At 41.6% G+C, this 288,358-nt stretch overlaps 1 protein-coding gene across 1 annotated transcript; it reads left to right on the forward strand.

Annotated features, from left to right (window-relative positions):
- Positions 1 to 117,115: 117,115 nt before the first annotated feature.
- LOC126273419 (odorant receptor 83a-like) lies at positions 117,116 to 220,184 on the forward strand. The gene is made up of 6 exons (XM_049976971.1): positions 117,116 to 117,526; positions 147,851 to 148,323; positions 162,618 to 162,717; positions 172,521 to 172,625; positions 182,841 to 182,996; positions 220,116 to 220,184. The coding sequence occupies exons 1-6, from the start codon at positions 117,116 to 117,118 to the stop codon at positions 220,182 to 220,184; spliced, it is 1,314 nt and encodes a 437-aa protein (XP_049832928.1).
- Positions 220,185 to 288,358: the final 68,174 nt, after the last annotated feature.

A 288,358-nucleotide genomic window follows, 5' to 3' on the forward strand; every position in this document is an offset into this window, starting at 1 on the left:
TGTAGTATATCGAGCGGTTGTAACAATGGAAAATTGTACTGAAATGCAGGAGGATCTGAAACGAATTGACGCATGGTGCAGAGAACGGCAATTTAATCTCAATGTAGAAAAGTGTAATGTACTGCGAACACATAGAAAGAAAGATCTTTTATCATTTAGCTACAATATAGCAGGTCATCAACTGGATCCAGTTAATTCCATAAAATACCTGGGAGTACGCATTAGGAGTGATTTAAAATGTAATGAACATATAAAATTTATCGTCGGTAAAGCAGAAGCCAGACTGAGATTCATTGGAAGAATCATAAGGAAACGCAGTCCGAAAACAAAAGTAGTAGGTTACAGTACACGTGTACTGTACTGCTTGAATACTGCTCACCGGCGTAGGATCCGTACCAGATAGGGTTGATAGAAGATAGGAGAGATAGAAGAGAAGGTCCAACGGAGAGCAGAGCGCTCCGTTGCATGATCATTTAGTGATCGCGAAAGCGTTACGGAGATGATAGATAAACTCCAGTAGAAGACTCGGCAAGAGAGACACTCAGTAGCTCGGTACGGCCTCTTTTTGAAGTTTCGAAAACATACCTTCACGGAGGAATCAAGCAGTATATTGTTCCCTCCTATGTATATCTCGCGAAAAGACCATGAGGATAAAATCAGAGAGATTAGAGCCCACACAGAAGCATATCGACAATCTTTCTTTCCTCGAACAATACGAGACTGGAATAGGAGGGAAAGCCGTAACAGGTACTCACTGTACTCTCCGCCACACACCGTCAGGTGGCCTGTGTAGTATGGATAGACATGTAGATGTAGAACGCACGATATACTCTATCAACCCTTGATTGAGGAAGGTACTTGGTCTTGCTCAGGTAGATGAAGAGCGCCCAAACACCATTTTGATAGGAATAAAAGCCACAAGAAACTGAAGACCCATCACTAAAGAAGAGAGTCATATGGCGCGCTTCTTAAGTGGTGGTCCAGAACCAGCAACTAGAAAGGGTACTGCCAAGGAGATCCTACTAAGACAAAAGATCAGAAATGACACTTGGCGTAGCTGGAAAAATGAACACCTCCTATTGCTAAGAAGCTAATTTGAAGTGAGGGGATACTCCTCAAAAAGAAGATCAAGAGTTGAGAAGTCACTGTACTTCAAGGGAAGATGTGACCACAGCAGTTGTGGAAGAAAGTAGTGGTGGAAGAGGTGTGGCCCAGGTGAGGTGACAAAATGAGGCATCGTTCTCCACCAGCCGATTGCCATGAAGATCTGGCAACTGGTGTATCTGATCATCCCCCTTGAGATAAACAAAGTTGGGAATGATGTTCGGGAATAAGAGACTTTTATGCCGTCTGTTGGTGTTGTATTCAAACCTGTGCTACCCTTTTCTGTGTTGTATATAATAGTGGCTGAAACTGTAATGGATGCTGTGAATTTTGTGCTAACTAAAGTTACTGTGGTGAATTCCTTTAAATATCAGTCAATTGCCGAAATGCCCATATCCCTGCTGGCAGTCGTTGCTGCCAAAAAGTGTAACACAGTTGTAGACCATGAAAACTGAACACAGTCCGTCCTACTTCCAGTTTTAAACATGGTTATTTCTCAGCAACCATACATTATTTTCAACATAATATTATACAGCCAACCATTCGCAAATACCTCTTTGGCACACTGTCCGTTTCGACATCACTACGGATGTTCCCATCAGAATGAAAGTTTGAGAAACCATAAAACTGCATTGCGAGAAAACAAGGGTCAGAATTAAGAGCATATCTGCATATAAAATATCTTTTCTGCGACCTTGGGTTATGAAGTTTTTTGTCACTTACCATACATTTCATTTCACCAACAGACTAAAAATGTGAGGAATAACTGCAAAGAAACTTTTGGTGACAAAGAAATTACTTCACCTGACAGAAAATGAAGGAAATACAAAAATGTTCAGAAGCAGACAGAAATACAGCAATATAAATCGCTTAGGAGTGAAACAAATCGGAAATGCAGGAAAGCCAAGGCTAAAGGAGTTGCAGGAAAAATGTCAAGAAGTCGATAATGGAATGACGTTTATAGCGAGGATGGCAACTTTAAGACTGCAGTGAGAATTTCACTCTTCAACACAGAGGAGAGAGTAGATAGGAGAAATAAATACAACAGAGTCCTCTATGAGGGGAAGGAATTATGTCAGGACGTGATATAGGAAGAAGTCGGAGTTGATAAGGAAAAGATACGGGATCCAAGATACTTGTCAGAATTTAAGAGACACTAAGAAGACGTCAGATCAAACAAGATCGGAAAAAGGTGACATGCTATCGGAATTGCTAAAATCATTGGGGGAAGTGGCAACAAAATGACTCTTCGCAGTCATGCGTAGAACGTATACGACTGGCGATATACCGTCATATTTTGGGGAAAACGTAACACACGCAATTTAAAACATAGCAAGAGCCGAGAATGCGGCAATTACCGCACAATCAGCTTAACAGTCAGCTGGGAAGAAGCTTAACAGTTCAATCATCAATGTTGCTGACGAGAACAATGTACAGAAGAACGGAAAAGAAAACTGAGTACCTGTTAGACGAGGAGTAGCTTTGGTTTAGGAAAACTACAGGCACTAGATAGACATTTCTCAAGTTGCTGTTGAAAACGGAAGTAAGACTGAAGATAAATTAAGATACGTTCATTATACTTGTAGAGCTATAAAATGCATTCGACTACGTAAAATGCGGCAAGATGTTAGCAGTTCTGAGCAACGTAGGGGTGACGTGTACGGAAAGACGAGTAGTACACATTAACAACACGTACAATAACCAAGAGAGAATAGTAAGCCTGAAAGACAGAAAACAAAGTGATGAGTTTAAAAAGGTTGAAAGGCAGAGGTGTTGGCTTTCACACCTACAGTTCAGTCTATAAATAGAAGGAATGACGGAAATAATAGGAAGTTTCATGGGTAGGCCTAAAATCCAGGGAGAAAGGATATCAAAAGTAAGATTTTCTGTTGACATTGCTCTCCTCAGTGAGGATAAAGGGGACAAAAATTAGGAAAAGTATCGAAAATGGGAATAGTGAGTAACTTAACGTCCTAGTAAGCGATCACGAAATAGACAAAGCTGAGGGACTGTTAAACTTTGGAAGCAAAATAACCAATGACGGCAAAGGAACGAGGGCAGTTCTAGTCTAAGAATGTCTAATTGTATATCCAACATAGGCCTTATTTTGAGCAAGAAATTTCTGAGAACGTTGGTACGTTTGGAGCACAGCATTGAATGGTAATGAATCATGGACCTTGGTAAAATCAGAGAAGGAGAGAACTGAATCATTTACGATGTGGTGCTGCAGAATAATGTTGAAGTTAGCTGAACTGTAAGGTAATATAGTAAGACGTTCTCTGTACAATTCCCAAAGTAGAGATGTGTGGAAAGACTGCGAAGGAGAAGGTATCAGGTAATGGGACATAGGCTGAGAAAACAGGGAATAACATAAATGCCACTAACAGCACTTTTAGAGGGTAAAAAGTGTTGGTGAAGACAGGTATTGGAAGGCATCCAACAAATAACTGATGGCATGAATGCCAGAGCTACTCTGAAACGAAGAGTTTTTCAGAGGAGAGTAATGTTGATGACTCAAAATAGAAAAAAAGATTTCCAATGCTACGACGGTTTCCTCATAATCCTTGAAACTATTTCTCAGGTGACTTTACCCCTCCTGAGAGTAAATTGATGCTTTCTAAGTACGACTTTAATTTTTCCTTCACTTCTTTTTTTAGCGGGTTACTGCCATGAAGTAGGAGACTAATCGGATAGTTATCGTCCCAAGTAATTTGATGATAAATCTTTTATAGAAATCTGTTCGTAAGTCTCATATTTAATAGGTGTATGCACCATCTCAACGTAATAATTTCTACATCTCCCGTAGGTTGAAGTAATAACAAAAGAATGTAGTCTAGGATAGTTACGTTATTAAAGATAAGACATAAATGCTCTGTCAAAGTCTGGTTGATATTCTGAATCACCTGCTCCTTTTACGTCTACTTCTGTCTCTTCTTCTATGATAGAACAGGACATTTCGTCTTCATGTCTGAGCTCTTTCTTCTACTTTTGATAGAAGTTACACATTATAGCTCCTAAGCTACGTCTAATGCACATGTAGACCGTATATATATATAGCATGGAATCATTGCGTACACAATATATTTACACGTTCCTTTCATCTGTTCTCATATTGCCTGTTTACAATTGGTGTTAGTTTCATTCCTAAGCGAGCTCTAACCCTACTTTCCTACTTCATTCGTAACACTGTTCTTTCATTTCGAGTATTTTCTATAAACTACAGTTTCTTTGCTACTAATTTCGCTATACTTATCCTGCATTTATTGTTTTCTTCTTTATTGTATTCTACTCCTCTTCTAGTTACCTACCCTTGAACCTTCTACTTAGGCCATTGATCATTGTCTAAGGGAAGCGTACCACTGTGTATTAAATGTTCTGTGTTCCATTTTGTCGTATTTCATTTTCCTTCATCATTCCTCAGAGTAGATCTTCAACCCACTGATCATCTCCACAAAACTGTGTTACATTGTCCTTCCGTAGCCATGTATGGTTTGTAACCCAGATTTCATTTCTAAGTATTTGTCTCGTTAATTCGGCTTAGTACACTTACCTCTGTGTCTGTTTCAAGAATACTTCTTTCTCCTGCAATACTGGGAAGGAATATTGCCTATAATCAGTTGAAATTTATGCCTCAACTCTAGAGGCCGTTCACCCTATCCATTATTTCCCTGCATGACGTGGGTTCAGTTACTCTATCTTTCACCCCCTTCCCTCCAATTTCATCGCAATCACCTACGACTATTTATTTTTCATATCTGTTCATGTATTTCACCAATTCCTTTAATTCCTATTGTTATTTCTATATTTTTCTCCCAGAATTCTGTGATGTGGGCATGCAAACCAATAGGTTGTGGTCGGTGTTAATTTAGCTTGAGTCCTGAGGAGAAGACTCAGTCAAAACTTTATCTGTGGTAGCTTACAATATCACCTCCATTTCCATTTATAGAAATGCCAGCACCTAATATACCGCACTTGATTATGACGCTATGACCTTATAACCATCTGATCGTAGATCTATGCCCTTTATTCCATTTCCACGAATCAGAGCAATGAATGTTACAGGCCAGAGTTGTATGCAAGGAGGAGAATGTGTAAAGGGAGACAAACTGTTCGTAGAAGTAACAGTTAGGGAGTAGTGGGATTCAGTTGGCGGGAAGAGCCAATTTATATGTATTTCCAAGGATTTTTAGTAAATGAAGTTAGTTTCCCATTCGTGGACCGATATTCCTATTCGACTTCTGTTTGATAACCGTCTTCTGGGCGTTAACCATGCAGAGGTCCGAAGGGGGCACTAATTTCCCACCCTAACGTCTAGTGAAGGAAAATGTCATCATGAGATTAATTTCTCAGGAGGCTGTATTTCCTGTGGATAAACTTTGCTTGTCCTGAAATCAGCCTCTGATAAATGCTGTTTCTATGGATACTCTGTAAAAGCTCACACACTTAAGGTCCAGAGTCTATCCTTAATTTCGATCCGTTTCTCTTCCTATTTGACAATCGAAGGTGGCAACTTAGAGCAGAAAAATTCTCCCCAGTAGCTGACGATTTTTATCCGAATTTGTCACTTTGTTGGACTGATAGTCAGACACTATCTTTAGACCACTATCAGAGAATGAATCCGAAAATAAAAGAAATTTAATGTATTTCATGTCGCCTCTAACGAAATCTTCACATTAAGTCAGCCCTTATACTTAGTCCAGACAAGTGTCCAAATGTTCACGCATCTTTGTGTCGCATAGTGACGATTTCCTAAGCTTGTAGATAAGCCCTCCAACTACACTCCCGGATATTGAAATAAGAACACCCTGAATTCATTGTCCCAAGGAAGGGGAAACTTTATTGACACATTCCTGGGGTCAGATACATCACATGATCACACTGACAGAACCACAGGCACATAGACACAGGCAACAGAGCATGCACAATGTCGGCACTAGTACAGTGTATATCCACCTTTCGCAGCAATGCAGGCTGCTATTCTCCCATGGAGACGATCGTAGAGATGCTGGATGTAGTCCTGTGGAACGGCTTGCCATGCCATTTCCACCTGGCGCCTCAGTTGGACCAGCGTTCGTGCTGGACCTGTAGACCGCGTGAGACGAAGCTTCATCCAGTCCCAAACATGCTCAATGGAGGACAGATCCGGAGATCTTGCTGGCCAGGGTAGTTGATTTACACCTTCTAGAGCACGTTGGGTGGCACGGGATACATGCGGATGTGCATTGACCTGTTGGAACATCAAGTTCCCTTGCCGGTCTAGGAATGGTAGAACGATGGGTTCGATGACTGTTTGGATGTACCGTGCACTATTCAGTGTCCCCTCGACGATCACCAGAGGGGTACGGCCAGTGTAGGAGATCGCTCGCCACACCATGATGCCGGGTGTTGGCCCTGTGTGCCTCGGTCGTATGCAGTCCTGATTGTGGCGCTCACCTGCACGGCGCCAAACACGCATACGACCATCATTGGCACCAAGGCAGAAGCGACTCTCATCGCTGAACACGACACGTCTCCATTCGTCCCTCCATTCACGCCTGTCGCGACACCACTAGAGGCGGGCTGCACGATGTTGGGGGGTGAGCGGAAGACGGCCTAATGGTGTGCGGGACCGTAGCCCAGCTTCATGGAGACGGTTGCGAATGGTCCTCGGCGATACCCCAGGAGCAACAGGGTCTCTAATTTGCTGGGAAGTGGCGGTGCGGTCCCCTACGGCACTGCGTAGGGTCCTACAGTCTTGGCGTGCACCCGTACGTCGCTGCGGTCAGGTCCCAGGTCGACGGGCACGTGCACCTTCCGCCGACCACTGGCGACAACATCGATGTACTGTGGAGACGTCACGCCCCACGTGTTGAGCAATTCGGCGGTACGTCCACCCGGCCTCCCGCATGCCCACTATACGCCCTCGCTCAAAGTCCGTCAACTGCACATACGGTTCACGTCCACGCTGTCGCGGCATGCTACCAGTGTTAAAGACTGCGATGGGGCTCCGTATGCCACGGCAAACTGGCTGACACTGACGGCGGCGGTTCACAAATGCTGCGCAGCTAGCGCCATTCGACGGCCAACACCGCGGTTCCTGGTGTGTCCGCTGTGCCGTGCGTGTGATCATTGCTTCTACAGCCCTCTCGCAGTGTCCGGAGCAAGTATGGTGGGTCTGACACCGGTGTCAATGTGTTATTGTTTCCATTTCCAGGAGTGTACTTTGCTTTCAATAGCTCTTCACCGTTTTGGAGGTCTTGTGTGTAACCTATCATATTTTAATGAAAAATATGTTATGATACAGGCACATGATCGTTACGCTGATTTCCAAATTCATTCCTGATGCCGGTATTTCCATATTTGTGTCCAGTCTCTGTATGGAATCCTCGGCCACTTTACAAGTCAATATATCTCAGACCGTCAAATCATGGTTGAGGCTTAATAAATTGAAATTCGTGCTTATTTTAAACTTCATTCGTCGTAAATTAGCAAATATAAACAATAATGAACTTACTCGTTGCTAAACATTCAGATCGGGTCCTTGAGGTACAGACGGCATTTTTCACAGAAATCGTCAAAAGGCCGTCCGTGCTACGCTGTGTGTGTATTTTCGTGTGTGTGTGTGTGTGTGTGTGTGTGTGTGTGTGTGTGTGGCGGGGCCGCCCGGCATCGGTATTCAGGAGAGCATAGTGGACAAGGGGCAAGAGCGGCGCACGTCGGCCCAGAAATATTGCCCTGCTCGCCAATGAATTCAGAACGTCCCAGCGGCAGGACAACAGCGGCGCAACGCGGCTGGCGAAACTCAGAGCCGCTACAAAGAGAAAGAGCAAGACGCGGCTGACGGCAGAGCAGACTGTCTGCCGTGGAGGAACTGTAGCACGAGTAGCGAGGGTTGGGCAGTGACTCTAGATAACTGTGAAGCAATCATTTGGAACGGTCACAGAACAGATACAAACCGAGCACTGCTCTATATATTGTACGAGGCCTTTGGGACTGAACAGTTGTGGTAAATCCCACAGATCCTTCTACCAACTAGTCCAACAGGATTCTGTGCTTGCTCACTCTGGAGTCATTAATGGATGTTAACCTCGTAAGTGTTTCAACAGCCGTAATATCTGTTGTAATTTTGTTGTACGTCGCAGCAGCAGTTATTACCCAAGGTTTATAAACAAACGCACTGCCACTGTTCCCAACAAAACCGCAAGACAAAAATTTGACCTGATGAACATCCGACACACTTTCATGTTTTTGGTTCAAATGGTTCAAATGGCTCTGAGCACTATGGGACTTATCATCTGAGGTCATCAGTCCCCTAGAACTTAGAATTACTTAAACCTAACCAACCTAAGGGCATCACACACATTCATGCCCGAGGCATGATTCGAACCAGCGACCCTAGCTGTCACCCGGTTCCAGATTGAAGCACCTAGAACCGCTCGGCCACAACGGCCAGCCATGTTTTTATTATATGTATTATTTGGTTACTCCTGGAGATGAATCTATGAGCTTCTACTCCCGTTGTGGAATAACTTACGAAAATTATTAGCAACTGAAGCGGATTTTTGTTATATAAATCTATAATTAACTAAGAGCTAAACAAAAATTGCATTGCCTTCTTAATGTTACATACCATGATGGTGACAGAAATATTGGTACATAATTTTAGAACATGACGAGAGGCAGAAGTATTCTCTTCAAATGCATCTGTGTTTGTGAAAATTATTACAGTTGATGTTCTTCATACGTTCTAGTTCATTAACAGGCACCTATGTAAGGAATGTGAATAAGAATAAAAATAACTGAAACACCAAAAGAGTTTCTTTTCCGCAGATCTGCCAGGTATCGATACAGAGAGCACGCAAAACATGTCAGCGAGTGGCATACAAATAAACTAACCCACACCCATAATCAATGCTGATGAAATAAATACCCCATTCAAATAGATTAAAAATGATAGTAGAATAATTTATAAATTTAAAAAAGAATGAAAATGGGATTGCCTAGTTAAGAATTCCACTACTGGCCATTAAAATTACTGCACCAAGAAGAAATGCAGATGATAAACGGATATTCATTGGAAAAGTATATTATACTAGAAATGACATGTGATTACATTTTCACGCAATTTGGGTGCATATATCCTGAGAAATCAGTACTGGCGTGTACAGCTACAGCTGCCTATGTAGCTTCAACACGATACCACAGTTCATTAAGAGTAGTGACTGGCGTATTGTGACGAGCCAGTTGCTCGGCCACCATTGACCACACGTTTTCAATTGGTGAGAGATCTGGAGAATGTGCTGGGCAGGGCAGCAGTCGATCATTTTATGTCTAAGGTGTCAGGCAAATCCAACACCTTCCATGAAAACCCTGACATGATAAGCAAATCCAGAAATATGTCACATAGCTCCGAGTAAATCGTGAAATTTAATTAACCATAGTAATACGAGTAACGAGTGAGCAAATGGAATACCACACACTAACACAAGAATGCCTAAATGCATGTCGTACCTTCCCACCGTGAGACCGACGCAGTTCCGAGGGGAGAAACGAGAACAGAAGCCGAGAGCAGAACCATGTTAAGCTAGAAGGCCCTACGATAAGGAACGGACTGGACACCCACGTCGCCAGCTGACCACTAGGGCCACACAACCCGCACGTTTTACCATGAGACTGTTTCGCGTCTCTGTTACGTCAAGGACCAACCCCATGTTAAAACCTAGAGCCCTCCAGAAAAACAATATAGATCTTACGATAACACAAAAAGGGCCACTACCACCCACAAGTTTTAGCGTGAGACTTTTTCACGTGTCTGTTACATTAGGACCATCCCCAAGCCCATGTTACAAGATAGAGCCCTACAGAAAAACAGTATAGATCTTACGATAACGCTAAAAGGACCACACCAGCTGTTCTTGATGAACAAAAGTCATCACAAACACATGTGGAAACACAAATGTATGTTTCAAGATAGTTTGGATCGTCCAATGAAGCAGCAAGGTTAGCTAGACAAGATACCCAACCAATAGGTAACAATGGAAAGCCAGGTCGCGAAGAGTACAGTGCAATGCATTCAGCTACACGTTCACAACCGATGGAAGAAAATTATTGTGTACCACTCCAACGATACTACGCAAGGGTAGGCGAAAGTTACAGTGGACAATATCCAATGGATCTACCACAACCGGAAAGAACGACGGGAGAAATGATCAGAAACAAAAGTGGCGAAGAAATGCGAATTTCATATGGAACTATGACGAAGTACGACAACGATCATTTCCTCACAGTCAGAAAATTTCAACACTTTCGGGAAGGAAACTCATTACATCCACGAACTTTTATTGATCAATTCCGAGTAGGATTACCAGAACACTGGGCGCTAGCACAAAAATTAGACTTTATAAGTGCACACATGTCAGGAACAGTCGCAGAAACCATGCAGAACGTTGCAGCGACATGCTGGTCGTACGAAGATTTCAGAGACAAGTTTCTCTCACGATATTTGTTCAGCGAAGCACAGAACAGAGTGAAGTACGAATTATTACAGTACCCATATTTTGAAAATTCAGGAGAGAAGAGTCCCATGAAACTTTTCGAAATAATGGCAAACAAAATCAATGCTTAAATGTACCATACAGTGACGGACAGTTGATTAAATTATGCGCTATGGAACTACCATCGAATTACCAGCAATCATTAGTAGGCCGCGGAGGCAATGACGTCGAAGCATTGAAAGGTATTCTAAGGGAACTAGAGTTCATATTTTCGGAAGAAAAAGACGAAGCGCACGTGAAAACGAAAGCAAAAAGCAGTGGAATCCACAAGACACAGTACGAAGAAACAATAATTACGAACCACGTGACAACTTCGCACCAAAAACGACAATAGATTTCCACAAAGAACTGGTTATGGATTTAGAAAAGAATATGGCAATAACTATAATTCACTCAGGAACGGCAACAACTATTACAGAGGGAATAACGACAACTGGAACGGGTACTGGAGAACCAATAGACCGACAAATTATCAACAAAGAAACCACTATCAACAAGCTGAACAGGAAAAGTGAATACAGATAGAAGAGGTGGAGAAAAGACCACCAAACCCCGAGAAACGTTAGAACTGACAGCTAACCGCCCATGCCAAAGATAATGACACACCGACCCAGGACAATTGTAGCACCTTGAACAGAGAAGTAAAAATCTTATCATGAAAAGAGAAGAAGTAAGAAACAAATCCGCAGGGACCAGATGAAAACGAAGACAAGAAAATAACAATATTGTGTTGGGACGAAATTAATTGGGAGAATACTGACGAGGAAGATGAATTACCAGAGGCATGCAAAACGAATGTAGGAGGAAAGGACGAAGTAATGAGTATGGCAGAGCTATTTGAGATGGAAACCAGGGAAAGCGAATTCAATGAGGATAATGCGCAGCTGACAGAAGTTGAAAATCAGTTACGAGTGGGCACACAACCAAATGTATATAATGAAGGAAGTTATGAAGCGATAATTAGTGCATTCGCATGCGATTATGTGGAAGTAGCGACGAAGAAGGAGAAGGTAGACGATGATGAGGAAAAAGTAGAGGATGTAGAAGAAAGCGTAAATGAAGGAAGAAATAGAGAAGAGGAAATAAAAGAGAGAGAAGTAGCAGTCGAAGCTTATCCTACAGAAAGTTCGAATTCATAAGGGAAATTCCTAAAAAGATTCATGTCAGATTCAGTGGAGGGTTCGTTAATGCAAGAGGAAGAAGAACAGAACCAACCCTTTCAAATTCAACCAATTGTGAAGGCCATGGTAAAGCATATACCAGTCAATATTTTAATTAATAGCGGAAGTGAACTGAATGCGATGTCAGAAAATATATCCATGAAGTGTAATGCCAATGAGGAATTGCCAGTTCTGAAAACACGTAAGATTGAAGTAAGATGTCCTATTAGAAACAATGCTGCGGAAGTTACGAGACAAACAAGGTTAACTCTTTCAGCCAAGGTCAAAAGAACGAAGGCAACTTCGTGATTATACCTAAACTAACTGTAGATTTGATTATAGGTGCAGATTTTTTAAATGAGAGACGAGCGAAAATAGATATGTTGAAAGGTGGCGCAACATTCGGGAATGTCACACTTCTCTTTGAGCAAAAGCTAAAATTAGAAGAAATACCAGTTATAAACAAACAATTAAGAATGACACGAGATAAAGAGGATGAAGAATTAGAATGGTATGCACAAAAGGGGGAATCGCCTCAACTCATGTTAGAAGTTCATAAAGAAATCGACGAAAAATTGCAAGAAGTTCAAGGTATTTCGGAACACAGTAAAAGAGAATTAGAGGGCATTTTACGAGATAGAGCAGAGGTATTTTTACCTAAGACTGGCAGTATTAAACACTTTCAGTACAAGTTTGAAGATAAATTTTATTACTGGTAAATAATCAACACAATATTGCAAGATTATGTTGCAGATAAAATCGTCAGGAGAAATAAGAATGAAGAGGGAGGAAGGTGGTAAAACGAAAGTAGTTTCAATAATAACACCAATCGTACCATAGATTAAGGTGAATGGATAAAGTGTAGATAGTCTAACTGCATGAAATACTAAAATGCTATACACCACGACACTACACAAAAATAAAAAACCAATTTGAGGATTCTTGAGTACACGTTAAGACTCCACATATCTTAGAATTGTAACATGTAAAGGGCGCCGAAATTTGTAAAGCTTTTTGAGAAGGCGCAAAACAATGTACGTACTAGACATATGTTAGATGATTATAAGTAAAACTTTTTGTAAGAAACATTGTAAGAACTTCAGCAAGGAAGAGATGCAACGACCCACAAGTTGCAATGCGAGAAGTATCAAGAAAGAAAAGGACGTAATTAGCAAGACACGAGGACAGCGAGACCAACAGAAGGCCCTTGTAGCTGAAATAAGCTTGCTGTATATCTGCCCAGCGGAACCATAGAGTGCCGGAGCCCTGCAGCGACGGGACGCCGAACGACGGGACGCCGATCGTCAGTAGTGACTGGTGCATGGACAGAGAAGCAGACACCCGACTTTCGCCGTTCCTTAACCCCGGGCGCCCCCGACTCAGCGGAGCGAGCAAAAATCCGCCCATAGAGGAGACCGCTTGGGCAAGCCACCACTGGCAAAAAATATGCGTAAAAGTCACACTACTGCTATTAAACAGCACACTGATGCACGAAACTGAAGAAGAACTTCTACAAATTATAAATGACACGCCCAAACAATTCATCCAACTGTTACTAGGAGGAGAACTTCAAAGCGAATAGTTATCAATAAATATTTCCATATCCTGCCCAGAGAAGAACCAAGAACCAAGTAAGAAGCAGAGAAAAAGCAGGAAGAACAGAAGCTGAAGATTCGCAAGATTGAGACCAAAAAATAAGATGGGTGAAGAATAGACGACATACCTTCCCAAATCCCTAACCTATTATAAACTAGTCGTCTGCGAAGTATTACAACGAAAAACGACTGCTTTCAGTGACACATAACGATGACTTTCACGCATACAAAGACAGTAAAGCATGAGATTCTGCACTCACAGCTCCATTCCATTATGGGATCTCCACAACAGCAACACACACTTGCAAAGCAAACAAGGAACGACGAACGAAGCTGTACATCAAATACTTGCCCACATCCATCTCGTTCAAGTCCATCACCTTTGTGCAAAAACATTCGCCAACCTCATGCTTGAACATTCATAGGATTGTGTGAATGTAAGAAATCAAATTATGTGATGTAGGAATTGTGCAAAAGAAACGTGTGAGAAACTAAATAAGTTAAGCACACCAGACAGCTAATAAACTACAAAATAACAGTCATTGACTATGGACTTACGTAAAAAATTGACTGTCGATAAAAATAAGTCATTAGTTCTGAAATGGACAGTATATAAAGAAACAATATGCTACTTATTTTCTCCTCATAAAAATAAAAGAATAACAATATTTTACTTATTTTCTCTTTATAAAAACAAAGAATGAAAAATTATCTTGTTGGATGTTTTCCCTTTTTTTAACATTTGTACCATTTATTAGGATAATATCTCAATACTTGAGTATGCATATTTCTTTGCAAACGCAATTCGTGGAAATAATTCTTATTGTTAGTGTAACAATGTTGAAATGAGTGTCTTGAAACAGTAACATTTACTTCGTACATTATATTTAGAAAATGTGTTAGGAATAGATTTTACTTAATTACTACATTTATAAAAACTATGTTTGTAAGAAATTCGCTGTGAAAGACTCCTCACTTTCGACAACAAACTTATTAAAAAACTAACTTCAAATTAAATAAAGAAAGAAAAATAATTAAAAACTTAATAATAGCATAAAAATATTCTTCTGTTATCATTTTTAATTATAATGTGAAAGAATATATAAATATAAATTAGTAATACAAACTAGCATTGAACAGAATAATGTGGCTGAACAGTACGCAACAAAATTTAGATAAATTAGAAAATTTTTGACTAACTTAGACAACAATTCAATTATTGCCTAAATTCAGTGCAAAAATTAAGTTTGAACGGTGGTGATATGTAAGGTGTCAGGCAAATCCAACACCTTCCATGAAAACCATGACATGATAAGCAAATGCAGCAGTATGTCACATAGCTCCGAATAAATCGTGACATTAAATTTACCAAAGTAATACGAGTAACGAGTGAGCAAATGGAATACCACAGACTAACAAAAGAATGCTTAAATGCATGTCGTACTTTTCCACTGTGAGACTGACGCAGTTCCGAGGGGAGAAACGAGAACAGAAGCCGAGAGTAGAACCGTGTTAAGCTAGAAGGCCCTATGATAAGGGACGGACTGGACACCCACCTCGCCAACTAACCACTAAGGCCACACAACCCGCACGTTTTAGCGTGAGACTGTTTCGTGTATCTGTTACGTCAAGGACCAACCCCCAGCCCATGTGAAGAGCAGAGCCCTCCAGAAAAACAATATTGATCTTACGATAACACAAAAAGGGCCACTACCACCCGCAAGTTTTAGCGTGAGACTTTTTCACGTGTCTGTTACATTAGGACCACCCCGCAGCCCACGTTAAAAGATAGAGCCCTCCAGAAGAACACTATAGATAACGCTAAAGGGACCACACCAGCTGCAGGTTTTAGTGTGAGACTTTTCGCGTCTCTGTTACGTTGCAAACTTTAAAAACATTGCCCCATCACGAAAAGTATAACGTTTCCCATTGGATAGACAGAATTTTTGTAGGCGGAGGTTAAGGTTAACATTGAGACCCTGACTGGTCAGATGAAAACAGAGCCAGATACTTTTTTTTTAACCAACTTCGGTAAATTGTAGTAAGGTGAAGTTACGAGAGAGTTGCTTCCGAGATGGCGAGGTGAGCGGAGCTGTGCTGCGCCGGCAGCTGCCCAGACGCTGCCTAAACACCGACAAGGTAATGAACGCATTCGATGCCGCATTTTTGAGCGCGTGAGGCTTCACTCAGAACTGCTGAAGTCTCATCTGTTACACCCCCTTTTTGCGTAATACTAGTGTCGATCGTCAATTAAAGTTCATGGTGTTCACATTTGCCACTTGAAGTAAAAATCTGAAACTTTATGATTTTTCTGTTATGTAGTTATTGAGAAGCCACATCAGCCACTGTAATTTACGACAAGTTAGATAAGTAATTAAAGATAATTGAGGGTCACTGTAGATCATTTTGATAGTTTTCTCTTTTGTGAAACTTAAATTAAACCTAGATTATAGATGTGATATGGCATAGGTCGTCCTTCGATCGATTGTAGAACTTGGAAACTCATTCAGGGAATATTGGTTCACATTTTTGTTGAACGCAGTTGGTTTTTACCATCCTGTATTAAAACATTTCCTTTTATCAATAGTGCAATTTATAAACGATGTTTTGTGAGTAGAATAAAATTTGCAAAGGTAAACTTAACTGCTTTTTCGACGTTATTTTACCAGCTAACTAAAAATAGGAAAGCCTTGAACCCCTTCCACTAAATTTAGTTAGTATTAAGATTCTTTTACAGGGAGTGCAGTGGAGCTGACGCTGAAATCATTAAGTATTTGGTTATATCATCGCTAGTCTCACTGAACTCTTCTGAATTCTACATGTCATGTGTGGTCTGGCGTCTCCTTACCAGCAACAGGTCCCAGGTTCAAACTAGTCAATTCCCTAAAAAACGCGCTCAGAGCGTCGTTGCGCGAAAGTGGTAGGGAGACACGATATAGAACAAACAGATACCACCATGTATGTTTAGATATGTATCCAGAAAGGCCCGTACAGGACCTACAACATGACGTCGTGCATTATCCTGCTGAAATGTAGGGTTTCGCAGGGATCGAATGAAGGGTAGAGCCACAGGTCGTAACACATGTGAAATGTAACATCCACAAAGTGCCGTCAATGCGAACAAGAGGTGACCGAGACGTGTAATCAATGGCACCCATACTATCACGCAGGGTGACACGCCAGTATGGAGACGACGAATACACGCTTCCAATGTGCGTTCAGCGAGATGTCGCCAAATAAGGATCCGACCATTAAGATGCTGTAAACAGAACCTGGATTCATCGGAAAAAATTACGTTTTGCCATTCGTGCACCAAGGTTCGTCGTTGAGTACACAACCGCAGGCGGTCCTGTCTATGATGCAGCGTCAAGGGTAATTGCAGCCATGGTCTCCGAGCTGATAGTCCAGGCTTCTGCAAACGTCGTCGAACTGTTCATGTAGGTGGTTGTTGTATGGCAAACGTTCCCATCTGTTGACTCAGCGATCGATACGTGGCTGCGCGATCCGTTACAGCTATGCAGATAAGATGCCTGTGTTCTCGACTGGTAGTGAGTGATACGAGACCGTTGGAATCCAGCATGGCGTTCCGTATTACTCTCCTGAACCCACCGATTCCATATTCTGCTAACAGTCATTGGATCTCGACCAAAGCGAGCAGCAATGTCGCGATACAATAAACCGCAATAGCGATAGGCTACAATCCGACCTTGATCAAAGTGATGGTACGCATTTCTCCTCCTTAGACGACGCATCACAACAACGTGTCACCAGGCAGCGCCGGTCAACTGTTGTTTGTGTATGAGAAATCATTTGGAAACTTTCCTCATGTCATCATGTTGTAGGTGTCGTCACCGGCGCCAACCTTTTGTGAGTGCTCTGAAAAGATAACGATTTGCATATCACAGCATCTTCTTCCTGTTGGTTAAGTTTCACGTCTGTAACACGTCATCTTCGTGGTGTAGCAATTTCAATGGCCCCTAGTGTATAATGACAGTCGTGGGAGAGGCAGAATTTTTAATATCAGCGATTAATGAATATGATAGGTAGTCTGAATTCTAAAACAGGAACGGCATTTCAAGAACAAATGGAATGAGTGATCAGTGTACAGAAACACCTAATGGTTTTCATCGCGGAAATGAATCTAGATATTTCATACACGTGAAAATACTTGCAGTACAGTTACCACTTACGGTCACAGGTCTGAAAGTCTACGACACTAAAGAGGCATCATTTACTTGCTTCAAGTATAGTTGCCAAGAGTATATAGTATTTTCTCGAATAGTAAGTATTCATGCACTCAGATACTCGAAATACACAGACGTGTCTAATCGAAGGAATTTGCGCAATGTTGTACACGATCTAGCCCTAAATACGCAGACGAAAAAAAAACACATCAGCAAGAAGTGCGACATAAAGTTGATAGATATGTTTCTACATCTGAAAGATGACGTCCATTTAGATTTCGCTCCACTCCCAAACGAGTGGCGCCATTAGTACCGCTAAAAGAATGCATTGCTTTAAATACATTGTATAACGTTCTTGACTATTAGATACCTTAGAGTTTAGACGTGGTGAGCTTCATGTTAGAAACGAATCCCATTAAGGCGAGAACGACGTCATTGTCAACGCATCACTAGGTTTTAACGTGGTCGTGCAATATGGCTACGAGAAGGTGGATGTTCCGTCTGCGATACTGCAGAATTATTTCACAGGAATGCAGTCACGGGAGCAGATTGCTGGCAGCGGTGGTCACAGGAATCCGCGGTCGCAAGATGACTAGGCTCCGGACGGTCACATGGCACTACCGAGAGGGAAGACCGTAATATTCTGCGATTGCTCTGGCACATCTTAAGGTATCTGCAGCAGCAATGTTAGCAGCAGTTGGCACCACAATGACACAACGGGCTGTGGCAAATCGGTTACTTTGCAAACAGCCCCTAGCAAGACGCTTTCTAGTGTGCATTCAACCGACCCCAAATCAGCGCCATTTGTGACTTCACTAGTGTCAAGCGACGGTTCATTGTAAGACAGAGTGGCAGTCAGTTGTGTTTTTTGATGAATCTTGGTTCTGACTTCGTCTCAGGGATGGCCGTGTGTTTGTTAGGAGGAGGCCAGCTGATACTCTGCAGCTAACTTGTCTGTGTGCTTGACTCACTGGACTTACACCTGACTTTGTGGCCTTGGGTGCGATTTCGCATGTCAGCAGGGGCACTTTCGTGGTATCCCGTACACTCTGACTGCATATTTCTACGTCAGTCTTGTGATTCTACGTGTTGCTCTGCCTTCCAAGAAGAGCATTCCAGGGGATGTTTTCCAACAGGATAACGCTTCCCCACATATCGCTACTGAAACCATGATTTACAGAGTATGGACGTGATGCCTTGGGCTGCTCGACAACCAGAACTGTCTCCAGTCGAGAGAATATTGGGACATCTCCGGAAGAGAACTTCAGTGTCATCCACAAATAGCATTAACCGTCTATGTACGTGATCGACCAAGTTCTACCAGAATGGAACTATACCCATAAACTGACGTCTGAAAGCTGTACAACAGAAAGCACGTACATATGCATGCTTGCAGTCAATATTCGGTCGGTTATACTGTTATTAATGTATCAGTATTTGACATTTGCAGTAACTTATCTCGAGCTTACTTTAACCTGTGATCTAGCCATGTGAATCAATTAAACATGTTATCTAGCCAAATGTATTCCCGAAATTTTATTACTCTGCATTGATTATTTTTTGGTACTGCGAATTTTTCCGTCAGTGTATGTGCACACCAGCTATCAAATTAAAATTAGATGTGAGCTGCGATTCCCGACAGAAGAAAGCAAACATAAGATCCATTCGCGCGCGCGACATATAGTGGCGTATTGCCAGTCTGAGCATTTGACACGTTTATTCAACACATAGGAAATCAGAACCTGCGGACCTTCACAGGTACACTGAATGAATTGAAAGCAACAGCGACTGTAATTTCATTAATGAATAGAAAAATTGTTTGCAGGTAAGCGGAATGAACACTAAATTTATGTGTGTTGCTATTATAATAACTATTTTGTCGTTTATCAGTCATCATTCTTCAGACAGGTTTGAAATGGCCATCCACGAATTCCCCTCCTGTGCTAACAGTTTCATCTCAGAGTTACAATTGTAAGCTACGTCCTTAGTTGTTTCCTAAATGTAATCCAATCTCTCTCTTCTTCATTAATCTTTATCCTCCGCAGATCCCTTTAGTAAAATAGAAATTAATTCCTCGTGTCTTAAAAGGTGTTCTCCCGTCCTGCACCTTCCACTTGTCAGAGTATTCCATATATATATTTCATCGCGGATTCTGCGGAGATCTAACTAATTCCTTATGTTGTGAGTCCATCTACTTCTCATCATTCGTCTGGAGCATCACATGTCAGAATCAGGGATTCCCTTCTGTTACGGTTTTCTCACAGTCCATCTTTCACTACATCTGCATCAACATCATAATACGCAAGTCTCTTAATGGTGTGTGGCGGAGGGTACTTTCGGTACCTCTATCTGACCCCTCTAACCCTGTTCCACTCTCTAATAGTGTATGAGAAGAATGCATGTCGGTAAGCCTACAATGCCCTACTTCAAACGTACATTCTCAGAAACTTCTTCCCAGAATTAAGGCCTAAGATTGATACTAGTAAAATAATCTTCACCAGGATTGCCGGTTTTGCCAGTGCTTGCCCGCTTTTTATGTCCTCCTCACTCCATCCATCATAGGTTATTCTGCTGTCTAAGCAGCAGCATTCCTTAATTTGTTCTACTTTATGATCCCCAATACTGATCCTAACTTTCTCGCTCTTTCCATTTCTTCTACACCTCTTTACATTGGCATTTCTTCTATTTACTCTCAATCCATATTCTGTACTGATTAGACTGTGCATTCCATACAACAAATCCTGTAACTTTTTCACATTTGCTGAGGATATTAATGCCATTAGTGAACCGTATCATCCTTTCACCCGCAGTGGTTAGGCACTGGACTCGCATTCGGGAGGACGACAATTCAATCCCGCGTCCGGCCATCCTGATTTAGGTTTTCCGTGATTTCCCTAAATCGCTCGAGGCAAATGTCGGGATGTTTCCTTTCAAAGGGAACGGCCGACTTCTTTCTCCGTCCTTCCCTAATCCGATTAGACCGATGACCTCGCTGTCTGGTCTCCTTCCCCGATAATACATACCAACCATCCTTTCACCTTTTATTTTCGTCATTGCTTATTTGATGTCTATATTGAACTGTAGGGGCGAGAGACTACATCCATGCCTAATACTCTTTTTAATCCAATAATTTTCTTGATGGTATTCTGATATTATTACTCCCTCTTCGTCCTTGTACATATTGTATTTTATAACTTACCCATTTTTTCTTAGAATTTAGAACATGTTGCACCATTTGACATCGTCGAATGCTTTTCTAGGTCGATAAATCGTGTGAACGTGTCTTGACTTTTCTTCATTCTTGCCACCCAATCAGAATTGTCTCTCTGCTGCCTTTACCTTTCCTAATTTCATTTTATTTCATTTATTGAATATTTTAAGACCTGCTGCCTCATATTATGACGCACAAGTCGTACATAGTACAATTTTACATGTAGTAGTACAATATCAGACATTACTTGCAAAATTTTTTTGGCGAAAAAGAAGAGTAATAAATAAGTCACAAAGGTAATTAATTTAGTTTAGGAAACGAGGTGTTGAAATAATAAATGATAGTAATTTAGAAGAAAATAATAGAAAGATAGCGAACTGACAGCCAGAAACATTTTTGTTTACCGTTAAAAAAGAATATAATATATAAATTATGCTTTGTGATGCTGTTCTATGTGGCGGTAGAGTCTCTACAGAAACACGAGGGCTGTGCACGTGAAGCTGCGTACAAAAGAATGTCTTCTTGCATTACTTAATGAAATACATCTTAAGCGGCTGTGTGTATTTGTTTCTATTATTTAGGAAATTAGTACTACTTGTAACACCCCTTTAAGTGCTGATGTCGGGTATACCCACTGCAGTATCATACGTGCTTCAAATAGATGCTCTACAAGTTGTATGTGTGCTGCTATGTTGTACGTTTTTGTGGAGGGAAGTCTCAGAACTTAAACTTCGAGCCTCCGCTCCCCGTATGGCATATTCGTTAGACGTGGTGATTATCTTTAGCTTACGTTAGTCGTTTTCTTTTAATATATTTAGTAATTATATTTAAAATACAGTTTCAATATATGAACCCATCACCAGCTATGTTTGCTTTTCTTATAATTTTCTATTTCATGTGTAATACTCGTGTTATGAATCAGTGTATAATGTTGCTATTCAAGCGGGAAGCGAGAAAGCTACCGCACGACCACGAGATGCGGGCGGTTCAAGTCGCTCTAAGCACTACGGGACTTAACAAATTAGGTCATCAGCCACCAAGAACTTAGAACTAATTAAACCTAGCCAACCTAAAGACAATACACATAACTATGCCCGAGACAGTATTCGAACCTCGACCGTAGCGGTCGCGCGGTTCCGGACTGTAGCGCCTAGAATCGCTCGGCCACTCCGGCCGGCAAGCACCTCCGATGTATGAGCTGTTAAGTTGACTGTGTGATAATTCACGCACTTGTCAGCTCTTGCTATCTTCGGAATTGTGTGGATAATGTTTTTCCGAAAGACTGATGCTAAAACGCTAGTCTCATACATTTCGGACACAAACCTGAATGGCCGGCCGCGGTGGTCTCGCGGTTCTAGGCGCGCAGTCAGGAACCGTGCGACTGCTACGGTCGCAGGTTCGAATACTGCCTCGGGCATGGATTTGTGAGATGTCCTTAGGTTAGTTAGGTTTAAGTAGTTCTAACTTCTAGGGGACTGATAACCACAGAAGTTAAGTCCCATAGTGCTCAGAGCCATTTGAACCATTTGAACTAACCTTAATGGTCATTTTTCAATTACCCCCAACGACATTAAAAATTCCGTTCAAATGATATCGATCCCGTCTGCCTCATTTGATCTTAATTCGTCCAAAGACCTTTTACAGTCTGATTCTAAATCTGGATTCTCTACCTCTTCCCTGATCTATTTCTTCTTCTGTCACATCATTATCCAAGCCCTCCCCCCTCATAGTGCCTGTCAATGCACTCTTTCCACTTACCCGCTCTTTTCTTTCTGTTTAAAAGTGGAAATCTCTTTGCGCTCTTATGTTACAAACCTTGCTTCAAATTCCCCCAAAGTTCATTTCAATTTTCTATTGGTAATGTCAGTTTTTCTTACACTCACTTCGTTTTCGATTTCTTCACTTTTTTTATTGAAGCGTACATCCTATTCATTTGATTCCTTAGTCATTTGTATTCCTGCATTTCAGAATTTCTCTGACCATATTGGTACTTCTTTCGTCAGTCATCTGATGTTTCTTTGCGTTTACCTTCTTTGCACATTTGTTTTTCTTTCCAACTGTCACATATCGGCCATTTACGCAGGTAGTTCGGAAACTGTCACAGACGTCGTCATACTCTAAGACCACTGCACAAACTGAGTAGTGCCCTGTCAGAGAGAGTACACGTTCAGGGTTTTCTGCAGACACAGTTCTGCTGTGGTACAGATAAAAGGTGTATCACAGTCTCGGTGTGAAACGCCACACAAGCTCCAAACATACTCCAAATTTGAATTACGCGAGACAGTACAATTTTTGTTAGCGAAACGTCTAAATGAGAACCACTGTGACCAAGTCTCAAGACTCTAGTTTATTTCATTTTGTGCTTTTATTTGGCAGTGTCAGAGTCTAGAATATAGTTATTTTGCGACCAACTGGTCGTTTCCGTTTGTTTCATCTACTGACAAAGTTCAAATACGCCAAATGCGGCTTAAAATTTTAGTTAGTTACGTGGTGTTTCGCGTCCTCAGTTGCTAAGCACAAAAGCAGACTCTGCAGCATATGTGTCCAGGTCGCAGCACGCAGCCTTGACTGTGAAACTGATAGTGATTTTTCAATCCGCAAAAGCTATCAGTTTTACGTTATTACACAATGGATTGTTTGTGTTGTTATTACATGTTGGAGTAACGGTGATAACGTCCCTGTTCGTCTCATTCGAACCGTATGTGCTCTAACTGGATTGTGGTTGCGAAGTTCGCCATCGACTACTGATTCCAAAGCAAGGGGTAGATATGCAGGGACGATCCTATATTTCACTCTCTATCATAAACGCACTGCCTCAAATTTAAATCTGCTATTATATCCGTCTAGACAACACTCCTCCTTTCAGCCGCAAGAACAAAAACGTTCGTGACTTACATTATTCAACAATTTGAAATAAATTTTATAATTATGTTTAATGGGTGACATTGGTCGTTTTTTAGATATTTCACTCTTACATTTTCTGGCACTGGCAAGGAAAGCGTTTCTGAAGAAGAGAAATTTGTTAACATCGAATATAGATTTATGTATCAGGAAGTTGTTTCTGAAATTATTTGTTTGGAGTGTAGCCATGTATGGAAGTGAAACATGGACGATAACTAGTTTGGACAAGAAGAGAATAGAAGCTTTCGAAATGTGGTGCTACAGAAGAATTCTGAAGATTAGATGGGTAGATCACGTAACTAATGAGGAGGTATTGAATAGGATTGGGGAGAAGAGAAGTTTGTGGCACAGCTTGACTAGAAGAAGGGATCGGTTGGTAGGACATGTTTTGAGGCATCAAGGGATCACAACTTTAGCATTGGAGGGCAGCGTGCAAGGTAAAAATCGTAGAGGGAGACCAAGAGATGAATACACTAAGCAGACTCAGAAGGATGTAGGTTGCAGTAGGTACTGGGAGATGAAGCAGCTTGCACAGGATAGAGTAGCATGGAGAGCTGCATCAAACCAGTCTCAGGACTTAAGACAACAACAACATTATCAGTGGACATATTTATTATAATTACTACATTTGACTTGGGATGGTTGGCTCGTAATTCACGTAGCCTATTTTAATTAATGTATACCAGTAAAATACTGTTTTTCTGAGGAAGATACTTATAGTAGTATCGAAACGTATGTCAATTTATACAAATATACTTCTGTCAGCTGAGCGGATCTTACTTTAACCAGTGACACTTGCTCACTGTTGCTGTTAACTGCCATGATAAAAACTTTAGTCTCTACTTAATTCATCGCTTCATATTTAAAATGAAGAGAGCTCATAATTATTCGTTGCCTTAGGCGTCTGGCGCTGTCTTTTCAAATGATTTTCCAAATTTACTTCCGAGTGTTAGCCTCTTGTGCGGGATAGAAGCGTTTCATTGTGACTACTGGGAATTCATTGGTACTACACTATTTTTCCCCTACTTGCTTTTTATTTTTGCACACGTCACCATTCCAGCCCATCCGTTGACCAATTAGTTTTCTCTTTTGCTCTATACCTTAGAGATTTTAACACGAATACATGTGAGATGCACGGTGTTGTAATGATTAACACATTTGAGATTCATTCTGGAATACTGTTGAAATCCGCGTCAAACCATCCACACTGAGCTACTTCATGGTATTCCTTAATGGCTAAATGCAAATTTCTCAAACGCACGTGCCGATATCCTTCCTCATCTTTTTTCAGTCCGAAGTTAGTCCCTTTTCATAAGTAAATAGGTCGTTCTTGACGGGTGCTCAGCTCTAAACATCCCACCTTTTTTTTTTACTTTTAACTTGTGTGTGACTGACTGGCAACATCATATCACGTAAAAAAAATACATGGAACCTATTCTCGAGTTTCAGAGTGATGTATAAAAATTTACATGGCACAGGTATTTTTTTCATATGAACGTTAAGTTGTAGACGTAATTCCTTTTTGTGAAGATGAATGTTGGACAGACAGAGTTATTCGATGACAGTGCCCTATTAAGGGAGCTCTTTTTCTCCCCTTGTTTCCGGTCTATATCTGAAAGATAGTTACTCGACAGCATTTTGAATGCAGTTTCCTTGATAGCTTTCCTAAACACTTTGGTACGGAAAGAACCCACACTGAGAATATTTGGTTACTTTTCCAAATATGCACATTAGGACTGTATTCAACTTGAAGAGCGGTTCGAATAGTCAATTACATTAATTTATGGTGTGATGGAGTCCAGCTATATGAGGAATTTGTATATGTTAACTGATAGTTGGATTTGAGTTACTTTGTAGAATTCGAGATGAGCAGACGGTGTTGTGGCAGTGACAGTGCTTTAATGGTAGCGTGAATTGAGTACGTTTGTGTAACTTCTTAAAAGAACTCAATAATATATTAAATTCAACACTCGCTCACAGTTTTTGACATGAATATCTTCTCAGTACATGTTCAATAGATATGCCGCGTACTGCGGATTGCGTCATAGATATGCATTTCAGTAGACGATCATAAACATATTACTACAACACCAGTTTCCAGTTAGTATTTGGTAGTTCTATTAGTCTATGTTAGACGTCCCTGACAATTGGCAATCCTTTATCAATGGGGATGGATCTGTGTTTATCACTACCATCTGAAAGACACATAAACTATCTGGTGAAAAGTATCCGGACACTGCGAAAAACATATGTTTTTTCTATTAGGAGCACTGTGATGCCACCTACTGGCAGGTACTACGTATTAGCGACCTCAGTAGCCAATACAATTAGTGAGAGACCAGAATGGGGCGTTCCGGGGGAGTCACGGACTTCTAACGTGGTCAGGTGACTGGGTGTCACTTGTGTCATACGGCTGTACGCAAGATTTCCACACTACTAAACGTTCCTAGGTCCACTGTTTCCTAAGTGATAGTGAAGTGGAAACGTGAACTGACACGTACAGCACAAAAGCTTACAGGCCGACCTCGTCTGCTGACTGACAGAGACCGCCGACAGTTGAAGAGGGTCGTAATGTATAATAGGCAGACATTTATCCAGACCATCACACAGGAATTTCGAACTGAACCAGTATACAGTGCACGTACTATGACAGTTAGGCGAGAGGTGAGAAGAATGGGTTTCATGGTAGCGCTACTGCTCATAAGCCACACATCACGCCGGTAAATGCCAAACGACACCTCGCTTGGTGTAAAGTGCATAAACATTGGACGATTGAGCATTGGAAAAACGTTGTGTGGCGATCCAGCGGCAGGGTGTGGGTTTGGCGAATTTCCGGATAGAAACGTCATCTGCCAGAGTGTGTAGTACCAATAGTAAAATTCGGAGGGGGTGGTGTTATGGTGTGGCCGTGTCTTTCATGGAGGGGGCTCACGCCCCTTTTGTTTTGCTTGGCACTATCGCAGAACAGGCCTAATTGCTATTTTAAGCTCCTTCTTGCTTCCGACTGTTGAAGAGCAATTCGGGGATGGTGAATATACCTTTCAACATGATCGAGCAGCTGTTCATAATGCATGGCCTGTGGCTGAGTGGTTACACAACAATTACTTCCCTGTAATGGACTGGCCTGCACAGGGTCCTGGCCTGAATCCCATAGAACACCTTTCAGAAGTTTTGGAACACCAACTTCGTGCCAGGCCTCATCGACCGACATCGGTACCTCTCCTCAGTGCAACACTCCGTGAAGAATGGACTGCGATTCCCCAAGAATCGTGATTGAACGTACGCCTGCGAGAGTGTAAGCTGTCATCAAGACTTATGGTGGGCCAACACCATATTGAATTTCAGCATTATCGATGGAGGGTGCTACGAACTTGCAAATTGTTATCAGCCAGAAAGACGACGTACAGAATGGCGCACACACAGACTGCGTTTACTTCTATATCTTTCACATCACTTGCAGCGCCATTTGTTGTTGACAATTGTAACAACTCTAATTTCGAAAGTTTGTCTGCCTGAAAATATACTGTTGTCCCAAGCATATTGCAACAAATGGTGTATTTCTATCGCTGCTCGTTTACTTTGTATTGCCGTTTCAAATATACCTGTGATTTTTGAAACACCCTGTATGTGTCACTTGATTTCAGCCCACAACTGTTCGTCTGAACGGTGAAGGGAATTTTCTGTTTTCCTCAACGATAAATTTTCGCTATTGCGTCACTTGGATAGTGGACTCTTGATGAATTTTATAGTGGTTTAAAATATCTAGGAGTGTACTCTGAGCTTATGGGGTTAGGGTGCATTAGTTTAAGATTCTTTATTTTGTGTGTAAAAATGAAGTAGCTCTCTCTCTCTCCTCTCACATACAGACACACACACACACATACACACACACACACACACACACACACACACACACACACACACACACACACGCACACGCACGCACGCATACACATACACATAGTCACACACACATCCGCCCGTGCAAAGGCACATGACCTCAACAAATGTCCGACTTTCAATGAAACGTTTCGTGTTCTCGTGTCTGTGTGGACGCGCTTTTTATCCTGTGCCTTTGTGGCCGTGTCTGCTGCAGAAGGGGGCGTGGCCAGCAGTACGCGTGGCCGGCCACTCTCCGTTGTAACCCGCGGGCCGTTCCACTGGAGCGGTCTGGGAGCTGCTGGAGGCTATAACGCTGAGAGCGCTGGGCGTTACTCCAGCAGGCAGCCTGCGGGCGGCGCGCCACGGTTCATTCACTTGGCGCAGCCAGCCAGCCGAGCGCGAACGATGGGACCACAAAGCTCCGGGCCTCGTCCGGCGCAGCGCGGCGCAGTGCAGAACCGCCGAGAGACGCCGCCGCACCGTTTAACACCGCACTTTCTCATAGGCGCTGCCTTTACTGTTGTTAGGGGTATTAACTGAACAGTTCTACAACAGGGACGCAGGAGGCTCAAAACACTTGTCGACTATTGTTCATTACCCAATAAAATGCGAATTCAGTACCTAAATCGTAGCCTCAGTTTGCAGAGCATATCCGGAAAGACATCACACACACACACACACACACACACACACACACACACACACACACACACACACACACGGAGGCTGAGGTAGCATTAAGTTTATCCTTCTGTCTTTTGACAAGGGAGAGAGCAGGATTACAAGCAGAATTTGAGCAAAAATCTTCACCTCTATTTGCGGCCCAACGTAAAGTCCCGAGCGACTGGAATAAAGCGCAGGTGATGCCTGTATATAAGAAGGGGTAGAAGGATGGATCCTCAAAATTACAGACCAATATCGTTAACATCGGTTTTTTGCCAGATTCTCGAACATATTCTCAGTTCGAATATAATGAATTTCCTTGAGACAGAGAAGTTGCTGTCCATGCATCAGCACGGCTTCAGAAAGTATCCCTCCAGCGAAATGCAACTCGCCCTTTTTTTACATGCTCTCTTGCGAACCATTGATGAAGGGTATCAGACGGATGCCATATTCCTTGACTTCTGGAAAGCGTTTGACACGGTGCCCCACTGCAGACTCCTAACTAAGGTACGAGCATCTATGTTTGGTTCCCATAAATGTGAGTGGCTGGAAGACTTCTTACGTAATAGAACGCAGTACGTTGTCCTCGATGGTGAGTGTTCATCGGAGCTGAGGGTATCAACTGGGGAGCACCAGGGAACTGTGCTACGTCCGCTGTTGTTTTCGATCTACATAAATGATCTTTTGGAGAGTGTGGATAGCAATGTGCAGCTGCTTGCTGATGTTGCTTTGGTGTACGGGAAGGTGTCGTCGTTGAGTGACTGTAGGAGGATACAAGATGACTTGGACAGGATTTGTCATTGGTGTAAAGAATGACAGCTAACTCTAAATAAAGATAGATATAAATTAATGCAGATGAATAGGAAAAGGAATCCCGTAATGTTTGAATACTCCATTAGTAGTGTAGCGCTTGACACAGTCACGACGATTAAATATTTGGCCGTAACATAGCTGAGCGATATGAAGTGGGACAAGCATGTAATGGCAATTGTGGGGAAGGCGGATAGTCGTCTTCGGTTCATTGGTAGAATTTTGGGAAGATGTGGTTCATCTGTACAAGAAACCGCTTATAAAACACTAATACGACCTGTTCTTGAGTACTGCTCGATCGTTTGTGATCCCTATCAGGTCGGTTTGCGGGAGGACATAGAAGCAATTCAGAGGCGGGCTGATAGATTTGTTACTGGTAGGTTTGCTCATAACGCAAGTGTTACGGAAATGCTTCAGGAACTCGGGTGCGAGTCTCTAGAGGAAATGAGGCGTTCTTTTCGTGAATCGCTACTGAGGAAATTTAGGGAATCAGCATTTGAGGCTGACTGCAGTAAAATTGTACTGCCGCCTACTTACATTTCGCGGAAAGACCACAGATACGATAAGAGAGATTACGGCTCGTACAGAGATTTTTCTTCGTTCTGTTTGGGAGTGGAATAGGGAGAGAAGATGCTAATTGTGGTAAGAGGTACCCTCCGCCACGCACCGTATGGTGGATTGCGAAGTATGTATGTAGATGTAGACGTAGCAACATTATTTGTTAATTTAATGTCAACTGCATCCTCAACTCGAATAACATTATCCCAGTACCTGCCGATACAAGCAGGTGCACGACAGTATCTTTGTGTTGTTATTTCCATAGAATGACCGATGGCAAGGCAACATTACGCAATAATAGAATCGTTCCGTTGTTGACTACGCGTTTGACGCCTATGCTCAGTACACTGGTCATCCACAGTCGTGACTGTCTGACCAGTGTTTGGTATGCCTTGACTCAAAGGCTTGCATTTGAAGGACTTTGATACTTTAGTTACTTTAAAGTGGTCTCTTATATGTAACTGTGATTAAGTTTGGTGTCGAATTAACGATCTTATTTCGACGTTTGGTTTATTTGAAGAATGAGACCTAACAGCGAGGTTCAAATGGTGCAAATGGCTCTGAGCACTGTGGGACTTAACATCTATGGTCATCAGTCCCCCAGAACTCAGAACTACTTAAACCTAACTAACCTAAGGACAACACACAACACCCAGCCGTCACGAGGCAGAGTAAATCCCTGACCCATCCGGGAATCGAACGCGGCAACCCTGGTGCGGGAAGCGAGAACGCTACCGCACGACCACAGGAAGCGGGCAATCTGCGAGGTCATCGGTCTCATCGGATTATGGAAGGGTGGGAAGGAAAACGGCCGTACCCTGTCAGAGGAATCATCCCGGCATTTGACTGAAGAGATTTAGGGAAATCACGGAAAACCTAAATCAGGATGGCCGGACGCGAGATTGAACAGTCGTCCTCCCGAATGCGATTCCATTATGGTAAACACTGTCCCACCTCACTCGTTAGTACTATGACCAGATGGATGTAGCTCCGGCGGGAAGTCCGTTGTCACCAATTACTGTTTGTTTGTTTAAGGAGGGATTCGTGGAACTTGCCTTAGAGTCGGTGGCATCGAAAGCTGCTTGTTTATTCTGGTGTGCAGACGACACATCAGTTGTTCATTCCCATGAGAGAGAGTTTCAACATTCTTGAGGGTATTTTTGTTTTGTCGTTGCAACTGCAAAAACGCGTGATTTTTTTCAACAGACGCGTTTCGGTTTATTGAAGTAAATCATCATCAGTGGTCGGTAATTAAGCATTTTATATCGAAAAACACTTCGGTTAAGAGTAAGTTGATTTGTACTTATTGCGATTTTCGGTATATTTCTCGCTTGCATCGGAAAATTCCGTTTGCTAGCACATCGTTGTTTAGACACTGATAGTTTTGGTCTGACGTTTAGCTGTTCTGCAGCACTATGCCCTTTTTATGTTTTTCACGACACACGTTTTTGCACACCACTGTATTCCGCTTCTTTTTGTACTTCAAGTATGTGTTGTGGTTTGTCTTTTGTAGTGTTGCCATCACAACTTATCCCTACTTTGTCTTTGACCGACAATTTGTCTTATTACATTATTGTGTGTGTGTGTGTAGTTGTAATTAATTACGTTTCTGCGTATTTAGAATTACACACGTGCAATAATGTAATAAAACAAAAGTTGAAGGTCAAAGACAAAGTAGTGAAAGGTTATGTTGGCAACACTACAAAACACATACTTGAAGTACAAAAACAAACAGAATTCAGTTTTGTGCATAAAAAGTGTTGTACAAAACATAATAAGTGCATAGTTCTGCAGAACAACTAATAATTAGACCAAAATTCAGTGTGATGTATAAGAATTTACATGTCACGGGCTCCATAAGGTTCCCATTCTGTGCAGCGACTGTGGAATATAAAATTATAAACAATCTAGCAACCAGTCGCGGAAACATAATTTATTTACCTTACTGCAAATCGCTTCGACCGATATGTCATCATCGGTGCATTTTTCTAACTGATACATGTCATAAGTAGAACGATTGTCCTTGACAGACCTCTATCACGAAGTCGTGATAGAAATCTGCCAAGGACAGTACTTCTACTTATGAATCTATCGGTCAGAAAAATTCACCGATGATAACTGATATCAGGCGAAATCGATTTGCAACAAGATAAATAAATTATGTTTCCGCAGCTGGTTGCTACATTCTTTATAAAATTGCCAGTGTCCAACGCAGAAATACAACGATGTGCTAGCAGATGGCATTCAACGATTAAACAATAAATCAACCGAAAATCACCGTACGTACAAATCAACTTATTACTAACGAACTGTTTTTCGATCTAAAAGCAAATGAAAATGTAAGCAATTACAGGCCACTGATGATGCTCTACCTAAATAAAGCGAAACACGTCTGTTGAAAAAAATTACGCATTTTTGTAGTTGCAAAGATAGAACAAAAATACCCTCAAGAATTATAAAGTAACTACGGACACTATGGCCACAAAAATGAAGAATTTCAGTGGCTTTTTAGTACATCTGAATTCAATCAATCCGAATATCTGTTTCATGACGGAAGTGGAAAAGGGCAGCTACCTTCCTATAATTGATGTGTTGGTCAAGAGAAAGTGTGCTGGGACACTCATATTACCGGAAGACTACTCACACTGACTTGTATCTACAGTGTGGTGGTTGTCACCATCTGGTTCAGCGTAAAGGGGTACTTCGCACTTTGGTTCACAGAGGCCACGTCATCTGTGACACTGAGAGTTTGTCAGATGAGTTAGTACGCCTCGAAAACACCTTTCGTCAGCATTTTTTAGCGAAAGACGGATAAGACTTCCGTTGTCATACCGATCAACAGTGCACAGTTTGACTGTTGATAATACCGAACTCGTATCAAATTCGACGGCCTTTTGCCTTACGTAAGAAGCATTTCCAGTACGGTTGGTCGTTTTTTTCGAAAATATGTGAAAAATTTTTCAACCACCGTCTAAGGTTAAAGCCCTTTCAGAATCCGGAAATGATGATCCTGTTTTACGTTAAATTGCGTGACTACTGTATTCCTTGCAAACGTGATATATCAAGATCAGGGCCGCAGAAGACCGATGTACTCAGCATGAGGTTCATACACGTTTAAAGACCATAGTTATTAATATGTAATATCGATAACTTCTGACGTTGGTCATCATTGGTTGTTGTGGTGGTGCTAGTGTTTACAGTTCGTGCTTGTGTGTGTGTGTGTGTGTGTGTGTGTGTGTGTGTGTGTGTATGTATGTGTGCTTGTGTGTCTGCTTGTGTGTCTGCTTGTGTGTGTGTGTGCGTATGTGTGTGTGTGCGTGTGTGTGTGTGTGTGTGTGTGTGTGTTTGCACAACGCTGCCTTGCTAGATTTGTGCCATAAAAATGGGAGCGTGTGAACCTATCGAAATATCGGCGGTTGTCGAAGACATCACTCGTTTGCTTTTACATACATGTAATTTGAACATTTTATATGGTGTAAGAAACACAGGTTCAAACTAGTACTTCTTCCCGTACACGTTCTCCCTTGAATGCCGAACGTTTGTTCCAACAGTTAACGACTTGTCGGTACGTAGGCTATAAAAGTCGACATTTTGGATGTAAATAAGGGCTTCCATCTCGAACCCTGCTTTTAAGTCATTTTGTAAGTCCTCTAAATGCTTTCTTTATCTGACGAATGACGTAGTCACAGGATGCTTTTTAAAATAGAATTTTGTTGCCAAAGAATCATTATGTGTTGCAACTGTCCTGCAAACTCCGCTGTATGCTGCAATTGACCGCGACTGTACTACTCAATTTATCGGAAAAACATCTAATCCGAAGGAAATAAAACTGATTCCACAAAGTGTAAAAGTAATTGTTAATATTAGAAGTGCATACGATTTCCTTATAACGACTGGATGCCAGTATATGTAACTACAAAGATTAATTTTGAATGATAAGTCAAATTTGTCACATTAGAGAAGATGCAGATTAATAACGTTTTAATGGTGTTATAAGAGAAAACTTTAAACAGCCCTAAAGCAGACAGTTTGTCCCTGACACCACCTGGATATGACAGGGCTTAAACTTGCATGACTATCACTAGTACGCGCATAACCGACAGCGGTCATACTCACATAATTATTTTCCGATTAATCAGTACACTTTCAAAGCTTCAGAATCATTTAAAGAACTTCAAAAAGAAACCATCACTGACACAATTATTGTATTACGTGACGCGCTACTAATTATACAGCGTAACATCAGGGTAGCGTTCTCTATCAAGAATTTTAATCAACCATTCACTCTCAAGACTGTAATGATAAAATGGTAATGACTTCTGCACAGCAAAGATATACCACAGCAACTCTTAAAGTACTACACCCAAGACATGCATACATAAATTTAACAAAACCCTTCCCTTCCTGTTCTGCGATCATAGATAGCACACCGCGCTTGATACACTCGGCGCTCGGGGCCGCAGCACAACTATGACACCTGAGGATGGACTGATAACAGTCCGAAACCGGTCGCGTGAAAATAAAGTAATTTACAGGTGAAGCGGTATTCTCAACCTCTGCTATAATGCTCAGTTGCAGATGTTCTTCCAAAACCCCTATAGGTAACTGATATAGCAGAATTTTCTTCTTCCTCTGCCAGTGGAAGATGATCTCATCTCTTCCTCACACTTTTTATTTCTTCCGTTAGGACTGTATTCCACCGCTTCTCGAGTGATTCTCTGAGATGTCATACGCAAAACATGCGTTTTCCAATCCCGCCTTCGTTAGACTGCCTTTATTCTCAGTTCGTTCGTTATTTCTTCATTTCTCATTTATTCTTCTCTTGCACAGTCTTCCACTGATACAAGGAACTTCATTTGCGATGTTCCAAGTTTTCTTAGGCTACTGATCTTACTGTCCAACTCTCTGCTCAGTATTGTCCTGTGAGTAATGCAATGACTCCCCAAAAATTTCATTTCATTTTCTCTTCTTGTTTTACCTTCAATGCTCTTCTTCTTGTGCAGATTCATGTGTCAATTTTCTTATTATGTCTTTCTGTTGTTCAAAGCGTGCGTCACACTATAGATACTGGGGATGTGACAACTGTTCTATAATTATGTTACTGATGAGCATCTTGGTCCTCATGGGCTACTTTCCTTTCTCTCCAATTCTTCAGCTTCCCCGCTTGAAGTTAGACGATTCCAACTTTTACAGGCTTCTTTCGTCTCAGTCATTGGGTCCTAGACTTCCGTCTTTCTTTGCTTCCTATATGTTTGTTTGACATCTTAGCACTGCCTTCCTCATCCTCTTCTTCGCGGTGGCTACCATTTTAAAATCTTCCTAGGCTGCATTCGGTTAGGTATTCTGTGTACATTCCCGTAACACTGAAGACTTCTATTCTGAAAAGTTTTTGTTATAGAACATGTTATCTCCATTCGCCTCCATACCTTCTCTTTTGAGCCGGCCGCGGTGGCCGAGTGGTTCTAGGCGCTTCAGTCCGGAACCGTGTGATTGCTACGGTCGCAGGTTCGAATCCTGCCTCGGGAATGGATGTGCGCGATGTCCTTAGGTTAGTTAGGTTTAAGTAGTTCTCAGTTCTAGGGGACTGATGACCTCAGATGTTAAGTCCCATAGTGCTCAGAGCCATTTGAACCATTAGAACCTTCTCATTTGATATCGTCGTCAACGGTAGACATTCCTTCATAAAGCCCATTTCCACTTTTCTAATTTTCTCCAAAAGTTGATGTCTCCATATAATAAATTAGGGATATATTGTTTTATCTATGTTCCGTTATTTGTAGTTTATCCTTACTGACTTTTATGATTACTTGACCGTTGGCAAGAAAGCACTGCATTTAGAACAATGTTGTATCTTTGATTAATCAACGAGAAATTAAATTTCAGTTGATGAGCAAGTTTGACTATAATATCTGGAAAAAGAATCGACTGTTAGATTAATATTCTGCATACATGACGTTATTCGACGTCCTTAGGATAATAGGATATAGGCCCTGATAATACTGACAGTGACTTTAGTTAACGACCACTATAAAGTTATAATCAAAGTTCAAACAACTAATTATTGTCCAAAGAAAACTGAAAGACACTGAGAAAATTTTTACAGTACTAGGTGTCTGAAATGATTCTGTCTTACATTTGTGAAGCTGCTGGCGTGATGTATTAGCTCGACCGTCACAATAAAAATAATTATCGTGAGTCATCTTCCAGTTCTCATTCTATCTTTGGCCGCACCGTGCTCTTATTTCATATTATAATCGACCTAGAAGCCTACGCTTAATCGTCACTCCCACGAAGATTTCGTTGCTCCTCACAACCACAAGACTTTTCCCAAAGTAAAACCACTAAGCCAGAGTCACACACATAATCTTCTGTGCTCGAAGACGCGCAGCCACATCAAGTCAATTTTATTTCTCTGCTCGGTATTGTCTCACTATTCTCCGCGATTATTACGAGGAGCCTCTTTTACAAGAAAGTTTTTGTGCAAAATTGTATCCTTGGCGATGTTAGTGTGTCTACTTTGCAAAAGTTGTAACATATGTTTTTAACTGTTCTTAACAAATAGATCAGAAAAACATTACTCCTGTGAACTCAGAAATCCGGAAGCGCTGTGGTATTTGCCGGGACGACACTCACAGCAGGCGCCAACTGCTACCTGCACAACACATATCACGGCGGCAGCAGCACCAAGACCCGCACGCCGACAGGCCAAAGGTAAACAGTGGGCGGTACCAATGGTCAGGTCAGTTCACCGGGACGCGCGATCGACGCGCATACACGCAAATCGACTGGAGCCCATTATAGATGTTGTATCACTCCGAGAGGCAATTATCTAGGCTCGGGCTCCGGCCTTGAAATCAGTTCCTACGTAGTGTTCAGACCTAGAAAGACTTAGCCAGGACATTACTCTCTATAAACCGGACGCCTCTCCATTCAGAAAGTTACCGAGGGGCTGGCGTCATCATTGTCACAGTGTTCTGCCAGGATGCCTGGGTGTACACTGCATCAGTACTTCTGACTCGCCTCGACAGTGTCGGATCTAGTGCTGGTATTATTTGCACGGTCTTATCAGAACTTCATTGGTGAATTATGACCCCAAGAAACCCCAAGTGTTGTCATGAGTAATTGACTACCTTCACGCAACACCTCTGACCTCAATTTGGTCGAACCCATAAACTTTAACGTCGTGCAACTCATTCCTTTCAAAAAGATCGAACACTGTTTGTAATGCCGGAAATGCATATCCTCCTATTTCCATCTATTGTCGATGTATAACTGGTTTGTTTTGTAAATACTATTTGTATTTTTACTCTGGCTCTTGCCTAGGGAAAACTATGCTATCGAACGATTACATCGATAGGTCGTGTGGAGAACCAAAGTGTTCAAAGCGTTTAGGATCTTTGGTAGTGTTAACTCTGCCGCGTGGAGCGCGGGCAGAGCAGAGTTTGGTTGGAGTAGGGCGGTTGAACAGGAGTGTTGTGTGACGCTCCCGCGAGTTGCCGCTCTTTCGGGGTTTGGCAGCATCTAATTGCGCTCGACTTCCTATGATAGTTTCTGATACGGTGTCGCGGACGGGAAGCAATAGCTGGCGCACACCAAGAGCACGGTTCTCCTGGTGACCGTGTCGAGAAGAAGGCGCGCCAACATCCAGCTTCTGCAACAGCGACGGCCGACAATGAGTCCTCGATCGACGACATGAAACCTTCAATCAACCAACAAGGAAGACTGGAACCAAGTAAGGTTTTAGAACTGTATGGAAGCCCTCAGCTTTTCAAACTGTTTCAAAATTACAGCGACGTAGCATGAACGTTTGTTTGTCATTGCCCCAATTGCATTACCAAGCAGGGTCCCTTCCTTTTTCGGAATGAACCCGAGTGTCGTTGAAATTCAAACACCAGCATTAAAGAAATATCATTCCATATCACTGCTTTAATTTCAAAATTCAGTTAAAGTATTCATAGCTGGCTACAATATTTAGATTACACAAGCACCAATTAAGAGTGAGAGTTTTGTTATAATATTTTAGCTTACTTGTGACTGCAGCCCAGCTTGGTACGTACTAAATTTTACTATTGTTAATTCTTCAGAATCATTTAATTCAAGGTCCAAGTTAAATCTCTTATTTCTAAATTGCGTAGATTCAAGGAGCTTTTGAAATGATTGTTGAGGTAGCCCAAGACTAACCTTATTCTATTGAATTTCGTACTGCTTCAGAAACAAAGTTCACTATTAACTTCAGTCACTAAATTAACTTTCAATTTTCCGGTTTTATTAATTCGTTTGATAAATTAAGTCAGAGTGTAGCGAAATTTATTACTGCTGACAAACATTTAGTTTTCATACAACACTTGTCAACCTTCAGTTGCCACGCTTTTTCAGTTATTATAGTAGTTGTCCATAGGACTGGTGACCATAATTTTCCCCAAATCTCAAATATCTAATTAACTCCAATTGTTAACGTAACGACCGCTCATTTGCTTTATTTATTAATTTTACCATTTTGTCAAAATTAATTTCCACTCATTTCATTGGCATTTTTCCTTTCATTTAGATGTAACCGTTTTCTCCTTCTTCACCGACAAATTAACTTCGGTGACGATTGCTTTTCCCAAATTTCCTTTAGGTGCACGCGGGTTAATTTTTCACTGTCATTAAGGTCGATAAGTGAGGCAGAGGTTACATGTTTCTTTGGAAGTTTTTGGTTGTCTTACGACAGAACCAGCGGCATAATCTATGTTACATATACTCCGCTTACGATAAAGCATTTTAATGGTGTACCTCATGTATTTTCGTGTGATATTTCCGGTGGAACCGGCCATATCATCATTACTTGTTAACATAAATGGTGGCTGAGTCCCATACTGAATCAACTGTGGCCTTGTGCTATAACAAAAGGGGACTCCCTATATAACCTCGCACGATACAACGTCCTGCCATCCTACAGTAGACTCGGCAGGAGATTTCTGTAGTACGGTCCTGTAACCGTTTCCCCTTCCCTAGCAAAATATATTAGTACCACACTATGACCGACCCAAAACACACTCCATATCACCTTGTCCCTAACGGTGGGTCATTAACTTTTCCGGCGATGGTGAATCCCCCTGATTCAAGTTCTCGCCCTGCCCCATTGTCTCTGAGTCCTAAAGATGTACAAGCATGATGCTTAGCCGGCTAAACACTTAATATGGGCTGACCTGACACAACTGTAATATATTTTAGCTATTACTCTAAGTTCTGCGGCGTTTTCAGTGCTTGTGAGCATTTGTGAAATCCGGGGGGAGGCCACGTATCTCACTTTCAAACTGTCTTTCAAAATACTTCAAACTGATCGGTGAAAGAGTATCACCTTTTCCTCAACTGATTCGGTCGTGATGCGGCTATCTTCAAGCACCTGCGATCCCACGTCTCCTATAAGTTCCTCACTATCTGCATTTCGTCTGTCGTCATTCATTCTGATCTGATTACAATGGATGCACCCGCACGACTTAACGGCTCACTTATACGATGGTGCATTGCTGCCGTACACTTCTTGTTTTTGCACCTCCAGCGGCATACTCCGATATTGTGGGACAACGATTTCTATGGGAGTGCAGGTGAATCGAATAAACACTATTTTTTCAAAGTGATAAGTAAAACATTATGTCTGGCCCCCTTGTACACAGCAATTGTGATTCATTTATGAATATTGATGAAAGTCAAAGAACTCTAAACCAGATATTTGTCCATTCGAAAATGAGTGACGGTTAAAACCACAGTTCCTGCTGCCACGTCCATGTATACAAACTGATTAAGAAATTTCCCAAAACAGTTTACTTGTAATCGTTACACGTCAGCCAATGGAAGGGCAGAATATTTGATCAACTATGACATTACGACAACAGCCCTTACTTAATAAGGCAGATACATTTCAGTGTTTCTTAAAACCTGATCAACATTGTCAGGTTTATGAAAATTTGTGTTATTCTTCAGTGCTAAATTTAGGTGGTGTACGACAGTGCCAGACCAGGTACTCTACATTACAAAGTTATACTGTTTCACATAGGAGAAGTCTTGACGCCAACAGATTGTAGTAAAGAGCATGAAAATATGAAAATAATCGACAATGTTTGTTGAATAGTCAACTGACCACCAACTTACTGAGTATACGAACTGGAGTTAGTGCACTCACCCTTAATTAGACGATTACTGAAAACAGCGAGAGCTGTCAAATGCCTATAAGAATACTACAGGAGCTATTTAAAGTGGAACTTATACACTAATGTAGTCGTAGTAAGTGCAACTGCCAAAAGGAGGTTCTCTGGACGAATTTTAGGAATTTCAGTTTTCTCCAGGAGAAGGTTTTATAAAAAGTTCCTGGCTCGACAATGATTGACGTGTAGTGTTCATCAGTCTGGGACCTATTGCAAGTAAGATCAATAAAGCAGATGAAGTGGGTGAAGAGCAAACGAAGGTGTTTCAACCCTGGTTCGTTCAGTTAGTTTGAAATAGTGTCGCCAGTTTATTATAAGCTTGTTATTAAACCACAACAACCCTGAACGTGAAAAGATATACACATTTGTGTGATTTTTAAATCACGATTAAAATTTAAGGGTGAATGAAAATTTGTATTATTCAGCATTCCCAAATTTTAGTGGCGCACAAAAGTGCAACACGAGATGTAGTACACTAAGAATTTCTGCTGTTTTATATGCGAAAATTCTTGGCACCAGTTAGCAGAAGATTAAGGAAGAGGCACTGAAGAGAGAAAAATGAAGAGTGTCCAATCAATACCTGTTGTAAGACTGATAAAGCAAAGATAAAGACACCTCTATATGGTAGCGCATGAAAGATTCTCCGAGGCAGCATCCAGCAGTGGCTGTCAAGTGACAGTTTCTTATCTTGTCTGACAAGGGAACTGCGCCAGGTTCCAGACCTTTACCATAGGTTAAATAGTTTACTAGGAATCGAATCTAGAGCTCTGAAGTAAGTTCTCGGCAACGCTAACCATGACATTCGATACATGAAAGGAACAACGTAGAATACCGAGAGAAAGGAAGTGAACCTTAACGTATGCTAAAGTAACTGATAAATGTCACTATAAGTATCTCAAAATCGACGTCGCTGCACCTAAGCATCCCTTCTCCTCCGGTTTAGAGCGGAGTGGAAGATCTGAACTAGAGGCGCAGTCAATTTGGCAAAGGTATCGGATGAGAATTTCTTTACCTCCATTTCTTGCCAAAAACGAAGGTATATCAGCCTCACTACTCTTAAGAGAACATTCATCCTCACAGGTCGTAAACAGAATAGGCTAATATGTTGTTAGAATATTGCACTAGATCCATGGGAAAGGCCCAGAAGTAATAGCTCTTATTAATGGTAATGTCCGCAGCTCGTGGTCTTGCGGAAGCATTCTCGCTTCTCGGGCACGGGGTCCTAGGTTCGATTCCCGGCTAGGTCATGGATTTTCTCTGCCTCGTGATGACTAGGTGTTGTGTGTTCTTCATCATCATTTCATTATCACTGACTCGCAAATCCCGAAGTGGCGCCAACTAAAAAGGACTTGCAATACGTCTGCCGAAGTTCCCTGCATGGAGCCTTCCGGCCAACAATGCCATACTATATATATATATATATATATATATATATATATATATATATATATATATATATACTGTAGATGCCAATGTTGACTGCATATATATATTGCGGTCAAGAAATCGATCATATATAGAGAGTATGTTACTGTTTCTAAATGTAAAATAGTGTAAACATGATAATCGGGTCCTTTAAGAGCTAACCTAAGTCAAGATTACAGATCCCATCCGAGAGAACGTGAAGAATTTGTGATTAAGTTGCCTGTTCACGCTCCTGTAATAGGGTCAGACTTCAACCTGCAAACTATAAAATGGGAGAGCTGTGCCATCAAAACTGGTACCGGAGACATCGAGTGACGATATTCCACTCCTGTCCAAAAAATACATCTAGCGAGTTGAGAACTCTTTCGTGAGAGTAACATGTCAGACCTCGTAGCAACAAACAGATCCGAAACTTTCGAATTAGTTAACTTGCAGTAACGTGCAGGAGGTGATCAGTGGCCTTAAAACTGTGATATACTTAGTGACTACGGGATATACATACTAAGTTACTAAAAATGCCAACACGTATTTTTCTTAGCGGGAGTGAATGGATACAAATTGCAAAAAAATCTGAGAAATCAACAACATTGATTTATAAAAGATCTCTGAGAGACAAAAGTTCAAGGAAGCTAAATGTGGATAAGGAGAGCAATGACAGAGGCGATTAGTGAATTTGCCGCGCGCAGTGGCCGCGCGATTTGCGGCGCCACGTGACGGATTGCGCAGCCCCTCCCGCCGGAGATTCGAGTCCTACCTTACACGTGGATGTGTGTGTTGTTCTTAGCATAGGGTAGCTTGAGCACTGTGTAAGTCTAGGGACCGATGACCTGAGCGTGCTTTAATAGGTACCGATGTTGCGAAATGTCGAATATTGTCCGAACATTTTTCGCGCCTCCGGATCTCATTTCCACAAAAAATTATTCTAAAGAATATGCTGTGTATACATATATGTGGAACATTGAATACAGAGGCAATGAAATGTGCTTGCAGACCACCAATACGGAAGCTTCGGCGAAAATTGAACGAGGGCCCAGGCAAATGAGCCGCGGAAATTGAACTGCTGTGGAATTATAAATGAGAATTTTATTTGTGCAATGAAAATTATCATTTATACGAACAATTTTCATTTTGGTCTCTTCTGAATTTGTAATGCTGATGCTGTGTTCCCCTTTGTTCCTTTCCTTTGCATATTCCAATGAGTACAGTGTCTGCATATTAAGGGAGTCATGCTGTTTCGTGCCGTCTCTAAAGGGTAAGAGCACCCTACTTTGGGCGGTCATGGAGATTGGGTCCTAGCCGTTAAATACTTGTAGAAATAATAGATTACATGGTTTATTTTTCTTAATGGCTTATTCTCCTTAGTGTGGTTTATTCTCCTTAGGGACACATATTGTATATTAAAGCGATATTTCCCACATGCAGTCCTTTGTCGATGTAACAAATGGACACTCTTCGGTTCTAACATAAACATTTTTCTTAGACAGATTTTAATATCCTCATGCGACACTTGTCGGCTTTTAAACACTCAGGGTCAACGTTGTGTCCTAACGTTAGTACTTCATTTTTTGTCACTGCAAGTTCTTCGTTTGAGCCGCCATTTTCATCGAGTATTGACGTCTACCTCTATTACGTAGTATGTGAAGTCATCGTGAACTTCAGTAATTCGTCAACAATCGTCTGAATCTACTTCTTCCTGCCTACTGACAACAGTTTGTTCTGCTGGCGGTTCGTTAGTCAGGAATATCTCGTCAGCAACTCTGAGGATTTAATTATCTTCCATTCTCCTCATTGCGACTGTATTTCTTTTCTTACTGTTAGTCTCAGCATTGCTAGTAGCTCCTGCACTTTGCACGGTGCCCTTTTCCTCACTGTCTCCCATTCCTTTATTGGTTCTCACGAACTTTGCGTAACGCTAAATGATTACATTTCCTCGTTACTATGGGCAGCGTTCCGTTCTCAACATCCTTCTCGTTTACTACCACCTATGTTTCTGATCACACACTTCCTTTTGAAATGCTTCCACTCGCACTGCTTTAGCCCTTTGTGGAGCTCATCGATCTGTCTGCACAAATTTGCAATTCCTGTCAACTGATATTTGCAGATTTTGTCGTTATTTAAACAGCTGTGGGCACTCTCTTTCTCGTCGACGAAAATGTGGACGTATTGTGCTGCTAAGAAGTTATCTGCTGCAGTGTGTTGATTGCGTTGTACTGTGGTGCCCTCATTCTGTCGTGTTGTCGTACCTACAGCTTCCACACAGACAGATGAATGGTAAAATTTACTCGTTACTGGTGGACGCTCTGTACGACAGCAAATACACGTTTCATCGTCTGCCTGCCGTGACTCATTCCCGAGCACACCTGTAACTTTGTTTACAGGAGTTTGCGGTGCTTCAAAGTTGCTATATCGTGTACAAAATTCATTACGTGTAAGCCGGTACTGTTCCTTAAGTTTAGCCCTTGGAAATCTGTCCACATTAGTTCGCAAAACACGCAGTTGTTACTTCGCATGTGACTGCTGACGTGGTACTGTTGTAGTGCAGATCCTCTACCGCGAGAGTCAGAAGTACCTTGACTTCTTCCTCTACCTCACTCAACCACAATAACGAGATGTCTATCGCCGTCACTTATTTCTTTATCATTACGAATACCACTGTTATTATTCTGGCGATAATCACGATTACTTCGCCAATGCCTTTGTCCTCTGCTCTTTCTAGAAAAGCAGAAAAAATAGCTATTATGATTGCTTCCTGCGTATCTCTTCAAATCCTATGTCAGCTTTTTCCACAACTCGCAAGTAATCTAGCATTATGAGCGTCTGCTTGTTAAGTACGTCAATTTTTTGCAAAGATTTGCAGAAATCTTTCATGGAGTTTTTACCGTTCACACAATGTGGTCATTGTGAATGCTCTTGTTTTTGTTCTGATCAGTATTCCTCTGTAATCTTTTGTATGAATTCGTTAAACGTCATCTGATCGCTTTTCAAATGTAGTTCCCATCGTGCAAAATCATTCTAATGGAACGATAACTATGCTGTAATCTTTTCCTGATGTATCAAATAGTCAGGAAAAATTCCATCGCAGTTTTTCAGAAAATCCAATGTGTGCCAGCCAGTATGTCTTTTGGCAGCATCACAGCGTTCTTCATCCTCTAATAGTTTGTTATGAGGTATCTCTTTCTGAGAACCAACGACTGTCTTTCTCAAATGCGAGATTTCGTGTTTACATTAGTCAACAATTTCGGTTTTCAGATCGCAGACCTTTTCGTCTAAGTTCTTTACTACTAAGAGCTCTGCTCTTTTTATGTCTACGTCGAACCTTTCGTTGATATCGGTGACCTATTCCTGCATGGGGGCCACATTAGCGCATATGGTATTTATTTCCAGTTTCAGGTCTTGGACTGCAATATTCAAAACCTTTCCTCTTTGTCTACTTTTTCGAACTGTTTACTGACTTTAACGCTCGGTGATTTCATGACATCAGCTTGGGTTTTCAGCTGATTACTAAGGTTACTAGTGCCACTTCCTTGTGGCTTCGGTTGATTCTCTATGCTACTGATACAACCTGTCTGTTTCATGAGATGACTGTTAATGCTACTACATTGTGCTTTAATTAGTGTACATACAACTTTTAACAGATCGTTAATGGTAGAAGGATTCTCACTATCTTGTTCTATCGCGTCCATATGTTGCGATTCTACCTCATGTGCCACGGTTGGTCTCTTCTCTACTTTTGGCGAACTGAACGTACCAACCGATTCATTCACATCTACCGCGTCATCTTTCTCGATTCTTTGTCCTTTAGCTCCTGCTTTATTTGTGACGGTCCCATCATCCGAACCTCTACTTGTGGTGAACTAAAAATATCAACCGATTCATTCGCATGTAACGCGTAATCTTACTCATTTGTTCGTCCTTCGCCTCCTGTTTTATTTATGTCCGCCTCTGAATCTGATCATTTACTTACGCTTGGTATGATATGTAAGCTAAATGCCGCTCTGTGGCGCTGCCTGCGTACTCATTTTAGTAGCTGTTTTCGGGCTCCCTGACATTTTTCGGTATTTCCCGTACTGTCTCGTTTTGCTCACTTTGATCTACCACTGTATCCATTTTGATACTGAATATGAATCACTTTCCTTTCTCATTCCACGCAATATTTGTCATTATTCGCTTTATTTAAATTTACTCCATGCTCGTACCACTGGACATTCAATGCCTGTAAAACGTTCGTTTCGCGCTTCGTACATATGCTATGGTCTGTATTCTGTTGTGTAAACGATTAAGGCACGTTCTATCAGTCGGCGCTAAGTATATCACTCTTTCCCTCCAAAGAACTGTTAGTCCTGTCAGGGTCGCCTCGTAACACTCGACTGACTACTACAAAATTAAGGATACACTGATAACGTTACTCCAGTGAAAGAATACTTGCTTGACTGTGATAGTGCGTAATTGAAAGGCATCGGACTTTTTCCTTCTGTAAAGCTTTTTACAGAAAGAAATCAGTTGCGTTACAAGCGGAAATCGAGCCAGGTTCAGTTGCTAGTCAAGTTAACTGTAACTACGTAAAAGGAAAGGGTCGGCAACCTAGTTAGACGAAGTTATACCAAGTACTAACATTGCGCAGGATGAAAGTTAGCTATTGAGGTGGACTTTACTTAATACTTAAACGGTGTGTCGCTGATAATGTACAGTCGTGGACAAAACGAGCAAGACCCCTCGCCTTTTGGTTATGCTGATCCGCACAGCTTTAATGTCTGCTACACAGTATAACAAGCTAGGCGACGAATTGCATACTATGGACAGGCGTGAAATTGACGAACTATCGAAACTTTGTCAGACTGTTTTCAATTATATGTAAGACCATACGAGGGTTGGAACTTAAATAGTGGCAACTATTTATTCACAACCTATACAAAAGAGTTACATGTTTTCACCTGTTACTGTCCTTCAAAGTAGTCACCAGTGTTGTGTAGAACCCGTTACCGTTACTCGCTAATAAGTGTATTTGGTTATTTCGATAAATATCCTGAATGATTGTCACATAAGCGGTGACATAAAGGTAGAAAATTTATGTTTTAGAGTCCAGAAAGCTCTATGCAACAGAAACTGCAGATCATTTTGCCATTTTCATTGCAAAATTACGGGCTTATTCATGTCTGCGGTAATAACAGACGGCTGTTTGCCTGGATCGTCTGCTAGCGTAGTGAAAGGTGTTTGTTACTGCAAGGTTTTCAGCTCTAATCTCGTTGGAGAAAGATAGAATACCAGTAAAGCAATTTTAAGAAATGCTTGACACCCCCCCTCCCCCGCCCCAATACGTTTTATTGCCACATTTATTCTGTACTGGCACGCTGTGCATGTCAATATGAAACTCTTGTACAATTTCGTACTTGTTACTGCCTTCCTTTTTCCGCTTCTGTCAATAATTCAATTGACTTACGTGTGACACTGAATGATTTTTAACCGAATTTCGTTATGAACCTTCACGCATTGCTAAATTTGCACACTTTCATGGTAGGTCAGCAGCGGTAATCCACTATGACTGGTCTGAAAGTTGACACAAACCGTTGCGCGGCCGAATGCGCATAATATTCGTAACGATCTGGGGTACTTTGTCTTAATAGAACAGTTGTGTTATCTAAATAAGCTGAAATTCATTTTCATTAGGACAGTTCACACTAATTAGCGTTTCGTCTTTCATTTATATCTTATATTTACGTGTTGTGTTTAACACACTAATCAGCATTAATATAGTCTTACACATGACTGAAAACAGTCTGACCAAGTTCGGATAATTTGTCAATTTCACGCCTGTACATAGTATGTTGTTATCACTTCGCCACCTTGCCTGTTATGCTGTGTCGCAGACTTTAAAGCTGCGCGGATCAACATAACGAAAAGGCGAGGGATCTCGCTCGTTTTGTCCACGACTGTACAACACAGTAGATCAATTTAGCTATTAATGTACAAGTGAACTGACATGAGCTACACAGGATGCGTATTATTACGTTTAGGTAACAACTGGCCCTCAATAATACTTACTATCTGTATACTACCGTAGAAAGCAATGATCAGCACACGTAAATCATTACTAATGCTGCAGCACTGCTAACTTGAACAAGTGGTTCATTTGTCAGTTTAATTATTGTAAATTACTACCATTTCAATAATTTTCAAATAATTTCATCTTTTCTGTTCATTATTATTTGAATTCTCAAGGAAATTCACTTCCTTATACTACTTAGGTTAGATTGAACATGTGATACCTGAATATAGTATAGGCTGATGAGTTGCAGCTATTTTCTTACTATAGTGCACACAAGTTTTAAGAAAGAAAGTTGTACTTCTTGAAAACTGTTACAGTAATAGAGAATTTAAATAAGGCTGAGCTATTAGCATGGGTACCCAGAAAGTAGTCTATTTTTAGACTCGGATCTGTGTTGAATATTTTAGTCACAACAGAATATTAGAAACGCTGTTAACTGTACAACACGTGTAATATTAAGCACTGTTATTTCAATAAGAAGAATCTTTAATCTGAATAAATCTCCTGTTAGTAACTGTATGCTGATGCAACAATCTATCCTTCAACGAAAATTACTTGGAGTATTTCAAAACGTATGCTCACAACTTTACAACCATTCAAAATTTATTAACTTTTGTAAAGGGGGGTAATTGCTTTTCAACTCAGCAAAATAGAATAATCTCTATTCTCGTAGAACTCGTAGATCCAAAGGTTAAGGATCAAATACGGTGGCTCAACACAAAGTTTACAGAACTCAAACTTATTATTCTAAAAGAAAGCGACTAAGTGGTCCATGCTCCTAGGCAATACTGAGCTGGTAAATCGAGATAAATGTGATGGCAATATCAGTCTCCTGGACTTTTCAAGACTGGAGGCAAAATGTCTAAGGGTTTTGCTGTGAAACTGCCATTGATAGTTCTCTTCTTAAATTAGAATTTTAGTAGTACAGAGGCAGTCAAAATACGCCAACATCCGAGGATATGTTATATAATATTGCAGTTCTTCTGGCGTTTTTCCGTCCACAAATTGCGCACACTGTGCCTGACGGCTACCAAAGGACTCATGCCACAAAGCAGCTTTGCAGTTCAGCCACTAGATGCATCTTTTCTATTCATACCAAGCCAGTTTCGTTGAAGAGAGGCTCCGCTCCATGTTTTACATGATTACAATCCTACATGCCTATGCATGAACAAGTATTACGTGTGAAGTCTTACGTTTTCCGTCCTAAACAGCACATTAATTCTGAAGTACCATCCATCTATTAATTACAGTTACATCAATTATCATAGATAGTGAATAGAATATTTGCATTGATATTACATAAAAGAGCATAGTTATACAGAAATCATATTACGTAAAGACACGCAATGAGATTAGGTAACACCATTACAGGTAATATCGACAGTAGTGTGACACTAAACAACACTGTTCGAAAAAATGCTGAAGGGTTTAGCTGAGAATGACTTGCACACGTCTTTCAAAACTTCTTCAGTGGTCTCTATAACAGGAAAACAGCTTTTAGAATAAGGCGTCCGAAGAATTTGATTAATGATGCTGGACCACACCGTTATACAGGGTGTTACGAAAAGGTACGGCCAAACTTTCAGGAAACATTCCTCACACACAACGAATGAAAATATGTTATGTGGACATGTGTCCGGAAACGCTTACCTTCCACGTTAGAGCTCATTTTATTACTTCTCTTCAAATCACATTAATCATGGAACGGAAACACACAGCAACAGAACGTACCAGCGTGACTACAGACACTTCGTTACAGGAATTGTTCAAAATGTCCTCCGTTAGCGAGGATACATGCATCCACCCTCCGTCGCATGGAATCCCTGATGCGCTGATGCAGCCCTGGAGAATAGCGTATTGTATCACAGCCGTCCACAATACGACCACGAAGAGTCCCTTCATTTGGTACCGGGGTTGTGTAGACAAGAGCTTTCAAATGTCCGCATAAATGAAAGTCAAGAAGGTTGAGGTCAGGAGAGCGTGGAGGCCATGGAATTGGTCCGCCTCTACCAATCCATCGGTCACCGAATCTGGTGTTGAGAAGCGAACGAACACTTCGACTGATATGTGCAGGAGCTCCATCGTGCATGAACGACATGTTGTCTCGTACTTGTAAAGGCACATGTTCTAGCAGCACAGGTAGAGTATCCCGTATGAAATCATGATAACGAGCTCCATTGAGTGTAGGTGGACGAAACTAAAATGTATAACACAATGCCGAAAAAAACTTAGGACACCTGGAAAAATAGCGTCGATTTTGATACGATGACGGCATATGCCGCCTGTGGAATAGTATAAATACTGCTAATGCTTTCAAAAGTTGCCTGTTAACAGATGGAGTACTGACAGCGCCATTTGCGTCTGCCTCTCAATAGGAAATGCTTACAGCCTGAAGGTTCGGTGTGATGTAAACATGTGAAGCATCCAGGCAACCATGTCAGGGAGACACACTCATGCTTCCTACAGTCAACTGAGCAAATTTGAAATGGGGCAGATTGTAGAATTCCGAGTAGAGGGATTCTCTTCACGAAGATGGCCAAACAAGTTGGACGTGCTGCATCAGTTGAACAACGATGCTGGTATCAGTGGTCTCGTGAACATTCGTACCGTCATGGACGCCCACACAGTAAAGACCCCAGCCAGGATTGTCGTATTGTAAGAGCAACAGTGGCAGATCGTAGAGTTACCGCAGAACAGATAACAGGACGTTTGATCAGAGACGTGTCAACACAAACTGTTGTGAACTGGTTATTAGCACCAGAACCAGAGGCTCCGACTCTTCTAGCCCGTCTTTCATTCGCGTCACAGTATCGACGTGTAACTCTCGAACGGTGTAGTGCCGCTGATCGGGTCCATTGACATGAGTTCGTCGTCATATTTATTGACATTCAATGAACTGTGGTAGCTACACTTGGGACTGAGCATTCTACAAGCTTCTTGCAGGTGACATCCATATACACTCCTGGAAATGGAAAAAAGAACACATTGACACCGGTGTGTCAGATCCACCATACTTGCTCCGGACACTGCGAGAGGGCTGTACAAGCAATGATCACACGCACGGCACAGCGGGCACACCAGTAACCGCGGTGTTGGCCGTCGAATGGCGCTAGCTGCGCAGCATTTGTGCACCGCCGCCGTCAGTGTCAACCAGTTTGCCGTGGCATACGGAGCTCCATCGCAGTCTTTAACACTGGTAGCATGCCACGACAGCGTGGACGTGAACCGTATGTGCAGGTGACGGACTTTGAGCGAGGGCGTATAGTGGGCATGCGGGAGGCCGGGTGGACGTACCGCCGAATTGCTCAACACGTGGGGCGTGAGGTCTCCACAGTACATCGATGTTGTCGCCAGTGGTCGGCGGAAGGTGCACGTGCCCGTCGACCTGGGACCGGACCGCAGCGACGCACGGATGCACGCCAAGACCGTAGGATCCAACGCAGTGCCGTAGGGGACCGCACCGCCACTTCCCAGCAAATTAGAGACACTGTTGCTCCTGGGGTATCGGCGAGGACCATTCGCAACCGTCTCCATGAAGCTGGGCTACGGTCCCGCACACCGTTAGGCCGTCTTCCGCTCACGCCCCAACATCGTGCAGCCCGCCTCCAGTGGTGTCGCGACAGGCGTGAATGGAGGGACGAATGGAGACGTGTCGTCTTCAGCGATGAGAGTCGCTTCTGCCTTGGTGCCAATGATGGTCGTATGCGTGTTTGGCGCCGTGCAGGTGAGCGCCACAATCAGGACTGCATACGACCGAGGCACACAGGGCCAACACCCGGCATCATGGTGGGGGGGGGGGGGGGGGGGGGGGGAGCGATCTCCAGCAAGATCTCCGGATCTGTCCCCCATTGAGCATGTTTGGGACTGGATGAAGCGTCGTCTCACGCGGTCTGCACGTCCAGCACGAACGTTGGTCCAACTGAGGCGCCAGGTGGAAATGGCATGGCAAGCCGTTCCACAGGACTACATCCAGCATCTGTACGATCGTCTCTATGGGAGAATAGCAGCCTGCATTGCTGCGAAAGGTGGATGTACACTGTACTAGTGCCGACATTGTGCATGCTCTGTTGCCTGTGTCTATGTCCCTGTGGTTCTGTCAGTGTGATCATGTGATGTATCTGACCCCAGGAATGTGTCAATAATGTTTCCCCTTTCTGGGACAATGAATTCACGGTGTTCTTATTTCAATTTCCATTAGTGTATTTCAAGTTCCGTCAAAGTGTTGAAAGACCGTCCGCCAGACGCCATGTGTAAACTTTCAGTATGTGTCTATATTGGTTCTCCCGAGTGTTTAGTTCCATTTACATGATCTGCAAATGCTGACATTACTTCGTAGCCAAATATAATCCTTATATCGACTTTCACCCCCCGTTCATGGGGAGGCTTGCGAGCCTCAGCGATACATACAGCCGTAATGTAGGTGCAACCACAATGGCGGGGTATCTGTTCAGAGACCAGGAAATCGTGTGGTTCCTGAAGTGTGACAACAGCCTCTTCAGTAGTTGCAGGGGCAAAAGTCTGTATGGTTGACTGATCTGGTCTGTTAACATTAACCAAAAAGGCCTTGCTATGCTTGTACAGCGAACGGCTTAAGGCGACAGGGAAACTACTGCCCTGATTTTTCCTGCTTGCATGCAGCTTTACTGTATGGTTAAATGACGATGGCCTCCTTGTGGGTAAAATATCCCGCAGTTAAATAGTCCCTCATTCCCAAATCCGGACGGGGACTATACAGGAGGACGTCCTTAACCGGAGGAAGAAAAGTAGCGTTCTACGTATCGGAGCGTGGAATGTGAGATCCCTTAGTCGGGCAGGTGGGTTAGAAAATTTAAAAATGGAAATGGATAGTTTAAAGTTATATGTAATGGGTATTAGTGAAGTTGATTGGCAGGAGGAAGAAGACACCTGGTCAGGAGACTACAGGGCTATAAATACAAAATCAAATAGGGGTAATGCACTAGTAGGTTTGATAATGAATACAAAATAGGATTGTGAGTAAGTTACTATGAGCAGCATGGAGAAGTCATTATTGTAGCCAAGATAGACACGAAGACCACTCTTACCACAGTATTACGAGTTTATATGACAACCGGCTCCGCAGATGACCAAGACATTGAAGAAAAGTGTGATGAGATAAAGGAAATTATTCAGATAGTGAAGGGAGACGTAAATTTAATAGTCATCGGGGACTGAAATTCGATAGTGAGATAAGGAAGCGAAGGAAATGTAGTAGATGAATTGGAATCGGTGTAAGGAACGAAAGAGGAAGCGGCTTGCTAGAATTTTGCACAGGGCATAACTTATTCATAGCTAACACTTGGTTCCAGAATCGAGAAAGAAGGTTGTATACGTGGAAGAGGCCTGGAGACACTGGAAGGATACAGATAGATTATATAATGGTAAGACACAGAGATGTACACTCTGACCACACTCTGTTGGTTATGAACTGAAGACTAAAAATGAGGAAACTGAAAAAAGGTGTAAATTCAAAGGGACCAAACGTGACCTTGTTATACTGAAAGAACCAGTGGTTGTAGAGAGTTTCAGAGAGCGAATTAGGGAACGACTGACAAGAGTAGAAGAAAAAAATACTGTAGAAGAAGAATGGATAGCTTTGAGAGATGACATTGTGAAGGCAGCAAACGATCAAGCAGGTAAAAAGACGAGGGCTAGTACAAATCCTTGGGTAACTGAAGAAATACTGAATTTACATGAAGAAAGGAGAATACACAAAAATTCAGAAAAAGAAGCAGGCAAAAATAAGTACAAACTTCTCAAAAATGAGAAGGGCAGGAAGAGCAAAATGGCTAAGTAGGCAAGGCTGTAGGACAAATGTAGGGCTGTAGAGGCATATATCACTAGGGATAAAATAGATACTGCCTAAGATAAATTAAAAAGACTTTTGGAGAAACGAAAAGCACTTGTATAAATATCAAGAGCTCAGATAGAAAACCGAGTTCTAAGAAAAGATGGAAGAATTATACACAGGGTCTATACAAGGGCGATGTATTTGAGAACAATATAATGGAAATGGAAGAAGACGTAGATGAAGGATGAAATGGGAAATATGACACTGCGTGAACATTTTGACATTCCATTAGGACTGCTGATGGTATTGGAAGAGCCAGCCCTGACAAAACTCTACCGTCTGGTGAGCAAGATGTCTGAAACAGGCGAAATAAAATGGTTCAAATGGCTCTGAGTACTATGGGCCACAACATCGGATGCCATCAGCCCCCTAGAACATAAGAACTTAGAACTACTTAAACCTAACTAGCCTAAGTACATCACACACATCCATGCCCGATGCAGGATACGAACCTGCGATCGTAGCGGTCGCGCGTTTCCAGACTGAAGCGCCTAGAACCGCTTGGCCACACCGGCCGGCTAACAGGCAAAATACCCTCAAACGTTAAGAAGAATATAGTAATTCCAATCTCAAACAAACCAGGTGTTAAGAGGTGTGAAAATTATTGAACCATCAATTTAATAAGTTACGGCTGCAAGATACTAACACAAATTCTTTACAGACGAACGGAAAAACTGGTAGAAGGTGAACCCAGGGAAGATTAGTTTGGATACCATAGAAATTTTGGAACACGAGAGGGAATACTGACACTGCAACTTATCTTAGTAGGTAGATTAAGGAAAGGAAAACCTAGGAATCCAGCATTTGTAGACTTAGAGAAAGCTTTTGACAATATTGACTGAAATACTCTCTTTCTAATTCTGAAGATGGCAGGGCTTCCAGGAAGCGAAAGGTTGCTTACAATTTGTACAGAAACCAGATGGCAAGTAAAAGAGTAGAGGAGCTTGAAAGGGAAGCAATGTTTGGGAAGGGAATTAGACAAGGTTGTAGCCTAACCCCAATGTTATTTAATCTGCATATTCAGAAGCACTAAGGGAAACAAAGGAAACTTCGGAGTAGGAATTAAAATCCATGGAGATAAAATAAAAATTTTGAAGTTTTCCCGTGACATTGTATTTCTGTCAGAGACAGCAAAGGATTTGGGAAGCAGTTGAAGGGATTGGGCATTGTCTTGAAAGGAAGATATAAGATGAACATCAACAAAAGCAAAACAAGGATAATGGAATATAGTCGAATTAAATCGGATGATGCTGAGGGAATTAAATTATGAAGTGAAAGACTTACAAAATAACTGGTGATGGTCGAAGTAGAGAGTACATAAAATGTAGACTGGCAATGGCAAGGAACGCGTTTCTGAAGAAGTGGAATTCGTTAACATCGAGTGTAGATTTAGGTGTCCGGTAGTTCTTTCTGAAAGTATTTGTATGGAGTGTAGGCATGTGTCGAAGTGAAACATTAACGTTAAATAGTTTAGACAAGAAGCGAATAGAAGCTTTCGAAATGTGGGGCTACTGAAGAATGCTGGAGATTAGATGGCTAGATCATGTAACTAATGAGGAGGTACTGAATATAGTTGGATAGAAGACAAATTCGTGGCACAACTTGACTAGGAGAAGGGATCGGTTGACAGGACATGTTCTGAGGCAACAAGGGATCACAAATTTGGTACTGGAAGGAAGCGTTGAGGGTAAAAACCGTAGAGGGCGACCAAGAGATGAAAGACTAAGCAGATTCAAAAGGATGAAAGTTGCAGTAGGTACTTGGAGATCAAGCAGCTTGCACAGAATAGAGTAGCATGGAGAGCTACATCAAATCTGTCTCTGGATTGAAGACCACAACAATAAAAACGTCGAGTTTCAAAAATTGTACAAATTTAATCTCTGTACTGTTTTATAGTCATTGCGTTTAATGTTATACACGTCTGGTTGACTACTTTTTGAAACTGATCTTTGTGTATCGTTCTTTCCTTTAAACCGGAGAGTTTCGCTGCATGTCCGAACACTGATTTTTAATCTCAGCTTCTAATATTATATCAGTCTTCGGTCTGACATGCTTTATCTGTATTCTGTTGGCATGTAAACAGATTTTGCCTTTGATTTTCCTCTTTCAACATAGGTATGATATTCATAAGACCATTGGATGGCATATTTGTCACTCCTTAAAAGCGCACAATGCTCATTTCGTAGCGCTGTAAATGGTATACAGATGGGATCAGGAGGTGATGTGTAGCTCGAACCGCTGACGTACGTATAGCAGTGAAGTATCTGTTAGATCCCATCGCTGCGAGAAAAGCCTTTGCTTTAATGATATCTGTCCTAAATCCCGTATCACGTCCTTGACTCTCTCCCCTGTTTTCCGTTAATACAAGACGTGTCCCTCTTCTTTGAAATTTCTCGACGTATTCCGTTAATCCTGTCTGGTAAGGAGCCCAGACCGCACAGCAGGGCTGTCTAGTGTAGATGAGGCCGTCTCTTTGATAGCTCTGCTGAATCTTCTAATTGTTCTGCTAGTAAATCGCCATCTTTAGTTCGTATTCCCCACAAGATTTCCTTGTGTTCCTTCCAATTTACGTTGTTCGTAATTGTAATTCACAGGTATTTAGTTGAATTTATGGCCTTTGTGTTGATTGATTTATCGTGTAGTTGAAGTTTAACAGATTCCTTATAGCATTCATATGGATTACCACCCGCTTTTCAATATTTAGGGTAAATTTTCAATTTTGCTTGATACAGATATTTGTTTTGATTTTTTTTTATTTAACTAGATGATAGATGAGATCATTATCTGCAAACAACCTAAGGCGACTGCTGAGATAATTTCCTAAGTCGTTTACATAGGTAATAATCAGCAGAGGGTCTATAAAACTACCTTGGGTATCGCCAGAAGTCACTTCAGTTTTACTTGATGACTTTCTGTCAGTTACTACAAACTGTGACCTTCCTGACAGGAAACCACGAATTCAGTCGCATAATTGAGACGATGTTACATAAGCACGCAATTTGATCACAAGCTGCTTGTGAGCCACAGTGTCAAAACGAAATAGAATCGGAACAGCGAATTGAATCAAAATCGAGTTGATTGCCATGCCTTGCAATTGAGAACAGTTTCACACCAGGTATGAATAGCTGCACTCGGAGAATGAAGTTCCATTCTATTCAGATATCGAAGTGTCATCAGCGATGGAAACTGCATGAAATGGAAAGTTGAATTTGGGTACCTTGCATGTGACTTCTCCCAGAGGAAAAAGTAGACCTGCACATCTTCAGAGGACCAACCAACACGAGAACTGGACAGTAGCAATCTGTTTGCGGCATTATGGCCGTATGGCTCTAATGTTAGACCCTTTTCATATAATTTCAAGCCGGCGATTGTACAACTGTTTAGTGAGTAATTTTATCTACTGTCTTTGTTGCCCGCAATAATGCCAGAGGTTATTTTCTTTTCTAGAGGATGTTTTCCGTTTCATGACTTATGTCCACTCTACAGGATAAAATAAACACCAGCAACTATGTTTATGTTCTCTCGATTAGCATAGTTGGGTCAGGAGCGAAGAGAAGAGGAAAGCAGATGCGAAGTGTGAGGTGGGAGATGGGTTTAGTGTGCGGTTTTGTTGTTGGGGTTTTGGAGTTTAAGGTTTGGGTTTGTCGGGTTTTAGGTTAACTTATGTAAGTGTAGGTTAGGTGAGGTTATGCTAGGTAGAAGTTCTCCTGCTTAGCTGTATGGTTACGTGTTTGCCTCCCATGCACTGGGCTCAGATTGCATTCTGTGCCTGGTGAGATATTTTCTCCACCTGGGGACTGGGTGTCACGTTGTCCTCATCATCATTGCATCCTCATCATCGGCAGCAAGTCGCCTAATGTGGCGCCGACTGAAATAAGACCTGCACTTGCACCTAACTGGGACATCCCAGCCAACAATACCATACGATCATTTCATTTTTATATGTCAGGCAGATCTACTATCGGTTAGGGTAGTTTGGATTAGAGTACGTTGGGTATGGTTAGGTTAGGTTAAGTTAGGTTAAGTGTTAGGGTTACTTTTGCGCCATGCTTGGGTCACGTTTTACTGTTTCCTGCATTGTGGAATCTGCCTTCAATAAATACTTTCACATTATCATAAAGTACGTACTGTTTAGTTGCAGCTACCTAAACTGTGACAGTATGTTTAAAGTTCATGCATAAATCACCGAGGCTGGAGTTAAACCCTCGTCGTCCGATGGGAGTTAAGCCCTATTTGTCTGACTATCTACTATAACAAAATGGATGTGGTTGGAGTGGGACGAAATTCGAGGAAGATAAAAACAATACTCTTGTACAGATTGTTTGTGGATAAAAGCACTTTGTCTTTAGGCCACAAGTGTCCCATCGGTACCATCCGACCGCCGTGTCATCCTTCATTCTTTGACTGGAGCCGCTACTATTCGGTCAAGTGGCTCCTCAATTAGCATCACGAGGCTGAGAGCACCCCGAAAAATGGCAACAGTGCATTGACCTCAGGATGGTCACCCATCCAAGTGCGGCCACACCCAACAGCGCTTAACTTTGGTGATCTCACGGGAACCTGTGTATCCACTGCGGCAAGGCCGTTGCCGTTTTTGGATAAAGATTATGAAGAATAATCTCACCTGTAAGTAATCTGTGTTAATGAATTCTGCTATGGACATCTTTCCTCTGTTATTGCTATATTGTTCATATTTCCCGGAATAAATTATGTTATTCCAAATGAGGATACCTTAAAATTTACGGCCCTTATCTATGAAAAAATAATAAATAAATGCGAATCTGGACAACCGAGATTTCAAGGATTTGAAAATTTCTGTCGATTTTCTCGTTTTCCCAATTTCTCACATGCATAGTTTCAGGTTTTAATTCCTCGCTTATAAATACAGGGTGCCTCAGGAGGAATGGCTGATACTTGGCGATATGACTGCAACGCTCATTTGAAACAAGAACTTCATGTGTTGGTATGTCGTATTCCGGATGGTTTATGAGATAAAAACCCTTCCGCAGGATATCTTTATAGCTTAATAAGTCTTTATAGTCTAATTGGACTGCTCCATTCAATGCTCAGTTGTCGATGATGTGCATTAAGTCAAGCAGTGTAACACATTCAAAGTGCATCAGAGACAAACAATGGTTGAATGTGTTTGTACACGCACACTGTCTCAAATGCCAAATATCTATACGAATGAAGACAATGCAAAAATGGTATATGTTTACGGTTTCTGCGATTGTATTGATTCTGCTGCTGACGAAGATTACCGTCGGCGTTTTCCAACACATCCAATTCCTGGTCACTTTACTGGAGTAGTCAATATATTGCGTGAAAAAAGTATTCATCCAGGTTCCCATTTTTCTTCTCAACATGAAGTTCAACAACCTGAGGTGTAGTAGCAACACATTGTTGAAATGGCTCAGCGTAGTCCTTCTACAAACACCCAAAGACTCTTCGTACATATGGATGTCCCACAGATATGTGTATGGAGAATACTGGTGGCGAATACACATGTAAAACTTGTACCCATTTCACATACAGCTTATCCACAATTTTCACAAAGTCAACAGTGAATTATGTCACAGGTAAAGGATATTCGTCATTTCCTTCAATTCATACTATTTACTGATCAAGCCATGTTTATATAGAATAGTTTTTTTGCTTAAAATTACGGTTTCAATCCTATCCCTGAATTACATTCCTCATGGGACACCTTGCATTTTCCTTTTTTAGCATGTAATTATCTTATTTTAGAATATTTCGTAAAAGAGTGCTGTGAGTTATGCACGTTTTTCGAAATTATTTAGAAATACTCTATTAACTTGCAATATTATCATGAAAATGTATTGTCTTCAGTTATACAGTATATTTTTCCCTACTGAATAATAGCTATATGTTTCAAATGAACATCAGAGGACCGGGCTTTTAAACATGAATTTTAAAGTTACATGCAAATAGCTTTATTATATTTTGTAAAACAGGCCTATTTATGCAGCATCAACACTGATAACTACACTCCGAAGATTACAGTTGGTTAATTTCAATTCCTTTTGTGATATATGTTAATGCAGTTAACTGTACATGTATACTTACTTGGAAGGCTAAATTTCAAATGTTATGTCACAATGTGTTTCATTCTGTCAGCCTAATCACACGAAAATATTGATAACAGTGGCATATGAAATAAAGGGGAATTTACTGGGATATTTAACTTAAAAATCAAGATGTCAGAAACTATGTAAAGTATTCGTGATACTAAACAGAACATCATGGAAAAATTATGCCACTATATGTGGACATCGAGGTAACTACAAAACTCACCCATGTGACAAAAGTTATGGACTACACAGTAAAATTACAACTGAATCTAAAAATAAAAGACAGACTTAGCTACGAAGAAGAGCTGAATCAGGACTTAATATACCAAATCTACAGTTAAGTAAAAGGTTCCTTCTTTAACACATGACTAACTACATTCATAGACAAACATGTGTGACACACTTGTTAAAATATACAAGTCATACATACAAAGGAAATTAATTACCTAATATATACACAACACCAAACAAAATGTTCGAGAGATGAGTGGTTACCTTCTTTTCCATTACACACTCACATAAAAAAGTTACATTAATTTTGGTAGGAGAAGGACAAGAACCAAAATTGTATAATTAATAAGTAAAAGGCCTTATTGATACTACGAAAACTTCCATTGACATGGCAAAGCTGCGAATAAAAAGCAAAATGAGTTGATAGTTAATGTTGCTAGCATTATAAAACGAAGAATTTCGAAGTATAAAAGCATATACCCATGAAATGAAATTAGAACTCAATTGTCTCATCAAACAAAATCAGAAACTAATGCTTAGTAACACAATAGCAGTAAAATCTGACATGGGTAATAGTATAGTTATAATAAACAATAACCATTTTTTAAACCATTAACATTACATAATTACCAAATAATTCCAACGATAAATACGCAATCCATACCAAGAAACCTATAAAATAGCGACACTGTTCTAACTGACTCTGAAAAGAAATCAGATATCATTATCAATGAAAGAACACCTGCAATACAAGGTGAGATGAAGAACATAAACCATTAATTTTAATATGTCTCATTGTAAACTTTCCTAATGAACGAATATATGTGTGTGTGATACAAAATTCACCACACAAAGCTGTACAGCATTGACAAATACCATAACTGGCATACTGTTCACACACAATGCCAAATTTAAGTTTTTGTGCTCTCAGACATATACACTAACATTTCCATGTAAGAAACAACAGAGATTATTCAGAAAATCCTCTTTCAATATAGAACAATACATATCACAGGATGATACTAAATAATAGATTTTCTCAAACTAACTGTATCCCAAATCCACATAGAATTTAATCAAACAACTTTATAAGCAGACCAAATAAATGGGAAGTAACAAAAGCATATCCAGCACCACAGAACAGATGTTACTAAATACACCAGAAGAAACTTTATCAGTTCTCAACTGCCACTCCTAAACATAATTTCGTACAATTATAGATAAATCGATGACAACTTGTTACTTATACATGGAAACAATTAAGTTGTGCAAACGATCCATGAAACAGTGAATAACTTGTAAGCAAAAATCAAATTTAAGATGGAAATGGAAGTAAATAAATCTTTTACCTTCGTAGACTTAAAAATTAACAACAGTAACAATAAACACATTTTTGTAATTTGTAGAAAATTGACGACAACTAGACACCAAAATTAGGTACACCGCTTATCATCCAAAATCTCAAAAGTACACCTATTTCTAGTAGCTGACTAGTAGCATGATAAATCTACCAGTAGAACAACATATAATACAAAGAGAAAGATATACACTCTAATATATAGCCCAAAAAACAATTTCAACTGAATCATTGTACAATAATTTTATAAAGGAAAAACAGAACCCACACACAAATGAACCATTGCACACTAATAGACCACTAACAAGAGAAACCCTGCCCAAACAAGAAACCACATAAATACCAGTGTGCTACTCGGGAAAACTGTCAAACAAGATGAACAGTATACTAAAAAATATACTCATAAAACTAGAACTCAGAATGACTTAGCACCTAAAACAAATTTTAGATTGGGTGAAGACGATGAAATTTTAACAACAGATCTAATTAACTGTTAATCAGACTATACCATACGCTAAGTATAATCACGTTATAAACATGCAACATAAATTATAACTCCCAACTACCTATTGAGGAATTACAAGACCTTATTTTGCCACCATAGTTCACAGTGACAGTGACAGTGACAGTGACAGTTGACAGAATGGGTCATCAGTGATACAGTATGTACGTTTCATTCATCTAGATGTAAGTATAAATATAGATTTACCTTCAAATAAATATTTTGCAAAAGTAAATGAAATTTGTGGACTGTAGTATTCGAATCTGTAACTTAGAATTGCAGTGCTCCCAAAATAGGCCTCTTGTATGAAATATAGTAAAAACATTAGCCGCTAGCTTGAAAGCTTCAATTTAATATGTAATATTACGACGTATTTCATAATGCAGGCTCCAATATAATAAAATATTGACAATAGAGTAATACGAAATAAAGATGAATTTACTGCAATATTTGTACTTTGAAACCGACATGCTGAAAATAACTGAAAGTATGCAACATATTAAACAATGCCTCAAGAACAAAATCATACCTGCATATGTGCACATAAAGGTAACTACAGAACCCCAGCTGATGAAACAAATTATGAGGTATGAAGCAAATTTACAAATCAATCACGAAATAAAGGACAAATTTCTCTACAAAACAGCTAAATCAAGGGGTATAAGGAGCACATCTATGTCTAAGTGAAAGTGTTACTCCTTAACGTATGAGTATATACCTATATTTGTAGGCAAATGGGTGTAGCACACTATTCAGTTCATGCAACCTACACATACAAAAAAGAATTCATAACATAATGTACAAGAAGCAGCAAACATACACATCAATGCTCATCACCTTCCCAGTTCTACACATGCATAAAATAATCTGACTAAAATAGACCTGACACGAAACAAAGTGGATCTATTGGACATAGAAATGGTATACAACATAAAACCAAAATCGTATAGTATATAAATTAAGAACTTTATAGCTGCAACAAAAGTTGTAATTGACATGGAAAAGCTACTAGTAAAAAAGCAAAATGAAGTAACAGTTATATTTCCTAACATTATAGAAAAAATTATGAAACTGAAAAGAATATACTCAGGAAATGAAATCAAAACACAGCATTCTATACAAAAGAAACTATAAATCAATGTTTAACAATGGACAACAGTAAAATCTGATAAAGTCAGTAATTTAGTTTCACTAGTGGATTGTGAATTTATAAATAAACTTAATAACTTTTGCAAAGCCAACATCATTACAAAATTAGGAAATAATTCCAACATCAGATACACAGGGCAGAGAGAAAATTATGTAAAAAAATAATAAAAAACTCAGTATATTATTAATGAAAGTGTATACCAACAAACCAACGTACGAATAAAAACTATAAAACATTGGCAAATACCATAAAAACCACAGCGATTTTCATATCACAAATGTATACACTAACATTCCCAATCCAGAAACAATACAAGTTACTGAAAACCACTTCCTATGACATAGAAAAATACCTATCACAATAATAATTGATCTTCAAATTCTAACTCCATCCCAAAACTGTTATAGAACTTCATAAAAGAAACCTGTACGCAGACCGATGGAGTAGCAAAAGGCGGCAGCATTTATGGCACAATAGCAGATGTATTCCTATTTAAAGTGGAAGAATTTTCTTCTTCAATTTTCAGTCACTACTAATAAATATAATTTAATACTATTATACATAAATCGATGACACTTTGATAATTATAGATGGAAATGGTTAGCAGATGTAAGTTCAAATGTATGTTAAATCTTATGGGACATAACTGCTAAGGTCATCAGTCCCTAAGCTTACACACTACTTAACCTAAATTATCCTAAGGACAAACACACACACACACACATGCCCGAGGGAGCACTCGAACTTCCGGCGGGACCAACCGCACAGCACATGACTGCAGTGCCTAGACCGCTCGACGAATCCCGAGCGGCAGAGATCTAAGTGATCCACCAAGCACTTAATAACTCGCATCCAAAGATGAAACCTACCATGGAAAAAGAAAAAAATCAATTTATATCTTCCCAGACTTGAAAATTAACAACCTTAGCAACTATCACAGTCATGAAATTTATCTAAAGGGTTGTAAATCACCCACTGGAACAACCAGCAAAATGGAAAGACATAACTACACTCAAGTACATAGCCAACACATACAATATCAAACTAAATATAGTGCAAAAATTATATAAAGAAAAACAGTACACGCAGACCAACCAATGTGCAGTAATATAAAAATAACAAGAGAAACTCCAGCCAAACAAAATGCCACATATGTACCAGCGTTCCACTAGGGAAAATTATCAAACAAAATGAGCGATTTGCTAAAAACAACCCCCATAAAACAAGCATCAGAATTACCAACAACATAAACCGAAAATATTCTCTGAAAGAACCAAACACCAGATTACACTAATCCAAGCGTAAACAAAATAACATGTGACAACTGTAGTAAGAAATTCTGCATTGGACTATAGGACAAAATTTTAACATAAAGTCTGAAGAACTTAACAGCATTTAGAGACAGCAATCAATGGAGTCTCTCCATTCTTGTAAAAAGCCTAAACCATAACGCTGACAAAATTGAAACTGCATAGCAGGAACGTGCCATGAACATAGTAGAAGAATTAGAAAATTATGTACAAATGGTAAATGATCCGCAAGACATATTAAGTGACCAAACTGAAATCAGACACAAATATTACATCGACAATAGTACTGATATTGTGGAATATGACCACAAAAGCAGACAACCAAAGACTACAGAAATAACTAAATTATCTGTAGCAGAAACTATACTGCTGACTGGCTATAACAACTTTGTAAATATACAATATCATTGAGAACTGTCCACCAGCTGCTACTTAACTACGTGAGTAAATTTTACCGTCATAACAACAGCGACGACTGACAAAAGAATTCATCTTTGATGCAATACGGACGTCTCGCCCAGTTTGACATAAGTATACGTGTACAATTCACGTCATACACAAATGTCGCAGAAGCAAATGGATTTTACCATCAGTATTATACGCGGGTGTACCTGACTATGACGATACTTCGGAATTTGGATTACTGTATCACATTTAATAAAACGGTTAGCCGATAACTCAGTAAGTTATGTTATATTATGTCGTGTTTCGCGCTGCAGGCCTAAATGTACAAAACATATTCGAAATTCTTTCCTATCAAAACAGCCATCAGCCTAATCTTTTTCATCGTCATGAATGCTTCTTGGACATGCTGAGACACTTCACAGTAGCGTTGTATTCCATGTGTTCCTCAACAGCCTGAACGTTTTCTACCAAGATTAAGGTCATCATCTGTGGAGAGCTGTAACGCATGTTTCTTGGAAAACTATGTTTGCGTGTGCTTTGTCGGTAAATCAAAGTAATTTGTCTCTGGCTCAGACTACGGTTTGCACCAATCGGAAACGTAGCTTCCTTGAAGCAGCTCTTGATAACGTTATCACATACTGCATATAATTCTCCCTTAGCGAGTCCCACATCGATGAGCACATTTATTTCACTTTCAGCCCCCATTTCCAGCTTGTTCAGAATGTGCCCTACTGTCTCTTTGCGGTAATTGATTTTAATGTACGTGCATAGGGTACTTTAATCCACTGAGTGTTATTTGCTGGCGATGTTGATTAGTATGTAAATGAACTTCACTCGCGCTTTTAGTGATTAAACTGAAGTAAACTCCGTCCGAACAGAGCTTGGGAGGCTCAACGGTACCGACCGGTCGTCGTGTCATCCTCCGACCACAGGCGTCACTGGATGCAGATATGGAGGGGCATTTGGTCAGCACACACGATAAATTATAGTTGACTAGCCTTGAAAATATGCAGCGAAAAATTTGCAGTTGATTGATGTGGTCCACACATACATCGACCATAAGATTTGTCTTTTTGTGCAATTTTAAAGACAGCGGAGCAGGAGAATTCAAAGGAGTGCCAATGAGCCATATTTGTAATTGTGCCGCAAGGCGAGAGACGGAAGATGATGCATGTAGTTTGGGCCAAGGTGCCTTTTCGAAACTTCTAGAAGGCTGGAGTATGAATACACTTCCAGTGAAACGAATAGTATCAGAAAATGTAAGTGGAGGGATACCATTTGGGTTCAAAAGACTGAATCTGTCCATGTGCCAGGTATGGGAGAAAGGTGTAGGATCATGTACTCTGTCAGTGAAGCTACTGCCTGAATAAAGAATTCACGTATTAAACTTATAAGAACACTTGATCGGAGTAAGTATACAAGCGCTCGTCACAGATGTTGGTATCAAAAGGACGTCGATAACGTTTACTGCTAAACTGTCCGCCTGATTAGCTGCTTCAAATGGTTCAAATGGCTCTGAGCACTATGGGACTTAACATCTATGGTCATCAGTCCCCTAGAACTTAGAACTACTTAAACCTAACTAACCTAAGGACATCACACAACACCCAGCCATCGCGCGCAGAGAAAATCCCTGACCCCGCCGGGAATCGAACCCGGGAACCCGGGCGTGGGAAGTGAGAACGCTACCGCACGACCACGAGATGCGGGCGATTAGCTGGGTGGTAATGTGGTTACCTCCCATTGACTGGGCCCAGGTTCGATTACCGGCTGTGTTCGAGATTTTCTCCGCTCGGAGACTGGGCGATGTGTTGTCCTCATCATCATTTCATCCTCATGATGGGCTGCTAGTCGCCCAATGTAGCGTCGACTCAAATAAGATCTACACTTGGCGGTCGAATCCGAATGGGACCTCCCGGCCAACAGTGCCATACGACCATTTCATTATTACTACGAAACTGATGTATCTGACGCCACAGGCTTCGAGGAGATAAAAACAGAGGTATCTGTCCCTAGTGTGGAAGACATGATGTGTGTTGGTCGAATACAGATCATGTCGTCGTTGGCAGACGAACCTCAGTGGCGCAATATGCCTAATTAGTAGTTCCTTCCATGTTACAAATTAATATGTATTAAACAATGTAGGAAGCGACGTTTTATAGTCGTAACAATACAAACGTATCGTGGTTGGAGAAGGTGAGCAAAACTTACGCCGATGCCGTGTGGCATGGTGATCCACTGTAATGGTAAGTGGGGCTATCCTGCTGCGTGGTATTCTCAGTGATATTTTAATGGTCTTATGGTCGCGTCTGGGAGTTGAAATCATGATAGGAGTGGAGAATCCTTTGGTGAACTTTGCCTGGCAGTATTTCAATGTCCTGAGTTTCGAAGTGGAGGCTTCGTTAAATATGTGCTCGAGTGATGAAAAGTACTTTGGAATGAGATAGGATTTGAATAAGTGGCAACCGTGTAGGATCATTGAATTCTTGTGTGACACCCTTACCACTTTGATTATAAATAAAATATGTGCAGCATCTTAATTCGAAGACATGGGGCTACAACAATGTATTTGTCAACTGACCTCTTCTGGGGCTTCTTATTCAGTCCAATGTTATAAATATGTAAGAAGAAGAAGTGTAACGTCATTGGAGCATGTGAAATGTAAGTGAAGAGGAAAGTTTCTTTATCAGTTAGATGAACAACAGCGATCTAGAGTTATAACAAGCTGAGATGCAATTGCATATTTAAATGTATTTTGTTCAAAATGTTCAAATGAGTGAGAAATCTTGTGGGGCTTAACTGCTAAGGTCATCAGTCCCTAAGCTTACACACTACTTAACCTAAAATTATCCTAAGGACAAACACACACACGCATGCCCGAGAGAGGACTCTAGCCTCCGCCGGGATCAGCCGCATAGTCCATGACTGCAGCGCCCTAGACCGCTCGGCCAATCCCGCGCGGATATATTTTGTATATTTGTCATTAAACCTTAGTTCTGTAAATTTTGTTATTTATGTAATTGAACTTACATTGTTTAATTATTACACGAGGGGAAAATAAATTTTTAATCTTTTGTCTTATAGAACATACATAGGAAAATTTTGCGAGACTTCTTGATGTAACTGGACATTACGAGCTTCTGTAAAATTCGACGGGAATGTGGACACAGCATTGGTGCCAGTGGCATAGTAATTGTAAGTAGTGTGATGTGAGCTTTAAACGTTTATGGCGGACCATTGGAAGTGCGGATAAAAGGAGAAAATATTAGAGTACATATTAAGGTACAATTTGTTTGAGCTTAAACTATTAAAGTAAAATCTGGAAATGGCAGAGGGCGTAAATGAAGTATGTGCTCCATTTCACAGTAAGTGAAACACTCGCCAGTCTCACAACGGTTGAAAAGTGTCACCTGTATATTGCAGTACTTGCCATGTACGGGTATAAACTGTGTGCGTGTGTGTGTTTTAGGTGTGCTATTGTAATTTGTAATTGAAAAAGGTAGTGTAATACTGAAATGAATGTAATGTAGAATGTGTAAAATGTCTGGTTCGATGTAGAAGACCGCCAGGTTACATAAAGAAGTAAAAACTAAAGGACGCATCCAGAGTGACCGACATTAATATTTATGCTCCCTCAGAAATTACATCGAAACAGTTGTAACGAATATTATCTATACGACACAGACGTTTGCTACTCATTTAAAGTAGATTAATACTGTAGCAATCTTCTTGCAGTAAAATGGAGTTAGTCATCATAATTTATGTAGGAGGACGGTATTTTTGGACTGAAAAAGGAAATTTCCTTTCAGTTACTAAGCTGTAAACCATTTTTTAAATGTGAAGCGTCACTTAAAACTTGTGGTTGACATATGTGCTGAACAGGTGTGTGTATGTGATGTATAGATCATGGTGTATATCTACCTTTGTTTGTTATTTGAATAGCGATGAGATGATGTAAAATGCTACACTCTAAGTTAACGTTTTACATATTACTGGCTGATTTGAAATAAGTTCTCTAAGTCGTTAGTTTAGTATGTGGCTTTGTAAAACATACCTCAGTCCTAATTCGATGCCTTGGATTTTATACATGTTATTCTTATCATTTAAATCATACTAAATTAAATTCATTACTAGAGATTGTAACTTTCCAGTATAAATAAAAAATATAACATAATGATGTGTAACCTAACCAAACAGAAAATAAAAATTATTAAATTTGGATAATGAAATTCTGAGCTATGGAAAGTGATTAAGCTTAACTCATGAAAAACTGATAAATTTTCACGTAACTAGCGCTACGCCATGGCCCTGTGAAATCAAACTGAATCTGTCCATGAGAAATAAACAGAAAATTCTTAGCCTCATGATGGAGTCCTCGGATAACGCCGTCTGTACATCTGCTTGTAAGTGGCACAGCCTACTGCAATGCCTGCCTATCTGAAAATAACATTCGTCTGAGGTCTGAATTACTAGAAAAACTGACTTGTTTTGCACAGCTGGTCGTCTGGTTACTAAAGAGCACATGACAATGATCTGAGAAAAATTCTGGGGTATTTTAATGTAGATAAATGACTGGATCGGGACTGGCAATGACTTAAGGGGAAATTATACTTTTATAGCTGACTGGTAAAAACAGTTATATTCTGAAAACATTTTACGTTATTGATAAAGATCTACAAACCGTTACATTGGAAAACTGAATGTACTACAAATCCTAGTCATCTGGTGCTGACGAATCACAAAAGAAAAGATTGAAACAAATTCTCACTGCATATCAGACAAGTGATTTAACTACGCACATGCCAATAAAAATAATAATATTTACCTCACAATAGACGGTTGACTTAATTACACTGTTCATTTCTCATTATATTAACAATTATTCGTTGGTTCATCATCATCTCATTCCATGGTATCATTTAGCTCTGCGGCTGATCACAATTATTATTCAGTTCCATATAATAATATTTTACAAATTGACTTTAACAACTACTAACTATAAACGGCGCTGTACCAGCGACAAAGTAAACTACACTGTACCAGCGAGTGACTGCCACTGTCGCAGAGATTGCTCTGACCTGCGACTCTACTGCAGCTCTCTTTTGACAGGAGCAAAGATATTTTATTTCTCAGGCAGCGCCTGTGAATTGTCGTTCTAGCAACTGAGCAATACATCGAGATTACATTTTCTTCAGCAGGGTGATGAACCCCTTACAAGTTTTTCGTATTTTTACTAGCCGTTGCAAAAATAATAATGGCTGCTTGGGATTCTATCGTGTCCTGGTGTTTTCTTATATAGGAGAAAGTGATTTCAGGTGATGAAACTAACGCGACTCTGCAATTCAGTTTCGACTATAGTATTTTTTTAGTATCTCTTGCTGACGTAGCCAGACGCACCAGTATTCTGTGTTCTGGAGTTCTGTCGTTTACATAAAAATCTTGCTACAACTTGTACTAATAAAATTATCTCGGACTTTCAGCCGTCCTTGTTGACCGCTGAAAACACCATCAACAAGGACGGCGGTTTGCAGCTCAGCACAGCCTGGGACCAGGCGATCACCATGTAAAACAGGTGCGACCGACGCGGGTGAAGACATTACCACATATGGCGAGGAAGAGAGCACTAGTGACGTCACAGTAAGCAGTAAGGCTATATAACGACGCGGTAACGGCGAAACAGCAGTCATTCTTACCACTGGGCAATGAGTGAGAAGAGCTCGGTCGAAAGCTTGTGGGCTTCTAACCACCTGACGCGGCTGGAAGCCCGAGAAAATTTTATTAATTCATATCGCGTGAAAACCATACATTAAATTTTCTTGTACTGTTTGAGTAATTTCATATTAGCGCTAACCGGCGCCTTGTATAACTTTCACTAGTTCTCGTGGGTCTCTTTCAACTGGCAGAAACAGTGATGTGCAAATAAGTTCATGTGATACCTCATGACCCTCTACACGAGAGCACGCGGAACAGTAATACCTCCGACTATTTTCTTCTGTTCTGAGTATCGTTTGTGCTGTTACATGTCATACATATAACTGGATCGACTTACTCGTTTCGCTGACGCAGTTTACAACCCTCTGCCACAAGAGTACTTCGAACTGTAGTGGCGTGATGAAGTGTAGCGAAACTACGTCGGTGAGTGAGAAACAGCAGGCTGTGAACGAGTTTTAGGTATTCCAAGCGTTCTTGCACACGTGGAGCACCCTTTCCTTAAGTATGGCAGTGCCATACCACGCATGAGCGAAGCGACAACTACAACTCTTGGCTCCACTGTCGTCAATCATCCTCAGTTTAGGTTCGACTTGGACTGAACCTTTTCAAAAACCTTAAGAACATCCACGAGGACGCCGCTTTGATGGTGACGTAATGGAACAGGCAGAGGTGACATTGTGGGTCCGTCAACAAAGTCATTCTACAGTGGCGGTTCCAACAAATTGGTTTCACTGTGACAGAAGTGGGTTCGTCGTCAAGGTGACTATAATGGGATATTAATATGTAGACATGAAAACAAAAGTGTAGAATGTTAATAAAGACTGGTTTATTTTAAAAAAACTGTAAGAGTTACCACATGAAAAATTTCGAGGCTTACTTTTGAGCAAGCTTTCATAGTATGTCGTAACTGTGTTCCTAACTGATACTAACTCATGCAATCATGTGTTTTAAAGATGTTAATAGCAGTTTCTGATGTAACAGAGAAGTACAGATGGACACAACACACAGTGGATTCAGGCCTTGTAAAGTCAATATGATATTCAGTAACGCACATTCTCGTAACACTATCAAAATGTAACATAGGTCTTTCCTGCAATTGCACATGTGTATCTGACACGGAACATTAAAAGTAAGTACCTGTCAGCAATGTTCCATTTAGCAGCACATTCGATATTTCAGAGCGATCCCGCAGATATTGCCACCTCATTGAAAAAAATTTATAGGTGACAAGAAAAATGTTCATTAGGTCGTGTAAGAACAGTATATTTTAATTTCATTGTTATGGTTTTAGCCCTAAAATAATGTGCGGAGAACGACCACATACTACCAATGTAACTGTCAGTGGCTTCTCTTGTCACTGAATATGTTCGACAAAAACGCCAACCTCGGAAGCATGCAGTTTCAGCCTAAATTGTTGCGCTAAAAAAAGTGTCGTGTGTATACTTCGTAAAGTCGTTATCAAAGCGTGAATCGTATTGTCATGGACGCTATTTTAAAGCAGGTGTTTATTAAACTGATGAACAGCTATACAGTAAAATAACAACATGTTGTTTATTTCCTGCTTCCGAAATGTATTCCTTTGTTATTGTAGTAAACATATTCCAACTGCAGCTACAGTTTAAAAGGCCTTTGCTATTAACACTATATTAATTAATTTTTTTTCGCATTACCTATTGTCTTTTATTCATACAGCCATTTTGTGGCGTTGTTTTTGTATTTTGTTCGTGTGTGTTAATCTCTTTTACGTCACTGTATGTATTTTGTTTATTGTTTCGGCTTTCAGAGGTTTCCACATTCCGCTTTATTGTCTGGTGCTGAAATTCAACTGATTCTGCTTTGAAAGCGCTTTTGTGTATGCGAGCACGGACGCGTTAGCTGACAGAGGCGCAGCAGAACCTAAACAAACCTCGCCTTTGGATGTGGGAGTGCAGACGGAAAATACGTGACGTCATAAAATAGCGCCCCTAACACCGACTTTATTTAGCCTTTTTTTAACGTTATCTCTATGTTTAGCCCTTCAGCTAGTTTACTGATACAGTCACGCATTCTCTCTCTTCAAAATCTCCACTGGCGTGCAAAGCTTGAGGACAAAAGTAACTTTTCCAGTGTGTGTGTCACTGCCAAGCTCGATAAAACTTGGACCATACTGCTACAACATACTACAGAAGGTAACTGAAAGGAACATGTAACTAGAGGAGTAGAGATGACACTTTTCTCCGCGGATAAGAATTACTCTAAATCCACCGCAATTTATGATGGTTCCCTTGACATTACAAGATTCCACACGTGTTTCTTCCTATAGCCTGTAATAAGCAACAAAAGCAATGCATGCTCTACAAGTGCACCATTGTTGGCCACAAGATTGGAAAGGAGATCTTGTTATTCTGTCATCAGCGCGGTTGACAACTGCAGTGTGGTCATTATGCAAGTGGATGTGCTCCAATACGTATCCCTAGAACATCCTATATTGAGCAAAAGTGAATGGGTAGGTGATTCCACTCCCCGAATAGATCCTCGTTCCAAGAGCTACCCCCACCACCATCTGCGATGTTCAAAGCGTTCTCACGTTGTCATAAATACACTCCTGGAAATTGAAATAAGAACACCGTGAATTCATTGTTCCAGGAAGGGGAAACTTTATTGACCCATTCCTGGGGTCAGATACATCACATGATCACACTGACAGAACCACTGGCACATAGACACAGGCAACAGAGCATGCACAATGTCGGCACTAGTACAGTGTATATCCACCTTTCGCAGCAATGCAGGCTGCTATTCTCCCATGGAGACGATCGTAGAGATGCTGGATGTAGTCCTGTGGAACGACTTGCCATGCCATTTCCACCTGGCGCCTCAGTTGGACCAGCGTTCGTGCGTGAGACGCTTCATCCAGTCCCAAACATGCTCAATGGGGGACAGATCCGGAGATCTTGCTGGCCAGGGTAGTTGACTTACACTTTCTAGAGCACGTTGGGTGGCACGGGATACATGCGGACGTGCATTGTCCTGCTGGAACAGCAAGTTCAATTGCCGGTCTAGGAATGGTAGAACGATGGGTTCGATGACGGTTTGGATGTACCGTGCACTATTCAGTGTCCCCTCGACGATCACCAGAGGTGTACGGCCAGTGTAGGTGATCGCTCCCCACACCATGATGCCGGGTGTTGGCCCTCTGTGCCTCGGTCGTATGCAGTCCTGATTGTGGCGCTCACCTGCACGGCGCCAAACACGCATACGACCATCATTGGCACCAAGGCAGAAGCGACTCTCATCGCTGAAGACGACACGTCTCTATTCGTCCCTCCATTCACGCCTGTCGCGACACCACTGGAGGCGGGCTGCACGATGTTGGGGCGTGAGCGGAAGACGGCCTAACGGTGTGCGGGACCGTAGCCCAGCTACATGGAGACGGTTGCGAATGGTCCTCGCCGATACCCCAGGAGCAACAGTGTCCCTAATTTGCTGGGAAGTGGCGGTACGGTCCCCTACGGCACTGCGTAGGATCCTACGGTCTTGGCGTGCATCCGTGCGTCGCTGCGGTCCGGTCCCAGGTCGATGGGCACGTGCACCTTCCGCCGACCACTGGCGACAACATCGATGTACTGTGGAGACCTCACGCCCCACGTGTTGAGCAACTCGGCGGTACGTCCACCCAGCCTCCCGCATGCCCACTATACGCCCTCGCTCAAAGTCCATCAACTGCACATACGGTTCACGTCCACGCTGTCGCGGCATGCTACCAGTGTTAAAGACTGCGATGGAGCTCCGTATGCCATGGCAAACTGGCTGACACTGACGGCGGCGGTGCACAAATGCTGCGCAGCTAGCGCCATTCGACGGCCAGCACCGCGGTTCCTGGTGTGTCCGCTGTGCCGTGCGTGTGATCACTGCTTGTACGGCCCTCTCGCAGTGTCCGGAGCAAGTATGGTGGGTCTGACACACCGGTGTCAATGTGTTCTTTTTTCCATTTCCAGGAGTGTAAAAATGAAGTTATGTTCGAATGTACTCCTAAAACGACGCTCATGGAAAGGGTTTAAGTACAGCAATATTGCTGACCGTTGAGTGTACCCTGGTCCAGCATTTTGTGATAAGTATGTCCATGCAACACTGTGCCTCCCACACCATAACACCCAGAGCGCCGAGGAGGTTGCGTTTGAAAATGACTTCCATATGGTGGGAGGTGAAACGCAAAATGATTTTCTTTGGACAAAAGTGTAATTCCTGCTCTTTTCATTGCGTCTATGCTTCAGTTGTCTTTTGAAGTATAATGTAGCAGTTCTTCGCGTGTATCTTACACAAGTTGATGTAACTCGGCAGTGAAACAACATGCCAAAATTTATTTTGTCATTAACTTGTTCATGACGATGTACATGCTGCCCAAGATTTTCGAGTTCGGTAATGGCCACTTTGTGGAAGTCAACAGTAGCGGTTAGAAACGTAATATCTGTACAAATGACATAATAAAGTCAATACCTTTTCTCTGTAGGTAAAAGGTCGGTTTGTAAAAGAGAGTGGATTTCTAGCAGTAATTCGTTTTAGTGTACTGTAGTTAGATGTTCATTTCCTTCATTCTTCTTTGTCTGCATACACTACCACACCCATTGCAATTCTAAAAACTTCGCACCAAGCATACTCCCCACCGAGCGTGTACCTCGTAATCGTGGAATCAAGACATGACTGCAGTTTACATGCATGTCATATTTCGCTGAAATGAGCACCCTCATCTCCACCCCGTGTACTGTGCAAATTTTGCTTGAAGCACGTCCCAACTGTGCCTCATGATTCTACGCGACGCACGTTTCCGCTCTGCAGCTACGTTTGCATTAATGACTTACAAGAAATTCGTTTAGGGACTGCTCACCAGTTTGTTGTTGTGGTCTTCAGTCCTGCTACTTTATCCTATGCCAAGTTCTTCATCTCCCAGTACTCACTGCAACCAACGTCCTTCTGAATCTGCTTAGTGTGTTCATCTCTTTGTGCGACATCATACTCCTCTTCTCCCCAATTCTATTCAATACCTCCTCATGAACCATGAACCATGGACCTTGCCGCTGGTGGGGAGGCTTGCGTGCCTGAGCGATACAGGTAACCGTACCGTAGGTGCAACCACAACGGAGGGGTATCTCTTGAGAGGCCAGACAAACGTGTGGTTACTGAAGAGGGGCAGCAGCCTTTTCAGTAGTTGCAGGGGCAACAGTCTGGAGGATTGACTGATCTGGCCTTGTAACAATAACCAAAACAGCCTTGCTGTGCTGGTACTGCGAACGGCTGAAAACAAGGGGAAACTACAGCCGTAATTTTTCCCGAAGGCATGCAGCTTTACTGTATGATTAAATGATGATGGCATCCTCTTGGGTATAATATTCCGGAGGTAAAATAGTCCCTCATTCGGATCTCCGGGCGGGGACTACTCAAGAGAATGTCGTTATCAGGAGAAAGAAAACTGGCGTTCTACGGGTCGGAGCGTGGAATGTCAGATCCCTTAATCGGGCAGGTAGGTTAGAAAATTTAAAAAGGGAAATGGATAGGTTAAAGTTAGATATAGTGGGATTTAGTGAAGTTCGGTGGCAAGAGGAACAAGACTTCTGGTCAGGTGACTACAGGGTTATAAACACTAAATCAAATAGGGGTAATGCAGGAGTAGGTTTAATAATGAATAGGAAATTAGTAATGCGGGTAAGCTACTACAAACAGCATAGTGAACGCATTATTGTGGCCAAGATAGATACGAAGCCAACACCTACTACAGTAGTACAAGTTTATATGCGAACTAGCTCTGCAGATGACGAAGAAATTGAAGAAATATATGATCAGATAAAAGAAATTATTCAGATAGTGAAGGGTGACGAAAATTTAATAGTCATGGGTGACTGGAATTCGGTAGTAGGAAAAGGGAGAGAAGGAAACGTAGTAGGTCAATATGGACTGGGGCAAAGAAATGAAAGAGGAAGCCGCCTGGTAGAATTTTGCACAGAGCACAACTTAATCATAGGTAACACTTGGTTCAAGAATCATAAAAGAAGGCTGTATACATGGAAGAAGCCTGGAGATACTGACAGGTTTCAGATAGATTATATAATGGTACGACAGAGATTTAGGAACCAGGTTTTAAATTGTAAGACATTTCCAGGGGAAGATGTGGACTCTGATCACAATCTATTGGTTATGACCTGTAGATTAAAACTGAAGAAACTGCAAAAAGGTGGGAATTTAAGGAGATGGGACCTGGATAAACTAAAAGAACCAGAGGTTGTACGGAGTTTCAAGGAGAGCATAAGGGAGCAATTGACAGGAATGGGGGAAAGAAATACAATAGAAGAAGAACGGGTAGCTTTGAGGGATGAAGTAGTGAAGGCAGCAGAGGATCAAGTGGGTAAAAAGACTAGGGCTAGTAGAAATCCTTGGGTAACAGAAGAAATATTGAATTTAATTGATGAAAGGAGAAAATATAAAAATGCAGTAAATGAAGCAGGCAAAAAGGAATACAAACGTCTCAAAAATGAGATCGACAGGAAGTGCAAAATGGCTAAGCAGGGATGGCTAGAGGACAAAAGTAAGGATGTAGAGGCTTATCTCAGTAGAGGTAAGATAGATACTGCCTACAGGAAAATTAAAGAGGCCTTTGGAGAAAAGAGGACCACTTGTATGAATATTAAGAGCTCAGATGGAAACCCATTTCTAAGCAAAGAAGGGAAAGCAGAAAGGTGGAAGGAGTATATAGAGGGTCTATACAAGGGCAATATACTTCAGGACAATATTATGGAAATGGAAGAGGATGTAGATGAAGATGAAATGGGAGATACGATACTGCGTGAAGAGTTTGACAGAGCACTGAAAGACCTGAGTCGAAACAAGGCCCCCGGAGTCGACAACATTCCATTGGAACTACTGACGGCCTTGGGAGAGCCAGTCCTGACAAAACTTTACCATCTGGTGAGCAAGATGTATGAGACAGGCGAAATACCCTCAGACTTCAGGAAGGATGTAATAATTCCAATCCCAAAGAAAGCAGGTGTTCACAGATGTGAAAATTACCGAACTATCAGTTTAATAAGTCACAGCTGTAAAATACTAACGCGAGTTCTTTACTGACGAATGGAAAAACTGGTAGAAGCCGACCTCGGGGAGGATCAGTTTGGATTCCGTAGAAATGTTGGAACACGTGAGGCAATACTGACCCTACGGCTAATCTTAGAAGCTACATTAAGAAAACGCAAACCTAAGTTTCTAGCATTTGTAGACTTAGAGAAAGCTTTTGAGAATGTTGACTGGAATACTCTCTTTCAAATTCTGAAGGTGGCAGGGGTAAAATACAGGGAGCGAAAGGCTATTTACAATTTGTACAGAAACCAGATGGCAGTTATAAGAGTCGAGGGGCATGAAAGGGAAGCAGTGGTGGGGAAGGGGGTAAGGCAGGGTTGTTGCCTATCCCCGATGTTATTCAATCTGTATCTTGAGCAAGCAGTAAAGGAAACAAAAGAAAAATTCGGAGTAGGTATTAAAATCCATGGAGTAGAAATAAAAACTTTGAGGTTCGCCGATGACATTGTAATTCTGTCAGAGACAGCAAAGGACTTGGAAGAGCAGTTGAACGGAATGGATAGTGTCTTGAAAGGAGGATATAAGATGACCATCAACAAAAGCAAAACGAGGATAATGGAATGCAGTCGAATTAAGTCGGGTGATGCTGAGGGAATTAGATTAGGAAGTGAGACACTTAAAGTATTAAAGGAGTTTTGCTATTTGGGGAGCAAAATAACTGATGATGGTCGAAGTAGAGAGGATATAAAATGTATACTGGCAATGGCAAGAAAAGCGTTTCTGAAGAAGAGAAGTTTGTTAACATCGAGTATAGATTTAAGTGTCAGGAAGTCATTTCTGAAAGTATTAGTATGGAGTGTAGCCATGTATGGAAGTGAATCATGGACGATAAATAGTTTGGACAAGAAGAGAATAGAAGCTTTCGAAATGTGGTGCTACAGAAGAATGCTGAAGATTAGATGGGTAGATCACATAACTAATGAGGAAGTATTGAATCGGATTGGGTAGAAGAGAAGTTTGTGGCACAACTTGACCAGAAGAAGGGATCGGTTGGTAGGACATGTTCTGAGGCATCAAGGGATCACCAATTTAGTATTGGAGGGCAGCGTGGAGGGTAAAAATCGTAGAGGGAGACCAAGAGATGACTACACTAAGCAGATTCAGAAGGACGTAGGTTGCAGTAGGTACTGGGAGATGAAGAAGCTTGCACAGGATAGAGTAGAATGGAGAGCTGCATCAAACCAGTTTCAGGACTGAAGACCACAACAACAACAACACCTCCTCATTAGTTATGTGATCTGCCCATCTAATCTTCAGCATTCTTCTGTAGCACCACATTTTGAAAGCTTCTATTCTCTTCTTGTCTAAACTATTTATCGTCCACGTATTCACTTCCATACATGGTTACACTCCATACAAATGCTTTCAGAAACCACTTCCTGGCACTTAAATCTATACTTGCTGTTAACAAATTTCTCTTCTTCATAAACGCTTTCCTTGCCATTGCCAGTCTACATTTTATATCCTCTCTACTTCGACCATCATCAATTATTTTGCTCCACAAATAGAAAAACTCATTTACTACTTTAAGTGTCTAATTTCCTAGACTAATTCCCTCAGCATCACCCGACTTAATTCGACTACATTCCATTTCCTCGTTTTGCTTTTGTTGATGTTCATCTTATATCCTCCTTTCAAAATACTATCAATTCCGTTCAACTGCTCTTCCAAGTCCTTTGCTGTCTCTGAAAGAATTATAATATAATCGGCGAACCGCAATGTTTTTATTTCTTCTCCACGGATTTTAATACCTATGCCGAATTTTTCTTTTGTTTCCTTTACTGCTTGCTCAATATATAGATTGAATAACATTGGGGAGAGGCTACAACCCTGTCTCACTCCCTTCCCAACCACTGCTTCCCTTTTATGCCCCTCGACTCTTGTAACTGCCAACTGGTTTCTGTACAAATTGTAAATAGCACTTCTCTCCCTGTATTTTAACCCTGCCACCTTTATAATTTGAAAGAGAGTATTCCAGTCAACATTGTCAAAAGCTTTCTGTTAGTCTACCAATGGTAGAAACGTAGGTTTGCCTTTCCTTAATCTTTCTTCTAAGATAAGTCGTAAGGTCAGTATTGCCTCACGTGTTGCAATATTTCTACGGAATCCAAACTCATCTTCCCCGAGGTCGGCTTCTACCAGTTTCTCTATTCGTCTGTAAAGAATTCGCGTTAGTATTTTGCAGCTGTGACTTATTAAACTGATAGTTTATTAAACTTTGACATCAAGGTATATATCCACACCATTCACCATGGAATATTGGAACCAGTTGATAGTATATTTTTTTATAAGTACACTCACGTTCAGGAAAACAAGTAAACTATAACGATATGAGATAGGACGTTCATATTTACATGTACATTAGTATGTTCTATAGTAATGTTTCGCTTTTGAACCATGTCAGCCATCGGGTTCAAGGTGAAAATCGATACCACGGTGGAATACCACCTACCGGTAAAATGTCCCTGCGGCTGTAAACCGAAGGTAATTGATCATTGTGTCTTGAACAGCTGTGTAGGATGCCTCGCAAATACATGCGCAATCTGTAGTGTCAAATCAGTGAGCTTGAAGGAGGGTGTGTTATTGGGTTGAGAGAATGTGCTGCCTCCATCCAGAAATTTCTGCTCATGTGGGACGAAGTATTCTGCCGAATGGTTTGCAGGAGGCTGTAGAACTATACGAGATGGGTCTGATCGCACCACCCAGACCACCACCTAAGAAGATCGACACCTCTTTCGAATGACATTGCAGGACGGATCTGCGTCCTCCTCGCCTCTAGTACAATAGTGGAACACTGTAACATATTGTAAACCATCAGGGGTGCCAATCCATTGGCGTTTATTGTGGCGTACGTTATTTGCGCGGAATTCACTTCTCTGTCTACCTTTGACGAATGTGGAGAAACATGCAAGACGGGAATTGTGTATCGAACGACCTCCCTGGGGACACGAATGGCAGCAGGGAGTGTTTTTGGACGAATCCAGGTTCTGTTTGAAAATGATGGACGCTTTTTGGTTCAGAACAGACTGGGTGAGTGGCATCATAGGGACTGCATTCATAGCCCCAGTTCAGATCCGTATTGTGGGGGGTACTATTTAGTTACAACCATGAAACATAGTTGGTGTTGGCCCAGGACGCTATGACCAATGTGACCTACATGAATGAAGTACTGTGACCTGTAGCCATACCTTTTCCGTACATCACCCCAGGCGGCGTTTTTCAGCAAGACAATGAAAAACCATAAGCCGCTGCACTAAAACGGGCCTTCTTGATGTCACAAGATTTCAGACTTTTGCCGTGGCTCGCCAGGTCATCAAAACTGTTGCTGATCGAAATTATGAGGGATATGGTGAAATGACGGGTGCAGTGCTGTGACCTAATGCCGACCACCACAAATAAATTTTACACAAGCGGCAAGACGCAGTCAATACCTTCGCTGCGCAGTGCCGATGGTACTGTTATCGACGACTGTGCCGCTAAAGCGGAGTTATTGAACGCAGTTTTCCGAAATTCCTTCACCAGGGAAGACGAATGGAATATTCCAGAATTTGAAACACGAACATCTGCTAGCATGAGTTTCTTAGAAGTAGATACCTTAGGGGTTGCGAAGCAACTCAAATCGCTTGATACGGGCAAGTCTTCAGGTCCAGATTGTATACCGATTAGGTTCCTTTCAGATTACGCAGATACTATAGCTCCCTACTTAGCACTCATATACAACCGCTCACTCACCGATAGATCTGTACCTACAGATTGGAAAATTGGGCAGGTCGCACCAGTGTTCAAGAAGGGTAGTAGGAGTAATCCATTTAACTACAGACCTATATCATTGACGTTGGTTTGCTGTAGGGTTTTGGAGCATATACTGTATTCAAACATTATGAATCACCTCGAAGGGAACGATCTATTGACACGTAATCAGCATGGCTTTAGAAAACATCGCTCTTTATTCGCACGAAGTAATGGCCACTATCGACAGGGGATCTCAAGTTGATTCCGTATTTCTAGATTTCCGGAAAGCTTTTGACACCGTTCCTCACAAGCGACTTCTAATCAAGCTGCGGAGCTATGGGGTATCGTCTCAGTTGTGCGACTGGATTCGTGATTTCCTGTCAGGAAGGTCGCAGTTCGTAGTAATAGTCGGCAAATCATCGAGTAAAACTGAAGTGATATCAGGTGTTCCCCAGGGAAGCGTCCTGGGACCTCTACTGTTCCTGATCTATATAAATGACCTGGGTGACAACCTGAGCAGTTCTCTTAGACTGTTCGCAGATGATGCTGTAATTTACCGTCTAGTAAGGTCATCCGAAGACCAGTATCAGCTGCAAAGCGATTTAGAAAAGATTGCTGTATGGTGTGTCAGGTGGCAGTTGACGCTAAATAACGAAAAGTCTGAGATGATCCACATGAGTTCCAAAAGAAATCCGTTGGAATTCGATTACTCGATAAATAGTACAATTCTCAAGGCTGTCAATTCAACTAAGTACCTGGGTGTTAAAATTACGAACAACTTCAGTTGGAAGGACCACATAGATAATATTGTCGGGAAGGCGAGCCAAAGGTTGCGTTTCATTGGCAGGACACTTAGAAGATGCAACAAGTCCACTAAAGAGACAGCTTACACTACACTCGTTCGTCCTCTGTTAGAATATTGCTGCGCGGTGTGGGATCCTTACCAGGTGGGATTGACGGAGGACATCGAAAGGGTGCAAAAAAGGGCAGCTCGTTTTGTATTATCGCGTTATAGGGGAGAGAATGTGGCAGATATGATACACGAGTTGGGATGGAAGTCATTACAGCATAGACGTTTTTCGTCGCGGCGAGACCTTTTTACGACATTTCAGTCACCAACTTTCTCTTCCGAATGCGAAAATATTTTGTTGAGCCCAACCTACATAGGTAGGAATGATCATCAAAATAAAATAAGAGAAATCTGAGCTCGAACAGAAAGGTTTAGGTGTTCGTTTTCCCCGCTCGCTGTTCGGGAGTGGAATAGTAGAGAGATAGTATGATTGTGGTTCGATGAACCCTCTGCCAAGCACTTAAATGTGAATTGCAGAGTAGTCATGTAGATGTAGATGTAGAATTAAGTGGATGCAGCATGGATCGTAATACGACCGGTTGCCATTCACACGTTATACGCGTCGATACATGGTACAAGTTCCAAGCGCCCATGATGCACGCTGTGCCTACTAGGCAAAAGGAAACATGTTGAACTGAGGTGACTGAAGAGCTTATCATTTCTACAGAACATACTAAAGTACATGCGCTGTAAATACGCCATCCAAGGTGTTCCGTTTTTTTTTTTTTTTTTTTTTTGACATGACTTTAATTAAAAACCGACATTGTAGTATAAAATACAAGTAAAAATAATATTTGTTAAAATGAGTTTTCTATCGTAAATACTATACCACAAGCTCTGGAAACGTAAATAAATGAAAGTCAGCTTTCAGACCCTGCTTGCTCCTCACGATGACTGCATTGAAACATCGATACATTCCTATAAATATTTAAAAACCAACAGTTGCTTTGCAAACACACCAGGTAAGGTGTTGCTTTGCGTCTACCACTAACGGAACACAGTATCGAATAGGAGTGCTGGTTGCCTGACGCCTGACATCTGACGGTTGACAGCTAACACATGACGCCCGATGCGTGACGCTTGGTGGATGACACCTGATGCCTGATGCGTGACGCCCAATACCTGACGCCTGACAGTCCTCCGAGAAACTGACATGCGTACACCCACAATAGTGCAATTGACAACGCAATTTAGGAGTAGTGATTGTATGATCACATGATTATAAGTACTGGCGTCTTTGATTTTTAAAGTGTAAAAGGAGGCTTCTATAATAATGGAAATTATTAACATACCGCCCTCATATGCACTATACATCCCTCAGATATTAGGGAAGAAAAAGATACAAATGTACCAACGCTGTGGAATTTTTGGAAATTTGTGATACATTCCTATGGGACCAAACTGCTGAGGTCATCGGTCCGTAGGATTACATACTATATAATCTAACTTACAGTAACTTACGCTAAGGACAACACACACATCCATGCCCGAGGAAGGACTCGCACCTCGTACGGGGCGAGCCGCTCGAACCGTGGCAAGGCACCCCTGACGGCGTGGCTACCCCGTGTGGATCAAACGCTTTGGTTTGTGGTTATTACTGCATAACATGGACAAGCTTATTGATTTGCGACTCCATGGAGTGTTTCGTGCGCCACGACGAAATAGTGGATAGAATTGGAAGGAAAATCAGCATTGCCCGTATTTTGTTGTTTTATTGTCAGCAAAACCCATTTTTAGCCACTTAGTGACCATCCTCAGTGCTTTAATGTACAATTAAAATTGGTAGGCACTGGTATTAAGCTATACCCACAGGTTTAGAGCGCTCACATAGTCCAGATAGACGAGCAATTCTCAAGAGTTGAGTGAACAAGCGCCTTACAAGCGACTTCTTTCGTGGATGAGTTACATTTCCTTAAGATTCTTCCTATGAATCTGAGTATCAGCTTTTCCTACTATCTGTTTTATCTGGTCATTCCACATGCGGTCACTCTGGATAGTTATGGAGTATATCATATCGCTCCAATCTTGCGGTTAGAGCATGATACCAGTGCCTACCAAATTTAATTGTATATTACAGCACTGAGGATGGTCACTAAGTGACTGAAAATCGATTTTGCTGACAATAAAACAACAAAACACGGACAATGCTGATTTTCCTTCCAATTCTATGGACAACCTTGTTACTTATATTGGAAGTATAAATTACATCAAACGTTTTAAGCTTCTTAACAGGAAGAATTTAAGTGTGCTTACTCCCCTCAAAAAACAGTTTGCGATAACGTTATGATTCTTAAAATTGTTGTCTAGTGGACTATAAGGAGCAGTTGTAGAAAAGGCAGTCTGTAATGTTAAAGAAGGGGACGTTTGTATCATTTAACCGTTTTCTTAGGTAAATTCGGCAGGTTCGTCACTGTGAGACACGATGTCTAGTGGTAGATACCTTTTCTCCTGTACAGAAATCATTTATAGGAAATATAATCACCCTTTGGCTACACCACTTCTGGTGGAATTAGCCAATGTTAAAAAATGTGCGTTCTAATGAAAGAACTGCCTGAAATACTGCAGTATGAAGCAAGATTTTACCGGGAATTTTAACAAAGGACAGATGTGCGACTACAAAATGTCAAACTACAACTTCTGCATAAAAGGAGGCTGCAATGGAAACAGCAGTGTGATTGCGGACAGAATAAACTGCTTAAGGTGTCTGACCTCCAATTATTTCAAAGACATACAATAAGTCCGGGAGAGTTGCCGCATGCGGTACAGACTGCGCATCCCACTAGTTTTGGTAACAGCCAATAGTGTGTGTGCACGTATTTGCTTTGAAGTTGCATAGTAGAATCTGGGCGGCGAGGCAACAGATTTTGTTCCGATTGTGGGAGTTTTAACCGCGTTAGTGTTAACAAACAAGGTAAGTCTCTAAATCTTGCATGGGAATCTTTTTAGTGTGGGACTGGTTATTAGACGGGGCTAAATACTAACACATATTTAAATATCGGAGTAGCTGTACGAACAGCAACTTCTGTTGTGTGCCTTTTGATTCTAGTCCGACCATCTTGGCTGCTAAGATCACGTCGTAGGGTGCGGCGTCCATCCTTCATAGACCAGGATACATGCCGCAGTTAAATGCGGTATATATCCCGCACTCTTTTTAATAGGGATACTTTGCCGCAAGAGTCAAATAAAAGTTACAGAATTGTATTAACGGTACTGTTTTATATATATATATATATATATATATATATATATATATATATATATATATATATATATAGAACAGAGTTAGAACTTTGCAGTAGACTACTTAATTTTGTAAAATGGGTGTTTTTCCAAGTTTGATAAAAATGCCCACGTTTTACAAACAAACACCAGGGGCTAAACCTCGTGGTTTTTGGGATCCAGAAAGATTAAACGAGGCCATTAGAAGGATTCAAGCGCAAGATATATCTTTTCGGGAGGCAGAACGGTACTATGGAGTACCAGCAAGAACTATAAAAAGAAGAATGGACAAAGGGACAACTGATGCACCTGGCCATGGGCTTACGAGGAAGATAAAAAATCCATCGATTAATATGTTACTGTAAAACTAGTTACTGTTTATAAATTATTATCAGGCTATTTATCATCAAGTTTACTCCAGCAACCACTTGTTTTTATATCAACAACAGCGCAGTAAACCGAAAAATCTGCTCATACAAACAAATAAATATTTCCTAATTAGTTTAAGGATGTATTTCTTTCCCGGAAAGCACAAGGGCAAAATAATTTAATTCTCGAAGGACAGTGTTCACAAGTCACATCAATCGCGGAAGCTGAAAATGTCTCATTGCTATGTTTACCCCCTCACATTACACTCGCTCTCCAGCCTCATGCGAAGTCATTTTTCGCCCCAATCAATGCTTATTTTAAAGCAGCGAGCAAAACATGACTTGAACAAAATGTTGACAGGAAGCTGACTAGGTACCAGGTGGGCCCTATGCTTTTTGGGGTTTGGGAACAAGCAACCTCCGTAGGCAACGGGGCCAGTGGATTCAAGACTACGGGAATCCAGCGTCTAGATAAGAACATTCTTCCGGATATCCTGTCTTTGATGTCCGATAACATTGTGAATAATCGCGAGGCGATAACTTCACAACCTCAAACCGCATCTTCATCCACAACTAGCATCCTACAACCATCTTACAGCGAACGTCAACATTATTCCAGCAAAGACCGAGTCGGGCCTGAGCGTGAGGGAGCTCCTTCAAAATTTCTAGCGTCATTTCCCAATACCTAAACTAAATCAAGAGAAACCCAGGAAATAAGAAAGGGGCAGTTTTATTAACTTCCAAAATAGAGATGAGCTGAAGAAGAGGTTAGCTGAAAAGGCCAAAAAAAGAAAAGATTCTATGGCTAAAGCTCAGCCTGGAGAAAGCAATTTAAATTCAGATCCCGGCGATCCGGATTATGGCAAACATACGCCGAGACCTGCATCATAAAAAGTATCTCTTGAGAATTGTATTGTGAAACCACTAAAAAATGTGCCTGACTATGCTGCATGGCATATGAGCTTTGGGTACACGAAAACTGTACAATGTTTGATACTTATTGTGTTGACCGTGGCAGGATGAACACGAATAAAAACTAATGATGGAGATAACAAAACTACTAAAAATAATGAGTTTGTTTGCCAATTATTCAGTGTTACTTTTATTACTCAATTATTTTAGTAATAAACTGGCATTTTTACCATATTTTTGTTAAAAAAATAGAAATTTCAACTAATGTCACCCATAAGAGCGCGGCATCTCACCCTTAGCTTAAGGGACAGATGTCCCAGTGTAAGTTTTCTTAATGGTCAAATATCATGACGAATGAGTGTATGTAAAACTCTCAAAGAATTATGTTTTGAGGAAAACTGATTTCTTCACCTATACAATAAGTTGTTTTGACTTAAGCGCATTATGCGATTTTTTATGAATAAATTTGAAAATTTGCGCCTCTCTCCAAGATTTATGTTATAATAACTTTATATTTGAAATATCAAGTTTGGGAGTACACAAAGTTTTTAGATATCATCTTATAGATTTTATAATGTGCTTGGACACGCGACTGTTGGAAATTTTTATGTCTTTCTTGGCTAAGGAGGGCGGTACCTCAGGAGACTACGAAATACAACTACAGATGGATCGTGTGTTTGTCCCTGTGCAAGACTGTGTAAGTATATTAGGCTCTAACAAACAGTATTTACAATAAGCTCCATTATACTCTGAGCCAAACATGTCCATGTTGGAGCAGGTAACTAATAACTCCCAGAACAGCTGCTGAATGGCGTTTAACAACGTTCTGCTGTTCGTTTACAGGGTAATAAGAATAGCCAAAAACTGGCTGGTGCACAAATAACCCCTCTTGACACTCAAGATAAAAAAAGATTGTAAATTATAGTTTCTCGGCAGACAGTTTTCATTAACTACCTGTAAACTACGTGGAGATTCTTAATACTGACTCGAACGAAGACAAAATAAGTATTACGCAATAGTGTTATATTAAATCAGGGGAACATATTTCTCTCAATCCCGGACATTGTCCTCCGCAATACCGTTAGATACAGATATCGTTTAACAAGGACTGGTGCCCACAAACAATGTTATCCTCCAAGTTCTAAGAAAAAGAGTAAATGCAGTAAAGAATATAACTACAAGTCGAAAACGAAAAAGCTACGACAGATGTGAAGGTAAGCCTTATATAGTGCTCTGTGTGAGTGCCGAAATCTGGGGATTTGAAAATTCGCTTTAGCAAACAGTATTTACAGATCCCCAGGTAAATGCTGCCATTGTGTCGCGAGCTGCTAGGCTTGCTAGAGTGTTACATATATAGCCTATATCGCAAACTTTATGCTGTATTATACGTGGAATTACATGGTGTAAGGCACTCTGTCAGCAATATTGGATTGTCGTAGATTACTAACGCTGCTGCAGCTCCATCTTTCTGCAGCAGTCAAATCGTTTACAGCACAAGAGAAGCGGACGACAGATGACAACTATCACTCAATCACAAAAGGTTTTATTTTGTGTATTCGAGCACCAAATCCAGTAATGTATGTCCCACACTTGTGTACTGTGACTCGACCAGTTCTGCTAGCACTGGGTCGAAAGCGCCTCTTACTGTTTGTTCTCCGGGTTTACAGGTACACTATAACTGTATTCTGTCTGCATATGGCTGTCATAAGCTACTCTGACCCCGACAGAGGTGCTGCAGTATAACAGGGGAGCCGTTGTTCTACGCAGTAGCGTCGCTTGTACGGTCTGTCAGCCACTGTTACTCTGTCACTATCCTAAGGGCCTGTGTTCGATTCCCGGCTGGGTCGAAGATTTTATCCTCTCAGTGACTGGGAGTTGTGTTGTCATAATCATCATCATTTCATCCCCGTCGACGGGCAAGTCACCAAAGTTGCATCGAATCGAAAGACTTGCACCCGGCGAACGCCCTACCAGACGGGAGGCCCTTGTCACACGACATTTATACTCTGTCACACATATCGCGGTATTCACCATTACGATATCCTTGGGTTATTATTCCCCATCAGTTTTGTGAAACATATTATGTCGTCATTAATTTTTGCGCAGTGTACGTATTCTGCTTCAAGAGACTACATGAATCTATATTAATGTAACCACACTGCAACGATAGTGCTATAAAGTTTTTGCAGGGTGTAGGAAGTGACATTTCGCATATACAGTGCTACTTCGGGTAATACTACATGATACGACAGTTAGGATTGACTGTTTAACGTGGGTTACCTCCGATTGTAGATGCGTCAAATCACAAGCCCAGGAGATGGCAAAGTTCTTGGCAACCACCTTATAGGTGGTATTTTCCTGTAGTTACATGCCTGTTGAAGGTACTTGTACGACATCGATTTTTTAAGCATGATTCCTGGAACGTTTCTTGTAGAATTGGGCCCGTAGCATGAAACACGTCGTAATATACTGCTTTCAAGGAAGTCCTCCATTTTAGTTACTAGTTTGATTATATTTCGTCCAAATAAGCCTATTTCGGCAGTATCGCCATGGTTAAGAACACCTGCGAATATTACAGATGGTGAACATAATTTCATTTATATTGATATTTGTATGCTGAGTTAATTGTAAATGCATACTTACGAATAGCCTCAGTGACGAATCCTTTTGCCGTCCCCGCTATTTTTATGACGCTAAAATAAAGTCACATAGTAAGTTGGCAGTTCTCATTTAAGCTCAATGTTCATATAGCTAGTCAGCGATATTGTTTGATTTACAGATAATTTCGTTACTTGTGTAAACTTCCTTTGTCTATTTTTTATCAGTTCTGGTGTTTCACAGTGTCAACAAAGTTTTATAGGTAACATTTTTGTATGAAGTCAGTTTGTTCTTTCAGCACGACATATTAAACGAATAAACTGACTTGAAACACAAAAACTATCTATAAAACTTTATTGACGTTTTGGAACACGAGAACTAATATAAAAGAGACAAGCAAAGTTTACACAACCGACTAAATTGTCTTTAAATCAAACAATACCGCTGACTAGCTGTAATCACTTTGCAAACATACATGATTATTGAGAACTGTCAACTAGCTGTCGAATTACTACGCTACTTAGTTTACAATCTAAAAACAGACAATGGATGAGAGGATTCATCAATATTGTAATACGTGCTTCTCACCGAGCTAAGGCACACGTGTACAAATAACACCATATACAAATGACGCAGAGGTAAATCAAATTTACCAACATTTATACACGCAGGCATACTTGACAGTGACATTACTGTCGAAATAAGCCTATTTTACAAGATACATTGGAAAGCCAAAGAAACTGGTACACCTGCCTAATATCGTGTAGGGTCCCCGAGAGCACAGAAGTGTCGCAAAACGACGTGGCATGAACTCGACCAATGTATGAAGTAGTCCTGGGGGGAACTGACACCATGAATTCTGCACGTCTGTCCATAAATCTATGAGAGTACGAGGGGGTAGAGATCTCTTATGAACAGCACGTTGTAAGGCATACAATATATGCTGAATAATGTTCATTTCTGAGGAGTTTGGTTGACAGCGGAAGCGTTTAAATTCAGAAGAGAGTTCCTGTAGCCACTCTGTAGCTATTATGAACGTGTGGGTGCCGCAATGTCCTGCTGGAATTGCCCAAGTCGGTCTAATTCACAATGGACATAGACGGACGCAGGTGACCTGACAGGATGCTTACTTACGCACCACCTGTCAGAGTCGTACCTAGACATATGAGGGGTCCCGTATGGCTCCAAATATACACGCCCCACACCATTACAGAGCCTCTAGCAGCTTGAACAGTACGCTGTTGACATGTAAGGTCCATGGATCCTTGACGTTGTCTCCATATCCGTACACGTCCATCGCTAGCTGCAATTTGAAACGAGACTCGTCCGACCAGGCAACATGTTTCTGATCATCAATAGTCCCATGTCGGCGTTGACGGTCACAGGCAAGGCGTAAAGTTTAGTGTCTTGGAGTCATCAAGGGTAGGCAAGAGTGCCTTTGGCTCCAAAAGCCCATATTGATGATTTTTCGTTGAATGGCTCGCACGCTGACACTTTCTGATGGCCCAGCATTGAAAACTGCGGCAATTTGCGAAAGTGTAGCACTTGCGTCACTTTGAACGATTCTCTTTAGTGGTCGTTGGTCCTGTTCTTGTAAGGTACATTTCTGACCGCAGGAATGTCGGAGATCTGATGTCTTACCGGATTCCTGATCTTTACGGTGCACTCGTGAAATGATCGTACTGTAAAATCCATATTTTATCGCTACCTCGAAGATGCTGTGTCCCATTGCTCGAGCGCCTACTACAATACCACGTTCAAACTCACTTAAATATCAAGTCTGCCATTGTAGCAGCAGTAACCGATCTAACAACAGCGCCAAACACTTCTTCTCTTATATAGGCGTTGGCGACCGCAGCGCCATATTCTGCCTGTTTACATATCTACATCTACATATACATCTTGATCTACATTTACATCTGCATCGTACTCAGCAAACCACGTAATGGTGTGTGGCGGAGGGTACTTTCGGTACCACTATCTGATCCCTCCTACTCTGTTCCACCTGCGTATAGTGCGTGGGAAGAATAACTATTGGTACACTCTAATTTCTCGAATATTCTCTTCGTGGTCAATACGCGAGATTTACTTGGGGAGGAGGGTGGGGGGGGGGGGGGGGGGCGGGAGGAGGTAATAAGTTGCCTGACTCCTCCTCAAATACTGTCCCAAAATATCAATAGTAAATCTCTCCGTGACGCACAATGCCTCTCTTGTAACTTCAGCCAGTGAAGTTTTTTTATTGCCTCTGTAACGCCCTCTCACCAGCTATTCGTTGGATCTTCTCTATCTCCTTTATCAGTCCTACCTGATACGGATCCCAGATAGACGAGCAATACTCAAGAGTTGGGTGAACGAGCGCCATATAAACCACTTCTTTCGTGGATGATTTATATTTCCTTAAGATTCTTCCGATGAATCTGAGTCTCGTATTTGCTTTTCCTACTATCTGTTTTATGTGGTCATTTCACTTAAGGGCCTTCTGGATAGTTACGCCTCGATATTTTACGGGAGATGCTGTCTCCAGATGTTTATCATTAATAGTTTAGCTGTACAGTAGTAGATTTCTTTTCCTATGTATGACCGAGCGAGGTGGCGCAGTGATTAGCACACTGGACTCGCATTCGGGAGGACGACGGTTCAATCCCGTCTCCAGCCATCCTGATTTAGGTTTTCCGTGATTTCCCTAAATCGCTTCAGGAAAATGCCGGGATGGTTCCTTTGAAAGGTCACGGCCGATTTCCTTCCCTGTCCTTCCCTCACCTGAGCTTGAGCTCCGTCTCTAATGACCTAGTTGTCGACGGGACGTTAAACACTAATCTCCGCCTTCCTATGTATGCGCAATATGTTACATTTATTTACATTTAGGGTCACCTGGCAGTGGCTGCACCATTCAACAGGTTTCTGCAGGTCGTTCTGCTAATTTTTACTAACTTCTGGCATTGATATTTTGCGAATAGCCTTAAAGAGCATCCGACGCTTTCTCCTGCATCATTTATATATATTGTATACAGCAACGGTCCTATCACACTTCCTTGTGATACTTCGGATGTTATCTTTATATCTCTCGATTTTTTCCGTTAAGAGCGACGTGTTGAGTGGAAGTCTTGAATCCAATCGTAAGTCTTCTCCGACATTCCTAAGGTCGTATTTTCTTCATTAAACGGTTGTATTTTAATACGCATGCCTGTACCGGTTCCTTTGGCGCTTCAGTGTACAATAAAGCTATTAGCAGATTTCTTGGAATGTTGAATTTAAAACATTCAACTGGCTGTAACGGAGCAAATGTACGTTATGCAATATCTCAGAGGCCGCGTTAGTAGTGGCATAGCCATCATCCCAAGGCATGCACTTTGAAAGGAGCAATGTTAAATTGCAACGTTATTCTTATAATATACGTGAAAAAAATCTGTTTCATTACTCTACTTATATACCTCGTAATTTTTGTAAATGAACAAATTTTTTTGTAACCAGCTAAATAATAGAAATCATTTTATAAAACATTGTTGTAGAATGAAATTCTGCAGACAGCATCGAATTTGTACTATGTGACCACCGGGATTAACACTTATAACTACCTGACCCTTACATCTGAAGACCATGAAAGATGATGAAAACACCAGAGGTGGACCTGGCGGATATCGGCCGTGCTTCTCCTAAAGAACCATCCCAGGGTTCTACTTTTACATCTACGTAAGTACTCTGCAATTCACAGTAAAGTTCCTGGCAGAGGGTTCAATGAACCGCCTTCAAGCTGTCTCTCTACCGTTCCACTCTCGAACGGCGCGCGGGAAAAGGGAACACTTAAATTTTCCTGTGCTAGATCTGACTTCTCTTATTTTATCATAGTGATCATTTACCCCTATGTAGGTTGGTGCCAACAGAATGCTTTTACAATCAGAGGAGAGAATTGGTGATTGAAATTTCATGAGAAGATCCCGTCGCAACAAAAAAACGCCTTCCAATTCACGTACCATGTCTGTGACACTACCTCCTCTACTTCACTATAAACAAAACGAGCTGCCCATCTTTGTACTTTTGCGATGTCATCCATCAGTCCCATCTGATGCGGATCCCACACCGCACAGCAATACTCCAGAATAGGGCGGACAAGCGTGGTGTAAGCAGTTTCTTTAGTAGACCTGTTCCCCCTACACGTTTTCTGTAAATAAATCGCAATCTTTGGCTGGATCTACCCACAACATTATCTATGCGATCGTTGCAATTTAGGGTATTTGTAACTGTAATCCCTAAGTATTTAGTGGAACTTACAGCCTTCAGATTTGTGTCACTTATCACGTCATCGAAATTTAGAGGATTTCTTTTAGTACTCATGCGAGTAACTTCACACTTTTCTTTATTCAGGGCCAATTCCCAACTTTCGCAGCATACAGATATCGTATCTAAATCATTTGGTAATTCGTTTTGGTCACCTGACGACTCCAAGACAGAATGAAAGCGTCATCTGCAAAAAATCTAAGAGGGCTACTGAGTTTGTCTCCTGTGTCGTTAATATAGATCAGGAACAATAGAGGGCTTATAACATTGCCTTGGGGAACGCCGTATATCACTTCTGATTTACTCGATGATTTTCCATCTATTACTACGAACTGTGACCTTTCTGACACGATGTCATCCAGTCGCACAACTGAGGCGATATTCGATACTCACGCAGTTTGGATAGAAGACGCTTGTGAGGAACGGGATCAAAAGCCTGCTGGAAATATAAAAATATTTAATCAGTTTGACATCCCCTGTCGATAGCTCTCATTGCTTCATGGGTAAAAACAGCTAGTTGTGTATCACAAGAACGATATTTTGTGAATCCCCGCTGACTACGTGTCAATAAATCGTTTTCTTCGAGGTTCTTCATGATGTTCGAATACAGTATATGTACCAAAACCCTACTGCAAATCGACGTTAGTGATATGTGCCTGTAATTCAACGGATTACTCCCACTTCCCTTTTTTGTGTATCTATGTGACTTGAGCAATTTTCCAGTCTTTAGGCTGTATGCAGCTGCTAAATATGGGGCAATTGTATCAGCATACTCAGAGAGGAACCTGATTGGTAAACCATCTGCACCTGTAGCCTTGTTTTTATTAGGTGACTTAAGCTGCTTTGCGGCACCGAGGATATCAGTTTCTATGTTTGTCATCTTGGAAGTTGTTCTTGATTGGAATTCGGGAATATTTACTTCGTCTTCTTTGATGAAAGAGTTTCGGAAAATCTTGTTTAATAATGCTTTAAGTGATCTAGAGAAATCACAGAGAAACTAGATCTGGATGTCCGGGAGTGGATATGAAGCTACTGCCTGTCGAATACCAAACCAGTGTCTTGATCAGTACGTCATTATGCCCTGTCTCACTTCCTTGTAATCCCCAACTGCTCACAGATGCTTGCGAGAGGTACGCAAATTCGAGCTTCTTTCAAGTCTTGAAGATTGCACGGCTGCGACCAGTCACGCTATCTATTCGAACGCCCTCAACTTTTAGGCTTCAAACACTGGAAGTTCTGTGCTCTATGAATGATACCTCCACAAAGGAAGATAACTGGTCCACGCTGACATGAGTCCCACCCTCCGCAGTGAAAGCACTCCGAAAGTCTCGGTCCGCGAGATTTACTCGTAAAACTGAAACTCAGTTTGAAGATTCGTAATAACCACTACTTCGATCCTCGATCCACCGATCCACCAACGTAAGGTGCCAGATCATCCTAGGGAAGTTCAGGGACGAATCCTGGAGCAAGTGATCCGTATTTAAGGTTGATGGGCGGAGAAAATACGTCATAGAATTTAAACTATCGTGTCGTGACACGTCTGGCACATGGATTGGGGGACGCGGGGAAGGGGATAAGGTCTACGAAGTATTGAAAAAAATCACTTCGTGCCGTCTGTCCACGTCTCTTATTTTGTGACCTCGAAGGATGAATGCTTTGCCACCAACTGAAACGATGTGAATTTTTTGGTTTTTTGTTGATGGATATACACTTACGGAAAAAAATCGCCCCTCCGGGAAAGAGTTGTGCGACATAAACGAACGTTAAGGCAGCAGAAGCACGCAGTCGTCAGACGCCAACCCATTAGCTTTTATTATTCTTGCAAATCTATATATCGGTTACAAGTAGCCATATTCAGTGTATTTTCATTATATTTCAACGGATTCGCTGCAGTTCATGTCACCATATGTTGTTACAGGTGTATAGTGAGGAGGACACCTGTAAGAATATACGGGGACATGAATTGCTGCGATTCTGTTGAAATATAACGAAAATTGCTCTGAAGATAGCTATTTTTAGCATGAATAATAAAAGATAATGGGATTGAGACTAACAGCTGTGTGCCTCTCTCTCCTTACAGGCTACGGCCGGTGTGCACAATGGTTCCTGACGGAGTCAAAGTTGGTTAAACGGAAGTTAGTTCACCATCTGAATGATAATGTCGATTCAGATATCGCTCCAGTTGCATAATAGCGGCTCTAGTAGCGTAGTTCTGAGGATGCACATCACGTTTGCCTTAAATAAACGATGTAATGGTCGGAAATCTGGTTGGCAGGTACTCAAAGAACGCATAGGATAAGGTTACGATTGTCGATGGGGCGTACACAGTTACTGTGAGTTACACAATCAAATAGAAAACTTTATTTTTCTGAGAACCACGTATTTACACATTGTTTTGAAAGATCACAATTAGACAATGCGACCGCTGAAGGCCTAGTTAAAGAAAATATGACATGCATTTGGGCTGAAGGCCCAAAACCACACCATAAACAAGAATGGCTGAGGGCCTGCCTTAGAAATCAAAAACAATTAAAAATAGAAGGTAAATTAAGAAAAAACATGCAACTGAAAACCCTTAGCGGTTGAAGGCCGACACTACACGTCTGAAGGACAACTATAATTAAAACACAATAATAAAATTTTTTTTCTAACCAAGAAATTTCTTTTAAACTTACAACAGAAAGGCCAGAAGCCTAATTAAGAAAATATTAACTTATTGCACGGCTAAAGGCCACAAACAAATCTGAAACAATGGCTGAAGGCCTGAACAACAAATCCGACAAACAATTTTAAATAAACACCTTCCTTCTTTCAAAATATATTTCCTTACATAATACACGTGGCTGAAGGCCTTATTAAAAGGTGTTCACGTAAATACTGAGCTCAAAGCCAAACATAACACACCGGAAAATTAACGGCTTGGGCCTGCATTACAAAAAATTTCAGATAGAACAAATTTTATAGGAAAAAAATTGTTTTCTTTTTAAAAATAAAAATCATTCTTCAAAATTTTAATTTAACACAGCTCAAGGTATTTATGTAAAATTTAAAAAGAACTGATTTAATACACTGTCGAAGGCCTTGCACAATACTTCAATCTAAAATAAAAATCATAATCCAAAGCAAACACAACAAGTGGTGCTCAGAACTGTTACAAGGGTCGGTCTGAGAAGGCAGCTCAAACGTGAGGTGAGACAGGCATCCAAGATCTGAAGTTAAATAATAGGATAGCAACCCAAACTAGGGATAGCCTAAGGACTGACCTACAATTCAACTAATCCCCTTTCGTCCGACGGCACAATGATGGAAAATATCAGCCATGAACGAGGATACGAACAGCACTACGTCTTCAAAAATTGGCGTCTAAAAACAGCCAAGGGAACAATAACGACTCTAAGCAAATTATGAACGAAACAACTTAAAAGACTGTCGAACTACACGCCGTGCCGGACAGCAACACGACGAGGTATATTTCACTGGCAAGCAACAGTCAATTTAATAATTAATCACATTATAGGAAGATGGCTGCAAGATTTCTCTGGCTCCAACACATCATACGTTGCTGTTAGATAGCCCGAACCACTCAGGGAGCAACAACCTACAAGTGGACGAAGAGATGTCACAATAGTTGAGGTTTCATAACAGGTTAACATATTAGTCTTCTTCAGCGTCCAGGTTCGGTGGGCGAAGAACTTTGTCGCTGTCGAAGCCGCACGCTGAGAAGAGCTCGTCGCTGCTCTAGCCCCACCGACTGACTTCCACACACCACTACCACCCGGAAAAAAATCAGGACCTCAATGAGTTTGAACTATGTTGTGCAAAAGTACTATGAGAGGCTGGATGTGTTTTCTGCCTTATTGGAGAGAGATTTGACAGGAATATAGCCACTGTAGATTATTCCTGGCGACGGTGGTCGAGAGAATGTGCAGTCGCAAGAAGAAGGCTCCGGACGGCCACGTAGCACAACCTAGAAGGAAGACCATCGCGTTCGGCGTTTGGCTCTTGCTCATAGTACTGCATCTGCACAGAATTTCCAGCAGCAGCTGGTATCACCATTACAATCGTCCTGTAGCATGCATTCCACGGATCACAAACCACCGCCATCTGCTACTTCAGTGGTGTCCAGCGAGAATTCATCCAATGGCAGGGTGAGGTCTGTTATGTTTTCCGAGGAAAGCTCGTTTTGTATCGGTGCCAGTGATGACAGTGTGTTGGTCGGGAAGAGGACAGCTGAGGGCCTGTAAACACTTACACTTAGTGTTATAGTCTGGAGGACCATTCCTTACTAGAGCAGGAGCACTCTTGTGGTTATCCCACGCGCCCTGACTGTAAATTTGTGTGTCAGCCTGGTGATTCTACCTGTTGCGCTACCACTCATGAACAACATTCCAGGGAGTGTTTTCCTGAAGAGTAACGCACGTCATTATAGCGCTGTTGTGAGCCAACACTCTGTATAGAGTGTCGTCATGGTTGTCTTGGCTTGATCGATCACAGATCCATCTTCAGTTGAGAGCACAAACAACATCATCGGACGACCACACAGGTGTCACCCGCTAACAGCTTTAACTCTCCCATTTTATGACCAAGTGCAACAAGCATGGAGCTGCATCCTACAAGCTAACATCTGGCACTTCTAAAACACAGTGTATGCACGTTTGCATGCTTGCTTTCAACCATTCAACATTCTTTCCGTTACATCCGTTACAATTTCATGTTTACAATGGCTTATCTCGCAGTTATATTAACCTGCCATCTTTGAATGTTCACCACCTACCTATGTTAGCTAGACAAATGTATTCCCAAAATTTCTTTACTCTATATTAATTGCTGTTTGGTGTTGTATTTTTTCCTGTCAGTGTACTGCGATTTTAGCGTACATGGCACAAAACAGGCAAAAGCAATGAAAACGTTACAGTGTTTCCCCAGACGGTAGGATGGCAGAGTTGTGAGCATTTTGTTTGGTCCCACTATCCCCCTGGTGTTCCTCAATGATTCTTTGGAGTGGAGGGATATCCTCATGTTCGGGCGCTTTCAAACATATGAATAGGGCGACCGATCTGCCATCCAATGCGGCGATACCGACAGGGAGTTTTTGAGCTTGCGTATCCAGGATTCGAACACGACTCTTAAACGTCGTTCCAATCCTCTTTGGAAATGTATTGCACCATTAAACTACTACTTAAACCAGAATCTTGTAGATGGTCATCTTTCATTAAAGAATGATTAATTCAGCAGATAGACGTAACGCTCAGTAAATAACCAAAGCCGGTTCATCATGGACCTTGCAAATCTTTAAAAGGCCCCTTTTGTTGCCTGCTCAAATTGAATATTTATTACGAGGAAGAACATTTGTCATTTGCCTATCCCTGACGGCGCTAATACTGAAAAGCACAGAAAACGTCACACAAAACAGTACTGAATTTATCTTTCCAGGCCTGTGCAAATAACTTAAAATCTGCATTAAGTAATTTAACGTTATCTTTTCCTTTGTGAGTCGTAGCAACTTTCGGAATAAAAACGATGAGACATTGGGAAAACCTGTAGGAGAGCGCAAACCACAGAAGAGCTGTTTCAGAATAGCTTTAAGACGGTTGATAAAATGCTTTACATTTAATTCTTTGTGGATTTCATCCATATTCAGATAATTATTGCACGAAGAAATTTTGAAGATTCTCTGCAATTCGTCTGACGTTAAAGAGCCTACGAATCTGAAAGTGAGCTTGAAGGAGATTGTACTGGAAGAAATCGGAACGAAATACTAATCTTAATTGGTCCACGGCTTCCTTGAGACATAAAAGCGCACAATGATCTACAGTATGAAGTTCGATATAAACTTGTTGGAGCTACCCAAATCGTCTTGTACAGTGTTAATGAAACGAGTGCTACCTCGTTTTAGCTCCTCTACGACACGATCAACGAGCGCATGTAACTGAATTATGAGTACTGACTGGCGCAAACTCATCGGATGAATGACGATTGATGACCGTAAGTTTTGCTACTTGAAAGTGATCTTAGTTTAAAGATATTTCTGGCAAAGAGCTGAAAGTAATACTCTGTTGTACGTTTCGTTCACACTGCCAGATAAATGGCTGTATATCGGAGAAAACTTGTGAACTGGACCTTAATAGTATTTGAGTATATATAACAGCAACAAACGCTTACTTTTTACAAATCCAGACTTTTTACGTATGTCTACAGGTGCTTAGGACCAGTTCTTTGGGGTCACTGCATTCACTTTAGAATCCCAAACTGAAAAATTGCTACTAGTAACGACGTTGTCTGACAATAGCCCACACCAACTTTTCACATCGATGTAGACTGTTCCTGTTAAACATTAATTTATCATCGCTATGAGTAGCTGTAGAAATAGGCTTTAAACATATAAACGGATCCTACAACATCCTCCATACTTACTAGTTTCTTCTCCTAAAAAATTGATATTAATCTTCGACGATATTTGTTTTGAGTGCATGACACGCAAACTGCCTCACCTCAAAACTAGGTCATTCATCGACTGATTTCTCAGTATGCTGATATTACGTCATAGTTGGAAATGAACAATAGCGGATATGCGTTGTTAGCTTCTAAAGTAACTTTTCCAACTCTCGGGATACAACTCGGTGGCTAACACTTCAAATAGTACCTCTTAGCTTCCCTTCAGTTTAATTTTGTATCAGGCAGCTGGTGTACAAACTGTTCAGAATGGTAGAATAATAGGAGCTAGCGTTTTACAATTCAAAATGATCAATGGTCTGGATAACATCGCTGATGAAGTTGGCAATTTGTCACCCATCAACTCGAGGGGTGGATTCTTTAATGATTTCTGAATGAAACAGACACTCGACTACGTATATTACTTTATGAGGCACCACAGCGGCGGCATTTCTAGGTGAGACATCGCATCGCGTCTCTGTAGGTACGTTTTGTGAGGAAGATTGTTATGGATTCAAATACCTACTTTTTCTCCCTTGTAATTAGTGCATCAAGGGAATTTTCTGCTTTATTGTGAAATCGCGCATGGGCTATTTTATTAGAGTATTATTTGAGATAAATTGAATTAATGACTCCAATTGGCGTTTTAGTTTACAATTTCTGTAATTAAGTTATTTCATTTTACACGAATTCTGGTAGGTTTCTTCATTATGACTTCTAACTCCTTCGACAACGCCGAGATTTTAAAACGGTTGAGTGTAAGCAAGTCTTGTTCAGAGGTGCTTGCCGTAGAGACCTGCCGAACAACAGAGTTGCACTGTGCCCTTTACATGAAAACTGCCACGTCCCGCTGAAGACAACATCGCATTTTCATTACACACTGTCGTTAAGAGTTCCTAGTGGTCCGTATTTGGATTTGTAAGGTACTACATTCTGAGAAAATTTGGTACAATGACACTGTTGTGAGGAGCTATCACGGACCTTTATTGTGTAACTCGCTTTAAATCTTTGTCAATAAATATTTTGTCAATATATCTTTTATCTTTGTCAATATAGCTTTACAAAAAGTATACAACATATGAAATTCTTGTGGTAAGCTTTTCCCTTGAGAAAACTGCACTTTTATATCAGGCCCTATCACATTTTATTCATTGTAGTGAGTTGTAGATCTTGCTTACATTTACTTTCAGTTCTTCTAATAATGTTTAGTTAGTTATTTTCAGTAGTATTAAAAGCAAAAATGTAATGATAATTCTATTGGCCGTCACTTGTACTGTTCATTCGTCTGTGTGAACCATTTCGAGACATCAGACCTTGATTGTTGTACCAGTGTCTGTAATAGGTTTTGATCAGTTCTGGTTCGTATTATATTTCTTCAGCAGACAGAGTGAAAACATTTTAAGTGCTATTCTTTCCATCAACGATTAGAGTGAAGCATGAGTTTCCGATTTCCAAGTTAGCTGAAAACTTTCATCACCTTCGTATTGTATTGTCGCAGGTGATACAATGAAGTTTCAGTTGTAAACTGAATTATTTTAAATAAAGAAAAATTTTAGCCGTAAACTAAATTATTCCTTCCTGTGTTGGGACTTTAGACCATGTCTTATCTCGGTGATGGCCGTGGATTAAGAAGATGTTTCACAAGCGTTGTAGCAGAAACATGAAAATGCGTAAAACGAGGTTACTGTTCGAGGCATAAGGTGTGAAGTTTTGGTGAGGCAGGCAGGGGAAGAGTACACTGTGATAAATCTAAAGATAATAGCTGATGCCGGAAATAATGATTTGTAATTTGCTCAGAACTATTTAGTGTCGGTAAGCCACACAGATGCAGTACGTTGCGTGATGAAAAACCCTAGTTCAGTCTCATCCAGGTGCCATGAGTGTACGAAACGTGTTAATTACAGTTATAGAGAAGCCTACCACTTTATAATCGCCTCCTATACTATTTTGAATGCCATCTACTACCTAAGATAACATTATAAGACTCCCGTTGTGAACTCTCCGCAGACCATAGAGTACATGTTACAGTCTCCCGCTCCACTTTATCATTGAACAGTGTTGGGTGAGGACTGTCAATCCTAATTGTCCTTCAAGGTCCTCTGATTACATCAGTTTGGTAGGTCAACAGATCTATAGGTGGAATGACTAATTAGCGGAAAAAAAACCTTATGAGATCGCAAGGAAATAAATGTATTAGTACGTTTCAAGTAACCAAGGTGTCGACCATTTACTACTGAAGAGTAAAGGTCCAAATAGAAAGTGAATTACAAAACTAGTTTCAAAGTCACCTGATTGTGTTCACTGTCCGATACCAAATGCATTTGCTCTTATGTTTCTGACACGTTTACAGTTACAACCCGAGAAATTACAGCATTTTTGATGGGTTGCGCATACCTCTCCAGCATGCGATCCGAAATTCTGGAATTCCCATGACGTAGGCTACTTAGTTCCTTAACACGTCAGTAGCACACCTGAATGTCTCACTAAATTATTCATTATGCTCATATTGTTCAGACGAAATGCCGTACCATACACGTTATCTTGGTATGAGAAAACCAGTCATATATTCGAAATTGTAGGAAAATGAATCATAAGATATAGCCAATGTACAACAAGTAACACATTATTTATAATTTGTACAGTTTACATAGTCATACTAAGAAATCTTCAGCCGATTGTAGACGAAATGAGATACTCGTCACATGAGAGAGAGAAAACCATTATTTTCATAGTTTCCAAGTTAGGGATTTGAAGGGTTCTGAGACAGAACTATAACTTAACTGTGGTTATTTGACAGTTATTGATAGTTATTCGTAAACGAAGCGAGATCAGCAGTAACGGTTTAACAGATCATCGTTTGTGGGCACAAATAACGATAACAGCGTCTGAAAAAACTTAAGTTCAATGTTTAGAGTGGGCTTTAGGCCTAATTAGCAAAAAGTAAATAATGTGACAATGCATAGTGTTGTCTAGTCAAATTGACGGTTTAGAAGGAACCCGTGTAGTGTCGGTCGATGAGATGTAGGTGACTGAATTGTATCATAATTAAATTCACCCCTCCTTTTACCTTCCACAGTTCTGGGAAAATTTTAAAAAGTGGTACCTATATTTCATCAGAAAAAAAGATTGAAGTATTATTTTACAAGTGAATCTAGTATATGATACGACGTAGAAAAGTTCTCATGAAGGTTATTATAGTGCTACGGCGAACTAAAAATAATCATTAATCATTAAGACACGAAAAGGATTTGGGAAAGAAGAGCGTAGCTCTGAAAAACAACGTCAATTAACGGAATAGTGTGCTTTTGGGTGTGCATCTGAGTTGTTGATGCACTTTATGTACAATATTTCGACAACCGACCAGCTTTCTTCTTCGGGTGTCAGGTGTTATGTCTTTGTGTGTAATTGTTCTCTGGACTCCAACGAGAATGTGAAGTATTGCTGGTATCGTACCACTATTTCGCTATTTATAGCTAAGTTCGTCTCACAGTGCCAATTACCCTTTTGATACTCTTTCCATTTGAGTCCTTTCTGTTATTCCATCAAACGTACATTCTCTCTGTGCGCTCTAGCTCTTGCGAATAACACAATCAGGAAGATCTTAAGAAACTGAAACCAAAACTTTCTTTAAATGAGAATATCAGTCATAGTCTATTAGGTATCTCAAAATCTTTATTTCAATAGTACCTCAATTCTGCATCAGTGAAACTTTAAATTAGCAGCTCAACACCATTCTCGTCGTATTTCATTTCATGATCGTATTTGCAACAGCTGATTTGTTCGTTTTGTTAGTCAGGTGTGTCGCCGAAGGTACTTGCAGTTGCCTTGAATATCCCCCTACCTGCCCCAAGTAAGAAGTGCCACATTCACATACAGTACTAAACTTTCAGAGATAGTTCATTTTTAACCTTACAAACCAGATTTCTTTATCTTTTATATAAACAACTTAGCATTTTGGATATCATGTTCCTATCAATCATCTCTGGTACTGGGCCTGTGTGAAAGACAGACAAGTGTTTCTTCACTTCGTCCACAGACCTTGTTGATTCTGACTGTGTTGTAGCAATGGCCATTCGAGGAGACTTCCTAACCCATGACCACGCGAGAAAGATAAGTGCTAGTGAAAAGCTGCTGCCAGAGTCGGAATAATGCTGCAAGATATGTCTTGTTGCTTTTAGCACTTTCTAACATGTAACTGTTACAGCTAAACAGTTCCACAACACTTTTGCAGTCTATATTTTAGATAAGTAAACAATTCCTATTTTTTTCAAATTCAGACACACACACTGTATTTTGTCGGCCCATCACTTGATACACGCTATGTTAGAAGGTATGTTACGAGGCACTGTGTTTGGTAGATGAGTACCAAATGACAGGTTTTTGCTAACAAAGCTGTTCGAAAATGCTTCGTCAGCGTGCTAGAGTCTCTGAAATGTGGAGGAGGCATAGGCAGTTTTCACTAGAAAGCTAGTTACAGAATAAACGAGACAATGTCTTTACTGTCAGTAAACTACAGTTTAATTTACTTACAGAAAGAGCGCGATATGACCACCACCTGGGTGGCAACTTCGGAAATAGATGGATTTGCGCGGAGGCCTTTCAGCTTGGCCCCCTACGTCACTGCAAATACCACCACTGCATTTTCACATCTGGGGATACATGAAAGCCCTGGCTTGTGAACACCCGTGGAATCACCACAGGATCTTTGGCACGAATACAAACAGCAGCTGGAACCATCCGTCATTCACCGGCAATCTTTCCAAGAATTCCGTAAGGCTTTTCCTGACAGTAAAGTACATAAAAATTTAATCTCAACTAAACTAAACTCCACCCGAACAGGCCTTGCAGGGCACAACGGTACCGTCAGGCCGCCGTGTCATCCTCAGCACACAGGCGTCTCTAGATGCGGAGATGGAGGGGCATGTGATCAGCACACCGCTCTCCCGGCCGAAAGTCAGTTTCCGAGACCGGAGGCGCTACTTCTCAATCGAGTAGCTCCTCAGTTTTCCTCACAAGGGCTGAGTGCACCCCGCTTTCCAACTGCTAGACCAGCCCGACAGCATTTAACTTCGGTGATGTGACGGGAACCGGTATGACTACTGCGGCAGGGCCATTGGCAGTAAAGCACACACAGCCTCCTTCATTCGTTGATTAGCTTGTGTTGTCCAAGCTGCCTACGCCCTCCTCCAAATTCCAGAGGTCGTTGTACGCAAAGATTGCTATATCGAACAAACGTTTATTTGTAAACTATGTTCACAAGCCACCCATCTACTACCAATCACGCTGTGCAGCATTGCTTTTCATAAATTCGGTATTCATCACATCAAAATGCGTTAGTGGACCGGCAATACAAATGAAAGCAATTTGAAGAAATCTGTAAAATCATCATTTGTCTTTTTTAATATGTGTTGCCATTTTTATGTAGTGGATAATTCTGCAATACCTTCATAAATATATTCACAGCATTCGAAATGTCTCTTTACCAATTTCTAGGATATCTGGAGGAGAGTGAGTACGTAATAATTTAAATATGAACCCATATCCGGAAACGTACCATTTCCGTTCTACGACGATTTCACTTCAGATGTTTAACTTATCCACTCCTGCTTGAGAAATTGAATTAGGCGTGACCCAAGAGAATTATTAGACTACAAATCGAAATGATACATAACGCAATAACCATTTATTACTTACACACATTTTGGTTCTTGAAGAGGGGCACCAGCCTTTTCAGTAGTTGCAGGGGCAACAGTCTGGATGATTGACTGATCAGGCGTTGTAACAATAACCAAAACGGCCTTGCCGTGCTGGTACTGCGAACGGCTGAAAGCAAGGGGAAACTACGGCCGTAATTTTTACCGAGGGCATGCAGCTTTACTGTATGATTTAATGATGATGGCATCCTCTTGGGTATAATATTCCGGAGGTAAAATAGTCCCCCATTCGGATCTCCGAGCGGGGACTGCTCAGGAGGATGTCGTTATCATGAAAAAGAAAACTGGCGTTCTACGGATCGGAGCGTGGAATGTCAGATCACTTAATCGAGCAGTTAGGTTAGAAAATTTAAAAAGGGAAATGGATAGGTTAAAGTTAGATATAGTGGGAATTAGTGAAGTTCGGTGGCAGGAGGAACAAGACTTCTTGTCAGGTGAATACAGGATTATAAACACAAAATCAAATAGCGGTAATGCAGGAGTAGGTATAATAATGAATACGAAAAAAGGAATGCGGGTAAACTACTATAAACAGCATAGTGAAAGCATTATTGTGGCCAAGATAGATATGAAGCCCACACCTACTACAGTAGTACAAGTTTATATGCCAGCTTGCTCTGCAGATGACGAAGAAATTGAAGAAATGTATGATCAAATAAAAGAAATTATTCAGATAGTGAAGGGAGACGAAAATTTGATAGTAATGGGTGACTGAAATTCGGCAGTAGCAAAAGGGAGAGAAGGAAACGTAGTAGGTCAATATGGACTGGGGCAAAGAAATGAAAGAGGAAGCCGCCTGGTAGAATTTTGAACAGAGCACAACTTAATCATAGCTTACACTTGGTTCAAGAATCATAAAAGAAGGCAGTATACATGGAAAAAGCCTGGAGATACTGACAGGATTCAGATAGATTATATAATGGTAAGGCAGAGATTTAGGAACCAGGTTTTAAATTGTAAGACATTTCCAGCGGCAGATGTGGACTCTGACCACAATCTATTGGTTATGACCTGTAGATTAAAACTGAAGAAACTGCAAAAAGGTGGGAATTTAAGGAGATGGGACCTGGATAAACTAAAAGAACCAGAGATTCTACATAGCTTCAGGGAGAGCATAAGCGAACAATAGACAGGAATGGAAGAAAGAAATACAGTAGAAGAAGAATAGGTAGCTTTGAGGGATGAAGTAGTGAAGGCAGCAGAGGATCAAGTAGGTAAAAAGACGAGGGCTAGTAGAAATCCTTGGGTAACAGAAGAAATATTGAATTTAACTGATGAAAGGAGAAAATATAAAAATGCAGTAAATGAAGCAGACTAAAAGGAATACAGACAACTCAAAAATGACATCGACAGGAAGTGCAAAATGGCTAAGCAGGGATGGCTAGAGGACAAATGTAAGGATGTAGAGGCTTATCTCACTAGGGGTAAGATAGATACTGCCTACAGGAAAATTAAACACACCTTTGGAGATAAGAGAACCACTTGTATGAACATCAAGAGCTCAGATGGAAACCCAGTTCTAAGCAAAGAAGGGAAAGCAGAAAGGTGGAAGGAGTATACAGAGGGTCTATACAAGGGCGATGTACTAGAGGACAATATTATGGAAATGGAAGAGGATGTAGATGAAGATGAAATGGGAGATACGATACTGCGTGAAGAGTCTGACAGAGCACTGAAAGACCTGAGTCGAAACAAGGCCCCCAGAGTAAACACATTCCATTGGAACTACTGCCGGTCTTGGGAGAGCTAGTCCTGACCAAACTCTACCATCTGGTGAGCAAGATGTATGAGACAGGCGAAATACTCTCAGACTCCAAGAAGAATATAATAATTCCAATCCCAAAGGAAGCAGGTGTTGACAGACGTGAAAATTACCGAACTATCAGTTTAGTAAGTCACGGCTGGAAAATACTAACGCGAATTCTTTACAGACGAAAGGAAAAACTAGTAGAAGCCGACCTCGGGGAAGATCAGTTTGGATTCCGTAGAAATGTTGGAACACGTGAGGCAAAACTGACCCTACGACTTATCTTAGAAGCTAGATTAGGGAAGGGCAAACCTACGTTTCTAACATTTCTAGACTTAGAGAAAGCTTTTGACAATGTCGACTGGAATACTCTCTTTCAAATTCTGAAAGTGGCAGGGGTAAAATACAGGGAGCGAAAGGCTATTTACAATTTGTACAGAAACCAGATGGCAGTTATAAGAGTCGAGGGACATGAAAGGGAAGCAGTGGTTGGGAAGGGAGTGAGACAGGGTTGTAGTCTCTCCCCGATGTTATTCAATCTGTATCTTGAGCAAGCAGTAAAGGAAACTAAAGAAAAATTCGGAGTAGGTATTAAAATCCATGGAGAAGAAATAAAAACTTTGAGGTTCGCCGATGACATCGTAATTCTGTCAGATAGCAAAGGAATTGGAAGAACAGTTGAATGGAATGGATAGTGTCTTGAAAGGAGTATATAAGATGAACATCAACAAAAGCAAAACGAGGATAATGGAATATAGTCGAATTAAGTCGGGTGATGCTGAAGGAATTACATTAGAAAATGAGACACTTAAAGTAGTAAAGGGGTTTTGCTATTTGGGGAGGAAAATAACTGATGATGGTCCAAGTAGAGAGGATATAAAAAGTAGACTGGCAATGTCAAGGAAAGCGTTTCTGAAGAAGGGAAATTTGTTAACATAGGGTATAGATTTAAGTGTCAGGAAGTTATTTCTGAAAGTATTCGTATGGAGGATAGCCATGTATGGAAGTAAAACATGGACGATAAATAGTTTGGACAAGAGAAGAATAGAAGCTTTTGAAATGTGGTGCTACAGAAGAATGCAGAAGATTAGACGGGTAGATCACATAACTAATGAGGAAGTATTGAATAGGATTGGGGAGAAGAGAAGTTTGTGGCGCACCTTGACCAGAAGAAGGGATCGGTTGGTAGGACATGTTCTGAGGCATCAAGGGATCACCAATTTAGTATTGGAGGGCACCGTGGATGGTAAAAATCGTAGAAAGAGACCAAGAGATGACTACACTAAGGAAATTTAGAAGGATGTAGGTTGCAGTAGGTACTGGGAGATGAAGAAGCTTGCACAGGATAGAGTAGCATGGAGAGCTGCATCAAACAAGTCTCAGGACTGAAGACCACAACAACTACAACAACACTTAAACATGATGACCTGTACGTACAGTACGCTGGCTTCTTTATTGTTTTGGAATAATGTAAACATGTAATGTTCAAGTATTAATACAAAAAATTGTGATTAAGTGATGAATGGATCTTTTGTTACGTTCTTTTCTAATTGTTACCTAGTAACTGCACTCTGTCTCCTTTAACTGGAGATTAAAAAACCGAGTAGTCTCAGACAAACAGGTACTAGTTGTTTTTTGGTCCATTTATTCCAAATAACATGTTACAGACTCTGCCCGTCATCAAATTTCCTGGTGTAACTAGTATACAAATAATTAGTTATACATTTTTCCACAGTAAATGTTAACAAGATGATGCAACATCAAACTGAGTGTCAGAAACAAGACACAACCTTAAGACATTTGTCCCATCCTGTGGTTTATGCTTTAAGATTTTATGTTTAACTAAGAAGTGTAATAGTAAATCCAACAAATCCTTTTGTAATCTTCCACAAGTCATGTCTTCCCAAGACAACATATTTTTCTACAATTTTGTAATGTACTTTCTTGTACTTTTTACTGCTGTAATGGGCTTTTTCATGTGCCTATGTTCGGGCACACAACATGTATTTTTAGTTATTAGTGGTTACTGTTTTAATTTTTAGTAAGCATATCAGCATTTGTACAGCAGCAACGCCGTAAGGCGATGGCCTCTTGCAGCGCGTGGTTTGCCGAGCAAGTGCGAACGCAATGAGGCAGCAGTTTTTCGTAGTCCTTTTCACAACCAACATTCCCCTTTCCCAAGTTTGAGTCGTATGTCACACATATTTGGTTCGTGGATGTATGAGTAAGGAACATGCGGCCAATTTTTGCTATGAAATAGTATGTATTGGTTCTGACGCTTAGTTCGATGTTGAATCTTCTTGTTAATATTTGATGTTTTTTTTAAATCTATAGCTAATCATTTCTTATATTGTTTATACTATTAAATATGATGACGGGCAGACCCCAAAACATGTCATTAGGAATAAACTCACCAGAAAAGAAATATTACCTGTTTGTTTGGGATTACTCAGCTTTTCTAAAATCCGGTGAGTTACATTATTAATAATGGTCGCATACCTCTACCGGAAGTTTCAGGCTGACACACGTATAACGCCTAATTCAGATACTCAAGCAAAAGTCGGTGAGCTAAATATCTGAATTGAAACCACTAGCCATGGGTTCCGATAGAAAGTACACTACTGGACATTAAAATTGCTACACCACGAAGATGATGTGCTACAGACGCGAAATTTAACCGACAGGAAGAACGTGCTGTGATATGCAAATGATTAGCTTTTCAGAACACTCACACAAGGTTGGCACCGGTGGTGACACCTACAACGTGCTGACATGAGGAAAGTTTCCAACCGATTTCTCACACACAAGCAGCAGTTGACCAGCTTTGTGTGGTGAAAAGTTGTTGTGATGCCTCGTGTAAGGAGGAGAAATGCGTACCATCACATTTACGACTTTGATAAAGGTCGGATAGTAGCCTATCGCAGTTGCGGTTTATCGAATCGTGACATTTCTGCTCGCGTTGGTCGAGATCCAGTGACTGTTAGCAGAATATGGAATCAGTGGGTTCAGGAGGGTAATACGGAACGCCGTGCTGGATCCCAAAGGCCTCGTATCACTAGCAGTCAAGATGATAGGCATCTTATCAACAAGACTCTAACGGATCGTGCAGGTTCGTCTCGATCCCTGAGTCAGCAGATGGGGACGTTTGCAAGACAACAACCAACTGCACCAATAGTTCGACGACGTTTGCAGCAGCATGGACTATCAGCACGGAGACCGTTGCTGTGGTTACCCTTGACGCTGCATCACAGACAGGAGCGCCTGCAATGGTGCACTCAATGACGAACCTGGGCGCACGAATGGCAAAACGTCATTTTTACGGATGAATGCAGGTGTTGTTTACAGCATCATGATGGTCACATCCGTGTTTGACGACATCGCACTGAACGCACGTTGGAAGCGTGTATTCGTCATCGCCATACTGGCGTATCACCCAGCGTGATGGTATGGGGTGCCATTGATTACACGTCTCGGTCACGGACCCGTGCCTCTTCCCTTCATTCAATCCCTGCAAAACCCTATATTTCAGCAGTACAATGCACGACCACAGGTTACATGTACTGTAAGGGCCTTTTTGAATACAGAAAATGTTCGACTGCTGCCCTGGCCAGCACAATCTCCAGATCTCTCAGTAAATGAAAACGTCTGGCCAATGGTGGCCGAGAAACTGGCTCGTCACAATACGACAGTCACTACTCGTGATGAACTGTGGTATCGTATTGAAGCTGCATGACCAGCTGTACCTGTACAAGCCATCCAAGCTGTGTTTGACTCATTGCCCAGGCGTATCAAGGCCGTTATTATGGCCAGAGGTGGTTGTCTATGACCCAAATTGCGTGAAAATCTAATCACACGTCAGTTCTGGTATAATATATTTGTCCAATGAATAGCCGTTTATCATCTGCGTTTCTTCTTGGTGTAGCAATTTTAATGGCCGGTAGTGTGGTATGTACTAATTCCAGTGTATAAGTGCAACAAGTTTATAAAGGGATTATCCAGACACCATGTAGTTGATCATATAATTTCTTTAATAACGCAATTTTCGCGTAAAGGTTACCAATATATGAAATGAGTTTCCAAGCACAGGGGACATAATCAGAAGGATTTAGGTTGCAGTACGTTCTGAGAGGTGATGAAACTAGCTCCGGATAATGTAGCATGGAGAGCTCCATCAAACCAGTCCCTGGACTGAAGACCACAACAGCAACATCACACAGTGCCTTACTACACAGTGCAGGTGGCAACCCTAACCACAATGGCGAGCCCTATCATCCAATGGCGAGACCTGTCACCCTGCTGCCATAGCCCCTATGTCCTGTATGACCACACGGGCGATCCAGCATAACATACTTGGGCACATTTACTATAAACATGCTAACCTAACAGTTTCTATCGTCGACTGCCGTCTACATAAAAATCTGCTCCACGCTAGTCAATAGTCCGACGTGGGTCACTTCGCTGCACCCACATCAAGCTGCATCGTTCACGAGCTACGGCTGTAAGGGCCATCACTAGTCTTGAAGCAGAAGTGGAGGACCCATCCTGGTGGAACTCAGGCGACTCCGTCGCGAGGAGGTTTTCGGACTCGCAGACCATACAGGAGCTCATCTTGGTCGTGACCCACTGTCAGCGCTGTTGTCCAACCTGCACCTAAGTCCCTTGCTGCCGAAGAGGCGCCTGGTATAGCGACGTCCCCGCGAAACTGCTAACGTTACCTGGTCGCTCTCCCAGCAGGTGTCTACATGCCGCATCTCAGTGCTTTGTCTCCAAATCAGGCAAAAAGTCCAATGATATAATGGTCATATGTGAAGTACTGCAGCGGCAAAACAGTCAATACCTCAACTGCACGACAGTGAGGGTCACGTTACCGGAGACAGTGCCATCGAACACAGTCTTTCAAAATTACTTTACCCAGGCAAACAAATGACATATTCCAGAATGTGAATCAACAACAGCTACCAGCATGAGTAACGTAAGAGTAGGTATCATCGGTGTAACAGATAATAAAAAGGCTAGTTCGGCACACCAGTGACAGTCGCTTGAAAGTATGATGAAAAAATAGCTCTGTGAATAATCACATACAACCACTTACTCGATGAAAGGTTTCACAGGTCACACCAAAGGACTTACGAGCGGTCACGTGTGGTATAGTCACATATCAGTGACGCCGATTCGGAAAATATTCTGTGTTTAAACGTAGCGAATTACCTCGAGGAAAATGATCTGTTGACAGAATATCAGCGTGGATTCAGAAAATGTCGTTCTTGTCAAACTCAGCTAGCTCTTTACCCTCACGAAGTAATGAGTGGTATCGATAGGGGATCTCAAATTGATTCAACATATTTAGAATTCCTGCACACTTTTCACACATTTTCTATAAAATTACCTGCCTACCGAGTACCGTCTCAGTTGTGCGACGGAATATCTGATCTTGTGTCGGAAGGATCACAACCGGCCGCGGTGGTCTCGCGGTTCTAGGCGCTCAGTCCGGAACCGTGCGACTGCTACGGTCGCAGGTTCGAATCCTTCCTCGGGCATGGATGTGTGTGATGTCCTTAGGCTAGTTAGGTTTAAGTAGTTCTAAGTTCTAGGCGACTGATGACCACAGCAGTTGAGTCCCATAGTGCTCAGAGCCATTGGAACAATTTTTTTTTTTTTTAAGGATCACAGTTCGAGTAACTGACGGAAGGTTATCGGGTAAAACAGAAGTTTCTGGCGTTCCCGAGACAATCTCAAATACTGTCTGAGATTGCAGATGATACTGCCATTTACTCCCTAGTAAAGTCGTTGCAAGATAAAACCATTACAAAAGTGATTTAGACAATTCCATTTGTAAGGTGTTAAAGGTAGTAATCGACCCTAACTAACGAAAGTTCGAGTTCGTCCACGTGAGTACTAAAAGGAAACTATTAAATTTAAATGTGAAGGGTGACAATTCAGCTAAATACCTAGTAATTAAAATGATTAACAAGGTAAATGGGAACGATTACATAAGTGATGATGATTTTATTGGCAGAGTATTTAGCAGATACAGGAAGTCTACTAAAGAGACTGCCTGCACTACGCTTGTCTCGGCCGCTGTGGCCGAGTGGTTCTAGGCGCTTCAGTCGGGAACCGCACTGCTGCTACGGTTGCAGGTTCGAATCCTGCATCGGGCATGGATGTGTGTGATGTTCTTAGGTTAGTTAGGTTTAAGTAGTTCTAGGGGACTCATGACCTCAGATGTTAAGTCCCATAGTGCTTAGAGCCATTTGAACCATTTCTGAACTACGCTTGTCTGTCCTCCGTTACGTACTACTGTGCAGAATGAGGTCCTTAAAAGCATAGATTGAGAGATGACATCGAAAAAGTTCAAAGGAAGGAAAGACAGCTCGTTTTGCATTAACGATTTATAGAGGAGAGAGTGTCATGGATATGATAAGCGAGTTGGGGGTTGCAATAACTAAAGCAATGGCTTATTCGCTGCAGCGAGATCTTTTTACGAAATTTCAGTATCCAACGTTGACCTCTATCGCGGAAACATTTTATTGATAACCACCTACACAGGGATAAATTATCACTGCATAAAAATGAGAGTAATCACAGTTCGTACGGAAATATTTAAGTGTTCGTTTTCCAATTGGCTGTTGGAGAGTGGAACGGTGAAGAAATAGTGTAAAAGTGGTTCGATGATCCCTCTTCCAGGCACTTAAGTGTGAATTGCAGAGGAGTCGAGTAGATGTAGATATAGATGTAGATGTAGAAGCAGTTCAGAGTTAACTGGTAGGAGTTGTCCAAATTACGGCAGATAATAAAGACTTGGATACGTAGTTGGAAGCTCTCAAATAGGACAGATGCTCACCCACTTGAACGGTACCCATCGTAGTTACTAGTACTGGTTGCCCAGTCGCACCTTTTCCAGGTTAGACAGGAAAGTTGCCCCGTCGAACCTTTTTCAAGTAAGACAGGGGATGATGTGTTAGCGTTAGCTGACAGACTGTTAACCGCCGACAAGCTGGGTTGTTGCTCGGGGGAACAGATGTTACTTATGGCTTATTTATCTTTAGTTGGAGATGAAAAGTCTTACATAATGTATTATGAAGAGGTGTGCAATGTTCAAAAGTTAAATTTGGTATAAAAAGACTTATTACAGAATTATAGAAGGAAAATAGCTGTAGGTATTATGGGAAACAGTTAAATGATGTGTTGAATCCACTGAACGATTTATGGACAGAGTATAGAAACTGAATTTCAATATACATGAATTAATGTCAAGCGGTGATTCGAATAACGCCCATCTACAAAGATGGGCTTCTGACGTATTTTTCCGGGGATTCCCACGTGATGTGTCAAACAGCATGTCCTGAAATGTGACATAATTTGCCCTTTTTTACACTTAGGTTATGGTTTCACATCTAGGTTAGAGATTTAAAACAGTTCCTTTACGTTTCTTTATGAAATGGAAAGGTACTTACAGGTAACTTCTAGTTCACTGAATCTAATTGTTGTGATGGGCTATTAACATATTCTAAATGAGTGAAGGCTGTACTGAGTGTCTGAATGCCTCAAGAGGAGAAGGATTTACACTTATTTTTAGGGTTAGAAATATACTACAAAAAGTCGTCAAAGAATTTGCAGGAATATCCCGACCGTTTACGAACAGAGGAAATATGCTGCATAATCCTATTGCATGTCAGAATGCCACGGCGTGTTAAGGAAACTGAAATAATTGTTGACACCTAGTCTAGTATATGTATTAGCAAATTATGGAAAACCGTTCACATTGTCTTATGAAACACGTAATCATTCTCTTGGCGGTGCGTTGAAACAAGAATTACGTTGGGTTGAACGTGCAGTTGCCTATGCGTTTCATGAACTGCATGCAGTGGGAAGAAATTAAAAGCAAATGATAAGTAATCGTGCTGCAGACTATGTGTCAAGTCAAGAATTAGATGAAGTGGAACATCATTTGAAGTAAATGAAGCAGAGAGAAATTACTCAATCACAAGTAGGATATGTCGCTCTTCAGGTAAGCGATTAAATTTTTTCGATATTATTAGAATTGCAGTAAATACAAGATGCTAGACACTGAAATAGTTACTAGGGTTAAGAAATAAAGTAAATTTGTAGATCACTGAAACTAAGTGAGATGGTGAAGGACGTGTCGTCGAGGAGTGGCAAACTATTGGGCCCAGGCTCAACAGAAAGTTAAACAATAATATTTCAGTACCACACATGAACATGTAGCACATATTGGTAATCTGAACACTTTTATTACAGCAATATTAGTACTGCGCTATAGCGCCAGCAAAATCAAAATATTACTGACATATTGATAACGAACACTATGGAGGAATTATTTAAATACGACCGAAAGGAGTTCAGTATGTTGCATCATTTACTGATGATTTGCATCATAAGTTAGCACAAAATTAATGTTATAAATCAGTTTGATATGTGTTAACCAAAACGAATACTAAGTCAAAACTGGACCATTCATCCATTAGAATCTTTTCTTGGTAGTAACATTAATTCAACTATTTTATTGTGCTCTCAACATCTAGTGACTTTTCTTGTCGTCCTCGTTCCTGCCTTTTTTGCTTTTTGCATCTTTCAGCGCTAGTTTGCCTTGTGCAGGACTTTTCACACTTTACTTCCATTTTAATCTATTTCTGTATTCAAGCTGTGGTTTGCCTCCGAACATTTTCCACAGTACTTTCCCTCCTTTATAAAGATACCTCAGGAAATGTCCTATCAATACTCTCTTAGAAAGATGTGCCACAGTTTCTTGTCTCACAAATTCTATTAATTATTTGTATATTGGTATAATATGTACCCACTAGTTCTACATCTACATCTCCATGCATACTCCGCAAGCTACCTGACGGTGGATGGCGCAGGGTACTTTGAGTACTTCAATCGGTTATCCCTTCTATTTCAGTCACGCATTGTTCGTGGAACGAAAGATTGTCGGTATGCCTCTGTGTGGCTTTAATCTCTCTGGTTTTATCCTCACGGTCTCTTCGCGAGATATATGTAGGAGGGAGCAGTATACTGCTTGACCCTTCAGTGAAGGTATTTTCGCGAAACTTTAACAAAAGCCCATACCGAGCTACTGAGCGTCTCTCCTGCAGAGTCTTCCACTGGAGTTTATCTATCATCTCCGTAACGCTTTCGCGATTACTAAATGATCCTGTAGAGAAGCGCGCTGCTCTCCGTTGGACCTTTTCTATCTCTTCTATCAACCCTATCTGGTACGGATCCCACACCAGTGAGCAGTATTCAAGCAGTGGGCAAACAAGTGTACTGTAACCTATGTCCTTTGTTTTCGGATTGCGTTTCCTTATGATTCTTCCAATGAATCTCAGATGGCATCTGCTCTACCGACGGTCAGCTTTATATGATCATTCCATTTTAAATCACTCCTAATGCCTACTCCCAGATAATTTATGGAATTAACTGCTTCCAGTTGCTGACCGGCTATACTGTAGCTAAATGATAAAAGATCTTTCTTTCCATGTATTCGCAGCACATTACACTTGTCTACATTGAGAGTCAACTGCCATTCCCTGCAGCATGCGTCAATTCGTTACAGATCCTTATGAATTTCAGTACAATTTTGCTTTGTTACAACCTCTCGATATACTACAGAATCATCCCCAGAAAGCCTCTGTGAACTTCCAATGTTATCCAGAAGGTCATTTATGTATAATGTGAACAGCAACGGTCCTACGACACTCCCCTGCGGCACATCTGAAATCACTCTTACTTCGGAAGACTTCTTTCCATTGGGAATGACATGCTGCGTTCTGTTATCTATGAACTCTTCAATTCAATCACACAATTGGTCTGGTAGTCCATATTCTCTTACTTTGCTCATTAAACGACTGTGGGGAACTATATCGAACGCCTTGCGGAAGTTAAGAAACAGGGCATCTACCTGGGAACCCGTGTCTATGGCCCTCTGAGTCTCGTGGACGAACAACGCAAGCTGGGTTTGACACGATCGTCTTTTTCTAAACCCATGCTGATTCCAACAGAGTGGATTTATAGTCTCCAGAAAGTCATTATACTGGAACATAATACGTATTCCAAAATTCTACAGATGATCGACGTTAGAGATATAGATTTATAGTTCTGCACATCTGTTGGACGTCACTTCTTGAAAATGGAGGTGACTAGTGCCCATTTTGGAACGCTACGCTCTTCTAGAGACGTTCTTCTGTAGCCTCAGTTTTTAAAAGTTTAATATTGGTATTACTAGTGCTACGTATTGTTGGTGTTTTTGGTTGCAGACTGGCATGGCACTCTACACGTCGCTGTCGCTGTGTGTGCGCCTGCTCAACATGGCGGGTCTCTGGCCGCCAGCAAGCGCTCGCCACTGGCTGACACCTGCTGGCCTACTGTATCGCTTGTTCACCGCGGTCATGGTCGCCCCCTCGTGGCACATCTTGCTGCCTGAGGCAGCTGGACTGGTGCACTTCGCGGGCGACATGAAAGCCGCGACGGAGGATATGTGCCTGCTGTGTGCATTCGTAACCACCAGCTACAAACTGCTGGTCATCCTGCTACGACGGACACAGATCGTGCGCTTCGTGGAAGCCCTGGACGCTCGTGTCACTGCCATGGCGGCCGAATCCGCCGAGGCGCGGGCCGTGGTTAGACGGCGGGACCTCTGGTCGCGCCGGCTGGCCCTCTTCATGGTGATACAGGTGGGCACAGGCAGACCCTCAGAATTGTAAACCGACGTCCGTCACGTCCGTGTCTTGCAGAACTGCTGAGTGTATTCTATGTTCGAACACAACAGATTTCCCACATTGAAAAAATTTCAATCTTGAAATTAGAGTTTGGAGCAGCGTTCAATTTGTATCGCAAAACATTTTTATGTCGGACAGCTTCGGTTGAAGAAACGTAGAATTTACTGTGGGCCATGGTAAAATAACCCCGCTTCACCCCTATAGTTTTTGAAGTCCAATAGGTGGTGGCGATAAACATAGCCTTCAGAATGACGTCTTTAGCGAAGGTGCGCTCCAAGCACTATGGGAAGCAGATTGTATACCAGCCAGGTACCTCTCAGAGTATGCTGATAAAATAGCGTCATATTTAGCAGTTATTTACAACCACTCACTCACAGAAATATCCTTACCTATGCACTGGAAAATTGCTTAAGTCACACCGGTACCCAAAAAGGGAAGTAGGAGCATTCCTCTGAATTACAGGCCAATATCAGTAACGTCGATTTGCAGTAGGGTGTTGAAACATATACTGTATTTAAACATTATTAAATACCTCGAAGAAAACGATTTATTGACACATAGTCAACACTGATTCAGAAAATTTCGTTCCTGCGAAACACAATTAGCTCTTTACGATCATGAAGTAATAACTGCTGTCGACAGGGGATGTCAAATTGATACCATATTTTTAGATATCCAGAAGGCTTTTGACACCTTTCCTCACATGCGTCTTCTAACCAAACTGCGTGCCTACAGAGTATCGCCTCAGTTGTGCCACTGGATACGTGATTTAATGTAAGAAAGGTCACAGTTCGTAGTAATAGACGGAAAGTCATCGAGTAAAACAGAAGTAATATCCGGCATTCCTCAAATGAATGTTATAGACCCTCCATTGTTCCTAATCTATATTGACGACATAGGGGACAATCTGAGTAGCCGTCTGAGATTGTTTGTAGAAGTTGTTGTCATTTGCCGTCTTTTAAAGTCATCAGATGATCAAAGCGACTTGCAAAATGATTTAGATAAGATATCTGTAAGCTGCGAAAATTGGCAATCGGCCCTGAATAAAGAAAAATGTGTGAAGTTACCGGCATGAGTACTAAAAGAAATCAGCTAAATTTCGCTTACGCGATAAGTGACACAAATCTGAAGGCTGTAAGTTCCAATAAAAACTTAGGGATTACAATTACAAATAACCTAAACCGCAACGATCGCATAGATAATGTTGAGGGTAGGGCCAACCAAAGATTGCGATTCATTGGCAGAACATTTGTAGGGGGAACAGGTCTACGAAAGATACTGCTTACACCACGCTTGTCCGCCCTATTTTTAGTATTGCTGTCTGGTGTGGGATCCGAATCAGGTCAGACTGAAGGATGGCATCGAATAAGTACGAAGAAACACAACTCGTTTTGTATTATCGTGAAATAGGGGAGATAGTGTCACAGACATGATACTTGAATTAGAGTGGCAGTCATTTAAACTAAGGCGATTTTCGTTGCCAGTGGATCTCATGAAATTTCAATGACTATTTTTCTCCTCCTACATAGGGATAAATGATCACCACCATAAAGTAAGAGACATCAGGGCTCCCACAGAAAACCTTAAGTGCGCTTTTTTTCCCGCGTGCCATTTGAGAGTGGAACGGTAGAGAGACAGCTTAAAGGTGGTTCACTGAACCCTCAGTCAGGCACGTTATTATGAATAGCAGAGTAATCACGTAGATATAGATGTAGATGCACTGGGACGTATGGAGATTTGGGTCGATCCTAGAAAGATGCTCGAACGGTCTAAATGGTTAAGGCAAAACAATTCAGATGACTTAAGACCTTGTTATTTTGTCCTTTGGAGATACATTAAGGATCGTGTTTTATGTACCCCCATTGCCAATATCACTGTAACATCTCAGAGAACGCAATGCTGGTGTGATAATCACTGACACTAAGTAAGGTATGGATTTTTTTTATTCGTGTCAGAAGCACCATGGATAAAGGAATATAAAAAAATGAATAGCACACAGAAAAAAAATTAATTACAGGCATATGAAAATATATATAAATATATATACAAATATGTGTGCACAGAAACAATACGTTATAGGCATTTGGCCCCTAAGCGGGCTACGTCGACAGCATTTGAGGTTGCCAACATCAGATCCTCTAAAGTGCAGTGTGAAGGACATTTAGGTCAGTTATACATGTGCTGGGTCGTTTGCACCTCTCCACAGTCGCAGAGATTAGATGTAGTAGAATATTCCCACTGCAGAAGGTTATCTCTTGACCGTGCAGTGTTGGTGCGTAGCCTGTTTAGTGATGTCCAGACCACCCAGTCCTCATCGTAACCTGGTGCCAATTCTTCCTTTGGTTCCATCCAGTGCCCTTCTCCCGACCGCTTCCATCTCTCCACACTAGATCCAGGTTGGTCGCTAAAATCTTCGGTTGCTCTGAGAAAACTGCGTCTAGATTTCAAGCGTTTGGTGGCTGGCTGAGTTTTGTGGAGGAGGTGGCTCTCTGCCATCTCGTCCCTCGCTCTTTCATAATAGGCTACTGCTTCTCTTCTCACTGCAGGATGTGCAATCCCATCAAGATGGTAGAGCTTGTCTGTTGGCGTCGGTTTCAGACATCCAGTGCCGAGCATGCAGGTTTCGTTCAGAACAATGTCGACCTGTTTAGCGAGGGTAGAGTTGTACCAGACACTGCTTGCATATTCGCCTGCTGGGAAGCAAACTGACAGTGCTGTGGTCCTCACTACCTCTGGCTTTGCGCCCCAGGAGGAGTTCGTTATTTTCCCAAGAATATTATTTCTGCCGCTCACCTTCATTTTGGTGTTAATACAGTGCTGTTTATACGTCAGAGCCCTGTCTAGGGTTACTCCTAGGTATTTGGGGTTAACACAGTGTTCGAGGAGTGTCCTTCCAGAAGACACGCAGCGTACGGGATGCCTGCTTGTTACGGAGATGGAAGGTTCAAGCTTGTGTTTTGCTAGGGTTCGGCTTGAGTTGAGTGTCGGCGTAGTATTGACAGAGCATGTCTAGCGCATCCGTGAGCTTTGTCTCAACACCCTCAAAGAAGTCACCCTGTACGGCCATAACACGGTCATCGGCGTAGACATAGTTTTCCGTGCGAGCTGGCAGTGGTTGATCATTGGTGTATATGTTAAAAAGTAAGGGTGCCAGTACGCTGCCCTGAGGGAGACCATTTTTCTGGTCCCGCCACCTGCTATGCATCTCTTGGAATTCCACAGAGAACGTACGGTTTTCTAACAGACTTCTAACTGTGGATGTGAATTTAAAGTCCCTGGTAATGGCATACAGCTTCTTCATTAACAGACGTAAGTTGACGGTGTCATATGCGGCTGTCAAATCTATAAAGGCGACACAGGTTATTTTCCGGTTCTCATAGCCGTCTTCAATCAGCTGCGTGAGGTTAATTACCTGAGATGTAGTGCTTTTCCCTGGGCGGAAACTTGCTTGTTGGGGGATTAGGTAGGGTTCTATTGCACTGGAGAGGCGATCCTGGAGTATTCTTTTAAAGATATGGCAGAGAAGTGATACGGGTCGAAAATTTCTGGGGTCATCAGCATTTTTGCCTGGTTTTAAAATGGCAATAACTTTAGCCTTCCTCCAGATTGTGGGAATCTGACATGTTTCCATGCAATTATTAAACAGTTTCAGTATCCATTGTTTAACGTTGGAACCAAAGTGTTTAATCTTTTTAACAAAAATCCCGTCCAGGCCCGGGGCCTTCCTTAGCTTGCATGTCGCTATGGCTTTGTCCAGATCTGCCATTGTGAGAGGGGTGGTCAGAGTTGAATTTTCTTGGTGTTCAATCCTGTCTATTTTCGTCTCCGACTTCCTGATTTTGGTGTCGGGCTTCCCATTCTTGAGATGCTGGTGGACTATTTGGTCGGCTGTGACGGGAGCATGACCTGGAGACAAAGTCGGGTCATTGTTGAGACGTTTGAGGAGTGTCCAGGCTTTCTGACTGCTCCTTTTCATGTCCAGTTCCTCTAATGTCTTCAGCCATTTCTCTCTCCTGGTTTTAGCTAGTGACTCGGTTAGCTGATCGCCCGCAGTGATAGTTTCCGCGGATAGAGGGTTTGCGTCAAACAGTGTCAGGTATTGCTGCAACTGGTCCTCTAATTCTGGCGTAAGGCCTTCAACATAATTGCTTCTGCATCTTCTAGGGATCGATTGCTTGGAGCACCACTGCACCTCCTTCACGAAATTGTCATAGAATCTTGGTTCAGGTGGTAGGTTGTTTACAGAATCTTCCATGAGGTTTTGAAAGGTTGACCATTCTGCTTTCTTCAAATTGTACCTACGGCGAAAAGGTACGCTATAGGGTTTAACAACAGATGTGATCTGGCACATTATTGGACGGTGCTGGGGGTTTGGTATTGATCAGCAAACTCCTTTTGAGCATTGGGACATTACTTGATGGCTAACGAAGATGAGGTCCGGGTTAAAACCTCTCCCCCACCCGCCACTGTTGCAGGAAGGAGGCAGTTTATAGTCATGTATTAGTTTTAGGTTGTTTAGCTCGGCCCAGCAGATCACAGCCGTGCCATTGTCGTCGTCTTCTTGGTAGCCCCACTGCGTACTGTGGCTGTTGAAATCACCGATTACAAAATTAATTCTGTCTTTCTTAAAATTGTTTACGTTGGAGCTGGAAAAGTCCACAGTTGGTGGTTTGTACACTGATGTAACAGTGCAGGCACTAAGTTCAATGGTTAGCACTTCAGTATCATTGATGTCGTTTATACTGCTTGAAAGGATGTGTATGTTTGTCCTGGTAAAGATTGCGCTGCCGTACTGTCGGTGTGACCTTTCAGCTACTAGTCACATGCCGTTTATCCTGGGTCTTTTGAGTGTGCTATGTCTGTGAGTTTCTTGTAGACACAGGACGTCACGTTTCTCTTTCTGACAGAGGTCTTGTAGTAGACGTTCTTTGCATGCAGATAGGCCTTCAATATTTACAGAGATAATCGTCAGTGCTGGTCCTGATAAGGTCCTGTTCTGTAGGATTGTCATGTTTCTACTGGAGTGAAAGTATCAGTCGGTATACAACCGCCCAGGGGACGCCCGAGTATGTGTATTGCATTCAAATACTCTTCGTGAAGGCTCCTTTCTTGTCCCCCCCCCCCCCCCCCCCCAAGCTATGGATAAAACTTGACTACCACGTGGACGAGTGTTATGTGACATTCTCAGAGTGGAAAATTTAAACTTGTTGTGATTACTGTTCTGTTCATGCATCAATCACACTTGTACATGTAATATTTTGGTACATGTACAGAGCTTTGAAAACGAATGAATCATATACGGGCCGATCACAAAGTTTACCTTCGAGGGCGCTGCTGCAGTGTATATGCAACGTGGCGCGAGTTCAATTGAGGTAGACTCGTACGAAAGGGTTATAACACTACTGTCCGCTACCGCTGTACCATAACCTTAAAGCTGGAAGCAGGTTGTGTGATAAAACTATTTTATTAAAGCAATTATGGTACAACGCAACAGAGCAGTGTTACTCTCTGGGAGGAATTTTGTTGTGTTGACCGTGTTGTACCTAACGGAGGTTAGGAAATATTTGAACAGTAACAAACAAAATTTTGCCCATTTGCACTGTTTAACGGGTAAAGAAAACGGTCGCCAGCCTAACTAGGCAAGAGAATGATTAACATTCTCGTTCAAGAAAATAGTTATTAGTAACTTTAATGGATAAACACAACCTATACTTTGTCACACACGAGTGCAGTGAACTCTTGACACATGCATATGTTAAGGTAGGATTGAAACTAACAGTTAGAGCAGCACAAACTATTTGCAAAATTATAACAGATACCGAAACACACTACTACTTTCAGGGCTTACACAAAGACAAACTGAATGGTCTTTATAACGTTATTATTACTATTCACTGCAGAATCATTAATTGTATATAGGTGAAGTCTCTCTCAGTTAAATACTTTACTATTTAAAATGAAAGTTAATTGGAATCCACTAACAGGTTGCTTCTCATTATCATTTGAATAAAGAAATAATGTTTTTCATAATCTGTGGTCTTCCCATTACTTGTTACCTAGCATTAACACAATCGGCAAACTGTGGATCCTGTTATATTATTAATATCCGCATCCAGTAAACAAGAGACAAAGACTTAGCAAACATTAGTATATAATGTTCCACACTGCAGTTTTCCACTTTTACTACATTGAGACACAAAATTAACATATATGTAAGATACTGACTCATCTTCTGCGATTTACAACAGGCAGTAATGTGAGCATTTACTAAGGAAAACTTTATAAGCCTCAGTCTTAAGCACTTCTAATTTGAAGTTGGCAACAACACATTAATAAGCAGTTTTATTAGGAAAATTACTTTCATCAAGCATCATTAACTTTAACTTTCTTTTTACTATGTTCAAGAGGCATTAATTAGCAAAAACACTGGTCTTTAATATTATTCCAGTAGGGACACTCGGTAATCACTTTAGTTCAAACGGAGAGGAATCTGAGAGGTGTTTTGATAAGGAAAAAATCAAGGTAGGTACACAAATTCAGTTATAAGTTACCTTATATTTGTGCACACTAAAACATCCGATGAGCTGATCCTTCACTGCACATTATTATAGCATTCCGATACAGTGATTGCGCAATGTGGTGGCAACTGCATGTTGGTAGGTGGATTTGCAGGTAGAACTGCTGGACTCTCTCATTTCTTTGTGGGGATGATAGATACAAATTCCTGAATAGTTCCAGCTATTTATCCATCCATCCGAGGCATTGGAAAGTAGCAGAAAAAGCCTCTCTCGGGACCAGCAGAATATGCAACACTTACATGGCAGTGACAGCTTGGTAGTTCGTCCCTGACTGGTAGCTCGTCCCGACTGGTGGCTCGTCCCCGACTCGTGTTCCACCTTTTCTACCTAGACCAACCACAATTTGCGCGCTCTACACAGTTCCGTCCTCTAGGGGAAGCACAACACCTTTTACATACAAACTAACTAAGAACCCTAAGTGAGGATCAGCAGTTTACATAATAGCAAACAAATTCATTCAATAAAACGGAATAATTGCACATATTGGCATTTATACCAAAAATTATTCACACTAAATTACAATTATATACAGTAAGTTTTGTTCCTTCCAAATGGGACAAGGAATTTATATGACAGATACACTACTTTGCACAGAATCAAGCCACAACATCAAAGTTCTTACATAGAAAGGAGTATACAATTTTGTGTTATTGATTCAAACAAACACATTTACAGAAGCTCAGCAATGTAACATTAAATGAAACAAAAGCAAAATAAATCAGTACAGCATTAGAGCTTTGGTGTTACAGGGACTCGTGTGGCATTGTGTCTTTCCGACGTGCGTGCACTAAATGCGGCTGCGTGAACTATGGCGATGTTGTTATCATACGCATCCGAATAGGATAACGTGCTGTTATTGTGTTCTTGGCTGCCAAAGGAGAAACACTGGTAGACGTTCTTAAGAGAATTAGTAATGTGTGTCAGGTAGCATGTCCGTCGAAACCACCATTGTGGAATGGTGTGCGCTAAGTTCCGTGTTCGTCGCGATTCCGCTCAAGACGAGGGTCAGTTGGGGAGACAAGCCTCAACTGGCAGAATGTAGTGGGAGAGAGACATTCATAAGCTCTTGCAAAACGTGTAGGGAGGCCTGGCAGTGAACAAAACCACGGTGAGTCGTTGGGTTAGGCGTCTGTCATCATCGCAGCAATGTCGCGCACAACTGTTCGATTTCCATCTTGCCAGTCTACCGTTACTCCTGCAATCTTGAAAGGAGCGGACATTATGCATGGAGGCGATCGATGGATCAAAGTAAAGCATCTCGCTTGTATACTGGACCTGTCTGTTTCTAGTGATGAGACAATCGTCCACCAGTTGAGATACTTAGAGTTGTGTGTGCCCGTTGGGTTAATCGCCACCTAACAGTAGATTTCCCCCTGTTTAGCCCAATGGATGATGCACTCCATGGGAAGCAGTGGGTGGACGTTGAGGAGGTTACTGATGCAGCAAGACGTCGACCAATAGCGTGGCATCATACGGGATACCCTCTCAGTGTTCAGTGAGGTGGGGTATGGCCATCGCAATGAACGCAGGTTGTGTTAAAATATAGGGTTCTGTAGCTAAAAGTGTGAAGGATAAAATGGTGTATTGGAATGCTGAATAAAACTAACCTGCTTCCAGAAAAAAAGTGTGGCGTTACTTATCGAACGCCCCTCCTAGAAAGCATCGCTCGTGTTAACCGCAATTGTCCCTTATTTTCCTCTTATAACCTGAGAACTATGAATGAAGAGCGGCCAGTAGACTCCATATACGTAGACTTCCGGAAAGCGTTTGCTACAGTGCCGCAATGAAGACTTTTAAGGAAGTTCCGAACGTATGGAATAGATTGGGAAATTCACATATTAAATTATAGAACCCATAAGTTGTCCTGGATGGCGTGTGTTCATCGGAAGACAGATTGTTAGGACACTGTCCAAGAAGTGACAGACGGCTGCTCCAGTTGTGATATTTCATGCATAGTATACGTCCGGGTGTTCTTCCTAGTTGGTGTTTCTATTTTGTGCAAAAATTCGGCAGAACATCCGAAAGCATCCTATTAACTGCTCTAGTTCTCTATATACATTAAAAATCCTACGTATCACGAATGGTCGTGTGTAGGGAAGGTGAAGTAACAAGTTCGACATGTTGGGAGAATTGTAGGAAAGGTAACTGATTTATATAGGTGGTAGAACACTTGTGTGAACCTTCCTTGGTTACTGCTCGGCTGCTTGGGGTGCCCAACAGGCAGATTAAAGGAGGACTTTGAAACAATTCACAGGCGTGATATTAGGTATGTTACCGCTGGGTAGAATCTACAGGCGTATTTAACAAGTGCAAAGTGAACTCAAAAGGGAAATCCTAGAGAAAAGAAGGTCTTTTCACGAAATAGTTCAGAACAGCTTAGAGAACAAGAGTTTGCAACAATTTACATATCAATCCTACTGTCTCCAAAATACAACTGCCGTAAGGAGCGTGAACACAGAAGCACAATCAGGGCTCTTACGAAAACATACAGACAGTAGTTTTCGCTCGCTTCACCTGCCAGTGGGACAGTAACGTATAGGACTAGCAGTAGAACGAGGTATACTCTGCATGCACCATATGTTTGCTTGCAGGCTGAAACGCTCCCGGTTATGGTTTTGCTAGCGGTCCAGTAACGAGGCAGCCTGACCTCTATATTAGATAACGGATAATCGGTTTATTTCAGTCGTATTTTGGCTGTTCAATATTCCTATATGTAGAGAACAGAGATGTTGCATTAACCAAGGAAGTGAAAGTTTGCACTCAGTGAAATTATATACCCTCATTAAACACAAATGGTGATACCCTCTACCACTGTCATACACTTCTGCTCACGGCTGTGTTCGACACAAGTAAAATATACTAAAATATCTTCCCATGCCTTTTTAAGAATCTGCGCAAGTTACCCTTCAATCCAATACCTTCTCAGTCAGAACGATATTGACATCACGACTCCACTCATTCCTGAACTGCATCTGACTACAATAACACACAACAGGCGCACTCGGCGCAGGTATATCGGTTCTTGGTCGCCACCTGTGTCAACAGATATTTTATTATATTTGAGTAAATGACCGTGGATCTCTTGAAACGTCCCCTTTTGAACAATTATACATGACTGTGCTTAAACTGACACACAATACCATAATCTCTACCAGGACTACAGTGGGTCTACTCTGTGACTCTTCAAAACTTCGACTGACTCTGCTGTTCGTTTGCTCTGTTGTGGACCATTACTTGTCTGCATGTCAAAAGTCAGCACTGTCTTTCCGTTGGAAGGACAACACTACTTCTTCAAGACTGCATGGAAATCCACTACTTCCGTGTACATCTTCTTTTACTGCTCAGACTTTGAGGGAAAAGAAAACACAACAATTTTACTGTGATTAATGATCAAGACTGTTTTTATGGACTGTGAGAAAATTTTAGCTTTTGACCAACATTGTATCAATATGTGTGTGCATTTCATATCTTTGTTATTGTAATTATGAAAAATTTTATCAAATCATTATTGGCCACTGCCCAAAACAATTTGTAAATTTTTTTTTGTCGGGAGCATGGGGGATATGTAAGTAGGCTGTTTAGGTTTTTGTACTGGTAACGCCACGTAGCGCTCTGTATGAAAATCACTGGCTGTGCTGTGTGCAGTCGACATATGAAACGTCCCCATTTGAACACACAATATTTTTTTAGCGCAACGCAATCTGACTTTCAAAAATACCTACAAAAGAATGGCCCTGACTAATATTAACCTATACCTTTCAAAAATCACTTATCTCTCAAAAATCTTTGTTACTCGAACTACTGCAATACACCGAGCGCCACTACTGCCAGCTAAATAAAAGATTCAAACTACGGAAGGCACTAACTACTGATAGGCATAGTTAGCAAATGAAAGATTTTAATAGAGAACAAACAATGTATTTACCTTAATAGTCATAATATATAAAGCAGTTCATGACATCCATTCTTACAAATGTACTGTTTCTGATGGACACACCTCCAGATTATCCATTATCGAAAATCCGCCATCTTACTTCCCCACATCCACCACTGCTGGCGGCTCAACTCCAACTGCGTAACGCTACGCGCTGTTAACATCCAGCTGCCCAACACTACAATGGCAGACAACAATGCAAACTAGCCACAGACTGCACACAGCACAGCCAGTAAATTTCATACAGAGCGCTACGTGGCGTTACCAATATAAAAACCTAAACAGCCTACTTACACTCTTACACTGTCGTCATTGAAGACTAGTTTATAACCACAGGCGAAAAAGAAAGTAGGAAAAGTGGGGTTACAATTAAAGATGATAAAGAATATTAAAATCAAGAACAAACAACAAAAGTTACAGTATTATTCTTGAAGACCGAGTAGGCAAGTTTGTTAGCAATTCTATGTATTAGAATGATGAGTTTCGACAGATGTACGTTATCATCGTATCGTCTGACACTATTAGATGTACATGCTTGATACAGTGCTAAAAGACATTCAGTGATGTAAAACTTCCTGGTAGATTAAAACTGTGTGCCCGACCGAGACTCGAACTCGGGACCTTTGCCTTTCGCGGGCAAGTGCTCTACCATCTGAGCTACCGAAGCACGACTCACGTCCGGTACTCACAGCTTTACTTCTGCCAGTATCCGTCTCCTACCTTCCAAACTTTACTCCTGAAAGGAGTGCTAGTTCTGCAAGGTTCGCAGAAGAGCTTCTGTAAAGTTTGGAAGGTAGGAGACGGATACTGGCAGAAGTAAAGCTGTGAGTACCGGACGTGAGTCGTGCTTCGGTAGCTCAGATGGTAGAGCACTTGCCCGCGAAAGGCAAAGGTCCCGAGTTCGAGTCTCGGTCGGGCACACAGTTTTAATCTGCCAGGAAGTTTCATATCAGCGCACACTCCGCTGCAGAGTGAAAATCTCATTCTGGATTCAGTGATGTAGCATAAAATAAACGTAGCAGGGAACGTTAGCGTGTCACAAATAAAATAAAACACATATAAAGCACGCAACATGCTGTGCTGATGTTCCAGCATACGCTAGTATGTGTGGTATTGTATGCTGGGATATCAGCACAACATGTTATACATATTAACTGTGCGTTACATTATTTGTGACAGCTTAATATTCGGTGCCACGTTATTTCACGTAACATCACTACCTGACTTCCACGATCCTGACAGGCATATAAAACTTTTTAGTTTTATCCGGCACGCCACGACTTCCTCTCCTGTGCTAACCTCCTCGTCTTAGAGCAGCACTTCCAACCTACGTCCACAAATATTTGCTGGATGTAACCCAATGTCTGCCTTACTTAACAGCTTTGCCCTCTACAGATGTTTCTAGTACCATGGAAGTCATTCCCTCATAACTTAACTGATGTCCTATCATCCTACCCCTTTTCATAGTCAGTGTTTTCAACATATTTCTTTCCTTTCCTATTCTGTGCAGATCCACCTCATTCCTTACCTTATGACTCCACCTCATTTTCAACATTAATTTGTAGCATCACATCTGACATGCTCCAGTTCTCTTCTGTTCCAGTTTTCCTACAACCTATGTTTCACTACCATACAATGCTGTGCTCCAAACGTACATTCTGAGTAATTTCCTCTGAAATTAAGACTGATATTTGATACTAGTAGACTTATATTGGCCGGAAATAAACTTTTTGCCAGTGCTTGTGTGCTTTAGGTGTCCTTGGGCCTCCGTATGGGCTATTCTGCTTCCTAGATAACAGAATTCATCAAGTTCATCTACTTTGTGACTATCAATCGTGTTTTTAAGTCTCTCGCTGTTCTCATTTCTGCTACTTCTCATTACCTTCGTCTTTCTTCGATTTACTCTCAATCCATAATCTCAACTCTTTAGATTGTTCATTCCATTCAGAACTTCTGTAATTCTTCTACACTTACACTCAGGATAGCAATACCATAAGCAAATCGCATTATTGTTCCTCTCACATTGAATTTTCACTCCTAAACCTTTCTTTTATTTCCATCATACCATCTTCAATGTACAGATTGAGCAGTTCGGGGGAAAGGATACAAACCTGTCTTACCCCCCTTTTAATGGGAGCGCTTCGTTCTTGTCGGGCCACTCTTATTATCCCCTCTTGCCTCTTCTACATATTGTTTATCACTCGTATCTCCCAGTAGCTTACCCCAATTTTTCTCAGAATTTGGAACATGTTACAACATTTTATGTTGTCGAACGCTTTTTCCAGGTCAACGAATCCAGTGAACGTGTATTGATTTTTCTTTAGTCTTGTTTTCAACTGCACCGTCAGAATTGCCTCTCGTGTGCCCCTTTTCCTTATTTAATAAAAAAAAATAGCCCCACTGATCGTCTTCTAGCATATTCTCAACTTTCTTTTCCATTCCCCTGTATATTGTACTTGATAGCAACTTGAATAGATGAGCTGTTCAGCTGATTTTGCGATAATTCTTGCATTCTACACACCAACGTGAAGAGTTGTTTTGATACAACTTCCCCCAATGATTTTACACAATTTGATGGAATTCTGTCCACCCCTTTTGCCTTATTTGATCTGACGTACTCCAACACTCCCTTAAATCCAGATTCCAATACTGGGTCGCCTATCTCTTCTAAATCGAGCCCGGTTTCTTCTTCTATCACGTCAGACAAATCTTCCTCCTGATAGAGACGTTCAATGTACTCACTCGATCTATCCGCCCTCTCCTCTGCATTTGACAGGGGAATTCCCATTTCATCCTTTATGCTACCACCCTTGCTTTTAATGTCATCAAAGTTTGTTTTGACTTTGCTATATGTTGAGTCAGTCTTTCCTAAATCATTTCTTTTTCGATTTCTTCACATCTTTTATGCTGTAATTTCGTCTTAGCTTCCCTGTATTTCTTATTTATTTCATTACTAGATGACTTGCGTTTCTGTATTCCTGAACTTCCCTGAACGTTTCTTGTACTTTCTTCTTTCATCTATCAACTGAAGTATCTCCTCTGTTACTCATAGTTTCTTCGGAGCTACCATCTTTGTACCTATGTTATTCTTTCCAACTTCTGTAATTGACCTTTCTAGAGATGTCCGTTCCTCTTCAACTGTACTGCCTATTGAGATATTCCTTATTACAGTGTCTGTAGCTGTTAGAGAACTTCAAGCGCGTCTCGGCATCCCTTAGTACTTCCGTATCCTACTTCTTGGCGTGTTGATTCCGCTTTACTAATCAATCTCAAGAACTTCGGCCTACTCTTGAGCACTACTATGTTGTGATCTGAGTCAATATCTGCTCCTGGGTACGCATTACAATCCAGTATGTAATTTCGGAATCTCTGACCATAATGTAATCTAGCTGAAATCTTCCCGTATCACCCGGTCTTTTACAAGTATACTTCCTCCTCTTGTGATTCTTGAACACAATGTTCACTATTACTAGCTAAAATTTATTACACAAGTCAGTTAACTTTTCTCCTCTATCATTCCTTGTCCCAAGCCAGTATTCTCTTGTAACATTTTCATCTACTCCTTCCCCAATAACTGCATTCCTGTCCTCCATGTCTATTAGATTTTCATCTCCGAATATGTACTGTGTTACCCTTCAATTATCCTCATACACACTCTCTGTCTCTTCATTTTCAACTTGTGATGTCGGCATGTGTACCTGAACTATCGTTGTCGGTGTTGGTTTTCTGTCATTTCTGATAAGAGAAACCCTATCACTGAACTGTTCACAGTATCACACTGTGCCCTGCCTTCCTGTTCATAACGAATATTACACGATTATACCATTTTCTGTTGGTGTTGTTATTACCCTACGCTCATGTGACCAGAAATCCTTGTCTTCTTTCCATTTCAGTTCACTGATCCCTACTACACCTAGATTGAACCTTTGCATTTCCCTTTCAGATTTTCTATTTTCCCTACCATGTTCAAGCTTCTGACAATCCACACCCCAACTCATACAACGTTATCCTTGCGTTGGTTATTCAGTCTTTTTCTCTTGGACACGTCTCCCTTGGCAGTCCCAGAACTAACAATACTATAAGACACGACGATGACACCATAGATAGGTCAAAGCCAGTCATTGTAATAAAAATGATTGTTAGAGATCTTGTACTACTCGATTTTTCAAGAACTGACCAAAAGTCAAACATGTACAAAAGTTGCAATATTTCACTGATAAGTGAAGTTCTGTCTGAAGCTGGTAGTGAACTACTTCTACAAATATGATGCAAAAATCGGGATACGTTGATAAAAAATAGTAAATATTTTCAAAAGTTGTAATCTACATTTAATTATAAGAAGTATCGTCTTTTAATAGTTAGTATGGGCCATCTAACACATAATTTTCACTGGTTTTCTTGTTGACAGAAAAGCTCCAACAGCAGTCACTCAAATTATTTCGGTAGTCCTCTTGGGTTTCCTGTCCGTCCAGCAGGACTTTTGCCATCCATACTGCCTCCGTTATTTCAGCTCACTTGAATCACCACACAAGAATTATTGACCATTCTTTTATTATCTCTATGAAAGTATTGATACACATAATTTTGTTACCCCAAATTAGAAGACTGATTGACAATCCTTTACTTTCTATTAGATCAGCCAGCAATGAAGAACCTAACATAACGCTCTGAAACTGTCTCATGCAACAACTCACTTTTATAGCTGTCATGATTGCCCAGAAATTTTTGTTAGAATAAATGGATGTTTTACTCAGCCATTTTGTGGTTAAACAGTCATTATAATTGCCAACATAATTACTTCAGTATGTTACTTTGTTATTTCTGCATGTATCATTCATATTAATATTGGCACTTGTCATTATTAGTAAAGGGTGCCATAATTGTACTTCTCAACCTCAATGGAAATACTTCCGTTATTTAATTTTAATAGCCAAGTAGATCATTAAATCGTTAAATTCTCGTGATTTAGGAGAAAATATTTAACTTTTTCCCATCCTGATTTTCATCATCACATACATGAAAATGCATATAGAAAAAAATAAAACAACTTAAGTGAAAATAAATGATGTCATTCAAAGATAACCTCCTAAATTTCTTCATATTTCATATACCTTTCACTTGTATAAACTCCACTACACATATCACTCTCAATTCAGTATCATATTCACGTCGAATATTTACACCTTAAACATCCATCAGTCCTTGTGTTTCAGTTCGATAAATACACAAAATTACCGCCATACACCTTAAAATCTACACACGTCATCAACGTAATTATATCATCCTTATACTTCATATTATTCATCAAATAGAAATAACTCCTCATCTATAAGTCATTTTACAAGTTATCCTATATATCACAAACCATCACCTATTACGTCATTCGTATTCTATAGATTTCTCTGTTATTTTATGACTCACGAACCAAACGTTCAAAATTATGTAGGGTTCTTTACTTACACTAATTAGCTTCACTCGGTAATGTGAAAGTGAGATCTGACACTACCTCTATTCTTTTTGCTCAACGATTTCCGTAATTTGTTGACACTGAACGATCACAGAAGTTATGGATTCTGTAATATCTCGATTATTACTTTATCATTGGTTTTGTGTTACTATGATAAATTTACCAGAGGATCCTAACTGAAATACCAGGATAACAGTGACTTAATCTAATTGATAATTTCTAATCTTTTTAAATCTCGGTATAGGAACAATGACAGTGGAGTGAAACTTGATACTGGAGGTAGGGTGTCACTCAGCTGGGGAGTGTATCAGTCACCAGTTACTATACTAGCAAAAGAGTTGCTCGTTTCCTAAGCCTTCTTTGATTCTCTTTTGCCGTCTGAGTTACCCCCATGTACGTTAAAAAATCTGCTACATAGTACATCTTTTAGTGTCGAATCTTGATAACTCTTGGAACAGCATATCTCCTGAAATTATCCTTCAGAATGATTGTAGTTATTAACTTCTGCTTTCCTCTTAACCTCCCAGATGATGGCTTCTCCTTCCACTCTCTCTATTACATACTGGACTTCGTGTCTGTCTTTAAAATATGCCGCAGAAACATCCTTTGACAGCTGGGTAAAAATCGCTGGTACAGTTACCTTTTTGGTTTATACTTCTGTCCTATTTAAATTTGGTGTTCCATTTATCATTATTCATTACCGCAAAGATATTATGTCCCCTCAATGTGAAAGTTTCATCAATAATTTTCTTACTAATTTCTTTAGTTTTATTCTCCTGTTGTTGAATATATTCTTGCATATCGTCGATTTCTAGCTTAAGCAGCTGATCATCATTCTTCCTCTGTGGTGCTGTTACTTCCCTCAAATTTTCATTTAGTTCCGCTTCCTCAGATTCTAGTTCTTCAGTAGCGACGTTGCATTCTTTGGGCATCTGTGTCATGTTTTTAATCTCTTTCTCATGACATTTCTTAATATCTTAGTCCCTTCTCATATTTCAGTATTAGTTTCCTCAGCAACATCGTCTGTTTCTTTTGCTACCCGAACTCTCATGCTATTCCTATCGTCTCTGACTTTATCTGAATTCTCCTGCAGTCTAGCGTATCTTTTATAACACTCCGTTTTCCTGCTTTCACATATTCCTGGAGCATCTCCTTGCAGCTTTCTTTACTCTATGTAAATACTTCACGCGCACCCTTTTTCGATTTCAGTGTCGTCTCTTCTTATATTTTTGCTTTTTGTTGTGGTCGCTTCTCTTTATCGGCTTTTGATCTCTTTCCTCCTAAAATCTTCTCCATCTGAAGATCTTTCTTTGTTTTCAAGTGATGCTCTAAAGAGTGCTTCAAACATCAATTGTATTCTTACCTACTCTGTAATAGGTTTGTGTATTTATTTAATCTAAACTGCTTGGGGCTATCAGGCCTTCTTCTCCATCGAGCTATAGTTTCACACATACAGTATACTTTTACTTACGAAATAACTACTTTTAATGCACAAATAATAATAATAACATTCATAATAATGATAACAATAATAACAACAATGATAGCGGCATATATAAAAAGAATCTAAGTGTACTGAGAAGTGATAAAGAGATAGTGGTAGTCATTATTGTTGCTCCACTATATGTGCCACTAACTGCCTTCTGAAACTGGAGGTTTTAATCGGTTCTTCAATACAATGACGGAGGTTATTCCCCAGTCAGATTCCTGCTACTGAAAAGGACTTCGAGAAAGTAGCTGAACGATGGAGTGGAACATACACTCCTGGAAATTGAAATAAGAACACCTTCAAATCATTGACCCAGGAAGGGGAAACTTTATTGACACATTCCTGGGGTCAGATACATCATATGATCACACTGACAGAACCACAGGAACATAGACACAGGCAACAGAGCATGCACAATGTCGGCACTAGTACAGTGTATATCCACATTTCGCAGCAATGCAGGCTGCTATTCTCCCATGGAGACGATCGTAGAGATGCTGGATGTAGTCCTGTGGAACGGCTTGCCATGCCATTTCCACCTGGCGCCTCAGTTGGACCAGCGTTCGTGCTGGACGTGCAGACCGCGTGAGACGACGCTTCATCCAGTCCCAAACATGTTCAATGGGGGACAGATCCGGAGATCTTGCTGGCCAGGGTAATTGACTTACACCTTCTAGAGCACGTTGGGTGGCACGGGATACATGCGGACGTGCATTGCCCTGTTGGAACAGCAAGTTCCCTTGCCGGTCTAGGAATGGTAGAACGATGGGTTCGATGACGGTTTGAATGTACCGTGCACTATTCAGTGTCCCCTCGACGATCACCAGAGGTGTACGGCCAGTGTAGGTGATGTCTCCCCACACCATGATGCCGAGTGTTGGCCCTGTGTGTCTCGGTCGTAATGCATTCCTGATTGTGGCGCTCACCTGCACGGCGCCAAACACGCATACGACCATCATTGGCATCAAGGCAGAAGCGACTCTCATCGCTGAAGACGACACTTCTCCATTCGTCCCTCCATTCACGCCTGTCGCGACACCACTGGAGGCGGGCTGCACGATGTTGGGATGTGAGCGGAAGACGGCCAAACGGTGTGCGGGACCGTAGCCCAGCTTCATGGAGACGTTTTGCGAATGGTCCTCGCCGATACCCCAGGAGCAACAGTGTCCCTAATTTGCTGGGAAGTGGCGGTGCGGTCCCCTACGGCACTGCGTAGGATCCTACAGTCTTGGCGTGCATCCGTGCGTCGCTGCGGTCCGGTCCCAGGTCGACGGGCACGTGCACCTTCCGCCGACCACTCGCGACAACATCGATGTGCTGTGGAGACCTCACGCCCCACGTGTTGAGCAATTCGGCGGTACGTCCACCCGGCCTCCTGCATGCCCACTATACGCCCTCGCTCAAAGTCCGTCAACTGCACATACGGTTCACGTCCACGCTGTCGCGGCATGCTACCAGTGTTAAAGACTGCGATGGAGCTCCGTATGCCACGGCAAACTGGCTGACACTGACGGCGGCGGTGCACAAATGCTGCGCAGCTAGCGCCATTCGACGGCCAACACCGCGGTTCCTGGTGTGTCCGATGTGCCGTGCGTGTGATCATTGCTTGTACAGCCCTCTCGCAGTGTCCGGAGCAAGTATGGTGGGTCTGACACACCGGTGTCAATGTGTTCTTTTTTCCAGGAGTGTAAGTGATTTTGCTCTGATGAGAAAATGTGTTCCTGCCATGTTGGTCACGTTAAAATCGAGGAGAGACATGACGCACGATAAAGAAGACAGAGGGTATATAAATATCTGCGCTTATCTACACGCAGCCAGAGTAGTTGTGAATGTGATGTTCAAATGTGATCATAGACTCGAACATTACAGACGTAAAGAGCACAGGCACTCATAACCAGTCCCAGACACCACGCTCTTTTATGAGAAGGCCCTTACAGGATAACATCGCTCTGATGAGTAACTGGAAGTATAACATTTTTTACAAGATTCTTTTTCAGATGGGAGGGAAAAACTGTTTATATTGCTGTAGGGCATGAAGAGATCGTGATGCCTTTTTGCAAACTGAGGTTCGTGCTCAGTCCAATTTAAATTTTCATCTTTTTTTTAAAGTCAAAGGCTCTCTTTCAAGAGAGAGAAGTTGTTGTAAGCTCCATATAGAATTAAATATGGAAGAAATTCTGAATATTTCGAAGTAATGGGTCCATAATGACCAGTCAGCACCTTTTGGGTCTAGGATACGTTGTGCCTTAATCCTATATTATACGACCAATTTGATACTTCATACAGGTCGGTATTAAGATTCTCAGTGGTTGTCTTGATGTTTATTGGTTTAGGACTTAGGTACAGCAGGCAGTCATCAGCGTACATTTTCTATTTGTAGTAGGACAAAGGAGATGACACGCCATTGGCATACGATGAAATGCATGTAGGACACACAGGGTTAGCCTGGTAGTACCTGCCTCCGTTCCGACTGTCTGGTGCCTGACATGATGCATTGCTGGTCAGATGTCAGGTATGAGCGAATCCATTTGACTGCACTTGGCGTGAAATTCAGGTTGCTAGGTATGGCAAGTAAAACGGCTTAGTCGTCAATGTCAGACGCTTTGCTGGAATCTAAGAAGCACACGACATTCGCGTTTTGTGCATCCAGGGAAGGCTTCTTCAGGCAATCTGGTACTTTTAATAAGGCGTATGTTTTGCTGTGATGTTTGCGGGAACCTGATTTGCATTCGTATAGTAGTTTAATTGCAAATGGGAGTGTTTATCCCGTTGTGGACTATATATTATAAGACCTTCTACAGCGCAGAAAGAATGCAAATACTGCTGTAGCCAGAGGGTGTTTAGTGACGTTCTATCTAGGTTTTGGCTTGACTAGATCTCGATTCAGGTGTCGGGGAAAATACTTGCCGCTGAAGAATGATTGAAAATATTTATTATAGTGGGCAGTAGTGGGCAAATAATAAGTTTCATCATTTAGTCTGTAATGCCTGCGTGTCCAGTACGCATGGTGCTTATTTGACAATAGTGCAAGAAACATGCTACAGAGTCTATGAGTCTCTGTTTGGTTTAAGGTTCAACTATGGTTGTAAATAATGTGATGTACCGGTTCAGTTCTTTGGATAGGACAGCTTTTACTTTGCCTATACCAGCACCAGATTCTTCAGTAGGAAAGCTGGTCTACTTCTGTTGTCCGTTAAACTATTCGCATTCCTGAGTTTAGCCTTTCTCACAGGTTGACTGACTCCCTTCTTCTTCTGCTTAAGAGTAGTATGATTTTTCAGGTGCAGGACGCAGTTTTTGTGCCCGTTGTGTCCGTCGGTTAGATTCTGCATTAGTTCATCTTTTGTACTACTTCCGGATTTATCCCTGATACCAGTTGATCTATCATTGGAATTAATTGTGTCTCAGTGTTACTGGTTGAATGGCTTGAAGGCTATTATTTGTTAATCCACAGCTACTCAATCATGAATATTTTTGTCCATCATACCTTTCCCTTATTGGCTAATCTTGACACAAATCAAAAATATTGAAATTTGGTCTCAGTTCTTCTCTGCAATCTATGGCACCGCTGGAGACGCAAATGTGTAACATCGGCACTCCTTATTTATAATCACTTCGTAGTAAAGTAGATTGCAACAATTTGATATTTCTCTCGTTCACCGGGGATCAATCCATGTCGATGGGGCACACTCTCAACCGGCGAGACAAACGTCCTCGCGCTACGCTACTACCAAACAACTTATTCCTTAACTGCAACTTGTGAAGTAGCAGGACTCCTTCTAACATTAATATAGCTATAAATGATCACGTTCATCTAATAAAAGGTGAAGAACCCTGACACGTCAATTCTAATTTCTCAAGTACGTAACTTTGGAGGTAAGTGAAGACACGAAAATTTAGTTTCTCCCAGGATTAACTGAATATTAAGCACACACACGCAAACCAAATTCCTAAATTTGTATCCTGTGAGAATTCAGGTACGACATTGTACGAAGTACATATGTGATCGGCAATGGACAATAATCCACAAGAGGAAGAACAAAGAAAACAAGAATGCACGTAAATGCACGTAAATATTCACAAATACACTGACAAGCCAAAACATGACGACTGCCCACCGCGACGTTGGATCCCGCTGGCGTTTTAGGCACGGCGTAGCAAACGTATGTAAGTGAAGCAGAGAGTGTCGTTGGTCACCCTAGCGCTGTTTTAGGCCGCAAATGGGGAAATCACTTGAGATAAGCGACTTGCACAAAGGGCAGCTGATTTTTACACGTAGCCTGCAAACTAGTATCTCGGAAACGGGGAAGCTGGTGGAATCTTCACGTGCTACTAACGTGAGCGTCTACGGAAGGTGGTAGAAGGACAGTGTTACTACCACTGCTGAATTGCTGGACGCACACGACTGTTCAGAGAACATGGGGTTCGGATGTTTGTCTGCTCTGTGAAGTAGGACAGATGGTGATCTGCGGCATCTCTACCAAAAGATCACAATTCTGGTGCACGCATAAGTCTTTGGGGGCACACCTTTCATCGTACATTGCTGAACAAGGAACGCTGCAGCAGAACGCAAGTTGTCTCAACGACATCGTCAATTACGATTGCAGTGGTATGGAATCATCGGGATTCGATCGTCGATCAACAGAAACGTGTCGGCTCTTTGGATAAAAAACGTATTTTCTATGCTAGGTCGATGGTCATCACCACAAACGCCACCATCTATGTGAACGGGTGATTGATACGTGCAGAGCGCCACGGACGCTGGGCCATGGGAGTAGTATTACGTACGCTATGCGAGACATTCTCCAGCACTTCCATGGGGCCCGTGGCAGTTGTCGAAGTCACACTGGCAGCTGCGAACCACCTGCTACTGTTTATACTCGATGTTTTCCCCAGTGGCGATATCGTCTTTCAGCAGTGCAATTTCCATTGTCTCGGAGCCGGAACCATGCTACAGTGGTTCGAGGAGCAGTATAGTGTACTCACGCAGATGTCTCGGCGGCCATATTTGCGTGATATAAGTAATATGTATGTCATACGGGCCGTTACCGGGCGCAGTCACCTCGTAGGCAATCAGCGGCCATACTTTTCGCGATGTACGTGACCTGTACTTAGACGTGAAACGTGGCATACCTCCACAAACCTACCAACAAACTGTTGGATCCCTGATACGCGGAACAAGGGATGTATTTCGTTCCAAAAACGGACAAACCAGCTGTTGAACAGATGGTCCTAATGTTTTGGGTCAACAGCATATATACGGCCAAACTTTCAGGAAACGTTCCTCACACACAAAGAAAGAAAATATGTTATGTGGACATGTGTCCGGAAACGCCTACTTTCCATGTTAGAGCTCATTTTTATTACTTCTCTTCTAATCACATTAATCATGGAACGGAATCACACAGCAACATAACGTACCAGCGTGAGTTCAAACACTTTGTTACAGGAAATTCTCAAAATGTCCTCCATTAGCGAGGATACATGCATCCACCCTCCGTCGCCTGGAATCCCTGATGCGCTCATGCAGCCCTGGAGAATGACGTATTGTATCACAGCCGTCCACAACGCGATCACGAAGAGTCTCTACATTTGGTACCGGGGTTTCATAGACAAGAGCTTTCAAATGCCCCCATAAATTAAGAGGGTGGAGGTCAGGAGAGTGTGGAGGCCATGGAATTGGTACGCCTCTACCATTCCATCGGTCACCGAATCTGTTGTTGAGAAGCCTAAGAACACTTCGAATGAAATGTACATGAACCACAGGCTGTGTCGTAAAGGCACATGTTCTAGCATCACCGGCAGAGTATCCCGTATGAAATCATGATAAAGTCCTCCACTGAGCGAAGGTGGAAGAACATCGGGCTCAATCAAGACATCAACAACAATACCTACCCAAACGTTCACAGAAAATCTGTGTTGATGACGTGATTGTTTAATTCCGTGCGGATTCGCGTCAGCCTACACATGTTGATTGTGAAAATTTACAATTTGATCACGTTGGAATGAAGTCTCATCCGTAAAGCGAACATTTGCACTGAAATGAGGATTGACACATTGTTGGATGAACCATTCGCAGAAAAGTGTCCCCGTGGAGGCCAATCAGCCGCTAATAGTGCCTGCACACGCTGTACATGGTACGGAAACAACTGGTTCTCTCGTAGCACTCTCCATACAGTGACGTGATCAACGTTACTTTGTACAGCAGAAACTTCTCTGACGCTGACATTAGGGTGATCGTCAACTGCACGAAGAATTGCCTCGTCCATTGCAGGTGTTCTCGTCGGTCTAGGTCTTCCCCAGTAGCGAGTCATAGGCTGGAATGTTCCTTGCTCCCTAAGACGCCGATCAATTGCTTCGAACGTCTTCCTGGGCTGGAAACATCCCCCAGGCTGTGGCTAAGCCATGTCTCCGCAATATCCTTTCTTTCAGGAGTGCTAGTTCTGCAAGGTTCGCAGGAGAGCTTCTGTAAAGTTTGGAAGGTAGGAGACGGATACTGGCAGAAGTAAAGCTGTGAGTACCGGGCGTGCGTCGTGCTTCGGTAGCTCAGACGGTAGAGCACTTGCCCGCGAAAGGCAAAGGTCCCGAGTTCGAGTCTCGGTCGGGCACACAGTTTTAATCTTCCAGGAAGTTTCATATCAGAGCACACTCCGCTGCAGAGTGAAAATCTCATTCTGGAAACACATATCTATACAAAGAAATAAATTTACAAAACACAACCTGAAATAACGCCTTCAATTTATGACGTAAGTATAGCAGATAAAAGGGAAACAGGAAACACAAGAATCATGAAAAAATATATGTCGTACTGTAATGATACATTGTAAGTACCCCTCTGAGATCAAAAGTTGGCACAGGAGAGGAATTATAGGCGGGAGCTTCAAACCAGTCAGAAGACTGATTACAAAAAAGGGGTGTTAGCTTCACTGTTTTATTACAGTAACACTCACTGAGCTCATTTGGGCTCTGATTATTCATTCTTGGTCTACCGTTGTAATGAGCAAGCAGAAATTTGGTTTCTTCGAGTAAGGGCCGGCCGCTGTGGCCGAGCGGTTCTACTGCTTGGGTGCAGGAGGTCTATTAGTAACAGCGGCGTTTAAGGCAATCGAATACATACATACGACATTTGCAAATTTTATAATAAATCACAGTTGCACAATAGAGCAAATTTCTGAATACATCTGCGGTATCAGAAACGTGAGAAACATCGAATGAAACAAACATATTTTCAGTAGATTAAAACTGTGTGCCCGACCGAGACTCGAACTCGGGACCTTTGCCTTTCGCGGGCAAGTGCTCTACCACATGAGCTACCGAAGCACGCCTCACGCCCGGTACTCACAGCTTTAGTGAGTCGTGCTTCGGTAGCTTAGTTGGGAAAAAAAGAAAAAAAAAGGTGGTAGAGCACTTGCCCGCGAAAAGCAAAGGTCCCGAGTTCGAGTCTCGGTCGGGCACACAGTTTTAATCTGCCAGGAAGTTTCATATCAGCGCACACTACGCTGCAGAGTGAAAATCTCATTCTGGAGACATTTTCGGTATATTAGAAATTACAAAAATTAATGATTTATATTAACGGAATATTTCCACAATCGATTTTAAATTTAATAACACCTAAATAGGATATAAAATGTAGACTGGCAATGGCAAGGAAAGCGTTTCTGAAGAAGAGAAATTTGTTAACATAGAGTATAGATTTAATTGTATGTATTGTAAGTATTTGTATGGAGTGTAGCCATGTATGGAAGTGAAACATGGACGATAAATAGTTTGGACAAGATGAGAATAGAAGCTTTCTAAATGTGGTGCTACAGAAGAATGCTGAAGATTAGATGGGTAGGTCACATAACTAATGAGGCGGTATTGAATAGAATTGGGGAGGAGTTTGTGGCACAACTTGACCAGAAGAAGAGATCGGTTGGTAGGACATGTTCTGAGGCATCAGGGGATCACCAATTTAGCATTGGTGAACAGCGTGGAAGGTAAAAATCGTAGAGGGAGACCAAGAGATGAATATACTAAGCAGATTCAAAAGGATGTAGGTTGCAGTAGGTACTGGGAATGATGAAGCTTGCACAGGATAGAGAAGCATGGAGAGCTCCGTCAAACCAGTTTCCGGACTGAAGACCACAACAACAACAACTTCTAAATGCTTCATGCTATTTCAACAATGTCTGAAAGGATATCATTAAATTATGGCTACGATTCCTGAAAGCTACAAATATTTCTCTATTCATTTTTTACTTATTATGTTTTTAAATCTTTTTCTTATGCAAATTTTTATCAGAACATCGTGTTTTTCACAATAATACATCAGGTAAGTGAAGTATGCCTTGCCTCGTATCTTGTCCTACCTGCATGTTTTGTAATAAGCATTTTACTATTTTTTATCAGTAGTCGATGTTAAAAACCATTGCATTTTAAAATAGATAGATCACATGTACAAACTGATCCCACCAATGAATAGACAGCCAAACGATGTTTTTATCAACGGCCCAAGTTATTGTTTAACATATGTTTAGCAACATTTTATAGCCATTGAACGTAAGTGTGCATGCTCGAGAATACTGTGTCGTATATGATCAGGCTATTGTTTATATTTATTGTAAACTCTCTGAGTATGACCGAATGTCAGCCACGTTCTATTTACTAAACGTTGTAATAATATGTTAGTTTAATGAGGGAAGTGCTCAGTATTTCGTTTCAACGCATCTTTGGTAACTAGTTAGTTTTTGGGCGAGGCGTACATACCGAAACTTTGCTGCGTTCGAATGATGTTTTATTTCTCTCTTTATTATAATTATTGCTAATAGTTTAACCACATTTCCATAACTCTCTCATTACCTCACTGATTAAGCCTACAATTATTTTATACGACTCTCTGTTATTCAGTTTTCAGAATAAAACGCTATTAATTAATTAAGTATTTATTTTTTATATTTAATGTATCTGATTATGTTATTAATTCTAGTATCTATTTTACTGCAGGGTCACAGGCAGAAATTGTTATTCGCTGAATGTTTAGCTGCTGCATACGAGAACAGACATGTACGGTTCGACCCTACGACCTGTTTAGCCTTTTTAGTCACATTAAATCATTACTGGAAGACCAGTATCGTCGCAAGATCCAGCAAGTGCCTTTACAAGAGATGAACTAAACCTTACTGGACACACCAACTCTACTTGCACGTGTTAATTTCACACGTTGTCCACTTCCTAGCTCGCGGTTTGTGTCCAGGATCGTTGACCGGATGCGTGTGTCAATTATATCCGATGTGTTATCTCATACAGAGTTGGAAGCACATGCCAACTATTTTTCAAATTTCTACTCAGCCTTCAGACCAGTGGTCTATACTGATGCCATTCATCGATTAAAGTGTTTTGTTTAGGCGCCTGAGGGTTAAGCCATCCAACTTCCACCAACATGGAAGAGAGCAAGAAACTGAAGCTGAAAACTCGTAAACTGCGTCGAACCAAAAGGCACCAAACAGTAATATCTGAAATACGAAGTTTTGCATTTCAAATTACATCGTGCAACGGAATCGTAAACTCATTTTAACGTGGGATCACAGGGTGTAGTCACCTACGAACAACATTAAAATAAATTCTCTTGTAGCAGAAAGACAAAGGACACAGCGTAAACGGAACAATACACGAACGCCCTACAGATGTCTCTGTACGATACGTGTTGAACGCTAAGTAGAGTAGCCGCTTTCAAAGTCCTAATTTTTTTAAGATTCTCTAACTCACAGCACATTACAGTGGCTGAACACAAGTACAGGTCATTGTTGTTTACGAGAAGCATAAAAGTATGGACGTGCATTATACTACAGACGCAGAGAACGGACGAATGGAATTAGTTGTATGTTGGGATGCTTGGGAGAACAATGAGCAGATAAATTTCATGTTGTTGTTGTGGTCTTCAGTCCAGAGACGGGTTTGATGCAGCTCTCCCCGCTACTCTATCCTGTGCAAGCTTCTACAACTTACATCCTTCTTAATCTGTTTAGTGTATTCATCTCTTGGTATCCCTCTACGATTTTTACCCTCCACGCTGCCCTCCAATACTAAACTGGCGATCCCTTGATGCCTCAGAATATGCCCTAACAACCGATCCCTTCTTCTAGTCAAGTTGTGCCACAAATTTCTCTTGTATCCAATTCTATTCAATGGCTCCTCATTAGTTATGTGATCAACCCATCTTATCATCAGCATTCTTATGTAGCACCACATTTCGAAAGCTTCTATTCTCATCTTGTCTAAACTATTTACTGTCCACGTTTCACTTCAATACATGGCTACACTCCATACAAATACTTTCAGAAACGACTTCCAGACATTTAAATCTATACACGATGTTAGCAAATTTCTCTTCTTCAGAAACGATTTACTTGCCATTGCCAGTCTAAATTTTATATCCTCTATACTTCGACCATCATCAGTTATTTTTCTCCCCAAATAGCAACACTCCATTACTACTTTAAGGGTCTCATTTTCTAATCTAATTCCCTCAGCAGCACCCGATTTAATTCGACTACTTTCCGCTATCCTCGTTTTGCTTTTGTTGATGTTCATCTTATATCCTCCTTGCAAGACACTGCCCATTCCGGTCAACTGCTCTTCCAGGTCCTTTTCTGCCTCTAACAGAATTACAATGTCGTCGGTGAACCTAAAAGTTTTCATTTCTTTTCCATGGATTTTAATTCCTACTCCGAATTTTTTTTTCCTTTACTGCTTGCTCTGTATACAGATTGAATAACATCGGGGATAGGATAAAGTCCTGTCTCACTCCCTTCCCAACCACTGCTTCCCTTTCATGCCCGTCGACTCTTATAACTGCCATCTGGTTTCGGTACAAATTGTAAAAAGCCTTTCACTCCCTGTATTTTACCCCTGCCACCCTCTGAATTTGAAATAGAATATTCCATTCATTACTGTCAAAAGCTTTCTCTAAGTCTACAAATCCTAGAAACGTAGGTTTGTCTTTCCTTACTCTATTTTCTAAGATAAGTAGTAGGGTTAGTATTGCCTTACGTGTTCCAATATTTCTACGCAATCCAGGCTGATCGTCCCCGAGGTCGGGTTCTACCGGCTTTTCCATTCGTCTGTAAAGAATTCTTGTTAGTATTTCGCAGCCGTGGCGTTATGAACTTCATGTTGTAGATTACTGCCAAGGAAAGATAACACTTTTATTTCGTCGTGACGTGACACCTCCCAAAAGACATGTCTATGGGTCATCTAAAAGGGGCAGTTAGAATGGAAGGATGAGACATGTAAAGATTGTAAACAGGCATAAACGTTTGATGTAATTGCTGTCACAGTCACTGGCATAGTGTGGCTGCAGTTTGGCGAAAGACTGAAAGCCAGCCCAGGAACCGCAGTGAAAGATGTCATCATGGGATAAGAGCAGAACAAAAGCAAGTTGATCGGAAGATCCGGTGGACTCGTTGCGTCCCTGTTTACAAGACTGGCTGCGACAGAAGGGAGCGTGTATCAGAAACTGTGCCCTGCTCACAGTCCTGGTGGGCGATCACACTCAGGCACCTCACTGACTGTTGAGGTTCCCTTATTCACCAGATACGACACAATGCGTTTATATTCAACCAGTTCCTTCAGTATCCCTGACTGACAAAAGTGTGACTCTTCTACAACTTCTGTGACTCACTGCGTAGCCTGAGAAAGCTTTCCAAACAGTAATTACAAATACTTCGTACCAAGTCTTGCGACAGTGCTTACACGCAAAACGCAAATCTTACTCAAGACTTCTCCCTTAGCAGAATCCTAGCGCACATCCTATCCTCGAACATATTGAAATTTCCAAAGAAAACAAATTTCTCCCAAAGAACTAGCGTGGGTGCAGGGAGAGCCAATAGTGTGATAAATCGGCAGCTTTTTTCAGATACTATGTACTCCATACTGTGGACATAGGTAAATGGATCTTTGAAGATGTAGGGAGAAGCAGTCCGGAGTGTGCCATAACATCGACTTATCAGCAATTTGATCATACGAAGTGCCCCGTAGATGTCAGAGTGGTCAAGCATTTTAGACTTGTAAGGCCATGTACTTTTTTCTGAACAGTGAAATTCCTGCAGAGCAGGGATTCGCTAACAAAGCGTAGTTGCACCGCTAATGCTCTTGATATACGTAAACGATTAATGATATAGGGGCAACAGCAGTTTCCGATTGTACATTGACTGTGTTCTTAGGACGGGGAAACTTCTTTTACAGGTAGGGTTAAGGAAACACAGATAATATTGGACAACTTTCCAAACTCTTGTTTCATGCACGAGGAAATGTAATGCCCATAACCACATGACTGTGTGGATCGTGTATCACCTATCTTTCATGGTAGGGCCGTTGTTGTAGGAGATAATACTGGACAACTTCCGAAAGTTCTGTTTGATGCATGAGGAAATCTAATGTCCATAACCACATAATTTGTGTGGATCATTTACCACCTAGGTTTGATGGTATGCCAATTGTTCTTGCTTTTAAAGCAGTTTATCATTGAACAGCAATTTTTAAGTCATCTCCATTTAGGGCGCCTAGCCACGGCTAAAATCAGTTCAGACTCCTCATTGAATCTGTGTTTCCCAAATGATTTATCCAAAAATCTCTAATAATGTAGCCGAAATATCTCTGCGTTTTGCCTTATATATCGTACCTCTGATATATATTCCAAGTTATGTGTTATGTATATTTAAGCATAAAAAATTATGAAGCGCTAGCATGAATCACTTAGTTAAAGTTTACTTGATAATTTGGCGCAATCCTTCGAGAGCTTGTGTTTACTTAAGACATTCTTTCTTTACAGTCGACATCTGCAGCCGTCATTTGGAGCGTCAATGGTCTGCGAATAGGTCTTACGATGGGGAGCAGCCTTCGTACACTGCCGATTATTTCATGGTACCCTTACAACATGACTGTGTGGTCCAACTATGAAGTAACATTCTTCACCCAGATGCTAGCATTAGTCACTGCTGCATTTTGTAATAGAGCATGTGACATTCTGATCATCACTCTCATGACCCAAATCAGCTCTTTACTTGAAATGCTCAACCTCAAGTTCCGGGACGTCTCCAAAATTGATCAGTCACCTGCTACCAGCAATACAAAAAAGGGTGACCGAAACTACACGCGTAGCAGCACTGCTTCTGTGTTGTCTTCATCGTTTGGTCGAAATGGTGTACTGGAACCTGCTAGTACAATGAACTCTAAAATTCATTCTGAAGCTGAAATGTATAACTCGTTTGTCAGATGCATACAACAACATCAGGAAATTATAAGGTAAATATGTGATGCCGAAAATGTGGCTAGAAATAGGACACCTAGTAAATAACAATATTCACTCTCTAAACTGCTTTGGGCCTCTTATGTATGTTCAGTATGTGGGGCGGTGGGTGGAATAATTGTTGATGTTCCTATTATTTATTTAATACTGTTGTTTGCCGTTCTCAACACTGGCTCTCTAACTACAATATTGGAAACCAGAAAGTGATTAGCAAAACGTGAAGGTCAGTAATTAGAATTCCTAGTGCCCATTTTATCTGAGAATACATTTATAGTTACAGCTTATAACTCTGAGGAATAAGGAGATTGTCTGGGATTCATAACCAAAAACCATTACCTCTAAAATGTTCGCTATATTCTGAAAGTCACAGACCAAAAAGGATCCACACAATTCAACTACCAGAGCAGTTCAGAGTCTAATGCGCTGATGCAACTATAACTGTTCAAATAAAATGTTTAAGTGAATGCTCGCCATAATTTGATGATAATCTTCATCAAACGCCATGCTAATAATGATGTAATATCTGTCCTGCGGCGGCACGTGAAAATACGACATACACAAACTAAAAATAGATCATTAACGTCATCCCAAAATTAACACTTCACTCGAAAATGATTTCATGGTTACGCGTATCCCGAGTAACTTATTACTACATCAGAGGCTGTTTATATCTTCTTTTCGCGCAGCGTTCTTACATATTAAGCCGCGGTGCGGAAGGCTAAGGGAACGCCTGATCTAATCTGCTCTCCCGACTAGCCGCTGGGCTAGTAATGCACCACTTTAAGTTATCGAATAAATCATTGCTTCCTTTGCTGATGGGCGATGAAGCTTTCAATTTAATTGTGCATTCTGCACACAATTAAGTAATCTTAATAATAGTCTGATTGGCTAAGTCAAATATTTTGGGCGAGAGAATTAATTTCAATGCACTACACACAGTAGACGAGCTCTGAAATAGCTCTTTGGAGATACGCGATCGCTATAGTTTTATAGTTATTCTGTTGAAACTTCTTACATTTTTATGATTATAACGGATCTCCCTGCTACTTAAATTTAAACATCCTAGCTTTATTTACTCGCCTATTTAATCTATCTTGCTTCCTTAATTTTGAAGAAAAAAACCAGAAAATCCTGAATTTCCACTAAAATTTTAATTTGTGAGATCCAGAATACTGTTTGTACTAAATTGTTACGCAAAAGGAATCAAAATATAAATTTTTAAGTTTCTAGCTCTTTTCCATTGCGCCAATGATTTTTACAGAAAAACGTCCATATTTGGAAAATGGTTAAAGTTATTGAACTGATATTCACCACATATTGATTTAGTATTACTCCTGACATGCTAGCAACATTTCAGATTATTTACCTGATTTTTAAAGTATTGCGCAACATTTATGACGTCAGAGCTAGTTACAGCGGACTGGCTGGCACACAATGGAAAGACTGATGTGACTTTTATGAGGCGTGTGTAGGCTGCCTCCCTACAAGCAGATTGCAACTGGTTATCGCAATAGTAGATGAAGTAGTATGGGACTGGCGGAGAGTTGATTTAGAACTTACTACATTTACAACTTGAAGTAATAGAGTCAAACAAATACACTATTAAGTTGAAAATAGTTTAACTGACGTAATTATTTAGTTTTCTGCTTCATGTGTAAATGAAATTATTTAATACGAAAGAAAAGGGAAATGTGTTTGCTCCTTGAAAACCAAGGTGTCGTTCTGAGTAATATATTTAGTGATGTTTGATATTAATGCTAGTAGCATCTTTCTCTTCTCATCTCTATTTGTGGATCATCGTATTGTTCAGCACGTAGATTCTATTGGAATTAGGATTCTATTAGAATATACTCATGAAAATTATAAGCCGTATTTGGTCTACTATTTGGCTCAAGCTCGGTCAGTGTAATTGCCAGAGACTGACTGACTTACATATTATCTGCCACACCTCTTTCAGATGATACTACAACGCCAGTCTGTGCTCAGGGACCAACAGTGCCTTCTATACTGAGTAAAACTGCTGCTGGGTTACTGACATTGTAAAACACTGTTCACGTGTGGTGATCAAAAATATTTTTACACTCCCTGAAATCTAGCTTGGGTCTACGTACAATATAAAGTACCTTCTTTGCTCACTGCTTACTTGTATGTGTTGTGAGCATTCTGAAGGGGTGTACTTTTATTTATTGTTTTCAAGTGCAGAATTTTGTCAGTCAGAGCTACATCTATAGATACGAGCCACAGCAACATCTGACACCGAAGTAGCTTAGGTAGACGTTACTGTTTGAAGTTCTGACTCGAACGATAGAATATATACGAAACATATACAGGGAAAGTATATACAGGGTGGTCCTTTGATCGTGACTGGGCCAAATATCTCACAAAATAAGCGTCAAACGAAAAAACTGCAAAGAACTAAACTTGCCTATCTTGAAGGGGGAAACCAGATGGCGCTAATGTTGGCCTGCTAGATAGCGCTGCCTTAGGTCAAACGGATAACAACTGCGTTTTTTAAAATAGGAACCCCCATTTTTTATTACATATTCGTCTAGTACGTAAAGGAATATGAATGTTTTAGTTGGACCACTTTTTTCGCTTTGTCATACATGGCGCTATAATAGTCACAAGCGTATGGCTCACAATTTTAGACGAACAGTTGGTAACAGGTAGGTCTTTTAAATTAAAATACAGAACTTAGGTACGTTTGAACATTTTATTTCTGTTGTTCCAGTGTGACACATGTGAACTTATCATTTTTGAGAATGCAAGCTGTTACAGCGTGATTACCTGTAAATACCACACTAATGCAATAAATGCTCAAAATGATGTCCGTCAACATCGATGCATTTGACAATACGTGTAACGACATTCCTCTCAACAGCGAGTTGTCAGGCGTTGTCGGTGGATCACGGTAGCAAATATCCTTCAACTTTCCCCACAGAAAGAAATTCGGGGACATCAGATCCGGTGAACGTCACACGTCCACATGTCATGAAATATGCTGTTCGATACCGCTTCAACCGCACGTGAGCTATGTGCTGGACATCTATTACGTTGGAAGTACATCGCCATTTTGTCATGCAGTGAAACATTTTGTAGTAACATCGGTAGAAAATTACGTAGGAAATCAGCATATATTGCACCATTTAGATTACCATCGATAAAATGGGGGCCAATTATCCTTCATCCCATAATACCGTACCATACATTAACTCGGCAAGGTCGCTGATGTTCCACTTGTCGTAGCCATCGTGGATTTTCCGTTGTTCAATAGTGCATAGCATGCCGGTTTACGTTACCGCTGTTGGTGAATGACGCTTCGTCGCTAAATAGAACGAGTGCAAAACATCTGTCATCGTACCGTTATTTCTCTTGTTCACAATGGCAGAACTGTACACGACGTTCAAAGTCGTCTCCATGCAATTCATGGGGCATAGAAAAATGGTACGGGTGCAATCGATGTTGATTTAACATTCTCAACACTGACGTTTTTGAGATTCCTGATTCTCTCGCAATTTCTGTGCAACTGATGTACGGATTAGCCGCGACCGCAGCTAAAACACCTACTTGGGCATCATCATTTGTTGCAGGTCGTGGTCGACGTTTCACATGTGGCTGAACTCTTCCTGTTTCCTTAAATAACGTAACTATCCGGCGAACGGTCCGGACACTTGGATGATGTCATCCAGGATACCGAGCAGCATACATAGCACACGCCGTAGGGCATTTTGATCACAATAGCCATACATCAACATGACATCGACCTTTTCCGCAATTGGTAAACGGTCCATTTTAACAAGTGTAAGAGGTCCGTAATTAAATAATTTGTTGCTAGCGCACTCGAGCTGATGTAATTTCGATGTATTGCTCAAGCGCTGCCTGCGATATGTAAGCTAGAAGAGAATCTGAGACCAAAGAGCAGTATGGACTGCAGTAGGAGTAAGTTGTTGCTAGCGAGCAGTCTGGTCTGGTGTATCGTGTTGGCTGGGCCGGTCGTGTGCAGCGATGGCGGAGCCTGAGCGTTGTAGGATAAGGTAAAAGTAGCCTCGCGCATATGTAGTATTGTTACATCAAGTCCCATGTAAATGTTTTTTAAAAAAATCTGTTAATAATAATCTTTCTCATAAAAAGTAACTTTTGATATCTATCTCAATTTAAAGGACTCACTAATTTCTCCAATCCTTGGCAATCCCAATTATTGAAAAGAAAAGTAAGTTCTTTCCTTTTTTATAAGACAAATCTATCGGCCAGCATTGCACTTAGCTGCGCCAGGAAAATTTCTTATATGAGCAGATATATACGCGTTATCCGGCGATCTAATTAAGGTAAGATTTTTCAGTTTATTCAGAATGATGTATCAGAGCCATGGCGCAGCACTGCTGACGTCCAAAATATACCAGGTTAAATTGACAGTCAATTATTGAAAGGTTATTACATTGTATTATATTTTCACTGTTGGGTACGTACGCTAAATGAGAGTATTATTCATATTATTTTATTTTGTGGAGAGATTACACACGGGAAATGTATCACGAAGCAAATACCGTCCGCACTGGCGGAATGTTAAGTGATACCACGTACATAAACGTTTGTGACTATTACAGCGCCATCTATCACAAAGCGAAAAAAGTGGTCCAACTAAAACATTCATATTTCTTTACGTACTACACGAATGAGTAATAAAAATTGGGGTTCTTATTTAAAAACACGCAGTTGAAACCAGTTTCACCTATCTAGCGGGCCAACCATAGGGCCACATGGATTCCCCCTTCCAACTAGACGTTCTTTGTAGTTTTTTCGTTTGAAACTTAATTCGTGAGATATTTGGTCTGGTCACTATCAATGGATATATGAGTCAGGAGGGAGTGGGATGTAGAAAGAACCACAGTAGATGTTATTTATACACTGAAGCGCCAAAGAAACTGGTACTGGCATGCACATTCAAATACAGAGACGCGCAAACAGGCGGAATGCAGCGCGGCAGTCGGCAACGCCCATGTAAGAAACAAGTGTTTGGCGTAGTTGTTAGATCTGTTAGCTGCTACAATGGCAGGTTGTCAGGATATAAGTGAGTTTTAATGTAGTGCTATAGTCGGTGCACGGGCGATGAGACACAGTATCTCCGAATTGGAGATTTTCCTGTACGACCTTTCCACGAGTGTGCCGTGACTGTCAGGAATCCGGTAAAGCATCAAATCCCAGACAGCGCTGCGGCCGGGAGAAGAAACGGCAAGAAAGGGACCAACGACGACTGAAAAGAATCTTTCGACGTCACAGAAGTGAAAACCTTCTGCAATTTGCTGCAGATTTCAATGCTGGGCCTTCAACAAGCCTCAGCGTGCGAACCATTCAACGAAATATTATCGTTATGGGCTTTCGGAGCCAAAGGCCCACTCGTGTGCCCTTGATGGCTGCACGACATAAGGCTTTAACGCCTCTCCTCGGCCTGTCAACTCCAACATTGGACTGTTGATGACTGGTAAAGTGTTGCCTGGTCTGGCGAGTCTCGTTGCAAATTGTATCGAGCTAACGAACATGTGTGTCAGCAGGGGATTGTTCAAGATGGTGGAGGTTCTGTGATGGTATGAGGCGGGTGCAGTTGGAGTGATATAGGACCCCCGATACGTCTATATACGATTCTGACAGATGACACATACGTAAGTGTCCTATCTGATTACCTGCATCCATTCCTTTCCATTGTGCATTCCGACGGGCCTGGACGATTCCAAGAGGACAATGTGACAGCGCACACCTTCAGAATAGCTACAAAGTCGCTCCTGGAACACTATCTTCAATTTAAATACTTCCGCTGGCCACCAAACGTCCCAAACATGAACGTTATTGAGCAATCTGAGATGCCTTGCAAATTGCCTGTTCAGAAGAGATCTGCACCCTCTCAAACTCTTACGGATTTATGGAGAGTCCTGCAGGATTCATGGAGTCAGTTTCCTCCAGCACTACTTCGGACATTAGTCGAGTGCATGCCACGCCGTGTTGCGCCGCTTCTGCGCGGTCGCAGGGGTCGAGCACGATAATAGGCAGGTGTACCAGTTTCTTTGGCACTTCAGTGCTTAATGCCGAACTTCACAATAGCGATTTTTTTCTACAGACAGCAGGCCGTATTTGAAGGCATATCCCTTTGTGTGTCTCCTAATACAGGGACATTGGCTGAGACAATGAACAGACAGCAATTTGAAACACAGAAAATCTCAGCAATCCGAACTGCTTATACATGGCGACACTGCAGTCGTTTCATGACGTCGACCGCTGCCTACGTTACTGCTGCATCCTCACTGCGACAGCTCGCTGCTCGCTACTGGCACATCGCACCACTTTGTTAGCCGAAATCCGTCGAACAGCTAAGCTGCAGCCTTTTTGCTTGCTTTCTGGCGGTAATAATTACCTTTCAACTACTCACATAGCTACCAGAGTGCTAAAACTGTCAACCGCACCACTGCAGGAGTGACACTGAAGCAGTTAATCACAATCCAAGATCAAGACATGTGGCGTTGGTCGCCGCAAGCAATGGTATGTTCACGCTGCAGCCTCGCTGCTCTCTGTTGCTGCATCGTACTTTGCTACTCGCAGGGAACTTTGTTACATTTACACTGCGGCTTTACTGTTCGCTGGGAGTGGTTACCCTGCAGCAGTTTATCTAGCTGACATAGTGCTAGCGTATACACTGTACCAGTGATGTTGGGGTAGCTTCTTTGATAAGTAATGAAACCATCCTACGTCCAGAGTTGAGTCCTTCACTGTTTAAACTTAAGATGCTAATCAGCATTGGCGGTCGCAGACTTCGGGCAAGAGAAGTCAACGGCAGTCTTCTAACGGCATTGTCAAAGACGGCCGAGGGGTGGACAGAGGTTCAGGGCACTCTCTTGCCCTACAGATGGGAAACTTCCCCTAAGGGTGGAACAGTCAGCAACGATCAATGGCATGAGCATGTAGAAGGCAATAGAAACCACAGCAATAAAGGACATGTGGCCAGTAATTGAAAGACAGTCATGATGATCTCTCCATGTGCAAAAGGTTCCGGAGTCGTCACCCATTTCTCGGAGAGGACTGCCAAGTGGGAGGTGACCATGAGATAAAGAATGACTAAGCAAGGAAAGGATAGCGTTCTACGACTCAGGGCATAGCATGTCAGAAGCCTGAACATGATAGGAAAACTAGAAAATCCGAAAAGGGAAACACAAAGGCTCAGTCTACATGTAGTAATGGTCAGTGAAATGAAGTGGAAGGAATATAAGGACTTCTGGTTACATGAGTGCATGGTAATATCAACAGCAACTGAAAATGGTACTGGAGGTGGATTCATTATAAACACGGAGGTAGGACACAATGTGTTACAGTGAACAGTAACTGTTTTTGTGCCAGAATCGACAGCAAACCAACAACGACAACGATAGTTTAGGTTTGCCTATCGACGTCACAAAATTAAGATGAACTGACACAAAAAGTATAAGAGGATATTTAAAGGGTAACATAGTACGTAATGGGAGATGAATATCTAATAGTCATCGGGGACTAAAATGTAGTTGTATGGCAAGGAGTAGAAGAAAAGGTAACAGGAGGATATGGGCTTGCGACAAGGAATGAGAGAGGAGAAAGACTAATCGAGTTCTGTAATAAATTGCAACTAGTAATAGCGAAAATTCTGGTCCAGAATCACAATAGGAGGAGGTACACTTGGGAAAGGCCGTTTGATGTGGGAAGACTTTCATTACATTACATCGAGGTTAGAGATTCCGAAATCAGGTACTGGATTGTAATACATAACCAGGAACAGATATAGTCCCAGATCACAATATGGGAGTGATAAAGAGATTAGTCGGGAAGAATCAGAAAGTAAAGAAGTGGGATACGCAATTATTAAGGAATGACGAGATAGCCTTGAAGCTCTTTAGGGCTATAGACACAGCAGTAAGTAGCAGGAAGTGGACAGTACAGTCGAAGAAGGATGAACATCTCTAAAACGAGTAGTCACACAAGTTGCAAAGAAAAACTTAGGTACAAAGAAGGTAACTTCAAAGGAACCATGGGTAACAGGAGAAATACTTCAGTTGATCGTTGAAAGGAGGAAGTAAAAAAAATATTCCGGAAAACTCTGGAATAAAGAAATACAAGTCGCTAAGGAGTGAAATAAATAGGAAGTGCAGGGAAGCTAAGACGAAATGACTGCATGAAAATTGTGAAGAAATCGAAAAAGATGTGATTGTTGTATGGACAGACTCAGCATACAGGGACGTCAAACCCGGGACCTTAGAATTATCTTTCTGTCCCGCTGACCACTTAGCTAAAGGGACGGACTAGAGAAAAACGAGATTGGACGACCAAGAGCGAATTACTTGATTAAAAAGGGTGTAAGACAGTTGTGTAGTCTTTCGACCCTAGTGTTCAATATGTACATCGAAGAAGCAATGACGGATATAAAATAATGGTTCAGGAGTGTAATTATAATTCAAAGGCAAAGGATATCAATGATACGATTTTAAAATGATATTGATGTCCTGAGTGAACGTGAAGAAGAAGTACATTATTTGCTGAATGGAATGAACAATCTGATGAATAGAGATTACGGATAGAGAGTAAATCGAAGAAAGACAAAAGTAATGAGCAGTAGCAGAAACGAGAACTGTGAGAAACCTAACTTGAGGATTGATGGTCACGAAGTAGATGAAGTTAGGGCAGTCTGCTATCTAGGCTGTAGAGGAAGACAGAAATTTGAATACATCCAGGAAATAACTGAAGAGGTAGGTTGTAAGTGATATTCTGAGATGGAGAGGTTGGTACAGAAAAGGTTGGCACTAGAAGTCTGATGACCCAAAAAAAAAAAAAAATAATAAAAAAAAAATTGCAAAGCGCCACTGACAAGCATTTTGGAGCTTGTGGTGAGGATGAATTGGCCCTGTGAACCACAACACGTTGAAATGCATGTCCTAGTACGTCATACTATGAAATAGTGGATTGATAATGGCTAGGCACTAGTCGAAGTCTTGGTTTACCTAATAAAGCTTGAAAGAAAAGGACACTGATTTTTGTTCTCTATCATTTGAAAAACAGACCTACTATTTTCTCTGCCTTGATGTATTGTACAGCCAAGTCAGTTACGTTGCCAGGAAAAGATTTACTGTCAGGGAGCCAAGTATACACAAATGGATGCTGCTACGACACCTAACTTACCACGGACTGCCGAAGGAGGCAACATTGTTGCGGGTTCGATTGCTTGCAACGATAACCCTAGACACAGAGGTGGCACCAAATAGATTTTCGGACGAATGGTAGTTCTGTGTACTGAATCAAGATGAGCTTAAACACTTCTGGAGGCTCCGAGAAGTAGGAAAATAGTCAATTTGTATCGCCACGATCGTACGGTCCAAGCTTCTTTGGACATCACTGTATACGTAACACTGTCATCTCTGCATGCCATAGCCAATAATTTGAACTCCAGGAGTTACATTTCTAACCTCATACTACCACTGGCTGCGTCCTGTCTCTGAGGGCTCCATGATGTTATTTTGGAGCGAGCGAATACAGACTAATTGTAGCCAATGACGTTAGTATCTACCATGATCCAGAGTGTGTTCTGCTGTTGCCGTCACCAGCACGTTCTACAGACCTCTTTCTCATTATAAACACCCGGTCACGTGCTGCCGAGAATCTCGTACATCACCCATCAGCAGCTACAATTGAAGAACTAAGAATTCAAGTAATATGGAACGAGTCTCCTGACACCTAAGTCCACTTTGACACTTTGCGCATCTTGGTTAAAGCTGATGTTATTGACAGTGGCTGCAACATTGTGTATTGAATTTCGCACGCTGAATATACCCGTATTAACTAAAAAGTTAATCATGTATTCTGTGTCTATATCTGTAAGCCATAATAAGTAAAAGTTCCATCTCTTCTTGTCTGTTGTACTTCCTGGTGCTCCAATTTCTTTGTCCAGAGTTATGTAGTTGAGCAGGAAACCCCTTCTCCTAGGACTGCTGGCAAGAGTGGTGCGAACTATGTTGTGACTCTTCTGTGGATAACTAGAATAATATTGTATGATCAGCCGACCGACTTGGCACAGTTAATTCCAGGGAAGACATAGTGCCACATGCCGAGAAGTTTCGTGTTGGCCATCATGGAACCCAAGGGGACATAGTCTACCAGACAACATTGTTGCAGCAGACGTTCAAATCAATCGTCTTGGAGGCGAACGGTGTTATAAAATGTATGACGGAGTTTTACTGCACTGCATCATCACCGTCGGCTTCCAAAGATATAAAAATTTCACGTGGCATCCATGGCAGAAGTTTTACATTGTCTCGTGGGCTGAAAGTCATATTAACGTTGTTTTTTTTTCAATTTTTTGTCTGAAAGATCATAGTTCGTAGTAATAGACAGAAAATCATCGAGTAAAACGGAAGTAATGTCCGGCGTTCCTGAAGGGAGTGTTGTAGGTCCTCTATCGTTCCTAATCTATATTAACGACATAGGAGAGAATCTGAGTAGCCGTCTTAGATTGTTTGCAGATGATGCTGCCATTTACCGTCTTGTGAAGGCGTCAGATGATCAAAATGACTTCCAAAATTATTTAGATAAGATATATGTATGGTGCCAAAAGTGGCAGTTAACCCTGAATAAGGAAAAGTGTGAAGTTATTCACATGAGTACTAAAAGAAATCAGCTAAATACTTAGGGATTACAGTTACAAATAACCTAAATTGGAACGATCACATAGATAATAGAGCAAACCAAAGACTGCGAATCATTGGCAGAACACTTAGAAAGTGCAACAGGTCTACTAAAAAGACTGCTTACACCACGCTTGTCCTCCCTATTCTGGAGTATTGCTGTGCGGTGTGGGATCCGCATCAGGTGAGACTGACGGATGACACCGAAATAGTACAAAGAAGGGCAGCTCGTTTTGTATTATCGCGAAATAGGGGAGATAGTGTCACAGACATGATACGTGAATTGGAGTGGCAATCAATAAAACAAAGGCGTTTTTCATTGCGACGGGATCTTCTCATGAAATTTCAGTCATCAGTTTTCTCTTCCGATTGTGAAAATATTCTGTTGGCACCGACCTACATAGGGAGAAATGGTCATGACGATAAAATAAGAGAAATCAGGGCTCCACAGAAAAATTTAACTGCTCGTTTTTCCCGCGTGGCGTTCGAGAGTGGAACGGTAGAGAGAAAGCTTGAAGATGGTTCATTGAACCCTCTGCCAGGCACTTTATTGCGAATAGCAGATTAATCACGTAGATGTCACATATGTAGAATGCGACGTGTCAATTCAAAGAAATTTTTTGACGATACCAAGATAAATCTTGGAAAAATGAGTACTAAGCACGCAAGTGTGCTCCTCTATGGTGATACTATGAAGGCAGTATCTTATGAATAGTTAATGCTGTCACCTTGCTGATCGCCAGTCTGGCACGCTGATTATGAATCAAACTTGTTGCCTCAGAGCACCCCACTTAACTAGCACCATCGCCTCCGTTTTTGTAAGGGTGTATTTAACCTGCCAGCACACTTCTAGTAGCTCGCCGTCACAGCAAATCTATGACAGAGAAGTAAAGGAAGTTTTGTTTGCAAAATACTGCAGTAAAACAAACCCTGCCCTTTCCTTGTGTTATCCCACTATGTGTCTGTGTACCCCTGTGTATTTATGTTCTTCCTGTCATTATATGTTCATCTGATAAGACTTATGTTGTAGAATTTTCTAATATTCAGCTACACTCACTATGATGAGGAATACTGTTATCATCAAATATAATTTGCATTGATAACATGTTATTTACTTCGTAAAGATGTTTACACATAATTTATTATGTTTTGTTCTAATGCTCATGTGCGAAGTTGATGTTTCAAAAGTTATTCTGGTCTTTTATGTATGTACTTATGTCGAAATTTTTGTAACACTGATGTATTTGTTATTTCGATTCTTTTGTAAAGCCTGTACTACTACAAATGTTATATGTATTGTTATGTTCTTCAATGATATATTTTGTACCTTTGTTATTGTATTCTTATGTTATAAAATTGTAATTGACACCAGTTCATCAAATTAAGTAACTTGTAAATTACATTTCACTGCACACGTTTCTGTTGGTCATAGTATATGCACAATATGTGAGAAGTAGGGACTGATAGTGTTTGCAAGTGTATTGATAATTCAGCAAGGGACTGGTTAACAACATTGCTGGTTCTAAGGACAATTCCAAAAACTTTGTGAGTGGAGAAGTGGTGGGTTATGGACTTGCAATATTATCCGTAAGACTCTTCGAGGGTGATTGTGCACCTGCACAGTCGCAACAGATGGCTGCTGGCCGTCTCTACAAGGACTACAGTGGGTCTGCACCTTTGATGACCCACCAGTACCATTAATTCTACAAGGACTGCAGTGGGTCTGCACCTATGGTGGTCCACCAACAGTAATCTCTACCAGGACTACAGTGGGTCTGCTCTGTGATGACCTACCTACCAATAGTCTTCAACGTCGACTGACTCTGCTGTGGCCCTACCTGTCTGCATGTCAAGAGTCAGCACTGTCTTTCCGTTGGAAGGACAACACTACTTGTTCAAGACTGCATGGAAATCCACTACTTCCAAGTGCAATTTCTTTTATTGCTCAGACTTTGAGAAAAACACTGCAATTATACTGTGATGAACGATCAGGACTGTCTTTATGGACTGTGAGAAAATTTTAGCTTTTGACCAACATTGTATCAATAAGTGTGTGCATTTGATATCTTTGTTATTGTAATGATGAAAAATTTTATCAAATCATTATTGGCCAGTGCCCAAAACAATTTGTAAAATTTTTTGTGTGGAGCATGGTGGCTATGTAAGTAGGCTGTTTAGGTTCTCTTATTGGTAACGCCACATAGCGCTCTGTATGAAAAATCACTGCCTGTGCTGTGCGCAGTCTTTGGCTAGTTTGCATTGTTGTCTGCCATTGTAGTGTCGGGCAGCGGCAGCTGGATGCTAAAAGCGCGTAGCGTTGCGCAGTTGGAGGTGAGCCGCCAGCAGTGGTGGATGTGGGGAGAGAGATGGCGGAGTTTTGAAATTTGTAAGAATTGGTGTCATGAACTGATATAAATATATATTGTGACTATAAAGGTAAATACATTCTTTGTTCTCTATTAAAATCTTTCATTTGCTAACTGTGCCTATCATTAGTTAGTGACTTCCGTAGTTTGAAACTTTTAGTTAGCTGGCAGTAGTGGCGCTCGCTATATTGCAGTAGTTCGAGTAACGAAGATTTTTGTGAGGTAAGTGATTTGTGAAAGGTATAGGTTATTGTTAGTCAGGGCCATTCTTTCGTAGGGATTTTTGAAAGTCACATTGCGTTGCGCTAAAAATATTGTGTTTCAGTTTAAGCTCAGTCGTGTAATAATTTTTCTAAGGGGACATTTCATATAGACCAGTCTTGTATAAATAGTTCTAAGGGGACGTTTCATACAATACTCCCAATCGGCGATATAAGATTGGTTTGTATTTCGCCCTGGGACCATCGCTCCACATCCTGAAACGTGAGCGGCAATGGACTGCTTCAAGCTGAACCCAGATGTACCGTGCTTGACTCTGCTAGCACTTTCTTAGCTAGAAAAGATGCTGCAGTGTAACCACCCACAGCGAGCAGTAAAGCTGCAGTGCAAATGTTAGGAAGTTACCAGCGAGTCTGTACTGATTGACGTACCAGGACTTGCATTGATACTATGAAATGGTGCTTTGATAATGGCTAGGCACTAGCCGATATCTGTATTTGCCTCATTGAACCGGAAACAAAAGGACGGCTGATTGCTGTGCTCTATCAGTTGAAAGTCATATCAAAGTCGTTGTGTGCACTCACATTCGAAATGGAAGACAGATTGATAATACGTTTGTTCTCCAAGGTGATATCGTTGGACGTCGTTGACATCCTGCATGGTAACACACAATAATTCTCTCTGAAACAAGTAATTTCTTTTTCGCACGTGGGGTCCAATATCACGGAACAACGTACTGCAGTGACCGTAGGCGGCTATTCAGTTGCTATCCAATCCTAACTGTTGCTGATAATGCTAATAAGCTGCATGTTCCAAGCACTTTGTAGCCAGTTGGGCGTTTGCTGCTTGGAGACATCATGGTGTCGCAGTTTGAATAAACAGTCTGTAGCTTTTAGCCAAAAGAAAATGGCCCAATCCAGTTTATAACTTTAACAAAGTTGTTACTTACATTGGGTCGTTTCTTTTTTGAAACTGAACTAGAATTTGAACTATTTTAATTTTCTTCACTGTATGTTTCAGCTTTGCGGAAGAACTCGAGAAGCTGATGAACGATGTACTTCTCGTTGATTTCCTCTGCTGCATGGTAGTCACATGTTCGACTCTCTACGTTAGTACATCGGTAAGTTCTTTTAAATATGTTTTCTACTTATTGTGTCACATCATCGGTCAAATTAAGTTAGTAGTCTACCTGATTTCCGGAAGATTCATTTACGGGTAGGTGCAACAATTAGGTTTCCATCAAATGACACTAATCAGTTAGGGAAAAAAATGAAAATGCGAGATAATGTAACTTATTCGGCTATAACGTAAGTAGTGGTAGGCAACGATTTCTGGTACAGTTCTGGTCCAAAACACAGTTTCAGGCTAGCAGGAAGTTTAAAATGTGCGCACACTCTACAGCAGAGAGAAAGATTAATTGCGGAAACGATCTTCTAGGCTGTGGCTAAGCCGTCTCTTCGCAGTTTTCTTTCTTTTTTTTCGGAAGTGCTAGCCCGGCAAGATTTAGAAGGAAATTTTGTGCAAATTGGAAGATAACAGACAGATATAAAGTAGAAAGGTACTGACAGAATCAAAGCTTATAGGGTGAGTTATGAGTAGTACCTGGATAGCTACGTTATGGTAGTGATACATGTTCTCTTTTCTGGACGCTTACACCTGACAGCAACCAAACCGAAGTGACTCTTGAAGATTACTGGTATTACCTGGCAGTGGACCAGAATAAAATGCTACACTGCACAAAGTACAGATACAACTTTGCTCAATTTTTGATCGCTTTACTATCATACTGACCAAGCTCCAATTTTACGAAGTCGTTATTTGTTTTTGTTAATCTAGAGAAAGAATAATTTCAATTTATCATTATCATTGCTCAAGAGAACATCTCCACAATAGCAGAAGAGTCATTATTCATTTGTCCACACGAAACACATTTTAATTTCGAAATAATTTCAATTTTGCTAGTAGAAACAATAAACCTACTTCGCTAGTTGAGGAAGTCAAATAAGGAAATCGAACGGAATAGCTATAAGAGGAAATGGGGAGGCTACCCCCCTACCGAAACAAAACAGTCGATAAATCCATAGCTCTGAAATAGCAGGTTTCCGAGTTCGAGACCCTGGATGACGCACATTTTTAAACTGCCAGGAATTTCCAAACATAAGACAATTTTGAACTGTGGAATTTCTTCGTTTACATAGCTACTAACGTCATGCCATTAAGAAATAATTCTCTTTCACAGTTGGCCGCAGTTACAGTGTTATCTATTATTAATGAAGGCGTCTGCTTCCCAATTTAATAACTTCCTATGCGGACAGCTGAATTCAAAACCTTGTTTAAATCTCTTGAAGATAAATCCAAATGCAAGGTGCCTCAGCATTGCAAGCATAAATAAAAAAACACCGAGAAAGCTGATAACACGATCTTCATCGATGTAAATGCGGTAACAGGTGTGAAATATCGAGTGCCATGTGTAGTTAGATTTCGTGGGATGCATTAAATAAGAGAAATTTTAATTTACGATGTACAACGGGCTTGTTGAACACTGACTAGTATCAAAGAGGAAACATAGAGCTTCCATACATGGAAGAGGAGTTATTCTGATAATTGCCTTCCAAAGGGGAAAAATAGAATGGACGAATACTACTGCAAAGAGAGTACGCGAGAAGAGGGCTTGTGCCATAGAAGGTGCAGAACAAATACCAGACGGCCTTTTGACTCTGCAGCGGTGAGTTACGTCATTACAGAGATGTTTGTATCTAGATTCAGTCGTATGTAATTAAACATTTTAGGTCGACGTAAAGAGATAACAGATTCAAAAACAAGCTGTTGAACCTGGAATAATCCATGACCAAACCGTGACTCTAACTGCCTGATTTATTGACATTTCAATGTGGATTTCCCAACGTGTGCGCAAGCAGTGGTGTATCATTAACAGTCACGTATCACGGCGTAAGAACTGTGGTCTATAAAAGTTCTAACTGACAGTGACCGTTTACGAGTGTCACGCTTCGCTATTGATCAGTTCGAAACCCGACTTCAATCGCTGCTCTTGCTGAATGCAGGTGCTTCTCAACCAACTGCCCAGCGAAAGGAATTGTGTGCAACGGAATTTGTAGCTGACCATCTCGCAAAAGATCGCTCCTCCCACTGGGACATAAAGGTATACTGTAGAAGGAGATGAAGGTATGCATAGGCAAAGAGTACACATCAAGATTTCAGGTCCCTAAAGCTAAACTTCACCATTCTCCCATTAGACTGTATATATCACCAGCTCCTCAGTTCTATTCAGGAATAATATCGGCGTCAGACGCTAACAGCCGGAGAAAACGCTGTACTTGTACGTTTTGATATAAAATTTATCTAGTTTTGATCAAGCGTTAGGTCAAGCTAAATCTATTTCAGAATTAGATAAACATGATCCTCCATCATAACTGTGAATTTACAGGGTGTGTTCTTTTAAGTAAGGTCCGTTTGAACGAAAGTTTATTTTAAAAAAAGGAAATTTATTTTCTGTAAGTTCTTACTTGACTCCATTTTTCGGCATAGTTAACAAGTTTGTTGAAACACGTATACACCTCTCAACCAAAGTTAAAGTACCCTCTTCATACAAACTTGCCGCCTGCTCCGATAACCGAAAGTTCACTGCCGTTTTCACGTCGTCGTCATCATTGTAACGCTTGCCGCTCAGATGTTGTTTGAGGTGGAGGGACAGATTGTAATCGCTGGGAACAAGATCAGGACTGTAGGGTGCATGGTCAACAACTTCGCAGCCAAAACTGTCCAATAAATCGCGGTGTGACTTGCAGTGTGAGGTCTTTCATTGCCACGGAGAACGACAATTCCCTTTGTCAGCATGCCGCGTCTTTTGTTTTGAATCGCTCTGCTTACCTTTCTCAGAATTTGGCAGTATGCTTCTGCACTGATAGTGGTTCCTCCTTGCATGAAGTCGACCAACAGAACACCATGCCTCTCCCAAAATGCCAATGCCATGATTTTGCGCTGGGACCGAGTCTGTTTGGCCTTCACCTTTACAGGTGAGTGTTCGTGTCTCCATTCCATGCTCCGTTGCTTCGGTTCGGGCGTGAAATGCGAAACACATTTTTTTCGTATATATTTACGATCTGACTCAATAAGCCGTCACCTACTTCGTGATAACTTCCTCGTACACTCAAATCTTTGGTTTTTGGTGGTCCTCTGTTAGGAGTTTCGGGAGACAATGGGAGCACAGTTGTTTTGGTGTTCAGAAACAATGTTGTAAAGCACTGGTGTCGACACGTTAGGAAATTCGTTTGAGAGGCCAGTTATTGTGAAGCGCCTATTCTCACGAACCCTCGCTTCAACCGAAGCCACAAAATCGTCTGTAATCAAAGAAGGGTGACCGGAGCTGTCGTTATGGACGTTGACACGGCCATCTTTGAATTCTAGTACCCACTTAGGCACTTTGCTTTCACTCGTAACAGTATCACCGTACACTTCGCAAATATGTCGATGAATTTCTGCAGCAGACAGGTTCCTTGCTGACGAAAACCGCATGAGTGAGCGAATCTCACACGCGGCTGGCGAGTAGATAGTCTAAAACATTTTGAAAGCACACAACACAACCGTACGGGTTACCTACAGAGCTGAAAGTGAGCACATTGTTCCCGAGGCATGACGGTACACAACGCACGCGGTCGTTGCGGTATGCGTGTGAACTGTTAGTGTCTACAACAAAACGGACCTTACTTAAGAAACACGCCTCGTAGTTTTATGAATTATCGGTAAAGTAAAGTAGCAAAATCGGGAAAATGTTACATACGTACTCGGGTATAATGGGGTAGAAGTCCGCAAAGCTTACTTGTACTCCAAGGAGAAACTATTTTCTAACTTTTACCCCATTTCTTATACTATGACTTGTGAAGTCCCTTCTGGCGTATTCGAGCATTTTTTTGGATGTGTTCGTTTATTGTGTTGGTGCATACGTTCGCACCGTTTTTCCGAAGTGTAGTAAACACAACACATACACGCAACAGAGGCAGTAGTTATCGATAATATATTCTCCTCCTCTGTTTACAGCAATTTGCCAACTTTACAGTTTCCACGACTGTAGAAATCCCGTGATTTTGAGAAGAAGAATTCGTCGAGCCATATTCGGAGCATATTTTCTATCGGAAAGGAAGTTTCTTGAAGGCTGTTCGATTGAGAGCGAAGAAGGGAAAAATTTTAGGCACAACATCAGGTGAATAAATACAATGCGGAGTGACGTCCCAACCTAACACCTGTATAGCGTTTTCTGTCAATTCAGCACTATGCGGGCGGTTGTTATCTTGGGATAGCAATCACTTCACGCAGACTTTATGGTCGTTGTGCTTGGACTGCGTCTTCAAGACGACTCAGTTGTTGACAACAAATGTCGGCAATGGTGGCTACACATCTCGGAAGTAATTTGTAGGACACAACACCGTTGCTGTTCCACCATAGATATAGCATTATTATTCTGTGCATGCACGCAGGTCTCTGTACGAGCCGCTGCTGCTTTGTTTACACTCAATCATACCTCCTTTTCCATAAATTAGCATGAAGACACCCTTTCTCGTCACCAGTAACGGTACACGATAGGAATGATCGGTTTTGTTCACGTGGTGCGATGACGACGTGCAAGCAGAGATGCACCTATAGCCACCCGCAGGTTTTTGTGATTTTGGTTTTATTTTCTGGACCTTTCCCATTAGATGCAAGTGTCGGACGATGATGGAATGATGACAGTTCACCACGTTCGCCAGTTCTCGAGTACACTGATGTGCATCACTGTGGATTAATTCGTCTTAAACTTTTTCATCAAACGCCAAATGTCTTCCCCAACGTGGATATTTACTAATGTCAAAAATGATTCTCTTTAGAACGGAGAAACCACTTTTTTGTCGGTATCTATCCTGTACCATTATCCCCATACACTGCGCAAATGTTTCTGTCAGCCTCCGTGCTGTCGCCCCTCTATTTAAGTCAAACATAAGAATATGTTCCCATTTCCAGAATGAGATTTTCACTCTGCAGCGGAGTGTGCGCTGATATGAGACATCCTGGCAGATAAAAACTTTGTGCCGGACCGAGACTCGACCTCAGGACCTTTGCCTTTCACGAGCAATTGCTCTACCACAGAGCTACCCAATCACGACTCAGATCCCTTCCTTAGAGCTTTACTTCTGCCAGTACCTTGTCTCATAATTTCCAAACATTACAGAAGCTCTCCTGAGAAACATTCAGAACTAGCACTCCTGAAAGAAATGATATTGCGGATACATGTCTCAGCCACAGCCTGGGGGATGTCTCCAGAGTGATATTTTCACCTTGCAGCGGAGTGTGCGCTGATGTGAAACTCCCTGGCAGATTAAAACTATGTGCCGAACCGAGACTCGAACTAGGGAACTTTTCCTTTCGCGGGCAAGTGCTCTACCATCTTAGCTACCCACGCACGACTCACGCCCCGTCCTCAGAGCACTTGCCCGCGAAGGCAAAGGTCCCGAGTTCGAGTTTCGGTCTGGCATACAGTTTTAATCTGCCAGTAAGTTTCATGTACCGATCTGTCGCTTTCGCACTCTATTTTCTAGGAAATGGTTTAAATGTCTCTGAGCACTATGGGACTTAACATCTGAAGTCATCAGGCCCCTAGAACTTAGAACTACTTAAACCTAAGTAACCTACGGACAACACACATCCATACCCGAGGCAGTATTCGAACCTGCGACCGGAGCGGTCGGGCGGTTCCAGACTGAAGCGCCTAAAACCACTTGGCCAAACCGGCCGGTCTATTTTCTAGCGTCCACATACTATCTCCATATAGCAAAACGACAATGGGTAAATTTAATAACAACAGTGAACTATAAATAAAAATGACAAATGGTTCAAATGGTTCTGAGCACTATGGGACTTAACATCTGAGGTCATAAGTACCCTAAAGTTAGATCTACTTAAACCTAACTAACCTGATATGACACACATCCACGCCCGAGGCAGATTTCTAACTTGCGACCGTAGCGGCTGCGCGGTTGCAGACTTAAGCGCCCAGAACCGATATATAAACCAATAGAAACACGCAGAACAAAAACGCTACTAACTTATGCACCAACCTGATACATTAGATGCCTCAGTAGTCATCATGGAGAACTTAAATCGGTTTTTCTTCTTATGCAGTTTTTCTGTTGCTAGGTAGTGGTTTTTTCAAGCATACCTAACTCCGGAATACACTTCGATTATAATCACGTCTTCGGTAGAGGTAATTTATTCCAGAAACTGACCCTGAACATCAATTCGACAGCCCTTCACAGAGGCGCCCTATAGTCGACCTCTTACTCTTAATGATGGGACTGCAACTCGGCAAGGACTGAGAGACAGGGTTTTCGGAAGCTGCCTTACGACAACATCTTAAGACCGACGAAGGTAGAGATGCTGTAGGCCAGTTCACAAAACCTTTTTCCCTTGCGTGAAGAACAAGCAACAGTGCAGCGCTGCTCTTCAGTAGAAAATTGTTTTTTTGTCCTACTCTCAGATCATTACAAAATTTACTTTTTTATTTCGCCCAAACATAAATGGCTACAAATTTGTTTTTGCATGTATTTATTTTAATCCTTTTTACACTGAAGAGCCAAAGAATCTGGTCCACCTGCCTAATATAGTGTAGGACCCCTCTAGCATGCAGAAGTGCCGCAACACGACATGGCATGGAGTCGACTAATGTCTGAAATAGTGACGCCACTAATCCTGCAGTTATGTCCTTAAATCCCTTAGAGTACGAGGGGTTGGAGACCTGTACTGAACAGCACGTTGTAAGGCATCTCCGATATGCCCAATAATGTTCATGTACAGGGAGTTTAGTGGCCAGTAGAAGTATTTAAAGTAAAAAGCGGGTTCCTGGAGCCACTCTGTAGCAATCCTAGACGTGTGCGATGCCGCATTGTCCTGCTGGAATTGCCCAAAACCGTCGGAATGCACAATGGACATGAATGGATATAGGTGATCAGATAGGATTCTTACTTACGTGTGACCAGATTGTCTTATGATTTCATAAAACGGGAAATGACAGTCTCATCTGCAAACAGTCCAAGAGTGCTACTCAGACTGTTTCCTATATCGTTTATAAATCTCAGGAACTGAAGAGAACCTGTAACATGTTCTTGGGGAACGCCAGATATTACTTCTCCTTTATTCCACGACTATCCATGAATTACTACGAACTGTGACCTTCCTGGCAGGAAATCATGAATCCAGTCGCACGACTAACACGATAGTCTATAGACATGCAATTTGATAGAATTCGCTTGTGATGAAACCTAACATACGGAATCAACTTGACATTCCCTGTTAACAGCACTCATTGTGTCGTGACGATAGAGAGCTAATTGTGTATTATATGAACGACATTTTTTGAATCCGTGTCGGCTGTTTATCAGTAAATCATTTGGTTCCAATGCCTCTGAGCGCTATGTGACTTAACATCTATGGTCATCAGTCCCCTAGAACTTAGAACTACTTAAACCTAACTGACCTAAGCACATCACACAAAACCCGGCCATCACGAGGCAGAGAAAATCCCTGACCCCGCCGGGAATCGAACCCGGGAACCCGGCAACCCGGGCGTGGGAAGCGAGAACGTTACCGCACGACCACTAGATGCGGGCAGTAAATCATTTTGTTCGAGATAACGCCTAATGTTCGAACACAGTATACGTTCCAAAATCCTACAGCAAATCGGCAGCGACATGGGTCTGTAATTCAGCGTATTGTTTGTATCAGCCTACCTTTCTTGAGTACTGGTGCGACTTGTTGCACTTTACAGTCTTTAGGTACAGATCTTTCAATAAGCGATTGGCTGTATGTAACTGGTCAGAAGGGAAACTCCCTATAGAACCCACTCAGATTAGGTGGCAAGACGGCCCAGTAGAGACCCTGTCAAAAACTGAACAGAGATCAAACATGAAAATAGGAAGAAGATGCACTGAGCTGTGAAAAAAAAGACGCAAAACAGAAACAGTGAGCGGCGCACACAACATCGAGCAAACTGCACAAACCACAGCGTTGTGGTTGTCTGGTCAAGGTGTGAGACTACAAAGCGGAAGATCCGTGTTCAAATCTCGGCCATACCCACTTTTTTTTAAAGAAAATTATGATGTTTCTGTCCGGTCATTGAAGTGTTTGTCATACTATATATTGGTTATAAACTATGAGTCCTGTGATTGCCGTCGCGAGTAAAACTGATAAATAGTGAGAGCAGGGGAAATGCCGCATAGATCTCTCAAAGAAGTGAAAACACGAAATATACGTTTTTACTTTGGTGTGGAGTCCCAGTCATTTAAAACTTTTTGAGAGATATAACCACCGTTTGACTGTACGACAGGTTATATCTCTCTATCTATATTTCGGCCTTAGGACGTTTTCAACACAAATAAATGTGTGTGAAGTATGTAACAGCACAACAATTTAAAAATCAAAACTTCCAAAACGGAAATCAAGAGTCATAACATTTGGTACTTATACAGAAGAAGTAAGAGGTACGTACTTATGGAGATGCGTTCCTAATACCTCGCTGTTGCTAACGGATATAACACCACGACACACACACAGATCTGAATACAGAGAATAGACACATCAATGACGAGACTAAGAGCTCATAATTTTGAAAAAAAAATTGTTTGGACTCTTCACTGTTTCTGTTTTCTTCTTTTTTCGCATTTCAGTACACCTTCTTTCCATTTTCATGTTTGATCTCTGTTTAGTTTCTGACGGGCTATACACTTGACCACATTGTACTAAATCTGAGGTGGGGTGAGACTTGGAGTTTGCCTTGTAAGCAGGAAGCTATTTTATCGGCGTACTCCGAGAGAAACCTGACTGGTGTACTCTCTGGACCGGAGGGCTTGCATCTATTAAGCAATTTAAGAGGTTTCGTTACACCGATGATACCTACGTCTATGTTAGTGCCGACAGTTGTTCTTCATTCGAATTCTTAAATATTTTTGAGGAAAACGTTTATCACTCCCCTAATAATAATTGGATGACAATGAAACTCTTACATAATGTTACCAAGCTGTGGAAATTTGTGTTGCATGCGTAACTGATATAATCTGGCCCAAATTTTTTAAGGTTTGTAAAACCATCCCATCCCACTTCACTGGGCCAAGAATTCTGAAAATATGTGGAGTTATTAGCCTATTACAATTCAGCCTCTTTTTAAGGGAACAAATATGTCTAACGCACTTATGGCCCAGTGACATGTTTAATCACGTGGAGAGAGTAGTTCAGAACGGAGCTTTTCTGTGATGTTTATTGGCTGACGTTAGTAATTTGCTCTACTTAGGTGGCGTTATTCAAGTCACTGTGAAAATGAACCTGCATGTTAATTCCACCATTCTAGAAGACCAAGTGTTCTTCATGATGAGTGTTCTGCGGACACCCCACTCTTCCTAGACCACAACAACCGTGTGCACGTTGCAGCAAATACACAATCCCAGTTCGACGAATACTCAAGCATCACATCGCAACTCCACGCAGACGTTAGATCCCATAGGGAAGTCTGGACCTAATTTGAACAGCGGGTGAAACGAATAAATCAGCACCCCACAACTTGCTAGATGTACAGGATCATCAATGGCTGTATTCATCAGCAAATGGCATCCTTGAAGAAACTTATAGACTTCCTTGCTATTCTAATTTAAATCATTACCAAGGTGAAGATAGGTGGAATTTGCAGGTTTTTTTTTTTATGTGCCGATTATTTTCGGTGCGCCTGTCAATAGTTAACAGAGTAAAACAATGCATTTTATTCCTTAACTTAATCTAAAGAAGACATTCCATGTTATTTCAACGTTACAGTCTGGTCACCAGTAAGAAGCAGTGAGATCAAAAACTCTTGAATTTCGGCTACCTATAAAGACAACTTTTGTCTTTCAGGCACATGAAAACTTTGGAGACCTGCTGTCGCACTTTGGGTATCTCGTTGCCATGACATATCCTCTGCTACTGTACTGTCTGTCCGCTCATGAGATTAAAGATCAGGTAAGGTTAATTGATATATCTTCAATTTTTTATTTTAGTTTTCAACAAATTTATTGAAACATAGGCTCACTGTGCACATCTTTCCTGGTTATTTTTCTTTCATATGTTGCCTTAAACATGATCCTAAAGATGAAACACAGTTTAAAGTAACGAATTACAGACTTTCTCATCGTTTTCCAGGACTGTACTTTGAGACGGTGGTTCCCCATAGTTAGTAAATATTTGAAGAACATCAAGATTTAACTGTAAGAGCTGATGATGAAATTACCACAGACAATTATCAGTTTCGTAATATGAAGTAGCAAATGTTTTAGAAACTTATTGAAATATATTATGAATACAATCTTGTCTTTTAAAGCAATTTATTTCCAATCGATTTAACTCATAAGACCATTTTTACAGTGGAAAAATATCATTTACAAAGCCTTCACTTTGACATTTATCTTATGACGGAAACCGCTCATGAATAAATTGACACACAAGACGGGATTGTGATCATCATGCATTTCAGCAAATACTTTGATGCTGTAAGTAGATGGCTGATGTCAATGTTTGTTTCTATAAACAAGGCAAACTCCCAGTCTCACCCCACCTCAGATTTAGTACAATGTGGTATGATGTTCTGTGGACCGAAACTGATTGTTCAATATTGAAATTTTATGAGAAGGTCTTTGCGGTAAACCATGGCCTTCTTTTACTACGTTTATCCAGACAGCCAGTTACGTTCTCACAACACGTATGTTCACCGTCCCTTGCCTCTCGCTCTTTTCGATTGTAGCACAGGATTTTCTGAAATTCTGTTCATACGCTTCCTTTCGTATATTCAGCTTTTTTTTTATAGATATACGAATATTTTCAGTACTAATCAGATCTCTTCATGTGCAGCCCTTTACTTTCTTCTGTAACATCGTCTCTGCTGCTTGTACTATGTTTTAATCTTTCTTTTTATTTATGCAACTTCCCTAGTTAGAGAGTTAAGAGTTACGTTTATTGTTCAAAACGTACTTCTTCAAACTTGCTAAGCTTTTTATCTGGATCAGCGTTGTATTTTGTGGATGCGGCCGAAACCTTTGCTTCATTGTATCACACATTTAATTAGTTTCCTAAGTAATGCTAACATTTGCAAAACCTGAAAGTGCACTTGGTTCTACATCCAATTAATATCCTACGGATCTTTCAGCTTCCTTAACAACTTAGAAATTTACTGCAGTGCTACGCAACATATACTACTTTACTTTATAGTGAAACAGTCCCTATTGTCAAATCTGTCGCACGCACATTTAAAGCCCGCTGCTTATAAGAAGCACTTCTACTCAATGTTGATTCGACTTCAGAATAGTGTGTTGCTCTGCATCTGCGGTTTTACAAGTTTCAATCTGAAGTTGGCTCTGTGGGTCGTCTCCAAAAACATTACTGATATCCAAGTCCTAAACCTCGGATGCCCTGCACCACTCACACAGTTCCGATAGATATCTCCCTTCTCCATGCAGACTCTTAACAGAAAGGATTTTCTGGAGGATGTCAGTGCACATGCAAATAATGGTGATTGTGGCAGTTTAAAAGTCGGTTACACAATTATCATTTTCAATTCAGTTCCTTCGTGATGTTTTAGCAGTTATGAACTGTAATATAACGAGATATTTAACATAAATCTCGCTAGTAATAACAAGTATGCACTTCAGAGCACGCCATCTTTCTAGACAGTCTCCTCAATAGCCACCGTAATTGACAACAATATACTGTGTTCCAATTTTACTCATGGTTGTCACTGGAAGTAACCTTTCGTCTGTACTGTCATTGCGGGGATGCTCTTCAACGATTCAATATTCATTCGATATTCTACCTCACTGTTAACACGCAATAAATAGTAATATTAAATACTACATTCATTGAAGGAATATGAATTAATAACATTATTCTATGCGCATGCTATATAAGGATTGTTTTGGACTAAAAACTAAAATTATAATAATGTCAGTAATCATAATTATTATCATAACAAAAACATGTAGGGACGGGGCAGAGTCAGTCAAACCATGAAAAATGCAAATCTCAGGCATTCCCAGCAAGAACTCAACCGATATTGTACGTTACATACAACCAGAATTTAATCACAAACGTAGCACTCATTAATTACTTCGTAGGCAAAGGACTGTGCTCACGGAAATTTGTATGTGAAGCATGTTACCTTCAGCACTATCTAAAAGGCCATAACGCGTATCAGATCAGAATCTACTGCACACGACGGCGTCACAGTCCAAATAATGAAGCTTTTTATTGACCGACTACCAACCACTATAAGAGGTATCTTAGATCACTTTTTAACGAATGATGATTCTCCTGAGGGCTGGAAACAGAGGCAAATTAACCCTCTAACTAAAAAAAAAACGTTGCCACTTCAAACTCTGATTACCGACGTATTTGTGTTCTTCCTGCACTGTGGAAGGCCTCAAAATTTGTATTCCAAGGTCACTAACAAACTACCTAACCGCTAATCATCTACTATACGAATACTAGATTTCCGTTAAGGTCCGAGCACAATCTCTGCCTTAATGACAAAAGCCTGCCATAGACGCACTACAGGAGACTAACATGTGCTTCTTAGACCTCAGCAAAGCATTTGACACTATCGAATTCGACATTTTAATTGCCAAACTCATCAGCCTCAATTTCTCGCCAAGAGTAGTGCAATGGTTTCACTCATACTGACATTTCGCCAGTAATGCCTCATGTCCGGCACCATATTGACAATGGAGACAGATAGTATCAGGCGTCCCCCACGTTTCCCTATTATTTCCTACACACTTTTCAATGAACGTAAATGATGTGTGTCCCGTTTTGTCGTACTGCAAATACCGCGTGTAGGCTGATGATCTTCAGTTGTATCGAAATGCTGAACCAATAAACCTAGGCACAGATATAGAGCACTACGGTACCGACTTGTGTGCGGTTTGAAAATGGTCCGATGAAATAGGGTTAAAGCTCAGCCAATCCAAAACCAGAGAGGAACTGGCGCTTCGTTCTAGGCTCCTTAGCTTAAATTGCCGATAGTTCCTGCCATCCGCAACAATAAATTGGACAAGTTTTGAACAAAGAGTACAGAAATAATAACAGATGAAAATCTAAATAGGATTGAACACATAACTTCTTTCCATTCCCTTTAAAAGAATAATGCACTCTTCCCCCTTGGCCTGAAAAAGGAACTTGAAAAAACACTTCAACTTCCAATTATTAGTTACAGCTACGATATCCTGTAAGTCGCTTCTCCAAAAAGGTTTAGGCTTCCTGAGCTATTTATGAATATCTGCAATCATTATATCAGCAATTTTCGACCCCTTTATGATATTTCACCATCAAAGCCGCAGCTATTTTGGCTGCATGCAGACAAGGGCTGAGTTTTCATTACCCTCTGTTTCTCTGCAGTCTTATCAACGGACATTGCCCCCTGGGTCTCTTCTAGACGTTAGCACTCTTTTCTAAATAACAGGGCATGTATCGCGCTGACTGGGGAGACTCAAGATGTAACTCAAAACGATAAGGGATCTTACTGTACCAACGTCCCGATGTCGCTGATGTGTGGCATTCTGCGGCGCAAAATTGCTTGAGCGAACCAGTCGACCACTACAGCAAGAATTAGGTACGATTTTTGTATTGGCAGCCGACGTTATAACTGTGGATCGCTAGCCGATCACAGAAGATTCCAGTAGTAGCCGTGCGCCTGGCAAACAGTTCAAGTCTAGTTTGCACTCTAAGACAGTAAATTGAGGACAAATAAACTCTTTGACGATTGGAAACTGCAACTATAATAAACACTGACGAGATATCAGCCTCAAATGCTAGATAATAACTATAATAACAGAGATTTACGGTCTAGGAGAGACACGGGGAACAATGTACGTTGATAAGACAGCAGAGAAACACCAATGTTCCTCTCAAAATTCGAGGTCGAACACCAATGTTACTACACCACAAATAGATACACCAAAACATCGAAATGACAGTGACAATCGCTATCTATCAGCAATGACGAGACTAGCAGAGCACGGCGACAACACCCATTATCTCCGTATCGTCCAAAACCAGAACCAAAATTATTTCAATACGATACCAGTTTATATTATGTCAAGCTAAAGCGTTAATCCAGCTTTCAATTGTCCTCACAAGCAACGACTTTCTTCCAAGGCAGAACAGTCTCTCTGGAACCGCCTCGTAATCTTTTAGTAACGTTCAACATTCATCTCAAATATGAAGTGAGTGCAAAGACCGATCACACTAAACTCGTATTTGGACAACGTATACACCGGGATAAAGATAACTTAAGCGATAATTATATTTCCTTCTGTGTAGTCTAACGTTGCAGCGTAAATAATGATACGTAATGCTGTTCCACAGATTAACCACTACATCTTTGTGAGTATGATGGGTGACTTTTAGTTAACAACTTCAATTTACTTAAATGACGATTTTCACTCACTTGGAAATTTTCTTACGTAAACTTAATCTTGCTAGCGTTTATTAGCATTAGATTTTTGTGTAGTTTGCATGTACCAACGCAGTTAAGTGATTTTCACTCAAACCAAAACTTCCTAATACGAACTCGAGGTTATGTTACGCAAGAAGCTAGTAATATATTTGTATCTTACATCTTTCTTTCGTCGTATTGTAAGAGTTTACGTAATAATACTGTTCTCAATTTCAACCAAAATAAGTTTCCGCTGCGCTTTGAAATTAAATATCCCTCAAACACGTTACTTTTAGGGTGTCACTTAAACTTGTAATCACAACACAATGAATTACTTGCAACAGCTACTGAGTAACTACACCTAAAGGTTTCTTTTGACCCAAGAAAACGAGTCTGCTTTATTTGGGCTAGGTATCTCAATAGAAGTTCAAATCTCATAAGTGATCGAGTGCCGGCAAAGATTCAACCCCCCGCCCTCCCCCCAAACACACACACATAAACGGCAATTCAAAACAAACAAAAATATAAACGAAAAACCTAGGCGTCCCCGCCTTTTTTGCCTTAATCTTAGTTAACAATTATAACAAAACTGACCCTCTTCAGACTTAAGCACAACGCGATCCGTTAAAGTTCCCTAAATTAAATTAGGCCACTAGTCACTTCTACTAACCATGTATTTTGTTTGGTTACGTGTTGCTTGTAAATGGTTCCTTTCTATTCCCATCGCTTACCAAATGAACCTACTGGTGCAATCTCTCATATCAAGGTGAAACAGTAGCATATACACGAGTGAATTCTAGATTTGCTGTATTATCGTGGCATCCAAACAACAACCAAACACGCGTTCGAGGTTTTCCTTCTCGATGAACACCAGTCACTACCAAACCACCCCAAAAACAGCTAGCAACCAAGGTACATCTGGGCGAGCCACAATCACTAATCATACAAAACGAACAGGTTATCGGGTTCAACCGATTGCCTGAAGTAACCAAATGCCAATCTCTCTAACACTGCTCACGCTGTATCTGTCACAGCAAAATAACCGCTCCTTCCATCAGAACTGTCCACAGGACGACAACCAGTCGAACACCCGGAAACACAATTTCACCAAACCAGAGTCTAATCCGCGACTACTTCAAAATCCAGGATCCTACATATATGACGACAATCAACAGGGGCCTGAAGTTGCCACACTTACTCTGTAAACTGCCCAAAATACTACACTGGCTCCACCGACCAAATTCCTTCACCTCTCCCAAACCTTGAACATCAATTGCGGTGCTTCTATACAACAAGCTATGGGTCGGTAATATATCCGACCTAGACCTACCCCAGGATTAACTTTATCGGTAAGAGGTCTACTAGAAAACTAATTACTTTATGACGTCATACAATGGGAACCATTTACATGAACAAAACGCAACGGCACGCCAACTTTTGACAGTTAAGTTATTATTCCTCTTGGCCGTCGTGTAATGCCGATAACGGCCGGCTGCGTCGCGCCGCTGACGCTTCATCTCTGGAATCAGCGATGACGAGTTGTTACATCGCTTACGCCGCGCGCGTTCACCATCTGTTTTCTCTGCGGCGCTCTCGCGCCATCTAGAACTTGCTTTATCGCCTTTTAATACATCATACACATGTGAGAATTGAAGGAGATGGGACCTGGATAAACTAAAAGAACCAGAGGTTGTACGGAGTTTCAAGGAGTGCATAAGGGAGCAATAGACAGGAAAGGGGGAAAGAAATACAATAGAAGAAGAATGGGTAGCTTTGAGTGATGAAGTAGTGAAGGCAGCAGAGGCTCAAGTAAGTAAAAAGACGTGGGCTAGTAGAAATCCTTGGGTAACAGAAGAAATATAGAATTTAATTGATGAAAGGAGAAAATATAAAAATGCAGTAAATGAAGCAGGCAAAAAGGAATACAAACGTCTCAAAAATGAGATCGACAGGAAGTGCAAAATAGCTAAACAGGGATGGCTAGAGGACAAATGTAAGGATGTAGAGACTTATCTCACTAGGGGTAAGATAGATACTGCCTACAGGAAAATTAAAGAGACATTTGGAGAAAAGACGACTACTTGTATGAATATTAAGCGCTCAGTTGGAAACCCAGTTCTAACCAAAGAAGGGAAAGCAGAAAGGTGGAAGGAGTGTATAGAAGGTCTATACAAGGGCGATGTACTTGAGGACAACATTATGGAAATGGAAGAGGATGTAGATGAAGATGAATTGCGAGATACGATACTGCGTGAAGAGTTTGACAGAGCACTGAAAGACCTGAGTCGAAACAAGGCCCCTGGAGTAGACAACATTCCATTGGAACTACTAACGGCCTTGGGAGAGCCAGTCCTGACAAAACTCTACCATCTGGTGAGCAAGATGTATGAGACAGTCGAAATACCCTCAGACTTCAAGACGAATATAATAATTCCAATCCCAAAGAAAGCAGGTGTTGACAGATGTGAAAATTACCGAACTATCAGTTTAATAAGTCACAGCTGCAAAATACTAACGCGAGTTCTTTGCAGACGAATGGAAAAACTAGTAGAAGCCGACATCGGGGAAGGTCAATTTGGATTCCGTAGAAATGTTGGAACACGTGAGGCAATACTGACCCTACGACTTATCTTAGAAGCTAGATTGAGGAAGGGCAAACCTACGTTTCTAGCATTTGTAGACTTAGAGAAAGCTTTTGACAATGTTGACAGGGATACTCTCGCTCAAATTCTGAGGGTGGCAGTGGTAAAACACAGGGAGCGAAAGGCTATTTACAATTTTTACAGAAACCAGATGGCAGTTATAAGAGTCGAGGGACATGAAAGGGAAGGAGTGGTTGGGAAGGGAGTGAGAGAGGGCTGTAGTCTATCCCCTATGTTATCCAATCTGTATATTGAGCAAGCAGTGAAGGAAACAAAAGAAAAGTTCGGAGTAGGTATTAAAGTCCATGGAGAAAAAATAAAAACTTTGAGGTTCGCCGATGACATTGTAATTGTGTCAGAGACAGCAAACGACTTGGAAGAGCAGTTGAACGGAATGGACAGTGTCTTGAAAGGAGGATATAACATGAGCATCAACAAAAGCAAAACGAGGATAATGGAATGTAGCCGAATTAAGTCGGGTGATGCTGAGGGAATTAGATTAGGAAATGAGACACTTAAAGTAGTAAAGGAGGTTTGCTATTTGGGGAGCAAAATAACTGATAATGGTCGAAGTAGAGAGGATATAAAATGTAGACTTGCAATGGCAAGGAAAGCGTTTCTGAAGAAGAGAAATTTGTTAACGTAGAGTATAGATTTAAGTGTTAGGAAGTCATTTCTGAAAGTATTTGTATGGAGTGTAGCCATGTATGGAAGTGAAACGTGGACGATAAATAGTTTGGACAAGAAGAGAATAGAAGCTTTCGAACTGTGGTGCTACAGAAGAATGCTGAAGATTAGATGGGTAGATCACATAACTAATCAGGAAGCATTGAATAGGAGTGGGGAGAAGAGACGTTTGTGGCACAACTTGACCAGAAGAAGGGATCGGTTGGTAGGACATGTTCTGAGTTTCAGCGGATCACCAACTTAGTATTGGAGGTCAGCGTGGAGTGTAAAAATCGTAGAGGGAGACCGAGAGATGAATACACTAAGCAGAATCAGAAGGATGTAGGTTGCATTAGGTAATGGGAGATGAAGAAGCTTGCACAGGATAGAGTTAGCATGGAGAGCTACATCAAACCAGTGTCTGGACTGAAGACCACAACAACAACAACAACAAGAGTTGTTAAGTCAGCGCTTAGAGCGTTTACAGCTCAAAGAATGTGTCATAATTTGTAACTGTCCCGACGTGAGATATGTTTGTACATCACTGCGTTTCTCAGGTTGATTCACACTCACGTTTGCAAATTCATGGCTATTATGACACCCAACACATAAGAAGAAAAATAATATTATATATCTTAAAACCTGAGATCACATATTCTGATAGCTGATGAAGTTACAAGTCGAATGTCCATAGTCGCAGGTTGATTACATGAATGTTAAGCAAGTGCATGAACTTAATATGCAGATCTCTCTCACGTAAATCAGTTAAGAGCTAAAGTGTGAATCTATCAAGGTGTAGGTGAGCGATAGGGCTGTCAGACAGTAACGTCAACATAATTATGTGATTAACATGACACAAATATGGCGGTGGTCATTAGGGAAAGCCAATGCCCTTCAAATTTAGCTCGTGGCCAATGCGGTAGGGAAGACAGACATTTACCTTCATGTCTTCTCGTTAGCGTCATAAGGAGATGCTACATCTAAGAATGTCCTCCTCCGGTACATAAAGACGCAACAGGGAGCGCTCAGGCGAGCTATACTACACGGCCGTCAACGAGGGCGATGATTTTAGTCCTTGCAGTGACTAAACTTATAAAACTTCCAGAGATTATCATCCACCTCACTGTGGATTACCCATTTTACCGCAACGTCAACATCGATGAAACAATCTGCTGCCATCTTACATGACTGCATGCTTAGTCCTCTGTTAGGTTGCCTCTAGACTTGCAGAACCCAAGATTGCTGTTAATTCCATTGCGTTGCGAGAACATGGCATCGATAGACGGTTGTGTAGCGGGAACGCATGTATGGCGTAACTCTATGACTTGATGACGACTTACCTGTTGTCCGGAAGCCGTTGAGCGCTACGCTCTATGTCGCCCTTTGGAACGAATCCCTGGACCTCTCATACCTAGTGAACAACACCAATGTTCTTCCTGTACAGTTCTTTCTCGTGGGCATTACAAATTAGTCCCATTTGCTTTGATTCATACGTAATGTGGTAGTTACTAGGTCTCTTAACATCTAGTCTTTCTGTTTTTAACGAGCTGTCGTCTACAGTAAGCAGACTTCCGATTCTCTTTAGTACTTTTCCGGCCAAATACGTTTCCCACTTCTGGCCATATATTTTTCCAATTCTAGCACTGTGGATTAGTGGCCCCCATAATGCAAATGCTGATTCAAGTTTCATTTCTGTCTACAAACTGTTCCCTATCTGTGACAGTCTCACCTGTACCAAGATATTCACACACCTCGTTTTGGCAGAAACCCTTGCAGAATGACAGTAAGTCCGACACTAGCACATTCTTAGCGACAGAAGAGTTTCTTTGGAGGCTCGAATGTTCTCATCTGAGCTTAGGGAGACAAGTGAGTCAGAGAAAGACTAAAACACAAGATATACATGCTTTTCTGTGCCCGAAAATTTATGTAGCACTTCTAGCCTTGCATTAAGACCTTTTATTCAAGTGTGACTAGTTTGGGTGACACACTGCACCTTCATCAGCCCACTTTATTTGCAAAAACTGGACGAGTAATCGTCTTCCCATAATACCATAACGAAAGATAAAAATCAAACTCGCCGTCTGCAAGCGTGCTCAGGTAAGAATTGCCGTTTATAAGGTGGCGCTCCATAAAGGTTTGCAGTAATCGAGCATAGTTTATAACAACTGTTACACCACTATGGAAGGTTAGTTATAGACCCAAACTTGCCCAATAGAGGGGCCCGATGACGGGGAAACCGTTCCTAGCTGAAAGAGCATTGAACACGCAACTGAATATTCTACCTTTAATTATCAAACATTGACCAGCCGTTTTTTTCTACGCTTGTGTCAGTGAATTTCTCCTAAAATGAGTCGTATAAACAGATACATCTAACTCAGAGTATTAACTTAAATTTCGCTAATAGCAGAGTTATTCACCTTTACAGTACATTCTCTTTCTCTACAGAGTCAGCAGGTGAGCATGTCTGCCTACTGCTCCCCGTGGCACCAAGCGACCAAGGGGTACCGGCGGGCTCTATGTGTCGTCATGTGCCGCGCTCAGCGACCGCTGACTTTGACAGCCGGGAAGTTTTACGTCGTTTCACGTGCGACGTTCTTAACTGTAAGTACACAGCATGAACATAAGAGATATCACCGATTTACCACTTAACACTATGCACCGAAAGCTACTGAAAGGTCTACATATAGGCATTTCACTAGTTACTTAGTAGCTAGAACCCTCTACTATCATCCGTAAGTTAACTTCCATATTTGACGTACCTACTGGAAACATTAGACTACTGTAATGATAGTGGGAAACGCTCTACAGAGGACCTTTGTTCAGTGGAAGGCATAGCTTACACATGCCTTCCGACGATATATTAGCTTCATAGTTTACCTTGTTACCTTTCAGCCATTTATTAGTTACTTCCAAATGGGAATTTAATATTTGTATACACTTCTTTAAACTGTAAAATAATTCATATACCGAGTCTCAGAATCCGAAAAACTTTACGTAAACAGTCATCTACCATGCAAAACCTATTTTGTGTGAAGCAACACAAAACATTCATTCTACGAAACAACTGCACACCTATAGATCACCCCTGGAGTGTGTCAGACTACTACGTGACTGTATTTTTAAGAGTTCCTTATGTGCAAATGACCACTTAAGCCCATATATGAGACCCTGTATAAGTAGTACGATAGCGAGCATTCTAGTGCATGTTTATGTAATTTACGATCTTTATTCTAGAGCCGTTATAAAACGCACAACTTTTTTAATTAGGCTCCTACATAACTGTGCCTGTCCCTGTCTGCCTCCTCTCTGTCAGACCCCCTGTCCCCTCTTTATCCCTCCCCTTAAAAGCCTTACGTCCAAGACGTTTCTGTATCCGACCTCCTGGACAAAGGGCGGAGTATTCCAAGGTCTCCTTCACATTTGGTGGCAGGGCCACTAACACTTTTGTCCAGTACTTAATGCAGTAAGGACCACCATGATGAAGCGTCTCCAGCACCAGCGAGGCATCAGAAGGAATACAAAGACAGCATTTGTAAGTTATTACTCCTTCATTATTACTATTATTGCTGCTATTGTTCTATATGTGCATGTATCTGAATATACGTACTGTGTTGTATTACTGTTGTTGCAGGCTTGCATGACTCCACACAGTCCCAGACAGTCAGAACCATCAGCACCACCTGTAGGTGTTTGAACAGCAGCAATCACAGTAGCAGCAACAGCAGCAGACAGCATATCTGTTCCTGGACTTGCTGGCTGTTGATCATCCACAGTGAGCAGTACCAGCAGGATCGAAACTGATGTCGAGTGCTGCTGCTATTACTAATAGCAGAATGCTGACCTGCTCTTTGCTAATATGTACAACTAAACAACAAGTGACTCAAAATGTGTGAATCTGGGGCATGCATTACACTTGTGTCAGAAGATGTCGTGCATAGAGAGAAGTGTGGTACTAAAGTTCATTATATGTGTGTAGAATTAGACTACTTGTGTGATATGATCGAGGGCAAAGAAAGAAAAATAAGAGGAGGGTGTAGTTCATCGCTTGTTCCAGTTTATGTTTACACATTGACAGGTGAAACAGCAATATTAGATATGTATGGAGAGGCAATGCTCGAGCAGTGATGGTGTGGCCATATAACCCAAACATACAAGTGTATTTAATTTATGAGAAATACCACCTTCTGTGCATTAGTGACTATATCAGACAAACTGTATTGCTGGTAGCAATATGTTGCTGTGGCGTTCCAGTACTTAATTACGTATTTGTGGGCCAACAAATTGAAGTCACACAAACTACGAAAAAATTCATATACTCCATTTGTATCATAAAGTATAAAAGTAGACGTTTGTGATTACTGAAAATTCTGATAATATATCAATGTACAAAATCGACCTGATACGATTTAATAGAATTGAACCAAATACAAGGCACGAAAACATGAACTGTTTTGGCAATGTATGTATTTATACAGGTTGTCGTTGTTATTGTTCTGGTCTTCAGTCCTGAGACTGGTTTGATGCAGTTCTCCATGCTACTCTATCCTGAGCAAGCTTATTCACCTCCCAGTACCTACTGCAACCTACATCCTTATGAATCTGCTTAGTGTATTCATCTCTTGGTCTCCCTCTACGACTTTTCCCCCACGATGCCATCCAATGCTAAATTGGTGATCCCTTGATGCCTCAGAACATGTCCTGCCAACCGATCCCCTCTTCTGGTCAAGTTGTGCCACAAATATCGCTTCTTCCCAATCCTATTCAATACTTCCTCATTAGTTATGTGATCTACCCATATAATCTTCAGCATTTGTGTGAAGCACCACATTTCGAAAGCTTCTATTCTCTTCTTGTCCAAACTATTTATCGCCCATCTTTCACTTCCATACATGGATACACTCCATACAAATACTTTCAGAAACGACTTCCTGACACTTAAATTGATACTCGATGTTAACAAATTTCTCCTCTTCCGAAATGCTTTCCTTGACATTGCCTGTCTACATTTTATATCCGCTCTACTTCGACAATCTTCAGTTATTTTGCTCCCCAAATGGCAAAACTCCTTTACTACTTTAAGTGTCTCATTTCCTAATCTAATACCCTCAGCATCTCTCGACTTAATTCGACTACATTCCATTATTCTCTTTTTGCTTTTATTGACGTTCATCTTATATGCTCCTCTCAAGACGCTATCCATTCCGTTCAACTGCTCTTCCAAGTCTTCTGCTGTCTCTGACAGAATTACAATGTCATCGGCGAATCTCAAGGTTTTTATTTCTTCTCCATGTATTTTAATACCTATTCCAAATTTTTCTTTTGTTTCCTTTACTACTTGCTCAATACACAGATTGAACAGCATCTGGGAGAGGGTACAACCCTGTCTCACTCCCTTCCCAACCACTGCTTCCCTTTCATGTCCCTCGACTTTTATAACTGACATCTAGTTTCTGTACAAATTGTAAATAGCCTTTCGTTCCCTGTATTTTACCCCTGCCACCTTCAGAATCTGAAAGAGAGTATTCCTGTCAACATTGTCAAAAGCTTTCTCTAAGTCTACAAATGCTACAAACGTAGGTTTGCCTTTCCTTAATCTAGTTTCCAAGCTAGGTCGTAGGGTCAGTATTGCCTCACATGTTTCACTATTTCTACGGAATTAAAACTGATCTTCTTCGATGTAGGCTTCTACTGGTTTTTCCATTCATTTGTAAAGAATTCGCGTTAGTATTTTGCAGCTGTGACTTATTAATCTGATAGTTCGATAATTTTCACATCTGTCAACACCTGCTTTCTTTGGGATTGGAATTATTATATTCTTCTTGAGGTCTGAGGGTATTTCGCCTGTCTCATACATCTTGCTTACCAGATGGTAGAGTTTTGTCAGGACTGGCTCTCCTAAGGCTGTCAGTAGTTCTAATGGAATGTTGTCTACTCCCAGGGCCTTGATTCGTCTCAGGTCTTTCATTGCTCTGTCAAACTCTTCACGTAGTATCATATCTCCCGTTTCATCTTCATCTACATCCTCTTCCATTTCCATAATATTGTCCTCAAGAACATCGCCCCTGTATAGACCCTCTACATACTCCTTCCACCTTTCTGTTTTCCCTTCTTTGCTAAGAACAGAGTTCGTGATATTCATACAAGTGGTTCTCTTTTCTCCAAAGGTCTTTTTAATTTTCCTGTAGGCAGTACCTATCTTACCTCTAGTGAGATAAGCCTCTACATCCTTACATTTGTCCTCTAGCCATCCCTGCTGAGCCATTTTGCACTTCTTGTGGATCTCATTTCTGAGACGTTTGTATTCCTTTTTGCCCGCTTCATTTACTGCATTTTTATATTTTCTCCTTTCATCAATTATATTCAATATTTCCTCTGTTACACAAGGATTTCCATTAGCCTTCGTCTTTTTACCTACTTGATCCTCTGCTGCCTTCACTACGTCATCTCTCAAAGCTACCCATTCTTTTTCTACTGTATTTCCTTTCTCCATTCCTGTCAATTGTTCTCTTATGCTCTCCCTGAAACTCTATAAAACCTTTGGTTTAGCCAATTTATCCAGGTCCCATTTCCTTAAATTCCAACCCTTTTGCAGTTTCTTCAGTTTTAATTAACAGTTCATTACCAATAGATTGTGGTCAGAGTCCACATCTGCCCCAGGAATTGTCCTACAATTTAAAACCTGATTCCTACATCTCTGTCTTACCATTATATAATCTATGTGGAACCTGTCAGTATCTCCAGGTTTCTTCCATGTAGACAACCTTCTTTTATGATTCTTGAACCAAGTGTTAGTTATGATTAAGTTGTGCTCTGTGCAAAATTCTACCAGACGGTTTCCTCTTGCATTTCTTCCCCCCAATCCATATTCACCTACTATGTTTCCTTCTCTCCCTTTTCCTACTACCGAATTCCAGTCACCCATAACTATTATATTTTCGTCTCCCTTCACTATCTGAATAATTTCTTTTATTTCATGATAGATTTCTTCAATTTCTTCGTAATCTGCAGAGCTAGTTGGCATATAAACGTGTACTACTGTAGTAGGCGTGGGCTTCGTGTCTATCTAGGCCACAATAATGCGTTCACTATGCTGATTGTAGTAACTTACCTGCATTCCTATTTTTTATTCATTATTAATCCTACTCCTGCATTACTCCTATTTGACGTTGTATTTATAACGCTGTATTCGCCTGACCAAAAGTCTTGTTCCTCCTGCCACCAAATTTCACTAATTCCCACTATATCTAACTTTAACCTATCCACTTCCCTTTTTAAATTTTCTAATGTACCTGATTAAAGGATCTGACATTGCACGCTCTGATCCATAGAACGCCAGTTTTCTCTCTCCTGATAATGACGTCCTATTGAAAACGTTGTTACATGTAAAAATAAAAAAATATTGTAGTCGAAATATACTTTTCTTGTTAGCAACATGGATGCATGAGCTGTTAAGCTAATTCTCGCACTTGTCAGCTCTTGCAGCCTTTGGAATTGTGAGATTGATGTTTTTCCGAAACTTCAGATGGTATGTGGGAAATTAAGGAGATGGGACCTGGATAAACTGAAAGAACCAGAGGTTGTAGAGAGTTTCAGGGAGAGCATAAGGGAACAATTGACAGGAATGGAGGAAAGAAATACAGTAGAAGAAGAATGGGGAGCTCTGAGGGATGTAGTAGTGAAGGCAGCAGAGGATAAAGTAGGTACAAAGACGAGGGTTGCTAGAAATCCTTGGGTAACAGAAGAAATATTGAATCTAATTGATGAAAGGAGAAAATATAAATATGCAGTAAATGAAGCAGGCAAAAAGGAATACAAACGTCTCAAAAATGAGATCGACAGGAAGTGCAAAATGGCTAAACTGGGATGGCTAGAGGACAAATGTAAGGATGTAGAAGCTTATCTCACTAGGGGTAAGATAGATACTGCCTACAGGAAAATTAAAGAGACCTTTGGAGAGAAGAGAACCACGTGTATGAATATCAAGAGCTCAGATGGCAGCCCAGTTCTAAGCAAAGAAGGGAAGGCAGAAAGGTGGAAGGAGTATATAGAAGGTTTATACAAGGGCGATGTACTTGAGGACAATATTATGGAAATAGAAGAGGATGTAGATGAAGACGAAATGGGAGATACGATACTGCGTGAAGAGTTTGACAGAGCACTGAAAGACCTGAGTCGAAACAAGGCCCCCGGAGTAGACAACATTCCATTAGAACTACTGACGGCCTTGGGAGAGCCAGTCATGACAAAACTCTACCATCTGGTGAGCAAGATGTATGAGACAGGCGAAATACCCTCAGACTTCAAGAAGAATATAATAATTCCAATCCCAAAGAAAGCAGGTGCTGACAGATGTGAAAATTACCGAACTATCAGTTTAATAACCCACGGCTGCAAAATACTAACGCGAATTCTTTACAGACGAATGGAAAAACTGGTAGATGCAGACCTCGGCGAGGATCAGTTTGGATTTCGTCGAAATGTTGGAACACGTGAGGCAATACTGACCTTACGACTTATCTTAGAAGAAAGATTAAGAAAAGGCAAACCAACGTTTCTAGCATTTGTAGACTTAGAGAAAGCTTTTGACAATGTTGACTGGAATACTCTTTTTCAAATTCTAAAGGTGGCAGGGGTAAAATACAGGGAGCGAAAGGCTATTTATAATTTGTACAGAAACCAGATGGCAGTAATAAAAGTCGAGGGGCATGAAAGGGAAGCAGTGGTTGGGAAAGGAGTGAGACAGGGTTGTAGCCTCTCCCCGATGTTATTCAATCTGTATATTGAGCAAGCAGTAAAGGAAACAAAAGAAAAATTTGGAGTAGGTATTAAAATTCATGGAGACAAAGTAAAAACTTTGAGGTTCGCCGATGACATTGTAATTCTGTCAGAGACGGCAAAGGACTTGGAAGAGCAGTTGAACGGAATGGACAGTGTCTTGAAAGGAGGATATAAGATGAACATTAACAAAAGCAAAACGAGGATAATGGAATGTAGTCAAATTAAATCGGGTGATGCTGAGGGAATTAGATTAGGAAATGAGACACTTAAAGTAGTAAAGGAGTTTTGCTATTTAGGAAGTAAAATAACTGATGATGGTCGAAGTAGAGAGGATATAAAATGTAGACTGGCAATGGCAAGGAAAGCGTTTCTCAAGAAGAGAAATTTGTTAACATCGAATATAGATTTATGTATCAGGAAGTTGTTTCTGAAAGTATTTGTTTGGAGTGTAGCCATGTATGGAAGTGAAACATGGACGATAACTAGTTTGGACAAGAAGAGAATAGAAACTTTCGAAATGTGGTGCTACAGAAGAATGCTGAAGATAAGGTGGATAGATCACGTAACTAATGAGGAGGTATTGAATAGGATTGGAGAGAAGAGAAGTTTGTGGCACAACTTGACTAGAAGAATGGATCGGTTGGTAGGACATGTTTTGAGGCATCAAGGGATCACAAATTTAGCATTGGAGGGCAGCGTGGAGGGTAAAAATCGTAGAGGGAGACCGAGAGATGAGTACACTAAGCAGATTCAGAAGGATGTAGGTTGCAGTAGGTACTGGGAGATGAAGCAGCTTGCACAGGATAGAGTAGCATGGAGAGCTGCATCAAACCAGTCTCAGGACTGAAGACAACAACAACAACAACAACAACAACAGATGGTATGTCGCCAGATTCCAACATTCTACATAACAAAGTTAATAGTCGTTTTGTTGTCACTCCCCCCAATGACTTTAGAAATTCTAATGGAATGCTATCTATCTCGTCTGCCTTATTTGATCATAAGTCTTCAAAAGCTCTCTCCCCTATGTATCCTGTATCGACTCATGTTGCTTCTTCTATAACGTCAGACACATCTTCCCCCCTCATAGAGGCCTTCAACGTACTCTTTTCCCATTTCCACTCTCTCCTCTGCATTTAATAGTGGAATTCTCGTTACACTCTTAATGTTACCAATTTTGCTTTTAATTTCACTGAAGATTGTATTGTATTTTCTATATGCTGAATCAGTATTTCCTATGATCATTTCTTTTTGGATTTCTTCACATTCTCCATGCACCTATTTTGTCTTCCCTTCCCTGCACTTCCTTTTATTTCATTCTTCAGCTATTTGTAATTCTCTATTCTTGAAGTTCCCTGATCGTTTATGGACTTCCGTCTCTCATCGATTACCTGAAGTATTTCTTGTGTTATCCTTGGTTACCTTCTTTGTACCTATGTTCCTCTTTCCAGTTTCAGTGATTGAACTTTTAGGAGATGTCCATTCCTCTCCAACTGTTCTGCCTAGTAACTATTATTTATTGCTGTATCTACAGCCTTAGAGAACTTCAAGCATATCTCATCATTTCTTAGTACTCCCATATTCAACTTCTTTATGTATTGATTGTTCCTCAACAATCTCTTAAACTTCTACCTACTGTTCTCATTACTGCATTGGATCTGAGCCTATATCTGTACCTGGGTATGCGTTACAATCCAGTATCTAATTTCAGCATCTCTCACTGACCATGTAATCTAACTGAAATCTTCTTTTTCCCAGTATACTTCCTCCTCTTGTGATTCTTGAACAGAGTATTCGCTATTACTAGCTGAAATTAATTCCAAAGCGCAGTAAGTCTTTCTCCTTCCTCGTTTATGGCCCAAAGCCCCTATTGTTCTGTAACATTTTCTTCTACTTCTACCTTTACAAGTGCATTCCAGTCCCTCATGACTGTTAGATTTTCATTTCCCTTTGCGTACTATATTTCCCTTCCAATACCTTCTACTCTTTCTGTATCTCTTCATCTTCTGCTTGCGACGTCGGCATGTATATCTGAACTATCGTTGTTGGAGTTGGTTTGCTGTCGATTCTGGTAGGAACAGCCCTATCAATGAATTGCTCACAGTAATACACTCTGTGCCCTACCTTCCTATTCATACCGAAGCCTGCTTCTGTATTACGATCTTATGCTGCTGTTGATATCACCCCATACTCAACTGAGTAGATAAATCCTGGTCTTCTTTCCGTTTCATTTCACTGGCCCTCACTATATTTAGACTGAGACTTTGCATTTGCCTTTTCCGATGTTGTAGTTTCCCTGCCACATTCAGACGTCTGCCATTCGACGCCCTGATTCGTAGAACGTTACCCTTTCCTTGATTATTCATCGTTTTTCTCATGTTCACCTTCACCTTGGCAGTCTCCTCCTGGAGATCCGAGTGGGAGACCATTGTGGAATCTTTTGCCAATTGAAAGATCATCATGACACGTTCTCAATTACAGGCCACATGCCCCAGATATATATTATGTGTTTTTAATGCAGTGGTTTCCATTACCTTCTGCATCCACATGCCGTTCACCATTGCTGATCCTTCCGCCCTTAGGGGCAGTTGCCCTACGGCAGGTGAATGCCCTGAACTTCCAACTGCTCCACTTCCCTCTTTGACAAGGCCATTGGCGGAATGAGGGTGACTCCTTATGCCAGAAGTCTTAGGACGCAAATGTCGATTACTAATAAGAATTTAAGTGGTGGAATGTTTCGGACCCTGGACTGAGGACGTTTTGATTAGTAATAAAATAAATTACCCATATAAGATGGATGCATCCTCATAAACACTTGGAAACATGAACAAATACCTATGAATAGTGATTCAAACTCTTATTCTGCATAAATTCACGCAGAGACATCCATCTGTTTACAAAATAAATAAGTAAAACTTCATCCACTCAAACTTATGAATTGAATCACATTCAGAGTGATGAGGGTGCGGTTCCAATCTGAATTTCCAGTCCCATCATCAGAGAGAAATCACTTGTCATCATGACAGGACAGTCTGAGTTTTAGTTGTGATGCCATGTAGCCACATGATCTCATGACCAAAAAACTACTTGATGCACAATGTGCGAGGGCGTAAGTGCAGCACCACCAACACCATCTAAAAGGCATCCCTTTTAATCCATGATCGTTACAGACATTGAGACCACATGCTACATACCCTTAGCCTGTCTTTGTGTGGCGCCACTGTCTGTACAGTGGGCATACATCTTAGGTCAGAGACCCATAAACTTCCTAGTCTGAGAGCCATTCGCCAGTAACCTTAATGTTTTGTGGTGTTTTTCTGTAAGGATTACTCAATGCATATTCAGATGCATCGACTTCCTAGGAATGGCACCTAATTATTTCATATGGATCACAGACACACACCATAGATGAAGCTGTCTGTACCATAGATATTAATTATGGATCAGGCCAGTTCTACTTATTGAACTGGTAATGAAAGTACATGTGGAGTTTGGAGAGATCTATCGATCAAACACACAAATACCGACATAGATTTTTAAAGTTGCACTAAAACAGCAGCCATCTGTCGAGAGAATAATCCTTTATTGAAGATTGTGACATACTTATAATTTTCCATTGACGTATCCATCTCACTGGTAAAGTAAACGTACATCGTAGTAGTTCTCACCTTTCCTGTAGTTTCCTGAAAAATCTCCTTGTTCATTGATTCAAAAAATCTTTTCCAGAATCATATGTCAAGAGAGTTCTTTCGATGCTTATAGAACGATTGTTACTCTCATTCCTCAAATGATCAGCCCATCATTAATGGCTGTGTTGTTCTTAGAAGCATATCCAGTCTGGATGTTGGAGACGAAGGCACTGGCTGAGAAACACATTTGAGTGAGTATGATCACTCCCTAATGATAACATAGGTGCCGCTGCACCATTGGCAGATGGTTCTGTTGGAACACTGGTATTCTCCTTAATCATACTTTTCCAAGTTTATCATGACGAACTACATCACATCATCATCAGTAAATGGTGACAACAGTATAATGTCATCAATATTAGCTAACAGGTGTTGGTACTTACTGCAGTCACCATCATCATTCTGATTACCACATCAGTGTTTCATTTAGTCCTCTATGCTGGCTGGCAATCTAAGAGAGAATCAGCCTGGGGTCACTCTCCACAGGGCTCTTTATAAGCTCTTTCAGACATGTGGTATATGCTGATAAGGGACTCAGTCCCACTAAGCTGTCATTGCAATAACATTATTTACCAATAAGAAATAGCAACAGGTTCTAGGTTGATCCTACATGTTTCTCTTGTTGTCCGTAGTGCTACTGTCATTACTTATCAGTCAATGAGATATAGCAACAACAGCAGAAGACGCGGTTTCATTTCTCAAAAGGAGAAGAGTTCCGCATATTCAACATCCGCGACTATTCTGTATACATATTGGCTGCAAGCAGTTGTCGATCAGCTACGTTTTGAGCGATGTATTACAGAGACTTCTAAAGTCATCTCTTCAGTTTCCTAAGGAAAGCATACATATCATGTGTTAAAGAAAACACTGGCATGCAAAAATATTGTAGAAGGTATGTTGTCAGGAGTATTTAAGTAAATGCCATAGATATCTTTAAAAACAACGTTGTTTTTCATTTATTGTCTAGCGATTGTACTTGCTCATTGTCTGAAGCATGTGGAAAGCTGTTTCCTTCTGCTTCTCCACCAGCATACAGTGGCTTGAGACATCGAATGGAAGGGCAGTTCAGTAGTCCCAAATTCTCGACGGGATTTGTCACATCCAGACAACCTTCTGACGACCTGCGACATATACGATGTTGCCTCTATGATCAAAGTTTCAGACTGTTGACCACATATCCTTGTATCACAATCCTATTTCGTCCCTGCTTTTACCATGATGGATTCCAGTCAACTCCATTACATTCTGAGAAGTGTTAGCATATTTTATTGTTCTGAACGATTGGTATTAACGACAGTCGTGTGGTAACTTGTTAAAGCTCATCCTGCGTCTACGAACGTGATCAGAGCTACATCTTTAAACACAGATTGCCCACACTCGTTGAGGAAACCCTACACGTGGGCAACAATGAATGCGCACTGGGGATTCGTCATGAAACGACTTGCACATGAGACAGTCCCTGTCAAAGGTAAGCAACTGAATATAGAGTCATGCAACAACAATGCATATGCAGCGGTAATAATGCATATGCAGCATTGTCTAACAGGATATTTTCTGATGATTCAATTTCAGTTCGAACATCAAGAGGATCCACTTTAACTCTTTCGTTTTGTTTAGAACAATCTATCACAACACCTGATTTCAAGTCCTTAAATTGCTGTGGGTTGATAAGATATCAAGATTCGTCTCCCATATAGATAGAAGAGAGAAATCTTGTTTACAGTTCTGAAGCAGACTGAAAACTACTATCGTATGAAAAATACTCAAAATTGAGAAATGCGCTTCCATTGATTAGTTTGCAACTGTCAAACACAATTCAGTCCTTTTTTCAGATTTCCTTTCTTGTCTGTTTGTAGCATCAGAATTGCGTAGGGAGGTGTTTCACGTTGCACAACCGTTTCAATGGATCATGGCTGTTTGCATGTTGCCGGTAGAAATGGGTATTCATCATGTTTCCATTACAGGAAACCTGAATGTTGTGTAATATTTGAAATCAGCATCTCAGCATCTGAAACAGAAACATGCAGCATTGCCCATAGTAATTTATCCACAACAATTCGACTTTAGCTTGTGAAGCCTGCATGTACACATTGTTGTTCATTGCAGATTATACTAGAATCAGCCCTAGTTTCACATTCATGATACCTTCTTCATACCTTCAAAGCAGCCCATAACCATCTTGAGTGGGTTGCACACACTACAGTGATCGTTGGACATCAGTATATAAACCATACTATATCCAATAAACCATTCAAGCTAAACGTTTATGTGGAGAGACACTTTTTATGTGTCAGAGCCATCCCAGGCATCCGATTTCGAATTTATTGAGTTTATAAGTCCTGTATCAAGGTAGGCGAACGCATTTCACGTAATTTATGATACTGCCTCAACTGCTACATCCTTCCTCAAAACTCTGGCTTACAGGTACAGGAATCGGTTTCTTGGAATTTATAAAGTATTCCAGTGCTGAATGAGAATTCATATATCATCATTATTATCAAACGTAGTGGAAGCAAAGCGCATAAGGCGACATATTCCTTTTGAATAATTCGCTCTTCTTAATGAACTGGCAAAGTTAGATCGAGTGGTGAGGTCGTTCCATGATTTCAGTCCTTCCAATTTAAGGAACTTACAAGTCTCTGCCAATGTTACATCGTGCTTATACTGTGTAATAACACATTGACAGCTGGGTGGTGTGAGTTTATATCTCACAACTGTGATGATATTTGTTTCAAATGGAAATGTACAACAATTTCCTACGTAAAAGGTCGACTAGATTCCCATCGTGGTCCACAATATTCAGCTCTAGGTTGTCTAACGTTCGAGCAGTCTCTGGAAGGTATATGGGACAAGCTAGCACTTCAATAACCTGATGTGCTGGAGCTACTGTAGGAAAAAATCCACAAATTTTATGACTCGGTCTCCTGATGAAATACAAATTCGTTGCTATATTACATTCAATGCGAATCATGCTGACTGGCCATACAGCCACTGCTTGTTCTGACAAACGAGTTTTATCATGATTCGTATCCAATATAAGCCTTATAGTTGCCCTACTGAACCTTAATGGCTAAAGCCTGTTGTCTATTTGTTGGTTTTTATTTCTGCTTTAAATGTATTAATGTTTGCTAGTAGCTAGAACTCCTGTACATGCTGCTTTGTAACTGTATTTATACTTCATTATTGTACATGCCTGGGGTTATTCTCAGAACTCTAGTACCTCCTTAACGTAGTATGTTGTTATCCTCGCCGATATTAGGAATGCTGTTATATGCCTCCAGTCCAGTCAAAGCAATCCTACTTTCACCACATCTTAGGCCTATCGTCAGAAACGAATTCGCATTCAATACTTATGAATGCTTTTTCACAGTCAGAGTGTATGACATGGTATGTATGAATCGGATTGATGCAGTGATAGGTGTAACACTCGTTTTTATGCATTTGCCCGGATAAACATAATCCACAGACGACAACAGAGATTTAAAAAGAACATATAGTTGTGGTCGAAGTAACGGTGTAATTGTTCTGGTGGCTGTAAGACAACATACGAGTGAGAGCAGTATACAATGTTTCGAATCTCCTTCTCAATATATGCAACCCAGTGGGTTCCAGATCTCCCAGGAGCATCTAAATTCTAGATTCCGCACATTTTACGTTTCCACATGGTCTTTGGCATTGCATTCTCCATAAACACGCCAGAAGATGTTGGAATGTCGAGTTTTTTGACGAATTTAAAGAAATCTGAATTAGTTAGATACCCATCTGATAGTAAAGCTAGGAGGATTTCTAATAAGTATTCCAAGGCATTCCTGTGCAGTTTTAAATACAGTCCTTTCTCAATTGTAATATATTCCATAGGTTTGTTATGACTCGTCACTTCCTTCATCTACCGTTCGTCTTGCATTCTTCACAATCAGAGCTATGACTCCAGCACCATCCAACAGTTAAGTGATAGCAGACATTACAGAAAGCGTTGAAATTATAAAAGGGATAATTTCACCTAACACCTGGGGTACTGGTGGAACTCTGAGCATTTTAACACGATTTCCTATTCATCATCATCATCTTCTTCTTCTTCTTCTTCTTCTTCTTCTCCTTCTTTTCTTCTTACACCATTCTACTGCTTCTTGATGCTTTTAGCCACATACATAGCTGATTGAATGCTGTTTTCTTCTGGTTCCTTTCTTCTTCTTTGGTGTATAATAGGACGCGTCCGTAAAGTCATTTTCGTTCATTCCAGCACCCAGTTAAAATTTGCCACTCTTTTTCATGTCAATTGTGAATGCAGCAAAAAGTTGACCTATACCAAAGTCCTTGTTCAATGTACTTCCTCTGTTTTAACAACTAAAATCCTATCAGCAGCACATCTTTGCATCAAATGTTTATATGCAGCATAAACTATATCATGATCCTTGGGTGGATTTCTAGTAAATTAATGCCTTCGTCACCGTGAGCCAAACGTTTTTCCAGCTCAGTTCCAGATCCACAGAAGTTTTTCCCCCGGAGGTACAGATGAACTGGAAATTTGTCAAGAATACCACCCCTCCCTCTGGCAGGGATGTACTTCCTACCATTTAAGCTATACTGTTTGAAGTTTTTTGAGCGTTCACACAACCACTGTGGAACGAAGGGAACGTCACCAATTTCACTAATGCCTAGTTCCCTCTACATCTTATGACATGTTCTGGAGGCCTATCGAGTTCAGAGCTCCTCTGTAATACTTCCGTGTCTAAACTCCCACCTATATCACGTCTGCTGTCATATTTTATGATGTAAGTCCTTGGCTTTATATCGCACTTCTGAACCACTGAATATCTCCATTTACCAAATATAGATATATGATTTATCGCATGCTGTTTTGTATTTTCAAGTATGCATCAAATCACTACACTATTTTTGTGCTTGCATGGATACATCATTTTACTACGATTGTGTACCTTATTTATAAAGTTATTATCAAGCATATGAACAGGATGCGTTTTTACTATTCTGTGATGGTTATGGATACAGTGATTGATTATTCGTGGGAGGATATCTAATCGTCTGTATGAACTCTGAAGATTCAATTGCTTCCAATAATGCTGTTTTATTCTTCTTTCCATACATTCCACAATAATTGCTTTGTAGTGCGAACATGTTGAGTAATGTTGTACTCCCTATAAGCCCATTACACTCATTACATACTCGTTGTAGAACTCCTCAACATGAGTTGTTTACAGGTTACATGGGCATTGCTTCATACTTGTTCGCAGCACCTGTTCAAACACATGTGTGACCACAGCACTAGTCTTTGCTTCAATGCGAATTTTTAATATGTATCTATATCCACTGATATATATTTGAAGCATCTGTTCAGCCATAAATACTGTATCAAATGGACGAAAACATCGAAACCTTTTATTATAACACTGCTACATGGGAATTTTTTGCGTGCTGAATCATATAAATCATGCACGAACATATCCATATTTTTACTCGATGATGCAACTTTTCCGTAACTGTCAAACTACTGCTTTAATTGCATTCAAGTGAGCTGTGTTCCCTGCAATGCCTGATATTGTAAGCAGTTGTAGTTATGCTGTTATTCCGTTTGGATCTTCGTAGTATATATACTCCATAGTAGATTGGTCACTTTCTTCTGCTGGCTGTCAGTCACTTCACCATTGCTATGGTTACCTGCCACTGCTCAACAAATTCAATGAACATGTATTTCACACTCGTAGGACTATTTGGGTCTCTATTGACTTTCCCATGAGCAACTGTCAAATGTAATATTTTACTGTACGTTTGTAGATATTTCTGTATATAATTCCTTCTCCTTATTGCTCTTGGGAATATCAGATGCAGTATACTGGGCATGCTTTGAATTTCTCCAGCACCTACCCTTATTGTGCCCTCTGTTAAAGTTACAGGCTGCGTTTCCCGCACTTATGGTGTAACCTTGCTGATGGGATGTACTTCGTCTGTCTTATTATCACAGTGACGATAAATAAAAGCAGGAATTTCAGCTCCTTCTTCTTCTGTTCCTGCCTTAGAGACTCATGTGATGGATTATGGGTTCACTAACTGGTTTAAGAGTTTCAGACAGAGTTGGATCTCACTGCAGCTGTCCCATTTCTAGCAGTAGTAATTTCCATCGAATAGCCAACCACACCTAGATGACATTTCGTTTTATCGATATTTCGCTGCATACTACGTTGGCTTTGAGATTTCCTGCATCGTTCAGAGTCAACTTTCGTATTTATGAAACTTTCTTTTTCAGTCTCGTGGAGGCATCTATTTACAACTTCTACATAGATGAACGGCAGAAGGGTTCTAGTACTCTCTTAATGAAAATTTTTCTTCTGAATACTTACTGGAGGGTATTGTTTTACTGTTCCCTCGGTTGCAAGAACATTTACAGTTACTGCTTGCATTCCACTACCCAATGACTGTAATTTTACAGTATAATTTTTAAGAGTTTCGTTGATAGTTTCAGTTCTAATGTCCACACATGGACGAATGTTCTATTTATGCATAGCCCTCCTATTAGCCTTAATGCTTGATGTATGTCCAAACATGTCCACAGCATATAATATACTGACACTATTTTTTAATAACAAGAACCTCCTGGAAGTTTTATCTACACATCCATTATTCAATTTCACATTTTCGTCAATAACCAGAAACCCTCACTGTGGGTAATTCCAGTAATCTGCTCAAATGCTTATAAATACATTGCATGTATGTCGGTATATACATTCACCTGGTAAACATGCTTTAAATTCATACTCTCCTGTTTGAAAGTGATGACGAGATCAGCATTATGACGAACTAACTTCTCTAGAATACGGGACTACATATGGCTCAGACACAAAATATACACTTTGAAATTTCAGGCGAAACCGAAATGTCATTTTGAGGTTCTCCATGGTGACGTCATCGAATAATAATACAGTGTTTTTGAAAATATATATGCATGCTCAAATCGAATCCGTTAGGGATGTGTTAATGTGGCAGAATGAGTTTAGTCGTCCAACAAACTGTAGGTCCCACATTCAAAGCACAGACGCCATCAGGAAGTAACAGTTTATTCTTCTTCATATTCCTAGTAAGTTTTCTTGTATCATTGCAGGACCAGTCTGTTGGTGTAAGCTGCTTATGATGGTGGTGCTTCATCCACTCGTCATTGGTGACTACTATGCATTTATATTACTGTACTGCGATTGGATAAATCGCATAACTAGTGAAGTGGTACTAAATAGAATTGGGGAGAAAAGAAATTTATGGCACAACCTGATTATAACCAAGGACTGCTTGATAGGACGCATTCTGAGAGATAAAGGGATCACCAGTTTAGTACTACAGAAAGTGTAGGGGTAAAAATTGTAGAGGTAGACCAAGAGATGAACACAGTAAACAAGTTGTGAAGAATGTAAGTTTTAATAGTTACACAGATATGGAGGCAAGATGGAATAGCATGGACAGCTACATCATACCAGATACATAAAAACACACATGTGCCTTACTACTTTTTTAATATTCGTAAGCTCTTATTTATTGCTGGATATATAAATGAACTTAAGTATTAACATAACTTTATACCAGTTCCTGGCACAGTTTGATTATATGTAGCTGCATCCAGCATTAAGCAACCATTGTCGTACATCTGAGCAACCATTTCCTCCGATGGAGTGTAGGGTGATTGCAACGCTTGCTCCAGTAAACTGAATGATAAATCTCGCAGAATCTATAGACTGTTGGTTGCCAGCTGAGTGGTCCACTGTCTGGTGCGCCACGTGATTAGCATACATTAAGTTTCAGAAGGCATGAAAGTACATACACTCTCCCTCGTTATATAACTTTATTGTTCAGAAGAATCCTTCTGTAACTGTAGGGTTGCCCAATTCTACTGTCAATGACTGAGTGCTTCCATGGACCACTGTAGCAATCTGCACTGAGTTATCACATAGGCACATCCATTCGTCTCAGTAATGGACTACTTTCACATCACTACACTTGAGTTTTCAAATACCACAACTGGAAGAAACTCATAGACTGAAGACATCCGAACAATAAAGCACTTCCATGTACTGATGTTTAAATTGTACGTAATGTTCTGTAACAGCAGTAAGTGTTCATTTCCTTCTTTCTTTTTCGACCACACCTGTAAGGAAAAATAAGAAGAAGAAGAAAAAGTGTAATTATATCTATTCTTTGCGATTACGTTCATCTTCATCAGCACTAACACTCACATGATTGCTTTCTTGCTGTGAGGAGAGCAGGTAACTGTATGCCATGACTTACTGAAGTTCTCTTACTCATACGTCTGAGCAGCCGAACTGCCATTGCCTGCATATACAAATTTATTTTTCGCTATTTTCAACATTTGAAAGATATTTTTACGTAATAGCTTTGTTATATAAATCAGAGTGCACATCGAGTGCAGCCGTGAGCTTACGGGCACAGCAGCAATGAGTAACGGCTTCCTGCTTCTTGATGCCAAGACCACTAACTTAGGTGAAGGATGCGAACATATTGATGGTGTTGTCTGTGCATTCACTTCTCATAGATGGTTGAAGTCGCTGCTGCAGCTGTGGGGCAACGTTAAGGGTGAATGCAGGACACTGGTATCCTAAAAGAATCACCTTAGCAGGGACGTACTAATTACTCTACAGCAGCGCGATTTCATCTCAAATCATACACGTCAATAGTGAATATGTCACATCACTATTTCAATGATTGCTGAAAAAACATATGTTAAATTCCACCTGATATCCCTCCAAATTCACAAGATTTTGACTCTCTGATGATTTCTGAAAACGCTGCAAACCTCTCTAGATAGGAGTATTTGTAAAAATGTCGTAATGAAAGGGAAAATTGACAAATTGTAATAATGAAACCGAAAGTGATAGATATCTGAATTTATTTCCAATAAATACTTTGTTTCCAGTACTGTGAGTCATGATTAATATGTACACACTTCTGAGCTATTTTTTCCTTTCAGAAATAGAAACCATGGAAATTTGTTAATTTTTATGAATTTCATAATTTTGTTTTGAAAATATGAATGGCCAGAGGATGTTAACTGTCTTGATGACAGATGAAGAGAAATGACTGATAACTGTCAGCTATGAGTTTATGCAATAAATTCTTAAACAGACAAAATATTTGTACAAGAATATAAAGGAAACCGAAATTTTTTGGTTGTTTAGAAATTATTTTCTTCATAACTCCCATCCTAAATGTTCTAAAAGTTATATAGTACACTAGCTGGTCATTGTACTTAGGGAATGTACAATAACAGTTTGCAATACTTGTCTGCACAAAATGTGAGAAATTTTTTAGGCAGACCTAGCTCTACTCACAAGGTCAAAAAATCATGGACACTTAAATAATTAAACTGATCGCTGACTTCAAGTAAATATCATGCAAAACTGGTGTTTCTGAATCAAAATAATTGCTTTGCAACATTATAAGTAAGTGGAAAAAGAATTCATAATTTTGTTTGAAAGCATTTTACAACAAAAATGGCAGGTAGAATGTTTATACCCCTTTTTGCTGTTTATGATATTACTAACAAATTATTCTGTCACGATTTTAATTCTTCACGACTTTCCATGAAATAAAATTGCCTAAAATGTTACAATCACCACTGCACTGTTGGGAAGAGTTTAGTTGTATTTTTCGTCTACATCTCATTGAAATTGTATAGCCGAGCTGGATTTGCACACAGACAAGGATGTTCCAACAAGAGCAGTACTTGCGAAATGCGACCTGAACACTGATCTTTTGATGACAGCTATTTGAACGTATAAGCAGGACCCATGACGTGTCATAAAGAAGACAATTATATCTTGAAAATCTCTTCGGGTTTGCTGCCGGATCCTAAAATCAACTTGACTTGATATTTCGGCGATCCAACTGGTCGCCATATTCAGGAGAATGCTGCTTGCTGATGAGTCCCGCTGAGAACTAACGCCTGGCTGCAAAACGACGTCCTATATAGCCCACCTTGGAGTACACGGCGCGTGCGCCGCCCGTCACAGTTGCTGCCCTCCAAGACAGGGAAGGGGCGCCGCCACTGGTAGAGCTTTGCGGCAACGATATATCGCACTCATGGTCGCACCGAAGAACGTTCAATTTTGATGCGGGATAGTACCGGATTCCACGTCCTGCTAAGAGGAAACCCATTGTCTCTATTGATTAAATTATCCGCCAACCTAATTTCAATTGCCTCTTTATAAACACTATTCCAAAAACTGGAAATGTTGGCAACTACCACCGTTTCGTCATATTTCATGCGGTGTCCCTCATTTAAACAGTGTTCTGCTACTGCCGATTTTTCCGGCTGTTGTAGCCTCGTATGGCGTCGGTGTTCCACACACCTGTCATGAACTGTGCGAATCGAACGACCAATGTAAGTTTTCCCACACTGACACGGAATTTTGTATACACCGGGTTTCCTAAGCCCCAGATCATCTTTTACAGAGCCAAGTAGTGCCCTAATCTTAGAAGGCGGTCGGAACACACTTTTGATGTTAAAATTCCTTAAAATTCGTCCAATCTTAAACGATATACCTCCTGCATAGGGAAGAAAGGCCACCGATCCATGTTCCTCTTCATGCACCTCCAGAGATGGTCCAAACTCCATAGCCCGACGAATCTGCTTCTCGGAGTATCCATTATCCTTAAAAACAGCCATCAAATGCGCAAGTTCTTAGGTTAAGCTGTCCGCGTCGGAAATGGCATATGCTCTCCGTACCAAAGTCCTGAGGACGCCACTGCGTTGGTAGGGTGGATGACAACTTGTAGAATGCAGATACCGATCTGTGTGCGTCGGCTTTCGGTGAACACTGTGTCCCAAAGTACCATCTGTTTTTTTATAAACCATAACGTCTAAAAATGGAAGCATCCCATCACTTTCGACCTCCATGGTAAATTTGATGCGGGGATGAAGACAGTTGAAATGGTCCAAAAATCTATTAAGAGAGTCACGTCCATGCGGCCAAACGAAAAACGTATCATCCACGTATCTCCAGAAGCACGTTGGTTGCAAAGCTGAAGTCTTTAGTGCCATATCCTCGAAGTCCTCCATAAATAAATTGGCGACTATAGGTGATAAAGGACAACCCATAGCCACTCCGTCATATGGGTAGTCCTTTATCACCTATAGTCGCCAATTTATTTATGGAGGACTTCGAGGATATGGCACTAAAGACTTCAGCTTTCCAACCAACGTGCTTCTGGAGATACGTGGATGATACGTTTTTCGTTTGGCCGCATGGACGTGACTCTCTTAATAGATTTTTGGACCATTTCAACTGTCTTCATCCCCGCATCAAATTTACCATGGAGGTCGAAAGTGATGGGATGCTTCCATTTTTAGACGTTATGGTTTATAAAAAACCACATGGTACTTTGGGACACAGTGTTCACCGAAAGCCGACGCACACAGATCGGTATCTGCATTCTACAAGTTGTCATCCACCCTACCAACGCAGTGGCGTCCTCAGGACTTTGGTACGGAGAGCATATGCCATTTCCGACGCGGACAGCTTAACCCAAGAACTTGCGCATTTGATGGCTGTTTTTAAGGATAATGGATACTCCGAGAGGCAGATTCGTCGGGCTATGGAGTTTGGACCATCTCTGGAGGTGCATGAAGAGGAACATGGATCGGTGGCCTTTCTTCCCTATGCAGGAGGTATATCGTTTAAGATTGGACGAATTTTAAGGAATTTTAACATCAAAAGTGTGTTCCGACAGCCTTCTAAGATTAGGGCACTACTTGGCTCTGTAAAAGATGATCTGGGGCTTAGGAAACCCGGTGTATACAAAATTCCGTGTCAGTGTGGGAAAACTTACATTGGTCGTTCGATTCGCACAGTTCATGACAGGTGTGTGGAACACCGACGCCATACGAGGCTACAACAGCCGGAAAAATCGGCAGTAGCAGAACACTGTTTAAATGAGGGACACCGCATGAAATATGACGAAACGGTGGTAGTTGCCAACATTTCCAGTTTTTGGAATAGTGTTTATAAAGAGGCAATTGAAATTAGGTTGGCGGATAATTTAATCAATAGAGACAATGGGTTTCCTCTTAGCAGGACGTGGAATCCGGTACTATCCCGCATCAAAATTGAACATTCTTCGGTGCGACCATGAGTGCGATATATCGTTGCCGCAAAGTTCTACCAGGGGCGGCGCCCCTTCCCTGTCTTGGAGGGCAGCAACTGTGACGGGCGGCGCACGCGCCGTGTACTCCAAGGTGGCCTATATAGGACGTCGTTTTGCAACCAGGCGTTAGTTCTCAGCGGGACTCATCAGCAAGCAGCATTCTTCTGAAGATGGCGACCAGTTGGATCGCCGAAATATCGAGTCACGTTGATTTTAGAATCCGGACCCGAAGAGATTTTGAAGACTTATTACGCCGGGAAAGCCTACGAAGTCACAAAACAATTATATATTGCAGCTCATGAGAGACACTTATTATCTGTCCCAACCAGCACTGATTATCGTACCACAAGAAATGAAGTGCCTCACTACAGAGTCTTGTAATGTACACTGTGTCTCTGCATTTCACACACAGTAACAAGCTGTATTTTCACAATGTATGTGCCACTCTGCGATACACCCTCTAGTGACCTAAGTTCCTGCCACAGGCTTCATGGAAGACCACTCATCACTCTTTTAAAATGGAATTCGATTTCAGTTAAAATTAAGAATTTCTTATTTGATACTAATATGGATATGGTGTGTGCAAAACCAGTAGCATCTCTTATGGCATCAACAGCTTCACACTGGAGATCAATTACTGCTGCAAGACGTGTACGTACTCTTACTCCACCATATGAACATTTACCTTGACTTATTGCTGAAAATTTCCATTTTCGTGTCTTGATTCTTGTGCTACAGTGTTGACCAATCTCATAAAGCTGAAAGTGGTCTGCACTATAAGTCACATACATATGGTTAGGAAACTCATGGCCTCTAGATGCTATGTCATCAGTTATCATTCTGACAGTGTAACATGCGTGTGCACTGTCTTCAATGACATCATCACTGACAATAGCAAAACAGTGTTATGTTCCAAGGAAGTGAGCAACTTTTGTGAATACTAATACCTGTGTTGTGTGCCAGTGGTTACTTTGAGTTTCGTTCTGCAAAGCATCAGACCAGTTCTCAGCAAAGCCGAAATAAAGAACTAACGTGCCAGTATGCTAGGATGTGGATGATTTGACTTCTGCAATGGCCTGTGTCTGAATCAATCAGTTATGATGATGAGCTATTCCTTTCATGACCCAATGCCTGACCCCTGTAAGAAACGTTTCTGTCGCTAATGCCATCGTCACCAACTCTCCCTATCCCAAAATGCGTAGGTTACATCATTGTCAGTTTGCTGAATGTGTAATGATTCAACACTCATTGCTTCAGCACCAGGACACATTGCACATTCCTGCAGCCAACATTTATCCTGCGACTCTTGACATATACACAAAAGCACCAGGTCCATCTCTGTGTACTTCTTTCTTGTGAACTGCACGTGGCGAAACAAACAAGTTTGAAATCAGTGCAGTAAATACATGCGCATAGTTCTCTCACCAATTTTTATCGTAAGAAGTATATTTGTGTGAGACCAGTTTTTAAATTCGGGTTCTCCTTTTTCATTGGGAGATGTGCTTTTCTTATGGATCCTATCATATGCCTTTTTACCTTTTTAACCTTTTCGCAATATTTACTAACAGAGTCAACATCAACCTGGTTAGGACTTTACTTGCTGCAATCTTTGTAATATTCCAGAGCAACAGTAAGCGTATCATCTTGCAACGGATGCCCACAGCAAGAATCTGGGCATCCCCCAATACCTTTCTCGTTATTTATTTTATGAGCTTTTGAAATCAATGTGAGAAAGTATGTGTGTGTTTCTACATCTGATTCTGGTGTCAGTAACAGTAACTCTACCTTCTTAGTATAGGTGGCTGGTGAAGTAGCAGTATTTAGGTTTAGAAACCACATGTCACATTTCGTGCACACATCACTATCTTCGCGTTCTGCACGAAGTGAATCTACATTATACAACTCACAAAGTTTTGAAGATGTTGTTTGTGTGAAACTTGTTCCAATTTCTTCCACTGTTCTTTTTACATACTGGACGTTTAAGGGGGATATATTAGAGGTTACAGCAGATATATTAACGTTCAGCGCATCAACAACTTCACATCCGGAAATATTAAATTTGCATTGTCTTCTTCATTTTCACATTCGAGTGATGGTGATCGTTCAGGTCGGTTGTCACTAAATCTCTTCTTGCAGTGATTGTAGAAATTCCTGCACAATTGATGTGATGCTAATATTGTAGCTTGAGGACCATGATTTTTCTGCAGTACCTGTGACAGATTTCCAATAATTGTGATGTATTTTTCACTTTTCTTAAACACCACCTGCTTGTCTCTTTTTTCATAGTCCATTCGCCTCACTCTCCCGCTACTGTATTTCCTCACTGACGTTGTATCTAACAAAAATTTCAAACCAAACACAACACTCGCTTATGTTCGAGCTCTCTTTCGTTTTTTATAAACAGCAGAGCGTTGGCAACGGTGTTGTCAACATGCATATTTTACACTATAAATTCCGTGTTGAAAAATATGCAAACTTTTGAAAATATTTTAATACGTTACTCAAAAAATATTGGCCGCTGTGTTGGTACTGACTACTAACATATTAACCACACAATATTTTGTGTGATTCTCAAAAGTTTTCATATGTATGTTTCGAGCAAATAATTCACGAAACCTCATAAAAAATGCCTTTTTTTACAGTTTCAGTAATAAATATTTACATAATATAGATGGCTTGAGAGGACAAGATACTATTTATTACAGCAGTAGTACCTGGTAATATGATAGAAATATAGTGTTCTTTGACTTCCCAAACTAGAAAAATTATTAAACTGAAAAATTAACGTAAATTTAGTATTTTCGTCTTAAATTTGTGCGTTAAAGGAAGCCCACAAATTTTCGGCTTTCAACTAAATTCCGACACATTAAGGGGAAGCTATAACGCAAAGCATTTGACAGGTCTCCAGTACTTCTGGTTTATCAGTTATATTTTTTTCTCTGCTATTTTAAGAGTTAATTAGAAATTATACATTTTTCAAATGGCCGTACCATTTTCAGTACTTAAGATAAAGAGAAAATTCTTGGTTTATTAACACTTATGATATAGAGGTCTAACATGCATTTTCACCAGAGAAATTGATAACAACAGGTTGTCACGATCTTTTTCATTTAAGATGAAATCACCCAGCAAATTATTCCTCCGTAATGTTACACCCTGATTTCGCTTTAAGATTACAGAATTTTGTGTGTTCGTAAAATTTCCCGGCGAATGAGATGCTAGAAGGTCTCTCGGGCATACAGCCGGGTTGAGTGGTTGTTGTTGAACGAATGTTCGACGGCGTAACGTGCCATCATCATCAGGTTACTCCTGTTGCTGACGTCCTAGGCCGGCGGGTGGTGTGGTATATATATATATATATATATATACCTGTCGCCTATCCCCTCCACTGACTCCACGTATGAACCGAGGGATGTGCAGGCCGCGGTGGTGGGGGTAGCTTGCGCTGACGAGATGACTGATGGGCGCCAGTACGTGTGCCGCCTTCGGCGGGTGTGGTGCCCCGTTTGCGCTGCTCCTGCAGAATTTTTATTGCTGGATTGAAATCCGTTGTCCTTGTTAATAAGGTTCTCGTGCAGCCGGATTTCAGTTGCTTCCTTGTATACATAGTCCCAAACGCGGGAAGTGTTGTGCAGGACCTCTGTGTTCTTGTATTCCACACGGTGATTCGTCTCGAGGCAATGTTCTGCGATGGCAGATTTTGTAGGCTGTTGGAGATCGGTGTGCCGTTTCTGTTCAGTACGCCTTTCCTCGATGGTGCGAAAGGTTTGCCCCACATATGCTTTCCCACACTCGCACGGTATGAAATAAACTCCATATTTCCGGAATCCTAAATCGTCCTTTCTCTGTCCCTACGAGGGACTTGATCTTTGGCGGCGGGCGGTAGACGCATTTAATGTTATGGCGTCCTAGAATCCTGCCTATTTTCCCAGATACGTTGCCCGCATATGGTATGTAGGCTGTCGCTTTCTGCGGATCATCATCAGGCGTCGGCTGTGGTGTGGTCTTCTGCTTGAAGGCGCGTTCGAATTTGGCGGTCACTATAGCCGTTCTTCTGGAACACATCCTTGAGGTGATCTAGTTCCAGTTTTAAGTTTCCTTCGTCGTAGATCACACGGGCTCTGTGAACCAATGTATTTAGTACTCCTTCTCTTTATGACGGGTGATGACAGCTGGAGGCGTGAAGGTATAGATCCGTGTGGGTTGTCTCCCGGTAGACGCTGTGTCCTAGTGTTCCATCAGGCTTTTTCTGTACCAGAACATCCATGAATGGTACCTGCCCGTTTTTCTCCACCTCCATGGTGAACTGAATTTGGGGGTGGATAGAGTTCAGATGTTGTAAGAACAGTTGGAGCCTCTCTTCGCCGTGAGGCCAAATGATGAAAGTGTCGTCAACATATCTGTAGAAGACTGTTGGTTTTAGTGGTGCTGATTGTAACGCTTTCTCCTCAAATTCTTCTATGTACATGTTGGCCACCACAAGTGACAGATGGCTACCCATAGGTACGCCGTCTGTCTGTTCGTAGTAATATCCGTCAAAAAGAAAATATGTTGACGTGAGCACAAAGTTAAATACTTTCGTGAATGTGGGCCCAAATTTCTTCTCAATAAGATTCAGCGAATCCTTGAGTGGAACTCTCGTGAAAAGTGATACAACATCGAAACTGACCATAAGATCTGAGCTGGCCAACTTGACTTTCCCCAAACGTTCCACAAACTGAGCCGAGTTTTTGATATGGTGCTCACATTTGCCAACCAATGGACTCAATACTGCGAACAAGCGTTTGGCAAGCTGGTATGTTGGCGCTCCTATAGTGCTCATTATCGCTCTCAGAGGAGTGCCCATCTTGTGTACCTTCTGAAGTCCGTAGAGTCCTGGTGGTGCAGCAGCACGCGGCCGAAGTTACTTCGCTGTCTCTTCTGTAAAGGTACTTCGAAGAAGTTCAATCGTCTTGCGCTGTATCCGACTGGTTGGGTCCGTCGTCATCTTCCTGTAAGCTGGGTCGTCCAGAATCTTGTTCATTTTCTCTTTGTATTCTGCCGTCGTTAGTAGAATGGTTATGTTCCCCTTATCCGCTGGGAGGACGTCAATGTCTGGATCGTCACGCAGAGAACGCAGCGCGGCCATTTTCCGTCTGGAGATGTTGCGTTTCGGCGGCCCGGCCCTGGCTAGTGTGCGGCACGTTTCCCGTCGTTACTCCTCCGCTGATGATTTCTCCGACAGGGATTGCTGCTGATGTTGGAGCAAAGTTTAAGCCGTTTTCTAGGACGAAAAACGCAGCGTTGTCGATGGTTTTGCCTGTAAGATTCATAATGGTGCGTTTAGTCTCCTGTTTGGGCTGTTTTGATGCAAGCCGAACAAATTTTGATGTCTTTTTCGTAGTTGCATTTCGTTGAGTCCTCTCAGCTTGTGCGCAGCAGGAAGATTCAACCCATTCCCAGGTGACAGGAGAGAGCAGGGACGCCAGTTCTAGATGTAGGGCAAAAAGTTTTGCGCCCTGTGGAGTCGAGCTGGCGGCGTGTGTCTCTGATACAGAATTTCTTCTCAAAAGGACTGCTATGATCTGCTTCATTTGTGCTTCTGGCTAACATAGAAAGACATAAAGTGCTCATTGATGTATGGTACCTACTTAAACCGCTGCTTATGTCGTCTCGCACTTCCGCCATCTCGATGGAGCCAACTATAAGCAGTATGATGTGAAATGAGGGATATCAAATTGATGGTCGGACACCCATTAGAATGAATTGTGTTGTATTTAGAAATGATAATCAATAAAAAAATTCTTATTAAATGTGTTTTTCTTTATTCACAAAAATATATGTGAACGGCAGAGGTCGAATTGGTGTTAATGGTGCTTCTGCACATTCATATGAATCCAGTATCATGCCAGTTCATTTAAAATGTGTGGATATGATATTCACCTACACATTTTACTCGTATATGGTCACAGTACAAATACAGTGTGTTGAAGGGAAGACGATAGGAAATGCCCATCTGGGGTATTTCATATCACAGGAGGCACTTGGGAAAAAAAGTTAGTATTTCATTGCCTCAGACTATTTATTATGGGGCGCTTGTGATACTCCCCAGCTGCTGTATGTAACTGTTAGATAACCCAGCGTGATATCCCGGCTACACATTCGTGACTGTAAACAGTGTTAAGATGATCGTCACACCATGTTTCCAAATCTGAGCATTACATTTAGGCTTAACTGCTTCACAGTTATTCGCTGTAAAGAACAACAATTAGACTACAACTGAAAAGTCTCTACATCACTATCCCTTCCTTGACAGCAGACTCCAAGCGAATTCACGCCTCTATGAAAGAGAAAATAAACTGCTTGACAAGACCTATAGTGATTACGGTAACTGGGTTTCACACAAAAAAAGCAGTTTTCTGTTGAAATTTTTTTTTAATTTTTATACATGTACTATACATTCAAATACAGAATCACATGAGAAACACCGTTTCGCATTCTGAAGGGTAAGACTGTCGACACTATTACATACTTGACCGGTCATTACTAGTCAATCTCTTGTGCCCCTTTCTCAAACGTTGTCAAGAGCTTATAGCTGTCACAAGCACAGTTCACAGGGAAAAGAAACCACTGAGCAATGCATTTCTTTTTTACATAATTGCTGAAAATGTCTCCATTAAAATTGCTAAAATATTGCAATAACTACAAGCTGCTTCAACCACTTCCCCAGTACAGCAGGTAGAATTCATCTCCACCTCATCATCACCATCACATCGCACGTGGGGAAAAATAAAGTAAAAAGCCAAGTCAAGAGTAAGACTGTAAAACCAAGAACGTAGTACTTGTATTAAAAAGAGTAATGTACAGATACAGTGTGATATCCCCTGATATATCCGAAGGACTGGACAGATAGTTTAATTTGCGGAGATTGGCCAAAAGGAGTGGCTGTCAGTTGCACTCAGACATATCACTTTATTTGACAAACATTTACAAGAGTAAGGAAAACATTAACCACAGAGCAAGCCAAACATTAATTTTAGAAATTAATTCCCGACTAAATGTGCCACTCAATCTCAGGCCTCAAGGGCCAAACAACTTTAATTTGAAATCGGCTGAAGGTTAACTTAAGACTCAAAACAAGCATTTGAGTTTAAATGGCAGAAGGCTTTATCTTAAAAGATTTCTCTAAATTAGGCTGAAGGCCCAAACAATCTCATGTCGTAAGGGCAAAACAACTTTAATTTAAAATCGGCTAGAAGCCATACAGAAACAAACAACAGGACAAATATGGAAAGGCAGCACATCAAAGGCCGCCCAGAAGTTTCCAAGGGTCGGCCTGGAATTCAAACACTAACGCTCGCTTAGGTGAGACAAGCCCAACCATTCTCAATCCGACGGCAACCCAACCGATAGACAGCCAAAGGACCAAGCGACAGGATAACTTCCGCTCCACCCAACCAGCACACAACACAGAGTTAAATGGAATAACGGAGAAGGTATTGGCGCACACAACGAATTACACATTCGGCTGCCAAACTACACGCCGTTCTGGACAGCCACAACACAACGAGGACCATGCACTGCCTGAATTGAGTCAACGGCCAGGGCAGGTACGCACCATGGTAACGGCCACAAGGAAGACGATTCCGCTGATGCACTTCAATTCAAAAATAATCAAGTTAAGTTAAACTCCTCAGCAGGGCGGCTAGAATTTCGCCAAATTGGAAACACACGTTGTTGCTAGCGGAAATTCCCAAACAGCCCCAAAAAAACTCAAACGACATAATGTGAACAGTTGGGGCTTGCTGGTAAAGTAAAGACTCCACTTTCCTGTCCGGGATCGGTGAGCCACTGACCTCGTAGCAATGGGAACAGCCGCTCACACTCCCAGCGCACGGGGACGTCGCCAGCGGTCCTGGACAGACATGTGCCAGGGAGACTTCCTCGCTGCTTCACACCAACCGACCAACTCCAAGGCCTGGAAAAGGTGAAACGACCAAATATACGTCGGCCGATGAGACGACCAACCGAACGATCAACCAAAGGTCTTCCGCTCCTATTTCCCTCCATCGGACAGTTAATGTGCGTCGCCAGTGGTCGGCGAGCACCGGCTGTCGGCGCCTCACCGGCGCTGCGCCCCGACTTCACTGCTGCCGCGTCCCGACTGCACCGGTCGTCCGTCCCGAACTGACTGCCCGACACACGACGACCCGGAAATACTAGCGGTCGCTCCAGAGATGGTACGACAGTGCACTTATCGATAAGCGCTGCTGCTTCCGCTCGTGGGCAAGCAAGGCAGGAAGTTAATGACGCCATAAAACGAAGCGACAGTACCGTAATAGAAGATGACAAACAATAAATGGGATAAACGCGAGCTGTGCACGGCTCCCTAACAAAGGAGACGGGACAGAATGATTGGAGATCGATTACACGTGTTTGTCAGCAAAGACACCGTTCGTTCATATACCTGTGAGCCCATTACGTTCGAAGCAAGTCATCAGTTTCATGCTGTCTTCTTATGTGCACTGTAGTGCTCAACTGTATCTTAAATTCACTATAACAGTTGCCAAGTGCAGTGAAAACTTAATTTTCGCATTTTTGTAACGAATAACTACGTGAAAAACTTTTGACTGTCTCTGTAAGTTGTTAATTACTCGAGAAACAATGACGGTCTATAATGCAGATCTCAGGAACAGTTACTATTTCCGGATAAAATAATGCACACGAATAGAAAAAACACATCTGAAACTCATACTGAATAACTGTACTGTCGTTTAAAAAAATATATATTAACTTAGCCACCGATTCACAGTCCAGATAGGATATAACTTAAATATAATTATTCCTCAACAACTTATGGTAATCTTTGATGCTTGGTAAGGATGTGATAATAGAGCTTTGTTTAACGGAACTATACTTTCTCATACAGCAGTACTGGTATGTTCTTCAGCACGAGTCTGGTATGTATGTCTCAATCAACAAAACGTGTTGCACAAACCATCGTCTATATTCACCAGCCAGCCAAGCTTGTCCAAACCTTTGGCTACACTGCTTTTGTCTCATATATTAAAACCAGGAAATACATAAGAAGATAATACTTCTCTGATCTCATATATTCAAACCAGAAAATACCAAATAAGATACTATGTCTTACTGGACACTCATAAAACTATGTGTTTCTTACACAGGTGTTAAACAAGAAAACTTTAATTCTGTTATACTGTTTTTAATACAATTGGTTTGAAATACATACAACATTAAACAACACGTAAGACTTGGCAATTTACAAAAATTAACTGCAAGGTAGTGAAATGAGCTTAAGAAACGAATTAAGAATTGTGTCGAGGCCTGGACTTGAACGCGGGTCTCCTGTTTACTACACAGATTTGTTAGTCAATGCACCATTGTAGCAGCAGAGGTAACACAACTGTACAGACTGTTGTTGTTGTTATCTTCAGTCCACAGACTGCTTGGATGCAGCTCTCCATGCTGCTCTATCCTGTGCAAGCCTCTTCATCTCTGAATAACTCCTGCAATCTACATCCTTCTAAATCTGCTTAGTGTATTCATCTCTTGGTCTCCCTTTACACTTTTCGCCCTCCACGCTTCCCTCCAGTACTAAATTGGAGATCCCCTGATGCCTCAGAACTTGTCATACTAACCGATCCCTTCGTCTAGTCAAATTGTGCCACAAACTCCTCTTCTTCTCAATTCTATTCGGTACCTCCTCATTAGTCACGTGATCTATCTATCTAATCTTCGGCAATTCCTGTAGCACCTCATTTCAGAATCTTCTATTCTCTTCCTATACTGACTACTCTAGTCAAATTCTCTCCCTAATACAAACATCAATTTACGCCTTCAGCTTATTTTCTGGCACTGGACTAGCTCCCCCGCTTTCTACGTAATGGGGAATCCTGCGCATACCTGAGGCATAGGTGATGCATAGATGTGATATAATTTAATTTTAATTTAGACACAGGTGCCTCAACTTTATCTACGATAATGGCATAAGTTGAAGAAATGAATCAAATTTGTGGCTGGGATTTGAACACAGGTGAACGACTTACTAGGCAGATGTGTTAGCCATTACATCATCCTGGCAACAGATGCAACACAGCGGCATGGACTACCCTAGTCCAATGCCCTAGCTAACACTAACATCAATTCATACCCCGGCAACGACGATTTAAGAAGAGGAAAACAGACTGAAGGGTCGAATTGAAGTTAGTGTTATGGAGGTATCAAAGCAGGATAATCCTCGCAGCTGTGTTACTGATGCCACGGTGTAACGTATAACATACCTGCTTAGTTACAGGAGACCTGGGTTCAAGAACTGGCTGTTTCACCAATTTTAGTTCATTGCTTCACCTTCTATCGTTATCATAGGTGAAGCTTAGATTAAATTGTCTCAAGGAAGATATGATTACATCAGACCTTTAAATGCAAGCATTTACAATAATTGTCCCCACAAACTTGTCAACTAGCTTTATAGATAGCTAGTACAGCCAACAGCTAATGATAGGTGACCATCAACATATGGCATGCTCATTTACTCACAGCTACACTAATGACTGGAGAATGGAAGGCGTAATAAAAGAACTTAATCTATACTTAAGTTGCTATCTTGTTAGAGGTGTATAGGGGGTAAAAACTGTAGAGTAAGACAGGGATTGGAATTTATCCAATAAATAACTGAGGATGCTGGGTGCAAGTGCTATAATGATATGGAGAAGTTCCCACCAGAGATGAACTTGCAGCGTACCGCATCGCAACAGCCATAAGAATGACCGATCCGAAAAAAAAATTAAAAATCCTGTAATGATAAAATGGAGAAAATACAGTTTTGGTGAACTGATACATCTGGGCTATGGACCTACAGCATTACTATTTTGCTAACGTTCGTATTCACCTATACACACTGTAGACCCGCCATTGAAGGTATCGCCTTGTAAATCAAGTTTTAATACTAAAAATATTGAAATATAGGACACTTGCTGGACATAATGCCGATTTTCTTTTGTGCCAGAGAGAGTTAACAATTCGTTGAGGGTTTTGGGTAATCAATGATTATGAATGTATCTGCAATCTAAGTATTTATCTTGTGGATTGCTTGGATTTCCATTACAGATAAATGTGTCATTGTATCCTGAGACTCTTCCATTTGGTCCGTGTTTGCATAAGAAAGAATGTGGGTTCGTGAGTTCGGCTTGATGCTGTACGCTTTTGTTTCATGTTCTTTCCCTAATTAGTTTCAGCGAAGTTTCATCATCACCACTTGGTTACTCTTTATTATAAAACATGCAGAAGCAGCATCGTTACAAATATTACAAATCGTTATTACATGTGCACTCTCTGGTCTAGTTACTGTATTGTGCGAATATCTTTATAATTCCTTGTTTCCTTTTAACTCACAGCATGGTTTCTACGTTTGTCGCGGTTTTTCAGGTGTATTTTTTGCGTTTCCTAGGCATATAGCAAGTCGTCTGCACCTATGTCAGCGGCTGTTTTTGACAAATATTTTGACAAATATGAAACTGTGAAATTAAGTACGTCAGTGTTGTAGTATTGGGAACTGCAGTAGTTTTGTATTAATTTTTAGCATAAATTTCTTTGATTACATTTAGTTCATGTGTGTAGTTTTCAAGTTTAACAGGTGTTTTGTTTGTCCTGTGGAGTACGTATCTGACTCTGTCGAACGTATGAGCTGTTGGGTATTCGAATGAGCTGTTGCTAACAGCGGTTGTGGATGTAAGTTTACAGTGGATGGAAAATTAATGAAGCAGATTTCTGTTGAAAATGCCTACAAAACAGACACAACAATTTAAATATGAAATGTAGCATAACCAGAAGTTTTGAAAACATAGAGACAGAACAGACAGAAAAGGCAGCAGAGCACACCACATCAAAACAAAGAAAGAAATGGTACACGCCTGTATCCAATGATAAAATGGCACATAGAAATGAAAACTTTTTGACAAAGCAACGACTTCCAGTAACATTCAGAATAAACTACACAGTTCAACAAAGGCAGAGATCACACAAAAGAACATCAGATAAACTCAGTAATCCTGCAATACACTAATTCACATGCAACGCCTGTCCAGTTCAATACATACGACAAGGTTTATCTGTTTAGCAAGAGTAACAGAAGGCAGATTTCAGACTACCTAACAGATCAAAACGAAAATTTGTGTTCCGACACTGACAGTGTTGAGTGTTTATGGAAAACGTTTAAGGCAATTGTAAAATGCGTTTTAGATGGGTACGTGCCGAGTAAAACTGTGAGGGACGGGAAAAACCCACCGTGGTTCAACAACAAAGTTAGGAAACTACAGCGGAAGCAAAGAGAGCTTCACTCCAAGTTTAAACGCAGCCAAAACCTTTCATACAAACAGAACCTAAACGATGTGAAAGTTAGCGTAAGGTGGGCTATGCGTGAAGCGTTCAGTGAATTCGAAAGTAAAATTCTATGTACCGGCTTGACAGAAAATCCTAGGAAGTTCTGGTCTTACGTTAAATCAGTAAGTTTCTCCAAACAGCATATCCAGACACTCCGGGATGATGATGGCTTTGAAACAGAGGATGACACGCGTAAAGCTGAAAAACTAAACACCTTTTTCCAAAGCTGTTTCACAGAGGAAGACCGCACTGCAGTTCCTTCTCTAAATCCTCGCACAAATGAAAAAATGGCTGACATCGAAATAAGTGTCCAAGGAATAGAAAAGCAACTGAAATCACTCAACAGAGGAAAGTCCACTGGACCTGACGGAATACCAATTCGATTCTACACAGAGTACGCGAAAGAACTTGCCCCTCTTCTAACAGCCGTGTACCGCAAGTCTCTAGACGAACGGAAAGTTCCAAATGATTGGAAAAGAGTCAGGTAGTCCCAGTATCCAAAAAGGGTCGTCGAGCAGATGCGCAAAACTATAGACCTATATCTCTGACGTCGATCTGTCGTTTTTGGTAACCCAGAATCTACTCTGTAGGAATCAACATGGATTCCGAAAACAGCGATCGTGTGAGACCCAACTCGCTTTATTTGTTCATGAGACCCATAAATTATTAGATACCGGCTCCCAGGTAGATGCTACTTTCGTAGACATCCGGAAGGCGTTCGATACAGTTCCGCACTGTCGCCTGATAAGCAAAGTAAGAGCCTACAGAATACCAGACCAGCTGTATCTGGATTGAAGAGTTCTTAGCAAACAGAACACACCATGTTGTTATCAATGGAGAGACGTCTACATACGTTAAAGTAACCTCTGGCGTGCCACAGGGGAGTGTTATGGGACCATTGCTTTTCACAATATATATAAATGACCTAGTAGATAGTGTCTGAAGTTCCATGCGGCTTTTCGCGGATGATGCTGTAGTATACAGAGAAGTTGCAGCATTAGAAAATTGTAGCGAAATGCAGGAAGATCTGCTGCGGATAGGCACTTGGTGTAGGGAGTGGCAACTGACCCTTAACATAGACAAATGTAATGTATTGCGAATACATAGAAAGAAGGATGCTTTATTGTATGATTATATGATAGCGGAAAAAACACTGGTAGCAGTTACTTCTGTTTAGTATCTGGGAGTATGCGTGCGGAACGATTTGAAATGGAATGATCATATAAAATTAATTGTTGGTGAGGCGGGTACCAGGTTGAGATTCATTGGGAGTGTCCTTAGAAAATGTAGTCCATCAACAAAGGAGGTGGCTTACAAAACACTCGTTCGACCTATACTTGAGTATTGCTTATCAGTGTGGGATCCGTACCAGATCGGGTTGGCGGAGGAGATAGAGAAGATCCAAAGAAGAGCGGCGCGTTTCGTCACAGGGTTATTTGGTAACCGTGATAGCGTTACGGAGATGTTTAGCAAACTAAAGTGGCAGACTCTGCAAGAGAGGCGCTCTGCATCGCGGTGTAGCTTGTTCGCCAGGTTTCGAGAGGGTGCGTTCCTGGATGAGGTATCGAATATACTGCTTCCCCCTACTTATACCTCCCGTGGAGATCACGAATGTAAAATTAGAGAGATTCAAGCGCGCACGGAGGCTTTCAGACAGTCGTTCTTCCCGCGAACCATACGCGACTGGAACAGAAAAGGCACGTAATGACAGTGGCACGTTAAGTGCCCTCCGCCACACACCGTTGGGTGGCTTGCGGAGTATCAATGTAGATGCAGATGTAAATGTAGAAGGAGAATCTTCCGAGCAAGGTGCACAGAACTCATGAGAGCTCTAAATAGTGACTTCAAACACTCCACTTTCGCAGAACACTTAAGAAATAAAAACCACAACAGCGCTAATATCTAAACTAATGTACAAATCCTGAAACACATCAACAGTTCACATCGATAAATAAAAGTAGAAGAATATTATTACATACAAAAGACAATAGTGGAAGGCTAAAACGTAATAAATGAAAACACAACGTTTTGCAACAAGACACATTTTACTGCTTTAAAAGAACTGACACAAGACGCAGAACAAAAGCGAAGAATGCCCAAGCACATACACACACACACACACACACACACACACACACACACACACACACACAGAGGGAGGGGGAGGGAGGGAGAGAGGCGTTAATAAGAAATAGAAGTCGTCGAAAATCACCCGTTACATTTTTCAAAACATTGGAATACGCGACACTCGTGAACAGCAAGATGGCGTAATGTTATGCTATGGCTGAAAAATAGTTTAGCAGTCAAGTTTCTTCTATACATAATACAACAATAGCTTTTGGTCAAATATAAATCAGCTGCGAACAGTTACTTACCGACTACAACACTGGTCACAGAGTTTTGTACTAGATCGCCGCAAGATGCGAGTTATCGGAAAGCCTGTAGACAATGACGGATTATAGCGAAATTGCATCAAAATCGTAGTCAACATACCATACATTATCACATTGAGAACAATTTATCTTATGTCATTGGCATGTTCTGTAATAAATATTTAAGAATTATATAGCAGCATTGCTGAATGATTCTACATAGACCTACTACATTATTTCAAATGTACTACTAGTGTTTCTAGTATTTTAGTGTCTTAGTACAAAAGAATTTTTATAACTTTTATCTCTAGCCAATGAATCTTGTTCTTTTGTTTCAGCTAATGAACGCTTCATACTCGTACTACAACATACTACGAGAAATTAACGACAGCAAACGCAGTGACTAGACCCAGGATCGCAGACACACCGTCGGCAACCTCGGCATCGCTTTTGCTCTGCATGCTCCCAGTTTCTTTGCTTTTTTTGTGCCTTGTAGCTTGCCAACATTTTAATGATGTGTTCTCTTGAAAGTCAGAGGTATCCATTTAGGAAATCTCAGTAGTTCGTCCATTATACACTTAAAATATCGACTCTATATGTCAAATTTTGTGCTTCTAAAAAGATGTTGTTTCCCTGTGATTCTTGCATTTGATACCGTACTCCTTAGACGTCGCTCTCAATCGAAGTAATAATTACTCTCTGTACTTTATATATCGAAAATTGTGTGCAGCCTTTTGATCCCTATCGTGCAAAGCAATCACTCTCTCTCTCTGTATCTCTTTCTCTCTCTCTCTCTCTCTCTCTCTCTCTCTCTCTCTCTCTCTCTCTCACACACACACACATACACACACACACACGCAACTACTCACACTCAAATCTTTGTTTCTCGTACGTCAAATACACTTCATACTCCTTAAGCACACATGTGATCAGTAATCTATTTTTGCACGAATTGTAAAAAATTTCCAATGAAATAAGGGTCTGAAATGTCTCGTCACATAACTTACCTCATTAAATAGCTTATCGCATAATTACTTGTGCACTTCTGTGTCCTCATAAAGTGTCATTTCACACCTTCTGTTTTACTATGAGCTATGAATACTAATTTCTTTGTTACTAACTCACAGTATGCGATACATAGCGTTAGTTCAGCTATTCGCCTGCTGCTGCCAGATAGAGAAAATTGTCCATTGGAGATATAATTATCCCATATAGTCTCAGTTATCCTGATAAGACACAGCGCAGCTGAAGGACATATATACACTTGCTAATGCTGTTTGAAGGAAACGAAATAGAGAGGTAAGAAACTCAGACACAAGAAATGATTAGCATTCAAAATTTACTTAGAGCAAATCATTTTTTCATACCGTGCTTTTCGTACAGTTTTATAATAATCACATTACATTTTTAAAATATTTATAATGCATACAATGATCACTTTTTCAAGTCCTAAGGTTATCTATAAATTTTTTCAGGTATTTACATGTTTACTCTAAAAGGTATTCAGTTCTTTACTTCATGTACAATTACCATTTTTACAAGTATCGAAATGTATTTATCGTTTGCCAATCTGAGCAGATAAAAATAATTGAACATGTTTTATTGTCGAAACAACATGCTGCTTCGAGTGAGTGACAAAGGGCACAGTTGGTTTCACGTCTGAATCCAAGAGTACTTGTAATAGTAGTGAGCCTACTTGCAGATGACCGTCCTACGCCCTATTCCCTGTGCAGGCACGGTTTCTACCGTATAAATTTTGGTGCGAAGGCCCAAAAATTTTGCGATAGTCTCCACATTCAGTTCATCTCTTGAAATCAACCATTTTCTTATTCATCAGAAGAGTATCGAGTTGGTTATTCGCTGGGAATCGCTACGGTCGCAGGTTAGAATATTGTCTCGCCAATGGATGTGTGTGATGTCCTTAGGTTAGTTATGTTTAAGTAGTTCTAAGTTCTAGGGGACTGATGATCTTAGAAATTAAGTCCTATAGTGCTTAGAGCCATTTGGACCATTCGCTCGGAATCCTGCAGTATCGAACCTTTTACGCACATCAATACTAGTACCCTCAAACACTCTGGTAGACTTGATGTGGTGATTGAGGCTATCAGTGTCTGCGTAGTGCAGTTTTAGGCATTATGGCGGGGATTTGTTAGTATATATCCGTAACTGAAATAGAAAAGGGGCGCTTTCGAAACATCTAAAATCGTTATTCTAAATACGACTGCTTTGTCGAAAGCGACATTTAGTCGACAAAGTTCAATGGCGACATGATTTTCCTTAAAAATGACCCACTTTCAAAATGAAGTTTTTCACTTAATGCAGTTGCCTCGAACCAGTCACCTCCCCTCCCCCCCCCCCCCCCATCCCCCAGGCCGCTACAAGTCTAACGTCCAATAAGTTACGCATATTTTGCACGGTTTTGCAGGATGTGGTATTGCTCATGAGTTTGAAGAAAGTCTTCTCAAACTCGTTCCGTCTGCTGACACCATAGTTCCCAGACTATACCGATGGCGTCCATAAACATTCTGTTCGATGTAAAGTGCTCCTCCTCTCTCAACACTGACTAGTGCCCAGAATCACTCGTCACAGAGAAGAGGGATTTGTCAGAGAACATCTCTCTGTCGCTGCCGCAGCCAAAAAGCTGCATAGACACATGAACTCTTTCTCGACGATGGAGCGGTTGAAATGGGATGTGTTTAACAGGCTTCTTGCGTACAAACCACGAAATAATTTTGGCAGATGCGTCTACCAGTAGGGGATGCCAGCTCTGCTGTGATCTGCATTGGAGTGAGGTGGCTGTCCGTTTTCGGCACTATGGCTACGTATCAATACTTATGCGGTATGGTGGTCCGTCTACGACTCCCGGCAACCTTTTGACTGAGTTTTCACCTTCAGCGGCCTTTTTCTATTGAGTGATGACAGCCTTTACTGTGGTCACAATAGTGACCGTTTGACAAGCTTTGAGTCGCCCAACTCCTCGTCCACAGCCGTAAGCACTCAAATGATGTCTCGCACACACGTTTTTGTACAACACGGAATGTCGCACAAGTCGATTCCACAACAACTTTCGTCAAACAGCGCAGTGCGCGAACTGTTGAATGCGTACAGGGCGTCGGTAGACAGGATTTGTTACTGTTAACAAATGCCGCCACCTATATTTTCTTTTACTGTCGTTGGTTAGCTGTTCCGTAGCAATTATTGGTTTTTCCGGTAGAGATCGTGAAAGTTTTCAAACACGTACGAAAGGAGCAGCACATCACTTTTTCATTCAGGTCAGAGCTTCTCTTACAAATGAAAGTCTCCCATATACTGCAGGTTCTATGTTACTCAACCTCTGTTATCCTTTCGTCTGTTAGCAAACTCTATAACTTTTCTACTGAGGGGAGATGATATTCCAGAAGAATCGCTTTATTGCTGACATACTTATACGGGAAGATACCTTTCCATTTAACGACGCTAAATTCATGATTGTCGCGAAGTATGCCCTCATTACATTCTTCTGGCTTAAGTAACACACACACTTTCTCAGGATATATATCAGAAAGTAGAGTAACTCAATAAATTGTAAATATGGCTGTAACTCTTCTTCTGATGTAGTACTGCAACACTCTTTGTGAAAGTCCTGCATTTTTTCCATATACGATAGAATCATAGAAACAGAACCCAACTTGATTGTAATTTCTTCGTTATTATCGTTGTCCTCAGTTCACATAGACTCATGATCAAGAAATGCCCGTCGTAACTGCTCATATAGAACGTCACTGGCATAGTATAGTGATGCATATAATTCACAATGGTTTTGACGCCACTTCGGCGACTTGGGTGTCGATGGGGATGAAAAGATGTTTAAGACAACACAACACCAAATCCCAGGTCGGAGAATCGAACCCGGCCCCTTAGGATTTACAGTCTGTCGCACTGACCACTCAGCTACCGGGGGCGGACTATGAATTCATACTGATCCCGGTGCTTCACAAGGTCTTCTGCAAAGGGCTCCTAGCAAATGTGACAGACGTTTACTGAACAAAACGTACATTCTTCTTTTTATTTGGAAAGTAGAAGGTATTCACAGACTGAGCGATTATACCCAGCTGTTGAATAAACCATCCCTTGCAAACAGAGCCTCTGTATAAGTTAAACTGGGAATATTCCTTTTTATAACTGCAGTGAATATAGTAGGCGAAATGAATAGTATATGAAAATGTACCTGATCGGAAAATGAATCAGAGCCTGCACTATAGCTGCAACCAGAGACTGGTTACAATAGACATTCACATCAGCATAAATCTCGAAAGGCAGTTTCCGTTTATTATAAGATTTTTTAACTTTCATAAATGCGTTTTCGCAGTGGGCATGATACTGGTAACTACCATATAAGAAACTATCAGCCTCGATTGCGGTAATGAAGCCAACCTTTACCTAGGTTTCAGTCCAAGTAATTGAGCCTTTTTCAAAACATAAATCTGATTCTATAATATGTCTACGAGGGCATGGTCTAGAAATAAAACTAAAAGAGCCTGCACAGGCGTAGTCACATTTTAAAAATGCGGTACAAAGGCACTAAGTCACCACCAAGACTTAACTTAAGCTCCGGCTGCAGTGTTGAAAGTACTAAAATACTGTTAACTGTTTTGAACAACGCATAGTCAGTCTATCCTGGGAACAAAAGTAACGGAAATGTCACTCAGAAAGTACATGCTGATGATAGGTAAGCTATAACTTTCGAACTCCGGCAAATTTTTTATGCAATACAACTGACACACATCTGTAGTACCAGTTACATGCAGCGTTAATAGCCTCACATATCTCTAATGACGGTATTTTGTAACATGCAGTGGTGTAACGCTGATTTCATTGTCTTTCTTGTTATCTCGTACAGTCATCCAGTCTTAATCTGAATACTGTAAGTCACAGACGTTTACAAATGCGTATTCATTCTGTTTTCCGAAAATATGAACATGTTCGCACTCTATATGGAACGATATGTTGTTAAAGTTTAATTTGTTTTGATATCGCAAGTATCTGGATATGCGACGCGCATTCAGGTTTCCAGGATACAAATCCTACTAGAATTGACCATATGAATCGTGCATTGGGTGCATTTTCTGCAGTTGTCTTATTTTCCTCAATGCCCACTCAGAATCGCAAGCTTAGAAAGTTTCCAGTTTTCTCAAAAGTCGCTCTGTACCATTGAGTGAGTACTGATGTCAGCATCAGACAACAACAGCGACGCATTCTTTGTATCTCCTCTTTTCGACATGTCTTTGGCAAGAGAAATTTGCAGCCTAGTTAACATTTAATCATAATAGGTTAGCTAATTTGATGAACTCGACTCTCGAAAAATGTTAACTGGCGTCCAAGAAATACCTGTGGTCCTTATATCCCAGCCTCTTATCTATAATACCAGCACATATTCGACTGCTAAATGTAGATTCAGCATCAAGCCGTCCGAAAATATCGTCTGATTCAACTACGTTGCTTGTGCGTCAGCCATAGTAACAACAGTAAAATTTATTTTAGTTTAATCGATGAAAGCTACAGAATACCAGCCAAAATGTTACTCTGAGGTTCTCTACCGCTACAGCTTCTTGCTGATTATGGTTCTGACCCCAGTTGCTTCATGGAAGTACTGCACTTTCAGGAGGACCATAGAGTCTCCTCAATGTCAGACCAGGAAGACTGCAGATTCTATAACAGTAAATGAAAGAACATGTATTCATAGATATGACAAACAGCATGTCTGAAAAGTTGTGTGCATAAGATGAATACTTACAATCCTCTGACTTCGGCCGTCTTCGATTTATTATACTGAGCTCTGATAGGCTGGAGACGAGGACTGGGGCGTGTCTGTTCACTGATAACGATGGTGACGTCACTGATAATAATGGTGACGCCACTGGCTCTGCCCCTGGGTCTAGGCAGCCCCAATGCATCAGTCAAACTGAATCAAAATCGGCGTAGACACACTAATTACAATAATCGCCAGTTTTCCTTTCTTCTTCAGAAAATGCCAAGTCAGTTCGATTCTTATGTAAATGGCCCATATATTAGCGGAAAGTGCAGTCGCATTTGCTTTCTCAGAATTCGACAATGTGAGATCCAGTCTGCACTATGCCATATCTTTCACCTTTTAACATTTTCGCTCAGTACCAAATTTTGTAATTTCTAAACGATTTTAATTCTGGAACTACACATAAGTACCAAAGCAAGTTCGTTTTTCAGTTAACATTTTGTTCACTAGAAACCAGCAAAATTTATTAAATTTCGTAAAGTGTTTATTAACGAATCTGTCAATAATTGCAGTACTTACATTTGACGATTAATTGCAAACCTCATAGGTAGGTCAGCCTTTAAAATGAACCTATAACTTTTGAAACTAGCTACTGCAGCTGTTGACAAATTCGTTAATAAACGACTTGTGATAGAGAAAAACTGTAAAATCATTTGCATTGTAACCTAGCCGCCAAACATTCACTAACTTTAGACGATTTCTCGTTGTTACATATTAGTCGCGGGTATACAATGAGTTTTGAAGAGGAACTTTATCTCAGAACTGGCTGGAGATTTAACGACTCTCTTTATCAGGTTCTATACTACTTCCTGGAAGATTAACACCATGTTCCGAAACGAGACTCGAACCCAGTACCTCCGACTTTCACGGATAACTGCTATACCAACTGTGCTACCCGGCCACGACACTAGGGTCGTGAGTCATTCACGCTTAACTCGGTTGGCAGATCAGTTACTCACGAAAGGCAGAGATACCATGTACGAGTCTCTAACTGGCATGCAGTTTTCATGTGCCAGGCAGTTTCGCATGGACTCACTGTATGCTGCAAACTACAATTCGTTCTACATTTTATGGTGTTTGAAATTAGCTTGTTGGATGTAAATATACAGTAACAAGAAATTAAAGCACGTTATTTGTTCACTAAGTATCAAGCTGTGAAACGCCCGCCCGGCTACCAGCGAGGTCTAACGCGAAGCTTCCTGAGCGTGAAAGCGTGCTGGTCCCTGGCAGAGGTGCGATGTGCCGGTTAGCCTGTCGATGGTTTTTAGGCGGTTTTCCATCTGCCTCGGCGAATGCTGGCTGGTTCCCATTACTCCGCCTCAGTTACACTATGTCTGCGATTGCTGTGCGAACATCGGCGATTGCTGTGCAAACACTGCCTCATGTCATGTACGCATACACATTTGGGGCCCCTCGGTGTGGGGTGGCGGTGGGGTGGGTGGACTGCTGTGGATTTGTGATCTACTGAGGGCTACTGTGGGACGAAGCCTCTCCGTCCTTTCTAGGTCCCCACTACACTACACAATACACAAGCTGTGGGATAATACTCGAAGAAAGAGAGGAAATGATGTTGTGCAGTTCAGTTCGTAATAAACATTGCTAAGCCAAGTAAATTATAAGAGTGCAGTATTTCGTCAAAGCATACATAATCTGATTTATTTACAACAATACGGAGACTTTACAACACACAAAACTGGTCGACAGACTAATCAGTTGATTTTTGCTTAGGTTGTAATTAAACGAGATACCCTATAAGAAAGTAAACTTTATCTATATCACAGCCACCTCTGTGCAATGTAAATAACTTTCATTCTTCCTGTCGACCATCAACTGTAGAATACCTCATATCAAAGATGAAGTACCTGTCATCTCAACATAATCGCAAGACAAATTCTTATCTAGTGTCGTAGCTGTACCCACCCGCGATACAAAAAAAGAAAAAAAAAGACGCAATCTACTCGTCTGTTCGTACTGTCCCCCTATGGAACAACTTACCTTTCATTCTGTGCATAGTCAGTGCCGTCTTTAACAGACATAAAGCTGAAGCATCTCCTTTTACAACCTCACAATTTTCCCTAAAAAGGGACCCCGAATAGCAAGTTTTTCTCTCTATTAAACAGTAAAACAAATGCCTCCTTCTTCTCTCCGTTATGATTCAGTGTCTTCTGGTTTCTCTGTAACATGTGTCAAATTTTCCCCCGTCTCTCTTCATTACAAGTGTCCTTTTACGTTGTTCTTTCTTTCCCCCTTCGATATCGAGCCTCATTTTCACTGCTGCCACTGCCGTTAGCCTCAATCTCCTTAACTGTAGCTTGGCTTTTCACTCGATTTTCTTTTGCTATTATATACTCTGCTTTCTTTCTGAACTCACTTCCTCTATGTAAGGTGAAGTTACCTCTGACTGTGAGATCTCATACCAAATGTAATAATTTTTAGATCATCTTTATTGTTTTTGCACATAATGTTAGGTACGTAGAATGAGCAAGTGTAAGACAGGTCCTGACGTCCCTAGTAAAGCCACAAAAAATAAATAGATAAGACTCTAGCGACGACAGAGCAGTTAGAGTCGGAGTGTACACGATGCAGGAGATCCGGTGAAGTCTATTGTGACAAGTTCCTTCGACAAGGCCTATTGCTAGCATATCACTGTGTACGTGTGCAGCAAAAATCAGAAATCGGGATGACAGGACAATTTGGGAAACACGCTGTCTCTCGCCTACTTGGCACTTGAGCCCCTTTCTTCAGCCGTCATGTTTCGTTAGCCGCAGCGAGCTGCCGGCTTTAGCCGAGCACTTTGCTTCTTCACGGCACTCCTTTCCGAGGAGAGGCAAAAACATAATTAATATTCGCGACGTCACCATCCTCTGGACGAGATTTATGGCTCGGCGCGAGGCACAGCACAGCCGCGTGAGGCGGTCCCCAAGTCCGACGCAGCCGGCTAGCAATTTCCGCTGTCTTGAGCTCACTGCGTCCCTGCCAGCTCAAGGCGCTTGCGGAGGAAGTGGAGCGCGACTTGGCTCGGATGGTGTTCTTTGTCGGCCGGGGAACACTCTGTGATCTGACCTCTTCCGCAGTCTGCTGGTTAGCGCTCCAGCCACGTGTCTCCGAGTTTTATGCACCCGTTGACCTTTCGGGAGTTAGAAGAGTCCGAAGTAAGTTACACGGCAGGAACGGAGCAACACAAATACACAAGTAAACAAAAGTTGAAACACAGCCTTTTACATACAGATGCCACAAGCCCCGTCCTGCATTTTGACCCATTACGGGGTGTGAAACAATGATTCAAGGAGAGTTAGTGTGACCAACCATTTCCAGTGAAACCAACCTTGTTTGCGGCTTTATTCGTATGTCCTTTACTACTTTTGAGGCTGTTCTAGAAGAGGAAAGATTTTGTCTAATGAGGCCAATTGACAGAGAATATTCTCTGAGAATTGTTCAGAGTGTGCATGACGGCTGAAACTGGGTAGAAGCAATACTGAATGGCTGAGTATTCCATTTCCTTTCTTTTACTTAGTGACGTGACGTTACTTTACTTTCATAGTGTGGCTGTCTCTCTGTGGTCCATAATGTAAACAAGGCACACCATTTCTATATCTGCATTTTTAACAACATTTAACCTTTAGATAGATCGCGCAGTTTTAAGGCTTTGCTCCTTTGCACATTTTAGCGTTACAACGATGAAAATTAATATTACGACGATGTCAAACCACATTTTCATGATTTAAAGAAGTATTCATGATATTGAAAATGTAATTATAATTTTATTATTTTCAATTTTGTGCTCAGTGTATCAAAGAATTTCTAGTGCACGGAATAAATTTGCATTGTTTGTATTACGAAACTATATATGATTGTTAAGAGATGTAAGACATTTTGTTGTCTGAATTTTGTTCTCGTACTGGTAGGTAGAGAAGGAAAAGTTCCTTAATCGATGTGAAGGTATAAAGGCAGTCAAAAGGAGAGAGAGGGAAGGAAAATACAAGTTATTCAAAACAAATATCTCCTAAAAAAATGGTTCAAATGGCTCTGAGCACTATGCGACTTAACTTCAGAAGTCATCAGCCGCCTAGAACATAGAAGTAATTAAACCCAACTAACCTAAGGACAGCACACACATCAATGGCCGAAGCAGGATTCGAACCTGCGACCGTAGCGGTCGCTCGGTTCCAGAATGTAGCGCCTAGAACCGCACGGCCACTCCGGCCGGCAAATATCTCCTAAGTCTAACGTCTTGTCATTTCCTGTAACTAAAAATTGCAAGGTCTAATCTGAGCCTGTCCTGAATAACTGCGAAGAACATTTATGTTATCATATATTTTCTTCGTTTGATTATGATTATGATTCTCATGTTTCTTTTTGTTACGCGACGTGTTATGAATATTTTCATTATACGCGTGAAAGTGCACACAGCTTTAATCGAGCCTGCGTCTTTCGGAAACGATAACTTTTAATCAGTACAATTACGCGAATACCGTCTAAATCGCAACCGTGATGGCAAAAGTGTTTCCTGTACCAAATAATTCTTATAAAATGTGTATTCTCCAAAGCGAGCAGCATTGCACTATCGCTGACTCGCAACAATCGAAAGAGTAAAAAAAAAAAAAAACGGTGCTTAAATAAAATTGACACATTTTAATAATTATTATTATCCCATTAAATAAATAAGTAGCAATTCAGTGGCTATCAAATCAATAAACAGAGGGGGCAAATGGGGCAATTCAATCTCTCAATTCCTATTCAAGAGAGCAGGATATCATCTCGCGGAACAAAGTGCCTTTCCGAAATGCCTTAGAAATCTGAGATTTCAGTAGAATGTTTGTAAGAAAATTTTCAGTGCCAAATTTTGATGGGAAAGCCAGGGAAACCTTCCGAAAGCCTTTGTCGCAAACGGTTATGTACGACTTTCCTTATTTTCAGGTTAACACTTGAGAGTCAGAGCGAGGTCTTTTAGATTACGTTCACACTTGAACTCGGTTTATTTACTTTTTCCAGGATAATTCCAGTGTGCTGTGGGTGGAACAGAGCAATTTTCAAATATGAAGATTTTAGACACAGCACTAAAGCGGAGAGCAGCTACAATGACGGGTGAGGGTCGGATGCACAGAAGCATGCGGAAGTGTACCACGTGACTCACAGCCAATCGCGCGCCACTGACATTCTTGTCTTCGTTCTATGCGGGTCGTGCTGTGTTCGGAAGTTGTAACTGTTTATTTCAGTCGTTGTGTTCCGTGCTGAGTGCTGACTGCCTTCATAGTGTACATTATGAGTGACGGTAAGCAATCACGCCAAGTGCTACACAAACAGGCAAGAGGAATTTTGTTCCGTGTGTACCAATACTTTGAGAGCCAATCTTCCGCGGAATCCACGCCGGCACAAGACGAGGGTCGTGACGTAGCCAAATGCCAGGAGCAAACAGCTCAAGCCTGTGGTATTGGTTTGAGGACTATTCAGAGAATATCCAGTGAAGCTGTAACACGCCCGGGGGTACAAACTGGTGGGGGACCCTTCAACTGGTTGTCGTTTCGACCCTGCGCCCTGTCTACACCACGTACCTGATAGTCCCGCGACGGTCGTATTGTTCTGCTCCACACTGCTGCCGGCCTATATATCGAAATATGCAAGCGGGTTTAGGGGAGCCACTCAACGTTAAAACACAACACTACTCCACGTCTGGTATGAACAACTATATCCTGAGACGAAAAAAGAAAATCGCAAGTTGCACTGTTTACATTGTAATTCATAAGTGTTTATCCCAATTAATGGATGATTACCTGTCCACTATATCACTCAAACGAGTGTATGCGTAACCAATACAAAGCGGGTGATGGTTGATAATGCGGAAGCCAAATGATCGCAAGAAAGTTCTTAAGCTCGTCACGCATACACAGATATTTGGAACCAGTGCTCCTTGACAAGAGTAAGAAATTTTAACACTGTTCACTAAGTTAAATACACAGGTTCACAGTTCTCAATTGTACGGGCGTACGCGTAACCGTCGCGTGCGGTTGATTGTTGGTGATGCGGAGCGCGATGACCAAACGCACGTTCTCACGCTCGCTACTAGACACTGGCACTTAAATGCTCTCTTTTGTGGTAAATAATACTACTGATTCACATTAGTGCATTCTGGGAGATCAAACACGGTGCGGATGATTGATACTGTACGATACGACACACAACGAGAGGATACACAAATACGTTAATTCGACACTGCTCACTTTTAAATACATCGTTATGCACTTTCCTCTGAATCACTTCGATATTCCATCAATTTACTGTAATAGCACTTGCACCAATACTTGAACTTCCATAACCACAATGCTTCTTACATGCAGAGCTACCAACAACACAACAGTTCCGTGTCCCATGTGACGTCTATACAAGCCTGCTGCTCAGCTGTTTTCAAATCACCAGGGAAGCAACATAACCGCATAAAAGAAATACATGAGCTAGACGATTTTGAGAGAGACGTTTTGCGGCGCATTGTGTTCACCATGTATGCTGAAGGCGATTATCCTACAGCAGGAAACTAGTTTCGCGAATGAAAGAAGCTGAAAATTTTAACGGAAGCAAATGGTCCATGTTGAGGATACTGAAAGACATGGGGTTCAGGTATCAGGAAAAGAACAGTGGTAGGAAATTATTAATGGAACGAGGCGTTATTGTAGCTGCAAGGACGGTGTATTTGGGAACAATGCAGGAGATCAGAGAAGATGGCACATCTCGAATTTACTATTTAGATGAAACTTTCGTACATCAGAACCAAAAAAGAGCTATGTGCTGGAAAACGAGCGATGGGTACGGTGAACTGAAAGTTCCTGTAGGTAAGGGTAACAGAATTATAGTGCTCCATGTTGGATCAGCCGATACTGGCTTTATTCCCCATGGTAAGCTGATTTAGCTAAGAATTCTGAAGATTTGGTACAGCGTCTTCAAAAGGTGGTTTTCACAACCATTAATACCACATATTCCGCGTCTTCACTTATAGTCAAGGACAATGCGAGCATCCATTCAGTGCAAGTGAACAAAGCTCCAAATACGAACTCCAAAAAAGTACACATTATTGCATGCCTGTCATCTAACGGAATACCTCAAAACTCGCCAAACATTAGAGCAGAATTGCTGGATCTTGTCAATCAACACAAGCGTGCATAAAGAGTTTATGAGAAGAAATTCCAAAGCAGTATGGACACCGTATTGTTAGATTACCCCGATACCATTGCCATTACAACCCAGTCGAGCTGGTATGAGCTCAGATGACAGCATATATTGCGAAAAAAAACAATACATTCAGAATTGCAGATGCTGAGAGACTTACACATAAGGCAATAGACAGCATGTCAAAATGTGCATGGACAGCTTGCGTAAGACACGCAGGAAGGCTTCGAGTAGAAGATTACAACAGGGAAATTGGCAGCGATACGGATATGGAACCATTCGTCATAAATCTTGCTCAGACTGATGCATCTACGTCGGACACCGAAGACGATGGAGTAGATATTTTGCTATGAAGTATGTAAGTACCAATTACTGCTACTTATGACTTTGTGTGACTGTGCCTGCAGCAGCGTGAAGAATTATTACTAACTCAAATTTCTTCTTTCATCTCGTAACGATGCCGTTTTCTTCATAAAACATAGAGAAGGAAAAGTTCCTTAATCGATGTGAAGGTACAACGGCTGAAAAAGGAGAGAGAGAGAGAGATGGTAAATACCCTCACCAGCCTTCGTAGCTGCTCTTCCACTCTAGTACTGATATTTCCTTGTAAATACGGACCCATCTCCAGAAACCCTGGTGGCAACCTAGGGTGACTATAAATATTTAAATTAATTTCTAGGACGATGTAGACGGACTTCATTTACGAGACATTACATCACAGACAAAAATATGACCCCCTGCAGTGTGTTTGGATACCTGTTTAAAGAGCGTATCACGATGGCTTATTCTACACTCCTGGAAATGGAAAAAAGAACACGTTGACACCGGTGTGTCAGACCCACCATACTTGCTCCGGACACTGCGAGAGGGCTGTACAAGCAATGATCACACGCACGGCACAGCGGACACACCAGGAACCGCGGTGTTGGCCGTCGAATGGCGCTAGCTGCGCAGCATTTGTGCACCGCCGCCGTCAGTGTCAGCCAGTTTGCCGTGGCATACGGAGCTCCATCGCAGTCTTTAACACTGGTAGCATGCCGCGACAGCGTGCACTTGAACCGTATGTGCAGTTGACGGTCTTTGAGCGAGGGCGTATAGTGGGCATGCGGGAGGCCGGGTGGACGTACCGCCGAATTGCTCAACACGTGGGGCGTGAGGTCTCCACAGTACATCGATGTTGTCGCCAGTGGTCGGCGGAAGGTGCACGTGCCCGTCGACCTGGGACCGGAGCGCAGCGACGCACGGATGCACGCCAAGACCGTAGGATCCTACGCAGTGCCGTAGGGGACCGCACCGCCACTTCCCAGCAAATTGGGGACACTGTTGCTCCTGGGGTATTGGCGAGGACCATTCGCAACCGTCTCCATGAAGCTGGGCTACGGTCCCGCACACCGTTAGGCCGTCTTCCGCTCACGCCCCAACATCGTGCAGCCCGCCTCCAGTGGTGTCGCGACAGGCGTGAATGGAGGGACGAATGGAGACGTGTCGTCTTCAGCGATGAGAGTCGCTTCTGCCTTGGTGCCAATGATGGCTGTATGCGTATTTGGCGCCGTGCAGGTGAGCGCCACAATCAGGACTGCATATCACCGAGGCACACAGGGCCAACACCCGGCATCATGGTGTGGGGAGCGATCTCCTACACTGGCTGTACACCTCTTATGATCGTCGAGGGGACACTGAATAGTGCACGGTACATTCAAACCGTCATCGAACCGATCGTTCTACCATTCCTAGACCGGCAAGGGAACTTGCTGTTCCAACAGGACAATGCACGTCCGCATGTATCCCGTGCCACCGAACGTGCTCTAGAAGTTGTAAGTCAACTATCCTGGCCAGCAAGATCTCCGGATCTGTCCCCCATTGAGCATGTTCGGGACTGGATGAAGCGTCGTCTCACGCGGTCCGCACGTCCAGCACGAACGCCGGTCCAACTGAGGCACCAGGTGGAAATGGCATGGCAAGCCGTTCCACAGGACTACATCCAGCATCTCTACGATCGTCTCCATGGGAGAATAGCAGCCTGCATTGCTGCGAAAGGTGGATATACACTGTACTAATGCCGACATTGTGCATGCTCTGTTGCCTGTGTCTATGTGCCTGTGGTCTGTCAGGGTGATCATGTGATGTATCTGACCCCAGGAATGTATCAATAAAGTTTCCCCTTCCTGGGACAATGAATTCATGGTGTTCTTATTTCAATTTCCAGGAGTGTATTTCATACGTTTACATTCATATTAAATGTTAAGACTATTAACCACACCACTCACTAGCTACTCACTATTAACAACACTTCTGACAACCCACTAAATCATTGCTCATGCAGTATTAGTAATTACAGTTCTCTGAACAGGCACGTGCAATTTTACATACTCCCATAGACTAACGAAACTGACGTATATCTCAGTTTCCCCCCCCCCCCCCCCCCCAAAAAAACCGTGTCCTGCATGCTAGCAAACACATTAGCGTCAACATACCACGTTATGGACATGGTCATTCCAAGTGGAATGCGACTGACAAAACGTACACACAGAGGATACTACAGGTGCCCTTTACTGTGCACTAAAAACAGCTCGAAGCAACTCAACCTACTAATGAAATGAGATGGTCATATGGCACTGATGCTCGGACATCCCAAACTGGGAAAGTCCGGCCGCTGACTTGCAAGTCTATCCCTTTGACACACCATTGGGCGACTTCCGTGTCGATAATGATGAAATGATGATCAGGACCATAAAGCACCCATTCCCCGAGCGGAGAAAATCTCCGACTAGGAAATATACGACCCACCCGAAAATCGAACCTGGGCCCTCTTTGTGGCAATCTGACGTGCTACGAGGGCGGACTCAACTATTCAACTGTCGGTTACTGAATCTCACTGCTAATGTCTCTCCTATAATATAGAAATACCATTGTGTGTTTTCTCTGGATTCCTCATCCTATCGGCCACGAAAGACACTGACCTTCCTCCTGACTTGTTTGTTCCTACACTCTGCAGCCGCTACTTGCGTCAACCATTGAGAAGCTTAAAATACAAGAGCAGCTTTTGTTGCATCTTAATATGTGCTATAACCCGACGAAAGATAAGCAAAGTCTCTGAGCCGCCGGCTGATTCCTTCCGTTAACCGTTTACTCGTCGTCAGGACCTGTTGATTTACTTTATGCGGAGGTGAATAAAGAAGGGGCTCACTGTTGGGCTACCAAGCATCTCAAGTTTAGTGCTTCTACTTCATAATATCACAAGATGAGGTACTGTTTTGTATTCAGTGACACTCCAGACACATACATTCTAGGGTTGCAGTCAATACTGTTTGTAAGATGATAATTGATGGAAAAGTGGTCATCGTTGACATAACGAGTTATAAATTACGAGGCAGAGAGTATAGCATAGGGAAGCAGGCACATGAAGATGGTGACATGTAATTTGCAGCGTGTTGCAGGTTATTCGGGGGTGCAACAACGGGGGGTTTTCAGCTTTATAACTGGCCCGATGTCACGTTAGCTCTGCAGCCGTCTGTGTTAGCAATAATACGATGTGAGTAAATAATAAATTTTGATCTAATTAAGATATGAAAGTACGGAGCACAGGCAAGTGAGCACCGCGCAGAGATTGTTGTAATAAATTAATACCACAATTTTTGCTACAAAAAATCAAATAGCTAAATAGACTTTAATGAAGGACATTCATATTGAAAAAGACTATTTGTCTTCTTCAATGCATGACAACATATGGCAGTGTTTCCCAGCCTGAGGGGTAAAATGTAATTTTCTAACTGTTAAAAAAAAATTGAGATCGACCTCCGTTTCGCTCATGGCACTAAATTATTTTTAAACACAATATTATCACTACTTCATTAGACTGTAATACTTAATACACAAGTTGCCAAATAATTGATTTTTTCGTATACTACCAATAATGTGTGACACAATTTGGTATATATGAAACGAAAGTATGAAAGTATGAAAAGTTTTCTCCGCACACAGCCCACCCACTACACATATGCGCTGTGCCTTGCATCTATCTCAGTAAAACTGAGTCGTATAGGTCAAATCTGTTTTGACTTCTAATTAAAATACTTTGGCCGACTAGGAGGTTGTTTCCACAATAGACCATAAGTTGCTTCTTTATTCCCTTCGTAAAAATAAACGAACCATCAGACAGCAAAACACAACAGTAATTACGTAATCGTTGCCAAGCTGTTGTAGGACGTACACTGTATTAATAATAATAAGAATAATAATAGTGGCACTGGTGAGGTACGAAGCATGGCAGCTTGATGTCTTCCAATTTCTGCCAGTGCAGAGATGAGGAGTATGTCAGTCACCTGATGTACAAACAGCAGGCCTGAGTATTGTGCAGACATTTTAGTTTGATTGGTTTTAAAGGAGAGTAGGTCAAACAAGTGGTGCTAGCAAGAGGAGTGGTGTAGAGGAAGTACGCTTTGAAAGAAGTGTCAATCCTCAATGTGGATAGTTAGCTCTCTTTACTGAGAAGGAGTTAGAGGTAACACTCGTGACGCACTGAACGCTTTCTCTTCATTCTTGAAACGAATTTTTTTAAAAAGTAAACAGTAAAAATTGTCTCACTGAATCATTAATCCTTCATTTAATAAAACATCTACCAAAAACTAAATACGATTATCTCCTACCATCCAAAACATGAAAGTGTTCAAAGAAAATTCTTTTCCATTCTAAGGTTAAGTTAGACGGTAATGTTCGTAATGGTGGGAGGAGTGGAAGGATGGGAGGAGGGTTACAAGATAATATGTGATGAGAGCGATAATGCTCTCACAAGGGTTTGGAACCATTGATGTAGGGTCATGTTATAATAGGTCCATGTTATACTTAATTCAAAAAGTTGTAAGATGCGCATTGCATCAACTGTCTTTCCTTGTCAATTATATGATTTGTCATGACAGGAATAATTCTTACAGCAGAACACATTACTTACGCCAGATTTCGAACAACGTAAAAAATTAACTTTATAAGTTTCTTGCGTGTCCTACGTTACACATTTTGCAATTTCGTTGTAATTCAAATTTTAACTGTAAGACGCCTGATACCTGAAGGTAAAAGCCAGTGGCGTCAGACGGTTGAGGGGACGTTCCTAGTGCATGAATTCCAGTGGTCTGCCAAATATTACACAGTACTGGTCTCCACGTCTTTGAAAGTGGTGGTCAGATGATGTTTCGGGGCTGTGAAGGAGTTCCTAATTCTTGGGATTCGGTATATTTCTTTTTTGAGGTTTTCGTTACTATTATTTCATATTTGGTTATTTACCTTGATGCAAACTAGGTTAGTTGCTTACTATTTATATGCTGCTCAAATGGTGGCAGTTGTTTTTGCTAGACAGTGTAACTAAATGAGTTTGCAAAACCAATAGGCAAGAGAACAGCGACCGTTTATGTTCAAGATCTCAAACTCTTTCTCCTCCAGTAGAGAATTTGGCATTCCTATAGGTAAGGGCTCAAACTCAGTCGCAGATCGAGGAGGGCAGAGGGCAAAGTCGTAGTGATGGCCATGAATCCAACAAGAAAAATTTTACTAGAAGTGTTTGTATATATGCAATTTTAAGATTCAAAATCTCTCAGCTAACTTTCATAGAATAGGGTAGAGTGAAAACTGAGGGTTGTCCTAAGTGCCAAGCAATTTTAGAAATTATTCTGGAAAGTACTATTACTTCTTTACCTTTTCTTTGCATTAATTATGTTCCCCACTGCTTATTTTTCTTACGGTGGCAAAATTTCAGGCACGACTCACATATAAGATTCTATACAAATACACAATATTCGCCAAATGAATCTTTTACAGAAAATTATAGTTTCTGCAGGTTTTCACGTTTTTCATTTCCTACTCATGAGAGCCTCGCGGTCTGCTGCTTAGCAGGCTTGAGTGTGGGACAGACAAGGGCATATGTGGGAGGGGATTTATGGTTGTGGCATCGGCCTTATTGATTGGCAATATTAATCATGCATCACCACGGTTCAGTACATACTGAAACCCTTCCCTCATGTATATCTCGCACACCAGTTCTTATATGCCAATAAATCTCCTCATGAATTTTAACACCTTTAACCACTTGATATCAGGCGTGCTTTTCTCCAATTTTATACAAATTTTCCATTATTGCAACATTTTTTTTATATTTCTTATGTCCAGAAAATCTCACGCCAACCTCCTTATCCTCTCTATTTGTATTTTCCTTAAACTCTCCGTTCCTAGCAGCTAATATCCGCGTACTTAAAGAATCGAAATCGCATGTATAAAACAGTTTCGAACGTTTGAATACTTTATGAATTAATCTGTTAAATATTTGAACCGAGGCTTGAGGCATTTTTTCGCATCTCCCGAGTTATATGCCAGGAGGCCACAACTACCACAATTGCAGTCGAACATTCTTTAAATGTACTTCTGCTTTTATTTTACTTAGTTGGTGAATAGACGGCTAGCTATGCTGATATTTGAAACTAAAGATGTAACCGGTCCCAAATATTTGCAATTTGGTTTGATTTGCAATAGCTTACTTACACCAATAACAATAATCTAGCAATATTACTCGATAAAAACTATAGTAAAATCATTACATAAATACAGCAGACTGCACTCTGCTAACGGAAACAGACCATATTATTACGAATGATCTACACTACATTGCCCCTTAGTTTTAAATATAATTTCAGTTACAATATCTTGGAAATCTCCATCATTTCTCAATGATATTTCCTTTTACAGTCTTAGAACAAATTCCTTTCCGCCGTCGATAAACTCACAGACTAATCTATTTTCATTTTATAAAGACCAGAATTGCTACTCGTTATCAGGAAAACCAGAAAACGAATCACTAACATGAATTCTTTCATAGCATCAAACAATAAAAGTCGTTTTTATAATTATGTGTGTGCTGGCCAGGTTTAACAAAAATTCTGTGGCTTGTTCTAAGTTTAAGTTATACACTAGCTCACAGCTGTCTCTCTCATCATTGTTCCATGACCTCTTTATAGAGTCTCAACAGACGGGTATACTTCGTCTGTCTCTCTTCATTTGTGCAGCATGCAAGACGAAACAAAACACATTTTAACTACTACCTTAACTTTGCCAGCATAGTTTGGAAACATTTTACTTGAATTAGATTTCATCTGTGTGCTGCGAGAAGTTATCTGCGTTTCTCTAGAGACGGAAGATAAACAGCTTGTGAACGAAAGTTGCGTGGAAAAATATACGAGAAGAATAGTTGCCTTACAACGTGGTGCCTGTTGCTAAAGTGTGACTTCATGAACAACGAAAAACTTTTATCCATGATTTTGTATGGTGTGCCAGAGATAAAAATTGTCGTTACGGTTTGAAGTAATGTACCAAGTTTGTTGGAAGGCGCTAAGTGCACTCATTCTCAAATATTGACTGAAAAGAGGCACATGAAGAAACACAAATCTGACTTTTGTTGGCACTGGCCACCGTTAGATGAGCTGCTTGCACCTCTTCTGTAGTGGCACTTTACTAACACACATGATTAAATACTAATTCTGAGCAAAATACCCAAACGACAGAAAATATAAAAGTACATAGGCAAATCCAGTACACACACACACACACACACACACACACACACACACACACACGCAGATTTATATATTTCAAATAACATAGAAAATGTTAACCAAAGAAAAACGAGAAATATTTAAAATAAACATGTCAGGAAAAATTCCCCCTCACTACATTTGAGGGACGACTCTTTTCAGTGGCTTGCGCACTGGTCTGCCCACGTGGATGACCTAGCGGCCTGACTGCCTTGAGAGACCCATTCTGCCAGGAGAGGGAAGCGCATTCACCGGCTTACCTTACATGCTGCCACCGACAAACCCTACATAGTACCTGAGTCCACAAATAGAGCCGTAAAATCACAGGAAGTTGAGAAACGCAAGGCAGAAATGCAAAGAACCTCCACTAAGGAAAGAGAATCTGAAAACAAGAAAAAAAAATCTGCATTGTATTCATTTTCGCGCTCGAATACGAATGGTCTGCCGACTGTTTTCATATCTGTATTGCTACGTGAAGTACAGATGGCGGTGACTCGATACTATGATGAGTCGATGTTTCGAGAATGTGTTGCAGTTATAGTGCTAACATCAATAGCGTAACTAACACTCTTATCTGGTTTTTCGGAATTCTCTGACCTGCAGTAACTCTGAAGTCATACTAACTACACTACTGGCCATTAATATTGCTACACCACGAAGATGACGTGCACCTACAACGTGCTGACAAGAAGAAAGTTTCCAACCGATTTCTCATACACAAGCAGCAGTGCACCAGCGTTGCGTGGTGAAACGTTGTTTGCTGCCTCGTGTAAGGAGGATAAATAAGTACCATCACGTTTCCGAATTTGATAACTGTCTGATTGTAACCTAGCGTGATTGCAGTTTATCGTATCGCGACATTGCTACTCGCATTGGTCGAGATCCAATGACTGTTAGCAGAATATGGAATCCGTGGGTTCAGGAGGGTAATACGGAACGCCGTGCCGGTTCCCAACGACCTCGTATCACTAGCAGTCGAGATGAAAGGCATCTTATCCGCATGGTTGTAACGGATGGTGCAGCCACGTCTCGATCACTGATTCAGCAGATGGAGACGTTTCTAAGACCACAACCATCTTCACGACGACGTTTGCAGCAGCATGGACTATCAGCTCCTAGACCATGGCTGTCCTTACGCTTAACGCTGCATCACAGACAGGAGCGCCTGCGATGGTGTACTCAACGACGAACCTGGGTGCACGAAAGACGAAACGACATTTTTTCGGGTGAATCCTGGTCCTGTTTACAGCATCATGATGGTCGCATCCGTGTTTGGCGACACCGCGGTAAACGCACATTGGAAACTTGTATTCGTCATCGCCATACTGGCGTATCACCCAGCGTGATGGTATGGGGTGCCATTGGTTACACGTCTCGGTCACCTCTTGTTCGCCTTGAAGGCACTTTGAACAGTGGATGTTACATTTCAGAAGTGTTACGACTCGTGGCTCTAGCCTTCATTCGATCCCTGCGAAGCTCTACATTTCAGCAGGTAACTGCACGACCACATGTTGCAGGTCTTGTATGGGCCTTTCTGGTTACAGAAAATGTTCGACTGCTGCTCTGGCCAGCAGATTCTCCACATCTCTCACCAATTTAAAACGTCTGGTCAATGGTGGCCGAGCAACTAGCTCGTCACAATATGCCAGTCACTACTCTTGATGAAATGTGGTATCGTGTTGAAGCTGCATGGGCAGCTGCACCTGTATACTCCATCCAAGCTCTGTTTGACTCAATGCCCAGGCGTATCAAGGCCGTTATTACGGCCAGAGGTGGTTGTTCTGGGTAGTGATTTCTCAGGATCTATGCACCAAAACTGCGTGAAAAGGTAATCACATGTTAATTCTTGTATAATATATTTGCCCAATGAATACCCGTTTAGCATCTGCATTTGTTCTTCGTGTAATAATTTCAATGGCCAGTAGTGTATTAACGCAAATTATTATAGCTCCATCATAATATTTTATGCATTTATATTTTGTATATTTTACCTTAAGTGAAGAATTTGTTGCAATTCAACCAGAAATCATTACCCTTTTGAATCACATAATTTTGGTTATTACACCGCACCATTTTAAAGCACTAAAGCACCTAAACTGCTGACGCTTGTAGCAGTCGTCTTCAGGGCAGTTAGCAGTTTCTTTTGAATAAAACACTGTGAACACCAAAAGCAAGCTTAAAAGAAAGTTCTCTTTTTGGTACAGGGAGTGTAACAACTGTTGAACCACAGATGAGCACCCTGTATATCTATACGCTCACCTGTACCTCTTCCCTGATTACGGTCTTCATGGCATACGGTTCTCACTGTTGATGAAACTACCGGGCCAGCAGTGGGGCTATCAAAGGCATTTCATTGCATGGCATTTATGATTTCAGGACAACGGATTCCATCATGCCACAGACAATGTGGAAACAGTGTCGCAAACAGTGCGACATCAGTTGCAGCGTCCCAGCTTTTTCATTAATTGATTCATGGGTAACTCGAGAATACACCTCAAATCCCGGAAAAAGCCGTGAATTTGCGTCTTCAGAAGAAAAATCGATACCAAGGGATAGAAGTATATGTTACTAAAGAAAATCTGATGAATAAATGTACATTAATGAGGACTGGACTACTTGCCAATGAATGTTAGATAAACACCATGGCTGTGTTACAAAATCTACAGATACTGCGTGTAAATCTTAAAGCTTCACGGAATGAACTGCCACCGCATACCATAAAGCACCTGTATAATTTGATGGCATGAAAACTAAAAGATTGCACTCGATCACATGGGGGACTGCCGTCTTATTCAGAGGCATTACATTTTTAAATACGTTGATGGCACGTGACAGTCTGTTACTGGACTGATACGTCTCGCTTTCGCTTCTTTAATGTTCTTTAAATACGTTTGCTTTGATTAATTTGGTGTTAGCTGATGAATGCTAATGTTTACAGCAATGACTCTCAATGATTGTTGGGATTAGGACGTCAGTTAACATCCCTCTTGTCTCTCTATATACTGGAGCATCTGCATGTAATTCGTTCTGTAATTATCTTGGAAAAACCCACATGGGAATTCGGCCTATCTACAGCGAAGCCGGTATGCAGTAGGGTCGACAAAGGCCAGCAACCTTTCAGTTGAGAAACCAGGAGCTGGGCCGCCGTATGTGGCGGCTCTCTAAGCCGTTGGAGCCGTGGCGTTGTCTGGCTTTGCATCCTTCCTGCTGCTTGCCGTATAGATGTTCACCTAAGTACACCTCACATTATATGTTGTCTGGTCGGCTTCTTGAGGAACTCAGATAACATACTGGACGAACCCCTGAGTTTGAGCCTACCCACAGATTTACAAGCGAGGACAGGTGAACATAGCTGTTGACTAAGGAACTTTGTTTTCGCGACGTAAAACCGTTCCCATAATGCATTGGGTGCGACGGCAGTCACCTTGTAGCTCCATGAAAAAGTTGGGATCTGTCTCTGTCAAGATTTCGATCTGGTCCTCCATCAGGGCTAGCCAGGCCACTTGTTGACAATTTGTTACGGAACAACTTACTGCTCAACAGTAATTATTTAGCAGAAGGGAAAAGTTCCAAACATGGAGTCCACACAATGGCTGTTGAGAAAACGTAACTGGAGCGACAGTTAATACCCAAGATTCTTGCTAGCTCGGGATTTTATTCGGTTACTTAAGGGGACCTCACTCTGCCTATCTAAACCATGTTAATATAGGCAAGTATTTGACCCATTTCTGACAAAAACTATATGATGCAAGACCTTAATATGTTTACTGTTTGTTACATGATGGTAATAGTCAACTGAACTAAAATCTACTTTATCCATCTTATAGGTTTTAAGAAACACTTTTTTACATTTGTTAAGAAAATATATTAAGTTTTTCCTGCAGATAATATTTGTTTATGAACTTACTAATGGGGGAATATTAATGACATAGTACCAGAGGTGGCTTTTTCTGTTATGCAGAACCTCTGAAAATTTCATTCATTTATCTATGACAGTTTCTGATATAATGGGGCACATGTACTGAAAATTTTAGTTTTCGGGAAACTGACTCTAAAGAAAAAAACTTTTGAAATTGGTTTCTTACAGTAAATTAAAACTGTCCTGCTGCATGGCCCTTCTTTGGCCCTTCTTCCAGCTTCTTTTTCACCTTCCTGGATGTTTGTCTTGCTTTCTTGGCCATATTAGATGCCGACCTGTCTGCATCTGCTATCCTCATTTTATCACAATGTTGCAGCCCCGTGATCATAATTTCGCCAGGATTAATTCCCAGCTTTTTCGGTACCCAACACTTCCCAAGATTACCACAATTGAACGTAATAACAGCATTTGAACTCCTAGTTTCATTGTATACATGACTACAAATACAGTTTCGGAAGGCGGTTGCAAATTACGCTGTTTAAACATTCCCTTGGGTTCTGTGTCTGCCCATGCAGACGTTTCCTTAGAAGGTCAGGATGGGCCAAGTCTCTGAAAATAGTTTTAATTGCTGTAATAACAGCAGCAGCAAGAGAATGCTGGTGAGAAAAAGATTCTACAGTTGTCTGGGCCCTATTGTATTTGCAACACGAATTTTCTCTTGATGGAAACAATCTATGACATGGTTTATAATCAGTAGAAGGCATATGGGAGAATATGGCCCGAATATCTCCCTTCAACGCCTCCAAATTTTCTTTATTTCTGCTAACTGCCTGCCCACAGTGTAACTGCTAGTTTTCTGTAACAACTACTCGCAATCAAACTTGAACAAAACTAACTGCGTGTTTGAAAGTGTGTTGAATACAAACAGCAGAAACAAAAGAAAACCGACCGTTGCGTTCCAAGGATGTCCAACACACTTGGGAGCAAAAAAAAAAATCCCTAACGTGCAATGTGGGAGATATAAAGATCTAAAATATATACAGAAGGTGTGTGACAGAAAAGTGGGTGTGGCACATAAACACATGTGGTTGTAAAATGCTCTTTACATTGTCGAAAAAAATCCTTTTCAGAGTACCTTCATTAACGAAATATGATGAAAACCGAAAATCGATTTTTTTCGATCTGAACCACGGTCTGGTCGCCTTAAGACTGTACCATTAGTGCAATAATGTGAGGGCGTCTCGCTGGAACACAAAAAGCTGTGCAGGCTCAGAAGCGAGGCCTAGGCTAGAGAGCGAGCGAGCAAGAATCAGATCATTTTCACTAGGTGACTAACGAAGAATTCTTCCTCGGCGGCCGGCGATTTAAGACTTCACCTCTGATGGGTAGCACGGCAGGACCTCTTCACTGCCATTATCAATCAGCAGCAGAACCAGGCACACGCAGGATTCTGCTGAACGACTTGCAAAATTTGGTGAGATTCTGCAAAGTTAGACAAACGGGTGAGTACGCGTGAAGATTAGGCTTAGGCGCGATGATGGTAGAGGGTAACTGTTGCAAAACCTTATAATTTCAAGGAAAGTTTGAGGGCTCTTTCACAATTCATCTTCTGACCTTGTATGCATATTTCCGTTAACCATGCTTTAGATGTAATGACGCAATCACTAAACAGTCACCGTGAGTTTGTACTTTCACAGCTGATTTATTAGACGACAATCTCACATGTACCCATTACCTTCCGATGTTAGCCAAGACATTCTAAACTCCCATGTTAAGTGACTATTCATCTTGTTTTCTCGGCGTTAATTGACCCCCAGTTCGAAAATGTGATCAAATCTAAAGCCACGTATTTAAACAACTGAACAATTTCGCAGTCAGAAGATCTGTTTTTAGATATGTATTGCTATGTGGTAGGTCCATGACTCCCGTTTCTCACAGACTTAATCCTGCGAGCAGTATTTAAATAAATTACGGGAAGTGCGCATATGCAAATGGCAACCAACAATATCAACATGGTCAGATGATACTAATTTGCAGCACTCGACGGCTCTTCCTTACCCGCCAAATATGATTGCTCTCCTTTGGGAAGCAACAGTTTTGGAAGGAAAGTGTAACTAAACAAGTAGCTCTACGGAAAAACAAACAAACACACACACACACACAAAATTTATAAAACCTTTACTTTCGCCTAGATGTAGTCTATGCTGACGCAAGTAGGGTCGAGTGCTCGTATAACAGCGTAGAGCTGCAGATTATCCATGCAGTTACGTAAACTGTGAGTGTGGACGGATGAGTAATACATTATTCACACGACAACGATCGTTTCAACTCGTCATTATGAGAGATTGGTCCCAGCGAGCTTTGTATAGTGCAGTAATTCTAGGCCAATAGGCAACTAATTGGTTGCTGCAATTCTGAAAGTTTGCTCTACAAATGGTAAAGTGAAATAACTGCCGTTTCATAAATTGTTGAACGAAGCAAACGACCGAGCCAACTACTGCCTTTCCGACCCACATATAGTAATAGATTTGTTATTTATTGGAAGAAGTGCGCTGAATTGAGGTTACAGCTAGAAAGCAATTGTTTGAAACTGGGACACACGATAAGAAACCATTGGTACTGCAGGCGAATTTCCAATAATCACATGCTTGCTGTGCAGTAAGTCTTGAAAATGCAGAGCAGCGTATCTGAAAAAGCAGTGTACTTCTATGGAGTAATAAGGAATGTAATATCTCAGTCCACGTTTTCGTAAACACTGAAGGCATAAAAAAGAAAACATATCAAAACACAAAATATATTAACGATGTAAGTTACACCATACGTTACTGCTTTTAATTCTGTTAATGCACAATCTCACAATTTAGCAATCCTTCCTTCTCAAATATATATCATAGTTAATAGCGTAAACTGAGACCGTTGGATGTATACAATAATGGAAGCAAACTTCTTCCGGTGAGCAAAGATAAGTAAAGAAGCCGTCTTTAAGACAAATGGAAACGTATAGTTACGAGACTCCACTGACTTCAATGTGAAATATTGGCCTATTTAGCATAAAAGAATCGGAATGTAAATGCTTCGAGTAAGTTCCTGTATAGCCGTACCCAAATTTAACGTAAGACCACATGCTCTTCATGACTCAGCAAATAAGCACCGTTTCTCGTTACATGTAACGTTAGGGCACTGAGTGATCGTCTAATCCGATCACATATTCTTTGAGGAAACGTGATGGACTATGGTATCTTAAATTTCGGCGACTCAACCTTGTTGGATTGCTTGAGGATGGTGCCCTAGTGTCACAATGGAGATGCGAGATGTGCGTGGTGGGGCAACGGTTCATTTTGCTTGTGGTTTAAGACTTTATGAAGAGTCCTGTGATGCAAGAAGCATAGGTCGTGCAGGGCCTGTAGCTTGCCCTATACGATCACCTGAGATCAATGCTCTAGTTTTAAAGTGAGATGACAAAAGTCTTAAGATACCGATATGCACATATACGGAAGCGGTACTACACAGGGTATAAAAGGGCAGTACATTGGAGAATTTGTCCTTTGGATGTGAAAAGGTTCCCGATGTAATTATGGCCGTACGACGCGAATTAACAGTCTCTGGATGCGGAATAGTACTTAGAGCTAGACACATGAGACATTTCATTTCGGGCATTGTTAGAGAATTCAATATCAAGAGATCCTTTGTGCAATGAGTGTACCGAGGACAAAATATTTTACGTATTATCTCTAATTGCGGACTATGCAGTGGCCAACGGCTATCTCTTAATGACTAAGAGCTACAGCATCTGCGTAGAGTTGCCAGTGCTAACAGGCAAGCCCCAATGCATGTAATAACCGCAGATACCAATGTGGGACATACGATGAACGTATCCTTCAAGACAATGTGGCGCAATCTGGCGTTAACGGGCTTCGGCAGTTTCAAATGGCTTTGAGAACTATGCGAATTAACTTCTGAGGTCATCAGTCGCCTACAACTTAGAACTAATTAAACCTACCTAACCTAAAGACATCATACACATCCATGCCCGAGGCAGGATTCGAACCTGCGACCGTAGCGGTCGCTCGGTTCTAGGTTGCAGCGCCTAGAGCCGCACGGCCACTCCGGCCTGCGGGCTTCAGCAGCAGACGACCTACGCGAGTTCCTTTGCTAAGAATACGACATCGCCTGCAGCGTCTATTCTGATCTCGTGACCTTACCCGTTTCACCCTAGACGACTGGAAAATTTTGGCCCGGTCAGATGAGTCCCGATTTCAGTTGGCAAGAGCTGATGGCAAAGTTAGAATTTGTCGCAGACACCACAAAGCCGGGGACCCAAGTTGTCAACGTGGCACTGTGCATGCTAGGGGTGGCTCCACAATGTTTTTACATGAAACGGAGTAGGTCCTCTGGTTCAACTGAACCGATCCATGACTTGGAGACCATTTGCAGCCAGTTATGCACTTAACGTTGCCACCAAACTACGTTATCATGTCAATGGGCCGTTTGAAGAATATTTTGGAGAATTCGAGGGAATGATTTTGACATCCTGATCGCCCGACATGAATCCCATAGAACATTTTGAGACTATAATCGAAAGGTCAATCCTGGCTCAACATCCGGCACTGGCAACACTTTCGCAATTATAGACGGCTATAGAGGCAGCATGGCTCAGTATTTCTGTAGTGGACTTCCAACGACTTGCTGAGTTCCATTCCACATCAAGCTGCTCACTGTGCTGGCCAAGAGGGGGGCCGACCCGATATTGAGAGCTATCATCATCATCATCATCAGGACTGGGTCTTTGACCTGCTCCACCTTAAAACTGTTCACGACATCCAAACCCACATAAAATTTTCTTTAGATTTTTTAGCAATCCGATTGTGCCCTGGCCGCGTCACAAACGCTGCGCTGGGCAATGGCAGTGGTGGGCCTGCCACATTTAGGCTTCCATCCCAGCTGACTTTATTTCAGACTCGGTGTCCTAAGAGACGGTCTTCTCTACGACTGCAAGGTCTGTAGTCCCGTTTGTGCTCATTTTGATCCACCCTGGCTGTTTTACTTCCCAGTGTGCGCAATCTCTATTGAGCATTGCCTTATCTGCCATCTAGAGAGGCGCCAGATGTGAGATTAGCCAACTCCACACCGGTATCAGAGGTATCCCATGACGTTCGTCATCCCAGAGTATTTGTCAGGTGCCACTTAGAAAGTGAAGTGCACTGCACTCTAATTAATATGGAGCAGAAGCAGAGAATTATAGTGTGTTGTCGAGATTTGCGAAATGTTCCTGATTATTTCAAGATATTGCAACTCACAGCATGAACGAGAGCAATATTGTATCCCACAAGCGAAGGCATCTCGCCCTTAACAGATAAGAATTTTTTGTAAATTGTAACTTACTGAGACAGTACAAAATTTCTTACGAAGGTCAAATTTAAGCACAGTTAGATCAGTATTTAAAATTTTAATCTCCAATTCATCTGTAGTAACTAAGGCAATGTTTAATACATACATAAATGGCGGGTCGTAATCAAACAGTCACATCTTACCATAGAAAAAGGAAGTGGTAGTGGTACAAGTTACACACACATAGAGCAATCATTAAAACAAAGGCATTTCTCGTTGCAGCAGGATCTTTTCAGGAGATTTCAATCACCAACCTTCTTCTCCGAATGCAACAATATTTTGTTGGATCACACTTAATAAGGGAGAAATGACCATCGTAAAAAATAAGAAAAATCAGAGTTCGCACGCAAAGCTATAAATATAAACTTGTCCTAGGCGCATTTACAGAGTGGAAAAGTAGAGAAATAGTCTGAAGGTGGTTCGATGAACCTTCTGCTAGACACTCACTTTTGAATTGCAGTGTAGTCACGTAGATGTTGTTGTAGATCACAAAAGAGTCGTCTACATATCCAAGAAGTATTCGGGTTTCAGTCCCGCCAGCTCCAAGGCAGTTTCACCAAAATCTTCCACTACGGATTGGAAACAGTAAGCGACAGAGGATTCCAATCGAAATTCCGTGAGTCTGCTTACAGAACTGTTTACTGAACAAAAAATGCGTGGACGTCTACTCATATCGATATAGTTTAGTGAATTCAACCGGTCAAAAATTTCAAGATAACCCTTGGTTGGACAAAATTACGTCGTGTCCCAATCAACTATCAGTACTAATATCAATCAATGATTACATCACATTCAACTTATTCTGTTTAGCTGAGACATCGAAATAGTTCTTCGAATTGGAGGCGAGTTGATCCGATGACCAGTGGGTATTTCTGTACATATCATCGCACTTCAGATAATACGTTTGCTCCGGAATCATTTGTCCTATCAGTTCCTGTTCCAATTCACTTTATGAAACCCTTATTCTTCTTCTACAAAAGTATCTAATTCTATTCTACAATCAGGAATGTCTGTAGTTTTAATAATTATGTATGATGTTGACCTTTCCAAGATGTGCTTACTTTGATTCATAATGCTTGAAAACCTGAGGTCTGTCTTAGCTTACTGTTTTTCCGACGTTTGCAAATAAATATTGATAGTGAGCTCAAACATGATTACTGTGAGTTACACCCACCAACTAACGACGAAAATACTCCATTACTCGCGCTTTTACATGATCTTCTCCATGAATAATAGGATTTTCTCTTCTATATTGACGGAACCGGCAGTCTAATTTCTCAATCTTCAACTTTCATGCAGCTGATGCAGTTCTGCAGCTGAACTGAATGTGCTTCGGTCAGTGACGATATAAATGATGATGGACACGGGTGATGACTAAATGGACTGGGCACTCAATTGCTTTTTCATTTTAATAAGGCTTTATGTTTAGTTGTGAGCATTTGTAGACTTAGAGAAAGCTTTTGACAATGTTGACTGGAATACTCTCTTTCAAATTCTAAAGATGGCAGGGGTAAATTACAGGGAGCGAAAGGCTGTTTACAATTTGTACAGAAACCAGATGGCAGTTATAAGACTCGAGGGGCATGAAAGGGAAGCAGCGGTTGGGAAAGGAGAGAGACAGGGTTGTAGCCTGTCTCCGATGTAATTCAATCTGTATATTGAGCAAGAAGTAAAGGAAACAAAAGAAAAATTCGAAGTAGGTATTAAAATCCATGGAGAAGAAATAAAAACTTTCAGGTTCGCCGATGACTTTGTAATTCTGTCAGAGACAGCAAAGGACTTGGAAGAGCAGTTGAACGGAATGGACAGTGTCTTGAAAGGAGGATATAAGATGAAAATCAAAAAAAGCAAAACAAGGATAATGGAATGTAGTCAAATTAAGTCTGGTGATGCTGAGGGAATTAGATTAGGAAACGAGACACTTAAAGTAGTAAAGGAGTTTTGCTATTAGGGGACCAAAATAACTGATGATGGTCGAAGTAGAGAGAATATAAAATGTAGACTGGCAATGGCAAGCAAAGCGTTTCTGAAAAAGACAAATTTATTAACATCAGGTATAGATTAAAATGCCAGGAAGTCATTTCTGAAAGTATTTGTATGGAGTGTAGCCATGTATGGAAGTGAAACATGGACGATAAATAGTTTGGACAAGAAGAGAATAGAAGCTTTCGAAATGTGGTGCTACAGAAGAATGCTGAAGATTAGATGGGTAGATCACATAACTAATGAGGAAGTATTGAATAGGATTGGGTAGGAGAGAAGTTTGTGGCACAACTTGACCAGAAGAAGGGATCGGTTGGTAGGACATGGTCTGAGGCATCAAGGGATCACCAATTTAGTATTGGAGGGTAGCGTGGAGGGTAAAAGTCGTAGAGGGAGACCAAGAGATGAATACACTAAGCAGATTCAGAAGGATGTAGGTTGCAGTAGGTACTGTGAGATGAAGAAGCTTGCACAGGATAGAGTAGCATGGAGAGCTGCAACAAACCAGTCTCAGGGAAGAAGACCACAAACAACAACAACAATGTTTAGTACAACAAATTCAAGTGAGACTTAAAATTCTTTTCTTTTAATTTTTGTGGTAAGAGCCTATGTCACCAAACTGCTGAGGTCATCGACCCTGAGCTTACACTCTACTTAATCTTACTCTAAGGACAACACACACACCCATGCCGGAGGAAGGACTCGAACCTCAGCGTTTCTGAGGAGGCCACGAGAACCGTGACAAGACGCCCTAGGCCCCACGGCTATCACGCCCGGCAAGTGAGACTTGAAATTACACTTACGTGTTGTCTGTCAGTGAAGGTGTCTGTCAGCTGCATACTAATGTACAGTTTTGACATGATAGGCTGATCTCAGCGCAGTGTTAGTTGAGACAGGCAACAAATGAGAAAACCCGAACGTGGTCATTGGCACTGAGGTTGTGAGATCAGGCTGGCCATTACGAGCACATTATTTGTTTCTGTTGACCATAACTAACCATGGAATCCGTTTTGTGGGATAATGATGCCTTGTGGTTTTATATGGGCGTCTTCCTCACGTATTTAACTGTCACCTCAGTAAAATAAAGTTTTCCAAATAACATTTTGTTTATTTGTAGATACATGTCTGCTATCCGGATACACCCTGAGATCACCGCGCAATAGTCCCTCAGTACGCCGCTGTGAGAGGGAAACAAACGGCGCAGGTCATTGATGAAGAGAAATATCATGTAGCATACCGTTTTCTACATTTGATCTATTACGACACTGCGGCAATACATAATGAACTGGTGGACACTTTGGGACATAAAGCAAAACACTCAGAGCTGGTGCAGACATTTCTGCTGTACTCAATGAAATCTAACTGATGGAGACCAAAGTGTCATATCACACCTCTATGAAGGGCAAGGGATCACACAGAGATGGAGGCCTTGCTGTTCAAATGCCAGGATATAATCATCATCTCGCAAGGTGGTCCTGCGTATTATTTTGGGACGGCCTTCACGTTGTGCTAACGCTATGCTCCTAACGAGGAAACTGTCACAGTAACATACCACCCAAATCTCCCGACGAGATCAGAGAACTCCGTCAAAACGAATCAGCAGTGTTACCTGTCCACAAGCAGTGTTTCTTCTCCGCATCAATGCCACTGTGCGTTACGCAGAAACACCGTCACACGTGTTGCATCTTTTTACTGTCAAATTTTGCCTCACTCCGTTATCCTAAGATGGCATCCAATCATTTCCTCCGCTTTTCTCGGATGTGGAAACAGTTACGTGGCAGGCATTCCTAAAATAACGGCAAGTTGATTTTCGCGACCAAACGTTTCCTGGACAGCCAAAATGTAGGCTGAAGAAACAGGCCCTCTGCTAAGTTTTCCATCATTGGGACAAACGTGTCGCCATGTTGATTATGGAGAAGAGGGCTAACACAATCTACAAATCTGATGCTTGCAACTTGACCGTTTCGAAGTGTTAATTATTCCCCTCCACTCCCTTCCCCCCATATATAGAAAGACGTCATCTACCCCGAGTTGATCTGTTGTAGTCTACCAAGACACCCTTTCGCCGATGTTGCCTGTGCACTGCAACTTCCGAAAATTGCAAAACTATGCAACTTGAATCAGTTTAAAAGTATCTGTTACACACACTACAGAACTATGTATGATACATGGTTTCGCTTTGATGTAAAATTCGAGTGACTTCCAACGATATCCCGTAGACTTCATGCCGTAAATTCGAGTGAGATATCGTCCCCGTGAATCTCCTTCCTAGCAGACAGTAGGCGAGATCGTTGAGAATCAACAGTAACGCCTGGAGGCTCAATCGACCATGTACTAGCTAACCAAACTGGCCAGGAGAGCAGAGGTACCGTTTTAATTTGGTAAAGCACCATTTTTAACCGAACTTCGTTTTTGAGTCGCCTGTCATTGGTTTGGTGCAATTTTTCGTCTTTTCCTCTCTTATACCTACTCTTTTTCTCTACATCTATCCCTTGACTGCCCCTAAGTCTTTTTAAGCTCTTTCCGGTGCAAACATGTGGCGTACCAGATGTCCCATAAATCTGTCGTAACTTCTGTTAACAGTCTTCCAAAGATGTCATTCATGCCTATTTTTTGGCACGCCCTTCTTCCATATTCTATTACTTCCTTTTTCCGATAGCACCACATTGCAAATTCTTACCAGTTTTCCTTCTGATGTGTACGTTTCAGCTCCATTCAGTTTTGTGCTCCAGACGGAAACTTCCAACAACTTCTTTCTTAACGTGCAAGTATTTGTAAACCGTTGGAGCTCTGTATAGCAGGAAAACCTTCTTCATCCTGCCAATCTGCTTCAGACAATGCACTCGCTTCGACCAGCCTGTGTAATCTGCCTTACCAAGTAGGAAGGTTCTTTCACTTCTCCTATTATAGCGCTTCAGATCTATAGCCTTCATATTTTAAAAATTTTCTCCTCTGTTTCGCGTTTACACAAGCAGAGCACAGAACATACATAAAGTGCAATTTCGTTCCTCATTTTACTTTCACAATTATATGGGACCGGAATGATAAACAACTTGTCTTTCATTTCAGATTTTATCTCATATGTGATTCGTTACTCATACACTTGTGTACTTTGCACTCTTCAGATTGTAGACCCTAATGTAGTTTCAACGATTCATTAGAAGAATCTTTTATATTCACTACAGTATTCTTCGTAGTTTTCAATAGTATCTTCAGAAATGCATTACAATCACAAGCGAATTTTGATGTAATTAAACGATTCATTAGAAGAATCTTTTATATTTACTACAGTATTCTTCGTAGTTCTCAATAGTATCTTCAGAAATGCATTACAATCACAAGCGAATTTTGATGTAATTATCAGTTGGCTACCCGCCTCGGCTTCGCACAGCTACGTATGTCTTTTAAACGATAGTCTATAGGTTTCCTATTAACACCACCTGCGAGAAAAAAAATGCTGTTATTCTCTGTTGTGACAATGCGTTGTTCTGATTCCTTTCTTGCAGTAACATTTAGACTGCGACAGCTAGCATTTCCATCTTTAAAGACTTTATTCATCAAGAACATATTCTTTCTCATTATATATATTTCTAAACAAAAAGAGTGCACACACCATGTACTTTTTCCCTACTCGTACACGGTTCTCACAGAAAAATTATAGGCTAGCGATTCTAAAGCTACTGCAGTATTAAAAAGTAAGAGGAAAGTTGCATTTACCGTTTATGTTCTTCTGATTATAACACTATTATAGAACCTGAATTTCCAGTTACGTCATTAAACAACATTCTGGGTCAGAGAGATGAGGTTAAAGAACGTGGGCAGAGAGAGATGGGGAAAAGGAGAAAATGACCATACAGAGGGAAAAGTTAGTCATAGCGAGAAGGGGAAGATGGTGAGAGAGGAAGAGAAGGAGATGGACCGATAGAATGGAAGGGAGTGGTGGAATGTGAGAGTGTGGAGGAAGTGGAGATAGACAAAAAGAGAGTGAAGAGGACATGCATAATGAGAGGGGCAAAATGAGATTGGGATGTATATCCAATTTTCATACATATTTAGCAATTGCAAAGCACTGGCAAGATCGCTAGCAAGTTATATACACAACTCTTCCTCGTCAGTCACTGTTAGTGAAAGTCGCATCAAAATCTCGGCAGTAGTGGCGCTGAGGTGACTATTAGTATACTGACAGAAAACCGAGGCGTGTGAGGTTCTCTATAACAAAAACATACAACCCTCAAAAGACTAATACAGTCAGTTGGTGTTACAACTATTGCCCACTTTAAGCTATGGTGTTCTTGTCCAGTCGCGTTAATGACCACCTGCCAGTAGCATGAATAACCACTTCAGGCAAAGCGAGACCCGCGGGAAGAGAATCAGCGGGAATCGGTAAGGTACCTACAGGGATGTGTAGGCTCATGACTACAGTTGCATTGGCCAGCTGAGTTAGGTTTCCAGTTGAGAATCCTCAACGCGAACAGCCCGACCGAGGTGATCCCACAGCGTCTCGAGTGAGTTTCAATCCTGAGAATGTGATGGCCAGCGGAGTATGGTAAATACTTATTGGTGCTCTCACAACCACGCAAATACACTGTGAGGTGATTGAGAGGTTGCACTGCCTTGTTGGTAGATGTCATCGTGCCAAAATAAAATAGGCTGCATGTGTCCCCAAAGATAATTACATACATTTATTAAGCCACTATGCCTTTCAGAATTGCGAAGTCAACCAGGGAAAGCCATGCAAACATTCCCCTCACTTAGTTGCAAGGTGTTTGCCTTCAGACGCTATAGGCCATACACCCCAACGGACGTCTGTCTGATGGAACATACTACATGATTCATTTACAGCACCCACCTGGCGCCACCCGTCGGAGTATTGGCGTGTACATTCCAGCTTCGTCGCCGACGAACAGCAGTCAGCATGGGTGCATCAACCAGACGTGTGCAGAGGCCCATACGCTGCAAAGCCCGCTGAACGTTCGTTGAGGAGACACTGTTGGTAGCTCCTTGGTTCATCTTGGGAGACGGTTGTTCTGGAGTTGCACGTCTAATCGCCCGTACACAGCTCCGGAATTATCGTTCACCCCTTTCAAGCGTGGGCCGTGGTGAATCACAATTTCCTCGGTGCCGGTTCTGGATAGCGCCATTTTCCGTGGAATGGTATAATTCAACCACTGCGGCAAACTAAAAGTATACAAACTTATACCAAAAGACGATGATCTTTCCCTCTTGGACACCACTCCGTTTCCGCATCACGGTGAAGACTTCACTGTTACCTGCGTCTCTGTCCCCAGTCCCAACATGCCTTATATAACCTCCACTGCTGCTGCCACATACTGTCTGTGAGTGGTTATTGCACATCGACGCCGAACTTGGGGGGTGGTCATATTAATTTGAGTGGTCCGTGTGTTTAGCGTGAACTGTTGCTGAGATAAAAGTGTGCGTATCTAACTGAGATGAAGACAGTTAACTCTGCATAGGAAATGTTACGCAACAAGAAGTTCTGGCACCAGATGCGATTTTAAGAGGAATAATGTTGTTCATAACACTTGGGGTCAGAGAAGACGAAATTCAGTACCGTATCATCAGAAGTATGTGTGATACCATGAAACGTAGTCGAAACAGCGGCAACTCGATTTAGTGTTTGTCGAAATTTTGTCAGAAAATGTTCCTATATTGGCGATGGCTTTCGCTTATCTATAAACCTTTCTACGAGGGTATGTAGCCAAATGTATCTCCGCACATGTAACCTGATTGCGGACAGGTCAGTGAAATTCCAAATCGTAACTCTAGGTTTCGCGTATTTGACTAGCAACAAAAACTTTCCTCATACGAACCAAGACATTCTTTAAATTTCGGATAAAAATTAACAGCAATGGCGGCGGAATGCTTCCGGCATAAGAGGTCATCTTCGGACGATCGATGGCATTGTCAAACAGGCCAAAGGAACACACAGAATTTCAGGGCACCCTCTTTCCCTTCAGATGAGAAACTGCATCTAAAAGGAGGAACAGTCAGATATGACCAACGGCATGAGGACGTAGAAGGTAATGTAAACGACTTCAGGACATGTGGCCTCTAACTGAAAAACCATCATGAATACCTCTTCATTGTGCAAAGATTCCCCATTATTTCCTATTCGAATCGTCAAGAAAGAATTACCACGGTACAAGCAACCGTGAGGAAAAGAATGTGTTATTAACAAAAGGGTATCGTTTACAACTCATGGCGTGGAATGTCAGAAGAGTGAACGTGACAGACATCCTACAAAATATGGAAAGAAAATTGTAGAATCTTAATCTACACTGAAGCGCCAAAGAAACTGGTATAGGCATGCGTATTCAAATACAGAGATATGTAAACAGGCAGAATACGGCGCTGAGGTCGTAAACGCCTATATGAGACACCAAGTGTTTGGCGCAGTTTTTAGATCGGTTACTGCTGCTACAATGGCAAGTTATCAAGAATTAAGTGAGGCTGAACGCGGTGTTATAGTCGGCGCACGAGCCATGGGACACAGCATCTCCGAGGTAGTGCTGAAGTGGGGATTTTTCCATACGACCATTTCACAAGTGTGCAGTGAATATCATAAATCCTGCAAAACACCAAACCTCCGACGTTGCTGAGGCCGGCGAAAGATGCTACAAGAACGGGATCAACGACGCCTAAAGAGAATCGTTCAACGTGACAGCAGTGAAACCATTCCGAAAATTGCTGCAGATTTCAGTCTTGAGTCATGAACAACTGTCAGCGTGCGAACCATCCAGCGAAACATTATCGATATGCGCTTTCGGAGCCAAAAGCCAACTCGTGCACTCTTGATGTATCGACGACGCAAAGTTTTATCGCCTCACCTGGGCCCGTCAACACTGACATTGGACTCTTGATGACTGGAAACATGTTACTTGGTGGGACGAGTCTCGTTTCCAATTGTATCGAGCGGATGGATGTGTCCGATTTGAACACAACCTCATCAATCGCTGGACCCTGCATGTCATCAGCGGACTGTTCAACCTGGTGGAGGTTCTATAGTGGTGTTGGGCGTGTGCAGTTGGGGTGATGTGTGATACCTGATACGTCTAGATACTACTCTCACAGGTAACACATACATAAGCACACTGTCTGATCACCTGTAGCCGTTCAAGTCCATTGAGCATTCCGACGGACTTGGGCAATTCTAGCAGGTCATTGCGCACCCCACTCGTCCAGAATTGCTACAGAGAGGCTCCAGGAACTCTCTTCTCGTTTTATACACGTCCTCTCGCTACCACACTCCCCAGAAATGACCATTACTGTCATATCTGGGATGCCTTAAAACGTGCAGTTCAGAAGAGACCTCCACATCGTCGTACTCTTACTGATTTATGGACCGCCCTCCAGGATTCATGGTGTCAGATCCTCCCAGCACTACTCCAGACAGTATTGGAGTCCATGCCACGTCGTTTTGCGGCTTCTGCGTCCTCGCGGGGCTCTTCACGATATTAGGCTGGTGTACCTGTTTCTTTGACTCTTCAGTTTGTATATAATGAGGAGACAGTGAAGTGAAATGAAAAGAAGCTGAAGATTTCTAGTTAGGTGAATAAAGGATAATATCAGCAGAGGAAATTTGTAAGATGGGTGTATGATTCGCAATGAGTAAGAAGAAAGAAGCAGAGAGAATGTCGAATGTATAATACAGTACGTAAAATGAGATTACTGCACTAAATATGTGAGATTGGAACGCATTAGTAGAGGAAGAAAGACTGACAGAATTATATAAAATTTGAGCTTAGTAGTAGGAATGAAATAAAAGAGAAATTAATTAAAGCCTGCAGTAAATGTCAGGAATTAATAGCAAATACACTGACATAAAATGACAAAAAGACGTGTACACAGAAAAAGGTACGGAAACACGGGAAGATTCTAAATTGATTACGTACTGGTCAGACAGAGATTCAGTAATCAGATACAGGATTATAAGGCTTACTAAGGAGCAGATAAAAACTCCGGTAACAATTTGGCATTGTCAAAGAAGCGGGAAGAATTAAAGTGTAGGGGAGTGGTACACCGAAGTACTGATTAATGGCGAATTGCTTTTTAAGTTATTTTTCCAATGGCAATACGTTAGTGGTGCTGAACTAAAGTTTTCACCTGAATTTAGTATGACAGCAAAAGAAAGAATTAGCAAACAGTTACGTGAAGTGCATGTTACAGTGCGAGATTAACGGAAGCTAAAGAATGGGAATGAAACCCTCTGTGTTCAAACAGGTGAATTTGCGGACATCGACCTATCGTATTGCAGTGCTGTCTTTTTTTGCCTGCAATGGATCTAAGAGATGATGCCTATGTCGTGCAGCTCCAAGCTCTAGTGATGGCTGCCATAGAGCAGGGTCTTATGTCTGCGCCAGTGGGGTGCAGTCATCTCAGCCGTGATCACGGAAATTTCTTTAGATATTTGTGGTAAGATCTTAGGGGAGCGTACTGCTGAAGTAATCGGTATCTAGGCTTATACACTACTTAATTTAACTTAAACTAACTTACGCTAAGGACAACACACGTACCCATGCCCGAGGGATGACTGGAACCTCCGACGGCGGAAGCCACGCGAACCGTGGCAAGGCGCCCTAGGCTGCGCGGCTGCCTGATTGCGGGAAATTTATCAAAGTCCTGTGAACTGCTAAAGCAGACTGCGGAGGCTTGGCATAAGGCCGAAGCCGAAATCTGTTTATCAAAGTAGCGGCGGTCATGCGTGTAGCTCCCCGGACGAAGTTTCCGTGACTTTCCTTCCAGAAAACACCTCACAGAAAACTCAGCCTCGGTGTTTCCACGCAGCACACTTTATTCGGTTGGTGAGGAGCCGTGCCTTCGGTCTCCCACCAACAATGTAGATGCCAGAGGGCGAATAAAATGTGATTTCGCCTCTGGCAACGGGCTGTAGCAAAGTGCTCAAGGAAAGGCTAGTATTCAGGAATATCTATGATTTTACGTATTTTCGGCGTGTTCTTCCTACAAAAAACTGAAGTGGAAATTTTTGCAGGCGCAGCTGCTGGAATAAATGAGAAGTGGGAGAGCGGTCTGCCAATAGGACTAGCGGTAGTTTCAGCATACGGTCGCCCAGAAGGTTAGGAACTTACGCCGTTTCCGTCTCTCCATAATCTGAATCGTTCTGTTTTGTACTGTGATAACAGGACGCTGAGGATATCTGCCCAGTGGGACCCTTTTGTCCTTCTGGAGCCCTGGATGAGGCTGGCCAGCCGTTCATACGTTTATTTCCGATGGAAATGCTAACTCTGTTTCTCGATTGCCGTTAGCGCGAATGACCCATGAAAAAGTTTGTTGTTTCAATGAAGCTGGGGGTACCTTTGAGCAGGAAGCAAGAAGACACAGAAGGTGTTGTGAACTCAAGTAATGACATTTTTATCCAATATCAGACATAGGTTTGAAATAAAAGTACATCGCTACCCCTGAGTGTTCACGGAGTTAATTACGAAATCTGTTTCATAAAGGAAAGCAGATATCATCTGAACCGAAATCGAGAACGAAGTTGATAGACAAGACGTATGCAAATAGAAATTTAAATAGAAATAAAACTGTGAGAAGAGGACCTAGCTCCGCCGTTGTCTCACACCACAATGTGCTCGCTCTTAAGATTATTCCTGAAGAGATTTTCTCAAAATTATGATAAAACCTCCACCAAACAGTTTTCTTCAATCCAGCAATCAGTAAACGGGAAGGAAAATGCGAAAAAGAGAGTGAATGTAAATGTGACTTTGCAAAGGTTACCCATTCATCCAGTTACAACTTCCTCATTCGCTCTTTCCTTGAAAACGTTGTGGAGAAAAGCATAAACATCGAAATACTGCTTGATTGATATTGACTCCATTCATTCCAACTAACAATTACTTACAACACTGCACTCCAACTTATAATTTTTAAAATTGATTAAGATAAACAATAAACAATAGGTGAATATGGATCGGGGCTAAGAAATGAAAGAGGAAGGCGCCTGGTACAATTTTGCGCAGAGCATAACTTAATCATAGCTAACACTTGGTTCAAGAATCATGAAAGAAGGTCGTATACATGGAAGAACCCTGGATATACTAAAAGGCATCAGATAGATTATACGATGGTACGACAAGGGCAGGTGTGGACTTGACCACAATATATTGGTTATGAAGTGAAGATGAAAACTGAAGAAACTGCATAAAGGTTGGAATTTGAGGAGATGGGACCTGGATAAACCGAAAAAACCACAGGTGCAGAGGGATGAAATAGTGAAGGCAGCAGAGCATCAAATAGGCAAAAAGACGGGGGCTAGTAGAAACCCTTGGGTAACAGAAGAAATATTGAATTTAATTTATGAAAGGAGAAAATATAAAAAAGCAGTAAATGAAGCAGGCAAAAAGGAATACAAACGTCTCAAAAATGATATCGACAGGAAGTGCAAAATGGCTAAGCAGGGATGGTTAGAGGACAAATGTAAGGATGTAGAGGCTTATCCCAATACGGGTAAGATAGATACTGCCTACAGGAAAATTAAAGAGACCTTTGGAGAAAGGAGAACCACTTGCATGAATATCAAGAGCTCAGATGGAAGCCCAGATCTAAGCAAAGAAGGGAAAGCAGAAAGGTGGAAGGAGTATATATATGGTCTGGACAAGGGCGATGTACTTGAGGACAATATTATGGAAATGGAAGAGGATGTAGATGAAGATGAAATGGGAGATATGATACTGGGTGAAGAGTGACAGAGCACTGAAGGACCTGATTCGAAACAAGGCCCCCGCAGTAGACAACATTCCATTACAACTACTGACAGCTTTAGGAGAGCCTGTCCTGACAAAACCCTAGCTTCTGGTGAGCAAGACAGGCGAAATTCCCTCAGACTTCAGGAAGAATATAAAAATTTCAATCCCTAAGAAAGCAGGTGTTGACAGATGTGAAAATTACCGAACCATCAGTTTAATAAGCCACACTTGCAAAATACTAACACGAATTCTTTACAGACGAATGGAAAAACTAGCAGAAGCCGATCTCGGGGAAGATCAGTTTGGTTTCCGTAGAAATGTTGGAACACGTGAGGCAATACTGACCCTACGACTTACCTTAGAAGAAAGATTAAGGAAAGGCAAACCTACGTTTCTTGCATTTGTAGACTTAGGGAAAGCTTTTGCAAATGTTGATTGCAATACTGTCTTTCAAATTCTGAAGATGGCAGGGGTAAAAAACGGGGAGCGAAAGGCTATTTACAATTTGTACAGAAACCAGATAGCAGTTATAAGAGTCGAGGGACATGAAAGAGAAGCAGTGGTTGGGAAGGGGGTGAGACAGGGTTGTAGCCTATCCCCGATGTTATTCAATCTGTACATTGAGCAAGCAATAAAGGAAACAAAAGAAAAGTTCGGAATAGGTTTTAAAATCTATGGAGAAGAAATAAAAACTTTGACGTTCGCCGATGACATTGTAATTCTGTCAGAGACAGAAAAGGACTTGGAAGAGCAGTCGAACAGAATGGACAACGTCTTGAAAGGAGGGTATAAGATGAATATCAACAAAAGCAAAAAGAGGATAATGGAATGTAGTGGATTTAATTAGGATGATGCTGAGGGAATTAGATTAGGAAATGAGTCACTTAAAGTAGGAAAGGAGTTTTGCTATTAGGGGAGCAAAATAACCTATGATGGTCGAAGAAGAGAGGATATAGCCGGCCGCGGTGGCCGTGCGGTTCTAGGCGCTCTAGTCCGGAGCCGCGCTGCTGGTACGGCCGCTGGTTCGAATCCTGCCTCGGGCATGGGTGTGTGTGATGTCCTTAGGTTAGGAAGGTTTAAGTAGTTCTAAGTTCTAGGGGACTGATGACCACAGCTGTTGAGTCCCATTGTGCTCAGAGCCATTTTTTTTAGAGAGGATATAAAATGTAGAATGGCAATGGCAAGGAAAGCGTTTCTGAAGGAGAAAAATTTGGTAACATCGAGTATAGATTTAAATATCAGGAAGTCGTTTCTGAAAGTATTTGTATGGAGTGTAGCCACGTATGGAAGTGAAAACGTGGACGATAAATAGTTTAGACAAGAATAGAAGTTTCCGAAATGTGGTGCTACAGAAGAATGCTGAAGGTTGGATGGGTAGATCACATACCTAATGAGGAGGTATTGAACAGAATTGGGGAGAAGAAGAGCCTGTGGCCAGATTGACTAGAAGAAAGAATCGGTTGTTAGAACATGTTCTCAGACATCGAAGGATCACCAATTTATCATTGGAGTGCAGCGTGGAGGGTAAAAATCGTAGGGGGGGGGGGGGGACCAAGAGATGAATACACTAAGCAGATTCAAAAGGATGTAGTCTGCATTAGGTACTGGGAGATGAAGAAGCTTGCACAGGATAGAGAAGCATGGAGACCTGCATCAAACCAGTCTTAGGACATAATACCACCACAACAACGACAACAAAAACAAAAACAATAAGCTAAGATTACTGACTGTAAACTATCAATTTGTAACCCCCCAACAATTTATTTCCGTAACCTCGCAAATAAAAATGTGTCTAACCTCTCAATAAAAAAATTTGACTGATACATAATCTTTCAATAATTAACTGACTGTGAATCTAAACCGGAAAATCTTGGCGTAGCAATGCTGCATCATGGCCCTGAAGAGTCATTCTGAATTAACTGAAGATTCTTACCTGAATTATGTTGCCGTATAACGCGTATGTGTCTGCTCCTATAAGAAATTTTTCTGGCACAGCCCAGTGTAACGTTGGGCCTAGGATTTTGTTATGTATGAGAAAACATTGATTTTATTTACGATAACAGGCATGACTATGGGCAGGAGAAATTAGTAAAAACTTTAAATTCAGATGAATTAGTGCCAGAAGTTATCTTTATAAGAAAGATTATTATTGAAAAATTATTGAAAATTATTTACATGTGACTCTGAAATAACGATAGTACAAAATGACTTGTTGCAACTTACATATTCGGGTGGCAGTAAGTGTAGCTTATATTACATCGCTGAACACCGCCATCGTTCTCCACGACCGGCCGTCGTAATTCCATACAGGACACATGTGCTCCCTGTCAGTTACACGGCTACACAACTGCTCTCTAAGAGCGACCTCACCCACACGCCCGACTGCGAGCTACTACTACTACCGCTGCCGACACTACTCTCTGGTCTGAGCTTCTCTTATAGCTTACATATCGCAGCCATCGAAATTACATCTGCTGGAGTGCGCTAGCAATAAATTCCTTAGTCAAGGACCTCTTACAAATCGACACTCCTGGAAATGGAAAAAGGAACACATTGACACCGGTGTGTCAGACCCACCATACTTGCTCCGGACACTGCGAGAGGGCTGTACAAGCAATGATCACACGCACGGCACAGCGGACACACCAGGAACCGCGGTGTTGGCCGTCGAATGGCGCTAGCTGCGCAGCATTTGTGTACCGCCGCCGTCAGTGTCAGCCAGTTTGCCGTGGCATACGGAGCTCCATCGCAGTCTTTAACACTGGTAGCATGCCGCGACAGCGTGGACGTGAACCGTATGTGCAGTTGACGGACTTTGAGCGAGGGCGTATAGTGGGCATGCATGAGGCCGGGTGGACGTACCGCCGAATTGCTCAACACGTGGTGCGTGAGGTCTCCACAGTACATCGATGTTGTCGCCAGTGGTCGGCGGAAGGTGCACGTGCCCGTCGACCTGGGACCGGACCGCAGCGACGCACGGATGCACGCCAACACCGTAGGATCCTACGCAGTGCCGTAAGGGACCGCACCGCCACTTCCCAGCAAATTAGGGACACTGTTGCTCCTGGGGTATCGGCGACGACCATTCGCAACCGTCTCCATGAAGGTGGGCTACGGTCCCGCACACCGTAAGGCCGTCTTCCGCTCACGCCCCAACATCATGCAGCCCGCCTCCAGTGGTGTCGCGACAGGCGTGAATGGAGGGACGAATGGAGACGTGCCGTCTTCAGCGATGAGAGTCGCTTCTGCCTTGGTGCCAATGATGGTCGTATGCGTGTTTGGCGCCGTGCAGGTGAGCGCCACAATCAGGACTGCATACGACCGAGGCACACAGGGCCAACACCCCGCATCATGGTGTGGGGAGCGATCTCCTACACAGGCCGTACACCTCTGGTGATCGTCGAGGGGACACTGAATAGTGCACGGTACATCCAAACCGTCATCGATCCCATCGTTCTACCATTCCTAGACTGGCAAGGGAACTTGCTGTTCCAAATGGTTCAAATGGCTCTGAGCACTATGGGACTCAACTGCTGTGGTCATCAGTCCCCTAGAACTTAGAACTACTTAAACCTAACTAACCTAAGGACCTCACACACACCCATGCCCGAGGCAGGAGTCGAACCTGCGACCGTAGCAGTCCCACAGTTCCAGACTGCGCGCCTAGAACCGCGAGACCACCGCGGCCGGCTTGCTGTTCCAACACGACAATGTACGTCCGCATGTATCCCGTGCCACCCAACGTGCTCTAGGCCAGCAAGATCTCCGGATCTGTCCCCCATTGAGCATGTTCGGGACTGGATGAAGCGTCGTCTCACGCGGTGTGCACGTCCAGCACGAACGCTGGTCCAACTGAGGCGCCAGGTGGAAATGGCATGGCAAGCCGTTCCACAGGACTACATCCAGCATCTCTACGATCGTCTCTACATCTACATCTACATCTACATGACTACTCTGCAATTCACATTTAAGTGCTTGGCAGAGGGTTCATCGAACCACAATCATACTATCTCTCTACTATTCCACTCCCGAACAGCGAGCGGGAAAAACGAACACCTAAACCTTTCTGTTCGAGCTCTGATTTCTCTTATTTTATTTTGATGATCATTCCTACCTATGTAGGTTGGGCTCAACAAAATATTTTCGCATTCGGAACAGAAAGTTGGTGACTGAAATTTCGTAAAAAGGTCTCGCCGCGACGAAAAACGTCTATGCTGTAATGACTTCCATCCCAACTCGTGTATCATATCTGCCACACTCTCTCCCCTATAACGCGATAATACAAAACGAGCTGCCCTTCTTTGCACCCTCTCGATGTCCTCCGTCAATCCCACCTGGTAAGGATCCCACACCGCGCAGCAATATTCTAACAGAGGACGAACGAGTGTAGTGTAAGCTGTCTCTTTAGTGGACTTGTTGCATCTTCTAAGTGTCCTGCCAATGAAACGCAACCTTTGGCTCGCCTTCCCGACAATATTATCTATGTGGTCCTTCCAACTGAAGTTGTTTGTAATTTTGACACCCAGGTACTTAGTTGAATTGACAGCCTTGAGAATTGTACTATTTATCGAGTAATCGAATTCCAACGGATTTCTTTTGGAACTCATGTGGATCATCTCACACTTTTCGTTATTTAGCGTCAACTGCCACCTGACACACCATACAGCAATCTTTTCTAAATCGCTTTGCAGCTGATACTGGTCTTCGGATGACCTTACTAGACGGTAAATTACAGCATCATCTGCGAACAACCTAAGAGAACTGCTCAGATTGTCACCCAGGTCATTTATATAGATCAGGAACAGTAGAGGTCCCAGGACGCTTCCCTGGGGAACACCTGATATCACTTCAGTTTTACTCGATGATTTGCCGTCTATTACTACGAACTGCGACCTTCCTGACAGGAAATCACGAATCCAGTCGCACAACTGAGACGATACCCCATAGCTCCGCAGCTTGATTAGAAGTCGCTTGTGAGGAACGGTGTCAAAAGCTTTCCGGAAATCTAGAAATACGGAATCAACTTGAGATCCCCTGTCGATAGCGGCCATTACTTCGTGCGAATAAAGAGCTAGCTGCGTTGCACAAGAGCGATGTTTTCTGAAGCCATGCTGATTACGTGTCAATAGATCGTTCCCTTCGAGGTGATTCATAATGTTTGAATACAGTATATGCTCCAAAACCCTACTGCAAACCGACGTCAATGATATAGGTCTGTAGTTAAATGGATTACTCCTACTACCCTTCTTGAACACTGGTGCGACCTGCGCAATTTTCCAATCTGTAGGTACAGATCTATCGGTGAGCGAGCGGTTGTATATGAGTGCTAAGTAGGGAGCTATAGTATCAGCGCAATCTGAAAGGAACCTAATCGGTATACAATCTGGACCTGAAGACTTGCCCGTATCAAGCGATTTGAGTTGCTTCGCAACCCCTAAGGTATCTACTTCTAAGAAACTCATGCTAGCAGATGTTCGTGTTTCAAATTCTGGAATATTCCATTCGTCTTCCCTGGTGAAGGAATTTCGGAAAACTGCGTTCAATAACTCCGCTTTAGCGGCGCAGTCGTCGATAACAGTACCATCGGCACTGCGCAGCGAAGGTATTGACTGCGTCTTGCCGCTTGTGTACTTTACATACGACCAGAATTTCTTCGGATTTTCTACCAAATTTCGAGACAATGTTTCGTTGTGGAACCTATTAAAGGCATCTCGCATCGAAGTACGTGCCAAATTTCGCGCGTCTGTAAATTTTAGCCCATCTTCAGGATTTCGCGTTCTTCTGAACTTCGCATGCTTTTTCCGTTGCCTCTGCAACAGCGTTCGGACCTTTTTTGTGTACCACGGGGGATCCGTTCCATCTCTTACCAATTTATGAGGTATGAATCTCTCAATTGCTGTTGCTACTATATCTTTGAATTTGAGCCACATCTCGTCTACATTCGCGTCTCCATGGGAGAATAGCAGCCTGCATTGCTGCGAAAGGTGGATATACACTGTACTAGTGCCGACATTGTGCGTGCTCTGTTGCCTGTGTCTATGTGCCTGTGGTTCCGTCAGTGTGATCATGTGATGTATCTGACCCCAGGAATGTGTCAATAAAGTTTCCCCTTCCTGGGACAATGAATTCACGGTGTTCTTATTTCAATTTCCAGGAGTGTATAAGAAAATCTTACTATTTAGAGTGTGGCTGTGTTAAAATACCGGGTGGCTATAATTGAACTTTCCCCATTTATCACGTTATAACATGGAAAGTAATTATCGAAAGGGAACCAAACTTGCTAGCATTAATGTCAAAAACATGGGGTTAAAATGGTTCAAATGGCTTTAAGCACCATGGGACTTAGTAGGTAGGTCATCAGTCCCCTAGACTTAGAACTACTTAAACCTAACTAACCTCAGGAGGTCAGTCACATCCATGCCAGAGGCAGGATTCGAACCTGCGGCCGTAGCAAAGAACACGGAATAGAGAAATAATGGAGAATAAATTCAACTGAAACACTTCCAATGTGCTGCTAGGGCACACCGTTCCTTTACATACCGGTACCATTACTGCTACGAAAGGGGCTCAACATGGCGCCCATCAGTGTCCAGGAGAGTCTGAAAGGGCGGAATTGTATTCTGCAGAGCAGAACGAAGCTTGTCCGCAGATTTGGTGGATACCTCTCTTGATATTTTGCGCTTCAGATCAGCACATGTGCGAATGCTCCCCTGGTAAGCCTGTCCTTAAGGTAGCTCCACAACCAGAAATCGCAGGGAACGTGAAATCAGGTGGTCGTGCTGGCCAAGCATTCGGAAACGATCAGCTGACAGTTCGATCGTTTCCAAATGTGTTTCGGAGAAGCCGGTGAAATTCAGTAGCGATGTGCGAAGGGGCCCCATCTTGCATGAAAACTGTTGACTTCAGTGAGCCTCTCTCCTTCAGGCGGGTATGACATGGCGGCGAAGCATATCACAATAATATTGGCCAGTAGCACTGCACGTTTTTGGTCCTTGTGCGCCAGCCTGTTCAAAAAAGTGTGGGCCAATGATAATCGTAGCCGTGAAGTCACACCATACGGTGACGCGTTCACCATACAGAGGAATTTCAAGCACAGTGACTCAGGTGGTGACCCTCACACTCGGCAATTCTGTGTGTCCACCTCACCCGTCACAGAAAAATGTGCTTCGTCTACTAATAGGAAGGTCCAGGCTGAACCCCCGTCATCTTCAATCCTTGCGAGGAAGAGAGAGAGATGTAAACAGTTCGTTCTGCGTCCTGTGGTGCAATCTGCTGTACTGTACTATGCGGATCTTGTACGGATACCGTTTGAGAATCGTTCGAATCACCATCCATGGACCACGGCATGTTAAACTGTCGTGACACAGCACGCGCACTGCCTGAAGATCGGGGATTGCACGCAGCGTTGCCTGCCACATCAACAGGGATTTCATCAACTCCCTGTGGTGCAACCGGCCGTCAGCCTCTTCCCGGAGCGGCGACCAGTCCTCCAGTTCATTCGAACGTCTTCTTCATGCTCCGCATAGCAGGCGGAGAAAGAGGACCCTTTTCTAATCCTTGCAGCTGGCTATTTCCTCGAAGTGCAGCTGCAGCATTACTGTTGCTTTGATAATAGAACTTCTGCAATAATGTCCTGCTCCTTTTGACCAAGCCCATGTTTACAAGTCACCACTGCGACTGGCCCGCTGTGTGAGACTTTGACCAGCGATGACCAATCACGGTACCTGGTGGCCATAGTTGGAACTGGACTGTGACACAGTGACGCATGGAAATCATGCATACCATACTCTGGACGTTAATGCCAGCGTGTTTGGTACTCGTACGGTAATTAGTTTCCGTGTTATAACGTGTTAAATACGGAAAGTTTAATTATAACCCCCTGATATTGTAGCAGTCGAGTTACTATCACTTGTTTTGTGCCTTTCTCATGGCTGTTCGACTCTGAAGTCTAAATTCTTCCTGTTGCCGTTACTTTGACCACAATTTTTGTGGATCGGCCGGTTACTGCAGTATGGCTGACGTCCACTAGATCGGATTCTGTCGTCTCGTCTTTCATTATACGCAATACAGTTCAATCACCGGAGTCCACGGTCGTTTCATCTTCATTGTCATTTCAGTCATAATTACATTTTCGAGTCTAGTTGGTTCTACTATACCTGTCTCATGTAGCAATTAGTACAAACAGGTTATCTCCCTTGCTCTCTCAACATCTCTAGCATTTTAAATGGTTTTAGCATTAAGCGTCTATATCTTACAGACAATGGTAAGCACATTGACTTCTGACGTTTCAGAAACATTGGAAATTTATTTCCGTAATTCTGATTGAATTTTCCAGAACAAATCCTCACCATTTTTAATCCTCTGTTTATTTACGTTGCTACCCATTTACTCGTTTTCTGTCTTACACGTAAATACTCAATTGTTCGATATATTATTTCATTGTAAATATGTAGTGGATTTTTTATTTTTTTTAAAATAAGCGCATCTACATACAGAAAGGGAATTATGCAAATGGAGTGGCTAAGAGAGTCAACTAGCAACCCTGAGACCTGTTCATTAGTAATACAGAACATGATATTCGTAGCCATAATGAGATAGCATTTAAGGTTTTGAAAACACTAAATCGAACACAAGAATATGCAATTTATTTGAAGAATATTACGAAAAAGGAGTGGATTAAATACCACCAAAAATGGTATGGTGCTAACATGGAAGAGAAGAAAGAAAATTATCCAGAATTAGAAGTGAAAGGCCTTGATGACACAAAATTAAAAGAAATCTCAGCAGCATTGAAAAACGTAAAGCACCAAGATACAACAGATTTACATGGAACTAATGCAGATTTAATTAAATATGGACTATTTTCACTACACATTACATTTCCATATTTATTTGGAATATGCTAAATAGGAGCAAAAGTACTACGAAATTGAAATAAGCAAAAGTAGTATAGAAATATAAGACAGGAGAAAAAATGGTATGACAAGTGCAGAGGAATGAACTTGCTTACGACACATAAACTTTATCCAAGAATTTTGAACGCAAAACTGAAATCATTAGCATAATTTTTGCTTGTGGAAGAGCAGGTTGTGTATAGAAAGTGACAATCAACGACACGTGCTGTCTTTGTTTTACAGTAGCTTATTGAAAAGCAGAGAGAGTTTAACAAGGTGAGAATCATTGCTTTTATAGATTTTGAGGTATCCTTTGATATTGTGGTTAGAGAACAGTTGTGTTGAATCGTGGAGCACAGACAGATACGTCATAATAATTCTGTATAAAGGAGCATCAGGAATCTTAGGTGCAGAAGGCATAGAGAGAGAATCGATACAACAAATAAAGGGGTGAGATAGGACTTCCGTTTGTCCCTTACGCTGTTGAATGTTTAGTTCGCAGACAGAATTCTAGTAAAACAATGGGGCACAACTAAGGAATTCGGCAAAGCTAAATTATGCCACTGACTTTTTCAAGAGAACATGCTTTACAAAGAGGAATTTTGGACGAAATAAAATATACTGAGACTGTAATATGAAAATATCTTCAAGTAAAACTGAGTCAATAGTATTTTGTGAAAAATATTCAATGAGAACTGAGATAGTAGCTAACGCAAATGCAATGTAAGACCTAAATTGTAATTATATTGTATGTATACTTTTCTATTAATATGAAGAGGGTATGCAGATTAAGTAGAATAGATTGGAAAGTATCTGTGGAACAATTAACTGAACTTTAAGCATAAAAAATGGAAAGAACTGTCACGTGACCAACCTAATTATATTGTAGTGAATCGTGGGTAGTGAATAAAATACAAAACGATGAAATCCAAGGAACGAAAAAGAGATATCATGGGCCACTCAAAGGATGTAAAAGAATATATAAAATACGCAACGGACAGATTCGATAGTGGAGTGAGAAGGAAATACTGGATGAAAAAACACTATGAATATCTTCAAAAAGTGGATCCACATAAACTACCACATTAGCTAAGGAACTTTAAACGAAAAGGGAAGAGATCCTGACAGATTTGAGGAAAAGGTGGGAACCGTCACAGACCACAGTTGACTTAATACGGGAAGTTTAGAAGAAGAACATAGTGGATATGCATTCTTTGAGTCTTGCTGTAACTGATTACCAACCTCAAAATTATTCTCATTTCCTATAGACGCGTACCTGTCAACGTTTATCTACACTAGAGCCAGCCAGTACAGTGTCAGCAGATATAGTTTGCTGGCTAGAATATGATCCATGAAGACATGCCCTAAGCCTAAGTACGTCAATATTCGTCTCACTAACTATTCGCCAAGAACTGCTTTTCGTTCCCATGTTTTATTATGAAGGTTTTTACCTGATGTATTAACATGGGTCCTATCATGATGCCCTTTATTCCTGTCAGAGTTTTCCATGCGTTACGTTCTTCGTCGACTCTGAGGACAACTTTCTCATGTCCCATCATATGTGCCGCACTAATTTTCAACATTCTTCGGTAGCACCACGTCTCAAACGCTTCAATTCTCTTTTGTTCCTGTTTCATCCCTGTCCGTGAATAGCTACCATATAGTGCTGTGCTTTTCTTGTCCAAGAACTCCATCATTCCCTACGCTTCTGATTTTTGGCCTTCTTGATTCATCCGTGATGAGTTATTTTGCTTCGAATTTTGCTGAATTCCTTAACTTGAGCGGCTTCGTTACCAACAGTTTTAGTTTTAAGTTTCTAACTATTTTCATTACGGCTACGTCTCACTACTTTTGCCATATTTCCGGTTTATTCTCTGTAGGTATTCTGTATTCATTGGTATCTGTTCCATTCAAAAGATCCTGTAATTATTCTTCAATGACGATAACAATGTCATGCAAATCCAACCGTGAATTTTAATCCCACTCTTGGCGCTTGAACCTTTAAGTGGGAGTGGGGGGGCAGGGGGGTTGGCGGGGGGTGGGGGGGGGGAGGGTGGAAGGGAAGAAGAGCTCAGGACAGACATAGAAGGCGTCGTTTCATATGTGTTACTACCTCATTAACTGACCGCCAAAAAGACGCAGGCGGTGCGAAACGCGCGGACATCGTTTGTTTAGTATCACTGCAGCGGGCTATGGGGCGTACAAACTGAACTTGCCACGCAGCTCTGTGTTTATGCTCCGCCCGGCAGCGACAATGTAAAAAAAAAGGAGGAACGGAAAAAAAATGTTTCGCGCGGAAGCAATGAATTCAAAATATGAATGTCGGCGGCGAGGGAGAAAAATACACAAATTTATTGTGAGAACAGCTGGGCGAGTTTGTTTCTCTCTCAACGGTAAAACGGGTCTGGCTACGCCTGTTTAACTTCTTCTTTCGAGGTAATGTGCATTTTACTTACAACACTAATTTTCCTCACGTTTTAGAAACTGTTTTCTAGAAAAGAATTTACAATGCGTATTTTTGTCGCATATGCACATGATGTGAGATAAGGGCAAAGTATTTTAAGAACAACCGGAGCAGGTACTTCAGTGACTAAGCTACGCCACTTATAAAGATGCTTCCATAGTCGTTGTCAGAGAGGAGAGGTGATGAAAGAAGTCAATACATCAGATTTTATAAAGTATATTTCACTCTGTAGCTTACGTTATAGGAGAATGATACTACTAGTTGAGTCACAAGACCCATTCACAACTTCAGTGATGTTAGAAGTTTGGAACTAACCCAGAGATACTTGCAGAACTGATGTAAAGACAAGTCATGAGATATGCCTCCATATTTTATACTTGCGTATGAGGAACGACGCTGAAGAGGTGTCATTAAAACCTACGTATCAGCCTGAATTTAGAGAGTAAGCTAGCCGGACATACACACTTTCACGCCCGCGATACGCAAGTAACCAAAGATATTTGAGGTGACAAAACTACTGACACCGCGTATGGCAATGGTAGAGATGCTTTCATCCCGACTTTGTTGGCAAACGGCTATCCTCGATGACGTTCGTTATCCAGACTGCTATAAGTGGGTGGTCGCTGCTCACTTTACAGTGAAACACAAACAAATCATATGAAATGTTGCCAAACGATGTGAAGAAGTATTTTTGCAAGGTTGTGCTCCATAGTTACTTTAAGCCTCACGAGAGTCACATTTTTATTTATGGAAAACTCCGTCAGTTCTGGCAGGAACGTAGACGTATATACAGCGTTAATGTTCCACGATAATGTTCGTAATGAACTTACTTTCGGCTTCCTAAGCCAACGTCAGACAATTTAATAGTAAACAGATAGTCTCCACAACTTCAGCGTGAATTCACAGCTGTGCAAAGATTGTTATACAAAGATATGGGACATTTTATGAGTATACAGGGTGGTCCATTGAAAGTCACCGGGCCAAATATCTCACGAAATAAGCATCAAACGAAAAAATTACAAAGAAGAAAACTCATGTAGCTTTAAGAGGGAAACCAGATGGCGCTATGGTTGGCCCGCCGCTAGATGGCGCTGCCGTACCTGAAACGGATATCAACTGAGTTTTTTTTAAATAGGAACCCCCATTTTTATTACATATTCGTGTAGTACGTAAAGAAATATGACTGTTTTAGTTGGCCACTTTTTTCGCTTTGTGACAGCTGGCGCTGTAATAGTCGCAAACATGTAAGTACATGGTATCACGTAACATTTTGCCAGTTCGGTGGGTATTTGCTTCGTGATACATTACCCGTGTTAAAATGCACCGTTTGACAATTGCGGAAAAGGTCTCGTGTTGCTGTATGACTGTTGTGATCAAAATGCCTAATGGGCGTGTGCTGTGTATGCTGCTCGGTGTACTGGACGACATCATCCAAGTGTTCAGCCACGTGTGAAACGTCAATCACGACCTGGGACAAATGGTAATGCCCAAGCATGTGTCTTAGCTGCTGTCGCGAATAATCCGCACATTAGTAGCAGACAAATTGCGCGAGAATCGGGAATCTCAACAATGTCGGTGTTGAGAATGCTACATCAACATCGATTGCAACCGTACCATATTTCTATGCTCCATGAATTCCATGGCGATGACTTTGAACGTCGTGTACAGTTCTGCCACTGGTCTCAACAGAAGTTACGGCACGATGACAGATTTTTTGCACGCTTTCTAATTAACGACGAAGCGTCATTCACCAACAGCGGTAACGTAAACCGGCATAATATGCACAGTTAGGCAACGGAAAATCCACGATGGCTTTGACAAGAGAAACATCAGCGACCTTGGTGGGTTAATGTATGGTGCGGCATTATGGGAGGAAGGATAACTGGCCTCCATTTCATCAATGGCAATCTAAATGGTGCAATGTATGTTGGTTTCCTACGTAATGGTATGCCGATGTTAGGACAAGATGTTTCACTGCATGACACAATGGCGATGTACTTCCAACGTGATTGGTTTGCGGCACATAGCTCACGTGCGCTTGAAGCGGTATTGAATAGCATATTTCATGACAGGTGGATTGGTCGTCGAAGCACCATACCATGGCCCGCACTTTCACCGATTCTGACGTCCCCGGATTTCTTTCTGTGGGGAAAGTTGAAGGATATTTGCTATCGTGAACCACCGGCAACGCCTGACAACACGTGTCAGGGCATTGTCAATGCATGCGCGAACATTACGAAAGGCGAAATACTCGCTGTTGAGGGGAATGTCCTTACACGAATTGCGAAATGCACTGAGGTTGACGGACATCATTTTGAGCATTTATTGCATCAATGTGGTATTTACAGGTAATCACGCTGTAACAGCATGCGTTGTCAGAGATGATAAGCTCACAAAGGTACACGTATCACATTAGAAAAACCGAAACAAAATGTTTAAACTTACCTAAGTTCAGTATTTTAATTTAAAAAACCTACCTGTTACCAACTGTTCGTCTAAAGTTGTAAGCCATATGTTTGTGACTATTACAGCGCCATCTATCACAAAGCGAAAAAAGTGATCTAACTAAAACGTTCAATTTCTTTACGTACAACACGAATATTTAATACAAAATGGGGTTCCTATTTAACAAAACGCAGTTGATATCCGTTTGACCTATGGCAGCCCGATCTAGCTGGCCAACTATAGCTCCATCTGGTTTCCGCCGTAGAGCTAGACAAGTTTCATTATTTGTAGTTCTTCATTTGACGCTTATATCGTGTTGGGTCCGGACGTGGCGTTCCACGTTCCCTCCAGATCCGATTCCGTCGAGAAACGCTGTCCACAACAAATCGGGACATGTGTGGAAAGAAACGTCTTCTGAGATTGTCCTAAATGCTTTCTCCGAAAATTATTTCGAGCAGTTAGTCCACGAACCCACGCGAATTGTAAATGGTTGCGAAAACACACTTGACCTCTTAGCCACAAACAATCCAGGGCTGATAGAGAGCATCATGACTGATACAGGGATTAGTGATCACAAGGTCATTGTAGCAAGGCTCAATACCATTTCTTCCAAATCCATCAGAAACAAAAGCCAAATAATTTTATTTAAAAAAGCGGATAAAGTGCCACTAGAAGCGTTCCTAAAAGACAAATTCCATTCCTTCCGAACTGACTACGCGAATGTAGACGAGATGTGGCTCAAATTCAAAGATATAGTAGCAACAGCAATTGAGATATTCATACCTCATAAATTGGTAAGAGATGGAACGGATCCCCAGTGGTACACAAAAAAGGTCCGAACGCTGTTGCAGAGGCAACGGAAAAAGCATGCGAAGTTCAGAAGAACGCGAAATCCCGAAGATGGGCTAAAATTTACAGACGCGCGAAATTTGGCACTTACTTCGATGCGAGATGCCTTTAATAGGTTCCACAACGAAACATTGTCTCGAAGTTTTGTAGAAAATCCGAAGAAATTCTGGTCGTATGTAAAGTACACAAGCGGCAAGACGCAGTCAATACCTTCGCTGCGCAGTGCCGATGGTACTGTTATCGACGACTGTGCCGCTAAAGCGGAGTTATTGAACGCAGTTTTCCGAAATTCCTTCACCAGGGAAGACGAATGGAATATTCCAGAATTTGAAACACGAACATCTGCTAGCATGAGTCTCTTAGAAGTAGATACCTTAGGGGTTGCGAAGCAACTCAAACCGCTTGATAAGGGCAAGTCTTCAGGTCCAGATTGTATACCGATTAGGTTCCTTTCAGATTACGCTGATACTATAGCTCCCTACTTAGCACTCATATACAACCACTCGTTCACCGATAGATCTGTACCTACAGATTGGAAAATTGCGCAGGTCGCACCACTGTTCAAGAAGGGTAGTAGGAGTAATCCATTTAACTACAGACCTATATCATTGACGTCGATTTGCAGTAGGGTTTTGGAGCATATACTGTACTCACACATTATGAATCACCTCGAAGGGAACGATCTATTGACACGTAATCAGCATGGCTTCAGAAAACATCGCTCTTGTGCAACGCAGCTAGCTCTTTATTCGCACGAAGTAATGGCCGCTATCGACAGGGGATCTCAAGTTGATTCCGTATTTCTAGATTTCCGGAAAGCTTTTGACACCGTTCCTCACAAGCGACTTCTAATCAAGCTGCGGAGCTATGGGGTATCGTCTCAGTTGTGCGACTGGATTCGTGATTTCCTGTCAGGAAGGTCGCAGTTCGTAGTAATAGACGGCAAATCATCGAGTAAAACTGAAGTGATATCAGGTGTTCCCCAGGGAAGCGTCCTGGGACCTCTACTGTTCCTGATCTATATAAATGACCTGGGTGACAATCTGAGCAGTTCTCTTAGACTGTTCGCAGATGATGCTGTAATTTACCGTCTAGTAAGGTCATCCGAAGACCTGTATCAGTTGCAAAGCGATTTAGAAAAGATTGCTGTATGGTGTGGCAGGTGGCAGTTGACGCTAAATAACGAAAAGTGTGAGATGATCCACATGAGTTCCAAAAGAAATCCTTTCGAATTCGATTACTCGATAAATAGTACATTTCTCAAGGCTGTCAATTCAACTAAGTACCTGGGTGTTAAAATTACGAACAACTTCAGTTGGAACGACCACATAGATAATATTGTCGGGAAGGCGAGCCAAAGGTTGCGTTTCATTGGCAGGACACTTAGAAGATGCAACAAGTCCACTAAAGAGATAGCTTACACTACACTCGTTCGTCCTCTGTTAGAATATTGCTGCGCGGTGTGGGAGCCTTACCAGGTGGGATTGACGGAGGACATCGAAAGGGTGCAAAAAAGGGCAGCTCGTTTTGTATTATCACGTTATAGGGGAGAGAGTGTGGCAGATATGATACACGAGTTGGGATGGAAGTCATTACAGCATAGACGTTTTTCGTCGCGGCGAGACCTTTTTACGAAATTTCAGTCACCAACTTTCTCTTCCGAATGCGAAAATATTTTGTTGAACCCAACCTACATAGGTAGGAATGATCATCAAAATAAAATAAGAGAAATCAGAGCTCGAACAGGAAGGTTTAGGTGTTCGTTTTTCCCGCTCGCTGTTCGGGAGTGGAATAGTAGAGAGATAGTATGATTGTGGTTCGATGAACCCTCTGCCAAGCACTTAAATGTGAATTGCAGAGTAGTCATGTAGATGTAGATGTAGAACATTGGCCCAGTGTTCGACCGCACAGGTGCCATGTTGACGGCTCCACTCTAGACGTTCCCTTCTGTGAAGACTCGTCAGAGGTACACGTACAGCAGATCTCTCACAATAAAGGCCACTCTGCCGACGGCTTCTGCACACCGTTTGCCTCACTACAAACGTCCAGTGGATGCTGCGACGTCAGATGCCAGTTGCCTTGCAACACTAAGGCTGTACCGTTGTGCGCTTACACAACCGTGTCGCTTTCTGATGTTACACGTGGGCTGCCCCGCCCTAGTGTTCGGGATACAGTTTCGATCTCTATAAACTGTCGCCACATCCGAAAAGCAACAGAACGATTCACATTAAAGATATCGGGCCAGATCAGTTTGTGTACATGGGATTGTGTACATATCGATTGTGAATGTGGGAATACTCGGCAAACGCTATCCCGTTTGATTGGTGCCCTGACGTCATCGTTGGCGTCGTTGTCCGTTGATAATGATGCCATCTTCCGTGCAGGACACGATCGTACTATCATATGTTGACAGTTTGTATGATCTTCTCGTCAATAGCCTCAGGTCGGGGATGTAGCGGACAGTTGCTTTACACATCAAGCAACCTGCTTCAGTATAGTATTCGCAAAACGTAATTGTACTAGAAGTTCTGTTGCTAACTTTATGTATTCAGAATATATCTTTGTTGTCAAATACAGGTCACTCTACATAGACAAGAAGTGAATAGCCCTATCGACGTGGATCTAAAGTTGATTCCATACATACGACTTTCGACACAGTTTCTCACAAGCGGCTTCTAATCAAATTGCGTGCCTACTAGGTATCATCTCGGCTGTGTGACTGGCTTCGTGATATCCTGTTGAGAATGACAAACGGCTCTGACCACAATGGGACTTAATTTCTGAGGTCATCAGTCCCCTAGAACGTAGAACTACTTAAACCTAACTAACCTAAGGACATCACACACATCCATGCCCGAGGCAGGATTTGAGCCTGCGACCGTAGCCGGTCGTGCGGTTCCAGACTGTAGCGCCTAGAACCGTCTGTCACCCCGGCTGGCTCATGTTGAGAAGTTCACAATTCGTAGTGGCTGACGTGAAGTCAGGTAGTGAAACTGCGGATACATCGGGTGTCTCCCAAGGAAGCATTAGGGGCCTTTAGTTGCTTCCAGTCTATACAAACTGTTTCGGAGAAAATATGAGGACTCTCTTGTAATTTTTTAAGGTGACGCTGTCGTTTACCGTCTAGTAAAGTCATCTGAAGATCATAACTAATTACAAAATGGTTTAGACAAGATATCTGCATGGTTCTAATTGGCATTGGACAACAGAAACTGTGGGGTCTTCCACAGAAGTAATAAAACACTTCGTATAGGTTTCTCTTACACATCGAATAGCGTTAACTTAAAGTTTGTACGTTCAGCGAAAGACCTTGCGATAGAAATTACAAACAACTTACCCTAGAAGCCTCACATGGGAAATTTTGTTGGGAAAGCGAACCAAAGACTGCATTTATGAGCAGAATACATAGTTGGTGCTACAAATTTACAAGTTGGTCTACGCTACGCTTGTTCGTCCTTTTCAGGAGGATCGCTTTACGTTGTGGTATACATACTAGGTACGGTTAACGACAGACGTCGAAGAAGTTGGAAGAAGCTCACCTCGTTCTGTATCATCGAGAAACTGGGGAGAGCGTGTAATGGATATAAAGAATTAAATGGTTTGCCAATCTTTAAACCAGTTTTCGAATTTTCAGTCTGAAGCTCTCTAAAATATTTGATCCACCTCCATTACGGCTCGCGAAAGTACCATTGAAGTTACCCTTCATTTCTTAACGTGTCCCCTATCATCCCATCCCTTCCTCTTATCCATGTTTCCCACATTTCTTTGACGATTCTTTTGAGGACTCTCACATTTAATTTTATCTGTGCACCTAGTTCTTAATAACGATCTATAGCACCACATTGAAACGCTTTGAATGCGATACCCTGTAGTTTCTTCACTGCCATGTTTTATTTCCATCGTTACATTCCATGTAGTAGATATTTACCGAATACCTGAAGAGGAATAAGTGATACTAAAAATTTTAATTAATATAAGAAGCATTGCCTTCAAAATGTACCGGGTGATCAAAAAGTCAGTATAAATTTGAAAACTGAATAAATCACGGAATAATGTAGATAGAGAGGTACAAATTGACACACATGCTTGCAATGACATGGGGTTTTATTAGAACCGAAAAATACAAACATTCAAAAAATGTCCTACAGATGTGGCACTTCATCTGATCAGAATAGCAATAATTAGCATAACAAAGTAAGGCAAAGCACAGATGATATTCTTTACAGGAAATGCTCAATATGACCACCATCATTCCGCAACAATAGCTGTAATCGAGGAATAATGTTATGAACAGCACTGTAAAGCATGTCTGGAGCTATGGTGAGGCATTGGCGTCGGATGTTGTCTTTCAGCATCCCTAGAGATGTCGGTCAATCACGATACACTTGGGAATTCAGGTAACCCCAAAGCCAATAATCGCAAGGACTGAGGTCTGGGGACCTGGGAGGTCAATCACGATTAAAGTGGCAGCTGAGCACACGATCATCACCAAACGACGAGCGCAAGAGATCTTACACGCATCTAGGAATATGGGGTGTTTTTTTTGGTTCTAATAAAACCCCATGTAATTCGAAGCATGTGTGTCAAATTTTACCTCTCTATCCACATTATTCCGTCGGTTATTGAGTTTTCAAATTCATACTGACTTTTTGATCACCCGGTACGTACACCGACATAAACAGAGAATCAACTCCTACATACATAGTGAGTATCTGTTTGGATACAATAATGGGAATCAGAGCTCGCACCGAAAGATTTCAGCCTTCATTATTCGCACATGCTCTTCGAGGATGAAACAGGAAAATAGTCTCCGGGATGAGATTTTCCCTCTGCAGCGGAGTGTTCGCTGATAGGAGACTTTCTGGCAGATTAAAGCTGTGTGCCGGACCGAGACTCGAGGAGAAGGAGGTAGGAGACGAGGTACTGGAAGATGTAAAGCTGTAAGGAGTGGGTAGCTCAGATAGTAGAGCACCTGACCGCGAAAGGCAAAGATCCCGAGTTCGAGTCTCGGTCCGGCACACAGTTTTAATCCGCCAGGAAGTTTCCGGAAAATAGTGTGTTCCACTTTTTTACGCATCTTCTGCCGCAAACTCTAGTGTGAATCAAAAACTGTTCATAAAAATCATGTATATGTGTGTGGGACTGCTTGCACGCATTCATGTGTGTGTGTGTGTGTGTGTGTGTGTGTGTGTGTGTGTGTGTGTGTGTGTGTGTGCGTGTGTGTTTGTATGTGTGTGGGACGGAGCTGCTGAGTGCTCTCAGACAGAGATTTATCACCGTAATCGTTCGTTCGTGTGCCCAGTTCATTCCCCACCCCCAACTAGCTCCCCAAATGAATTGCATTTCCATTGTTTCAATAAATGGTATTCGTTATCTGTCAGGGCCCAGAATACGAGCAGCTGACAATGTCTTCCATGGGCATGTAACTCATGGAATGACAGTCTTAATGTACGTAACTAAACTACTGTATAATATCACTTATTGTGACGCACGTAGTAGTAATTTAAACAAAAAAATTGAAGATTACATATATCTTATATTGTACTGCGTGTGTTACAGGTCGTCGTGTCTCACTGGATGAAAACATTACTTGAATTGAAGTCCTTCCTTAATTTCTTTATGATAAACGTAAACATGTTGATACGATTGTTCGACAATGTTGATCATTGGATGAATTTGGTTGAAACTGGACGCATAAAAATAAATCTGCAGCTAACAGTCCCAAACAAGTCATAAATTTTAATTATTAACAGTGCTACGGAATCTTTTACATCGAATACGCCGGTAATAGCGAAAAATTTAGAGTGCTCTCATTACAGGTAAATACACAAATCTGGCGTCTCGTCGCCTTTCTGAGATCTGTGATATCTTGAGCCGTTTACCATTGGTTTCTGAAATACCATGTGTAGATTGCGGACTATAATGCTTCCTAGAGAAGCAGCGGACTTGCCTTTCATGTTGGTAACTACTGGCCATCAGCGAATGCGTATTGGTTTCAGTCACTAAGGACCTTTAGTCGGAAACGTACGTGCACGGACAGCCGCGTCTTTAGATATGCATTTGCCTTGCACACAGGTTCATACCATTCAGAGAGAGTACTCATACGTGTTTGACTTTGCATATGAGCTAGTCAGAGGGCTCACCCAACCAGTCCCCCATTCAAATGCACGAGGAGACCTGTATCTGTTACAGCTCCGTCCAATGTACCTGATACTGCATCGGTATTCAGACGGAGTGCTAGCCAGCTGTAGGGGCGCCAGGACCTTCGCATTCGCTTCCTGTCTATTTCGGAGGGACTCAGAGCGCAAGCTAGGTTCACTGCAGAGAGGAATGTTCCTCCCTTGTGCAATGACCGTGGTGCACGGAGATAGCTAGCTGGAGATAAGGCCTTCAGAGGGAGAAATGCAGCCCCTAAGAACATCTCGTCTTCTAGCTAAGCGAGCGGCATCCGCTGAATAAAGCTGACGTCTGCCGTATCGTTGAGAGCGTACTGCCGTCCCATCCTACACAGCGTTTGAACACTGAAGTAGCGTCTGGCGCTTGTAATTTCATTCGTAACATTAACACCAGAGCCCGTTACCGCCGACAGCACGGGCGGGAGGCATATTTTGTTAATCATAAGAGTAAACCTGACGTAAATGAACACTAAAGTGACGATTGGTCAGCAACCGTGGCAGAAATATACTAGAGAAACAGGTCATTCTTCTATATTAGATATGTTATTACTAAGTCACTGCGAGTGAAATTTTAAAATATTGTAATGTGTTGACAGCGATTGACGTTTTTCTTAATAATGCTTTAACCATGTAGATTTTATTTAAAAAATCGTGTATAGTCGCAGTTACTATACTGTTGGCTCTGAGCACTATGGGACTTAACTTCTGAGGTCATTAGTCCCCTAGAACCGCTCGGCCGGCGCAGAACAGAGTTGCTTCGCTCTCTTAAGATCCAGACCTCGAACAGAACAGACGTCTTCTTATGAGCATAACCGGACATCAACATAACTTAACATGAACCATCTCCACTTCCGATGCCCACTTCACATAGTTGTTGTCCTTCTATATTGGTCTAAACCTGGTAACTTCCTCCCTACTCGCATCTTTTGTATATAATGCACTGAAATATATTCTCTTTATTTTACTGAATTTCCTGTTCTGTCATTTAATGACAGCCCCGGATGCACACTTACAAGCCCTGACCGCTCGATCTTCTGTACGATATCGTCATAAGCGAAATCCAGCAACCTTATTTCCGTTCCCTGCCCATATACAGTATCGTTAGTATCGTACTTGATTGTACTCGAAACAGCTTGGCTTCCGGTCCACGTGAAACGCAATCCAATGAGATAGCAGCATAAGCGGAAGAATGCATGGTGCAATGCTTACATCAGGTTTATTCTTATAATGAACACAATATAGTTAGCATGTGTAGCTGCGTAAACATCTAAACATTGCCGAATCATTAAGTAAATCACGTTATTGGGAAACAAAATTTTCCTTCTAATGATTTGTTGAAACATAGTTTCAGTACGGTAAAAATGAGAGTAAAGTGTTTTTATAGAGATGTTAAGGAATAGAAAGTGTTCTTATTCATAAATTTTATTTAAAAGCGAACACAAACTATTATTTAAGTATTTCTTGTTCACAGAGTTTATTTAAAAGCGAACGCAAACTATTATTTATGAATTTATCAATGAGAAACCTCAGTAATGTGAAGATTAACTTGTGTATAAAAGTGTATATGAAACCAGTATTTATAAACTCTATTGCAGTGCTAGGTCACAGAAAAAAAAGTTTTTGATATTACTCGTACAAAATTGAACTGTAGAGAATTATTTTTGGCCACATATGTAAGATTAACATTTATCAAATGTAAAGTGTAACTGCTTATTTTCACTGACGAGTTTTCAGGACATATTCTTGTTGTTGTGGTTTTCAGTCCAGAGACTGGCTTCATGCAGCTCTCCATCCTACTCTATCCTGAGCAAACTTCTTCATCTTCAGGTGCCTACTGCGACCTACATATTTCTGAATTTGCTTTGTGTATTCATCTATGGGTCTCCCTCTACGATTTTTACCCTCTACGCTGCCCTCCATTACTAAATTGGTGATACCTTGATGCCTCAGACCATGTCCTACCAACTGATCCCTTCTTCTATTCACGTTGTGCCACAAATTCCTCTTCTCCCCAATTCTTTCCAGAATCTCTTCATTAGTTACGTGATCTACCCATCTAATCTTCAGCATTCTTCTGTTGCACCACATTTCGAAAGTTTCTATTCTCTTCTTGTCCAAGCTATTTAACGTCCATGTTTCATTTCCATACTTGGCTAATCTTCATAGAAATACTTTCAGAAATGACTTCTTGACACTTAAATCTGTACTCGATGTTAAGAAACATCTCTTCTTAAGAAATGTTTTCTTTGCCATTGCCAGTCTACATTTTATACGCTATCTACTTTGACCATCCTCAGTTTTCTTGCTTCCAAATAGCAAAACTCATCTACTACTTTATGTGTCTCATTTCCTAATCTAATTCCCTCAGCATTACCTGATTTAATTCGACTACATTCCATTATACTCGTTTTGCTTTTTTGATGTTCATCTTACATTCTTCTCTGAAGAAATTGTCCATTCCGTTCAACTGCTCTTCCAAGTCATTTGTTGTCTCTGACATAATTACAATGTCACCGGCAAACCTCAAAGTTTTATATCCTTCTCCATGGATTTTAATTCCTACAACAAAGTTTTCTTTTGTTTGCTGTACTGATTCCTCAATAAATAGATTTAATAAGGACATACGACATTGCAGTTTCTAATTTCTGGTACATTATGCAAAATTCGCCTTGCTACTTATGTGCTTAACACCTCTAGGTACGATGTGTTGCAGTACGCACAGTGAACCGTTGAGGTTTGCTTATTATTGGAAAGTGATTGGCTGATATGAAACATGTAGTACTCTCCCTGGACAATAGTTAATACGCGAATGGACTGCAATTCTTTCGTAATGCGTCATTTACGGGTACAGGGTTCGCGGTCAAATATCTTAATAAAATTAGTTCAAATGGTTCAAATGGCTCTGAGCACTATGAGACTTAACATCTGTGGTCATCAGTCCCCTATAACTTAGAACTACTTAAACCTAACTAACCGAAGGACATCACACACATCCATGCCCGAGGCAGGATTCGAACCTGCGACCGTAGCAGTCGCGCGGTTCCGGACTGAGCGCCTAGAACCGCTAGACGACCGCGGCCGGCGAATAAAATTAGTACCGATATAAATATCTTAATATAGTAAGTGCCGATATACCGACAATATACGACAGACGCTTGCGTCGTGACACATAGCTTTGTTCCCGTGCAACCTAAAACTTCGACGATATATCCCTACATTTGACACATATTACGCTCCAAGCCTAAATTTTATTGAAACTTATTGGTGTCACTGTTTGGATGTAAAGTAAAAGGAATGACGGTTCCTGAACTTTTTATTCTTGATAAGGTTTTAGCGAGTCTTCGATAACCTGGCAACCATTTCGTCACAGAAGAATGTAGATGATAGCAGGCAAAAATCTCCATCTCAGTTTTTGATCACAGCTAACTTAAATCAGTACATATTAAAAGTAATTTAACTTGAAGACAGTAATATTTAAGAACTAACATATGTTAATGCTATTCCGTTGCGGGTCATTTAGTACCGGTGACTGTTAACTGAATGCATATACATACAACAGCAAAAAGTCAATTTTTTGACTAGTTATTTATTATTCTATGAACAGATTTTCGAACCTTTTCAAGTTAATCTTCAGATGATTTTCTGCAAGATAATCACTATTTCTAGCATATTGCTGGGTGTTAGCTCCGTGAAAAGGTGGAACATGCTCTGCTGTGTCGCCATGTATATTATCTGTCGTAATGGAAGCCAAACTTTAGTTTTTTACTTATTCCGACAGGAGACGTTTTCCTGTTAGTGTCCTCTCTGTGCTTCCATTTTGACGTCCAGTTGGTACATCACTTCGCACACTTTTAAACAATCTGTACACATACACTCATGGAAATGGAAAAAAGAACACATTGACACCGGTGTGTCAGACCCACCATACTTGCTTCGGACACTGCGAGAGGGCTGTACGAGCAATGATCACACGCACGGCACAGCGGACACACCAGAAACCGCGGTGTTGGCCGTCGAATGGCGCTAGCTGCGCAGCATTTGTGTACCGCCGCCGTCAGTGTCAGCCAGTTTGCCGTGGCATACGGAGCTCCATCGCAGTCTTTAACACTGGTAGGATGCCGCGACAGCGTGGACGTGAACCGCATGTGCAGTTGACGGACTTTGAGCGAGGGCTTATAGTGGTCATGCGGGAGGCCGAATTGCTCAACACGTGGGGCGTGAGGTCTCCACAGTACATCGATGTTGTCGCCAGTGGTCGGCGGAAGGTGCACGTGCCCGTCGACCTGGGACCGGACCGCAGCGACGCACGGATGCACGCCAAGACCGTAGGATCCTACGCAGTGCTGTAGGGGACCGCACCACCACTTCCCAGCAAATTAGGGACACTGTTGCTCCTGGGGTATCGGCGAGGACCATTCGCAACCGTCTCCATGAAGCTGGGCTACGGTCCCGCACACCGTTAGGCCGTCTTCCGCTCACGCCCCAACATCGTGCAGCCCGCCTCCAGTGGTGTCGCGACAGGCGTGAATGGAGGGACGAATGGAGACGTGTCGTCTTCAGCGATGAGAGTCGCTTCTGCCTTGGTGCCAATGATGGCTGTATGCGTGTTTGGCGCCGTGCAGGTGAGCGCCACAATCAGGGCTGCATACGACCGACGCACACAGGGCCAACACCCGGCATCATGGTGTGGGGAGCGATCTCCTACACTGGCCGTACACCTCTGGTGATCGTCGAGGGGACACTGAATAGTGCACGGTACATCCAAACAGTCATCAAACCCATCGTTCTACCATTCCTAGACCGGCCAGGGAACATGCTGTTCCAAGAGGACAATGCACGTCCGCATGTATCCCGTGCCACCCAACATGCTCTAGAAGGTGTAAGTCAACTACCCTGGCCAGCAAGATCTCCGGATCTGTCCCCCATTGAGCATGTTTGGGACTGGATGAAGCGTCGTCTCACGCGGGTTGCACGTCCAGCACGAACGCTGGTCCAACTGAGGCGCCAGGTGGGAATGGCATGGCAAGCCGTTCCACAGGACTACATCCAGCCTCTCTACGATCGTCTCCATGGGAGAATAGCAGCCTGCATTGCTGCGAAAGGTGGATATACACTGTACTAGTGCCGACATTGTGCATGCTCTGTTGCCTGTGTCTATGTGCCTGTGGTTCTGTCAGTGTGATCATGTGATGTATCTGACCCCAGGAATGTGTCAATAAAGTTTCCCCTTCCTGGGACAATGAATTCACGGTGTTCTTATTTCAATTTCCAGGAGTGTA

This window comes from Schistocerca gregaria, chromosome 5, assembly GCF_023897955.1.
Source record: "Schistocerca gregaria isolate iqSchGreg1 chromosome 5, iqSchGreg1.2, whole genome shotgun sequence".
Lineage (NCBI taxonomy): Eukaryota > Metazoa > Arthropoda > Insecta > Orthoptera > Acrididae > Schistocerca > Schistocerca gregaria.

What these genes read in the sequence shown, in the direction of transcription:
- LOC126273419 (XM_049976971.1), top strand. Translation starts at nt 117,116, where the DNA reads ATGGCACTCTACACGTCGCTGTCGCTGTGTGTGCGCCTGCTCAACATG. An exon ending in CCCTCTTCATGGTGATACAG is followed by an intron (nt 117,527 to 147,850) that starts GTGGGCACAGGC and finishes CTTTCTTTACAG; the next exon opens with TCGACATCTGCAGCCGTCAT. An exon ending in CACGTGCGACGTTCTTAACT is followed by an intron (nt 182,997 to 220,115) that starts GTAAGTACACAG and finishes CTTTTGTTTCAG; the next exon opens with CTAATGAACGCTTCATACTC.